At 44.5% G+C, this 288,358-nt stretch overlaps 3 protein-coding genes across 7 annotated transcripts in view; all 3 read left to right on the top strand.

Moving 5' to 3' along the window:
* The first annotated feature begins 4,324 nt into the window (after positions 1–4,324).
* LOC127571297 (SLIT-ROBO Rho GTPase-activating protein 3) lies at positions 4,325–226,222 on the top strand. Of its 3 annotated transcripts, none has more exons than XM_052017566.1 (22): positions 4,325–4,955; positions 89,986–90,181; positions 108,809–108,971; positions 138,612–138,674; positions 142,144–142,329; positions 149,848–149,976; positions 155,566–155,787; positions 161,576–161,677; positions 164,757–164,954; positions 166,520–166,604; positions 169,292–169,319; positions 173,239–173,341; positions 182,269–182,329; positions 184,240–184,317; positions 191,352–191,486; positions 196,237–196,342; positions 197,101–197,328; positions 198,206–198,285; positions 204,749–204,929; positions 208,892–209,041; positions 210,626–210,953; positions 217,356–226,222. In XM_052017566.1, the coding sequence occupies exons 1-22, from the start codon at positions 4,889–4,891 to the stop codon at positions 217,773–217,775; spliced, it is 3,309 nt and encodes a 1,102-aa protein (XP_051873526.1). In that variant the 5' UTR covers positions 4,325–4,888; the 3' UTR covers positions 217,776–226,222. The 3 variants fall into 3 exon arrangements, with proteins under 3 accessions (XP_051873526.1, XP_051873528.1, XP_051873529.1); XM_052017568.1 differs by lacking the exon at positions 173,239–173,341 and adding an exon at positions 177,973–178,003; XM_052017569.1 differs by lacking the exon at positions 210,626–210,953 and having other exon boundaries at positions 217,356–217,478.
* Positions 226,223–240,029: 13,807 nt separating this feature from the next.
* Positions 240,030–272,440, top strand: thumpd3 (THUMP domain containing 3). Of its 3 annotated transcripts, none has more exons than XM_052017866.1 (10): positions 240,030–240,143; positions 241,333–241,609; positions 243,056–243,133; positions 251,307–251,810; positions 254,381–254,511; positions 260,778–260,847; positions 265,115–265,230; positions 267,155–267,262; positions 270,133–270,256; positions 272,204–272,440. In XM_052017866.1, exons 2-10 carry the CDS (start codon positions 241,343–241,345, stop codon positions 272,384–272,386), a joined length of 1,581 nt encoding a protein of 526 aa, XP_051873826.1. In that variant the 5' UTR covers positions 240,030–240,143; positions 241,333–241,342; the 3' UTR covers positions 272,387–272,440. The 3 variants fall into 3 exon arrangements, with proteins under 3 accessions (XP_051873826.1, XP_051873825.1, XP_051873827.1); XM_052017865.1 differs by having other exon boundaries at positions 240,103–240,194; XM_052017867.1 differs by having other exon boundaries at positions 240,105–240,199.
* A 3,014-nt stretch (positions 272,441–275,454) lies between these two features.
* vhl (von Hippel-Lindau tumor suppressor) overlaps positions 275,455–288,358 on the top strand; it is a 12,984-nt gene continuing 80 nt past the window's right edge. Inside the window, exons 1-3 of the mRNA XM_052017932.1 lie at positions 275,455–275,771; positions 280,586–280,723; positions 286,239–288,358. The exon at positions 286,239–288,358 is cut by the window's right edge and continues 80 nt beyond it. Of these exons, the coding sequence (XP_051873892.1) occupies positions 275,573–275,771; positions 280,586–280,723; positions 286,239–286,423 (522 nt within the window). The 5' untranslated portion in view covers positions 275,455–275,572 and the 3' untranslated portion in view covers positions 286,424–288,358. The remainder of the gene's footprint in view (positions 275,772–280,585; positions 280,724–286,238) is intronic.

Below are 288,358 nucleotides of genomic sequence, written 5' to 3' on the forward strand. Positions count from 1 at the left end.
CCTCCTGTGCTTTGTTTCTATTACTTTCAGTGTAAAGCATAGGAATGAGTGAAAAGGTTACAGAGATGTACCAGGAATGAAAATGAAAGCATCAAGGGGATGAATATGATTGGAACAAGAGAAAAAGTGTAAAGGTCAAAAAAGATTTAATTTTAAAGTGGGTATTAATGTAAAAGAAATGTAAAAGCATTGGGGAAACTATCAAGGGAGTGAGGACAACTGTGACCAGGGAAACGAGCGTAATACTGGAAGGGGAGCAAGTGTAAGTGCAACGATAGTGCATGTGTAACTTTGACAAAAGCAGTGAGCCAAAGAATGCAATGTAAATAGGACATAGAAATAAAAGCATCAAAGCTGTTAGTATAAGAGTAATAAAGGAGTGAATGTAAAAGGCATCATATTATTGTCCCAGAGGATGGTATAAAATTAGCCACACAACAGTAATAAAAGAAGCAGTGGAATTGTCTAACCTTACTCAGAAATTTATTTTGGTGATAGTGGAACCACTATACTTGGAAAATAAATTACAGTTTGTTATGGTGTTCAACCTGTAACATTTTCATGGGACATCCCATGTCCAGATTCCAAGCTATTTGTGAAATGCAAGGTGGAATATTACATTACATGGAACATTTACACGCATGAATCACTTAATTGGTGATCTGAGTGAATTAATTTAAATACCCCGATTAACTAAATCAAAAGTAACTAACCAAATACTTAGCACAGAAATTGGTAATGTTTCTCAAGACTTCAATGAACACCCACATAAAAGGCAATTTCTGAGGTTTTTCCTGCACTGTGCATAAATCCATGCATGTTTCATGAATAGTGACCAGGATAACTGTGTTAAAATGATCAGTAAGAACCAATCAGACCAAAGGAAGGGGCTATACCCACACAGGAAAGGGAAGAGCATCAAGGAAAACTGGTAAGATGCCAAAAGATGCAGTAAACACTCTCAAGGGTAGTGGCAGGTCAACCAGCTGGGGAGCAGGGGGATAAGAAATGACAGGAGGGGAGTTAAAAGTGGCATGGTCAGTATGGTACAGGGTACGGGGAGGAAGATTGGCAGGTTCAGAGTTAGCGGTTAAGCCAAATAAGTAATAAGGCAGAGTAGTGAGAGAGAAAGTAGAGTTTATGGGCAGTGGGCCGGAAGTACAGTAGGTATGGAAGCAGGGAGTGGAGTAGTGAGAGGGGGAGACGGAGGGGGGAAGACAGAGGGGGGAGACGGGAAGGGGGAGACGGGGAGACAGGGGGGGTGGGAAACAGCAGAGGGGGGAGAGGCAGAGGGTGGGGAGAGGGGTGGGGAGGGTGGAGTGTAGGGAGGGGTGGGGGAAGGGGAGGTGGGCAAGGGGGATGGAGGAGGGGGAGCGGGGTAGGGGAGGGGGAATGAGGGGTGAGAGAGGGGAGGGGAGAGGGGTGGCAAGGAGGGGAGGAGGGTGAGGGGGGTGGGGGCAAGGAGGGCGGAGGGGAATGGCGAGGGGGGAGGGAGGCGAGAGGAGGGGAATGGGGAGGGGGAAAGCGGAAAAGGGGGATGGGGAGAGGGGAGGAGGTGGGTGGGGCAGGAGGAAGGGGTGGGGTGGGCTGGGAGGAGGGAGAGAGGAGGAATGGAGGAGGAAGGGAGGAGGAAAGGAGGAAGAAGGGAGGAGGGAAGGAGGGGGTGAGGTGGGAGGAGGAGAGAAGGAGGAGGGGAGGGGTAGGGGAGGGGTGGGGAGGGGGAGGGTTGGGGAGGGGTGAGAGCATAGAGTGGAGGGGAGGGGGAGTGGGTGGGGAGAGGGGGAGAGGCAGAGGGAGGGAGAGGGAGCGGGGAGAGGGAGAGGGGAGATAGTGAGAGGGAGAGTGGAGAGCTGAGGGGGAGAGGGGGAGGGGAGGGGGAGAGAGGAGAAGGGGAGGGAGTGAGAGGGGAGGAGGTGGGGTGAGGGGGCAAGGGGCACAGGTGGGCTGGGGAGAGGGTGGGAGTGGTGAGGGAGAGGGGGCAAGGAGTAGGGGAGGGGACAAGGTGTGGCAGAGGGAGGCGTGGCAGAGGGTAGGAGAGGGGTGGGTAGAGGGAGAGTTGTGTGTTCGGTGGGGTGGGGGGTGGGGGATGGGAGGGAGAAAGATTGCTGGGGAGGTTGAGAGGGGTGGGATGGGGGAGAAATGGGTGGAGAAGGGGACAGGGAGTGTTGGGGAAGGGGGCAGGGAAGGGTGGGGATGGAAGTGGGGGGGTCAAGGGGTGCAGAGCGGTGGGGGAGGGAGGACATGTGGAGGGTGGGCGAGGGGAGTGGTGGGGGAGAGAGGGATGGCGGAGGAGAGAGAGAGAGGGTTGTGTAGGGGTGAGAGAGGGATAGGGAGGTGGGGAGAGAGGGAGAGTGGGGAGGGAGGGGGGAGTGGGGGGGCAAGTGGGACGGGGCGAGGGATGGGGAGCGAGAGAGATTGCTGTGGAGAGGGGAGGGGCAGGGGGGAGGGGGAGAGAGGGGTAGAGAGGGACGGGGAGAGAGGAGGGAGAAGGAGAGGGGAGGGAGAGGGTGGGGGGGGTGGGGAGGCGGGGAAAGAGGGGTGGGAGGGGTGGAGACGTGGGCAGAGAGGGATGAGGCAGGGAGAGGGGTGAGGAGGAGGGGACGGGGAGAGGGTGGGTGGGGGATGGGAGGGGGTGGCAAGGGACAGGAGGGTGGGGAGGGTGAGAGTGGTGGGTGGGAGAGAGTGGTGGGGGAGAGGGGTGAGGAGGGGCAAGGAAGGGGGAGTGGGGCGAGGAGGGGGATGGGGGTTGAGGGATAGGGGAGGGCTGCGAGGGGGAGAGGCATGGGGGAGAGGCAGTCGGCAGAGAGAGGGGAGGAAGAGAGGGGAGAGGCATGGGGGAGAGAAGGGTAGGAAGGGGGAGAGGTGGGGCAGAGGGGGGCGAGGAGTGGGGGAGGGGAGGCAAGGGTTGGCGAGGAGTGGGAGAGGAAGGGGAGGGAGTGAGGGGGAGGGGCAGGAATGAGAGGGGAGGAGGGGGTCGAGGGGGGCAAGGGGGAGGAGGGCAAGAAACACAAGTGGGCTGGGGAGAAGGGTGGGAGAGGTGGGAGCGAGGGGGCAAGGGGTGACAGAGGGAGGGGTGGTGGAGGGAAGGTGGAGGAGGGTAGGAGAGGGGTGGGTAGTGGGGAGAGGTGTGTGGGGGTAGTGGGGGAGGGGGGTGAAGGATGGGACAGAGATTGATGGGGAGGGGAGAGGGTTGGGGTGGGAGAGAAAGGGGTGGGGAACATGGCAGGGAGGGGTGGGGAAGGGGGTGAGGGAGGAAGAGGAGGGGCAGGGGCAGTGGGAGGCGAGGAGGGGCAAGGGATAGGGGCAGAGCGGTGGGGAGGGGGGCGAGTGGAGGGTGGGCAAGGGGAGTGGTGGGGAGAGAGTGTGGTGAAGACGGGTGGCGGAGGGGTAGAGAGGGGTGTGTATGGGTGAGAGAGGGGTGGGGAGGTGGGGGAGAGTGGAGTGCGAGTGGGACGGGGAGAATGGTAGTGGGGAGAATGGTAGTGGGGAGAGGGGGTGGGGGATGGGGAGAAAGGGGAGAAGAGGGAGAAGGGGTGGGGGAGGGGGTGAGGGGGACGGGAGCACAGGGGGAGGAGAGAGGGGCAGAGATGGGGAGGGGAGGAAAGGGGAGGGGAGAGGAGGGGAGGGGTGGGGAGGGGAGTGGGGAGGGAAGGGGGAGGAGAGAGGGAAGGGGAGGGAAGGTGGTAGAGGGAACGGGGGAGGGGAGGGAAGTGGAGGGTTGTAGGGCGAAGTGGGAGGGGGAGAGGCGAGGGGAGGGGAGGGGAGGCGGGGAGGGGGGAGTGGGAGGAGGGGGAAGGTTAGGGGAGAAGGAGGGGAAGGGAAGGAGTCGGGGGAGTAGGTGGACAGGCTGCGGTTGAGGAATGGATCATTTCATCTTAGTTACACTAAAATAACGAGCGTTAATAGCTGTGCAATGTGACACGAACCCACATCCAGTCCCCCGACCCCGTCCTCTCCCCCACCCCCTCGGTGTGACAGAGTTCCCCACAGCCCTGCTGCGGGTACCGGACAGCCCGGAGCCGGCCACCGATACCACTGCCCCCGGGCCGTACACACTGCCTGCTCGTCCCGACTCCAGTGCGGACGCCTGACAGTGATCCAGCTCCCATCAGCGGCGGGACTGGGGTGTTTTTGGAGTCAAGGAACAAATAAAAAATGGGTGCAGCCAGTGTCGGGTTGGAGAGGAGTCACATTGTTCTGAAGGTGCGCTCCCCATGTAATTCAGAGCGTGTCCTGTAGGATACAGCTTCTCCCTTGGACCTTGATTCGGGTGGGAGGAGCGCTTGACGTTGCTCAGCCTGTGCCTGCCTGCAGTAACCAAACACTCCGGCTTCAGACATCTTTTCTCTCTCTCTCTTTCCCTTTCCCTTCACTCAAATGCAGTTCGGAGCTCTGCAACGGATTAATTTACGGTCGGGAGGTTCCGGGACCCAGGGGAGAGTGGAGCGGGATGAGAGGTTGCGGGCAAGCCGGAGGAGCCGGCCAGAAGGAAGGCAGTAAGGAGCTGCGGCGCTGAAACTGCTTCTCACCAAGAACCAGACTGGAACAGATGCGTGTATTTCTGCTAAGGTTAGGCTAGTCAGGTTTGTTTTGTGAAAAGAACCACCCCCCCACCCCCCGAGCCTGTTAATAATATGAATTCAGGGACGGAGCAGCATTGAATTGTGTGTTTGCAAATCCCTGCTCCATTTAGCCAAGGGGGTGAAGAAGGAGGTGTTTTTCTCTCAATCAATATCAAAGCGTGAAACCGACACGGAGTGTGGTTTAGAGACAGCGTCCGGATCTCTCTCTCTCTCTCTCTTTCACACACACACGGACACAACACCCTGCTTTCCCAACCTGAAACAAGCGAAAAAGAGGAGTTAGACTTGCTCACCAACTGATCAGCATGTCATCTCAAGGAAGATTCAAAAAAGACAAAGAGATTACCACAGAATACGAGACCCAAGTCAAAGGTCAGTTCTCAAGTATTCGCTATATTATTCCCGTGGAGTGGGTTTGCACGGTGTGGATTTTTATTTTAGCCCGGACATTAACCACCTGGTTAATGGGCCCATGAGTTGGGGAAATATCGCTCTGGGCTTCTTTCGTGAAGCGGGGAGGAGGGTAGTGTTTCAGAACTGCATTGCAGTATGTAGGGAGAGCTGAGGATTGCCATAAGCGATGGAAGCCTGCAGTGAACAGTGCTGTCAGACGTGTCCTGCCTATCATGTCGGGCACTTTGATCGATGCTGCCCTCCCTTCTCTGTCCCAGTCCACGACTCCTTCCCCTCTCTCTTTTAAGATCGTCTTTTTTTTATTTAACGAAAACCCTGTCTAAACAAAGCTCCTACGTTGCGAGAAATTCGCTCTTTCAATAACTTTAGAAAAAAATATTTTTAAAAAGAATTGCTCCATATTTGCACCCTTTTAAGCAGGAGCTGGGAAGAACAGTAGTTCGGCCCAGGGGTTGACCACACTCTATCAACACCTGGTATTTATAATGCTCTCCCGGTGCGGAGATCCAGCAGATTTGCAGGTCGCTGCACTAATGACATTGATCCAACTCGTGAGGCCAGTTTCACTTTTCACGGTAGAAGTCGGTGCTGTCAGGAGAGACCCCTCATTGTTCAAGGCGTCTCCCACCTTCTGCGTTAGCGAAGCGAGGGGTTGGGCTGGAGACGGTAGTCCCTGTCCCCCCTCGATAAACACCCAGCGTGGAGCTCCGTCTATCCCGGGAGAGGGAGTGTGCCCACCACTGACCCCGCACGGGAGAGGAATTGAAATAAGCCCATGGAGGTGGCCGGCTCCTCTCCCCTTTATACAGTTCGTTTCGTCAGCTTTCCTAAACAAATAGCTGGGGTTTGGACCACAGCCCCGTGAGCTATTTGGTATCAAAGTTGCTTACCTTGTTTTTTCTCTGTCAGCCCCTCACCACCTCTTTCGTCCCTCACCTCCCCCCCTCTCACCTTCACCCCACCCGCTCACCCTCACCTCCCCTGACTCTTGGCCTTGGTTTTAATCTCCTGCTTGATATTCCACGTCTGAACTAAAGTCTCCCCTTGGCCTTTTGTTTTGGAGGACGGGGAGGTTGCTCACAGAGGGCGAGTGCTCAGGGTCTGGGTAGTGTAACCCCACCTTGTTGACGGAGGAGAGTTGGTTCCTGTGGGAAGCAGGCATGTCCGTCCAATGTCGCTCTCCCTCTCTGAGTGATGATTTACACAGGGAATTAGTGCTGATGGAAGGGAGGGAATAACCTTTCTCTTTGTCACTGACAGGCCCCTGCACCTGGGGCTTTTAATATTCGAACTCTGAGGTCCCAGGACACTGCCGGTGATGGATATCAGCCAGGGAAGAGGTGCTGAGACATAACGAGAAATGCCAAGGCTCAGTGCTCAGAACAGAATGATAGATTTGTTTTGTGCATTTCAAAGGCTGGGCTTGGCTTTATAGCCTATATTCGACAATTGTGTTTTATTTGGCTGGTTCTGTTTTGCTGTGTGCAAGATAGCTGAGCTCAGTTGGTCCAGGGGAGAATTAGGATGCTACAACTGGCCCTTTTTGCTTTATAGGTGAGATAAAGGGCATTGGTAGTGAGAGGGTGGGAAGAGGGGCAAAAATTACCTCGCTGCTCCTCCCGATCACTGTGCATAGTTTCACCCCACCCACAAAGCACCAAGACCAGTTGTAGCAACCTCAATACTCCCCAGGCTCCTTCAAGCTCAACTAATTCAGAGATTCTGCTGGGAAGTTGGCAGGCACAGGGTGAGTGGTCTCCAGGGATGTTGTTTGCAATCCAGGGGTGTGTGGCCACTTGGGTGGAAGCTTTGCGGGGATCTGGTCATCATGGAACTGAATGCCATCAATGTCGGGCACAGCCAGGAGGGAAGGAGAAATAGGGAAAAGGATAAAACCAAAAAAAACTAACTGGCAGATATAACAAAGTAGAATGTCATAGAGTCAGAAAGCACGGAAGCAGCCCTTCGATCCACTGCAGTGTGCCAACCATCAAGCAGGCCCTTGATGTACCAATTTGTGCCAACCATCAAACAGGCCCTTCAACCCACCAGTCTGTGCCAACCACAACCACTCATTTGCACTACTTCTACACTAATCCCATTTTATTCTCCTCAGACTACCATTAACTTCCTCCCAGATTCTAGCCCTCACCTGCACACTAGGGGTAATATACTGCAGTCAATTAACCCACCAACCCACATGTCTTTGGGACATGGGAGGAAATTGGAGCACCCGGAAGAAATGTTGCAGGGAGAACGTGCAAACTCCACACAGACAACAGCAGAAGTCAGGATTGAACCTGGGTCACTGGAGCTGGGAGGCAGCAGCTCTACCAGCTATGCCACTAGTTCACCCAAGGTTAATATCCCTCTAACCATGTGCTGTCATGATTCAAGGTCCAATAACGCTAGTGGGGTTCAGTACCACACCAGCACTCTTGCCCTTTATGGCCAAATGTAAAGAAAATAAGACTTGCATTTATATAGTGCCAAGGTTGCCTCCCTGGTTCCAGGGTACGGGATATCACGGACCGGGTCCAGAATATTCTGAGGGGAGAGGGTGAGCAGCCAGAAGTCTTGGTACATGTAGGTACCAATGACATAGGTAGAAAAAGAGAAGAGGTCCTGAGGGAGGAATACAAGGCATTGGGGAGAAGGTTGAGCAGTAGGACCTCAAGGGTAGTAATCTCAGGATTACTACCTGTGCCACGTGTCAATGATAGGAAGAATAGAAAGCTCTGGCAGATGAATGCGTGGCTGAGTGACTGGTGCAGGGGGCAGGGCTTCAGAATTTTGGATAACTGGGACCTTTTTTGGGAGAGGCATGACCTATTCGCTAAGGATGGGTTGCACCTAAATTCCAAAGGGTCCAATATCCTGGCGGGAATGTTTAATTTAGTTGTAGGGGAGGATTTAAACTGATCTGGCAGGGGGATGGAAACCAGGATGTTAGGTTACAAGATGCTAAGGTAAGGGAGGAAGTTTATAGAAACAAGTCCAATGAGGATGGCAAGAAGGACAGGCAGGTGAGAAGTCAGGATAATTTGCTGAATAATAGAAGTACAACAAATCAGGATGTTAGGATACAGAATGTTAGGATAGGGGATGAGGTATATAGGAACATGTCTAAGATAGTATGTAGTGAAGATGGTAAGAAGGATAGACAGGTGGAAAGCCAGGATAATCTGCTGGACAATAGAAGTACAACAAAATCAATAGCAGATACTGGACTAAATGTACTATATTTAAATGCACATAGCATTAGGAATAAAGTAGATGACCTAGTGGCACAACTACAGGTTAATAAATACGACATTGTGGCAATCACCGAGTCATGGCTTTATGATGGATGTGATTGGGAACTGAATGTCCAGGGGTACACAGTGTATAGGAAGGATAGGCGGGTAGGCAGAGGGGGAGGTGTGGCCATGATGGTTAGTAGTGATATAAAATCAATAGAAAGGAAGGACATTGGGTCAGAGGAGGTGGAATCCTTATAGGTGGAGCTAAGAAATAGCAAGGGTAAAAGGACAATAGTAGCAGTTATATATAGGCCCCCTAATAGCAGTCAGGAAGTGGATGATAAGTTGCAGTTTGAGATAGAAAAAGCATGCCAGAGTGACAATGTGAAGATAAATATGGGGGATTTTAACATGAAGGTGGACTGGGAAATCCAGCAAGGCAGTATAACTCAGGAGAGTGAGTTTGTGGAATGTCTAAGGGACGTTTTTCTGGAGCAACTTGTTGAAGAGCCCACCAGGGGATCAGCTGTTTTGGATTGGGTGCTGTGTAATGAACCGGAGGTGATTAGGGAACTAAAGGTAAAGGAACCACTGGGAACCAGTGATCACAATATGATTGAGTTCAGTTTCAAGTTTGAGAAGGAGAAGCTGATAACTGGTGTATCGATATTTCAGTGGAACAAAGGAAATTACAGTGGTATGAGAGAAGAGTTGGCCCAAATTGATTGGAAGAGTAAGCTAGCTGGAGGGACGGCGGAGGAGAAATGGAAGGAATTTCTACAGGAAATAAGGAAAATGCAGGATAGATATATTCCAAGAAAAAAGGTTTTGAATGGAAAAAAGGCACAAATGTGGATAACGAGAGAGGTGAAAGCTAAAATAAAAGCAAAAGGGGCAGCATACAAAGAAGCAAAAATTAGTGGGAAAACAGAAGACTGGGAAGCTTTTAAAAACCTGCAGAGAGAAACTAAGAAGGTCATTAGGAAAGAAAAGATGAATTATGAAAGGAAGTTGGCGGATAACATTCGAAAGAATACTAAGAGTTTTTTTTAAATACATAAGGAGTGAAAGAGAGACACGGGTTGATATAGGACCAATTGATAACGGTGCAGGAGATATTATAATGGACGATAGAGAGATGGCAGATGAATTGAATGAATATTTTGCATCGGTCTTCACCGTGGAGGACATCAGCAATGTGCCAGTTAGTCAGGAGTCTCACGAAATGGAACTGAGTTCAGTTAAGATTACTAGGGAGAAGGTGCTAGGAAAACTAAATGGGCTAAAGACTGATAAGTCTCCCGGACCGGATGAGTTGCATCCCTGGGTCTGAAGGAGGTGGCTTTAGAGACAGCGGAGGCATTGGTGACAATTTTCGAGGAATCGATAGATTCCGGCATGGTTCCGGAGGACTGGAGGGTCGCAAATGTAGTTCCGTTGTATAAGAAAGGTGGGAGGCAGCATAAAGGAAATTACAGACCTATTAGTCTGACGTCAGTGGTGGGAAAATTATTGGAATCTATCCTCAAGGATGGGGTTATGGAATACCTAGAAGCGCAAGGCAAGACAGGTCCTAGCCAACATGGTTTTGTGAAGGGAAGATCCTGCCTGAGCAACCTATTGGAGTTTTTTGAAGAAATCACAGGTAGGATGGATAAGGGAGAGGCGGTAGATGTTGTGTATTTAGACTTTCAAAAGGCCTTCAATAAGGTGCCTCACAAGAGACTGATTAATAAGATGAGAGGTCATGGAATTACGGGTAGGATAACAGAATGGGTGGAGCATTGGCTGGTTGGCAGGAAGCAAAGAGTGGAAATAAAAGGATCTCGTTCTGGTTGGCTACCGGTTAGTAGTGGTGTGCTGCAGGGGTCGGTGTTGGGGCCGCTCCTTTTTACCTGGTACATTAACGATTTGGATGATGGAATAAATGGTTTCATGGCTAAGTTTGCGGATGACACCAAGATAGGGGGAGGAGTAGGGAGTATTGAGGAGATAGGAAGGTTGCAGAGAGACCTAGACAGTTTAGGAGAATGGGCAAGGAAATGGCAAATGAGATTCAATGTTGAGAAATGTGCAGTTGTACACTTTGGAAACAGAAATAAGCGGGCAGATTATTACCTAGAAGGAGAGAAAATTCAAAGTACGGAAGTACAAAGGGACTTGCGAGTACTCGTGCAGGATACCTTAAAGGTTAACCATCAGGTCGGATCGGTGGTAAAGAAAGCAAATGCTATGTTGGCATTCATTTCGAGGGGTATAGCGTATAAAAGTAAGGAAGTGTTGATGATGCTCTACGGGGCACTAGTGAGGCCTCATTTGGAATATTGTGCGCAGTTTTGGGCCCCACATCTTAGGAAGGATGTGCTGACGTTGGAGAGGGTTCAGAGGAGATTTACGAGGATGATTCCAGGAATTAAAGGGCTTACGTATGAGGAGCGTTTGTCAGCTCTTGGACTGTACTCACTGGAGTACAGAAGAATGAGAGGGGACCTCATAGCGACATTTAAAATGTTGGTAGGAAAGGACAGAGTAGATGTGGCTAGGCTGTTTCCCTTGGTGGGTGAGTCCAGGACCAGAGGGCACAATCTTAGAATTAGAGGGTACAGTTTCAAAACAGAGATGAGGAGAAATTTCTTTAGCCAGAGGGTGGTAAATTTGTGGAACTCCTTGCCCCGTACAGCAGTGGAGGCGAGATCAGTGGGGGCGTTCAAGGAGGAGATAGATAAATATCTAAATAGTCAGGGTATCAAGGGATATGGGGATAAGGCCAGAAATTGGGATTAGAATAGTTTTTTTTTGTTTCCCCCCCTCCATTCCCCATTTCTTTTTTCCCTTTTCCTTGGAGCAGACTCGATGGGCTGAATGGCCTGCTTCTGCTCCCTTCTCTTGTGAAAACATCAGTGGGTTACTTTTGAAATACAGCCGCTATTGCAATGTATGAAATGCCACATTTAATGCCAAGAATTTGAAAGGATAAGACAACTGATCCAGATGGATTCCACCCACACATTAAAAGCAATTAAAGGAGAGTTAGCAGAATACATATATAGCAGTACAGGATTGTTGTGGACATCCAATGGGATTCTTATACATAAGACAGGGAATGGAAGTCCAGGAAACTAAGACCAATTAGTTGAATAACACTGGTACATAAGATGATGGCATCTTTACTTAAAAGTGTAATGGAAAGTTATTTGGAAACCCAAAAACACAATTCCCAAAGCAGAGTTCAATTGTGATTTCAACGCTTGCCTACTCTTCATAGCCTAATGAAATTCTCTGAGAATAACAGACCAATTAACCATGACTAGTACACTTGATGTTCGTACATTATTTTGGTTTACAAAAGGCTCTGAATTGGTAATGCTGAACAGACTGGTGAGTGAGGTTAGAGCATTGGGAGCCAAGAAACTGCAGCAGAACGGCTGATTTGCCCACAGTAATGTTAATATACAGATAATCTGGAGGGTTTTTTGATGATACACTGAGCAATAAATATTGGCTAGGGCACCAGATATTCTCCTGTTCTGCTTTAAAATAAAGCTATGGGATTTGTTTTGCATCCACTAGAGAGGTCAGATAGGGTCCCAGTTTAATGTGTCTTTCTGTATACAGCCCTCAAAGTGCAGAACAAGAGTGATGCATGGAAATGTTGGCCCAAATTATGTGGTCAGTTTTCTGCAGTGGGGTTGACACATGCATCCACGTGACTGAGACCAGCGTGCTAGCCACTGAACCATGGTTCAACCCTCTAGAATGGTATGGGACAGATTTATTTAATAACTGAGACAATTACATGTAACAGCATATTGCAAAATTAATCCGTGACATCCTGTCTCAATGGTACTACTTTTATATTTGAGCCACAGAGTAGCATACAATGGCAAAGAACTGATGTTAACTAATGAATGAAGAGTTGCAATGTCTGTTGGTTTGTATGTGAAAGTATACCTCGAGGTAAGACAACAGCTGAAACCACACAGAGTCTGTGAAGAGGAACGGCAAGTTAATACTTCATGTGTAGGCTCTTTATCAGAACTGTCATAACAGCAACAACAAATTGCATTTATGTTGCAAGGAGAGTGCCAACGTACTTAAAGAGACCTGACATGAAACGTGAAGTTTTCTGTTTGTCCCTTGTAGAAAGTGAAATATTGAAATTGTTTCCAGAATAAGCATAATATCTTCATAATTTTTTTAATAAGACTTTTAACCTTCTTTTGGGGACAGTTTTGAAATGTTGGTTTTACTCTGAAAACTGAGGAGTGAAGGAAAAGATTAGAGCATAAGTACATTGCTGAGAAGCATTAGCAAGAAATGTGGCAACTCAGGGACTATTTATCCATGGATGATTGTAGAGAAAGGTTAATGCATTTATATAAGAAGAAAGGAAGAATCATGTCTATACAGAGCCTTGCACAATGTCAGGACATCACAAAGTTTTATTTCAAAAATGTACTTTATTTACAATCATATATTAGTAAATACAATTTGGTATGTGCTTCTCTATGTTCACTATACCATCAATCCATTTCTCTTACAACAATCAACACCACTCATGTTTCCTCCCAAAACAATGCACCAGTGAAATGTTTGAGAGGCTGTTACGCAAGACCCAGCCCCTCAGTGTCCAGTGGTAGCAGGACCCTACACTGTGCTCCTTCTGGATTATGATATGACGCCACAATCTTCTGAGGCAAAAGAGGTGCAGCCTAGCCAAGAGGTCACGATGTTGAGCATCAGTAAGCACTTTACCCTAACTCTGATACATGTCACACAATTTGAGTGCAACTCAAACATGATGATCGCACAAACATAAGGACATAGACAAGAGCATAAGAACTAGGAACAGGACCACCCAACCCTTTGTGCCTGCTCTGCCATTCAACAAGATCATGGTTTATCTTCTATCTCTGCACCGTTTTCCTGCACCAACCCCATATCCCCTGTTTCACTTAATGCCCAAAATTCCATTGACCTTTTTTCAGAATACGCTCCAGGATTGAGCCCCATGACCTTCTGGTTAGAGAACTGCAAATATTCCCTATCTTTTGGATACAGAGATTTGTTCTCTCTCCTGAGTGGCTGATGTTTCATTATGAAACTGTGACCCTTGGTTTTTGACTCCCCAATCAAAGACTAATAACACCCCCCCCCCCCCCCCCATCTACTATGTCAAGCCCAGCATGAATTGAAATGGTTTAATCTGCTTGTTGGTGTTGGTTGATAGCTGATGGTATTCAGAGCAATCGGAGCACCTATTGCTTTGTTTGAGTATGGTCCCATGGACAGGCAGATGGAGCCATCAGCTTAATATGCTGGCCAAACAACAGCCCTCCCCAAACCTCTCTCCCTCCATATCCCCCCAACTCCAGAGCACTGACTGGAGAATCGTCTCTTGACCCAACTGGCAAAACCCTAATCACTCCAGCTTAGCAACATTTTGACCACTTTGCACTAAGATGGACTTTATTTTGTTCTAATTGTGTTCACTTGTAAAAATTGTGTATGATTTATGTTTAATTTATGTTTTTCTTGTGAATGCTGCTTATATGATGCTATGTGCCTGTGATGCTGCTGCAAGTTTTTCATTGCACCTGTGCATACATGTACTTGTGCATATGGCAATATACTCGACTTTGACTTTGATTCACATGGACTCAAGGTCATGGAATTTCCCCAGAATTTCATCCCATAACTGTGCTCAGTGGGAGAGGGGGAACACTTGTAAGGAATTTCGGGGGGATTGGGCTGGGATAGATGGTGTATGTTCCAGGATAACATGGCCTACAGTATTATATTTGCAGAAGATCAAGGGAGATGCTGGCAATGGAATTTTGGAGGAAACAGTGCAATGAGTCTTGATTTCAACAGCCAAGTATACATAGTGGAGGGAAGTGTCAGGCTGCTGCCTGGATTGGGCAAGAGTATCCAATACACAATAGTATTAGCGCATTTTTTTTAAGCTAAGAGCCTACTGACTGAATCGCTGGTATATAAATTCTGATGGTAATGAAACTCAGATTGTTCACGGTCCAAATACTGAACTACTCGATTATTGAATTTCACTACAGATATTTAATGTAGACTCCAACCACTGCAGGAGCATCACTCCGAATCTTCCCTGTGTTAGGAATATGGAATCGTTATTGGCAGGTGCTCAGACAGACTGGGGTGAATGGTCCATTTCTCTGGCATATGATGAACTTCAATGCCACTTCAATAGCACCACAACATCCCTTCATGAGCTAAAGCTCTGAAGTTCAGAGATGCTCCTAGGCCATGTGTAGGGATCTTAATTCAGGCACTCAAGAGACAGCAGATTCTGGAATCTGGAGCAAAAAACTGTTGGAGGAACTCAGCAGGTTGAGCAGCATCTGTAGGGGCACAGAACTCCCGTCAAAGAGAGGGAGAAAACTTCTTTAGAGACTGCAGAGGAGCAGTAAAATGGAGACACAAGAGACTGCAGATTCTGAAATCTGGAGCAAAATAACTGCTGAGGAACTCAGTGGGTCGAGCAGCATCCACATCCAATTAGGACTCCGTGGTCAGCACTGGGTAAAGTCAGGAAATTCAGTTGAAGAGTGCTTTTTTTTTCAGCAATGTACAATTAGTTTTTCCCCCTTGAGCCAATCTTCAGAGCTAATGGGAAACTGTTCAACCTCTGGTGACTGCACTCCAGAACCTCAGTCGTTGAGGTTGCATTGGCCTGCACTTGGAAGCTGAGTTCTCAGTCACTGTCAACACTTTCACAGAAGCATATAAGAGAATGGGGCTTACACTCAATATCCATTAGATTAAGGTTGCCTGCTGCACCACACTGCCCTCCCACAATAAAGGGTCAAGACCCTGGAAAAACTGAACCACTTCTCATATCTTGGGAGCCTCCTCTTGGTGATGAAACTTACTGCCACCTTCATTGTGCCAGCGTAACCTTTTGGCCGCGCTTGAAGATCAAGATCTCAGATCTGACATAAAATGGGTGGTCTACTGGGCAGCACTGATCCCTGCCCTCCGGTCTGCCTCTGAGACCTCGACCACTTACAGCAGGTATCTTAAGGTACTGGAAAGCTATCATTAGTGCAATCTCCATAAAATCCTAAGTCACTGGAAAGATAAACGAACCAACACCAGTGTCCTCTCCCAGGTCCACAACACAAGGATAGAGCCCCTAAGTACACTCAGTCAGTTCCATTGAGTGGACCACTTTGTTCACACGTCAGACCCAGACTCCTGAAGCAGACATACAAACGTAAAAGGGGTAGGATATGTGGCTCTTCGAGCTGGCTCTGCCATTCATTATGATCATGGCTGATCCTGTACTTCTGTAATATTTACTGGTACAATCCTCATATTCCTTGATTCCCATAATGGCTGAGCCTCCACGATCTTCTGAGATAAAGAATTCCAAATGTTTACCACTGTTTGAATGTAGGTCCTCCTCATTGCTGTCCTAAATAGCCAACCCCTTGTTTTGAAACGGTGACACCAGTTCTAGACTGCTCAGCCCTTTAAGAATGTTGTTAATTTCAATGAAATCTCCACTTGTTCTAATGTCTAGAGAATACATTTCCAGTCTACTTAATTTCTCCTTGTATACAAACCTGTCATCCCTGGAACAAGTTGAGTGAATCCTTGCTGCAGTCCCTAAACGACAAGTACATTCTCTGATGGGTTCAGGAGACCAAAACTGTACGCTATACTCCAGGTGTGGTCTCACCATATACAATTGCAATAAGACTTCCTTACTCCTGAATTCAAATCCTCTCGTAATAAAGACTAAGATACCATTTGCCTTCCTAATCGTATGTTGGCCTTCAGTGATTGGCGTACAAGCACACCCAGGTCTCTTTGAACATCAGCACTACCCAATCCTGTTTAACGAAATACTCCCAGTTTTGGTTTTGCCCAACACAGAGAGTGACCTCACATTTCTCCACACTGATTCTCTAGAGATACCAGGCAGACATAGGAAAAGGTTCAAGGATGTGCTCGAAGCCACCTTGAAGAAATGCAACATGCCCAAAGACTCGTGGGAATCCCTGGACGTGACTGCTCAAATTGGACTGGGGACATTTGGGATAGTATTGACGACCTCGAGATTATACATCAAGAGTACACAGAGTCCCCACATAAGCAGTGGAAGGAACGAACCAGCTCCCAAATTACACCCCCCACCATCAGACATCTCATGCCCCATCTGTAGAAGAGTCTGATGCAGGGTTTCGACCTGAAACGTCAACCGTTCCTTTCCTTCCACAGATGTCACTTGAGCCACTGAGTTCTTCCAGCAGATTGTTTGTTGCATTAATTATCTCATCCCATAAAATCCGGAGTGGAAGCCAGTCATCCTTGAACCCCAGAGACTGCCTAAGAAGTCATCTATGCCACACCTGCAGAGACAAGTCTTGAACAACAGCACTAGAAGTCTGCTTCTTATTGAACCTCTCTGGCAGATAATTTTCCACCCTGGCTGCATTGTGCCACGTGAGGGAAATTGCCAGTTAATGTGAAATTAGACCCAAATTCTTGGGCACCAAGAGCTGGGCTGATATTGTCCTGACCTTGCTTCTTGAAGTATTTGGTTCATTGGCTCCTGGTGCAGAGTAGGACCTTAAAAGAGAACAAAAATAATTCTGTGCAAGTTCAGCAAAGGCTGAGTAAAGTTTTGACAATGGATTTTCAGTCCCTCTGGACTCAGGTTCTGCATGTCCAGAGAACATCTGGAAAAAGGATTTCCTGTAGTTTTTTGATGCTGGAAATGATAAAAAGGTTTGCAAGTAGTAGTGAGTTGCACAACACTTTCTAAAGGGACACAGAGAATCAGATAATTTCCTCTCCATGGCCCTCTCTGGAAACCTCCATCAAGATGCTGCTTATGCCATGAATGATTATGATGATGCTAGTGGATATGTCGTTACCCTGCATTAAAATCTGCAGCAGGGAAACAGGCCATTCAGCCCAGCAGATCAGTGCTATCTCGCACCCACTTCATCTAATTGGTAATTAGTTTCTTATTGTCACATGTATCAAGATACAGTGAAAAACTTTGTTTTGCATGCCATCCATCCAGATCATTTCAAAACATCAGTACATTGAGGTAGTACAAAAGGAAAAGCAATAACAGAATGCAGAGCATAAGCACCTGCCTCAATCACCCTCCACCATCATAGAAGTGGGAGAATGAGAAGGTGAAAGGAAGTCCTTACAGACTGTGAATGTGGTCCAACAACACAGTAGCTAAAGAATGAATCAGATGTTGGTACCAATTGCCATACAGCTTGTGACTTGAAATAACCTGTGTCTCAAGACTGTAATCATACAATATCATTTACTCTGCGTGTGCAGATTTGAAACTTTTAGTAAGATATGGTGGAAATTTTAGAGGAATTTTTGCTGTAAAACTAATGTGTGCTGTAGCTGCCTTGGACCTGTGGGACCTGTCTATTGAACCCTCAAAGCTCTGTATCTGTACTGGGAACATTTGCCATTGGGTGTCTGCAATGATAACACTCCTCACCTTGACTTGCACAAAGTTCACTTTTGTATAAAAAGACTTGCCTCAGAGTAGTGAGACACTCAGAGTGACCCTTCCCACAATTTTTTCCTAAAAATGTACTTTATTCCTAAAATGTGCAGACATACAATCAAGTTCATTCATATGCTGCCATTTACAATACAAAACAGATCCATACTTACTTCCAAGATTTACATTGTGTCAGCATGACTTCTATTGTTCTTTCTCATACATTCAACGAGTGATGTCTGCAAGGTTTCGACTTGGGTTCCAGCTCCTCAGGAGAGGCTGCACCAAGCTTCAGTGTGTCCCTCAGCATGTAGTCCTGCACCTTGGCATGCTTCAGTCTGTAACATTTGATTACAGATAGCCTTGCACAGGAAGACCTGCAAATTTTGGGCAGGCCAAAGTTCAAGTTGCTAATCCTCCAACAGCAGTCAACAGTCGTCTCAGACCGTGAACAGCCAGTGTTATACAACTGGTTGAGATGAACCTCAACAAAGACTGCTGGAGACTGTTGTAGAACAGAGAGACCGAGGAGCACAGGTAAATAGTTCTCTGAAAGTGGAGACACAGGTAGACAGGGTGGTGAAGAAGCCATTTAGCACGCTGGCCTTCATCAGTCAGGGCATTGATTACAGGAGTTGGGACATCATGTTGCACCTGTACAAGTCATTGGTGAGACCACACTTGGAGCATTGTGCGCAGTTCTGGTCGCCCAGCTGTAGGAAAGATGTCATTAAGTTGGAAAGAATACAGAAAAGATTCATGAGGATGTTACCGGGACTGGAGGGCTTAATTTGTAAAGTGTTGGAGGCTAAAGGGTGACCTTATAGAGGTTTATAAGATGACGTGGGGCATAGATATGGTAGATAGTCACAGTCATTTTCCCAGGGTAGGGGAGTCAAAAACTAGAGGACATAGATTTAAGGTGAGAGGAGAAAGATTTAAAGGGGACCTGAGGGGCAAGTTTTTCCACACAGAGGAACAAAGGACTGCAGATGCTGGAATCTAGATGAAAAACACTATGCTGCTGGAGGAACTCAGCAGGCCAGGCAGCATCCGTGGAGGAAAGCAGGCGGTCAATGTTTCGGGTCAGGACCCTTCTTCAGGACTCAAGATAGGAAAAGGGGAAGCTCAATATATAGGAGGGAAAAGGAGAGCAGTGATAGGTGGACAAAAGAGCGGAGGTGGAGTGGTGCTGAACCTCCAGCTGCAGAGGGCTATCCCTTCTCACCACCTGCCAAGCAAGGTGCTGGCAGTTTCTGTGATGTGACACATTACTATAACAACAAGTCAAACGTCAGTCCAGTTAAATCCAGCACTGGTCTAGGACCACAAAACCACCCTAATGGGAGAAAAAATCACAGGCGACATATAAACCTATTATTTGCACACATGGAAAGAATTAGTGGGATTTCTGTGAACAAGTACCTCCTTAACAAATAAAACGATCAGAGAGTTACAGAGTCACTGTTCTAAGCCTTTAAATTGGCTTAAAACCAACTGAAAATTCAGCTGCTTTGCTGGTTGATTTTATAAGTACTGAGCAGCTGCAAATTTTATTTCTAAGCCCTGCTCCCCTGTTCCCTTCCCCACTTTGCCCATTCAACCAAGTTACAATCACAAACTGGCGCAGTTTATTCGAGCATGGTTTTTAGCATGGGTTCCCTCAGCCAGCTCCAGGAAGGCTACTCTGTTTGGTGATCATGTAACACAGTCATATTATTGAATTAAACCAGCACTTTTGTTTGTTTTTCTATCTTTGAAACGCTTGGCACCCCTGAGGCCTTCCTGCTTTTTAGATATAATATGCAAAATATGTTAAGAAAGAATGCCTTCCCTCCCTGTCACCCAGCACCCACTCACTCCCCTGATCTAGATTTGCCAGCTGTCGTTGCACATATATCTGGAGGTTTTATTACTTGACCTCCTGCCTCCAAGTGTCCACCCTGACTCTCCTGCCAAAACTTTTGTTGTCCTGGCACCCTGCCTTCCCAGATCATTTGTCAAATGAACAGTCTTTTTACTGTACCATAAGATCCTTGCCTGTCAGTTAAGTTATCAAATATGAGGCACAGAACCAGGCCCTTCCGCCCACTAACTTCGTGCTGACCATCAAGCACCCATTTATTTTAATCTTACATTAATCCTATTTTATTTACCCCACATCCCCTTTGACTCACTCCAGATTCTACCATTCATCTACACATTAGGGACAATTTACAGTGGCCAACCTACCAACCTGCATACCTTTGGGATTTGGGAGGAAACTGGAGCAGCCAGGGGAAACCCACATGGTCACAAGGAGACATGCAAACTCCACACAGACAGCATCAAGGTCAGGATTGAACCTGTGTCCTCTGGAAGATGTGAGGCAGCAGGTCTAATAGTTGCACCACTATGAATCTATGACTTAAATGTTTAATTATTCTTAAATGATTTGTTTTAATATCCCTTCCTCACCCCACCCCAGGTGCTTCCAGCTGTGCTTTTGAGATTAACCTTCAATGCCTGAATACACTTTGTGAATTGGAACGGTATCCTGTTTCCAGCCTGGAACTGGTCTATTTTTATTTCAAAAATAAACTTGATTCATAATAAAAAATATGTACAAGTATAAAAGAAAAAAACCCACAGTGCATGGCTCTTTACATTTAGAATGTCTATACATTGACAGTGGTCTATTTGCCACTGTCACAGTGTAGACTGTGAGCTGCCTTATTTACAGGGATTATCCCACAGTTCAAACACAATACTGGAGGTCACTCTGTTCATTTGTCATGACAACTTGCCAGACACTCTGGAATATAATAATGGCTGCCTGAAGCTGTGTGACTTGCCTTATTGCCTGCCTGATTTCCACTTTTTGGTACTGGTATTGGTTTATTATAAGATATCTTTATTAGTCACATGTACATCGAAACAGACAGTGAAATGCATCCTTCGCGTAGAGTGTGCTGGGGGCAGCCTGCAAGTGTCACCACGCTTCCAGCACTGACATAGCATGCCCACAACTTCCTAACCCATACGTCTTTGGAATGTGGGAGGAAACCGGAGCACCCGGAAGAAACCCACGCAGTCACAGGGAGAGCATACAAACTCCTTACAGACAGCAGCTGGAATTGAACCCAGGTCACTCGTGCTATAATGGCATCTATTGTCACTTGTACCGAGGTAGAGTGAAAAACTTGTCTTGCATACCATTTGTACAGATCAATTCATTACACAGTGCATTGAGGCAGTACAGAGTACAAACAATAACAGAATACAGAGTAAAGTGTCACAGCTGCAGAGAAAATGCAGTGCAGGTAGACAATAAGGTGCGAGATCAAACAAAGTAGATTGTGAGGTCAAGAGTCCATCTCCTTGTATAAGGGAACCATTCAATAGTCTTATCACCTTGGGATAGAAGCTGTCCTTGAGTCCAGTACTTAATGCTCATTCTCATTGTCTTTGAGGTAGCGATGGTGGTGAGCTACCCAGTTAAACTGTTGCAGAATATATCTACAAGGCAATCCCACAAGGTGTTGATAAGGCATTTCAGAATTTTGACCCAGTGACAATGAAGTAGTGGTAGTAATTTTGTGAGTCAGAAGGATGTATGATTTTGGAGGATGCTGGCAGTAGGTGTCATGGTTTTCCCTTGTGCTTAATGCCTTTGCCTTCCAGATGGTAGTTATGGCAGGTCAAGGAGAAGGTATCTAAAGAGCCTTAGCAAGATACTGCAATTCATCTAGGCAGATGTTCCAGCCCTATTGTATTGGTGATGGAAGGAGTTAGTGTAGAGGCAGGGACAATAAGAGTGTTTAAAAGACATTTGGACAGGTACATGGATAAGAAAGGTTCAGAGGGATATGGGCCAAATGCAGGCAAAAGGGACTAGCTCAGGAAGGCATGGTTGGCATGGATGAGTTGGGCCGAAGGGCCTGGTTCCGTGCTCTATAATCCTATGACTCCATGTTTTAGCATATATGATGAACTGAACAAGCAGGCTGCTTTGTCCTGGGTCGCGGGGAACTTTTTGAATGTCATTGGTGCTTCACTAATTGCACTCTTGTCATGTTGCATTTATGTTTTGAAAAGGCTTTGTAGGTGTTGTGGGGTTATTGAGGGTGATGGAGGAGACAAAGGAAGCAAAAACAAAGGAGGGAGAAAGAGTTAGTTGCTAAAAGGGATTATGAAACAAAGCAAAATGAGGTAGCAATGGGACAGTTAATGAAAACAAAAGTGGGTCAAGGGAAATGTAAATGGCAATGACCGTTGACTGCATTCCTGAAAATACACAAATGGTGCTCTTCTTTACATCTCCTTCTGCCTTCCACCATCACCCTTTTGCCGCCTTACCTTTCCAATCACCTTATCATAGATTGTCCTTTTTGTTCTTCCCTCCTTTTCCCCACCCTACCCCACTCGCCATCACCCCCAACCCCCACACGGGCTTTCTGCATGGCCTCCATTCAAATCAGTTGAATTTCTCAGCTTTTTCTAGTTCATTAAGGGTCATAACCACCTGAATCCTTCATCCTTCCTGTATCTACCATAACTGCAAGGGTTCTTGTCCACTTGGACACCTTAGCTACAGAAGTTTCACATTAAGCTAAGGTTTATGAAGTTCCTCTAATGTATACAAAGAACATGGTTAACAAAGGCACTAGGTTACGAGTGATGGTTGGCATTGGTATCTGTTTCTCCAATACTTCCCTAAGATGCTATTTCAACTGTGTTTCCTTGACATAGTCTGTCTTTTCATACATGTCTCAAAATGCCCTGATTCAAATTGGTTTAAATTTCCTTCTGTTCCCAATTTGCAGTCCTTATGTGGAGTTCACATGACAACACATAATTGCTTTGTTCTGTAATCTCCAGTTTCCATTCAATTGTTTCTTCTTTTCACACCCCATTCTTCCTCAATCTTGTGAATAATTACTCCCAGCCCCTTGTTTTCACCAATTTATTGACTGTTCAGATTTGGTCTGATTTGTCTTAGTTTGCGATCTTCCCAAATGACCAACAAGCAACTGATTGCATTAACAGTTACCATACAGAAAGGTCACTCTTACAAAGAGGTATTTACACTGTCCAGTTCTGTAGTGTCCTCCTCAGGTAATTACAAAACCACAGTTAACAGCAATACCAGAACGTTTATGGTTTATATATTATGTCACACCATTCATTAATTTTTAAATTACCTAATCAAGTGTTGCACCACAATTTAACAATTTTATGAGTATTTTCAAATAAAAGATCAGGAGGAAATGAAAATATAAAAGAACTGGAGATGCTGGAAACCTGAAATAAAGGTAGAAAATGTTGGAAACACTAAACGGGTCAGGCAGCAGCTGTGGAAAGAGAAACAGTTAACATTATCGGTCAAAGAGTTATGGCAACTAAGAAACAAAGATAAGAACTTGAATTACACAATGCAGCATTTTTTTTTACAGTGGAATCCTTTATAAAAACAGGCAAACTTTCTGGCAAGTTCTATAACAATGCGTCAACAGCACACAGAAGCAGTGATCACATGCTAATGTTCTCAAAGTGGTGCCAACCAGTATTAAAGTTACAGGCTTGACAAAAGAAATCACAGACAATGGTTTCATTTCTGGTTGGTATCCAGTGACCAGAAATCCAGTGAACCAGTGGAGAGCAGAAATCATTGATGCTGAAAGCTTGCCTGAAGAAATATGACTGTCTGTAGTGGATAGAGTGAATTATATATGAGCTTTGATAGTTTGAATGGTATTGTCCTATTGCATGCTTTCTTATAGTATGCACCCCATTGTGCTACAGAAGCATAGCCCAGTGTCGTGTCTTCTCACATTCAGAGATTTCCAGGCTAACAATATGTCTGAGCACATTGACTTTCCTCTTGACTGAGCAAGTGTACGTCTGCGATAAAACCTGCGATAAAACCAGTTGGAAGCTAACATCTGTCCTTGTGGACTCCTGAATGAAGCCTGCTGTCTCTCAAACAGTGAGGCAGAGTCATAATTGCTCAGAAAATGGCAGAACAGAATGCATGTGAGTGAAAACAGTGTGATTGTGGCGGTTAATTAGTAAATTCAGTTAATGCCCCTCGACAGACGTATACAACAGGCTGCAATGTTCTGATTCAGCTGAATGTTTTATATTCAACCTCACTTCACGGATGGCCCAGCCCGATTTAAGTGGTCTTGACAAAACCACTCAATGTTCTCTGTCTACTGCAAGGAAAAGAAGCTTTTTTCTGCTTCTAATGGAAGTTCCATACTCAAAGGCCTCAATTAGCCTGCTGTTTCAATAACCACCCTAGGCAAATGTTTATTTATATATATAAAACACATACATTGACATTGAGGAGGCAGTATTATTCTGTATTCAGCTCAGTTTTATTATCCTTGTTGTATGCTTTCCTGGACAGAGCTGATCAAAGTAATAAATCTTTGCAATATTTTGATTTATTAATTTACAAAGCTAACAATTATTACGCCAAATAGGCGGGTGGCTGTTGAGAGTCAAGTGCATTCCTGTAAATCTGGGTTAAAATATAAACCAGACTGAGAAAGGACAGCACATCTCAGGATACAGGGTAGGGCATTTAGGACTGAGGAGAAATATTGAATATATGTTGCCAGTTCAGTTGTCCAGTCTCTGGATGTTATAATCCAATAACTTTAACCACTGATTCCTTCATGTAACCATTTCAAGTTCACCAGGTCAGAAATGCAAATGGGTTGGAGTATGAGAAGACTTGCTGGAATTATACACACCTTTGGAGAGAGCAGACCAATATCGTGTACGGTTTTGGTCAAAGGAATGATATACTTCTTTCAGGTGGGGTCCAGTGACAATTCACTATATTGTTTTCTGGGATGAGGGGGTTGCCTTACAAGATCTGTATTTACTGATATGAGTGATGATCTCATATAGAATTAGTTTGACAAGGTAGATGCCTGTTTAGCATGGCTGGTGAGTCCAGAATCAGGTATCCCAATACCAAGAATAGGGTCAAGGAACTCGGGCTGATAAGGAGAAATCCCAAAACAGGGTTGTGAACCTTTTGTATTCTCTCCCACAGCAGGCTTTACATATTGGTCAATGAGTATATTTAAGATTGAGATCAATAGATCCTTGGCCATTAAGGACTCAAGAGATGAGGAGATTGGGGAAATTAATAGTTCATTTACAATATTGAAATAGTCTGAAGGGACATAGAAACTACTCTTCCTTCTATTTATTATATTCAGATGACCTTGAATAAAGCATTGATTTTGTTTTTGGAATCTTTGACCACCTTAAGGCATGCCAAGTTGTCTTATAGCCAATTAAGTACAGTCAAAGCTGTAACGTTGGAACTGTGGCAATCAGGTTGAACAAGGCAAGGTCCCTGACACCAACACAAAAGCAATCAGATATTCTGTTTTAGTGTTATTGGCTGAGAGATAAGTAAGGACCAGATTGCTGAGGTGAACTTATTCTCCACACCCACAAACAGTCTTAGTTTGATAACGAGTAATCACAGCTACTTTAGTAGCCAGGACTGACGATGATTGGAAGCCACTGTTCTAGTAGTATTTCCCAACATTCTACAAGTTTTTTTTGTAATTCTCTCTCAAATTTGCCTTGACGTATTATGAGGAAGTACAAGACATCCAGCTCAACTGCTCTGCGCCATACAATTCCTCCCGCACCTCTGCACCTAACCTTATCAGATATCCTTTTATTCCCTTCTACTTTGCTTATCAAGCCATCCCTTAAATGCACCTATCAATGCTATTTGCCTCAACCTAGCATGCACCTTGCCACCACCATGGTAGTAGGTTCCCGGCTACAATCTTGCAGAATGAATTTCAATTAATTTCCTATTAGATATACATGGATACCTTTTATTTAATTAGTTTTAAGTTCATAGCAAAGAGATGTCAAAAAATCTGAATGCATACCTTTAGAAGAGAGAAATCTTTGAGGTGGTTTTGCTTGGCTTAAATCCTGTGGCCCTTAAATGGAATTCACACGACAACTCACAATTACTTTGTTCTGTAATCTGTTCATTTGTTTCTGCTTTTCCAATGCTACGTATACACTCAGTTCCTACCCCATTCTTCCTGCAGATCTCCAGTCCCGAAAACAATTACTCATATCCCCTTATATTCACCACCTGACCATACAGGTTTGGTCTAACCTGTCTGAGTTTGCAATGTTTCTAAATAACAAACAGGCAAATGATTGCATTAACGGTTACCATTGTAGAATGGTCACTTAAACAACAAGGTATTTACACTGCCTCAGTTCTGCAGCATGTCCTCAGAACACAAAAAAATAGGCGCAGGAGTTGACAACATGACATCTACCACCAGACTTAATCATATGATTAGTCTAGATGGAGAGTCTCGACCTGAAACGTTGACTGTCCATTTCCCTCTAAAGCTGCTGCCTGATCCACTGAGTTCCTCCAGCATCTTGTGTGTCACTTCAGATTCCAGTCTCTTGTGCCTCCATGTTAATCACATGACATCTACCTTCAGCCACTCTACCTTGTCAAACCACATTTTTCCCCCACCTCCAATATATCTTCAGCATTCACTTTAATTTTGGATTCCCAGCAATCTCTTTGCTCTGCGTCTCACAGTTCCAGCATTGTTTGATTCTGTTTCTTTCTTCTGCCCTCATTCTTCTCCCTCTATTGTCATTTCCTTCAGATAGGTCAGCTGTGATTAACAAGCCTTCTTCATCCTCTTCTAGATGGCACCAACAGCATTTTGTGTCATCTGGACAATTTTGATCTCCACTCTATCACACACTTTCCCTCTTTTCTCTTTGCCCCTCCTCCTCTCTGCAATTAAAATCATGTTTGTTTTCTCACATTTACAGTTCTAATAAAAGGTCATCAACCTGAAACATCAGCTCTGTTTCTCTCTCCACAGATGCTGCCTGACCTGCTGAGTATTGAAAACATTTTCTGATTTTATTTCAGAACTCTAGCATCTGCAGCTTTTTGCTTTCCAATATTTTTCTAACTGATGCATTGGATGATCTTTGAAAATTGGGGGTCGGGAGGAGGAGGTATAACATGGATTTTTAAATTACTCCCAATTGATTCATAACAGTATCAATAAGATTGAAATTAATACTAGAGCACAGTTCTAGTCAACAACAGACTAAACCTATTGGCTTTCATGTCTAGTTCTTGTTTCCAAGTGACATTTCTTGTGTTTGCCATTCTATAATTAGCCACAATGAAATATATGGATCTGGGAATGAATAATTCTTTGATTTGTTTTAACACATTTCTCATGTACTGGTGGGAGTGGTTGTCTCAAACACAAAATGAGAACAAGAACTAGACCAAGTAAACTCCAGTCACGGATGGGTCAATAAAGGATTAAACTCCCTGTGCCATTTGAGAAGCAAGATCAGAAAATATTAAAATCTTCTTCAATCTATTGATTTACAGTACAGATTTTGCTGAATTATGTGGGAAATCTATCCTTTAGTAGGCCTGCTTCAGTTTGCATGGTTGTTTTCTAATGGTTGTCAAAGCAATTTAATAACAAGTTTAAGGATGGAGTACTGAAGGGATCTAACTTTGTCAGCATTTTAAGTTGAAAGCTGTGTCTTGGTATATTGTACAGAAAAGTAGAATGGTCTGGAGTTGTCTGTTTTCCAGGACTGTTCCTAACTCTCCATAGTTTCCTCAACAATGCAGGCTATAAGTCATATAGGCATTTACAAATAATCTAAATGCAAAAAAAAACTGCAGGTGCTGGATATCTGGAATAAAAATCAGAATAGGTTAGAGATACAGCATGTCAGGCAGCATCTATGGGGAGGGAAACAGTTAACGTTTCCGGTTGCTGACCTTTCATCAGAACTGGGAAACTGAGAAAGCTAATGTGTTTTAATTTGCAGAGGGTTGAAGAGAACAATGGGAGTGTCTGTGATAGAGCGGGGAACAAGATCGTTCAGGTTATTCAAAAGATGTTGGTACTGCTTGACAGAGGGTGATGGCAAATACTAACGAGCATTCAGCACCACCCACCCAGTATAACTTGCTCTTCTCCTCTCCCCTTCCCTCCTTTTCTGTCTCACTCCCTCTTATGCTCTCTCCTCCATTTCTCTTTCTTTCTCCTATTCTCCAGTGCCCCTCCTATTTCCACCCACTCTCCATATCTCCTCCCTTTCCTCAGCTGTCTTTCTCCCCCAACTCCCCTTCTTGCCCCCCTCTTTCTGTTCCTCTCTCATTACACCCTCTCTGCCAATTCCCTTCTGCAATTCTTTCTCCCTCTTCTGCCCCCCTCTTTCTCACTTTCCCGATTCTCCTCTCTTCTCAGCCTACTCTTTCTCTTTTTGCCAGCTCTCTCTATTACCCATTCCCCCCCTTTCTCTTTCTCTCACTGCCTCCCCTCTTTCCATACCACTGCACACCGTCTCTCCCCCACCTTCCTTCATCTGAAAGAGACAGCATTTTCCTTGTGCTGTTTAATATGTTATTGCTGAATAAAGTGATTAAAGCCACAATTATGTCATGATTAATTGTGATTTCATTGATAATAATTATATTATGTCGCAATGTCATTGTTAATTAACAGAACAAACTGTGTCTTTTGCAGATTTCTGGTTGAAATTCCATATTCTTTTATGGTTTTTCATAATACATTATTATATTTCAAAATTTACTTTATAAGTCACAACTGAGCTTCTTGTGTTCCTTAAGGATGTAAAAATCCTTACATATAAGTTGAGCTCAAAAAGGTCTGCCAGGTATGTACTATCCTAAGTTGCCGTTTTTATGACTCATTAAAGTAGTTAAATAAAAACCAATGGGCTTGCAAATATTTACCCTCATCCAGCAATGCTAAACTAAAAGATCCGATTGATTAGGAGTAGACAGTGGTGCAGCTCTTGAGCTGCTGTCTCACAGCTCCAGTGACCCAGATCCAATCCTGACCTTGGGTGCTGCCTGTTTGGAATTTGCACGTTCTCCTTGTGATCCCCATGTGGGTTTCCTCCAGGTGCTTCGGTTTCCTCCCACATCCCAAAGACATGCAGGTTGATTGGCTGCTGTAAATTGCCTCAAGTGAGTGGTAAAATCTGGTGAGAGTTGATGGGAATGTGAGGAGAATAAAAAAATGGGATTAATGTAGGATTGGTGTAAATGGGTGGTTGATGGTCAGTACAAACTCCATGGACTGAAGGGCGTCTTTTTCCTCGACTCTATGAGTGATTTCATGGTTCTTTGGAGTTTGCTGTGGAGAAAGAGCTGCAGGTTTTCTTGTATATCAATGATTGTAAAAAGCTTTGGTAGGTTGAGGCCATGTCAATGTAAGCCTTTTATTGAACATAAATTCATGTAGGTTGCAAAACAGACAACCACTTGGATCCCATTGATCATATTAGACTAACATGGCCACCATTAATATCAGGAGCTGAGTAACCTTACAATGGACAACCAACTGACCAAAATCTATCCTTCCCCGGAGTCCTGTAGGGAGGTACCAAGGATCATGAGCAGAAACCCTGCCAAACCTGTCCTTCCCAACCAAGGGGACACCAGCAAAGAGCAACCACTCATCTGTGCAATGTTGACACGGTCTTTGGGAGTGGTACCAACTAATACAAAGATATCTTACTTCATTGCACCTTGCTAGGTTTTCCACACCATCCTAAGTTAATCAACATGAATAAATTACTAACTCTTCTCTTGCCTGACCTCTTTCTTCCTGGTCAGTAAGCTGGGAACTTACTGGTGGTTTGGTACCTCATTTGATTGGGCATTGGCCCACTAGGCTACCAGGATAGTTGGACTGTTTCCCTTCTCCCAGAACATGCAGCTCCTGAGCTGTTGACAACACACAGAATCATTCCGACCTAACGAATTACACTGACCTTCTGCTGTTTCTGCATCTCAGACCTTTGGCTCACAACTCCTGCGTTCAGAACTGGGTCAGCTGCCGTGTTCAATACTGAAAGTCGGGGAGAGGATTCCTGACCTACCAAATAAACAAGCACAGTATCTCCAACCACGTAAGATATTTATTTCTCCGTAGTTGTGGGATTTCTTCCATTTCCCAGCCCTTTCTAATGCTACACTTTATTTGATCAATGCAATAAAGTTGGCCTCAGCAAATCTCAGCCTCCCTTCTTCTAATGTTAACATCTGTAGAGCAGTACCAACTAATCCCAAGATGTTTCCTTCCATTTCACCTTGCCAGCTTTCCCACTTTACCTTACGTTAATGCTGCTACATCAGTGTGAATAAATTATAAGCCTTTCCCTCGCTTGAACTCTTCCTTGAGTTACTGTGATTACTTGAATTCTCTCTTGCCCTCCACTTTGTGTAAACCTGCACCCGGTTGCCTGTGTCCTAACCCAGAACAAGTCCTGTTCACCTGCTTTTGCTCCCAGTATGGTTACATTTCAGGTGAGAAATTCTCATCCTCATCAAATAATCTGGCTACAAGGAGATAAGAGAGGTGGAGAGGTTTAGAAAGAGAATTCCAGGGCTTAGGCCAAAGTGTCCAAAGGCACAGCCAGGGATGGGCTGAAGGAAGCGAGCATACACTTGAGACCTTTATTACTAGTTCTTATGCCGTTGATTTCACTGGTTGGACTGGTATTTATTGCTCATCCTTAATTACCATTGGGAACATGGCACTGAGTTATCTTCTTGAACCACAGCAGTCCATGTGCTCAATGAACTCTGACAATGCAACTGAGCAGCAAGTCCCTGGATTTTACAACTGCAGTGATATATTTCCAAGGCAATGTTGAGTGAGTTAGAGATGAACTTACATGGAGATAGGGTTCCGATGCACCTGCTGTCCTTGTCCAGTTGGGTGGCAACCGGACGAGGACAGCAGGTGAAAGTTAGAGTTGAGTTCATTGTCATCTGCACAAGTCCACGTATGCACAGGTGCAATGAAAAACGTACTTGCAGCAGCATCACCAGCACATAGCATCAGAGACACAATGCTCACAAGAAAAACACAAATTATACAAAATTATACCAGAAAGAACACAACTAGAACAAAAAAAAACAAAGTCCATTGTAGTGCAAAGTGGTCATAGTGTTGTCATACTGAGGTAGTGATTTAGAGTTGTGCAGGTTGGTTCAAGAACCGAATGGAGACTTGCTATCAAAACCTTGTAAAGTTACTGCCCTCCAGTTTGTACCCACAGTACACCAACAAGGAATATTCAAGGTTGATTACCTACTCAAATGGCTGCTTTAACAAGTCTTATTGCACGTACACTTATCACGGCAAATGAGTATTCCATCATACATTGTCTAACAACTGGTCAGTGATGGAAAGACTCTGGAGAGAGGAAGTGAAACAATGCCGAATAACTTGCTTCTATCCAGTTCCTGTAGTAACAGAATTTAAGTGTCTGGTCCAGTTACATTTCCAGACAGTGGTGATCCTGCAGGATGTTGACGTGAAAGGATTTGCCACTGGCAATCCTGTTGAGTGTCAAGGGAAGGTAGCCTGATTCCCGCTTTTTGGAGATTGTTATTGTTGGCACTTAGGCTGATATGTGGCAAGTAACATTTATATCACCAGTGTCTGAGTGTTGTCTAGGCCTTAATGTATGTGGGCACGGACTACTTCATCACCTCAGGGGTTGGCAAAAGGAATTAAACAATCTACAATTGTCAACAACCATCCCCTTTTCTGACATGATGGTGGGAAGGTCGCTGATGAAGCGATTGAAGCCTAGGACACTGGCCTGAGAACTCCTGCACTGATGTCTTGGGGCTGGGATGGTTGACCTGAAACATCCCTCCCTGTGCTTTTAGGACCTGATTCCTTTTCACCAGTTTTAAGCCTGATACCTCACTTGATCAAATCCTGCCTTGGTTTTGCAGGCAGTGATTCTCCCATTATTCTGGAACTCATTTTGTTTGTCTGTGATTGAAGCAAGGCTGTTGTACTGGAGCCCATTGTTCCAGACCAAGCCAAGGCTGAGTATCATCAAGAGCAGGTCATTTGGTGAATGAGTGCTGCATGATGGCCTATCAGTGACACCTTGCGGATAGTTAAGTCCACTGGGGTAAGACATAGTGGGATTGGTGTTAACCTGTTTTTGTGCATGGATACCCAGGTCATTTTCAGCTTGGTCAGGTAAATACCAGTGTTGTAGTTACGCAGGAGAAGCTTGGCCAGATTGCAGCCAGTTCTGGAATACAGTCTTCAGCACCACCAGTTCCATAGCCTTTTCAGAACCCAACACCTTCTTTATTGATACTGGGGGACAGGCTTGGGGGCAGGGGGGTGGTGATCAGATGAGTTGTACTGGACATATGATAATGAGGACCACAAGAGGAGGTTGCGCTTTCATAGAGCTCAGCAGCTTGTAGGGCTGGAGGGGGTTACAGAGATGGGGAGGAGTGGGGCCAGGAACAGAAGCATGAAAACAGGCAGTAATGTTTCTAATGAAGCTCCCTACTGAAATGGAGTTGTGATCTTTTCTCCCAGTGCATGACTTATTGAATATCCTTCATCAGTTAGCAAATGCCCAGCCTCAGTCCTGAGTTGGATGCTTGAAGTGTTACCTGGGAGTACAAGGAACTAACTGCCTAGCCAAATTAAGTCTGGATAGAGTAGACGTGGAGAGGATGTTTCCAACAGTAGGAGAGTCTAGGATCCAAGGGCACAGCCTCAGGGGCGTCCCTTTAAAACTGAGATGAGGAGGAATGTCCTCAGCCAGAGGGTGGTGAATCTGTGGAATTCGTTGCCACTGAGGGCTGTGGAGGCCAAGTCACTGGGTGTGTTTAAGGCAGAGATTGATAGGTTCTTGATTGGTAAGAGAGTTAAGGGTTACAGGTAGAAGGCGGGACAATGGGGTTGAAAAAATCAGCCATAATTGAATGGCGGCGCAGACTCGATGGGCCGCCTTCATGCTTTATGCTTGAGCAGATCCCTCAGTGAGAATTTCCTCCGTGAAACTGGGGATTTTTTTGGTGGAGGGGTCTTCATATCATAAATCACAGAGGAATTCTTTAATGGCCAATAAAGGCATGCTCCAGCTAAGACGGCTGTTGAAAACTATCAAATATCTTGGATACCTCTGATATTCACAAACATACCAAATATGAATGTTTAAAAAAATTATTAACTGTTAAAACCAGAAAACTTAAAACACCAGAAAACACTTGAAAATGATATATGTTTAAATTAATTTACTTGTTTTTGCTTTCATTATTTAAAGCTTGCCATACTCCCTCGCAGTTGTTCTTCATTAAAATGAACAGAGTTGCTGAACCTGTGGGTTTAACGGGCTGAGTTCCCAATATAACTGCTGAGGAACTGGGGACAGTTTGCATCCCACCTCTAGACTCCAGGTAGATTCCAATGTTGGAGCACAGCCCAATGACAGTGGCTGTCAGCAGTGAAGAAGTTTGGAACTGTTGACTTCTTTGTGGAAATTTTAGACCTGTTTTGGGTCACTACTTGAAGAATGTAGTGGTGACATACAAAAGCCAAGCTTCAGTGAAGTGTTGACCACCCAATGTACTTCCCAGGCTCACGGGAGTTACCAAAGCTACCTTACTCTTTCAGAATGGTGTGGGCAGAAGCAGCTGCTAATACACTGAAAACCTTGGGACATCCCAAACTATTTTCCAAACAAATATTGATCAGGTTATCAAAATAGTGCTTTGTGATCTTTTACATAAATAATAAAGGTAATAGAGGCTTAGTTTAATGTCTCATCTGCAATACTTTTACACTTCTGCATTAAGTGTCAATGCTTTGCTTTGAGCTATGACTCCACAACATTCTGTATATCTTACACTAATTTCATCCTTATAATGACACAATGGTAGACAATTTGGCCCATTGGATGCATGCTGGCTCCCAAGGGAGCAATCCCATGAGTCCCGTTTCCTGTCTCTTTCTTTCCTTGTACTCATGCAACGTATTCCATCTCCTTTGAACAGCCATTGAAGCTCATGCTGATTTGGCATCAACTAGACACCGTGATACCTGCTGTCAATTTGGCAAAACACTTGAAATTAATTTAGAAAAATCAATTTCATGCACATTTTGCAGAAAATTTAGAGGCAAGTTAATCCCAGACCTTTTGCAACAACAGTTAAGGTTCAGCAGCCAGTATTTTGCTTTGTGACAAGGCTTGGCAGGGTAAGAATTTAGTTCCAGGACAAAGGTACCTGCGCTGCCTCTTCCACTGAACATAGTGTCGAGAGGAGAGTGCAATAATGTCTGATAGGTGGCCATTTGGAAGCCACCATCATCTGAGGTCTACAGATAACCAATGCCTCTTAAAGTTTGGATATACTCCTCGAATTTCATCATTTATCCCTCTACCTCAAGTCAAATCCCAAAGAGATGCTGGTTGATAGTTTAATTGGCTACTGTAGTGTAAGTGGCTGGTAAAAGAATCAGGGTATTGATGGGCAAATGAGAAAGAATAGGTTACATGGAAATAAGTAGGGAAATGGGACTGAGAGCTGGCATTGAGTCAACGGGCTGAATGGCCTCCATCTGTGTCGTAAACAAATATGATGAGACATTTCTCTACCCCTACCTTAAAATTACTTCATTCCACAATGACTTTCATCCTCTGGTTTTGTTGCAGCAAATTTCAGAAAATTAATCTTCAGTTCCTGTTGGGCTGGTGACACTATGACAGGGAGGGCACACAGCACAGAGATCATCTGATGTAATTGGGGCTATTCCCTGCTTCCTCATCCCCTTCATTGAGATTAGTGGTCTTTGTTTTGTGCAGAGTTCAGTCTTTACAATTGTCTCTCCTCCAGGACCTCCCCCGTTCACTCCCGTGAAGACCCCTATGGATCTCACACAGGGCCTTGAGGGGCATGCCATTGTTCACTAGGGATCCCCAGAAGTGTGTCAGTGATTGCAGATGCATCACTATTTGCTGTGCATCCCTGTAAGAACTGTAAATATTTATAGGGCATTCCCAGGAGTGTGCCAATTATTGCAGGGGGATTCCCATGTAGTTCTGAGTCCCTTTTGACTCATACTTGCATGATTCTCACGTGACCTGCTTGCAACTCATTCAGCACTCTAATGATTTAGGATTACAGAGGTATTGAAGGAGGAAAAGTTGGGAGGACTTGACCACCCATCTCCGCTACACCGTGAAAGGAACACTTGAAATGATCATGCATGGATTGGCATCGGTCTGCTTTAGTTCTTGTCTGTGATCAAAGCACTTCACTGTGTTACTCATGTCATGTGACATGACTTAAAAATGTAAGAAGCAGGAGTGGACCACCCAACCTGTTGAGCCTCTTCTGCCATTTGTCAAGATCATGCTTCATCTTCTACCTCAGTGCCACTTTCCTGCACTATCCCCATATCTCTTGATTCCTTCAATACCCAGAGGGAATACACTGGCATTTAAGAAGTGTCTAGATGAACACTTGAAACACCAAGGCATAGAGGGCGACAGACCAAGTGCTGGGAGATGGGATTAACATGGATGGGTGCCCACTGGTTGATGTGGATGTTGTCCATGCTCTATGACTTCTTCACTCTAAATCTATCAACCTCTGTTTAGAATGAAGTTAGTAACTGTGCCCCAACAGGGTAGAGAATTCATTTAGCCTGCCCTGTCCCAGTGCAGTGTTGTATAACTGTAGTACCTGTGTCCCACCGTCTCCAAGCCCCCCACAGACCCTTCCTCCAGCAGTTCCCAAACTCGGCACAACTCCTACTGACCAGGCAGTGGCTCCTGCCGAACTCCAACCCCCAATGAGCACTGGGCTTTGTCTAGACTGATGCCTTCATTCTCATTTCTTGCCCTCTCCCCCAACTGGCTGGTACTGGGTGCCAACCAACGGCATTGTTGGCCAGTGAGCCTGACTATGATTGGCTGAGAACAAACCTGTCCTCCAGTGGCAGGGGGAAGCACAGTTAACAATGACACCAGCAAAACGGGAGATTAGAAAGCCAGGGGTAGGACAGTAAATGGAAGAGAAAAGTTTATGCTTCAAGGAATCGAGAGGACTTGCATTTGTACATCACCTTGCAAAATCATTGGACTTCCTGATTCCCTACAGTAAATGAGGTACTTTTTGTAGTCCCTGTTGTAGAGCAGGAGAACTGGCAATTAAAAGCATGGACAGGGCAATAAATGACTGGATGAACAGTGCTACCGTCAGTGGATTTTGTTCCCTTTGCTCTGTCTACACTCAGTGCTCTGCAGCTTGCTGTAAAAGGCCAGAAGGCCCTGCTACAAAGAGAAGGTTGGGCATTGGGCACCAACTCACTGAGGGTGTACCCCACAGCTGCATACGTCCAGTGCATGAGAATGTAGATGCAGAGGGAGAGTTCAAGCTGCTGGCAGCAGAGGCAGGCACCTGCAGGATATAGAAGAGGGGTGCACAATTGGTGTGTGGACAGGGAAGGGGGCTCTGAGTTCACAGGGAAAACATGCAGTACTGGGACTGAGCCTCCCTCTGCTGAGTGTAGGATGGGTGGGAGAGACGCACAGGATGGGAGCCAATCCTCTCTCTGCCCAGTGTGGGGTAGCTAGTACTAGGCTGAGCCTCTCTCTTCCAGTGCCCGTGAGCTGAATAGGAGCAGCTCGGCAGTTCAGTATCGAGGGGAGTGGCTGCTTCATTGCTTTTGACCACAGGTCCCAGATGACCTTGATATAGGCATGCCGGGGATTGTTTCGAAGCAGTAGTTTTTTTAACTCAACAGCCAGAATATTACTTTAACCATCCAATTCTGTGCGAGTGTGTAATGTATGAAAGCAGTGCCGAACCATATACTGTCCTGAGTGTTGATTGCTCACACCTCCTCCAGTCCCCTCCCCCTTCCCCCATCTCCGCCCCATCCTTGTAACCACGTGATATCAACTCTCTCTGGTCTCACTAGAAACAAAAAGTGCTTGCATTTATCTGGTGCTTCAGACAACCTGAAAGCTTCTCAGAGAAAATATCAGACAATGAAGTCCCTTTAAAGCACAGTTGTTACTGTAACATGGGGTGTGTGGCAGAGAGCTTGTGGACAAGCAGCTCCAACAATGAAATCTGTTACAGTGATGTCGCTGAAGGAGTGAGCAGTTCATAATCAGAAAGAGGCTGTAGAGATCACATTTCTTAAGAAATGGAGCCTAGCCTGGAAATTTATACAGGCTATCCCTGGGTGACAAATGCCAACTTCTGAACACCCCTATATACGAGCGAGCTCCCATAATATTATTAAATCCAAAAATCTGATGTACGTACATATGTTTGTTCCTATAAATGGCAGAACTAGTTTCCTCTCTCTCCACTTTTAATAATTGTTCTTTCTTATCAGTCTTATGTGCTTTTGATGCCATTCATAATGATACTGTGGAGGTTTGGTTACTATATTAAGTGATTTTTCTGTATTTTCCAGCTCATTGACAAAATTGACTTATGGACATCTAAAAAACAGAACCCGTTTGGTATGCAGGGACAGCCTGTATACCCTATTTTTGGTGTTCAAATATCATTACATATTTCACTGTTGGTATTTTAAAAAGATCTAAAGGGATATTTGACAGCACTATTTAAAAGGCAGTGCTGTAAGCTTCCCTTGTTTCAGAAGCAGTGGGCATGGTGGAAATCACTGCCACCACTTTGATACACCAGTGAGAGATCATTGACCAGCTTTAAAAGGCATTTGGAGAGCACCGTTTGCAGGAGGGGACACCGATGATTCCTGAGGGCAGGGAGAACACTTCAAGGTTAACTGAGAGGAACCATCTCATCACCCATTTAAAGTCTGTTTGAGGGCGTGGTCTTGGACTCTGAGCCCCTGTTTTTTGGGGGGAATTGGCAGTGGCAGTAAATGTTCCTGTCTGCCCCTGTAGATTGAGAGAGAAGTCTGGGCTTTTGAAGTAGAGAATAATGATCTCCCTAATACGGTAATGTTCAGCAAACTGGTATATATCAGCAGCTATGGGATGGAATGGTCCTGAGGCTAAGTAGTTGAGAGGGAGGGTGAGCTTGCCTTCCACTGTGAGGGTTGTAGTTGAGGTTTCATGAGGTCACAGATGTAAGTGAGGAGTACCCTGTGGGAGTGTCATCTTCATGGACATTGCTCCTCAATGTTGATAGAATTTGGAGTTTAATTGGCCACTGTAAGTTGCCCCCAATGTGTAGGTGGGTAGTGGAATCTGGGGGGAGTTGATGGGAATGTGGGGAGAATAAAAAACATGGGGTTTATGAAGTATTTGTGTAAATGGGTGGTTGATGGTCAGTGAGAACTCAGTGTGCCGAAGGGCCTGTTTCCATTTTCTCTCTCTCTCTCTCTTTCTCTCTCTCTCTCTGACTTTAACACGTCCCCTTGTGAAACCTGAGTAGATACACTTAGCAGATGGATCTGGTAAAGATACCTCAAGGCAAAATTGTTAAGTGTTTCAATGCAAGCAATTACATAAGCCATGCAGTTTTCAGAGGGATGTGTGCAGCCAGGGAAATGAGGTTGGGGAAGGCAAATGGAGCTGGCCAAACACGTACACACTGAGCACAGAGGGGTCAAAGACCTGGCACAGCCAAGGACTGGAGAAACCATGCAGGGTATCAGGAAACATACCAGTCCTGGCAGAAGGCAGAGGTGACTTGGTGTACACCACACCCCCAGACAGTAGGAGGTCATGACAGAGGAGGGCATCCCATATCAGAGAAACAAACAAAGTGCAGTCCATTGATCCAAGTATCTGGGTCTTTGTGCCAGTGTAGACCACCTAGAGCCTGCATGGTTAGTTTGGAGGTTTGCTTTTTCCATTATTAAGGGAGGGATCTAACATGAAGAGAAGATATTTAATATTCAGTGAGGAGCCCTTTGACAATTATAGCACGTGACCATTAGCTGTCTAAATGTTTCTACACAGGTTTCAGTGGAGAATTGGGCAGTACCAGTCTGCCTGTGTGGCAGTCAGCTACAGTGAGGATGCTGGTGCTCACTCCAAACACTTATTGTGGCTGATGATGAACCCCTGCTGTTAATTTGATTTGCCAAGTATTTCCTAAATATTCCTATCTTGGGGGTTGCCCACGGCCAGCATTTATTGCCTATTCCTAATTGCCCTTCGGAAGATGGCAGTGAGATTTGGACCAAGCAATGTTGCAGACCAGCCACATATTTCCAAGTCTGGGTGTTGTGTGACTTGGAAGGGAACCTGCAGCTGGTGACGTTCCCATGCACCTGAAGCCTTTATCCTTCTCAGTGATGGAGGACACTGGTTTGGGAGGTCTGCTGGACTGGTTCTGCTAGCACACACTGCAGCCATAATGCACCAGTGGTGGAAGAAAGGAATGTTTAGGATTAATGGGTGATACTCAAGTGGGGTGCGTTGTCCTGGATAGTGAGAGCTTCTTGAGTTATACTGAAGCTGCACTGACCTAGGCAAGTGAAGAGTGTTCCACCACACTCCTGACTTGTACCTTGATAGTGGAAGGACATGGAGGTGTCAGGAGGTGAGTCACTCACCACAGTATACCAGCCTCTGACTTGCTCTTGTAGACACAGTATTTATGTGGCTGGACCAGCTGAGGTTCTGGTTGATTGTGATCCTCAGGATATTGATGTTGGAGGACTCAGTAATGTTGATGAAACCGAACGTCAAGGGTAGGTGGTTAGGCCTTTTCTTGTTAGGGATGGTCATTGTCTGTCACTTTTATGGCTTAAAAGTGGCAGACAATTAAATACCAGTTCAAAATCAAGTCCCAGACCAACCGTCAGTTGTGGCAGGGCTTACATGCTACGAAACGAAGTCGGGCAGCATCGCCGACAACAACGCATCCCTTCCCAATGGCCTTAACGCATTCTATGCACGTTTTGAACAGAAATGGTTTGGAATATCACCACCCACCCTGACAGCCTCCAATATATCTGAACCCACAGTCACCATTGTGGACGTAAAATCAGTCTTCTGGAGAGTGAACCCGCAGAAAGCATCTGGCCGTGCCCTTAGATCCTGCATGGATCAGCTGGTGGGGGTATTTGCAGACATTTTTAACCTCACTCTGCTTCAATCTGAGGTTCCCACTTGCTTTAAGAAGACCCCTATCATCCTGGTAGCTAAGAAAAACAAGGTAACATGCCTTAATGATTACCACTCCATGGCTCTGACATTCACCATCATGAAGTGCTTCAAGAGGCTGGTCATGGCACGCATTAACTCCAGCCTCCCAGAAAACCTCGTCCCACTGCAATTCGCCTACTAGCGAAACAGATCCACACGGATGCCATCTCCCTGGCCCTACACTCATCTCTGGAGCATCTGGACAGTAAGGACACCTACGTTAGATTATTGTAGGTGCAATCAGTAAGGATAGGCAGCAACACCTCTGCCATGATTATTCTCAACACTGGTGCCCTACAAGGCTGCATCCTCAGCCCCCTACTCTACTCCTTTTTCCACTCATGACTGTGTGGCCAGATTCTGCTCTAATTCCATCTGTAAGTTTGCTGATGATACCACTGTAGTGGGCCGTATCTCAAATAATGATGAGTCGGAGTACAGGAAGTAAATAGAGAACCTGGTGACATGGTGTCATGACAACAACCTTTCCCTCAATGTCAACAAAACAAAAGAGCTGGTCATTGACTTCAGGAAAGGGGGTGGTGTACATGCACCTGTCTACATCAATGGTGCTGAGGTTGTGAGGGTTGACAGCTTCAAGTTCCTAGGAGTGAACATCACCGATAGCCTGTCCTGGCCCAACCACGTAGACACCACAGCCAAGAAAGCTCATTAGCACCTCTACTTCCTCAGGAGTCTGAAGAAATTTGGCATGTCCTCTTTGACCTATGTCAATTTTTATCAATGCACCACAGAAAGCATCCTATCCAGATGCATCAGAGGCAACTGTTCAGCCTATGACCACAAGAAACTGCAGAGAGATGTGGACTCAGCTCAGCTAAGCATATCACAGAAACCAGCCTCCCTGGACTCTGTCTACACTTCTCACTGCCTCAGTACAGCAGCCAACATAATGAAAGACCCCACCCACCCTGGATATTCTGTCTTCTCCCCTCTCCTATTGGGCAGAAGATACAAAAGCCTGAAAGCACGTACCACCAGGCTCAAGGATAGTTTGTATCCCACTGTTCTGAGACAATTTAATGGTTCCCTAGTACGATAAGATGGACTCAAGACCTCACAATCTACCTTGTTATGATCTTGCACCTTATTGTCTACCAGCACTGCACTTTCTCTGTAACTGTAGCACTTTATTCTGCATCCTGTTCTTGTTTTACCTTGTGCTACCTCAGTGAACTATTGTGATGAATTGATCTGTATGAATGGTATGCAAGACAAGTTTTTCACTGTACCTCGGTACATGTGACAATAATAAACAAATTTACCAATTTAAATATTACTTGCCACATATCTGCCTAAGCCTGGATGTTATCTAGGTCTTGCCGCATGCAGGCATGGGCTGCTTCATTTACTAAGGAGTTGCAAATTGAATTGAACATTGTGCGACCATCAGTGAACATCCCCACTTCTCATCTAATGATAGAAGGAAGGTTATTGACAAAGCAGCTGAAGGTGGTTGAGCCTAGGACATTGTCCTATTGTCCTGAGGAACTCCTCGTGGCTGGGATGATTGCCCTCTAACAGCTAAAACCATCTTCTTTTGCGTTAGGTATGTCTTCAGCCATACTTCAATTGTACCAGAGCTTCAGTCTATTGCTGCCTTGATAACACTTTCACCTCATCTCTGGAATTTAGCATTTTGGTCCATGTTTGGGCCAAGGCTGTGATGAGGTCTGGAGCCAATCGGTCTTAGTAAAACTAAAATTACTGAGTAGGTGCTCTGTCAATGACAGCTTCCATCATTTTGCTGATGATTGAGAGTAGGGAGTAATTAACCAGATTAGATTTGCCCTGTACAGGACATTCCTGGGTAACTTACCACATTGTTGGATGGATGCCAGTGTTGAAGTTATACTGGAACAGCTTGGCTAAAGGTACACCTCCTTCTGGAGTGCACATCTTCAATACTGCGGTTGGGATGTCATCTGGTCCCAGAACCTTTGCTACATCCAGTGCTTTCAGCCATTTCTTGCACTCATGTGGAATGAATCATAGAACACAGAGCAGTAGAGCAGAGGAACAGGTCTTTCAGCCCCCAATATCTGAGTTGAACCTGTTGCCAAATTAAACTAAATTTCTTCTTCCTGCACACGATCCATACCCCACCATTCCCTGCACATCCATGTGTCTATCTAAAAGCCTCTTAAGTGCCAATATCATAACTGCTTCTACCACTGCACCTGGCAGCCCGTACCAGGCACCTAGCGTTTCCTATTTAAAACAAAACTTGCCCTGCACATCTCCTTTAAACTTTCCACCCCTCACCTTAAATGCATGTACTCTAGTATTTGACGTTTAAATGCTGGGAAAAAGATTCTGGCTGTCTACCCTATTTGTGCCTCTCATAATTTCTATTAAATTGACTAAATATTGGCACTTGTGAAGGTGGGAATCTCAGGAGGAAGCCGAGACGGCTCATCTATTCAGCACTTCTGGCTGAACAAGGTTGCGGATCCTTCAGCCTTGTCATTAGCACTCACAAGCTGGGTGCCAGCACTGGGGTGATGTCCTTGGAGCCGCCTCCTCTCATTAGGTGTTTAATTGTCCACTGCCATTCATGACTAGATGTGGTAGGACTGAGGAGCTTTTATCTGCTCCATTGGTTGTCAGATCACATAACTCTGTCTGTAGCACACTGTTTCTGCTGTTTAGCATGTAATCTCCTGATACAGCCTCACGATGTTTGCACCTCATCATTTTTAGCTTTGCCTGCTGCCTTTCTGCTCTCCCCACTGAGTCAGTGTTGATCCATTGGCTTGATGATAATGGTAGAGTAAGAGGTATGCTGGACAGTATGATCATTTCTGCTTCCACTGATGGTCCAAGGTTCCTCATGTGCGCCCAGTTTTAAGCTGCCAGGTCTGTTCTGAATCTATCCCATTCAGCATGGCTGTAATGCCACACCACATGATGAAGGGTGCCCTCGGTGTGAGGACCTGGCTTTGTCTCCACACGGACTGTGTGATGGTTATCTCTACCCGATATAGCATGGACAGATGCATCTGCCACAGGTAGATCAGTGAGGATGGCTGAGTAGATGGCCAGTTTGATCAGCACTAGTACGTTGAAAGTCCTCACTCAGAGTACATTCTGTGCCCTTGCTTTTTCCACTGCCTCTTCCTAGTGTTATTCAACATGGAGGAGCACTGATTCATCAGCCAAGGGAGGATGGTAGGTGGTGATATGAAGGAGGTTTCCTTGCCCATGTGACCCAATGCCTTGAGACTTCATGGGGTTTGGAATCATTATGAAGACTCCCAGGGCACCCTCCCAATGGCTGTGGAACCGACGAAAAATAACGGTCTCAGGCACATCTTGGCGAGCGAGGCCCTGAGCTGTGGAAGAGAAAGAGAGAGGGCCAGAAGGTGTCGGCACATAGCAGAGAGGGTAGAGTGGAGGGCACAGAGGAAGAGCGAGGGCCAGGAGGTGTTGGCTTTCACAAAGGAATAAGATATCCCCCGAGAATGCAATGGTGGAGCCTGTAAGGTCAGATTCTGTGTGTACGACTATACCAGGCTCTTGTTTGACCAGTCTGTTGGACACCTCTCCCAATAGGGATGGCATCGGCCCAAAATTTCAACAATTCCTTGCCCCCCACAGATGCTGCTCAACCCACTGAGTTCCTCCAGCAGATTGTTTGTTGCTCCAGATTCCAGCATCTGCATCTCTTGTGTCTCCCAATATGAATGTTGTGTCTCTGATGTGATGTGCCTGTGATGTTGCTGCAAGTAAGTTTTTCATTGCACCTGTGCATACATGTACTTGTCCATATGACAATAAACTTGACTTTGACTTTGACCAGCAGGAGGACTTTGCAAGGTTGGCTTAGTTGGAAATGACTTTGCTGTGTCTGAATTTGGAGCCTTGGTCAACGCCAGACAGTCCATCCGGTTTTATTCCTTCTGTGTTTCCATCTAGCTCGTATGGAACAACAGAGTGGCCCTCTAGCCAATCACAGAGAGCATCTACATTTCATCCACATTGATGGGTCTGGAGTCACAAATAGATCAGACCATGCAAGGACAAGAGATTTACTCTCCTGAAGGACATTAATGAACCAGATGGGTTTTAGCAACAATCCGGCAGCTTCGAGGTTTCTTAGGGAGAGGTGCTGAGAAATCAGTTGTTTCAAAAAAAACCAGAAATGGGTAATAAGCAGAAGACCAGATGTGGAATGGCCCCTTAATCCACTTACAATGTCACAGAGAAAGAGGACGATGATGTCGTCTTTATGTCATTATGAGGCCCTTCCTGTTCACTGCCGCTAACTTTAATACTTTTAGAATTGCAGGAACAGCAACTAAGTCTCCACGGCAACCCAACATGGTGGCCATTAAAACATGCACAGCTTCCAGACCATTAAAGTGTGGCTGTTGCCAAGACAACATTTCCTTTAAATCAGACATGGCACAAGGTTTTTATTTGTTGTTGTCTTTAATGGTTACAGGCCAGAGTGAGAGAGTGCCTTGGTCTTAGTTAGGGGATGGTTAGTGATATCCCCAGAGGCGTGTGACTTGTGCTGGCTAGCTGCGGTGCTCTGCCCTTTATCAGAAGCATGACCAGAATCTACAGCTGTCGACAACACGACAGATAATTGCAGCTATTCCAAAAAAAAATTAACAGGAGAAGGAAACTGCAGTGTGTGGCAGTGGACATGGAACATAGAGTCACAGAGAGATACAGCACAAGAACAGGCCCTTCAGCCCACCGAATCTTTGCTGACCATCAACCATGTATTTACACTGATCTTATATTAGAATGCACAACAGTACAGCACAGGAATAGGCCCTTCGGCCCACAATGTCTGCGCCAACCATGATGCCAAATGAAATTAATCCCATCTGCTTGCACATGATTTATATCCCTCCATTCCTTGCACATTTATGGGTCTATCTAAAAGTTTCTTAAACACCACTATCATATTTGCTTTCACCACTACCCCTGGTTAAAAAAAACCGCTCTCTGTTTAAAAAAATTTGACCTGCACACCTCCTTTAAACTTTTCCCTTCTCACCTTAAAGCCATGCCCTCTAGTGTTTGATATCTTCTGCACGTTTTAAAATTCTCCCATATGCTCATAAACTCCTCCCAGATTCTACCACTCACCTTCATACTTGGGCAATTTACAGTGGCCAATCAACCTGCACGTCTTATGGATGTGGGAGGAAACTGGAGCACCCAGGGAGAGGAAACCCAGTGAGAACATGCAAACTCCACACAGACAGCACCCGAGGTTAGGATTGAACCCCCGTACCTGCCGCTGTGAGGTCGTAGCTCTACTGGGTGCACCACTGGCCCAACCTTGTGCAGCACACAAGAAGCAGGAGTTGATCATTCAGCCCCTCATACCTGCTCTACCATTCAGTAAGATGATGACTGATATTTTACCTCAGTACTATTTTTCCGCACTAACCCTTTACCCCCAGATTCCCTCAAAATATAAAAATTTATCTATCTCTGTCTTGAATATACTGAACAATTACAGTCCACTTGGTTAAAGAATTCCAAAGATCCACTGGTCTCTGAGTGAAGGAATGTTTTCTCATCCCTGTTCTGAATAGCCAACTCCTTATTTTAAGACGGTGATCTCTGGTTCTAAACAGCCCAACTAGGGGAAATGTTATCCCTGCATCCACCCTCCGAAACCCTGCAAGAATCTTGTATGTTTCAATGAAGTCACCTCATTCTTTTTAGCCCAAGGGAACACAGATCCAATCTGCTTAATCTCTTTCTTAAATGACAAAACTGTCATTCAGTGGACCAAGCACCATTAGAGAGAGAGCTGGGAGTTATTTAAGGAGAGCAACTTTGATATTTTATGATTAATTTTTAATTAACCAATTTGTAATTATGAATCCAGTAGATCTGGTGATGGAAGGGTTTGATTATGTTCTCAGATCAAAGGCTGCCACTCCAGCTGCCATACATCAGTTCTGTTTCTTCAACTGGCAATAAGACAGCACTCCCAGTGTGATCAAGCAGTGATTCAGTTTGGGACTGTAGATCATTGCTTTCCGAAAACATCTCACTTACCCACACTCCAAAGCAGCAACTGACCAGAACCGTGGGGGAACTGATGACTGACAGCATATATTTCAGACAGCTCACAGGAGGGAGCAGGCGGAAGAGGCTGAAACACAGCAAAACAAAATTAAGACTAATGACTCCTTAGCTAATCCTTAGCACAGCAAGATCCCAGACACCCTGCAGTTATGGCCCCCAAACCACAGGATGACCCAGAACCCAAATAAGAGAGACATGTTAAAATTACTGCCACATGCACCGTTGGATTTAAAAACCATCCAATCACTTGCTAGCAATTACTGCCGAAATGGCTTCCACCTCCCTTTCAGACAGTGCATTCCAACTATAACTATTCGTTGCAAAAAGAAAAATAAATTCTCCTCCGTGTTCATCTATTTCTTTAGGTAATTATCATAAATCCTGTCTCTTCTGGTTCCCACAGAGCGTGTTGTTTGCTACCTCTGCTGTGTAGCAGTATTCCTCTGTATTCTGTCCACTGTCACCTGGCAACACAGAACATAGAACGGTACAGCGCAGGAACAGGCCCTTCGGCCCACAATGTTATGCCGAACTAATTAAGCTACTGATACCTAATCCTTCTGCCTGCACATAGTCATATCCCTCCATTCTTTGCATATTCATGTGCCTACGTAAGAGCCTCTTAAACGCCTCTATCATATCTGCTTCCACTGTCACTCTTGGCAGCACATTCCAGGCACCCACCACTCTTCGCTTAGTAAACCTGCCCCACACATCTCCTTTGAATTTACCTTCTCTCACCTTAAATGCATGCCCTCTAGTATTAGACATTTCGATCCTGGGAAAAAGATACCGGCTGTCTACCCTATCTAAGCCTCTCATAATTTTATAAAGTTCTATCAGTTCCCCCATCAGCCTCCACCGCTCCAGAGAAAACAATCCAAGTTTGTCCAGCCTCTCCTTACAGCACGTGCCCTCTAATCCAGGCAGTATCCTGGTAAATCTCTTCTGCACCCTAACCATGGTACCAATCTGTGAAATTTAGATATCTTTCTCCACAACCCCTCATCATCCCCTATATGTTACTTTTATGGATATAATGCATTGTCTTTTAATGTCTGTGAGCTGTATAACTTCAGGTCATCTCAAGCACTTCCTCACCTGCCTGTTGTCACACATAAGAAATGGGAGCAGGGTAAGCCACCAGTCCAACGACCTGTCTAGCTTCGTCTTGAGCATACAATGGCTTGTCCTCCACAGCTCTCTGATGTAGAGAATTCCAAAGATTTACAAGAAAAAAAGTTCCTTATCTCCATCTAAAGTGGTCGGCCCCTTATACCCCTCCCAATCTACACTAGATGAAAGATCCTCATAGCTACCACCCTGTCAGATCCCCTGAACCTTACAGATTGGTATTGGTATTGGTTTATTATTGTCACTTGTACCGAGGTACAGTGAAAAGCTTGTCTTACAAACCGATCATACAGGTCAATTCATTACACAGAGCAGTTACATTGAGTCAGTACAGACAGCATTGACGTAGTACAGGTATAGTTAGTGACATAGAGTTTAAATTTAAAAGTGTAGAACAATTATAGTAAAGCAGTTTCAATAAGATCATCTCTCATTCTTCTAAACTCAAGAGACCTGAGCCCATTCAACTCATACAGAGACACAAGAAATTCTGCAGATGCTGGAATCTGGAACAACACTCATTCTTTCCTTGTAAGAAAATCCCTCGTCATAGTATTCAATGTAGTGAACCTTGCTTAGACTGCAATCTGGTCCCTTCGAGACCAAAACTGTGCACGGTATTCTGGCTGTGGTCTCACCTATAATGGACTCCCATATCCATATAAATGGGAGGAGAAGACACTGGTGTCTCACTGGTTATCTGGGGACAGAGCTCTTGGTTCAGGACAGTATTGGACAATCTTTGCCTTCAGACTTGTGAAGGAAAAGGTTGCACTAGGCCAAAGGCTCTGTGCCCGGGAACCAAGTGAAAAACTCCCATGGTTAAGGGGAACAGTGTGTGAAAACACATAGCTGGCAGGGAGAAAGAAGCAGCTGCTGTGCTTTCTTCCTCTGCTTTTCAAACAATAGTGTCAAGAAGTTAGAAACAGGGTTATTTCAATTGGCCTTCAGCCAGTTTCCCGGCGCATTGGAACAGGATAAAGGAATTCAACGTGGCTCAGGTCCCAGTGAGATACGCTTGCCATTGAATTTGAAACTAAAGCAACTCGGCAAACTTAACAATGTAGGAATGACACTCATGGATTCAAACTGTTTTCACCTCTACTTTAGAGTAAGTACAAACCTGATCCACTTCCACCACTTCAATCCTCCCACATACAAAACTCACAGAGAACACTCACTCCTGTTCCAGCCGTGAGCCTGGGCTCTTGATTTTTCTTCTTTTAATGTGTAGGGGACCTTGGCACATGGAGGTGGAGGGGATCCCTATCTCAGAATGTCAGATATCCAGGGATTGCTCTAGTCTTGATGGGATGGGAATGATGTGTAGCCAGTCCTCCCTGTCAGGAGTGGGGTTGCATTAATGACCTGTTCAAGCACTGAGGAAGGGAGCACAGCAGCTGCTTCCTTCTCCCCGCCAGATATTCCTTTGGCTGTGGTCCTGTTCCTTCACAAGACAGAATGCAAAGGTTCGAGCACAGATCAACACCGTCCCAGACCCAGAGTTCTGGCCTGAGACAGTGAAACTTGGAGCAGCAAACAATCTGCTGGAGGAACTCAGTGGATAGAGCTGCATCTGGGTGGGGGGGGGGTGTAGGAATTGTCGATGTAGTGGGTCAAAACCCTGCATCAGGACTGTGAGTGGTGAGGGGAGATGGTCAGTATAAAGAGGAGAGGGGGAGTGGTGAGACAGGAGCCCAAGGTGTTTGGTGGACTGAGGTAGGGTGCAGGATGGCGGGCAAGTTGTACCAGATTGCAGTATCTGCAGTCTCCATATTCCAGCAATTACAGTCTCTTGTGTTTCCGCAGAGAAACCTGAGACCAGCGAGTGTCCTCACCCCTCACTGTATGGGTGTGGGAGTCCATTGAACTGTGCTCCTATACAAGTTAAGTCACGTTGAGTTTATTGTCATGTGCACAAGTACGGTGAGGTACAGTACAACATGCTTTCAGCAGCATCACAGGCACATGTGTACAAACAACAGCACAGAATATAAATTATACAAATATACATAAAAATTATGCTACACAGTGAAATAAAGTCGTGCAAAAACAAGACCTTAGTGCAAAAAGAAGACACAATTGAAGACAAGTACATGGTAGTGCAAGAGGTGGTCCAGAGTGTTCCATTACTGAGGTAGGGTTAGGGTTGTGCAGGTCGGTTCAAGAACCTGATCGTTGTAGGAAAGTAGCTGTTCCTGAACGTGGTGGGGTGGGACTTCAGGCTTCTGCACCTCCTGCCTGACAGTAGCAATGAGAAGAGGGCATGACTTGGATGGTCGTGATCCTTGATAATAGATGCTGCCTTCTTGAGGCAGCACCTCCTGTAGGTCTTGTCAGTGGTGGGGAGGGCTATGCTAATGTTGGACGGGTCTGTATCTACTACTCTCCGCAGCTTCTTGCGTTCCTGTGCATTGGAATTGCTGTACCAGGCCATGATGCAACCAGTCAGGATACTTTAAACAGTGTATCACAGAAGTTTGTTAGAGTATACAAGGCCACCCAGTCACATTGATTGGGCTAAAGGTGGTTCCGATCAAACACTTATTTTCATGAGTGTAGTGTAGATCTCTACATAGAGTCCTGGGATGAAGGGCTTATGAGGAGAGCTGGAGACTGGAAGGGGTACAAAACTCCTGCAGCATGATTTGCTGGATGCCTTAAACGAGTGGAAGAAATGACCAGTCGTGTGCACTGTTGGTAATTATTGCCCTTTTGAAACACTGCACTGGCAGGCGTGAAGGGAAACCAGGGACTTTGAGGAAATTCCAGGCCAGACAGATTCATGTAGTAAAATCTCAGAAACTTTAGAAAGTGTGCGTTGCTTTGAGGAGTTTCTACACTACCCAGAACTTCAATGTAAGACAGATGTGTGCTGATTGGGACCATGTCTGGTGTCAGGATGTAAATCTGGTTTAAATTCAAATATGGAGTTTCCTTAGCTCTATAAAATAAATTAGTTTTCTTCACCCCCTGATTTTAATGAAGAATCCTCAGCGAAGGAGACACCAAGGGTTGCAATGCAGGTTGAAAAAAATAGGAAAAATAATTGAGGGATATATTTTTAAATAACGTTAAAATGAAACTTGGAGTTTTAAGTGTTTGTGGGATGAATGGGAGACTGAGACTTCCAGAAAGTGACTTAAGATTAATTCTGTGGGTGAAATGAGAGACGTTAGATTTATGTGCTGTGGCTCAGGACTACAGTGTGCCCCATGCACTGTGAGTAGTTTTGAAGCATCATTCCTGGTATGAAGCAGTGATGCATAGCAAGATCCCACACGGCAGGATGTGACAATGCCCAGGTCATCTGCTTTTGGTGTTTGATTGAAAGGTAAGTATTGCCACATTGAAAAGCCCCCATTCTTCCTCCAAATGTGCCGTGGAATCTTCAACATACACCTGAGAGAGCATGGGTGATCTCAGTGTAACATCTCATCCAAAAGATGGCACCTCTGCAAAATTACAGCACCCTGAGATTGAGACAGGTTATTGTGGAATGTTTTGTTTCCTGACCCCTGAGCCACGACAACAGAAACCTCCCCGTGGAACAGATGACAATGGTTCATAACAGGAACTTAATCAAATCAAAGTCCTTTGATTTTCGATTTTCACTGAAAAATGCATGACATAAACAGAAAATCACACCTCAGAAAAAAAAATCCAGAAGTGATTTAAAAAAGTGGTTTAAAAAAAAATCCAGAACTGCAAAACAGAAGTTAGTTTATTCACTTAAACACCTGTTGCAGTGTGTGCACGAGTGTGTGCACAAATACATGTGTATGTATATGTGCATATGTGTGTATATATGTACATGAAAAATATCTATGATTACATCAGGATTAACAGCAGTGTTGCGAGAACATACAAATACATCTCCTTCACAGAGGAGTCAGCTCTCTATCCTTCCAGCCCCACCTATTTTGCCGCTGCCCCTCTCTCCATGTGCTATCAATGGGTCTCGTTCCAGGTGATTTTTGCTGCTGAGTGAATATTAACAAGAGGATGTCCTTTGGTGGTTCCATAAATATTGGCCGTCCGAACTGGTTTGCCTCCATGATGTCTGATCTGTGTGCCCATGAGAGCTATTGGCCTAACTCAGTCAGCTGCCACTGATTTATGTGATTAGTGCCTGACATGTGGAGGTCAGATTTTAAAGGACGATGAAGATTACCTGGTTCCGATGGAGAACTTCATCCATGAACACTGAGTTCAGTCAAGTAAAACAGACAGTGGGAATCAAATGGGGATTGAAGTCAAATGGTACAAAGTTTAAATACAACAATATATGTGACTTTTTCCGATTTCATCCATTCAACTAATTATAGTCATTCTGCTGAAGCCATTTGATAAGGTGCTGCCTCAAAGGTATTGAGCAAAATAAATGCTGATGGTGTAGGAGTATTGGTATGGATAGAAGATCGGTTGGGTGACATGAAACAGAGAGTAGCCCATGAATGGGTCTTTTTCTGGTTGGTAAGATGTAACAACTAGTTGTGCCACAGGGATTGGGGCCATAACTTATACAGTTTATAAAACAGATGAAGGCACTAAATGTACATTGGCTAAATTTGAAGGTGACGCAAAGATAGGTATGAAAATAAAATGTGAGGAGGAAATAGGAGGCTTCAAAGGGATGTGGGTAGGTCATGTAAATGGCCAACAATCTGGCAAATGGAATATAATGTAGAAACATGTGAAATTGTCCATTTTGGAAAGAAAAATAAAACAGAAGCATATTATCCAAATTGTGAGAGATTGCAGAGTGTGAAATGCAGAGAGATCTGGGTGTCCAAGTGCAAGATTCACAAAAGGTTAGTAAGCAGGTTCAGCAAGTAATTATGAAAGCTGTTAAAATGTTATTGTTTATGACTAAGGGAATTGAATATAAAAATAGGGAAGTTATACTTCCATGTTATAGGACATTAGCGAGATCACATCTTGAATACTGTACACAGTATTGGTCTCCTTATTTAAGGACAGATGTTAATGCATTGAAAGCAATGCAAGACAAGGTTTACTAATACCTGGAACGGGCAGGTTGTCATCAGGATCAGGTTTATTATCACTGACATACATGTTGTGAAATTTGTTGTTTTGTGGCAGCAGTACAGTGCAAAGACATAAAATGACTATAAATTACAAAGTAAATAGATAGTGCAAATATAAAGGAATAATGAAGGAGCATTCATGGACCTTTGAGAAATCTGATGGCGGAGGGGAAGATCTTGGGTCTTCAGGCTCCTGCACCTCCTCCTCAATGGAAGTAACAATGAGAGAACATGTCCGGATGGTGAGGGTCCTTAGTGATGGATGCCGCCTTCTTGAGGCAGCGCCTCTTGAAGATATCCTTGATGGCGGGGAGGGTTGTGCCCGTGATGGAGCTGGCTGAGTCTACGTCCCTCTACAGCCACTTGCGATCCTGTGCATTGGAGCCTCTATACCAGGTGGTGATGCAACCAGTCAGGATGCCCTCCATCGTACATCATGAGGAAACGTCATGAGGAAAAGTTGAACAGACTAGGCTTGAATCTGTTGGGTTTAAAACAATGAGTACATAGAACACAAAACAGCACAGCACAGGAACAGGCTCTTTGGCCCACAATGTCTGCGCCAACCATGATGTCAATCTAAACTAATCCAATCTGCCTGCACAAGATCCATTTCCTTCTTTTCCTTGCCTGTTCATGTCTGTCTAAATGTTTCTTAAATGTTGCTATTGTATCTACTTCCACCACCACCCCTGGCAGCACATTCCAGACACCTACCACCCTCTGTGTAAAAAAACTTGCCTCATAAATCCCCTTTACAGTGAGAGGGGACAATTAAACTATGTAAGATCCTGAGGGGTCTTGACAAGGTGGATGTGGAGCTGATTGTAGATTCCCCCACTCAAGAAACAACGAGCGGTTACTGTTTAACAATTAGGAGCCAACCATGTAAGACTGAGGTGAGGCAATTTGTTTCACACAGAGGCTGATGAAACTTTGGATCTCCCTTCCTCAAAGGGTGATGGATGCAGAGGCAGGCAGCAAGGGGGCAATAGGTCACTGCAGATAGGTGGGAATGCAGAGGTGAGGTCACAGTCAGATTGGCCAAGAACTTACTGAATGGCAGAGTCGGGTGGGGGGTGGTCGGGTGACCTGCTCCTGCTGCCAACCACATTCGCCCGCACCACACTCTGCCTTCCCGTGACCATTGACAAACAGATTCTATGTCATCTGACAGCATCATTCTCACCTATAACCACACAGCCTCTCGCACACCTCCAATACCTAACGATTTGATAGGACAACAAGAAGGAAAATAGATTGTATTACATATCCCTGTGATTTTGTTCTGGATTCCCTGGAGATTAATGTACAACTTATAGATACCAGGGAAAATTTGGAAGATTAAGATAAGGTATCTTTGTTAGTCACATGTACATCAAAACACACAGTGAAATGCATCTTTTGCGTAGTGTTCTGAGGGCAGCCTGCAAGTGTCGCCACACTTCCGGTGACAACATAGCTTCCTAACCTGTACGCCTTTGGAAAGTGGGAGGAAACCAGAGCAACTGGAGGAAACCCATGCAGACACGGGGAGAACGTACAAACTCCTTACAGACAGTGGCCGGAATTGAACTCGGGCCACTGGTGCTGTAAAGCGTTACGCTAACTGCTACACTACCGTGCTAGCAATCCTATTGTAGTCCTGAGACAGATACAACTGTACTGCAAGTACAGTCATGAAGAAATATTACAGATATAGCTCCAGCTGAAATACTGGCAGTTTAATGAAACCACCACTCTTGACCGTAGTTGTACAGAACACTGCTTTCTCACGTGTAAGTGTCAGAATAGAAGCTGACCATTGGGGCTGGGCGTTAGGGGCTGGATGGTTCCTCTAGTTGTCTGGGGAAGGGTCTTCTCTGACTGAAGCACAACCTGTGTATTTCTCTAAGACAGATCCAGAGAGACTCCAACTCTGGGGATCACCATTGAAAACAACTTTACTCCTAACTGTACTGACACAAACCCCACAGTTAAAGATAGCTATTACTCAGTTGGTATTGTATGTGCGTGTGTGTGTGAGAAAGAGAGCGAGAGAGAGAAAAGAAATAGACCTGCAACATTGAAAATCAAAAAAGCTACAGAATGTTGAAAATCTGAAATGAAAACAGAAATGCTGGAAATACTTAGCGGGTCATCTCTACATGTGTGGGAAGAGAGACACAATTAACTTTTCAGGTCGAAGACCCTTCATCAGAACTGGGAAGGAGACAAAAGAAGCTTGTTAAATTGCAAGGAGGGTGGGGAGGAGGCTTACATCTCTGGAGGGTAAAACCAGGATGACCATGGGGATAAGCTATACACAAGGTTATTGGGTCAATGAATGAATGGGAACAGACAGGGAGAAGGAAGGTCATTGATGAAATCACTGAAGATGGTCAGGCCTAGGATACAGCCTTGAGGAGCTCCTTCAGATATGTCCAGGGGCTGGGATAATTGACTTTCAAACATCACAACATCCTTTTTTGTGAGGAAAATCAAAAAACTGCGGATGCTAGAAATGGAAAATAAAAAAAAACAGTAAATGATGGAAATACTCAGCAGGTCAGGCTTTATCTGTGGGAACAGAAACACAGCTAATTTCTCTATCTGTAATAGTTATCCATCTCTGATATTAGCTCAGCTTGTTTGTTTGAACATTGACAAAAGAATGTAGGAGTTGCAAAGTGCAGAGCAGGAGGACATGCCCAGCAGGTCAGGCTGGGCTTGTCCTCCACTCCCAGAGGAAAGAAAGGTACAAAGGGCAACAAGCTGAGCCAATCCTATCAGCCTTTTGTGAGTTGGAAAACCACTTACTTAATAATAGATTCCAGAATTTACCCCACTACTGATGTCAGGCTAACTGGTCTAATGTTCCTTGTTTTCCCTCTTCCTCCTTTCTGAAGTAATAGGGTTACATTTGCCATCTGTGGGGAAAGTTCTAGAATCTGTGGAATTTTGGAAGATGACATCCAGTGCATCCATGATCTACCTCTTCAAAACCCTGGGATGTGGGTCATCAGGTGATTTATTGCATTTCAGTCCCATTAATTTCTCCAGTACTATTTCTGTATTGATGCTAATTTCTGTGAACTCCATTGTTCTTCACTATTTCCCGGAGGTTTTCTGTATCTCTGTGAAGATAATGTTTATTTTAATTTCTCTGCCATCTCCTTATTCCCCATTTAATTTTCCCTGTCTCAGTTTGTAAGGGACCCACAGTAATTTTTTTCTAATTTTTCTTTTCTTTTTACATTGTGGCAGAAGAGCTTACAATCTGTTTTTCTTTCTCAGTAGCCTACTCTGCTAATCTACGTTCTCTTTCCTTATCAATGCCTTGCACCTCCTTTGTTGAATTCTGAAATTTTCCCAATCCTCAGGCTTTCTGCTTTTTTTTGGCAACATTATTAGCCCTTTCCTTTGACATAATACTATTTTTAACTTCTTTTGATAGCCATGGCTGGGCCACTTTTCCTGTTTCTTTTTCTGCCTTAAAGGGACATGCATTGCTTATAAACTGTGAACAAGTTCTTTAAAAGTCAACCATTGCTTGCTGACTGTCATACCCTTAAATATAGTTTCCCAATCGACCATAGCCAACTCATGTCTTTGTAGTTTGCCTTATTGAGGTTTAGTATCCTAGTTTCAGACTGAATTAAATCTCTTGGAGTTTTCGTATAAAACTTTATCATTCTGTGATCACTGTTACCTAAAGTCCTCTTAACTACCAGATCATCAATTAAGCCTTCTCATTGCACAACACCAATAGCCTATTGCCTAACTGGTTCATCAACACATTGATCTAGAAAATCACCTCTTATCAAAGTCAAAGTTGAGTTTATTGCCATATGCACTGTTATGTGTATGCGCAGGTGCAATGGAAAACTTACTTGCAGCAGGATCACAGGTACATGGCATCAGAGACACAAAATTCACAAGAAAAACATAAATTATACAAAATTATACAAGAAAGAACAAAATAGAACAAAAAATCTAAGTCCATTGTAGTGCAAAGTGGTCATAGTGTTGCGATACTGAGATAGTGATTAGGGTTGTACAGGTTGGTTCTAGAACTGAATGGTTTAAGGGAAGTAGCTGTTCTTGAACCTGGTGGTGTGGGACTTCAGGCTTCTGTACCTCCTGCCCGATGGTAGCTGTGAAAAGATGGCATGGCCCGGAAGGTGGTGATCTTTGATGATAGATGTTGCCTTCATGAGGCAGTTCCTCCTGTAGATACTACCGATGGTGGGGAGGGATGTGCCCATGATGTATTGGTCAGAGTCGACTACTCTCTGCAGCTTCTTACATTTCTGTGCATTCGAATTGCCGTACCAGACCATGATGCAACCAGTCTGTGTGTTGTGATTGCATCCATATACTCCATTCCTCCACACTATTACTGGCAGTTTGGTTTGCCCATCCTACATGAAAATTAAAGTCCTCTGTAATTATTGTATTACTCTTGCTACACACATCTAATTTCCTGATTTATACTATGCCTTGTGTGACCACTACTAAGGCCCAAGCCCAGCCCCCAGTAGGCTCACATCAAAAGCACCATGACCCAGATAGCCTTCGCCCTAAGGCCTCAAAATTCCCCAATACCCACCCCCAACGAGCAACCAATCCCCTGAGCACTGGATCTAATTCAGACAAATAGGGACAGACTGTAAGATAAATTACAGTCATCAGTCAAAGCATAACTGATTCCAGCCTCTCCAAGTTACTAAGCATGACTGCTCTTTCAACAACATCTTTTAAACAAACTAATCTTTTACCTGAACTCTCTAGCATAACCCCAGTCTGGATGCAGAAAGACAAGTGGTATTGGAATCGGGAAACGAAGACATGGGCCAAATCAAAGTGGCCATTGGCAGTGAGGCTAGCAATCTCAGTGATTGGAAAGACAAACACATGAGGAGCAATTGCCCTGCTGCCTACCATCTGAAGCCCCAATCCTACCTTGCACCTCTGCTTCTTGCTCTTTCTTAGCTCCACCCAAACTAATCCTATCACTTCTTTTCCTGAGCTAAGATCCTCCCTCTCAGCTACCTTTATTGCATTCTTTAACAGAGTGAGCCCACCTCCTTTTACGCTGTACCCACTTCCTCTGAAAGTTAAGTATCCTGGAATATTTAATACCCAAGTGCCTCTGCAAACACTTCTCTGTAATAACTATTAAATTGTACCTATTTATTTCTATTTGTGACATTTATTCACGTCCTGTTATGATAGCTGCGTGTATTCCTACGAAGAGCCTTCAGGTTTTGCCTTTTCACCAATTTTCCCTGGTTTGGTGAAACACAGTCCCTTCCTGGCACCCTCTTGCCTCATTACACGTTTTACTATCCAGCACTATCACTTTTCCTTTTCTCATTAAATTTCTAAACTTCTCCTCACCAGAGCCCTTCCCATGCTCTCTTCACACCAAACAGTTATCTAGAGCTGCACTAATCTCCTTTGCTGGTTTACCAATCTCAGACTGATTCAGGTGATTCATGGGGTCTAGGACAGGCTTGCAAATTGGATCCAAAATTGGCTTGGTGATAGGAGGCAGAGGGTAGTGGTGGAGGGATGTTTTACTGTTTGGAAGTCTGTGACCAGTGGTGTACATCAAGGATCGGTGCTGGGACCCTTGATGTTTGTGATGTATGTTAATGACTTGGATATGAATGTATGAGGTATGATAAGTAAGTTTGAAGATGAAAAATTAGTGGTGTTGTGGATAGCGAGGACGGTTGTTTAAGGCTACATCAGAATATAGATCAGATGGAAAGTGGGGCGGAGCATTGGCAAATATGAGGTGATGCATTTTTGGAAGGCAAAGAAAGGTAGGACATAGTGGTAGCTTAGTGGTTAGCGTAACATTATTACAGCGCCAGTGACCCAGGTTCAATTCCGGCCGCTGTCTGTAAGGACTTTGTATGCTCTCCCCATGTCTGCGTGGGTTTCCTCTGGGCGCTCCAGTTTCCTCCCACATTCCAAAGATGTACTGGTTAGGAAGTTGTGGGCATGTTATGTTGGCGTCGGAAGCATGACGACACTTGTGGTCTGCCCCTAGAACACTCTATGCAAAAGATGCAGTTCACTGTGTGTTTCGATGTACATGTGATTAATATCTTATCTTATTACCAAAATGGTAGGGCCCAAGGATGTGTGGATGAACAGAGGGACCTTGAGTTACAAGTCCATAGATCCTTGAAGGTGGCAGCACAGGTGGATAACATGGTGAAGAAGACACATAAGAGCTGAGATGGCATGTTACAGCTTTATAAAACATTGGCTAGGCCACAGCTGGAGTACGGCATGCAGTTCTGGTTGCCACACTATAGGAAGGATGTGATTGCACTGGAGAGAGTGCAGAGGAGATTCGTCAGGATGTTGCCTGGTTTGGAGCATTTCAGTTATAAGGAGAGACTGAATAGGTTCCAGTTATAAGGAGGCTGCAGGGTGACCTGATAGAAGTAAGGATAGTAAAAATCTTTCTGCCATGGTGGGAGTGTCTAAGACAAGAGGTCATAGGTTTAAGGTGACAGGTCTGAGGTTTAGTGAGGGGGGATTTTTTCACACAGAAGGTGGTTGAAATCTGGAACACACTGCCTAAAGATGTGGTGGAGACAAATACTCTCAAAACATTTCAGGAGCGTCTGGACAAGTACTTGAATTTGAATCATAGCAGTCTACGAACCTGCTACTGTGGGTAGATGGGATTAATTTGGACTGATACAATTGGTAGCACATGCATCATTGACTAAACCTGTAAAAAAGACGCCCACCCCCACTCCTTTTTCCAGTGAGCCACGTGTGGATGTTGTGTCGGACATGACTGAGTTTCCCACTGATACGCCCAGTCTCACGGGGCTTACCCTAAGTGTTCAACAACTTTAACCTTCAGCTAGCTCAGGACTGAAGTAAGACAGCAGTGAAAAGTTTTATTGTGTGTGTGTGTGTGTTTTTTTCACTTGTACACTCTTCTTGCTGTTCATTCTGCTCGACTGCACCTCATTGAACATGCAGTGTTCCCTGCAATGTCCCATAGCAACTGACGGAGTGTCTGCTCCAGATATGCTCAGCAGCAGGACAAAGGGAGGAAGAGTTTTGGTATGGTTTGCATGGGCAATTTGTCCTTGGTCTGTCTTGAGGGAGCAGTCTTGGCCGAGGTATAGTTCCAGGAGCGCAGGTGTCTTTGGATAACTCACTAACAGAGCTGACTCCCAGCATACCAGAGGGAACTGCCTGTCATCAAGTATTGGACAAGTCATTGAACATCCCAGATTGGTGGTCAGCAGTGGAATGTGGCCTACCTGTCACGGAAACAGTTAACGCTGGAAACAGACAGCAGGTCAACAGAATCTGTAGAGATCAAAACTTTTCAGGTCAGAGATTTATTCCTCATGGAGAGCTGAGGTGTGACTTATTCCTCACGGTGATTTGGGGTGTAAATTAATCCCCACGGTGATTTGGAGTGTGATTTATTCCTTATGGTGAGTTGGGGTGTGATTTATTCCTCGTGGTGAGTTGGGGTGTGATTTATTCCTTGTGGTGAGTTGGGGTGTGATTTATTCCCCATGGTGAGTTGGGGTGTGATTTATTCCTCGTGGTGAGTTGGGGTGTGATTTATTCCCTGTGGTGAGTTGGGGTGTGATTTTTTCCCCACAGAGTGTTGTCTTGTGAATTATTCCCTGTGTTAAGTTGGAATGAACTTATTCGCCATGGTGAGTTGGGGAGTCAATAATTCCCTCTGGAGAGTTGGGGTGTGATTTATTCCTTTTGGAGAATTGGGGTGTGTGGTTTATTCTCTTTGTAACGCTGTGGTGTGATGTATTCTTTGTTGAGGGTTGAGCTGTTGTGTATTTTCTGTGGAAATTACAAGTGTGGTCTATATTAGATTTTACTTATTTCCTATGCATTCAGAATCAGAATCAGGTTTATTATCACTGTCTTATATGATGTGAAATTTGTTGTTTTGCAGTAGCAACACATTGCAAAGACATAACATTTAAAAATAAATAAATGCAAAAAAAGGAATGAAGAGGTAGTGTTCATGGGTTCATGGACCATTCAGAAATCTGATGGTGGAGGAGAAGAAGCTGTTTCTGAATCATTGAGTGTGTGTCTTCAGGCTCCTGTACCTCCTCCCCAATGGTCGTAATGAGAAAAGGGCATGTCCTAGATGGTGAGGGTCTTTTGTGATGGATGCTGCCTTCTTGAGGCACCGCCTCTTGAAGATGTCCTCGATGGTGGAGAGGGTTGTGCCCATGATGGAGCCGGCCGAGTCTGCAACCCTCTGCAGCCTCTTGCAATCCTGTGCATTGGAGCCTCAATACCAGACAGTGATATAACCAGTCAGAATGCTCTCCACCGTATAGCTGTAGAAATTTGCAAGAGTCTTTGGTGACATGCCAAATCTCCTCAAACTCCTAACGAAACAGAGTGCTGGCGTACCTTCTTTGTGATTGCATCAACGTCTGAATGGTGGATCTGTATTTTGCTTTCCTCTTGCCTCATTCTGAGTTGGGTTTGCTGAATTAGAGGGGTTCATTCCCCAAACATCTCCTGCCTTTCCAAATCCGTGACCTCTATCTCAATAATTCATAAATAATTGGGTAAAAATGATTGATTTCTTCTGGTAGATTCGACTGGGCATACTACTTGTCCGACACTGTCGAAGCACTCCCTTTTACAACTGAAGACCTTTGTGTAAAATGCTGCAAGAAAATGAGCTGTTAGATAGTGGAAGGGAAGTCAGCCGTGGGCGATGAGCCAGTGGTGGGTGGGGTGATTGTTGAATTGTGTCAGAAGAGCAATGTTTTGAAGGTTGAAAGGAGTTTGGAGGTGCCAGGTGTTTGGGAAAACCTTAAAAGAGAAATCGGGAGCAGGAAATGGTTGCGACTAATTATCAGTCATTGGGTATGCAAAGGTCCCATGCTCATCTTGGTGCTTTTGCTATCCTATGTTTATATACAACAATTAAAGATAAACCAAGTGTACCAAATAATGTCATAACAGTATTCACAATGGGACTTCCCAATAGTTCTATTTTCATTTAACTTCCTCTGTAATTTTGCCTCTGTAATTGTGCATAATTGTAGGGCTCCTATTGAAGAAAATAAATAGATTCTGAATTCCCACCACTGGTGGGAAGATGGTGCATTTTTTAAAGGCTAATTAAACGTATTTCCATGTTTTCCCTGTTATTTTGAACTGTTGGGTTTGCAGATCCACATTGTGATAAGTACATGAGCCAGTGCATCACAGGAGTAATTAGGCAGCTAATTATTGAGATAGCTGGAAGTATTGGATTGAACCTTGTTCATAGATTCTGTCTTTACCTAATGGTCTTCTCTTCCTGAGGTGACCAGTGTCCTGTGTAGTCCAAGATCATCTAGCCAGAAGGGAAAGGACAGGTTAGACAGGCTCCCCTCTGAAAGTGAGACGCTTGTCAGGAATAGTATTTCGAAAAGGAATTGTTGCTGTGTAAACTGTAAACTGAATAAGATGATGTATTCTGCATATATGTTTTATTTTGTGTGTGTGTGTCTGTGTGGTGTGTATGTTTGATTTGCATCTGTGTGTGTGTTATATGTGATTGTATGTTTGAGCATGTGTGTGTTACATGTGATTGTATGTTGGAGCATGTGTGTCTATTTCAGTTGCATGGTATGCATCTGTGTGTGTACATGTGTGGTGTGTGTATGTTTGAGTATCTGGTGTGTATATTTGAGTTGGGTGGTGTGTGTTTGTGTGTGTGTGTCTGTGTGTGTGCAGCACACATGTGCGTTTGTGTGTGTGCGCTTGTGAGTGCACATGTGTGTGTCTGCGTTAGGGACAAGATACAACAATGTGGTCTGCATTGTGCCTGTCGTTAGGAAGCAGCAGCAGAGAAAGGTTCAGATGCACCACTGCGACAGAAATCTCAATAATTAAATCCAGTGAGACTTAGGAAGTGATCAATTTACTTCAATTTATTTTTCAAGAGTCAGAGTTACTGTTACTTATCACATAAGTTTTAACCAGGTCAGGTCTCAATTTGAGGTAGCAGAGTATGAAAAGAATTTGTTCATGTCTCCCTGAGCCACAGACAAACCTGCTTCCACTTTGGCTCAGTGGTTGGTTGGCTGCTATCAGCAGTTTCAGTGCCACACTAGATGCCTGGTATTAGGCTGGCCAGAGGTGGGGTGGTGATGGTATTCCAGACTCCTGCTGATATCTAACCATTTGAAAAGGCAAGGACTGATTTGGGATAGTCAGCATGGCTTTCTAAGTGGGAAGTCACGTCTCATAAATTTGATTGAGCTTTTTGAAGAGGTGATCAAGAGGATTGAGGAGGGCAGGTCAGTGGGCAATGTCTACATGGACTTTAGCAAAGCTTTTGACCTGGTCCCACATGGTAGGCTGGTCCAGAAGGTGAGATCAAAAGGGATCCAGGGAGAACTAGTCAATTGGATACAAAATGGGCTTGGTAGAAGAAGTCAGAGAGTGGTAGTGGAGGGTTGTTTTTCATATTGGAGGCCAGTGGTGTGCCTCAGGGAATGGTGCTGGGTACCCTGCTGTTTGTTATATATTGATGATTTGGATGAGAATGTAGACGGCATGATTAGTAAGTTTGCAGATGACAGCAAAATTAGTGGTGTTGTGGACATTGGAGGAGGTTGTCTACGGTTACAACGGGATCTAGATTAACTGAGAAAGTGGACAAATGTGAAGTGATGCATTTTGGGAAGTTAAACCAGGGCAGGACTTTCACAGTAAATGGTAGGGCCCTGGGGAGTGTTGTAGAACAGAGACCTAGGGGTACAGGTACATAGTTCTTTGAAAGTGGAGACACAGGTAGACAGGGTGATGAAGAAGGCATTTGGCATGCTGGCCTTCATCAGTCAGGGCATTAAGTACATGAGTTGGGGCATCATGTTACAGCTGTACAAGATGTTGGTGAGACCACACTTGGAGCATTGTGTGCATTTCTGGTTGTCTGGCTAGAGGAAGGATGTAGTTAAGCTGGAAAGGGTGCAGAAAAGATTCACGAGGATGTTACTGGGACTGGAAGGCTTGAATTATAAGGAGAGCCTGGATAGGCTGAGGCTATTTTCCCTGGAGTGTAGGAGGCTGAGGGGTGACCTTATAGAGGTTTATAAAATCATGTGGGTGATAAGGTCACAGTCTTTTTCCCATGGTAGGGGAGTCTGAAACTAGAAGGTATTGATTTAAGGTGAGAGGGGAAAGATTTAAAGGCAACCTGAGGGGGAAGTTTTTCACACAGGAGGTGGTGGGTATATGGAACGAGCAAGTGGCAGAGGCAGGTACAATCACAATGTTTAAAGGACATTTGTCCAAGTCCCTGGATAGGAAAGGTTTAGCGGGATAATAGGCCAAATGCAGGCAAATGGGACTAACTCAGGAAGGCAGCTTGGTTGGCATGGACGAGTTGGGCTGAAGGGCCTGTTTCTGTGCTCTATAACTCTATGACTCAAATGGTAAATATGTGCAGAAAGAACTGGGCTCAGCTCTGAGAGCTCCATGGCGAGAAACAATTACATAGCGATTGACTGTTTATCAAATACTTTTGGAGCATCTGTTCAATGTTTTGACCAGATTCCAAATGGTTGCATCCATGTTTGTGTGGTGACTCTGAGTCAGTCGGTGGTCGAGCTATTCTTTCTACAGATTCTTAATTTCAATCTGAGGACACAAGGGACTGCAGATGCAGGGATCTGGAGCAAACACAAAGCGCTGGAGGAACTCAGTGGGTCAGGCAGCATCTGTGGAGGGAAATGGACAGTCAACATTTCGGGTCAAGACCCTTCATCTGGACTGAATAAAAGTGGGGAGATAGCCCATATAAAAAGGTGAGGGGAAGGGGTGGAGCAAGAGCTGGCAGGTGATAGGTGGATCCAGGTGAGAGGGGTGATGGGCAGATAAGGAAGGGAAGAGTGGGAATAGCACCAGAAGCTGGGAGGTGATAGGTGGAGGTGGCAAATGGCTGAAGAGGACAGTGGACCATAGAATAAAGGGATGGGGTTAGGGAGGGTAACCGGTGGGAGGAGTGTGTGGGTGAGGGGCAGATGGGGAGGGTAGGGGAGGGGGAAGAGATAGGGTGATGGGGGCCAGTAGGATCAGGAGGAGAGAGAAAAAGGAGAAAAAAGGGACAGAGGGGGAGCCGTTACCAGATGTTTGAGAATTCAATGTTCATGCCGCCGGGGTGGAGACTGCCCAGGCGGAATATGAGGTGCTGTTCCTCTAATTTGCCTTTAGCCTTGACCTGGCAGCGGAGGAAGCTGTGGATAGACATGTCGGTGTGGGAGATCCCAGTTGGCATGGCGGTCAAAGCGATTCAACCTCTTTAGTTACAAGATCTGAATGGCTTCCAGACTCTGTGCCTAAGAATTCTTGGTCCCTAACCCTAGCAGGTTGTCGCCCTCCACAGTAGATTGAATTTAGGAAGTGATTTGCCAGCAGTGAGTTGGCAAAGTGTAGCATTACTGATGTAAGTGCTGTTTACCATTTAAACAGCCTGGGGCCTTACAGGCAGCATGCTTCACTGCCAGGATTCTTCCTCTACCTGAAGTAAATCCAGCTAATGAATAGCAGCATCATTTAATGCCTGCCAAAAATAAAATTTATGCACCTTCTTTAGAGTCTTGAAGCGGCTTCAAGCCAATTCCTGGATGTGACCGGGAGTCTAGCTTGACAGAAGTTTCCTAAATCATTCATGGGCATTTGGAGTGTTCAAAGACCACATGGGTGCATTTTGATTGGATAAGGGTGTACAGGATAGGGAGTTTCAGGTGCAGGCTAAAGGTTGTTGACAGCCAGCAGTTCTGTAAGGAAGTGGGACGTGTCCATCCTCTCAGTCCACTGAGTCTAGTGGCAGAGTACTGACAAGGTGCAGGGAGAAGCTGGACACATTCTGTATCGACGCTCAGCTTTACATCACGGTTGGTGGATGCACACATGCTGTGCAAACAAAATAAGTGTTTCAGTTACTTTCTCTTCTTTTAATCTCTTTAATTTCTTTTAATATTTCATGATGCTGGAAACACTCACCAAGTCAGGCAGCATCTGCAGAAGGAGAAATAGAGTTAATGGTTCAGCTCCGGAGCACTTCGTCAGAACTGGGAAAGTGAGGGTGGAGAAAAAGATAATTTTAAGTTGCAGAGAAGATGGGTGAGTGATAGGCAGAACAGAGGGAATATCTGTGATAGGGTGAGACCAAACCAAATGGGACAGTTAGAGGATGATTGTAGTATGTCTTATTAATACCAGCATTGTGGGTCATGCCTGGCAAGATAGGCTTTACTAATGGAGAGAGAAAGCTGTGCCAAAATTTTGATTTTCATTTCAAAAAAATTCTTTAATCCTATTTTATAGTTCTTGGTCTCTGCGACAATTTGCTACACTTCAAAAGCTGTCGGTGTCCCAGGGAAGGGTGTTGGTGAACCTACACATCCCCTCACTGTCCACTGCACCTCATAGGATATCTGTCAGCTGTAGGCCAGGCCAATCAGCCCTTCGTAAATGGAAAAGGGGCAAGTATTGTCAGGGAGTCAGTGCTACCAGTTGGGATGTTGGACTTCAGCCAACGAGATCCAGCACTGTCTGAGGGGACAAAAGACCTCCTCCGTTTCTGTGGGTTCGGTATGCTGGAAAACCCTGGTCCTGTTAGAGTGTGGGCACTGTCACTCAGCAATGATCAGAAGAGCTGCATATAGAGAGGATGTTTCCATTAGTAGGAGAGTCTAGGATCCAAGGGCACAGCCACAGAATAAAGGGACGTCCCTTTAAAACTGAGTTGAGGAGGAATTTCTTCAGCCAGACAGTGGTGAATCTGTGGAATTCGCTCCCACAGAGGACGGTGGAGGCCAAGTCATTGTGTGCCTTTAAGGCAGAGATTGATAGTTTCTTGATTGGTCAGGGGGTTAAGGGTTATGGGGAGAAGGCAGGAGAATGGGGTTGGGAAAAAATCAGCCATGATTGAATGGCGGAGCAGACTCGATGGGCAGAATGGCCTAATTCCTCTCCCATGTCTTATGGTCTTATAGCCTGGTCACTGACCCACAGCTGTGGCTATCCCTCATCATGTGTCCGGCTTGGGACAGCTCGAGCTCGACAGGCTCTTTCTAAATAAATGTAGTGAACACCGATTTCATGCTGAAATATTCATCTCCTGTATAAAGAAGTGGGAAGCAGACTGAAACTGAAATAACCCTCCCAGCAGCTGTCTCCTTCCCATCTCCCTCCTGATGGACTGAGGAGGAATTGTGCAGCCCAACTCAGTGTAGGCTTCTGTACCATCTTCCTCCAGCCTATTGGCTCACTGAAGCGTACGGCCTTACACTTGACCCAGCTTCGCTACCGTCCTTCCCCTGCTGCACCACACTGCCCTCTGACAGTAATGGTGCACGGTGGCACCATGGGAAATGTGGACCACTTCCTTTATCTCAGGAGCCACCTCTCAGCAAAGCCAAATATCCCTGATGAAAATCGCCAATACATCAGCATAACATTTACAACCAACACCTCCAGAACAAAACTGTGAGAGTGGCACAGTGGTGCAGCCAGTAGAGCTGTTGCCTCACAGCTCCAGCGACCCGGGTTCGATCCTGGCCTCGGGTGCTGTCTGCGTGGAGTTTACATGTTCTCCCTGTGAGCACACAGGTTTCCTCTGGACGCTCTGGTTTCCTCCCACGTCCCAAAGACGCGCTGGTCAGTAGGCTAATTGGCCGCTGTAGATTGTCACTACTGTGTAGGTAAGTGGTAGAATCTGGTGGAAGAGTTGATGGGAATGTGGGGAGAATAAAATGGGATTAGTGTAGGGTTATTGTAAATGGGTGCTTGATAGAGAATGGGCAGTGTGCTGAAGAGCCTGTTTCCATGCTGTTTGATGCTAACTCATGGTCCATTGGCCACCAGTGCAGTGCTAAACTGCCTCCTCCATTGTGAGAAAACATGAAATAAGAATGTGATACAGCTTCCTCAGGCAATAGCAACCCCAGCTATGACCTTAAGAACCTGTGGCATGAGGTTAACTTGGAGTAACAGTTACACACAGCAGCTCGCTTACACCAGCTAATAAGCCATTATACATTCACCACGATAAGGATAGCCATAACTACATCTATCAATCTTTGTCTCAAGTTACTCACGGAGAGTAACTGTTTCTGCCACATATTCAGTCACATTCCCAGTCCAGCATGTCAGTGACCGCCTTGGCTCAGTTAGCTGACTCATGCCAAATCAGGATGTTGTCCCACTTAAGTACTGGCTGGTCCTCTAGTTGCAGCTGTGGGTCTCCTGTTGTACCCTTTCAGCTTTTGACAGCGAGATTTCCATCCAGTTCCGGCTAATACTTGACCCTTAACAGTAAATGGTTTTTAAGGCGATTATATAAGTGCCAAAGTGTTAAATATTCGATTAGTTTGTTGTCATATAGACCAGGGAGCAATGAAACTCTTTGCTCATGTGAAGCTCACAGAGTAAACAGTGTACATGGTAATAATAAATACAACAATAAATACAATGATGAGCGACTAGTATAGCGTATAAAAGTAAGGAAGTGTTGATGAGGCTCTACGGGGCACTAGTGAGGCCTCATTTGGAATATTGTGCGCAGTTTTGGGCCCCACATCTTAGGATGGATGTGCTGACGTTGGAGAGGGTTCAGAGGAGATTTACGAGGATGATTCCAGGAATTAAAGGGCTTACGTATGAGGAGCGTTTGTCAGCTCTTGGACTGTACTCACTGGAGTACAGAAGATGTGGCTAGGCTGTTTCCCTTGGTGGGTGAGTCCATGACCAGAGGGCACAATCTTAGAATTAGAGGGTACAGTTTCAAAACAGAGATGAGGAGAAATTTCTTTAGCCAGAGGGTGGTGAATTTGTGGAACTCCTTGCCCCGTACAGCAGTGGAGGCGAGATCAGTGGGGGCGTTCAAGGAGGAGATAGATAAATATCTAAATAGTCAGGGTATCAAGGGATATGGGGATAAGGCCAGAAATTGGGATTAGAATAGTTTTTTTTTGTTTCCCCCCTCCATTCCCCATTTCTTTTTTCCCTTTTCCTTGGAGCAGACTCGATGGGCTGAATGGCCTGCTTCTGCTCCCTTGTCTTGTGAAAACATCTTGTGAAGACTCAGCTGTCCACTGAGCCCAGATGCTTAGATATTCCCCAGCACTGATTACTAAACCCAGCTCATGTTCCTTAGTGAGTGAACAATCCAATGTTTGGTGAATTCTGATTCACAATGATAGAAAGAGCCGAGATCAAAGGAACAAAAAGCCACTTTGCTATGAATGCTCAGCCGAAACAAGCCATCGTGTTCAGGGTATAAAAATATATATCTAAATATATTTATAAATATATATATAAAACAGCCAGCCATCTGATTTATTTTAAGCACCGTCATGGGAAATCGCAGACTGATCACCTATCAGCCTCTGTTCCACCCCCTTCCCCTCACCTGGTTCCGTCTGCCCATCATTCCCTTCTCCATCTGTTTCCACCTATCACCTACCAGCCTCTGTCTGCCTCTCTCCTTCATTCTGCTAGATTCTGGCAATCTTTTCTGTTCCCTCTCAGTCCTGATGCAGGGTCTTGAACTGAAACATCAACATACACCTTTTGCCTCCACAGATGCTGCTTGACCTGCTGAGTTCTTCCAGCGTTCTGCTTTTTGTTCCACATTCCCTCATCTGCAGTCTTTCTTGTCTTCATTAAATGCTGCGTGTGTGCGTGAGTGTACATTGAAATGTGCAGTAGTAATATGAAAGATTTATGCAAGTATACTGTAATTGTATAACTGCTTTATAACATGTATGTAAATGTGCACTTAAATGTAATTACTTCTGTCACATTTTTCTGTCACTCTTCTCGATCATCCTTAATTGTATTCATTCTATGTATTATTCCCAAATGTATATTCCCAAATTTTTCCACTTGCCTTTGATTGAAGAGTCTATTGCATGGTTGAGCCACTCCAAGAGAACGCAGAGAAATGGGTTGAAGCACACTCAGGGCAATCTAACAGCATAAAGTGAGCTGCAATTACAGGAACAATTAATCTTTCAGTTTTCAATACAGTAGATTTATCAAAAGCTTTTATATAACTGCACAGTTTAATATACATTAATCTGTCTTCCTCTACAAAACTATCTACTTCAGGTGTGAATTCATAACGTTATGATATAAAATCCTTTAAGAGAGTAGGGGGCCATTTAACTCATTATACAAAAGCCAGCTCTGAAAGATTCATAGAGTAATACCAATCTGCACCGATCATCAAACATCCATTTACACTAATCCTACAGACTAGGAGCGATTTACAGCGGCCAATTAACCTACTGATCCACACAACTTTGGGATGTTGGAGGAAACTGGAGCACCTGGGGGAAATCCACATGGTCACAGGAAGAACATGCAAACTCCACACAGACAGCACTCGAGGTCAGGATTGAACCGGGGTCTCTGGAGCTCTGAGACAATAGCTCTATCAGCTCGCCATTGTGATACCCTCAGAACTGTGAAGTCAGTTCCACTCACCTTCCCCTCCACTGATACAGTTTCTTTTCAAGTATATACCCAATCCTTTTTGAAATTTACCATGAAATCATATTCATTGCTACTTTGGTGCGCTCCCAGAGCACAGTAAAACCTTGAATTTCTAGAAAAGGCATTTCCTGGATTTTTTCCAAATATTTTGTATCTGCATATTCATCTCTTTATTTTCTAAGATCATTGTAGACTTAAATGTACATTTATGTTCATGAAGCCTGCAGTATATTTTGATTGCATGGTGTGTTCATGGGTTTCTTGTTATGGCTGGGAACAAATTCTGGCTTTTGAAGCTTGGATGGACATGGAGAGAACTGTCCAGGTATTTGTGATGGTTATTATAATACTCTATCCTTACAGGGAGAAGTATCAGCTTTCATAATATATATTATGAGGAACAGCACCCTCCTTATATTTAGTATGGGGAACAGCAATCCCTCTTGGGCTTTAAATCATGCATTTAATTGGTAAAGTGAAAGAACCTGCAGTGAGATTTAGTCCTGCAGGTGACATTGTGATGAGTGTTGTTAACACTGGAGGGGTCACACTGAAAAATGTAGTTACAGCTATATGATCCAAAGATTGCCCCAGTTCCTCTCTAGGTTACCATGAATCATTCAACAACTATCTGATCAGTTGTAACTTAGTTCTACTGTGTGATCCTTGCTGGAACCTATCAAACGTTGGGTAACGTGTCTTTAAACATGGCGCACTGTTCTCTCAGTGTCCATTTGTGTCGTCATGTTGAGATCCTATTGGACAGCAGAGTCATGTGGTACACCCCTTGTACACCATATCAGTTTCATACACAGAGTGCACCTTCAGTATGTACCAGTGCAGTATCTTGAAGACTTAATGTATAATAGTTTGCAGTGTGCTGTGTTACAAATACTCCTTTGAATATACATATATGTCTATTTAGTGTGTCTCAGTGTTTTTGTGAAAACCAGACAAGTTGGCCATGTGGATGGTAGTTTTTCTTTTGATTTGTTGAAGAAATTTGATGACTCTTGTTTCAGATTTTAGCACCAAAACTGATTGACACTAGTGATTTCCTGTGGTCACAGAGAAGCTGACTTGTCGAAGGCCTCTAGCATCTAGCAAGGCCTCTAGCTCTAGAAGGCCTCTACCCTAGCATGGCAAAGTACAGCATTGTTGATTTATCACAGGGCTATGTGTCACTGTTGAATAGGAGTGGCACAAAAGGGCTGTAGTCACTGACTATATCATATGTATGAATGAATTCAAGAACCACTCAGCTGATATATTGAATGTTCTTTAATGCAACCTATATAAAGGGAAAGCATAAAAGTTTGATATCCGTGACAGAGATGAAACAGAAGCATGTGTCACGTTGACCAATCCCATGACAGAAACTGAGCAGAAGCACGTGGCACTTCACCAATCCTGTGACGGAGACTGGGCATAAGTACATGGCACGCTGACCAATCCCATGACAGAGATTGAGCAGAAGCACATGGTATGCTGACCAATCGCGTGTCACACAAACCAAAGGATATGTTGCTTCAATCGGGAGATCTCCTGGTTGGTTTGCTCCTGGGCCTGGCCAAGATGACCATTTACAGGTTCAGGCAGTGGGCAATCGAGTATTCTGCTTGAGCCAATTGCCTGCCCCTCTTCTGTGCTTACATCCAAACCTGTGTGCCCCTGGAGAAAGAGCATGCAGTGTCTACGGGTACATTGGAGGCCTTCCAGGACTGGTGAGCGCCACAGGGGTTCAAGTGCATTTTGGATAAAGATGACTATGTTGTAATTTGAAGTTGTTGACTGTAAATTGTATGAATAGTGAAATATTGTAATAATGAGATGCTGTAATCACTGAATAAATCTTTGAAATAGGGCAATAAAAGGATACCTTGCTTAAAGATGTGCAGAGACTGAAGGATTAGTCTACCGCTGTTAGAAATACAAGAAAGTTGTAAAATAAAAACAGAAAATGCTGGAAACACTCAGCAGGTCAGGCAGCATCTGTGGGAAGAGAAACAGAGTTAACATTTCAGGTCGGAGACCCTTGGTCAGAACTCTTTGACCTGAAACAAGGTCTCACTAAATCACTGCAATGACAAGCAACACACCACTTTTTAGAACATGTCCATGGGCTTAGCAGAGTCAAACTATTCACAAAATTGGACCTCTCCCGTGCTTGCACACCACTGGATATCAACGAAGATAGTCAGTAGTACCTGACGTTCAACATGCACCAAGAGGCCTAGTCAGCCCATGGGGTCAAGTCTTCACTGTGGTGCTAGACTTGAAAGGAGTGGATCATTTCCTGTGTGATTGGTGTTAGAACAGTGATTGCCACAAGGACAGAGGGAAAAAACATTCCATTTTGGAGCATGTGTTCAGGAGGTAAAATGCATAATATGAAGTGAAGTAAGTGCATGTGGAGACACAAGAGACTGCAGATGCTGGAATCTGGAGCACACACAAAGGCGCTGGAGGAACTCAGCGGGTCAGGCAGCATCTATGGAGGGAAATGGACAGTCGACATTTCGGGTCGAGGCCCTTCGTCTGGACTCGAAGGAAACAGGGGCGATACCCAGCATAAAAAAGGTGGAGGGAAGGGGTGGAGCAAGAGCTGGCAGGTGATAGGTGGATCCAGGTGAGGGGGGCTAAATGCACGTTAGTGCAGCAAGAAGTGGAACTCAGTCTAAAGGTCGACACCTGTGACCAACGACCAGGGAAGAGACAGTAGTGACCATTGTCACTGCGGCAAAAGCTGACAATATGGAACAACTAAGGTTGCATGAAAATACTCATATTACCCGATTTATGAGCCGTTCCCCATTTTCCCTTATCTCACCACTTGACTATATTCCGCTGCTCACTCCTCCATCAGCACTGATCATGAGACTCTCACACCCAGCACTCAGCTCCTGGACCACCTTCCAAAAAGGGAGGCAAGCAAAGTTCTCTCTCCGATGATACTTACTACAACTGCAGCCATCCTGATTCTTTCCCATATTACAGTTGGAACGGTTCCTAGGTATTTCAAACTAATCCTCCTCTCTGAGGAAGTAAAAGATTGGGCGGGGGGGGGGGGGGGGGGCTAGAAATTGTCAGCTGTCACATGATGTTTCTGTGAGCTACCGACTGAAACTTTACCTGTTGAATCCATGTGCTGATGCAGAGGAGGCTGCGTGCACACAGCGACATCAAATGGTGCGCAGCAGAGCTCCAGGTGCTATGCTGCAGAATTGAGACCCATAGACAACACAGGCCACTCACTCCAATATTGGCTAGAGCTAGAGAGTGGGTCCATGAAAGGACGATGAATATTATTATCGGGTCATGGAGCCCAACTTCTGGCAGGTCCTCCTGTACATCTCTCGGTGCACCACTCCCTCCCCTCCCCACTGCCCACCTCCACTCCTGGTGTCCATGGACCCCTGCACAAGTTAATTCTAGACATTCCCTTTCTTCCATCTAATGCCCTCCCCCTCCTTCTCTAGACTCACTTGTTTCCCTCTTTCTCAGTTCTGATTAAGGGTCTCAGACCTGAAACGTTAACTGCTTCAAATCAAGTCAAATTTATTGTCATGTGCTTAAGTACTATGAGGTACAGGCACAATGAAAAACCTGCTTGCAGCAGCATCCCAGGCACGCAGATTCAGACAACACACAGAACATAGATAATACAAGACAGTGAAGAAAAAGACTGCAAAACAAGACATGTGGGGAAAAGAAACACAATCAGAGACAAGTCCATGGCAGTGAAAGAGGTACTCCATAGTGTTCTGTTGCTGAGATGAGATTAGGGTTGTGCAGGTTGGTTCAAGAACCTGATGGTTTTAGTAGTGTAGATGTTCTGAACCTGGTGGTGTTGGACCTCAGGCTTTTGTACCTCCTGCCCAATGGTAGCCATGAGAAGAGGGCATGACCTGGATAGTGGGGATCCTTGATGATAGATGCCACCTTCTTGAAGCAGCACCTCGTGTAGATGCTATCAGTGGTTGGAGGGCTGTGTCCGTGATGGACCAGGCTGTGTCCACTACCCTCTGCAGCCTCTTGCATGCCTGTGCATTGGAATTGCTGTACCAGGCCATCATGCAACCAGTCAGGATACTTTGTGAGAAATTTGTGAGAGTATTTGGTGACATGACAAATCTCCTTAATCTTCTAAGAAAGTGGAGGTGCTGGTGTGCCTTCTTCATGATTGCATCTATATGCTGGGCCCAGGACAGGTCGTCGGAGATGTTAACGCCCAGGAATTTGACGTTCCTTTGAACTGCTTCTCTTTCCACAGATGCTACTCGACCTGCTGAGTGTTCCCAGCATTTTCTGTTTTTATTTCAGATTTGCGCCATCTGCATTTAATTGTTGATCTTTGTTAATCCAGATGTTCTTGCCCCAACACCCATCAGCCGACTGTGTGGCCTGGTCTCCCTCTATTCTCCACTTTCCTCCAATGTTCCCAACCATCCCCTGACTCCTGGTCTGCTCCTGTCCACCATTCCTCCTTCCCTCTCTGGCTTCCCTGTTACGAACTCCACTTGCCAGAACTTTCACACATTTGGTTTTCTAGAGAGTTGGAAATTGATTCCTGGAGTATGTTTGCTGTATTGGAGAGGCATCTGTGATAGATTACAATGACAGCTCTGGAAGGAAGCCACATTTGTCAAGGCAGGATGTGCTCAATCAAGTTCAGCACCCTGACCATCAGTTCAATCATCTGGCACCTTCATCTGAGCAAGCAATGATACAGCTGGCAGGCTGACACTGCTGGAGCCCAGCATGTAGAGAAAGAAATTGTATTTTCATGGCACTGTTCACAAGCTCAAATCCAATGAAGAGAAGCTGGACACTTTGGATCTGTATTCCTTGAACTTGAATAAGTTCACCTGTCACCTGAATGACAGGTGAACTTATTCAAACAAATACGATCCTAAGGGGACTTGACAGGGTAGATAATGAGATGTTCCACTAGTGAGAGGGTCTCAAACAAGGGGACATAGTTACGGAATAAGGGGCTGGTCATTTAAAACTTAAGTGTATAGAAATTTCTTCTCTCAGAGGGTGCTGAATCTCTGGAATTCTGCCCCCCCAGGTGATGGAGATCAGATCAATAGATATACTTAAGGTGGAGATTGATAAATATTTGAAAGATCAAGGAATTGAGGGTTATGGGGAACTGACACAGAAGTTAAGGCTGATATAGATCAGCTGTGGTCATATTGAATGGTGGGACAAGCTTGAGGGGCCGAGTGGCCTACTCTTGCTCCTATTTTCTTGTGTTCTGTTTTTTAAATTCACTTTAGGGATCTGGGCATTGCTGGCAAGGCCAGCTTTTATTGTTCATCCCTAATTGCCCCTGCTGAGCAGCCTTCCTGAACCCCTGCAGTCCTTCACCAGATTCAGACCCAGCAACAGTGAAGGACTGGCGATATATCTCCCCGTCAGGAAGGCATGTGGCATGGAGGGGGTTGTTGCAGGTGGTGTTTCCATGTGCTTGCTGCCTTCTTGGGGTGGGTGAGAGGGGTTCTGCTCAGTGGTGGGGATGTGGTGGACAATGGTTGGGTGGAGGGCAATGGTGGGGGAGGACATGCTGTGGGGAAACAGCCCCTACTTACCCATCTGAAGGAGCTTCCCCTTGCCTTCTGGTTACATTTTAGCCTCACCCTCATAATATTTGTTAACCCAGTGCAGAGAGGGCAGGTCAGGAGGACGATGTCCTGGTTGCCTTGCTCCTGGGCCTGGCCAAACTGGTCATTCGTGGGTCATGGAGGCAGGCAGCCGAGGGCTCCACCCAAGCTGACTGCCTGGCAATCTTCCAGGGGTATGCTCGTGCCCAGATATCCCTCGGAAAAGAACATGCGATGTCCATGGAGGTGTTCTGGGACCATTTGGGCACCGCAGGGAATAAATTGCATCCTGGATCAGGATGGAAATATTTTAATTTAGCTGCTGTTTAGTTATTGTTGTAGTATGTATAATAAACATTTTTGTAAAAATATGGAAGGGACAGCAAGGGTTAGATACAGAGTAGACTCCCTCTACACCATTCCGTAAAACAGTCCCAGGGAAGGAACAGCATGGGTTATATGCAGAGTTAGATCCCTCTACACTACCCCATCAATCTGTTTCAGCCCTGACCTCCCAGAAGAAAAAATGATCTTTTTTTTATTTCCCCTCTTTCGATACTTTGAGTGAAGTTGCTAGTTGTTGGAGGAGGCGACGTGGAGGTTTTCTTTTGCTGCTTCTTACTTAAAAGGAGCTATGTTGGGGCTCGTGAGAGATGAGAGAGGAACTTCATTCCAATGGGGCAGATCTGAAGTCTTTGCCCAACCATTACTCTATACAATCCCCAAATTCTTGATTTGTCGAAGCATAATGTTTTGGTTAGCCTACTAAATTAGAAAATAAGAAAATAGGAGCAGGAGTAAGTCACTTGGCTCCTCGAGTCTGCCTGCTGGCATGTACATGGTCGAGTAGTGGCTAGCGTAATGCTATTACAGCGCCAGAGACCCAGGTTCAATTCCGGCCTCTGTCCGTGAGGAGTTTGTACGTTCTCCCCATGTCTGCGTGGGTTTCCTCCGGGTGCTCCGGCTTCCTCCCACATTCCAAAAAAAAGCATACTGGTTAGGAAGTTGTGGGCATACTCTGTTGGCACCGGAAGCGTGGCAACACTTGCGGGCTGCCCCCAGAACACTCTACGCAAAAGATGCGTTTCACTGTGTGTTTTGATCATATGATATCTCATCTCATATGATATTGGCTGATCTGCCCCCGACCTGAGCTCCTCTTCTGTGCCAGTTCCCCACAATCCTCAATTCCCTGATCTTTCATTTATCTGCCTCTCATTGAATATCACCAGTGACCCAGTTTCCACAACCCTCTGGGGTTGAGAATTCCAGAGATACACCACCCTGTGTGAGAAATTCCTCAGCACCTCAGTTTAAATGACTGCAGCCTAATCTTGTAACGACATCCCCTCATTCAAGGCTCTTCCATTAGTGGGAACATCTCAACATCCACCCTGTCAGGTCCCTTAAGGATCTAATATGTTTCAATAACATCACCCCTCATGCTTCTAAACACCAAAGACTATAGATTAGTCTGTGTTTTGGTGCAGCAGAGTGTCCTGGATTGATTTTGAAGGGCATCCAAGCCTCTCCCGTGCTGAGTTAATAAGGCAATGACTGTAAGCTCCTGATGTACAGCTGGAAATTAAAGAAAAGCCAGAGACCCTTGGGAAGACGTGCGTGTGTGTGTGTGTGTGTGTGTGTGTGTGTGTGTGTGTGTGTGTGTGTGTGTGTGTGTGTGTGTGAGTAGTGCAGACCTGAACAGCAGCATTAAATCAGACCAGAAACAATCCAAATTCCAGATGCCTGGAGTATTACAAGGCTAGGGTATAAACTGCGGTAATTTATAACTTTACAGCTGCGTGGAGTGCCCAGTGGTAGAGAAAGCTCCAAGGTTCTGTCTGCAGAACTATCACAAAGAGTCATATAGCAGAGAAAAAGGCCTTTCCGCCCATCAAGTCCGCACTGTCCATAAAGACTCACTTACATTAATCCCTTTATATCCTCCTCACATGCCCATCAACTCCCCCCAGGTTCTACCACTCACCTACACACTAGGGGCAACCTACAGTGGAGCAATTAACCCATCAACTCGCACGTCTTTGAGATGTGGGAGGAAACCAAAACACCCGGGAGAAACCCATGCGGTCACAGAGAAAACGTGCAAACTCCACAGAGGTCAGGGTCGAAGCTGGGTTGCTGGATCTGTGAGACTGCAGCTCTACCAGCTGCACCACTGTGCTGTCCTCATCTTACGCCAAGTTGACCTTTACTCAGCAATTCTGGGGGCCCGTCAGCATGTCGGAATTTAATTTAAACAGTGCAAAACATGGCCCTCTGTCTCTTTTGTACTTGTAACTAGGGACCCTAGCCCACACCAGGTTTCTTTCCTCCATCTCATTCTTACCCACAACCATGTGCCAAATGCTCTTCCGTTCCTCTGTTTCTTCACTCATACCTATAAGCAGTCACCATAAGACTTAGGAGCAGAATTAGGCCATTCAGCCCAATGAGTCTGCTCCTGCATTCAATCATGGCTGATATTTGTTTCAACCCCATTCTCCCACCTTCTCCCCTTATCAATCAATCTCTGCCTTAATTGCACCCAGTGACTTGGCCTCCACTGCCCTCTGTGGCAATGAATTCAACAGATCCACCACCCTCTGGCTGAAGAAATTCCTCCCCATCTCAGTTATAAAGGAACGTCCCTTTATTCTGAGGCTGTGCCCTCAGATCCTACACTCTCCTACTAATGGAAACATCCTCTCCACTTCTACTCTATCCAAGCCTTTCAGCACCATGGAACAGTCTAGGACCCTTTCCTTTCCTATGTAGGGAGAATAAAATGGGATTGGTGTAGGATTAGTGTAAATGGGTACTTTATGGACAGTGTGGACTCAATGGGCAGAAGGGCCTGTTTCCGTGCTGTATGACTCTATGAAATTTTTTTTTGTCTTTTCTGCAGGCAGAACCTTGGAGTTTTGTCTACCACTGTTCATTGCACCCGTGTGTAAAATTAGAAATTACTTCAGTTTATATCCTAGCCTTGTGAAACACTAGATGCATGGAATTTGCATTGATTTCTGGCCTGATTTAATAGCACCAAGGGACCTGGCCAGGCTTATTTACCCTCAGTCCTTTCTTTGTGTATCCAGATACCAATGGGCCAGAATAACCCACCTCGCTCAATAATACTTTGGCCCATAACCAGTCTTCAAGTCTAGGTCTGACCCCTCTATCTTCAGCCTCTTGTTCAGCTAGATACCATGGAGTAGACTATGCCCCACAATCCAATCCTGTTCCTACCCACAACCAGGTGGGATGGACCAACCCCTCTCCCTTTGCTCCCATTCCTGACCGGAATATGGCCCCAGTGGTGATGAGGGTGAGCGAGTCCCTGAGGGAACAGAACTGTGGGAGCTGGTATTGGTGAGCAGGTGTGATGGGGAGTGGGACTTTGGAAGGGTTGTTGAGCAGAACTTGGTACATTCTCAGTGGGAAGAGTGTAGTGTGGCAACACATTTACACTACTACACACCAAACCTTCAAGGTGGGTGGGATTCCACTGGGACTGCAGTGGCTGGGATCGATGAATTGAACCTTCCAGTGCGGGGAATGAAGGCAGGTGCTTGCAATCTGCGGGACATTTCCTGATCAGATAGGGAGGAGGGAAAGGGAGAAAGCCTTAGATCAAAGATCTGCCATTGACTGACAGGTGTGTGCAGTCATGGAGGCTCCTGTACTGACCCTTTTTCCCCTACAGAACCATATTCCAGAGCATATTGTCTGAATGAACAGACAGAATGAAATTAAAACTAGGAAGCAGGGTTTGGGATTGAAGAAAACAGCTGGCCCTTTAATTGCCCAAGTTCTCTCCACTTGCCCACGGCCCTTCTCCAACACTTTTGATTGGCCTTTTCCAGCGAACATCTGGTTTGAATTTGTGTTCACCACAGCGATAGGAGGGAGGGGTGGGGGAAATGTTCAGCTTCCGTGAACAACGTTTTTTGCCGACTTAATTGCGATGGTGCAGTGGCTGGGAAGTCTGCATCTCACGCGCATTGAATCACACACAGGCGTCTGTTTAGCAGCTGCTGCACAGCTCCCCAGGGTCAGAGGTCAGGATGTGACAGAGGCTATGGCTTCTGTTTGGGGCCTCGTGTTATTGTGACTGTGGCGGTCTGGAAGAAAGCTTTCATCCAAGCAGATAATTAAGGCGATGTGCATTGAAGGTGAATGGGAGAAAGGATGCTGGGGACTGGCCTCTACAACACTTTTGTGTTAAGCCCAGCAACGTTGGGCTCCAAGGGACAGGCCGATCACTGCATGGGACATTCAGAGAAACCAACGCCAATGTATTGCATCTGTCGCCCATACATCTTGAGCCACCGTGGCTCTCCTGTAGCTCTGTGTGTCGTGCTCCTGCTTCCCAGTTAGACAAAGGTGGGGTTGGGCCTCACTCAAGGGCCTTGAGTCTGTGATCCAGGCTTTCACATCACACAGTGCAAAGCGTTTTGGAGGTGCTGTCTCTCAAAAGTGACATTAAACCAAAACCCACCCACTCTCAAGTCAAGTTTATTGTCATATGCACAAGTACGGTGAGGTACAGGTACAATGAAAAACTTGCTTGCAGCAGCATCACAGTCATATTGGTACAAACACACAGAATATATTATAAATAAATTATACAAGAAAAAAAGACAAAAAGACTGTCCAAAAACAAGACCCTTGCACTTAAATCAGACACAATCAGAGACAAGTCCATGGCAGTGCAAGAGGTGGTCCGTAGTGTTCCGTTGCTGAGGTAGGGTTAGGGTTGTGCAGGTTGGTTCAAGAACCTGATGGGGCCAGCTACGAGGAAAGCAGCTGTTCCTGAACCCGGTGGTGTGGGACTTCAGGATTCTGTACCTCCTGCCTGACGATGGCAGTGAGAAGTGGGCATGACCCAGATGGTGTGGATCCTTGATGACAGATGCCGCCTTCTTCAGGCAGGGCCTACTGTAGATGCTGTCAATGGTGGGGAGGGCTGTGCCCGTGACGGACTGGGCTGTGTTCACTACTCTCTGCAGCCTCTTGCATTTCTGTGCATTGGAATTGCCGTACCAGACCATGATGCAACCAGTCAGGATACTTCCAACAGTGTATCTGTCTCAAACAGTAGTAAAAGTGCTCAAGGGACCAAGCTGAGTTGTACCCCTTATCACTCATCCAACCACAATAGGGTTATTCTGCTTATTATCATGTTTTTCTTTAAACCTTTGGTAGTGAAATGTGATCATGGCTGGCAAAAGGCCAGCATTTACTGCCCATTCCCACTTGACTTTGAACTGAGTGGTTTGTTTGGCCATTGTAGAGTCAACCACATTACCGTAGTCTAGAGTCACAGCTAGGGCAAAGGTGCCGGATTTCCTTCCCCTGAGGGAATCAGTGAACCCGGTGGGTTTTCAGAATCAGAATCAGCTTTATGATCACTGACATAAAAATTGCTGTAAGTTACCAATAAATAAAATAGTGCAAAAGAGGAGTAACAAGGTAGAGACAATACTGTGGTGTTATGGCCATTAGTACACATATTTTAAATTCATACAGTGAGATTTGAACTTGGGGCTCCAAGATGCTAATCAAGGCCTTTGGGGTGCTGGCCAGGTATTTTAACCACTGCACCACCACTGCACCCCTTGGTTTTCATGCGTGCCACTCCAGAAACATTTATAACATGGTGCGTGCTGTAAATGGGACTGGCTTAGATGGGCATCTTGGTCGGCATGGATGAGTTGGGCTGAAGGTCCTGTTTCCATGCTGTAAGACTACCCCCTTCCCACTGCCACCCAGTTGCATGTTCTACACAGGCTGAGGAATGGTTAGAGGGAACATGTAGCTGGAATCACAGCATAAACTCCATCCTGGAAGAATTCCTTTAATGGAGAAGGAGGACGTTTGAAAACTTGCGTCAAAAATTAAGAATTGGGCGAGAATGAGCACTCCTTTGTCACCCTGCAGTCTGTTTCCATGCTGTCCCACACTGGTTTGTTTCGCCTCAGCAGGGGGATAAAAAGGGAGCTGGCGCCTTACACACAATGCATTTCCTGGACGAATTGATATACGTTGGCCGTATTTTTCACCTAGTGGCTGCCTGCACTTCCAGTTCAATGGAGGTATGTGAAGTATTTGAGACAGCTCTCTGATCTGTGGTGTACAACATCCCCTCCACCTCCCGGGGGCCCTTCTTTTGCCCACCCCCAGACATCCCGCTGTGACTGCAAGCACTGGGTAGACAGGACGCCATACGGGTCAGTTCAGTTTCCTTCCATCTGGAGGGCAAACTGTTAATGCTGCCTCCTAACTCCCTAACTCACAGTTGTTTTATGAAGTTTGACAACCCTCTAGACCAGAAACGCACTGCACATCTTGTAATTAGCTAAACCTGCCAACAGCCAGTTTGTAAACACTGCATCATTAGTGCAGTGTGTAAGCACTATGGCTGTTCTGCCCCATCCAGCTTTATATCATTTAACAATCCAGCAATCGCAGGATGTCCATTGCCTGCTCTGCACTTCCAAATCATCGGCTGCAATTAGCAGCAATAGACTTTTGGCATTAAACTCCATTTTCTCTCGAGTAGAGGTCCTGCATGTTGTCCAAGCAAAAAACGGGTTAGTGAGCTTACATCTTCTCAGAACTACTTCCAGCATGGCAGAGGTGAAGGGTAAAAGATTTCTAGCCTATTTGGCAAGACTTAGATTAGGTTACTTTATGACTAGTGCTTTTTTCAATTCCAGATGATTAACTGAATTTGAATTCCACAACTGCCGTGATGGGATTTGAAGTCAGGTCTCTGGATTATGAGCTAGTTTGCTTAGTTAACCACTGCACCACCACCACACATCCTGTGACCCAAACCCCGTGCAACAAAGGCCACCTTCCTAATGACTTGCTGTTCAGGCATGTTAACTTTGTGTTTCACGTTAGATTCAGATTCAGATGAGTTTACTGTCATATACACCATGGTGCAATAAAATTCCTTGTTTGTGTGAAGCTCACCAAGTAAACAGAATATACGGTAATGATAAATACAGTGATGAGTGCCAAACAGCAGATTGGTGCAAAGATTGTAGTGCAATCTGAAGTACTGCTAAAAGAAATACTGTGACACTTTACTCTGTACTGTTATTGTTTTTACCTGTACTACATCAATGCACTCTGTACTAACTCAATGTAACTGCACTGTGTAATGAATTGACCTGTACGATCGGTTTGTAAGACAAGCTTTTCACTGTACCTCAGTACAAGTGACAATAATAAACCAATACCAATGCTAATGTGACAATAACGGATTCACCGAGAGTTAAGAGTTCAAGGATGTGGTAGCACCACTGGGAAGGAGGTGTGAAGGAAGTTACTGGTTCAGGAGTGTGATAGCAGTGGGGAAAAAGTTGCTCTTAAGTCTGGATGCCCAAGCTCTCAAGCTCCTGTAGCTTCTCCCAGAAGGTAGAAGAGAGAAAAGGGAATGGCCAGGGTGGTGGTCAACCTTGATGATAACTACGAGCCTTCCTGAGCAATCCACCTTGGATGGAAGGAAGTGACAAGCCTGTGATGGACTGGGCTACATTTACCGCTCTCTGCAGGTTTCAGAAAATTAAAACACTGCAGATGCTGAAAATCTGAAATAAAAATAGGGAATGCTGGAAATGCTCAGAAAGCCAGGCAGCATCTGCGGAAAGAGAAGTGGTTAATGTTTTAGGTCCCGCTGCTGTTCATGGACAGTGTCATTGGTTGGAGCTTCAGGAAATAGGCAGGCCATTTTAAAATTGTAAGTGTGAGCCAAATTGGAGAAAGAAAAATAAGCATTGGCAAAATAATCCCTTTAACCTCTCTTCCCATATTCCTGAACAGAAGATGCGTTTTGCCTGTGGGTGATGCTGATATGGCCTCTGGAGCGTGGTGCTGGTACTGTTGTTGGGAAGTTGCATTGGACATCTCTTGCACAAGTACTGTTTATGCAAAGTCTCCATAGAGGAATCAGGCAAATTCTGAGTCCTCGTTTATGAGAAGAAGTTCCCTCTGTTTCCGAAGTAAATGCCACAACCAGCCAATCAGAACTTGAAGTTTATGAGTGCGCTGCTGGGGTTGTATGTCTAATTTTAGTTAATGACTTCAGTGGTTACCCAGTTAGCAGGTCTCTACCTGTTCACTCAATGCATTTGTGAGCTGACTGGCATAGAACATAATCTGGGTGGGGGCAGGAGGTGGAATTATGTTCAAGTTCTAGTTCAAGTTTATTGCCACGAGCATACATACCCAGGGTATAAACGTCATGAAAGTTAGCTTCTTGCAGCAACAGTACAGTACATTACAAACATGACGAATGTAGATCAACATAAACTTAAATTAACATAAATTATACATAACTTAGATGACAAAATAAACAAAAGCAAACATAATGACATTGGTGCAAGTTGAGAGAAATATATTCTGAGGTAATGTTAGGGTTTTTCAGATTAGTTCAAGAACCTGGTAGCAGTGGGGAAGAAGCTGTTGTTGAACCTTGAAGTGTGGGTCTTCAGGCTCCTGTACCTCCTGCCTGATGGCAGCATTGAGAAGAGGGCATGGCCCAGATGGTGGGGGTCCCTGACAATACATGTCACATTCCTGAGACATTGCCTCCTGTAGATGTCCTCAGTTGTGGAGAGAGCTGTACCCATGATGCGACTGTCTGAGTCCACCGCTCTCTGAAGCCTCTTGCGTTCCTGTGCATTGGATTTCCATACCAGGTTGTGATGAAACCAATCAGAATGCGTTCCACTGTACATCTGTAGAAGTTTGTTAGAGTCTTCGATGACATGCCACATCTCCTGAGACTTCTAAGAAAGCAAAGTAGCAGGGAGGCAGCAATTTTGACTCATCACTGGTTTGACTTGGAAACAATTAAAAATAATGGTGTTTTTTATAATTAGAAATTTGAGTGGGTATAACCAAAATAAACTAACTGGGTACAGTGTTGGGTGGAAAGGGACGCAAACTTTTACTGTTTTGCTGATTAAGGTTTGTTTTAATATGTAAAGCAGTGAATATTATCAAACCTATGATGAGCTGTTGTTTGGATATAGGCCCATGTTGATTTTGAGTCTCCAGCACTAATAAAAGCTAAGGATGATTTCAAGCAAATTAAGCTGTCAGAAGCAAAACCACAAATCTCAATTCTCTGCCTTTTAATAAGGAAACCATTATCAATCTGTTGTTATTTGGTAGTGAATCAAGCAGAAATGAGGTTGTAAAATAAGTTCACATTTGTGTCCTTGTTTATGACATAGCTGCTGTAAACGTTTGACACTGAGTGTTGCCAGTCTTGTGTTCATCACCACCCTGATCCCCACACTACCAGGAAGGTTGTCAGCCACTGCTGGGTATTGGCTGCATTTGTTGCTGCGGTCCTGCAGTTCCTAGGTGTCGAGCTTCTGTTAGTGGAGAACTCTGAAAGTATCGGGTCGCAGTGGCTAAGCTGCAATCTGTAGTCTTGCATGATAGCTTTTAGCAGCTGTTGTGTGGATCTATAACCAATGCTGATCGTACTCACAGCCTTTGTTGCACCTAAGTTTGTGCTTAATCATTGATGTGCATTACTGTTGGTGCAGAGCTCTGGATACCTGTAACCAATGGTATTTTGCATGCAGGAAAAGAATCCAGCAATGCAGGTGGACTTCCACGTGGAGCAGTGGAGGATGATTGCAGGTTGCAAGAGTGCAGGTTGGGCCTTGGTATGCAGCAGGAGAGACACAGCAGTGTCTTGGGCTTCCACGCAGCAGTGCGAGGTCAGCCCACATTTCCAGCAGCAGACTATGAGCCAAAGCATGCAGCGATGCAGATGGACCCCCACACACTACCAGTGTAAGACAAGCTCACCACTCCTCTTCCTGGCAGGGCCTGCAGATACTTAGAAGGGACAAAATGGAAAATGTCTTGTACAATTTTTGTATAATTTATGTTTTTCTTCTGAATGTTGTGCCTCTAATGCTATGTGCCTGTGATGCTGCTGCAAGTAAGTTTTTCATTGCACCTGTGTATACGTGTACTCGTGCAGAAGACAATACACTCAACTTGACCTGACTTGACTCACAAGTTGCCCCAAGTCCCTCTCTAAAAAAACACCTCATTTAACATGTGTTCCTCTATGGTCAGTGTTGGCTGGCTTTTCAAGCACTGGAATGTGTGTAATCAGTACCATTGCTACTAATAGTATCCTCCTGTGTTCTGGGCCATCACACCAGTTGGCTGGTGTTACACTTTGATGGATTCAATGGATAGCTCTCGGCCTGAAAAGTGAATACCATATGTGTGCTGACGAACTATATTTTTGAGTCTTTTCTGGCTCTGCCATTGCTGCCCAGCCTTGTTAATGGCTGATGTGAAACACACTAAGTAAAGTCATTGCTCTACCCATACACGAGAGACCCCCTTTGAGATACTTGCAACTTCTTCAGGCAAGCAATTAACCTTGTTAAACCATTAATTACTTTGGAATGGTTCAGCTTGAGGTCCACTCTATGTTGGTCATCAGGACAGGCTGGGCAGGAGGTGCCAATGGTCTCTGGCACTGCAGAGTTTAGATAAGATATTGGTATTGGTTTATTATTGTCACTTGTACAGAGGTACGGTGAAAAACTTGTCTTGCATACTGTTCATACAGATCAATTCATTACAACAAAGCATTGAGGTAGTACAGGGTAAAAACAGTAACAGAATACAGAGTAAAGTGTCACAGCTACAGAGGAAGTGCAGTGCAGGTAGACAATAGTATTAGTCACATGTACATCAAAACACATAGTGAAATGCGTCTTTTTGCGTCACTGAGAATGTGCTGGGGGCAGCCCGCAAGTGTCGCCACTCTTCCGGCACCAACATAGCATGGCCATAACTCCTAACCTGTACGTCTTTGGAATGTGGGGAGAAACCGGAGCACCCAGAGGAAACCCACGCAGACATGGGGGGAACATATAAGCTCCTTACAGGCAGCAGCAGAATTGAACCCGGGTCGCTGGCGCCATAATAGCATTACGCTAACCGCTACACTACCATGCAAAAGGTCAATCATTTGACTCACACAGTGCTCACAGCACAAAAGGAAGCCCTTCAGGTCATCCAGTCCATACCAGCTCCTTGTAAGAGCAATCTGGCTAGTCCCACTTTTCCACCCCATAGCCCTCAAACTCCTTTCCTTCAATATTTGTCAGCTCTTTTTGGAACGCTCAATTGAATCTGCCTCCACAACTGTCCTTCGCGATGCATTCCAGACCTGAGCTCGCAGATTCTTGACTCCTGCGCCAATAGGAACAGTTTCTCTCTATTTACTTGGGCTAAACTCTTCATCATTCTAAATACCTCCAGCAAATCTCCTCACAACTTCCTCTGTTCCAACCTTTCCACATAACAAAAGCCCCTCGCCCCTACAATCATTTTGGTAAATCTCTTCTGCACCCTACCCAGAGCCTCTAACCCTTTCTCAACCAATCACCCCCAGAATACAGAATACTCCAGTTGTGGCCAAGCCAGTGTTTTAAGAAGGTTCAACATGACTCCCTACTCTTCTCCTCTGGTTACAAAGATGGAGATCGAGTATGCCTTTTTACCACTTTGTCACCCTGCAACCTTTAATGAATGATGTACATATACCCCAGATTTCTCTCATCCTCTTTAGAATTGTGCCCTTTAGTTTACATCAATCACATTCTTCCTACCAAAGTGCGACACTTAATGGTCACCACATTACATTTCATCTGCCACCCACCTGCCCTTTTCTCCAGCCTGTTTACATCTCCTTGGTATCTTATCCCCCTCATAGCTCACTATGCCTCCAAGTTAGATGTCATCTGCAGATTTGGAAATTGGTCCTTGTGCACCCAAGTCATTAAGATGCAAGTTGTACAAGATGTTGGTGAGGCCACATTTGGAATATTGTGTTCAGTTTTGGTCACCCTGTTATAGGAAAGATACCATTAAGCTGGAAAGAGTGCAGGGGAGTTTTATGAGGATATTGCCGGGACTCAAGGTGTTGAGTTATGGAGTAAGGTTGAGCAGGTTGCAACTCTACTGATTGGAACGTAGAAGAATGAGGGGTGATCTTGTGGAGGTGTATAAAATCATGAGGGGCATAGTTAGGGTCATTGCGCACAGCCTTTTTCCCAGGGTTGGGGAATCAAGAACTAGAGGGCATAGGTTTAAGGTGAAAGATTTAGTAGGAACCTGAGGGACAACTTTTTCCACCCAGAGGGTGGTCAGTGTATGGAATAAGCTGCCAGAGGAAGTGGTTGAGGCAGGTACATTAACAACATTTAAAGTGTACTTGGACAAGTACATGGATAGGAAAGGTTTAGAGGGATATGGGCCAAACATCTGCAAATGGAACTAGCTTAGATGGGTGTCTTGGTTGGCATGAATCAGATGGGCCAAAGGGCCTGTTTCCATGCTGTATGGCTCTATGACTCTATGCATTAACAAGCAGTGATCGTAATACCAGCCCTAGGATCTCTACTGTACACTTCCCTACAGTCCAAACAACATTCTTTCACCACTTCTCTCACTTTCCTGTTACTTAATCAATTTTCTTTCCCTGTTGCTTTTAATTCAAGACCTTCAACTTGATGACAGGCCAATTATGTGACCCTTTTTTCAACACCATATATATTAGATCAACTACACTTCCCTCATCAACCCTCTCTTTTACTTTATCAAAAAAAACTCTCCGGTTTTCCTTTAACAAATCCAATTTGCTTTCTCTAGTCGATTCACACTTGTCCAAGCGAGTTCTAATTCTGTACCTGATTATTGTTTCCAGAATTTTCCTGTCACCGAGGTTAAACCAACTGGTCTGCACACATTCAGTTAGATGTTTTTCAACAAATATCCCTTGTTAGAGCAGCATCCAGTACTTCTTAAAGTCTGCATGCAGATTCCAGGCTGGCTAAGTTAAGGGCTGCACAAATTTGGTTTGAATTGAGACCCCTTATTCCTATACAAATATGGCCTTTACACCTCATTTTCTGAATTTTCCAATGTGAAGGACTTCCGGTGTGGAAACTGTCCACACTGGTCAACGTGCTGCCTGTTTTAAGTGTGGAAGAATGTGTGCACCATTAACCAGTTTTGTAGGCCTTTGTGTTTGTAACAACTTGGGTTGAGGAGTTGAATCAGTTACAATGTTCCCTTCCTCTGAGATTGGTGGGAGTTACTTTGCCTCCAATATGGCGTCCGTAACAGAGGTTGCGAACACCATTCTGAGACCACTGGTTGTCCACGTCTTTGCCAAACACTTCTGATCACGCAGCAACAGTTCCAACCCCTGCAACGGCTGCTCGCTCTCCCCAGCCCTCGCTTTCCTGCTTATTGAATGCTGGTTTCCATTCCCACCTCCGGAATACCGCCTACTAATGTGGCAAAGCAATGTGAGAAGGGGGCGGCGTTGCCATGGTAACAGGCCTTGTACTGCAGCATGTCAAGGGGAAGACCATAATGCATCGGGCCATTTACTCTGAAAATTTATTCTTCTTCATCCTTGATTGTGGTTGCACAGAGCAGGTTCGGTTGGTAACAACAGCGAGTCACACCGGCCAGGAACACCTGAGTGGATCCATCCAAGCGAGGCAGGACAACACCAGGATCATTACAGCTTGGGCTTTGTACCCTGGGGTCGGGGAAGTGAAAGTCAGCCAGGACTGAGGATCCAATCCCTGCTCAGTGACTTTCCTACTAACACAATATATCAAGTGGAAACAGGAGAGGGCTCAGCTGCGCTCTGGACTTGTTCAAAATCCTGCTGCATCACATCATTGGATAACCTGCTACCTCTCATCGCTGAAAGCCTGCTACCTCACACTGTTGAATAGCCTGCTACCTCTCGTTGTTGAATAACCTGCTGCCTCGTCATTGAAAAGCCTGCTGTCTCTCTTTGTTAAAGAGTCTCCTGACTCTCATCATTGACTATCCTGCTACCTCTCGTTGTTGAATAGACTGCTGCCTCTCTTCATTAACTAGCTTCCTACCTCAATCATTAACTGGCCTGCTGCCTCTTGTCATTGCCTAGCTTGCTAGCTCACTTCGTTGACTAGCCTGCTGCCTGTATTTGTTGACTAACCTGTTGCCTTCATTAACTAGCTTGCTGCCTCTCATTGTTGAATAGCCCACTGTCCCTCATCATGAAGGACAGGCATTTGTCTGAGGTCCCAGTGGGCTGCTGGCAGTTGTGGAAGCGGAACTTGGGAAAACTTGACAGGTTCAAGATCAGAAAGGAGAACAAGGGTAAATTTATATTGGCTGTAGTAGCTGGCAATGGATGGGAGCAGGAAGTATGGGGAAAACAGGACTGAAGCTTTTCTACTCAGTTGAATTACCTCCTGCATAAGGTGTCAGCCACACATAAAGGGTGGAACTCTTGCCTCTGTCAGAAATTTGTAAATTCAGGTCCCACTTGAGAGACTTGATTTATAATGCTGGCTGACACACTGCAGTACCAAGGGAGTGATATATACTTTCGGGGTGCCATCTTTTGGAACGAGAAGTTAACTGAAGCTGCCTGGGTAGCCAGGTGGATATAGATTTTACTGCACTATTTGGAAGAAACATCAGGACACTCCTTTAGTGTTCTGTTTAATGTTCATCTCCTCAACATGCACTTCAATAAGATTACCAGGCCATTTATCACATTACTACTTGTGGGATGTTGCTGTGCATAAATAAGCTGCTGTTGCTGCAAAAAATGACCAAACCATTTTGGAGAATCCCAAGGTGGTGTTGACTATTACTGTTCCATTTCTTTCTCCCCCTCCAGCTTTAATTGATAGCTTTTCATCTCTGTCGTAGAAATCCGAGCACAGTTGACAGAGCAGCTGAAATGCCTGGAGCAACAATCGGAATCCCGTCTCCAGCTCCTGCAGGATTTACAGGAGTTCTTCCGGAGGAAGGCGGAGATCGAGGTGGAGTACTCGCGGAGCCTGGACAAGCTGGCAGAGAGGTTTGCAGCGAAGATCCGCAGCTCCAAGGAACATCAACAGTTCAGGTAAGGCTGCCTGTGAAACCTGGCCTTTGGATAAGCCACCTTTATAGCTTCGTACAACTTCACTTCTTCCGTATTTCTGCAAGCCTTGGTGACGATGTGAGGTCGATAGTTTTTGGATGGTACCAATGCTGGAACACAAGGTGAAGATGGCAAGGTAAGGCAGTGAGCTCAGCACCTAACTGAGGCTTTTAGGGAGATTTAAGGATGCAGATACCAGAAAAAATAAGAGATGGTCCAATTCTTCTCATGGAAGAGACCAGATCAAACAGGGATTAGTTAATAAGCTTCCATATTTCACATTTAGTGCAGTAGGTTTCTATGTGTCCTTATGACATAGAAAGAGGTAATTTGGCCCATTGCATCTATGCCAGTTCACAGAAGAATCCCATTCTCCCATTAATTTTCCCTGTAACCTAAAAATTTGGTTTAAAGAAAACATTCATAGCTCGCTCATAAGCACCCATTGTCCACCACATAAGCTGTTTGAATAGAGTCATAGAGGAATACGGCACAGAAACAGGCCTTTTGGCCCAATTGGTCCATGTTGACCAAGATGCCTGTCTCACCTAGTCCATTTGCTTGTGTTTGGCCCACATCCCCCTAAACCTTTCCTATGTACCTGTCCAAATGTCTTTTAAATATTGTTATTGTACCTGCCTCAAATACTTCCTCTGGCAGCTCATTCCATATACACCCCACCATCTGCGTGAAGAAGTTGCCCCTCAGGTCCCATTTAAATCTTTCCCCTTAAGTCAGTGATAATAAATCTGATTCCAATTCTATGCCCTCTAGTTTTTGATTCCCTTTCCCTGGGAAAAATATTGTGTGCATTCACTCTATCTATACCCCTCATGATTTTATACACCTCTATAAAGTTATCCCTACGCTCCATTGAATAAAGTCCTTGCCTGCCCAACCTCTCCCGATAACTCAAGCCCTGGAGTCCTGGCAACATTCTCGTAAATCTTCTTTGCACTCCTTCCAGTGTAATGACGTCTGTCTTATAACAGGGTAACTAACACTGTACACAATACTCCAGGAGTGGCTTTAGCAACATCTTGTACAATTGCACCATAACGTCCCATCTCCTGTACTCAGTGCCCTGACTGATGAAGGCCAGTGTGCCAAATGCCTCTTTCACCATCCTGCCTACCTGTGGTGCTATTTTCTGGAAATTTCAATCAACATCAATTCCCACTCTTCATAGAATCTATTAGACAAGCATGCACTAATTGTAAAAACAATTACCGAAAGGTAACAGGAGGTTTGGGTGAGAATGGAGAATATCGAAAGAGGTGCTTATTGACATGTATATCTTGATGTGGGGCAGACTGACACTTCAGTACACAGGGAGCGATGCTGTCTTGGGGGTTCCTAAGATGAATGTGTTAAATGGAAACTTTATTTCCCCACCCTACACTGTATGTAAACGTGATCTGTTTGACTTGAAGTGAGGTGGGACAAAAGGGAATTGGCCCATTGCCAGAACAGACGCTGCTGAAATCTTGCATGAAATTATACCCACATCTGATGCTGAGTGAAATGGATCGCTCTCAAATATCACTGCAGTAAAAAGCAAGGCAGAAGCCTTTCCAGCAATCACTTTCTGTAGCTAATGATTAAGTAATGTTTAGTGTAGAAGGTTTGGCAGCACTGTGAAGAGCTCTTGCAGTTGGACTTGGATTACAGAAAAGCACATTTTGTGCTTCCCCACTGCTCCCTACAGAATCATTACTGCAGTGATAGAAACATAGAAAAACTACAGCACAATTCAGGCCCTTCAGCCCACAAAGCTGTGCCAAACATGTCCCTACCCTAGAAATTACTAGGCTTACCCAGAGCCCTCTATTTTTCTCAGCTCCATGTACCTATCCAACAGTCTCTTAAAAGACCCTATCGTATCCGCCTCCACCACTGTTGCCAGCAGCCTATTCCGCGCACTCACCACTCTGAGTAAAAAACTTACCCCTGACATCTCCTGTATATCTACTCCCCAGCACCTTAAACCTATGTCCTCTTGTGGCCACCATTTCAGCCCTGGGGAAAAACCTCTGACTATCCACTCAATCAATACCTCTCATCATCTTATACACCTCTATCAGGTCCCCCCTCATCCTTCGTTGCTCCAAGGAGAAAAGGCCGAGTTCCCTCAACCTGCTTTCATAAGGCATGCTCTGCATTCCAGGCAGCATCCTTGTAAATCTCCTCTGCACCCTTTCTATGGCTTCCACATCCTTCCTGTAGTGAGGTGACCAGAACTGAGCACAATACTCCAAGTGGGGTCTGACCAGGATCCTATATAGCTGCAACAATACCTCTCGGCTCATAAATTCAATTCCACGATTGATGAAGGACAATACACCATAACCACAGAGTCAACCTGTGCAGCTGCTTTGAGCGTCCTATGGACTCAGACCCCAAGATCCCTCTGATCCTCCACACTGCCAAGAGTCCTACCATTAATACATACTCTGCCATCATATTTGACCTACCAAAATGAACCACTTCACACTTATCTGGATTGAACTTCATCTGCCACTTCTCAGCCCAACTTTGCATCCTACCTATGTCCCGCTGTAACCTCTGACAGCCCTCTATACTATCCACTACACATCCAACCTTTGTGTCATCCGCAAACTTACTAACCCATCCCTCCACTTCCTCATCCAGGTTGTTTATAAAAATCACAAAGAGCAAGGGTCCCAGGACAGATCCCTGAGGTACACCACTGGTCACCGACCTCCATGCAGAATACGACCCTTCAACATCCACTCTTTGCCTTCTGTGGGCCAGCCAGTTCTGGATCCACATTGCAATGTCCCCTTGGATCCCATGCCTCCTTACTTTCTCAATAAGCCTTGCACGGGGTACCTTATCAACTGCCTTGCTGAAATCCATATACACTACATCTACTGCTCTCTATTCATCGATGTGTTTAGTCACATCCTCAAAAAATTCAATCAGGCTCATGAGGCAGGACCTGCCCTTGACAAAGCCATGCTGACTATTCCTAATCATATTATACCTCTCCAAATGTTCATAAATCCTGCCTCTCAGGATCTTCTCCATTAGCTTACCAACCACTGAGGTGAGACTCACTGGTCTATAATTCCCTGGGTTATCCCTACTCCCTTTCTTGAATAAGGGAACAACTTCCGCAACCCTCCAATCTTCCAGAACCTCTCCTGTCTCCATCAACGATGCAAAGATCATCGTCAGAGGCTCCGCAATCTCTTCCCTCGCCTCCCACAGCAGCCTGGGGTACATCTCATCTGGTCCCGGAGACTTATCCAACTTGATGCTTTCCAAAAGTTTCAGCACCTCCTCTTTCCTAATATCTACATGCTCAAGCTTTTCAGCCCGCTGCAATTCCCCACTACAATCCCCCAGATCTTTTTCCGTAATGAATACTTTACATCAGTATTCACCAAGTACCTCTGCCATTTCTTCCGGATCCATATACACTTTCTCACTGCTGCATTTGATAGGCCCTATTCTTTCACATCTTATCCTCTTGCTCTTCACATACTTGTAGAATGCCTTGGGGTTTTCCTTAAACCTGCCCACCATGGCCTTCTCAGGCCCCCTCCTGGCTCTCCTAATCTCCTTAAGCTCCTTCCTATTAGCCTTATACTCTTCCAGATCTGTAACATTACCTAGCTCTCTGTACCTTTTGTAAGCTTTTCTTTTCCTTTTGACTAGATTTATTATAGCCTTTGTACACCACGGTTCCTGTATCCTCTCGTGACTCCCCTGTCTCATTGGAACATGGCTATGTAGAACTCCACACAAATATCCCCTGAATATTTGTCACATTTCTTCTGTACTTTTCCCTGAGAACATCTGTTCCCAATTTAATCTTCCAATTTCCTGCCTGAGAGCCTCATAATTCCCTTTACTCCAAGTAAACGCCTTTCTAGTCTGTCTGTTCGTATCTCTCTCCAGTGCTAACGTAAAAGAGGTAGAATTATGATCACTATCACCAAAATGTTCACCCACAGAGATCTGACACCTGACCAGGTTCATTTCCCAATATCAAATCAAGCACAGCCTCTCCTCTTGTAGGCCTACCTACATATTGTGTCAAGAATCCTTCCTGAACACACTTAAACTCCTCCCCATCTAAACCCCCCACTGTCTGGAGATGCCAATCGATGTTTGGGAATTAAAATCCCCCATCACAACAATTCTGTTATCCTCACACCTTTCTAGGATCTGCTTCCCTATCTGCTCCTCAATATCCCTGTTACTATTGGGCGGCCTATAAAAAAAACACCCAGTATTGACCCCTTCCTGTTCCTAACTTCCACCCACAGAGACTCCGTAGATAGTCCCTCCACAATGTCCACCTTTTCCGCAGCCGTGACATTATCTCTGATCAACAGTGCCACTCCCCCACCTCTTTTGCCTCCCTCCCTGTCCTTTCTGAAACATCTAAAACCTGGCACTTGAAGCAACCATTCCAGTCCCTGAGCCATCCAAGTCTCCGTAATGGCCACCACATCATAGCTCCAAGTATTGATCCAAGCTCTAAGCTCATCCACCTTGTTCACAATACTCCTTGCGTTAAAATAGACACATCTCAAACCTGTCCGAGCACGTCCCTTCTCTATCACCTGCCTATTGTACCTACTACTAGCTTTCTCTATTTGAGAGCCAAACACCTCTTCCCCAGTCTCTCCAGTTCGGATCCCACCCAACAATTCTAGTTTAAACCCTCCCCAGTAGCCTTAGCAAACCTCTCCGCCAGGATATTAGTCCCCCTGGGATTCAAGTGCAACCTGTCCTCTTTGACCAGGTCATACCTGCCCTAAAAGAGGCCCCAATGATCCAGAAATCTGTATCCCTGCTCCTTACTCCAATCCCTCAGCCACGCATTTAACCTCCTCCTCATTCTGTTCCTATACCCACTGTCACTTAGCACAGGCAGTAATCCAGAAATTACTACCTTTGAGGTCTTGCTTCTCAACTTCCTTTCTAATTCTCTATAGTCTTTTTTCAGGACCTCATTCCTTTCCCTACCTATGTTGTTGGTACCAATATGCCTGTTTTCCCTCCCCCTTCTGGATATCTTGAACACAATCTGAAATATCTCAGACCCTGGCACCTCGGAGGCAAACTACCTTCCGAGTTTCTTTCCTGCATCCAGGATCTGATCCTGTCAAATTCAGCTTTGTAAATCTGGGAAGCACAAACACTGTTTTCAGTTATTATATTATTTCTGTAGTGCAGAAACAAGACTCTGGGTGCGACAGCACCATGTTATTGGGAATTAGTAGCTCATGACGTGGAACATGCTTCCTGTCATCTGACCAAAGCACCAAGGCTAAACGCTCTCCAGACGTCCAAAAGAAGTGCAGTTGGTAAGTTAAATGGATACCACAAACTTCCCCTAGTGTGTAAGTGTTTGGTAGAACCTTGGGGGAGTTAGTTGGGAATGTAGAGAGAACAAAATGGGATTAGTGTAGGATTAGTGCAAATAGGTGCTTGATAGACAGCACAGACTCAGTGGGCTGGAGGGCCTGTTTCCATGCTGTATGTCTGAGTCTTTGACTGCAAACTGAATTCCCAACCAACTCACCCCTTTCCTCTCTGTTGCATTAAACACTCATCCCTCTTAAGACCTGAACTACATCAAGAAGCCGTATTTACTGTCGTGGCTTTGAGAACAGTGCAGGAAGTGTAACCACAGAGGAATAAGTGCACACGTTGCAACCAGGTTCACTGCCAACCGTCACTCTCATTGGTGGACCCCACATTCTTACGATCTTGTAACTGCCCAATATTCAGCCATGCTTATCATGACCTGGCATTTATAATATTGAAACCCCTCCTGTGACAGTATGGGACCGTGCTAATTGCCCAGTGTACAATCCTCCCATCTTGGAATGTTTATTGCACTGCAGAGAACCAAAGCCCATACTTCATTCCCATTGAACAAAGAGTTCGGCTCCTGCCTCATTCGTATGTGAGAAAGATCTTTAATACCAGATATTTCAACCAGTCTTGGCTGCAGGTTTGAATAATGTTCCATTGTCCATGTGTGGAATGGAGTCTCTTCCTGCCAAATTTAATTACAAATATATATATTAGTCCAAGATCCCCCTCATCTAACTGGCATGGAAAAGGGCAGTCCTATAACTGACTTAAAGACTCAGCTGAATTTTGACTGTGATGATTGGCAGTGACATTATGTAGCATTGTAATGCTCCCAAAGATCTCAGCAATATTATTCAATGTTGACCCAGGGGTTTATAGATTCACTGGTACTGAGACTGTTGCATGACTTGGCTACAATCCTACCCGTGTGGAGGTTTGACAGAGTTTCAGCAGGCTACAAGCATGCAAGATTGAACAGAAGGTGCCCACCAGTTTGTGCAGCCAGTCCTCTACTGTTGTAGTGTTCTGAGCATCAGTGCATAAGCATCCACTCTCCCATTAGAAGTTGTGTGCCTTTAAATGAAGGGCAGGAGAGAGAAGCGAAGGGATCAGATCTCACCCGGGGCTGGAGGGGAGATGGAAAGAATCAAGGCATCCCTAGTGTGGGGAGTGGCAGGGAATGACTACAGGGCAGGAGATTGGTTGGGAGGGGATTGCGGAGTCAGGAGAGAGGAGATCAGGGTTTGGAAGCATCCTGGAAATTAGGGAACATTAGAGGGGTACATTGGAGCATTGTGTCCCTACTCAAACAAGGATGTACGCTGCAGAGGGCATGCAGAGAAGAGACACTGCACTGGTTCCAGGGATGGCAGCTTTACTGTATAAGGAGATATTGTATGGAGTCCTAGAGTTCAACAGCACAGAAACAGGCCCTTTGGCCCATCACATCAATGCCAACCTTCTTGCCCATCCACACTAATCCCATTTGCCCGCATTAGGTCTGTATCCTTATATACCTTGCCTATTTAGTTGTCTGTCTATATGACTCTTAAACACAGTGATTGTAGCTGATTCCACCAGCTCCTCTGGCAGCATGTTCCAGATATCAACCACTGTAAAAAAAACTTTCCCCTCAAATCCCCTTTAAAACTTCCTCTCGCATTCAACCTATGCCCTCTTGTTTTTGATACCCCTACCATGGGGAAGAGATTTTAACTATCTTCCCTATCTATGCCTCTCAATCTCATATGCTTCTATAAACTAGGCCTGTGTTCCCTAGAGTTTGGAAGAATGAAAGGAAATCATTGAAATTGAATCTTAAAATTATTTCTTGGGAAGGTGGATGCAGGGAGGATGTTCCCATGATTGTACAGTCAAGGACTAGGGAGGTCACAGTTTCAAAGTAAGAAGTAAGCCATTTAGGATTGAGATAAGGTGAAATTCCTCAGTCAGAGGGTGTGATTCTTTGGAATTCTCAATGTCAGTGGGCTGTGGAGGGTTAGTCGCTCATTCAAAAGAGAGGTGGATAGATTTCTAGGTGTTAAAGGAATTAAGGGATGTGGATGTAGTACAGGAACATGGCACTGAGACAGAAGGTCAGCCATGGTCTTGATGATTGACAGAACAGGCATGAAGGACCAAATGGCCTACTCCCATTTCTTAAATTTAGAGTGAAAATCATTTATTTTGCCAGAGTGAAACATGTTGACAACATATCACCACAGGAAATGGCCAGGGCACTTCTGTGCCTGAGTCTTCTTAGTGACTTTTGCACAGGGTTGTGTCACCCTTCACGTGACCCCTCTCTGCAAGGGGAACCTACACCTTGTTAACCTGGCAATGTTTATTGCCAGGAATTTGAAGGACAACTTTGTCATCCCAGCACAGTACCAGGCGGGGTAAGGGAAAAAGCAAAGCATTTGTTAGATACCAGGAGCTCAACAACATAAAAAGCCTGGAGGTATAAAAGTTTGAGAGTGAAAGTTTAAAAAAAGGAGAGGCCAAGAGAGGATGAAAAGCCAAAACTGTTTCATAAGCTACATAAAGGGTAAGAGTTATTCAGGAGTATATCATGCTCAACAAGTAACCGGTGGTGTGTGTAGTCTTGAAAATGGGGGGGGGGAGGAAATGAATGCTGTTTATACAAGAGGGGATGATGCAGACATTTTAGTGAAGGAGTAGTGTGAAAGGTTGAATGGAATAAAGGCACCCTGACAGAAAATATTATGTGCTTAATAGCAGATAAGTCATTGGGTGCAGGTATCTCAGCCTGTTAAGAGAAGCAAGGGAGGAAATAACAGAGGTTCTGAGGACCATTTTGAATCCTCTCTAACTACCAGCAACATGCCAGAGAACTAGGAGATTGCTAACATAGTGCCAGTGTTTTAAAGAGGGAGAAAGAGCGAAACTGGGTAACTTCAGGCCAGTGACTTATCTTCATCATGAATTTTTGGATTTTGAGAGACAGCATCAATCACGTTAAAGGGATGGATCTGTTAAGGAAAGGTCAGATATGACTCTCAGTAAAATCTCTTGCGATGACAACAAGGCAGGTTGCTGAGGGTAACACATTTTAATATTTATATTAATTTTAGTGAGTGTTGTAAGACAAGTTCGTAAGGTCTTAAAGGGCAAGGACTCTGGACACAGTCTTTGGAGTTGAAATGATTTATTCGCAAAGACAAATGCGGGACAGGATGAACGGGAAGGAACCCACACTCACACACGGGTGATCACGAATGTGGGGGGACCGGCAACATGGGTGAGATGTACATATACACACACAACAAACTGTGTACAAACAAATCAAGGAAAGAACAATACAGTGCCCACCACCCCTTAACTCAGTGCAAGCATTGGCTCTACGCTCCCAGGAATCTACTTAGGATGCTCCTAACCCTTATGGAAGTGCACACTCTTACCAATGATCTCTTCAGCATTGTGTCATGATTCCTGGAGCAATCAAAAGAGAGCAAACCATGCACATGTGACATTCTTTATAGTGCTGGAGGGCTGGGTGGTCCAGCCCAGGTAATTCAAACAATCTAATGGTTCAAGGCCAGGTACAAAGGTGTGTGCAGGGACCAATGGTCAAGGGTGTACACCAATGGGTGGGTGGAGCCAGACCTTGATTGACAGTGATGTGGCTTTCAACTCAGGTGATCAATGGTGTCATGTGACAGCCATGACCCTTCACAATACAGTGAGGCCTTTGAAAAGATCCTAATGGTGGGCAGTTCAGTGAAGTAAAATTTCATGAGATCCAAGAGAAAGTTGTATCCAAAATTGTCTCAGTGGCAGGGTAATGTTGACAGGTCTATTTTGTGTTTGGAAGACTTTTCCAGCAGGATTCCTTGAGGGTTTATTACAAGTCCTCTGCTTTTAACAATGTCTTTGACATAAATAGGAGAAATATGACTTAGGAGTGTGCTGATGATGCAGTAGTTGGGCAGCTGGTTGATAGTAAGGAAGACACAAAACAGATGAGTGACATACAAAATATGCTGGAGGAACTCAGCAGATTAGGCAGCATCTATGAAGGGAAATGAACAGTCGATGTTTTGGGCCGAGACCCTTCATCGGGACTGGAAAAAGAAGAGGGCAGAAGCCAGAATAAAGGGGTGGGGAAGGGGGAAGAGCACAAGCTAGCAGGTGATAGTTGAATCCAGGTGAGGGGGGAAGACAGGTAGATGGGGGGAGTTGGAATGATGTGAGAAGCTGGGAGGTGATTGGTGGAAGAGGCAAAGGGCTGAAGAAAGTGGAATCTGATACAAGAGAATGGTGGTCTGTGGAATAATGGGGTGGGGGATCAGAGGGAAGATGGTGTGGGTAAGGAAGACAGCTGGAGAATGGGCTGGTGCCAGAATGGTTGCAATCTGGAGAAGTGTGGGGATTGTATTCAGGGACGTGTCCAAGGTAAGGGAATGCACAGAAAAGGGTGCTGAGAAGGGTTAAGGAACAATGAAGTGGACCCTTGGAGTGCATATATACATATGCAGGTACCAGGACAAGTTGGTATGATGATTAGGGAATATCAGATGCTCTTTGTTATTAGCTGAGGCATGGAATATAAGAATAGCGAGGTTGCATTAGAACTATATAAAAATTACTTAGGTCACATTGAGAATGCAGATGCGATTCCGATCGCCATGTTACAGGAAGGAGGTGATCATTCTAAAGGATACTAGTGATACTATGAGTGTGGATAACTTCAGCTCTGTTAAAGGATTGGTTAGGCTGGGGTTGTATTCTTTAGCACAGGGGAGGCGAACGGGAGACTATATAGAGTAGATTGGATAGACTGATTTCTCTCAGTAGAGGGCAATAATTAGGGGCCTTAAACGAAATAAAAACAGGAAAATCATGGAAACACTCAACAGACCAGGCAGCAGCTGTGGAGAGAGAAGCGATAACATTTCAGGGCTGAGATCTCTCATCAGAATTGACTGGAGATGGTGACTCTGTTTCTCTCTCCAGAGATGCTGCCCGACCTGCTGAGTTTTTCAGCATTTCTGATTTCATTTCAGATTTCCAGCATCTGCAGTTTTTTGTTCCCATTTGCTGGCCATGGGTGTAAGGTCATTTGTGGAAAGAACAGATGGGTGTTGAGAATCCTTTCTCCCAGGTGGTAATGGGGTCTGGAATTCACTACATAAACAGCAGAAAAGGTGGAATCCTTCGTCAGATTAAAAAGCGTTCGGGTGCTCACTGCTTTTGTAGTTGAAATGCTGAAACCTATTAAAACTGGAATTAGACTGGATGTTGTGTTTCTGCCATCACAGACATAACGGGCTGAATGACCTATTTTTGTTATGTAAATTTTAGTGATAATTTTCTGTGACATCAAGAGATATCTTTATTAGTCACATGTACATCGAAACACACAGTGAAATGCATCTTTTGTGTAGAGTGTTCTGGGGGCAGCCTACAAGTGTCGCCACGCTTCTGGTGCCAGCATAGCATGCCCACAACTTCCTAACCCGTACGTCTTTAGAATGTGGGAGGAAACCGGAGCACCCAGAGGAAACCCACGCAGACACGGGGAGAATGTACAAACTGCTTACAGACAGCAGCTGGAATTGAACCCGGGTCGCTGGCGCTGTAAAGCGTTACGCTAACCACTACACTACCGTGCATCAAGCCTGCTGTTTGAGCCTGAGGCCGAGATTCCCATTCTGGACCCCATTGGAAGGGCAAAATTTGGATAAATTAAGAAGCCTGTTGAATAGTTTTCCGTAGCTTGGGATGGGTATCATTATTCCCAGGACAGCAGGAGAGAAGATCAGATTGAAAGCAATTCCTGCAGGTCAAAGCAAGCCAAGTTTGTATTTATTCATTCCATCACAACCTCTGCAGTGTAATCACTGTTGCGACAGGAAATACTACAGCCAATCTGCATGCAAGAAGATTCCATAGAACCATAGAACAACACAGCACAATACAGGCCCTTCAGCCCATCACATTGTGCCGACCTTTAAACCACGCCTAAGACTATCTAACCCCTTCCTCCCACAAATCCATCTATTTTAAATTCCTCCATATGCCTATCTGACAATCTCTTGAACTTGACCAACGTATCAGCCTCCACCATCACCCCAGGCAGCGCATTCCATGCACCAACAACTCTCTGGGTGAAAAAACTCCCTCTGACATCTCCCTTGAACTTCCCACTCATTACCTTAAAGCCAAGCCCTTTTGTATTGAGCATTGGTGCCCTGGGAAAGAGGCACTGGCTGTCCACTCTATCTATTCCTCTTAATATTTTGTATACCTCTATCATGTCTCCCCTCATCCTCCTTCTCTCCAATGAGTAAAGCCCTAGCTCCTTTAGTCTCTCCTCATAATCCATACTCTCTAATCCAGGCAGCATCCTGGTTAATCTCCTCTGCACCCTTTCCAACACTTCCACATCCTTCCTATAATGAGGCAAACTGAACTGGACACAGTACTCTAAGTGTGGTCTAACGAGAGTTTTGTAGAGCTGCATCATTACCTCGTGGCTCTTAAACTCGATCCCACGATTTATGAAAGCTAACATCCCATAAGCTTTAACTACCCTATCCACCTGTGAGGCAACTTTCAGTGATCTGTGGATATGAACCTGCAGATTCCTCTGGTCCTCCACACTCCCCAGAATCCTGCCATTAACCTTGTACTCCACCTTGGAGTTAGTCTTTCCAAAGTGTACCACCTCACACTTCTCCGGATTGAACTCCATCTGACACTTCTCAGCCCAGCTCTGCATCTTATCAATATCCCTCTGCAAGCTTCGACAGCCCTCCACACTACCCACAACGCCACTGATCTTTGTGTCATCTGCAAACTTGCTAACCCACCCTTCCACCCCCTCATCCAACTCATTAATAAATATCACGAAAAGTAGAGGTCCCAGAACTGATCCCTGTGGGACACCACTAGTCACAGCCCTCCAATCTGAATGCACTCCCTCCACCACAACCCTCTGCTTTCTATAAGCAAGTCAATTCTGAATCCACACAGCCAAGCCTCCCTGGATCCCTTGCCCTCTGCCCTTCTGAAGAAGTCTACCACGTGGAAACTTGTCAAACGCCTTACTAAAATCCATGTAGACCACATCTACTGCACTACCCTCATCAATCTTCTGCTCCAAAATAGTGCCATGAGAATCCGTTCTTATATTCATCTTATAATGACACAAAGGAGGCCATTTGGCCCATCAGATCCATGCAGGCTCTGGAGGGATTTATCCCATCAGTCCCATTCCCCTTCTTGTTTGCCTGTACCCTGCAGCTCACATATGCCTATCAATTCCCTGTTGACTTTTTTTTGCCATTAACCCACACCCCAGGTAATTTACAGCAGCTAATTAACTTACCAGCATGTCCAGAGCACCAGTAAAACTCAATCATGAAGAAAATGTGGAATCTCCGTACAGACAGCACCCAAGGTCAGAATCAAACTGGGTCTCTGGGGCAACAATGCTAACTACTGCACCATCACAACACCCTAGGTTACATGCACTGGAGAGAGTAAAACCAGCCTCAGCTGGCACCTGTGGCACTGCAGCACTTCCTTAGCGTATCGGTCTGGATTATGCCTTAGAGTGGAACATAAGCCGCAACCTTCTGACTCGAGGCGCGAGTGTTAACCACTCAGCCACAATTGACACCTGGAGACCTTCAGAACATTGCAGAAGCAACACTAATAAAATGATGAATAAGCACACACATTGCACAGAAGGCAGAAAACAAGCAGCACCACATCTGGTGCCGCCTCTCTTTAGCTTCTGTGGCATGCAGCTCAGAGACAATCGCAGTGATTGGCTATTGCCTCCCACCTCTGAAAATCAGCAGCCTCTGCACAAAGCCCTTCTGTCAGGGGGGGATGCAAGAACATAGGAAAGAGAAAATAATGAGCAGGAATGATCTTGGTTGCTGCTTTCCAATGATAGCTGAAACACCAGCACTCTGTAATTCTGCTAAGTATTCATTTTGGAAGTTTGCTCCTTCCCAGTGCAATTGGAACCCCAGTTCCTGGAACACATTAGCTGTCTGCAACTCAGCTTCCATCTTCATGTGGTCTACGTGTGGCTGGGCAGTAAGCCGGGCTGCGGCAGCCAATGGGAGCCCAGGGGAAGCCTAATTGGATGCAGCTGTGCGGGTTAGGGGTCAGCTCACGGCGCAACACGTCGCTCAGTGAGCAGGAAGTGGCTCCCTCCAGCGCGTCTGCGAGCATGTGAGTGTGCCGTGAGTGTGTGATCGTGCAATGGGTCCCTGGAGATCAGGGGGGAGGGGAAAAGAGTTCAAGCTGCCTTTGCTTGACCTGTTTCCGATTGCAGATAGACTCAAAAAGCCCCTTGTATTCTCTTTCGATGGAAGCCTTTGTTTGTTTGGCTTGTTTCCGGTGCAGAAGAGACGATGGCCAAGCAACATTGAAGCATATGTTTTAAGGGTTGTCAGGCTGTTCCAACACTGGCTGCACACCCGGCACTCTCCATCAAACTAAATCCCTAACCAGAGCGTTTAAACCAACAGAGTAACAGTACCAAGCATAGATATGTTCCCAGAGCTGGTTACTTCTTTAACTCAACCAGGAAGGAAACATTAATTGGGCAACATTTCTAACCAACATATCAGAGGCATAGAGTTGTACAGTAGAGAAACAGGCCCTTCGGCCCACCATGTCCATGCTGACCATTAAATACCCATCTATACTAATTCTAGTTATTAGCACTAGGTCCGTAGCCATATGTTCCTTGGAGATTCAAGTGATTGTCCACATCCTTCATAAATGTTGTGACAGTCTCTGCCTCCACCACCTGGCAGTGCATTCCAGATACAAACACCCTCTGGGTGGATTTATTTTTCCCTCATATTTCTTCTGACTCTCTCACTCCACACCTTAAGCCTATGCCCTCTGGTCTTAAGCATCTCTGTTATGGAGAAAAGATTCCCACTATCCACTATATCTATGCGGCTCATAAATTTATTTACCTCTATCAGATCACCCCTCAGCCTACCCTGCTCGAAGGAAAACAAACCCAGCCTCTCCATTACATGACACTGTCTCTTTAAGTCTCATGGAATCAAAAACGGATGTTTCTCTATGCATGAAGCTCAGTAAAAACTATTCCCAGTTTGTTTTGGACTGGCCACTTACTGTGCACTATGGCACCCAGATGTGGTTTCTGCACTAGATGTGCATGGCATGACATCATTCTTGTGCCATGCTCCTTTTGGAGTTCAACTGGGAAACTTAAACCAATTTATCCTGACAACTTGGACATTCCTGGGACAAGATGATTCTTAGGAGGAGAGGCACTCCTTCCAGGTGTGCTAATATTTGGAGGGAGTAACCTCATTGGTCTGGATTTTGCATTGATGTCAGCAGTTCTGCATTCAACCAAAAAGGAGGCTGGGAGAAGATCAGTAAAATCAAATGATTGCTGGAAATCTGAAATAAAAACAGAAAACATTTAAGAAGCATTTAGATGAGCACTTGAAACACCAAGGCTGAGAGGATTATGGGTTGTGTGCCCGGAAAAAGGATTAGTGTAGCTAAGTACGATGAATGGCACAGGTACATTGGGCTGAAGAACCTGCTTCAATGCAGTTTTGCTGTATGAGCAGCAGAATTAACATCTCAGGTCAATGACCCTTCATCAGAACCTGAGAAGATCAGTACATTTTCTGATAATCCATCATAGAATAGCTATTGCAATGGCAACACAAGAATACCTCCTCGAACTTTGGAGACACAAGAGACTGCAGATGCTGAAATCTGGAGCAACACACAAAATGCTGGAGGAACGAGTGTTTGGCCTGTCAAAGGATATTGACTCTGGCAAGACAGTTCATGAGGAGGTGGATGGAATTGGGTTCAGGAATCAAACCACATTTTCTTCCATTTTACTTGAGGCACGGACGTTTGTGAGAAATTTCTGAGTTCTCTCATCAGCTGGGAATAGATTTATGGCTGGATGAAAATCACTGAAGGGAAAATCAAATTAGTTTGCAGAAGAAACTTTCAGGGTGTTGGCGCTGACTGAATGGAAATCAGAAGGTTCAGAACCTAAGCTCCTGATTTGGAGATCCAGTCTAGACTACAAGGAAATTTTAAAAAAAACAGCAGATGCTAAAAATCGAAAACAAAGATGTAAAATATAGGAGACATTCAGCAGGTCAGGCAACTTTTGTGGAAAGAGAAGCAGAGCTGAAGGTCTTCAATTGATATGTTAACTGTTTCTCCCTCCACAGATGTTGTCTGACCTGTTGAGTGTTTCCAGCAGTTTCTCTTTGTATTTGATATATTTTCAAAACAAAGCGTTAAACAAAGACCCACATGGATTATTTTACAAGTCCTATGGAACTATTTTGCACGGTAATCCTGGCCAAATGTTATCAGTGAGCAAACGTTACTGAATTAAGGTATCTGCTCCTTAACACATTGTTTGTAGGAGGCTGCTGTGTTCAAATTACCATAGTCAAGCATCTCATAGGAATATATAATTGGACAAAATTTAATTCCAGGACACTTAATGAGATACTCGAGCAAGTGACCAAAAGCTTAGTCAGAGGGATAGGTTTTAAGAGGTGCCTTAGAGGTGTGGAATGAGATAGATGGGGTTTAAAGAGGAAATTCCAGAGTTCATGGTGAAGGACATGAGGGTCAAGGAAATCGGAGAGGTGCAAGACATCAGAATTGGATTATCACAGAATTAATGCAGGTATTAAGAAGGTTATTGAGATAGGGAGGTGTGAGGTGTCTGACTTAAACGTAGATGAGAATTTTAATTGATATTTAACTGTGAGTCAGTGCAAGTCAGTAAGATCAAGGGCACTGAGTGAATGAGACCTTGTGTGAGTTGGGAGATGGGAGCCAGGACTGTGGACAAAGCAATGAACAATTGAATCTATTGACCATATTTTGGTAAACAGGCTGAGGCAGGAATGGTAAAGGGTGATGTTACAGAGGAGTCAGTGGGCAGGGAGGGTGGCAGAGGATATGAGCTCAGCTTTGAGTCAAATAGGATGCCAAGGTTATCCTCATTATGGACAGGAAGGGGATGGAGGAGAAGTGTTATCGCCTAACAAAATGCATGTCCAATAATTCAATAGCTGTTCAATCATAGTTGTAAAACTATCAAGAAACAAAAGAAAGTTATTTAGTCCATGGGTCCTTGAACAGCAAATCTCTCAATCCCATCCCCCCACATTTTACCCATGGCCCTGCACGTTATACTCTCTCAAGTATCTAGCCAATTCCCCTTTTGAATCCCTTATTCTATTGCTACCATTCTTTTGTTACTTTTTATCACAGTAGATTCTAATTGATCAAATCACGTGAGTGTAATCATAAGTTCTGTTCCATACACCGTGAAAGAAAACTATTTTATCAATTCAAGTCAATTAAGCTTCCTAGATCTGAAAAGATAGGTTTGGAAGTACACGTTCAACAGACACGGCTGTCCTGTTTGGGTCACAGGTTGAGTCTGGTTGATGCATGCCTAGCTTACATAATCATTTCAGTAGCCATAAGCTAACTCCTGTAAAAGAAATTGCTTGACTATTTAAGGAAACAACTGGCATTAATAAGCTACGAAGGTCACCTGTGGCAGACCTGAGTTTATAACAGTCTACAAGTGCCCCTTCATTTGTTTTCTTGTTCATACATATCACAAGATACACCATGGGCAATGGGGAAATTTCCTCGTGGCTCAGGAAGGTGAGCTGTTCTCAGACAGGAGCAGAGATTCCTGAACCTCTGCATCTGGTTTACATTTTATCAGGGCCTGGAGTAACTGCTGGGAGAATGTAAAAGGAGCTTTCCTTTCTATCTAACCTAGAATGGTAAAATGTGTTTAACCTATCTGCACAACCCTAATCCTACCCCAGCAATGGAACACTACAGACCACCTCTTGCACTACCAAGGACTTGTCTTCGATTGTGCTTTTTTTTCGCACTAAAGTCTTGCTTTTGCAGAGCTTTTGTCCTTACTGTATGGTATAATTTTATGTATAATATATATTCTGTGTGTTGTCTGTACCTACATGCCTGTGAATGCTGCTGCAAGCAAGCTTTTCATTGTATTTCACCGTACTTGTGCACATGACAATAAACTCGACTTGACTTGCAAAGGGAGCTTTAATCTCACGAGTGTTTGACCTGGCCTTGGAGTGACTAACACAGGGGCCTGTGATTCTGACCACTGACATGCTGCACAGTATCTTACAGCCTTCCAGTGTCTTGCACTGTCTATGCATCCAGGCAGTTTTCTCTACTGTATTGAAACCTGCAGCTGGTAATTGATGAACTAAGACAAAGTTGCAATCTGTTGAGAATGAATGACCAAATATACAGTAGAATGAGCAGGTATTCCACAGAATGATAAAAGAAGTGTAAGTAACACTGAGATCGCTTGTCAGGCTAGAAATCATGATTGCAATCAGACTTTGACAGGTTCTATGAAGTTTATACTTCCTGATACTGGTTAACTTGTCTTTCCAAGCCATCCTGCTTTAAACTCAAAGGTATAACACATCATCTTTCAAACACACAGGAATTAATGTGAGTGCTGAAGGGGAGCAGGCAAAGTTAAATCGCCTGTATTGTTCACAAAGAGTACATCTGCTTCTTATGGCATCGTAGGCAGCGATGTTTAACAATGAGCTTCGACTTCAAAACCTGCAAGCCCTGTTTGATGTTTGTCTATGTGAAATGTGAACTGTATCTATCCCTGACGAAGTCATACAGATAAAGTTAATGGGGATAATTCACTCCCACATCCATATTTATTAACACCATTTTCAGCCCTGTGTTTGGCTGTGAATCTGTATAAGTAAATTATTATCTACCTTTACCTGCTTTGCATAGATATGAAAGAAAATAGGTATTTTAAAAATTAAATACGTATGTTGATAAGAAAATGGGTACGTAAATAAAGACTTAATATAGCACCAGTGTAGCAAAAAATGGTATACTTATTAATTACATTATATTCATTTTTTAAATCCAATCTGTCAGGAAAGGGGCTTTTTAAATATGTTTTTAATTTAGACCCTGTGTCATTATAATCCAGTTGCATAAACCTGAGGAAATTTTGAATTGTTGTGTGTGGGGATTGGTATGCTGTCTCCTGGAGGTGCCCTGACAGTGCAGCTGACAATAGTTTAATGCAGAAAGGAAGAGTCTGTGGGGCTTGCTTGAACTCCAAAGCAGAGTGATGAGTGAAATGAGCATTGACAAAGACTGTGCCTCTTTAACTCTCAGGAAAGACCAACATCTACTGTCGCCTGTGAACTGCTGGTACCTGGTCCTCAATCAGACACGACGAGAGAGCAAGGATCATGCCACCCTCAACGACATCTACACCAACAACATCATCGTCCGCCTAACGCAGATCAGTGAGGATGTAATTCGGCTCTTTAAAAAGGTCAGTTTACTCATTTGAAAAGCAAAACAAAACCTGCAGATGCTGGAAATCTGAGGTAAAAAAACAGAAAATGCTGGAAGCGCTCAGCAAGTCAGGCAGCGTCTGTGAAGAGAGAAACAGAGTTGACGTTTCAGGTCAATGAGCTTCCACCAGTATCCCCAGTGGTTTCTGTTTTCACTGCATTTCAAGCAGGTAGTGGATGAAGGTACAATATAGTAATATTTATGATAATTTGGCTTATTAACTTTTACAAAAGTTCCTAGAAAGAGAAATCAGACCACCCCGAAACTCAGAAGGCCTAAGTTTCTTCCCCCAGATGGCACAACTGCATGCAGTTATAGATTGCCCCACGGTCAATGGTGGTGACACCTAGAGGCTAAAATATAGAACAACTGGACCCGTCTGAGTTATACTGGCTACTGAGGGATGAGACTCTGGAAATTCAATGACATAATATTGCTTCTTTCAGCATCATGCAAGTGTAAGTCATGTTTTTCTCAGAACATGGAGATGCAGCTTAATCACATGAGACTGGTGGCTGAGCTATCGGGAGCCATGATCTGCATAACAATAGATTGACTCCACAGGCCTACCTCTGTGAGCTTCAACAATGTCAGGCATAACACCAACGAAAATAAGTCACTGTCGGAGATAATGGGGGAAGCTTATTCAAGCCTTTCTCAAGTTTTGATAGGTTGGGAGTTAGCATGTACCCCTTCAAGGCTTTGGATAGGCTTGGTCCAGTGCAATCAACAACACCATGGGCTGTGTAAGGGATTGAGTTTTAGATTTCATTTGAAGTGGAAGTGTAGCTGGCCAGCTCGCCCTGTAGGTTGGATTGGTGGTGGTGGGGGGTGTGGTACTGGGGGAAATGGCACCCTCTGTTGTAGGAGGTCTTGGGGGATTCCACTACTACTGTATTCAGGTGATAAGCCCTCAGACTCATACCATGGAACATAATATTCCAAATCCCATGGATTGCACAAGCCCAAGGATTAAGAAGAAAAACTGAGGTTGCATCATTTTAATATCTGGGTGTCCTCAGATATGTCCCCTTCATTACATATGCAAGGATACCTATCTTGTCCTGACCTTACATTATGTTGCAGTTGTACAAGACATTGGTGAGGCTCCATTTAGAATATTGTGTTCCGTTTTGTTCACCCTGCTGAAGAAAAGATGACATTAAGATGCAGAAAAGATTTACAAAGATGTTGCCGGGACTCGAGGGATTGAGTTATAGAGAGGGGTTGGGCAGGTTAGGACTTTATTCATTGGAGTGTAGGAAAATGAGGGGTGATCTTATGGAGATGTATAAAAATCATGAGGGGCATAGATAAGGTGAATACACAGTCTTTTTCCAAGGGATGGGGAATCTAGAACTAGAGGCATAGGTTTAAGATGAGAGGGGAATAGGAACCTGAGGGGCAACTTCTTCACAGAGAGGGTGGTGTGTATATGGAACGAGCTGCCAGAGGAAATGGTTGAGGCAGGTACAATAACAACATTTAAAAGACACTTGGACAGGTACATGGATAGGAAAGTTTTAGAGGAACATGGGCCAAATGTGGGTAAATGGGACTAGCTTAGATGGGCAGCTTGGTCGGCATGGACATGTTGGGCTGAAGGGCCTCTATGACTACTGTTGCCACTGAGCTTTGTGGATATCAACTGTTGTGGAGTTACTTGCCTGTGCTCATTTGTGTCCATCTCTCGAAGCATCTCTGTTGCATGAGCCAACTCCAACTGCATGGTTAGAGCTATTTATAGAAAGATATTTGCAATGACCAAAGCTCTCTACAACTAATTATACTCTTGAAATGTCGACTCTATTGTAACTTGAAATGTGGGATCTTGCTTCAAAATAATGTCACAGGTTCTTTTGCAAGGTCAGTGGTGGGTTTGCTTTAATGCCTCATCCAGAATCGAGCACCTTCTTATAACTCTCTTTCAGTCCTAAACTGCAGTGTCATCTGATCAACTCTCAGGAGTGGAGCGTGAAGCTTGATCACTTTGCACTGAAATGGACTTTGTTTTTTTTGTTCTAATTGTGTTCTTTCGTGAAAGATATCTGTATAATTTATGTTTATGTTTTTCTTGTGAATGCTGCTTATATGTTATGTGCCTGTGATGCTGCTGCAAGTAAGTTTTTCATTGCACCTGTGCATACATGTACTTGTGCATATGATAATAAACTCGACTTTGACTTTTTTTTGACTTTGAGCTACAACTTTCTGAGTTAGTAGCTGGGAAATCTCCCATATTAACTCAGTAGCTCCATTGTTCACTTGTAATGGTACGATTAATGAGCAAAAATATGTATAAGGTACCTTAGTGATATGCTGACAGGTTCTAGGATCAAGCACTGCCTGATATCAGTGCAGTGTTTCATCTCCTTCACTGTCTCAGTGCTGTTGGAGATATTCCTGGGAGTTAGCCCCCCCACTGGTCACAGCTCATTAATTGGATAAAGTGGTACAGTCGATAGGCACCTGTGCTTTGAACCTGTGTTTTGGCTGTCACAGTTAAAGAGGAAGGGAGGCATAGAAGAGGAGGTGGGGGGTAGCGTGCAGTGGGAATTCAAACAGGCCATGGATCCCAGGTGCAAGTAAAGAGCCGATCAACAAGATGACAGGGTGAGTGAGCGATCACTTCTCACTGCAGATTGGGAGCTTCACCCACCAACATTTCAATAAATGTTCCACCTCTGATGCTCGCATAATTGTCCGGCAATGTTACACGTTGCTGATATTTAATAAATTAACAGATGCATCACATTTAGAGAAACTCACAATAAGAAGGAGTACATATTCCCTGAAAGTGGCATCACAGGTGGACAGGGTGTGAAGAAGGTTTCTGACATGCTGGCCTTCATAAGTCAGGGCATTGAGTATAGAAGTTGGAGGTTATATTGCAGTTGTACTAGATGTTGGTGAGCAGCACCTGGGGTATTGTGTACAAGTTTGGTCAGCCTGCAATAAGAAAGATGCCATTAAGCAGGAAAGAGTGCGGAAAAGATAAGGATGTTGCCAGTACTCAAGGGACTTGGGTATAGGGGGAGGTTGGGCAGGCTAGGACTTTATTCCTTGGAGTGTAGGAGACTGAGTGTTGTTCTTATAGAAGTGTATAAACTCAGGGCTGTAGCAGTTAGCGTAATGCTTTACAGCGCTAGCAACCCAGGTTCAAATCCGGCCGCTGTCTGTAAGGAGTTTGTACGTTCTCCTCGTGTCTGCGTGGGTTTCCTCCGGGTGCTCCGGTTTCCTCCCACATTCCAAAGACGTACGGGTTAGGAAGCTGTGGACATGCTACGTTGGCGCCGGAAGCGTAGCGTCACTTGTGGGCTGCCTCCAGAACACTATGCAAAAAGATGTAGTTCACTGTGTGCTTCGATGTAAATCTGACGAATAAAGAAATCTTATCTGATAGGGAGAATGCACTTAGTCTTTTACCTAGAGTTGTGGAATCAAGAACTAGAGGTTTAAGGAGTGAGGGAAAAGATTTAATAGGAACCTGAGGGGCAACTTTTTCACCCAGAGGGTGGTCAGTATATGGAACAAGTTGCCAGAGGAAGTGATTGAGGCAGATACAATAACAACACTTAAAATACATTTGGACAGGCACATGGATAGGAAAGGTTTAGAGGGATGTTAGCTAAACCCCATGCAATAAGGCCACCACACACTTTGCCTTCTTAGTGACTTGCTGTCCACACGTTAACTTTGTGTTTCACATCAGATTTGGACCAGATTAATTTATTATCATATACACCGGGATGCAATGAAATTCCTCGCTCACATGAAGCTCACAGAGTAAACAATATACATGATAATAATAAATACAATGGCAAGTGCAAAACAGCAGAATGGTGCAAAGATAGTAGTGCAAACTGAGAGAGTGCAAAATGAAATGCTGAAGTGACAATAACGGAAGAGGTAGAGTTAAAGGTTCAAGGACGTGGCAGTACCACCGGGAAGGGAATGTGAAAGAGGTGATTGGTTCAGAACTAGGTGCAACATCAAAACTCTTTCTACGCCAACATTTGCTAGTTTCGGCGACTTAGAAAATATTCTGCTTCATAGATGTTGGCCAGACCAGCTATTAGGGAGGGGAACTGGTGCCTTTTACAAGGAGTTGCACTTTTAAGAGAGGTGAGGAGATGGATTGGTTTAGATTGGCAACTCTCGTAGGGGTCCTGAAAAGATTATTATTGGGCATGGTCTTCTGTCGATCAAGTGACCATTCTTCACGTGCAATGCAGTTGAGCTCAAAGCCGCAAATAGTCCAGCATCCTTCCCTGCTAGGTTGTCTCAACAGAACCTCATCAATTTTTCTCCTCAATTGTCTACACACCATCCCCAGCACTGTTTGTATTGCAGTGTCATCCTCCTCGATTATGCAGTGTATCTGTCCCTGATATGTGTGTAGAATATTCTCATTCTTCAAAATATTCCCAAGCTTCACTGTCACCAGGATGAGGAGCACATTTCTGGGGAATTCAGAGCCCCACTGAACATTTACTTAATTGGCAGTTACATCCATTTACAGCAAGGTTTGTCACATGGTTGTAGGTGGGAGGGTGGGTCAGCTTTCATCTCAGCCAGTGCTCGGATGAGCCCAGCGCTCGCCTCCTTCTAATCATCTTACACACTGTCATTAGGTTTATTGTACACTGGAAGTAGACTACACCATGCTGGGAATTGGTGCACCTTATCTTATCCAGTTACAGCAGAGTATCAAGTTAAACTTTCCCAGAACATGCAGAAAGTGGATTGGATGCAGAGCGAGCCTCCTTCCCTACAGACCCATTGAACACTCCTGGCAGGAAAATGGGGACAGCAGGAGAGTGGGAGAAAGATAAAGAGGGAAAGATAATGAGGAACTATTCCTCGCAGTGATCTCAGTTTAGACCCTGGCAGATCCAACAATAATATCCGTAGCCCTGAGCACTAAATCAGCCTAAGGCCATCCGCAACTCTTCCACATCTGTGACACGGCATCTGAGGCTGCTTCCCCTCAACTGCTACACTCTTTGTTCATGATTTTCTGCTTATTATTTTTTACACAGATGACAAAACACCATCAGGGTCCTCATTAATATATTACTTTGCTCCTTGAATAATGGGCTATGTTAAATATTTCAAATTAGTTCCTTAAAGCTGTATCAACTCTAGAATTCTTTTCAGGCCAGCTTTGATGCAGCAGTTGGAGTTGATTGGTGTGACTGACCCAAGTGTCATTGTATGAGTGAAGCCCTGTGGCATGAATTTCAACACAGAGAAATAAGGAGGCATCACAATTGGTATGAAAAACAGAACACAAGGATACAGGAGGAAGAGTAGGCCACTCGGTCCCTCAAGCCTGCCCCACCATTCAACACGATCATGGCTGATCTTCCCCTGGCCTCACCTTGTCTTCTGTACCAGTTCCCTATAGCCCTCAGTTCCCTGATCTTTTAAAAATTTCTCTACCTCCTCTTTAAATACCTCCAGTGATCTAACCTCCACATGCTCTGGGATAGAGAATTCCAGAGATTCTCTAGAATAAGGATTTACAAAATGTTGGGAATAGCATCCTAAATGCAGAGGAAGAATAAAGGCATCTGGGAATACTGATGTAACTAGTGACACTGACTAACAATGCCAAATACTTCTCAGACAAAAAGCAAGCCAACCACTAGGGCTGAAAAGTAGAAGAGTTATGTTAAACTTATATCTAAGTTGGTTAGATGGAGGTGTGCGCAGAATTGCTACTTGGTTTATTATTGTTACATGTATGGAGAGACATGCCATCAATACAGATCATTACACAACATAAGTACATCAAGGTAGTACAAGGGAAAAGCATAGTAACAGGGCACAGAATATAGTGTTAAAATTACAGATACAGAGAAAGTGCAGTGCAGGCAGACAATAAAGTGCAAGGGCCATGACAAAGTAGATTGTGAGGTCAAGAGTTCATCTTTATTGTACAAGAGGTCTGTTCAGTAGTCATATAACAGTGGGATAGAAGCTGTTCTTGAGTCTAGTGGTGCGTGTTTTCAAGCTTTTTTATCTTCTGCCTGATGAAAGGAGGGAGAAGAGAGAATGTTCGGGGTGGGAGGGGTCTTTGACGATGTTGGCAGCTTCTCCCAAGCAGCGAGAATTGTAGACAGAGTCCATGGAGGGGAGGCTGGTTTTCATGATGGATTGGAGTGTGTTTACAACTGTCTGCAATTTCTTGCAGTGTTGGGCAAAGCAGTTGCCATACCAAGTCGTGATACATTGGGTGAAAGTTCACCCTCCCTCCTCCCGCCTACAAACAGGTGTCAAAACTGGTCATAAATGGATGTAACTGCTGATTGCCAGGAGCAAAATACTATAGAGTGAGGATCTGAGTTTGCCCCATTCCCTGGAAATGTGCTCCTCATCCCGGTTGCCTGCTCCTCATAGCCTACAATTCACCCATATTTCAAAAACATATCTACCTCCTGTTTAAATATCCCTGATGATCTGGCTGGGATAGAGAACTCCAGAGATTCTCTAGAAGACAACTAATTGGAACTAATGACCAAAATGCAGAGGAAGAGTAAAGAGATCTGGTAGTACTTATATATGATGTAGTTCTGATTAAACATACCAACTTCCTCCTAAAACCAAAGCAAGCCAAGCACTAGGGTTGAAAAGTTATGTTAAACTTCTTTCTAAGTTGGTTAGATCATGTTTGGAAAACTACATACAGTTTTGGTCATCATATTATAAAGAGGATTGAGAACACAAGAAAGTTACTTAGGAATAATCCTGAACTTCTGGTATGATCGACTGACACAGGATGAGCAGATTGGATGTCTGCTTCTTGAAGAGAGAAGGTTGAAAGAATGACCTAACCGAAATGTTTCAAGTTATGACAGGATAGACAGAATGTAAGGTCATCATCAATAAATCAAGTTGGGAGTCCAGAAGAAACATCATTATAGAGTGCTGAAAGTGTGACGCTCTCTACCACAGGAAGTAGTTGAAGCAAACAGTGCACAGGCATTTCAAGTTCAAGTTTATTGCTGTCATAGGCACACATACGCAGAGTATAAATGCCATGAGAATTAACTTTTTGCAGCAGCAGCACAGTACATTACAAGGACAAACATAAGTTAATGTAAACTTAAATTAACTTAAATGTGCTTAACTTACACATGTGCAAAATAAACAATACTAGTGCAAGATTGACAGAATTTAAAATAAAATCAGTGAACAAATGAGAGAGTGGGGATTCAGCAGCCATACTGGTAGTTAGATGGGGAAGGGCGAGTGGAGGTTCAAACAGAGAATAAACTCTTACATAAACTGATGGCCATTCCCTCTCCTTTACCAAGAATGCCCTCCACCATCTCCACAGCATTCCCTGTCTCGACTCTGTTGCCCAACTCACACTGAGACCAATTCCTACATGTCCCATCGCTCTCAAACCTCCAGCATCCCCCAGTCTGACAGTAGCTTAGTTTTAAAGTTCGCTTTTTTGTTTTCAAATCTCCTACAGTCTCATTTCCTCACCCCAACCTCCTCTAGCTCCAGGAGTGAAGGAGGTTGAGGAAGGACTGAGGTATGGGTAGAGTAGACGGTGAGAAACTTTTCCCCTTTGCAGAAGTGTCTCTAAACAGAGGGCATAGTTTTAAAGTGAGGGTAGGAAGTTTAGAGGGGATCTGAGGAAGAACTTTTTCACCCTGTGATTGGAATCTGGAACACACTGCCTGAGGGGGTGGTAGAGGCAGAGACTCTCACAACATTTCAAAAGTATCTAGACGAGGACTTGAATTGGCAAGGTATAGAACACTACGGACCAGATGCTGGCAAATGGGGTTAGTGTAGATGGGTATGATGGTCAGCATGGACTCGGTGGACCGAAGGGCCTGTTTCCCTGCTGCGTGACTCTGCACTCTTCCAGTTCTGGACTCCTGCACCTCCCTGATTACACCTCTCAACGGCAGCCATATCTACATTCTCCTTGATCCTACGCCCTGGAATCCTCTCCTTTAACCTCTCTCTCTTGGCCTTGCTCCCTCTCTCTTTAATGCATGTGTTGGTGTCTATTTGGCCACCTTTTGATCTTCTTCCTGGCTGTGCTCGATCCTTCTCCTCTGAGATTCCCTGCCATTATTTATGAAATCACTTTATAAATATAAGGCTTTGTCTCGCTGACGAAGACCAGGTGGGATTGTGATGTTGTGAGTTGGGCCCTTCTCTACCACTGGTGCACTATACCTGTGGCCTCACCAAACAAAGTATTTTTAGTTCCTTGTCCTTACTTCATGTGGACCTGATAATCTGGCCTATGAACCAAAGAAAGCAAAGACTGCCTATTGATCCTACTTCATGTTTTAAAGTATAAAATTCAGTATGAGAATCGATTTGTACTTCAGACTGTAACGGCAACCTCCCAGGTTGCAAATTCTATCCCTCCCTTGAGCCAACTTGCATTGAAAGTCCTTTGGCCACTGAGGTGCTGCAAGATTCTATTTTTACATTAGTTTCCTTTACAAACTATCAGGTAGAAAAGACAGTGACAAACTGAGCAGCACAGACCTGCAGATCTCTAGTCCCATCCCAGCCTGGTCTGTACTGAGCTCAGGTCACCGTTACTGCCTATCTTGGTCTTGAAGATGCAGATCCTTGCTCTGTGCTGAGTTTTGATCTGACTGAGTGTATGTGTGGCTATTACAGACCCAGTGGCAACACACAAAGTGCTGGAGGAACTCAGCAGGTCAGGCAGCATCTAGGGAGAGAAATGGACAGTCAATGTTTTGGTTTGAGACCCTTCAACTGGACTGGAAGAAAGAGGGGAGGTAGCCAGTGTAAAAGGGTGGTGGGACGGGATGGAGCAAGTGCTGGCAAGCAATAGGAAGATCCAGGTGAGGAGGGTGATAGACAGATGGAGGAGGGGAGGGGTGATAGAGTGGAAATGGCGTCAGAATCTGGGAGGTGATAGGTGGAAGTGACAAAAGGCTGCAGACAATGAATCTGATAGGAGAGAGAGCATGAAATAAAGGGAGGGAGGTGGGGAAGAGAACCGGTGGGAGGAGTGTGTGGGTGATGGGCAGATGGACAGATCCTGTATTCCCAGGTTCGATTCCTGGTCAGTACTGAGCTCTGATTCCAATAGAGTCATGGAGTCATAGAGTCTTACAGCATGGAAACAGACGCTTTGGCCCAACTTGTCCATGCTGACTGTGTTGCCCAGTGAGTTAGCCCCACCTTTGGCCCATAGCCCTCTGAACCTTTCCTATTCATGTAGGTGTATGTAAGGGCCAGGCAAACCCAGAGACCCCAGATTTGATTCCCAGTTTGTGCTGAGCTTTAATCAACGTGTATCTGGGCTTTGTAGACCCAGTGGTCCCGGGGTCGTTTCCTAATCTGTACTGATCCCACCAGGTTTGTGTCTGGGTTGTATGACACGAAGGCCCCAGGCTCGATCCCTGGTCTGGCCTTCACCAGCTGGTCATTGCTCTGTGCACTCTTCCTGCACACAACTGGCTCTCTGACACCTCCTCTGGACCATGACCCCACCAATGAACATGAAACTACTGTATCCCAGACCGTCAATGACCTCAGTTCCCCAGGAGATCTTCTCTCCCATAGCACCCACCCTCACAGTCCCCTCAGCCACTCAGAGGCAGTTTGGAAGTGGATGGTGTTAGAGCTCCTTGTTGTTACCTGATGTCTCCTGAAGCAGTTTAAAGAGTTTGGCAGCTGGTGAGAAGTGTCACCTTGGTGCCTTTTGTAGATGAATAGCCTCGACACTCAGCTCAGTAATAAATATCGGTCTTCTGGTAGTAGAATGCACTTGACACTTGCTGATCAGTGGTCCATGTTGTGCATTCATGTTTGCACATTGATCCCCCTTCAGATACACCCAGACCCAGTCTCGCACACTGCTTCTAGACTCATTCATTGTACTTGTTCCACGTTCTGTCTTGAAATTTCAACAGGAGAATTGCATCCTGTCAAATACTACTTTATTATTTTGAGTCAGAAAGTGATGCAACATAGAAACAGGCCCTTTGGCCCATCAAGTCTGTGCAACTATCAACCACTCATTTACACAAATCCTACACTAATCTCACATTTCCATCAATTCCCTCCACCTGCACACCAGGGGCAAATTACAGTGGCCAGTTAATCGACTGACCTGCAAGTCTTTGGGATGTGGAAGGAAACTGAAATTCCCAAAGAAAATCCATGCAGTCACAGGGAGAACATGCAAACTCCAGACAGCACCCAAAGTCAGGATTGAACCCGGGTCACCAGAGCTGTGAGGCAGTGGCTCTAGTATGGGAGAGTTACATCTTGTAATGCAAGGTGTGGTTATTCAGATGGGAGTGTTGTAGCCTGTAAAGCAGCTCCTCCATTTGAGTCCCTCCTTAAATTCCAGATATTTCACCAGACATTTAGGCAATGCTCACAATGTCACCTGCATCTTGGTTTGAGTAATCTTTTAGATTTTGCTTCCATGGAATGCGCTGGGGACCTCTCTCTCCTTTAGAGGTGCTGTACCAGCATTTTCTGGGTGGCACAGCAGACAGAGCCGCTGCTTCACAGCTCTAGTGACCCAGGTTCAATCCTGACATCGGGTGCTGTCTGTGTGGAGTTTGCATGTTCCCCCTGTGACCACGCAAGTTTCCTCTGGGTGCTCTGGTTTCCTCCTACATCCCAAAGACATACTGGTAAGCTAAATGGCCACTGTAAGTTATAAAATCATAGAGTCATACAGCACAGAAACAGACCCTTCAGCCCAACTCATCCATGCCAACTGAGTTGCCCAGCTGAGCTAATGCTATTTGCCTGCATTTGGCTCATATCCCTCTAAACCTTTCCTATCCATGTGTGTGTCCAAATGTCCTTTTAATGTTGTAATTGTACCCACCTCTACCACTTCTTTTGGCAACTCATTCCAGTTGCACATCACCCTCTGTGTGAAAAACTTGCCCCTCAGGTCCCATTTAAATCTTTTCTCTCTCACCTCAAATATATACCCTCTAGTTTTAGGCTCCCCTCACCTGGAGAAAAGACTGTGACCATCCACCTCATCTGTGCCCCTCATGATTTTATAAACCTCTTTAAGGTCACCCTTTAGCCTTCTTCGCTTCAGAGATAAAAGCCCCACCCTATCCAGACTCTCCTTATAACTCAAGCCCTCCAGTCCTGGTAACATCCTTGTAAATCTTTTCTGCACTGTTTCCAGCTTAATGACATCCTTCCTCTCGCCAAGCAACCAAAACTGCATACAATACTCCAAGTGCAGTCTCACCAACATGATGTCCCAAGTCTTGTACTCAATGCCCCGACTGATGAAGGACACTGTGCCAAACCCCTTCTTCACCACCCTATCTACCTGTGTCTCCACTTACAGAGAACTATGTACCTGTACCCCTAGGTCTCTCTATTCTACAACAGTCAAATTGTGTCCCTTGTGTTGGTGGTATTAGGAGAGGCTGAGGGGTGGCTCTAATAGAAATATACAAGATTATGAGAGGCATAGATAAGGTGAAGAGTCAAATTTCCCATGGTAGGGGTATCAAAAACAAGAGGGCATTGGTTTGTGAGAGGAAGGAATTTTAAAGGGGACTTGAGGGATAAGTTTTTTACACAGAGAGTGGTTGATACCTGGAACATGCTGCCAGAGGAGCTGTTGGAATCATACAATTTCTGCACTTCAGAGGCATTTAGACAGACACTTAAATAGGTCAGGCATAGAGGATATAGTCCTAATGCGGGCAAATGGGATAAGTGTAGATGGGCAAAAAGGTCGGCATGGACATGGTGGGCTGAAGGGCCTATTTCTGTGCTGTACGATGATGAGAACTGAGGGAAGTTGATGGGCAGGTGAGAGGGAATAGATTACAGGGAAGGAGATTGGACTGATAGCCAATAAAGATTCAATGGGCCAATTGGCCTCATATGTTGTAAGCAAATGTGAGAAATGCAGCAGGTATGGTGGAAGAAGGGAGATGTAATGACTAGTGAATGCTCTTGAGCTTTCCTTGAATACTTTTGACTGGAGTGGAATCCATGTTAGGGTAGAGCGTACACAGTCTGTGGAAAGTGGGTCTGAATGGAACTTCACCCAACACCTCCTTTCCTGTGTTCTTCCTCACACACCATCCTCAAGGAAATGGACAATTAGAACTTTCAGGACTGAGGCTGATCGATGTTAGTTAGATATACCTGTCGTAACAAATTGAGCAAAAGCAGATAAATAGTTGAATGGCAAAGCAGGCCAGCGTGTCTGAATAGACTACTCTTGTTGCTGAGGCTCTTTGGATGTTGCTAGGCAATATTGCCACAGGTGCTTTCTGTCTTAAAAGTTTAATTGTTGGGGAATAAAGTGCCATTTCCTGGAAATTTTAAGTGGTAGGTCACATTCTGGAACCTGTTTAGGAGGGTTGGTGGATTTGCTAATGGAAATAATTTTAGCTGAGTACTGAATTATCCCAGACAGCTAACATTCCTGTGTGTTCCATGGGTTCATTTTCTCTATGTCCATTTCCTGTTCTGTTTTATTTTGGTTCTTAAGCATAGCTGTTCCTCAGGTTTGTTCCTTTCAGTCTCCACAATCACCTCAGCACTGCACCCCAACCCCACTCCCCCAATCTCTCCAATTCCCTAACACCACACTGCAGGACACCAATGCCCCAACCCCTGCATTCATAGAATCATATAATAGTACAGCACAGAAGCAGGCCCCTTGGTCCAACTCGTCCATTCTGTCTAAGTTGCCCATCTAAGCTAGTCCCATTTGCTCACATTTGGCCCATATCCCTCTGAACCTTTCCTATCCATATACCTGTTCAAGTGTCTTTTAAATATTATTGTACCTGCCTCAACCACTTCCACTGGCAGGTCATTCCAAACACTCATCACCCTCTGTGTGAAAGAGTTGCCCCTCAGATCCCTTTTAAATCTTTCCCCTGTCACCTTAAACCTATACCCTTTAGTTTTTGATTCCCTTTCCCTGGGAAAAAGACTGTGTGCATTCACCCTATCTTTACCCCTCATGCTTTTATACACCTCTATAAGGTCACCCCTCTGTCTCCTACACTCCAGTGAGTAAAGTCCTAGAATGTCCAACCTCTCCCAATAACTCAGGCCTTTAAATCCTGGCAATATTCTCGTAAATCTTCTCTGCACTCTTCATTCATTTCATTCTTGGCAAATGTGTTTCAGCTGCCTGGGCTCCATGTTTTGGATTTCTCTTCATAAGAACATGCTTCAAACTCACCTCCATGAGATTATTAGACCTAATATTTGGCTTGGCATTCACTTCTTCCTTGTGTGAGATGCTCTGCAGCAATTTCCCACCTTAAGCATGCTGTTGGTAATGGACTCTCAATGTACAGGCAGATTTGTTCCACTGCCTGTTGTATTGGAATTGGTTTATTATTTATTATTGTCACATGTACTGAGATACAGTGAAAAGCTTTTGTTTGTGTGCCATCCAGACAGATCATGCCATATGTAAGTACAGTGAGGTAGTAAAAAGGAAAACAGAACGCAGAATATAGTGTTAGTTACAGAGAAAGTGGAGTGCAAGTAGACAAATAAAGTGCAAGGGCCACGACGAGGTAAATTGTGATCAAGAGTTCACCTTTTAGCATATGAGAGGTCCATTTAAGAGTCTGATAACAGTGGGATAGAAGCTGTCCTTGAGTCTGGTGGTATGTGCTCTCAAGCTTTTCTATTTTCTGCCCAATGGGAGGGGGAGAAGAGGGAAATGGCTGGGGTGGGTCAGTTGGTCATTGCTAACTGTAAGCACGCTCATGGGGACCATTTAAGTTCAAGAAATGGTGTAAAAGAACAATATAGAATTGGCTGGCTATTTCTCATATTTTCTTTGCATAGAAGGGCATTTGGCCCAATGCACCTGTACTAGCTCTCAAAGCACTCCCCCATTGATTTCCCTGCAACCTATTCTCTCTCACATTTCCATCAGCTCCCCAGCTACTCTCCTCCCACCCATCTCCATGAGAAGTCATTTACAGTGGCCAGTTAACCTCTCAATTAACTCCCAGTATGTCTATAGGGTGTGGGAGAAAACTGGAGCACTTGTAGGAAACCCAGGCAGTCACAGGGAGAACGTGCAAAATTCACACAGACAGCACCCGAGGCTAGGATTGAATTAGTGTCTGGAGCTGTGAAGCGGCAGCACTAGCTGCTGTGATCCTGTTCCACACCGCCCCCCCCCCCCCTCAAAAAATCTTGTTTGCCCTTCCGTGGCTTTCAAATACAAGGAAAATTGGATGTTTTTATAAAACATGCAGTCAATTTGATATCATCCATTTTCTCAAAGTTGAAATTAGCCCCCGTACACTGACTGGAAGGTAATCCCTCTGGACCAATACCTGGACTTAAAAATTGGTTTGAGAGTCTTGTTGAGTGGTAAACTTTGAAACTTCCAAGTGGCACTGGAGGAGATACGACTTAGTGTCCTCTTCTTGCTTGGGAGTTATTGGGAGTGGCAACAGTGCTGTGTTTAAACAGGATTCGCTGATGCCAATTCTTGTAGCTAATATGGTACATCAAGGATTTGTCTTTTGGCCAAAGGGTCCTCCTTTGTGGAAATCCACAAGGGTTGAGGGGACAGGAAGTGGGCAACATCACATGTGGTCACTAGCTTGTCCTCATTTGTCATCCAAGTACACATGTTGTCCAGCAGGATTATGAGATGATAGTGAGCAGCCATGGCCTGTCACTGTCTTCTCTGTCCTGCAGTGATTAAACCAATGCCACCATCTCAGCCGTATGCAGATGAGTTAACATGGTACAGACCAGAAATGGGACCAAGCTATTTTTGGTCTATATGGTTCGATGTCACTGTGGGGCCGTTTACTGAAGGAACCATCATTTGATTAATGGATTCAGTAATCAACTTCAGTAAATTAGTTTTGCAACTGCATTAGGAGGTACTCCAGTTTCCATTCCTGGTGCATTAGATTGAATGAAGAGCAGTGTGTTGTATTGTGTGAGCAACAGACCCAGGTCCCATGTTGGCTATTAAAATATTTCCCACTCCATGCCTGTGTGCATGCAAGTGTGTGTACGATGCAGATGTACCATAATCTAACTGCATGGCAATAGGCTTGGAGATGGGTGGGCTATGTCTGTTCCTGTGTACATTGACTGCCTTCTTTTGTGTGGCTACGGCCAACAAAGGCTTAAAAAACCATGTTCAAGTTTTATGTGGTGGTCTGATAGACAGTTGATGACATCCAGGGAAGTTATGTGTAGACACATTCATCCCTCTGAGTTCTGGTATTGACTGCACTTCATTCCAGGCCCACTCAATAATAGGACCAGTGAATATTGGATTGTGGTAAAAACACACAGGGTTTACTGATGTCCTACATGGAAGGAAATCCACTATCCTCACCCAACCAGGTGACGACAGACCTACCAATCTTGACTGCCTCCTTAATTCGGGGTCAATTAGGAATGGACAATAAATGACAGCAATGGCAGAGACATCCACATCCTGTGAGTGGATAAAAATGTATACACATTTCAGTAAGCTCTACTTGTTCCATGTAAGTAAACCTTCCTCACCACTATTAATACAGTTCAATCCAGACCAAAACTTACACTCTAGGAGGATACCCAGAAGTTCGATGGTCTGAATTTCAACCATATTTCTCTGTTTTCATGCCTCAACATCTCAGCAAAGAGGCCCCTCAACTAAGGTTGAAGCCTGTGTGACCAGGAGGGTTTCCTTGACTTAAGTCTACTTGCTGATTGGTAAAGCAACTGCTCTGCCCGAGACTGCATGAAACTGCAGAGAATTGTGGACACAGCTCAGCACATCACAGAAAATATTCTCCCTTCCATGGACTCTGTCTACACTTCTTGCTGCCTTGGTAAAGCAGCCAGCATAATCAAAGACCCCACCCACCCTGGACATTCGCACTTCTCCCCCCTCCCATCTGACAAAAGATACAAAAGCCTGAAAGCACGTACCATCAGGCTCAAGGACAGTTTCTATCCTGCTGTTATAAGTCTATTGAAGAGACCTCTTGTACGATAAGATGGACCCTTAACCTCACAATCTACCTCATCATGGCCCTTGCACTTTGTTGTCTGCCTGCACTGCACTTTCTCTGTAGCTGTAACACTTTATTCTGCATTCTGTTATCGCTTTTCCCTTGTACTACCTTGATGCACTGATGTGATGAAATGATCTGTATGGATGGCAAGCAAAACAAAGTTTTTCACTGTAACTCGGTACATGTGGCAATAATAAACCAAATTACCAATACGATCTTTGTGTAGTACAGCAGAATTCCTTCCCACCATCCAAGGAGGGGTATTCAATAACATTGACAACCATAGAAGCAACATACATTTTAGAACACCATTTACTGCTCGCATGGAGGCATTTACCATTGGGTGTGAGGACTTTGGCACCAGATAGGAGCACAGGAATACCAGGGCTTGGGTGATCAATGGGGAATATTAGCATCAACTCCCTGGATGCTACAGACAGCTTTTCTGTATTTCTACACTCATGTCTTCATGACTGTAGTTCTGAGGTTTTGGCAATCTACTGTGACTCCTAGGTATCACGATTGTCTTAATGCACAATTTTTGTTCCACGAAACCGCACATTTAGCCGTACATCCTTCCTGAACTGAAGACAGTAGTCCTGCTGGGATTAACCCAGGAGTTGTGAGTGGGTGTGTTCTAGGTTGGTTCTTTTTTTTTAATCAAAATAAACTTATTCATAATAAAAGACAAACTATATACAATTATAAAACAGTGCAAGCCTTTACATTCTTGTACAGATCATTCATTAGTGTTACCTTTTTACATAAAAAACAGCACTGATGCCACACGTGTGGCTCCCTGGGGGCTACACAGTCCCGTATTTACAATATTTAGGGGCTTTCTCGCCTGACCCTGCCCCTCCCTCTCCTGTCGCAGAAGAACCCTAAACTGTAGTCCTTCCCCACCAAGCCTTTGCGTTGGCTGTACCCAGCTTCAGTGCGTCCCTCAGCACGTACTCCTGCAGCCTGGAATGTGCCAGTCGGGAGCATTCCCCTACGGACATCTCACAGTGCTGGAAGACCAACAAGTTTCGCGCCAACCAAAGGGCATCTTTCACCAAGTTGATGACCTTCCAGCAGCAGTTGATGTCCGTCTCTGTTGGTTCTGGTGCAGCATGCTTCATGCTCATATAGATTGGGAACACTCTTTCTGTGGACTCACACAAATGAGAATGTAGCAGAGCCCATGTTAAAGTATAAAAGAGAGAGGGTGAGGACATTAGCAGAGGAATTAAGGAGAGGCATCTGTAAGAAGAAAATTGAATAGAAGGAAATGGCTCAGCCTGTGATTCACATTCATGGCTCATTGCCGTGAAATTCAGAGAGTGCCATTTATTCATTCAATACGCCCTCACCCCAGCCAATCACAGCTCTCGAAAACCCATCCGATAGGCACGTTTGAATTTTGCTGTCTGAAGATGAACCCGCAGAGAACTTTAAAAGCGCTCGGCGGAGAGGAGGCCATTTCAACATCATCAGACAGCTTGCTTACAAACATTGCTTCAGGCCACTGATAGTGATGAAGCTTATTCTATCAAGATATTATGGTAATTCCTGTCCCTGAGGGGGTCTCATTACCATGCCTTGCTCGACTTGGGTTGGTAATGTACACCTCAGGGTCACTAATGAACCTGTTGACTGATTCAAATGATCTTGCTGTTGTAATGTAGTCTGTGTTTCAAGGGCTGTATATCACAAATAGCTCAGTTTGGAATTTACAGGAATAACTATGTTGCAAAAGGGAGATAGTGGCATGTGTCTGCTAGGTGTTGTTGGTGAGTGGACTGGGGGAGGGAGCTTTGTAGGTGTACATCAGATGGAAGAGTGTTTTGGGGACCATTACCACCATCATCTGAGCTCTGGGCTTTACTGTAGCGAAAGAAAGCTCGCAGTCTTCAGTAAACATCATGGACCCCAAACACTGCTTCAACTTGTACATTGGAGAGGCCATGGGATTATGTGGGCAGAGAAAGAACAAGTGTGCTAGTGAAGAAACAACAGCAAAAATATCCCAGAGTAGGAATGTATCAGTCAAAACTTGACAATGGGATGCTGAGGATGAGTTCATGGTGTGTATAAGAGATGGTTTTCCAAATCAATATGTCAGGGAGAAGGCTACTTTAGATCTGGTACTGTGCAATGAAAATCATCAGGCAGGAGGTACAGAAGCCTGAAGTCCAACACCAACAGGTTCAGGAACAGCTACTTTCCTACAACCATCAGGTTCTTGAACTGACCTGCATAGCCCTAACCCGACCTCAGCAATGGAACACTACAGACCACCTCTTGCACTACTATGGACTTGCTTCTGATTGTGCATTTTTTTTTGTTGCACTAAGGTCTTTTTTTGGACAATCTTATTTTATCTCTCTCTTCACTGTCTTGTATAATTTATGTGTAATTTATGGTATGCTGTCTGTGCCTGTGATGCTGCTGCAAACAAGTTTTTCACTGTACCTGTACCTCACCGTACTTGTGCACATGACAATAAACTTGACGAAATAATCTGGTAGTTAAGGGGCCTAGTGGAATAGTGATCATTGTATGATAGAATTTATATGAAGACTGAAACTGATTTAGTTCAATCTGAAATCAGAGTCTTAACTCTGAACAAAAGCCATGAAAATATGAGATATGATTTGGCTATGGTACAGTGGAAAACTACAACACAGAATATGACAATTGGCAAGCATTGGCCAATATTTAAATAATAGTTTTCAAGGAATATATATCTATTTAAGGCACAAACCTGCAACCAGAAAGGTTAAAGATAGTACCAGATCAAAGGAAAAGGCTTGTTAGAGTCATAGAGAGAAACAGCGCAGAAACAGGTTCTTCAGCCCACCAAGTTCATGCCAACCGTCAAGCACCCATTTACACTAATCCTGAACTAACCCATTTTATTCTGCCCACTTTCCCATCAGCTCCTTCCCAAGTTCTATCTTTCACCTACGCACTAGGGGCTATTCACAGTGGTCAGGTTTACCTACCAACCTGCACATCTTTGGGCAGTGGGAGGAAACCGGAGCACCTGGGGGAAACCCATATGGTCACAGGAAGAATGTGCAAACTCCACAAAGATGGGACAGGAGATCAGGATTGAACCTGTTCTCTGGAGCTGTGAGGCAGTGGCTTGACAGTGTCAATTTTGGTGGCGGCATACCTTTATCCAAAAAAGCAGTGGACTTGAGGATTGGGAACATTTCAGAATTCAGTAAAGGAGGAGCAAACAATTGATAAGGGCAGCAAGAGCAGAAGGTAAGAGGAGGTTAGGAAGAAACATGGAAATAGACTGTAAAAGCTTCTGTAGATATATAACAAAGAAAATATTAATTAAGGTTAATGTGGGTCCCTGAAAGAAGAGAAATTATACTGGGGAACAGCAAATGGCAAAGAAATTAAACAAATATTTTGTATTTTCACAAATGGAGATATCAAAACCTCCCAGTGAATGACAACAGATCTATATGGAATGCAGAACTGAAAGAAATTAGAATTATTAAAAAAAAATCACAAGATCACAAGACAAGGGAGCAGAAGCAGGCCATTCGGCCCATCGAGTCTGCTCCAAGGAAAAGGGAAAAAGAAATGGGGTGGGAAAAAAAACTATTCTAATCCCATTTTCCAGCCTTATCCCCATATCCCTTGATACCCTGACTATTTAGATATCTGTCTATCTCCTCCTTGAACACCCCCACTGATCTGGCCTCCACTGCTGTGCGTGGCAAGGAGTTCCACAATTTCACCACCCTCTGGGTAAAGAAATTTCTCCTCATCTCTGTCTTGAAACTGTACCCTCTAATTCTAAGATTGTGCCCTCTGGTCCTGGACTCGCCCACCAAGGGAAACAGCCTAGCCACATCTACTCTATCCTTTCCTGTCAACATTTTAAATGTCGCTACGAGGTCTCTTTTGGTCCCATTAATTTTGAGGAAATTAATGGGACCAAAAGGCAATAAATCTTCAGGATCTGGTGAGCTGCATCCTAGGGTTTTGAAAGCAGTGACTATGGGGATGCACTGATTGTCCAAGGATTCTACAGATTGGAAGATAAATTGGTGAATTAGTTTACTATTGTCACATGTACAGAGTTACAGTGAAAAACTTTGTTTTAGCATGCCATTCATACAGATCATTTCATCACATCAGTACATCGAGGTAGTACAAGGGAAAAGCAATAACAGAATGCAAAATAAAGTGTTACAGTTACAGAGAAAGTGTAGTATATGTAGACATGAAGGTGCAAGACCATGAATGAGGTAAACTGTGAGGTCAAGAGTCCATCTTATCGTACAAGAGGTCTGTTCAATAGTCTTATAACAGTAGGATCAAAGCTGTCCTTGAGGTCTGATGGTATGTGCTTTCAGGCTTTTGTATCTTCTGCCCGATGGGAGGGGGGGAGAATGTCCAGGATGGGAGGGGTCTTTGATTATGTTGGCTGCATTACCGAGGCAATGAGAAGTGTCGACAGAGATAATAAATGTAACCCCACTTCCTAAGAAGGGAGCAGACTCGAAGGGCCGAATGGCCTACTTCTGCTCCTTTGTCTTGTGATGTTGTGTAACTCGACATACATCAGTCATTGGAAAACTATTAGCATTATGGTAATAGGGCACTTAGACTGGGCAGAGTTAGTATTGACCTAAGAAAGTGGAACCATGTTTGACAAATCTGTTGGGGTTTTTTGAATTTATAACTAGCAGAATGAAAAAAGCGGGAATCAGTGAATGTGGTGTATTTGGACTTCCAGAAGGCATTTGACAAGGTGCCACAAAAGTGGTTATTAAGCAAAAGTAGAGCATGAGATTGGGGATTACAGGCTGTCCCAGGTTACGAACACCCTACTTTTGGACACCCCTACCTACAAGCGAGCTCCTGTAATATCATTATATTCAAAACTCCAATGTACGAATATATGTTCATTCCTGTGAACAGCAGAACTAGTTTCCTCTCTCTCTCCACTTCTAGCAATTGTTCTTTTTTCTCAGTCTGATGTGCTTTTGATGCCATTCATTATAATACTGTGGAGGTGTGGTTACCATTTCAAGTGATTTTTATGTATTTTTCGACTTACAGACAAAATCGACAAAGGTGTCTGTAAAAGCGGAACCCATTTGTAACCCAGAGACAGCCTGTATACTGGCATGGACTGAGGATTGGTTAATGGATAGGAAGCAGAGAGTTGGGAGGCTGTGACCAGTGGGCAATGAGGAGATTGGTACTGGAGCCTCAGCTGTTCACAACCGTTATCAATGATTTGGATGAAGGGACTGATGATACAACACTGGAGTCAATGTGGGATGTAAAGAGCATGCAGTGGGGCTTCAGGGGATTAGAGATTGGTTAAGTGAATGCACAAGGTTATGGAAGAAGGAATATAGTGCAGGAATATTTGAGGTCATCCATCTTGTAAAAACAGAGCATTTTCTAAATTTTGAGAGGTTGAAAATTGGAGTTCAGAGGGACATGAGTGTCCTTGCAAAGTCAAAGTCAAGTTTATTGTCGTATGCACATGTATGCACAGGTGCATTGAAAAACTTGCAGCAGCATCACAGGCACACAGCATCATATAAGCAGCATTCACAAGAAAAACATGAACATAAATTATACACAATTTTTACATGAGAAAAACACAAATAGACCAAAAGAAATTTTACTGGAAGTTACCATGCAGGTACAGCAAGAATTTAGGAGGGCAAAGAGTGATTGGCCTTTATCGCAAGACGGACAAGAGTGAAGAATTATTGAGGTCCTTGGTGAGGCCACATCTGGGTTTTTGTGTACAGGGCTGGTCTCCCTACCTAGGAAGGATTTATTGCAATGGAGTGCAGTGAATATTCCCCAGACTGATTCTTGGGATGGCAGGTTTGTCTGGTGTGGAGAGATTAATCAGACTGTAGAAGGAGAGGTGATCTCATTGAAATGTACAACATTTTTACAGGCTTGACAGGGTAGATGTGAAGTTTACATTTCCCCTGGCTGGGGTGTCCAGGACAATGTTGACAATGCTTTGCTCAGCATTTAATCCATGCTGAGTGTATTTGATGGGACGATGTAGAGGGGAGATGTTTTTCTGTATCTAGTCTGTGCTGGAACTGACCTTAAGTCTAAACTGATCACCAACACCACGTGCCTGAATTAGCTGTCACTTGCAAGGCTTATCTTGCTAGGAAGCAGAAACTTAATGACAGAAAGAGCTGTCAAAGTATATTTTACCTCTCTATATGGATAATATTCCATCTTAATATTATGGGATATTAGAGCAGCAGGCATTTGTCCAGGAGGTCCTTCTTCTGCAACTGCACTGTTTGTGATTGAGAGTCTGATTTGGACCATAATCAGTTTGTGTAGTTATCAGCCTGAATCGGCGCCTCCAAGATTCAATTTGCTTGCAAGATAATCCACTGGAATTTAATTATACCATGTTGAGCATGGTTGAGGCAAGGGATAATCAAATAACTCCTGGAAATAAACTGCTTTATAGATCTAACACCCTTCCACTCAAACACACGCACCCTCACCATTGCATTTTACTTCGTGACAAATTAGAAGGAAAATGTTGGGATGAATTGATGAGGAATGCAATGGAGAGCTTGCTGGAGCACACTCAGTTTGTCAGCACTCAGTGTCCTGGTGCACTGAAAGTGAGAAACTAGGACCAAACAGAGGAAGTGCATGCCCAGAATGGGTCAAGAATGGAACTTCTTGGCTGAGGACTTTTTAACCAAAGTGTTGGGGGGTGGGGGCAGTAATGTCTAGGAGACTTCAAGGAGGCAGGGTTTCCTAATGAAGGGTGAGGAATGGAACAGTCATTATCTGTCAACCTTCTTGGGTTAGGGCTTTTTATTGAGACGAGCGGGCAGTAAAATCTGAGAAAGGCAGGACTTTCGACTGGAAGGCAGAGTATGGGGAACAGCCAGTCCCCTGTGGAACCTCGAGAGTGAGGGCTTTCCATGTGAGCGTGGAAAATATAACTTTTATTTCTTTGAAACAGTTGCTCCGTAACATATCAAATTACGTTAGAGATTAAAGCTGGTGGAAGCAACCTAGCATCTGAAGTCAAGTCAAGTTTATTGTCATATGCACAAGTACATGTATGCACAGGTGCAATGAAAAACTTACTTGCAGCAGCATCACAGGCACATACAGTAGCTTTGGAGACACATAATTCACAAGAAAAACATAAACATAAATTATATAAAATTATTTAGCTAGGGAAGCTAAATGGACTAAAAACAGATAAGTCTCCTGGACCGGATAAGGTGCATCCCCGGGTTCTGAAGGAGGTGGCTTTAGAGATTGCAGAGGCATTGATGATAATTTTCCAGGAATCAATAGACTCCAGCATGGTTCCGGAGGACTGGAGGGTCGCAAATGTAGTTCTGCTGTATAAGAAAGGTGGGAAGCAGCATAAAGGAAATTACAGATCTATTAGTCTGACATTGTTGGTGGGAAAGTTATTGGAATTGATCCTCAAGGATGAGGTTATGGAATACCTAGAGGTGCAAGGCAAGATAGGTCCAAGCCAGCATGGTTTCGTGAAGGGAAGATCCTATTTGACCAACCTATTGGAGTTTTTTGAGGAAATCTCAGGTAGGGTGGATAAGGGAGAGGCTGTGGATGCTGTGTATTTAGACTTTGGAAAGGCCTTCGACAAGGTCCTGCACAAGAGGCTGATTAATAAGATGAGAGCTCATGGAATTACAGATAGGATAGTAGAATGTGTGGAGCATTGGCTGGTTGGTAGAAAGCAAAGGGTGGGAATAAAGGGATCCTGTTCTGGTTGGCTACCGGTTACTAGTGGTGTTCCGCAGGGGTCGGTGTTGGGGCCGCATCTTTTGGAGAGGATTCAGAAGAGATTTACGAGGATGATTCCTGGAATGAAAGGGCTTACTTATGATGAGCGTTTGTTGGCTCTTGGACTGTACTCACTGGAGTACAGAAGAATGAGAAGGGACCTCATAGAAACATTTAGAATGTTGAAAGGACTGGACAGAGTAGATGTGGTTAAGCTGTTTCCCTTGGTGCGTGAGTCCAGGACTAGAGGGCACAATCCTAGAATTAGAGGGTACCGGTTTAAAATAGAAATGAGAAGAAATTTCTTCAGCCAGAGGGTAGTGAAATTATGGAATTCTTTGCCACGTACAGCTGTGGAGGCCCAATCATTGGGGGCGTTTAAGGAGGAGATAGATAGGGATCTAATTAGTCTTGGTATCAAGGAATATGGGGATAAGGCCGGAAATTGGGGCTGGATAGGAATATTTTTAGTTTAGCTCATGGAGCAGACTCGATGGGCTGAATGGCATACTTCTGCTCCTTTGTCTTGTGATCTTGTGATCTATACAAGAAAGAACACAATTAGAACAAGAAAACAAAGTCCATTGTGGTGCAAAGTGCTCATGGTGTTGCTGTACTGAGGTAGTGATTAGCACTGTGCAGGTTGGTTCAGGAACAGAATGGTTGAAGGGAAGTGGCTGTTCTTGAACCTGGTGGTGTGGGACTTCAGGCTTCTACACCTCCTGCCCAACGGTAGCTGCGAGAAGGTGGTATGACCCAGATGATGGGGACCTTTGATGATGGATGTTGCCTTCTTGAGGCAACGCCTCATGTAGATACTACCAATGGTGGGGAGGGATGTACCCGTGATGTATTGGGCTGAGTCCGCTAATCTCTGCAGTTTCTTACGTTCCTGTGCATTCGAATTGCTGTACCAGACGATGATACAACCAGTCAGTATACTTTCAACACTACAACTGTAGAAGTTTGTTAGAGTCTACCGAGAAGGTTCCAGTCTCTGAGCCCCCTTAGTGCAAAATGAACTGGAATTATCAGTGAGAACTTGAGTTTGTCAATGCGTGCGTGTGTGTGTGTGTGTGTGTGTGTGTGTGTGTGTGTGTGTGTGAGACAGAGAGAGAGAGAATGCATGCTCATACGGGAGAATGAGGAGGTGATAGATAAAAGCTACAGAGAGGCAGCCACACTGAAGTTGCAGGAGGCAGGTAGCTGGGTGACTGTCAGGAGAAGGAAGGAAAATAGACAGATGGTGCAGAGTACCCCTGTGGCAGTTCCCGTCAATAACAGGTATACCGCTTTGGATACTGTTGGGGGTGGGGGGGCGCTAGCAGGGTAAAGCCACAGCGGTCAGGTCACTGACAGTCTGGCTCTGTGGCTCAGAAGGGAGGGGGGAGAAGAGGACAGTGGAAGTGATAGGTTAGTTAGGGGAGCAGGTAGGAGATTCTGTGGACGTGAAAGAGACTCCAGGATGGTATGTTGCCGCCAGGTGCCAGGGTCAGGGACGTCTTAGATTGGGTTCACAGCATTCTAAAGGGGGAGGGTGAGCGGCCAGAAGTTGTGATACACATTGGTACCAACAACGTAGGTAGGAAAAAGAATGAGGTCCTGAAAAGTGAATATGGGGAGTTAGGTAGGAAGCTGAAAAGTAGGACCTCAAGGGTAGCAACCTCTGGATTGCTGTCTGTACCACGTGCCAGTGAGGGTAGAATAGGTTGATTTAGCAGATGAATGCGTGGCTGAGAAATTGGTGTTTCAGATTTGTGGATCATTGGGATCTCTTCTGAGGAAGGTACGACCTGTACAAAAGGGACGGGTTAACACCTGAACTAGAGGGGGACCAATATCCTTGTGGGCAGGTTTGCTAGAACTGTTGCAGAGGGTTCAAACTAGTTTGGCGGGGGATGGGAACCCGAGCGATATGTCAGAGGATGAGCAGTTGGGTGTACAGGTTGATGCAGTGTGTAGAGAGACTGTGAGGAAGGATAGGCAGTTGGTAGGGCAAAATTGCAGCCAGTTGGATGGGTTGAAATGTGTCTATTTTAATGCAAGAAATATCAGGAACAAGGGTGATGAACTTAGAGCATGGGTAAATACATGGAACTACAATGGTGTGACCATTACAGAGGCTTGGCTGTCACAAGGGCAGGAATGGCTACTGGATGTTCCAGGGTTTAGATGTTTCAAAAGGGACAGGGAGAGAGGTAAAAGAGGTGGGGGAGTGGCATTGCTAATCAGGGATAGTATCACAGATGCAGAAAGGGAAGATGTCCTGGAGGAGGGATCGTCTACTGAGTCAGTTTGGGTGGAGGTCAGAAACAGGAAGGGAGCAATCATTCTATTGGGAGTATTCTATAGACACCCCAATAGTAACAGTGACACTGAGGAACAGAACGGGAGGCAGATTTTGGAAAGGTGCAAAAATAACAGGGTTGTTGTCATGGGTGATTTCAACTTCCCTAATATTGATTGGCACCTCCTTAGTGCAAAAGGTTTGGATGGGGTGGTATTTGTTAGGTGTGTCCAGGAAGGATTCCTGACACAATGTGTAGACAGGCCGACTAGAGGAGAGACCATTCTGGATCTGGTACTCGGCAATAAACCTGGTCAGGTGTCAGATCTCTCAGTGGGTGAGCATTTCAGAGACAGTGACCACAACTTCCTGACCTTTACTCTTGCCTTGGAGAGGGATAGGAGCAGACGGTTGGGAAAGTATTTAACTGGGGGAGGGGGAATTATGATGCTATTAGGCAGGAACTTGGAGTGTAAATTAGGAGCAGATGTACTCAGGGAAATGCACAATGGAAATGTGGAGGTTGTTTAGAAATCACTTGCATGGGGTTCTGGATAGGTTTGTCCCATTGGGACAGGAAAAGGATGGTCAGGTGAAAGAACCATGGTTGACAAGAGATGTGGAATATCTAGTGAAGAGGAAGAAAGAGGCTTATTTAAGGTTTAGGATCAGACAGGGCTCTAGAGAGTTACAAGGTAGCCAGGAAGGAGCTTAAGAGTGGACTTAGGAGATCTAGAAGGGGGCATGAGAAGGCCTTGGCGAGTAGGATTAAGGAAAATCCCAAGGTGTTCTACACATATGTGAAGAACAGGAGGATGACTAGAGTGAAGGTAGGACTGATTAGGGATAGAGGAGGAAACATGTGCCTGGAGTCAGAGGAGGTAAGGGAAGTCCTTACTGAATACTTTGCTTCAGTATTCACCTGTGAGAGACACCTTAACGTTTGTGAGGACAGCATAAGGCAAGCTGATAAACTAGAACATGTCAATGTTAAGCAGGAGGATGTGCTGGAACTTTTGAAAAACATTGGGATAGATAAGTTCCTGGGGCTGGATGGGATATATCCCAGGATATTACGGGAAGTGAGCGAAGAGATTTCTAAGCCCTTGGCGATGATTTTTGCATCCTCACTGGCCACAGGAGTAGTACCAGATGATTGGAGGGTGGCAAATGTTATTCCTTTGTTCAAGAAAGGGAGTAGGGATAACCCTGGGAATTATAGACCAGTGAGTCTTACTTCAGTGGTGGGCAAACTATTGGAAAAGATTCTTAGGAACAGGATTTGAGCATTTGGAGAAGCATAGTCTGATTAGGGATAGTCATCGTGGCTTTGTGAGGGGCAGGTTGTGCCTCACGAGGCTGATTGAATTCTTTGAGGATGAAACAAAACACATTGATGAGGGTAGAGCAGTGGATATGGTGTATATGGACTTTAGTAAGATGTTTTATAAAGTTCCCCATGATAGGGTCATTCAGTGGGTCGGGAGAGATGGGATCCAGGGAAACTTGGCACATGGCGTGTTGGCCTTCATTAGTTGGGGTACTGAGTTCAAGAGCCGCGAGGTAATGTTGCAGCTCTATAAAACCCCGGTTAGACCACACTTAGAATATTGTGTTCAGTTCTGGTCGCCTCACTATAGGAAGGATGTGGAAGCTTTAGAAAGGTTGCAGAGGAGACTTACCAGGATACTATCTGGATTGGAGAGCATGTCTTAAGAGAATAGGTTGAGTGAGCTAGGCCTTTTCTTTTTGGTGTGAAGGCGGGTGAGAGGTGACCTGATACAGGTGTACAAGATGATAAGAGGCATAGATCGAGTGGACAGCCAGAGACTTTTTCCCAGGGCGGAAATGGCTAACCTGAGGGGGCATAATTTTAAGGAGATTTTAGGAAAGTACAGGGGGGGATATCAGAGGTAAGTTTTTTACAGAGAGAGTGGTGGGTGCGTGGAACATGCTGCCAAGGCTGCTGGTGGAGGCAGATACATTAGGGACATTTAAGAGATTCTTAGATAGGCACATGGATGATAGAAAACTGGAGGGGTATGTGGGAGGGAATGGTTAGATTGATCTTAGGGTTGGTTAAAAGGTCGGTACAACATTGTGGGCTGAAGGGCCTGTGCTGTGCTGTAATGTTCTATGTTTTATGTGTACTTCCTGCAGGACAGAAGTGTCCGCTAGTGCTTACATATATATGGGGGTTTTGTGAGGGAGATTGTATTTATGACATTACCCAGATTCTGTAGCCTCTGGATGTTTTTAAGCAATTTAGTCAACAAAAAACGCTGGGAATTCTGGGCAGGTGTGGCAGTATCGGTGGAGAAAGAAAGAGTTACAATTTCAGGTCAAAGGAATTTCATTAACTCTGATGAAAAGGCATGGTCCTGAAACATTCACTGTTTCTCTCTCTGCAGAAGCAGCCTGACCTGCTGAGTGTTCCCATTTTGCCTGTTTTGTTTTAGATTTGCAGCATCTGTGGTATTTTTGTGTTGTTGGCAATGTACCTTTGAGGGGTATAGTTTGCTGCAGTGTAGAATCATCAAAGCAAGGATCACCCTGGTTCACCATTAGAGAAGGTCTCTTGATTACAGAATGAGAGTGTTATGTATAATTATTAAGAGCAAGCTCAGGTGAGCATCATTTTAATCTGGGAACCTTCTTCAAAGAGCTGACAAGCCTACACTGCAGCAAGTACGCATCAACAATAATGCTACCGAGGCATTTCTTAAGCTACTAACTGCAGTGCTGAGTTTGACCCTGCCAATATTGGCAAGAATGCAGCATGCTTAAGTTCTGTTTGCTTCAGATAAAAGTGTGGGAACCCTGATACACACTGAAGCCTTTATAGTCAGAAACCCTGCTACATACAGAAATCCTGATACACACAGAAACTCTGATACACATGGAAGTCCCAATACACACCGAAATTCTGATACACACGGAGACCCCGATATGCACAGAAAAAGGTGCTTCAGCTGCCTAGTTTGTTTTACTGGAACACCATGAAGGAAGGTATAGGAGCAATGATTTGTGTGAGCATTCCTTCGCATTCGTATACCTGACCCCAGGTTATGACCAGGACGTTGCAGCAAACAGCAATGCCTGGAAATGTGTGTTGGTTGTAACGGCTTCATACAGCACCAGTCGGGTGTTGGGGCTTCACACAGCACCAGTTAAGGGCACCATAAATGGTATGATCCAATTTTTAGGGGGAAATGGCTAAAGGCTTTTAGGGTTTATGGAAAGAATGCCCCAGTGGGGAATCCCAAGCAGAGGTGCCTGATCCTTGAATTATTGCCGGATGAACTACAAATCTTCAGGAGAAAGGAAATCTGGAATATTGCTCCCAAACCCTTCCACAGGAATGAATCTCAGAGGAAGGGTGCCGTCTGCTGACTCTACTAATATCTGCAGATAACGTCCTTGCCCATCATGTCCAGGCTGCAGTGTCACATAGAGGGCTGTGTGGACTTAACTTTCTGTTTCTCATTGTTCGCAGAGCAAGGAGATTGGTCAACAAATGCATGAGGAGCTGCTGAAGGTCACCAACGAGCTGTACACTGTGAGTATGGGCGGATAGTGTTACGAGCTCCAAGCACGTCTATGGTGCTCATTGATCTGGTGTTAGTCTCCCATGTTAGCTGTTTCCTCGTTAGCTTCTGATGAATCTTTTGCACTTGTCAAGGCACCATTGCCAGGTCAGCTGCACTGTTAAGTATGGAGGTCTCCACACTGGCCCATTCTTCTCCTTTATTCACATCCAGCAGCCTCTTCTCGCATCCACCATCACAAGAACACAAGAAAATATGAGCAGGAGTAGGCCACTCAGCACCTCAAGCCTGCCCCACCATTCAGTATGATCATGGCTGATCTGTACTGGCCTCAACTCCTCTTCTGTGCTACTTCCTCAAAGCCCTCAATCCCCTGAACCTTCCAAAATTTACCCACCTCCACCTTAAATACTTTTAATGATCCAGCTTCCATATCCTCTGGGATAGAGAATTCCAGCGATTCACTCTTGGAAACATCTCAACATCTACCCTGTCCATGAGATCATAAGATATAGGAGCAGAATTAGGCCATTCAGCCCATCGAGTCTGCTCTGCCATTCAATCAAGGCTGATTTATTTTTTCAACCCCATTCTCCAGTCTTCTGCCCATAATCTTTAACTCCCTTACCAATCAAGAACCTATCAATCTCTGTCTTAAATACACCCAGTGACTTGACCTCCACAGCCCTCCGTGGCAATGCATTCCACAGATTCACCACCTTCTGGCTGAAGAAGTTTCTCCTCATCTCAGTTCTGAGGCTGTGCCCTCGGATCCTAGATACTCCTACTAACGGAAATATCCTCTCCATGGCTACTCTATCCAAGCCTTTCAATATCCGGGAGGTTTCAATGACAACACCCCTCATTCCTATGAACTCCAGATAACACAGATCCCACCTATTTAGCCTCTTTTGACAGGACAATCTCTCATCTCAGGAATTAGTCTCTTTTGGACTGCCTCTAATATCTTTTCTTAGGTAAGGGCACCATGTGTGGCCTCACCAACATCCTGTACAATTGCAACCAATACCCTGTACAAATGTTTTCCTCAATCTTCTCCTAATATTCCCATTGGAACTACTGAACATGGCATGTTGTGCTGGCAGTGGCCTGGCCTTGCACCCCTTATCATCAGCTCTGTGAAAATAATACGTAAGGAATTTTGGACCTTTCAATCCAGGCAGAGTTTCCTCTCCCCAAAGATCAGGCCTGACCTTTTCAGCTATGGTTTCTCTCCTGTAAATGAGAGATGCACGCTATACCCTTAATGACACCTCAGTGAGCATTAACACCAGGCACAGGAGTTTAATGTTAATTTAACACATGTAGCCTTGAAGGTGATTGGCAATGTATTGAACTGTAATGAAACTGTTATCTCGATAGATTGAGGGAGCAGTGCCAGGGTTGGATGGTAATTTCAGTCCAGGGTCAATTGAAAGGAATATCCTGAAATAAAATTCTTCTGGGCAACAAATTTGTCACCAAATCATCTCAAATAGAAATGATATCCCAGAGTTTCAGATAGAATATTAATCTGATTGATTGACCCAGTCCATCTCTGTTGAGAATGGTGATTCAAAGAAAGGAAAACTATGTGTAAAAATGCCTGCATGGTGCTCTACTACTGGGGTGGAAAATTAGAGAAACAAAGGACTGCAGATGCTGGAAGCTAGATGAAAAATCAAGACAGGACTGGACTGAAGACAGAAAGAGGGGAAGCCCAATATATAGTGGGGAAAACAGAGCAGTGAGAGGTGGACAAAAGAGGGGAGGTGGGGTGGGCACAAGGTTAGGGTCCTGACCCGAAATGTTGACCATTTGTTTTTCTCCACGGATGCTGCCCGGCCTGCTGAGTTCCTCTAGCATCTCATTGTTTTTTCATGGGGTGGAAACTTAGTTGATTATCAATAGGGTTATACAGCATGGACACAGGCCCTTTGGCCCAACTCTTCCATGCCAACCAAGGTGCCTTCCTGAGCTAGTCCCATTTGCCTACATTTGGCCCATATCCCTCTAAACCTGTCCTATCCATGTACCTGTCCAAATGACTTTTAAGCATTGTAATTGGACCCACCTCTATCACTTCCTCTGGCAGCTCATTCCATGTACTCACCACTCTCTGTGTGAAAAACCTGCCCCTCAGGTCCCCTTTAAATCTTTCCCCTCTTAGCTTAAATCTATGCCCTCTAGTTTTAGACTCGCTTACCGTGGGAAAAAGACTGTAGCCATTCACCTTATCTATGCTGCTCATAATTTTATAAACCTCTATAAGGTCACCCCTCAGTCTCCTACACTCCAGAGAAAAAAGCCCCAGCCTATTCAGTATCTCCTTATAACTCAAGCCTTAAAGTCCCAGTGACATCCTCTGATACATTCCCCATTTCCTTCGTTGAGCTGTTGTGGTTGTACCAAAAGCTGCCTACACCATAATCTCTGGGGTTCCCTCTCTAAACTTTGCTACTTTGCTCTCCACCTTCAAAGATGGGGTACAGTGGTGGTCCAGTGGTGAGGTTCTTAGACTAGTAATCTCGAGATTCAAATCTGTGCATTTAATAATATAATTACAAAATCACACAGCTAGTCTTGGCACTGATTGCCATGAATCCATTGGAAATCTCCATCCTTATTTGCTCTGTTCTATACGTGGCCACAGACATTGCAGTGTGGTTGCCTCTGAAGTGGTATAGCAAGCCACTGAGCTAAGGGGCAATTAGGGATGGGCGATAAATGCTGGTGTTTCCAGTGACATTTAGATCCTGAAAAATGAATGAATAATACAAAAGAGTCAAGGAGAGACCCAGCATGGAAGTACACCTTTCATCCCCCCAAATCCGTGCCAACTATCAACCATCCATTTACACCAATCCTGTTCTCTCTACATTCAAGTTTATTGTCGTGTGCACAAATATGCATGTAGGTTCAGACAATGCACAGAACATAAATTATACATAAAGGCAGTGAACAAAAAAGGTGTGTAAAACAAGGAGTTAGTGGAAAAACAAAACACAATCAGAGTTAAGTCCATGGTAGTGCAAGAAGTGGTCTGTAGTGTTCTGTTGCTGAGGTAGGGTTAGGGTTGTACAACTCCCCCAGATTTTACTACTCACCTACACACTAGGAGCAAGTTACAGCAGCCAATTTTAACCTACCAGCCTGCACGTGTTTGGGATGTGGGAAGAAACCAGAGCACCCAGAGAGAACCCATGTAGTCACAGGTAGCACGTGCAGACTCCACACAGACAGCAAAGGGTCGCTGGTGCTGTGAGACAGCGGCACCATTGGCTCACCCTGTGCCACCCAAAGGAGCACAAGGCCATTCATTCTAATGTCTCCTTCTGTCAGTCAGTGTCAGTAACTTGGTAAGAAATCACTCCTGCAAGTTCTCTTGAGGTGGTGATAATGGTAGAGGCACTGGTTAATTATAGGTTGGCTGGTTGTGGATGGGGGCGGTGCCATTAAACTGTCCTCTCCCTCTATCAGGTGATGAAAACCTACCACATGTACCACGCAGAGAGCATCAGTGCGGAGAGCAAGTTGAAGGAGGCCGAGAAGCAGGAGGAGAAGCAGTTCAGCAAATCAGGAGACATCAGCGTGAACCTCCTGCGGCACGAGGACAGGCCGCAGCGACGCAGTTCTGTGCGGAAGATAGAAAAGATGAAGGAGAAGGTAAGGCAGGAGCAGCAGCTGCTGCCTGCGCTCAGACCATTTGGGCTGCAAGGGTGGAAATGACCCACCATGTCACCTTCCCCATTCAGAATCCGTGGGTCAAGTGACGTGCAGAGGCTGCACTGGATGGCACCGACTTACGGGGAAGTGAGTGGTCCCCAGTTTGAGTCTGCAGTGGCAGGTGGTCTTTGAAGGAAACAATGCATCAGTTACCAATAAACAGCAGAGCAATGGCTGACTGTTTATTTCCATAATTGGGGAGAATCAGTTACAGGGAACATTAATGGGGGAATGGGATTGCTCTGTGAGCTGGCATAGACTCAATGGGCTGAATGCCCTCCTTTCCTAAGAAAATTGGAAATATGATATATTATATGAAATAAATAACATGAATTTACTAATTTATAAATGGAATGGTTTTAATGATAAATATTGTATGAAATGTAATATTTATTGCCCATCCCTAAATGCCCTCGAGAATCAGTGAGCTACCTTTTTGAACTGCTGCAGTCCTTCTGGAGAAGGTGCTCCCTCTGTACTCTAATGGAGGGACTTCCAGGATTCGGACCCTTGACGAAAAAGGAACAGTGATTGATTTCCAAGTCAGGGTGGTGTGCAGCTTGGAGGGGAACCTTCAGGTGGTGATGTTTCCATGCCCTTGTCATTCTTGATGTAGGGGTCATGAATGTACTTTGTAGGCAGTACACATATTAGCTACTGTGCACCAGTCATGGGGGGAATGAATGTTTAGGCTGGTGGATGGGGTACCAATTTGTGGACTGCTTTGTCCTGGATGATGTGAAGCTTCTTGAAAGCTAATGGAGCTGTAGTCACCCTGGCAAGTGCAGAGCGTTACATCACACTCCTGACTTGTGACCTGTAGGGATTAAAAGCTTTGAGGTATCAGGAGGTGAGTCACGCACCACAGGATACCCACTCTGACCTGCTCTTGTAGCCATGATGTTTATGTGGCTGGTCGAGTTGAGGTTCTGGTGGTCTGGTCAGTGGTGACCCCAGGGAGTTGATGGTGAGGACTAAGTGATGGGAGTACCATTGAATGTCAAGGGTAGTGATTAGATTATCTATTATTGGAGATGGTCATTGCCTGGACTTCTGTGATGCACATGTTACTTACCATTTATCAGCCCATGCCTGAATGTTGTATAGGGTCTTGCTGCATGCAGGTGTGGGCTGCTTCATTTGCTGAGGATATGCTAATAGAACTGAACGCTGTGCAATCATCAATGAACATCCCCACTTCTGGCCTTATGGTGGATCAGTTAATTGGCTCTTGATGGTCCTGATTAAGGGAGGGGGAATATTGGACAGGACCTCTGGAAGTACCTTCTTTTTTAAATGGGCGACTGCTTGCTCGCTGTCTTATCTGAGCAGGCAAACTGGATAACTCCTGAAAAGTGCAACAATATCTCAGTGCACCCACTGGAGTGCTGGCTTGTATCGTAGCAAGTCCCCAGTTGGTCCTTGAACCCATGACTACCAAAAGAGGAGGAACATATCAAGGAATGGGTAACCGGGGTGAGGATGCTGCAATGATTATCAAAGGTTTCTGTGTTGTTTTGGGTTCCATTTCTTGCTGTATGGCAGTTTAAGTGCATGGGTTTCTATGGAAACGGGCGTGCTCTGTTCGCAATAGTGTGCCAGTTGGGAGTGTTAGATGATCAAGCACAACTCTGTCCCTGAGTCACGACCAAGGCTGATTTACAATCTCAGTGATGAATGAAGCCTTGGGGGGTGGGGTGGTGGTGGAGCTGGAATGTGCAGTCACCTAATACCTTGCTTTTTCAGTCAGAAACCTGGGTTCAAACTGTGCTAAGACTGATGATTCCTCTATCTGCTATGTGTTTGGGATCACCTCAACTCAGTTGTCAGGTCATCCAAATACAAGGAAGAGCAAATATTTGTCAGGCTCTCAGAACTGGTGTGGGAATTGGCAAGAGCTCATGGCAATAGTGGATGTTATTGTAAATGTACAATTAAGATCCCTGCATCTGCCCCACAGTTCTGATGAAATGAGAAACGTTTCCTTAAAGCAGTATGATCTAATATCTTAGCAACTAGTTATGTGTACTAATTGAAGACTCAACCAACTGCATTTGTGATTAATAAATAAAAATCAGGTAATCTCTATAATCATTTATCAGTGTGATCCCAACTTAAGAAGACAAGCAAATAGGAGCAGGAGTAGGCCACTCGGCCCCTCAAGCCTGCCCTGCCATTCAATACAATCGTTGTTGATCTATTCCAGGCCTCATATCCTCTTCTGTGCCAGTTCCCCATAGCCCTCAATTCCTCTGACCTTTTAAAAATGTATCTAGTCTCCTCTTTAAATACCCCCCATGATCAAGCCAAACATGCACATTTGCTGTGTTTACATGTGAATGTAACCACTTTTGTGAGGTAAAATTGTAAGGCGAAAAACAGAGGGTATTTTGTTCATAATGATCACTAAATTTAGATCATAAACTAAATATACATGTGTGAAGTACCTGAATAAATGGGATTATTTTGAGTGAGGATATATTGAGTTCACATTTTTATTTGAGGTCAGAAGAGATGTTAGGAGAGCGAACTGGCTGATCCATTATTGCCCCATTCATACCGACAACTAAACATAAGAACAAGAGGGCAGCACCTCTAAGTCGAGCCACTGCCTCACCGCACCAGAGAAAGACCAGGGTTCAATCCCAACCTCGGATGCTGTCTGTGTGGACTTTGCATGTTCTTCCTGTGACCCAGTGGGTTTACTCTGGTTTCCTCCCACATCCCAGAGATGAGCGGGTTGGTGGGTTAATTGGCTGCTGTAAATTGCCCCTAGAGTGCAGCAGAATGGTAAAATCTGGAGGGAGTTGATGGGAACATGGGGAAAATAAAAAATGGGGTTAATTTAGTATTAGTATAAAATGGGGGGTTGATAGCATGGACTTGGTGTGCTGTATTAGCCATGCTCCACCTGAATGACTGCACCAGCTTAAGGCTCTACAGAATCCAGTCCTGTATTTTTTGGGAAAGATAGAGGAAGATTTTACGTTTAATTTTATTCTGCACCTATATGATTTCTAGCGGTACATTCTCACAAATACCGTGTTGTATTATTGACTTCTTTCATGCTCTGCCCGACATGTTAGATTTTAATTGAATCAAATTTCTCCATGTAAAAATGTCAAAATCTTTCTGAATCTAAATTAAGGAGTTCCATTGGCTGTCCATGAACCCATGAACACTAACTCGTTATTCCTTTTTTTTGCACTATTTATTTTGTGATTTATAGTAATTTTATGTCTTTGTACTGTACTGCTGCCGCAAACAACAAATTTCACAACATATGTTGAGATAATAAACCTGATTCTAATTCTGATACTGTTATTCTGTTGCATTCTCAAAGCCAAGAAGATTTATCAATCATGATGTTCTGCTAAATCCCTGCAGGTTGCTTTTTATGCAATTATTGCTCTGCACAAACTCCCTGGTTTACACCCTTAGAACAGATTTGAAAATGTCACTAGATATTCATGTTAAGCTAAGCAGCCAAGAGCTAGCTTATCTGATTTATCCATTTTTCTAATCAAACATTTATGTTCATTACCTAAATTCGATCACCACAGTCGGTTTTGACCAGCAATTTCCTGAAGTCTCCTCATAAAACTAAATTATATCCCATCGAACCCACACCCATCAAGATGCGAGTTGAGATTTGCTCAAATTGATTAGCAGGAGGACTTCTATTTGAACTGAAGTCCTGATAATGCTTACCAACTGAATCACCCACTCTTTCACCTTTGTATTTTTAAAAAAATAGGACATACCAATGACATGAAGCATAATCAAACAACTGCTAATTATTTTCCTGCAACAACAAGAGCCAGATGAATGTACTCAGCTTTATGCAGGATCCAAGCATGCGTCTCGTTGACCCTGAGTAGCCTTAGCTATATACTATAGTAGATAACTCTAACAGCTTAACTCCAACTGCAGTCTATACAAATGAAGACACAAGAGACTGCAGATGGTAAATAATTGGTAACTTAAATAAATTGGGTTTATTATTGTCACATGTACCGAGGTACAGTGAAAAACTTTGTTTTGGATGTCATCCATACAGATCATTTTATTAAATCAGTGCATTGAGGCAGTACAAGGGAAAGCAATAACAGAATGCAGAGTGATGTGTTGCAGTCAGAGAAATTAAAGTGCAAGGCCATAACAGGGTAGATTGTGAGGTTTAAGAGTCCACCTTATCATACTAGGGGACTGCTCAATAATCTCATAGCAGGATAGAAGCTGTCCTTGAGCCTGGTGGTATGTCCTTTCAGGTTTCCGATGGGACGGGGTAGAAGAGAGAATGTCCAGGGTGGGTGGGGTCTTTGATTAAGTTGGCTGCTTTACCGAGGCAGTGAGAAGTGTGGACAGAGTTCATGGAGGGGAGGCTGGTTTCCATGATGTGCTGGAATCTGGTGCAGCCAACAAACTGCTGGAAGAACTCAGTGAGTTGAGCAGCATCTGTAGGGGAAAAGGAATTGTCGATGCTTCCGGTCGTAAACCTGCCTGACCTGCTGAGTTCCTCCAGCAGTTTGTTTGTTGTAGCCTATACAATATCACTTTATGCAGAACATCTTCCAAGAAAGGAAAGTTGTGTCGGCCAAAGTGGATTGGGCCAACACCTCCTAAACTAAAGCAAGAAAGTGAGGTGATGGTGGGAAGTGGGCGGGGGAATCTCTGTTTGGAATTTGTCACTGGGCTAATAATCTTACATTCCTACAGTAGTCTCAAAATGCCTATCATACAAAGAATACTCCAAGTATGATGACTTATTTTATGTAAATTCAGTGGCTCTTTTGGGCACAATACTCCATTTTAGGCAGGCAATTATTTTGTTGTTGAAGAAGAATTGCTAGGCAGGACGGCAAGAAACCTTTGTGCTCACTTCTGACCTCTGCTTTGTAATGTTCCACCTGAACCCTGGACAGACGTGATCCAGACTTACAGTCTAATTGGCAGACAGCACTTCTGACAGTGTAGCCCTTCTTCAGAACTGTATTGGAGGTGGCAACTGAACTCAAAGCCCAACAGAAAAGACATGAAGTCCTTTCGCTCGTTGGGCATCACAGGACATCTACAGTTAAGAGCTAAAGAAACTGCATCCATAAACTATGATTTTCCTGATTAGATAGTGGTGCAAGAGCTTGTATTTCACTGTAAGGGCAAGTGTTGTTGTCTACAGAATAACATAGACAGTATGTATACAGAGTGAGGACAGTACAGCATAGACACAAAGGGAAGCCCCCTCTGCGTAGTCCCATCAAACTCATTCAGCCAGGTTGTACTGACTATTGCCAGCAATTCTGACAGAAGTAAATCCCAGATTTCCACACATGCTGTGAACAATGGAAGTCCAGGATTAATGAGTCTATGGGCTCTTCAGTGTTTGCTGCTGACTAAGGCAAATAACACAAGTAGGACTGCCAACAACATATCCTTATTTAATGGCAGTGTCTGGTACAATGATGTATCAACAGTTGTGTGCATCATACACTCTGTTCTTAAAGGAACACTTGAACTTGATTCCACAAATAAAATTACACAATCAGATGGTTGATTTTTATGAACTTAACAATGAACTAATTATTTACAGAGATAAATACATATACACAGTTACAACTTAACCAATTATAAATTCACTTTGTCTCTTAGGACGTCAGTCCAGGAGTTTCTTAGGGCAATGACCTTGGCCCCTAGGTTCCTCGTCACAACCACCTTCAGCCACTTCCTCAGCGATTTTTTGCTCCATCATAAATAGGATTGTTTGCTGATTGCACAGTGTTCAATTCCATTTGTACTTCCTCAGATAATGAAGCAGCCCATGCCTGCATGCAGCAAGACAAGGGCAACATACAGGCATGGGCTGAGAGGTGGCATGTAATATTCATGCCACACAAGTGCCAGGGACCAGCTGTCTCCAACAAAATCCTGACCACCTTCCTTAAACATTCAAAGGCATCAACATCCTGAGGGTCAGCACTGACCAGACATGCCATAGAGTACTGTGGCTGCAAAAGCAGGTGAGAGAGTGGGTATCCTGGCAACAGACTCACCTCTCAGTGCCCCACAACCTCTCTACTAACTCCAAGCGATGGCAGAGCATGATGGGACATTCTCCACTTGCCTGCTTGAGTGCAAATCCAAAAAGATCCAAGGAGGTCAATGAACCTGCCACAAAGCAGCCCACTTGATTGGGACCCCATATCCCATCTCTATCATTGGTGCCCCATGGCTGCAGTGGGTGTACCGTTTACAAAATGCATTGTTGCTAGGAAAGGGCAGCAGTGCATCGATACACCACCACCTGCACATTACCCGCTAAGTCAAATGCGTCACTGGATCTAAATGCTGAAACTCCCTCTCAACAGCATGAGGAATACCCTCACCAGAAGTATCCCAGCAGTCCAAGAAGGCAGTTCACCATCTGTCTCAAGGGTAATTAGGGATGGAGTGATAACTTCTGGTCATTCCAGTGATGACCACATCCTCAAAACAAAAGTTGCAAGAGCTGGCTCTTCAAAGTAAAGCTCCCTCTATTCTGCTACTCTGGGATGTCTCAATGACACCCCAACAAATATGTTCCACACCAGCATCATATCTTCCCAACTGGTTTCCCAAACCGGTTATCCTTTTGATGCTTCCTTTGCATTTTTCCACTTACATCTCCCCCACCTCCCTTTATTAAATCCCATCACCTGGAGAAAGACCCACAACCACAAAGGATGATATCAAACCCAGTTCACCACTCAGTTCAAAGGATGCTTTCTTTGTTTTCATCAGTGATCCAATTAACAGGAAAGGGTATGGTCTGCTAACGCTCTATACGCTGAGAGTTGGGAAAATGGGAGTCCCCTGGAATTCTACATGATAGAAATGAATAGGAAAAGATTTGGACAACTGGAGTTCTATGTCACAGAAGTGAGTAGGGAGAACTATGGTCAGTTAGAATTTTATGTAATGGGAGTGAATGGAAAAGCTTGGGTCCACTGGAATTTTCTACAAAAAGACATAAAATTCATTCGCATTATATAGAATGTGGAGACAAGGGACATAGAAAATAAGTGTAGGAGAAGGCCCTTCAGCCCTTTGAGGCTGCTCTGCCATTCAATATATTGTACATGGCTGTTCATCCAAATGCAGTTCTCCTATTATATTGATTCCAAAAGACCAGACCCCATTTACAGCTTTGGGAATGAATGGGAAGAGGTTTGGTCCATCAAGGTTGTATATATGGGTGTGAATTCCATATAAATGAAGTAAATGTGAAGAGCTTTGGTTACTGCAACATCATATGAAAGTGATAAATAGTAAGAGGTTTGAAATTCGATATAATCGGAGTGAATTTTATACAATGGATGTGATAATGCAACGAGGGTAAACATCATCTTGAAGTGAGTACATATCTATCAGTCATGTCTGAATATGTGGAATTCAGTAAATACCTTTGTATTTTTTTCCCAGCGTCAAGCCAAGTATTCCGAAAACAAGCTGAAGTGCACTAAAGCAAGGAACGACTACCTGCTTAACCTTGCGGCAACAAACGCTGCGGTGGCCAAGTACTACATCCACGATGTCTCCGACCTGATTGACGTTAGTATTCATCGCTTCTCTGGTGAATTTTGCGCTTGTTAAGATGAGCCACCTAGCGTTGGCACAAAATCCTTCCAATTCTGATTCACATCTTGTGGAATGTCCCAACCCCATAAATGGGTGGGGTGGAATGGGTGGGATGGAGAGGGATGGGTGGAACGTAGAATGTACAGTACAGCACAGGAACAGGCCCTTCAGCCCACCATGTCTGTGTTGATGATGATGCCAGTTTAAACTAATCCCATCTGTCTGCATGTGATCCATATCCCTCCATTCCCTTCCTGTTCATGTGTCTGACTAAATGCCTCTTAAACATCACTATCGTATCTGCTTCCACTACCTCACTTGGCAGCATGTTCCAAGCACCTACCATTCTCTGTGTAAAAATTTTGCCTCGCAAATCTCTTTTAAACTTTCCCTCTCACCTTAAAGCTATAGCCTCCAGTATTTGACATTTCCACTTTGGGAATCCTATCCATGCCACTCGTAATTTTATATACTCCTATCAGGTCTCCCCTCGGCCTCCAACATGAAAGGGATAATTAATGGCCCTGGAGGTAAGGTTGGGTAGCTCCAGAAGCAGTGGAAATCTTGGCTGAGCAGTTTTGGCAAGGCTGCGAGTGATGACACTCTCACCTCTTGAGTCAGCATTTTACACTGTTGTCTGAAATTACCCCTTCTACTTTTAAACCCAAGAGCATTCCAGTCCAATCCCTGTCAGAGATTGTTGAACTGATGACTCGGTATGGTGAGACAAGAACTCAGAGCCACTGGGTGGCTGATAACCTAACTGCAGCTGCAGCCACTTTATTTCATATAGCCAGTTGGGATAGCAAAAGGCTCTGAGCCAGACAGCCTGAACTGTAGCAGGCATCTTCTGGCATGACCAGGAGCAGAGAGAAGCCAGCCCTTTCCCTCTGGTGAAGTACAAGTTGCTTTGGGGGGAAGATGTTCCTCTGGAACAGGATGTGAGGATGGGGCCGTTGTTATCCTGTATACTGTGGCAATGACACATAACTAATTGGTAATTGGTTCATTATTGTCACATGTACCCAGATACTGTGAAAAACTTTGTTCTGCATGCCATCCATGCGGATCATTCCAAACAGAAGTACACTGAGGTAGCACAAGGGGAAAAACAGTAACAGAATGCAGAATACAGTGTTAGTTACAGAGAAAGTGCAGTGCAGTTAGAAGGTAGACAAATAAGGTGCAAGGGCAATGACAAGGTAGATTGAGAGATCATGTCCACCTTTATTATACAAGAGGTCTGTTCAAGAGTCTTGTACTACATCAATGCACTCTGTACTGACTCAATGTAACTGCACTGTGTAATGAATTGACCTGTATGATTGGTTTGTAAGACAATCTTTTCACTGTACCTCGGTACAAATGACAATAATAAACCAATACCAATACCATCTGTGGGATAGAAGCTGTCCTTGAGCCTGGTGGTGCGTGTTTTCAAACTTCTGTATTTTCTGCCTGAAGGAAGGGGGAAGAAGAGAGAATGACTGGGGTGGGAAGGGCCTTTGATTATGCCGGCTGCTTTCCCGAGCCAGCGGGAAGTGTAGATGGAGTCAACGGGAGGGAAGCTGGTTTGCGTGATGGACTGGGCCGTGTCCACAACTCTCTGCAATTTCTTGTGGTCTTGGGTAGAACAGTTGCCACACCAAGCTGTGATGCATCCAGGTAGGATGCTTTCTCTGGTGTCTCTATAAAAATTGGTGAAAGATCAACACAGACATGTCGAATTTCCTTAGTCTTCTGAGGAAGTACAGTAACTCTGAAATTACTTAAGCTGTGACAGCAGCCCTCAAAATCATTTAGGTATACTCAAGTGCAGATAAGACCAGCCAGTGAGATCAGATCACACACATCCTCTTCCTTTAATTTACAGTTGATCTAGTCTCACTGAAGGCACACTGCTGTGTGCTAGACTGTACAAAATTACTGTTGCACCCTTCACAACTGGCCAAAGGATTGATGTTTGAGCAGAAGTCAGTGGGGCTCGTAGTTGGCTGGGTTACTGGTCCTGGTCATTGTATGGAGTTGGATTTGGTTCAAGAGCTCCTCATTGCACTGGGCGGAATTTAAGGCTTTGTCCTCTCTCAGTTTCTCACTGGCAGGCCTGTGGCTGCCTGTTCTCCACAGTCTCTGCCCTCCTCACAATGATCTGCATGAGTTCACTTGCTTGTTGGTTCTGGTGACTGAAAGCCCCAGATGGTTGTCTCCTCTTTGTCCTCTGTGAGTTATATTCTCCCCCCACTGCTCCCCCACTCCATCCCCCCCCCAATGTTCTCAGAAGCACAAGCATTGTACGACCTATTCTGCCAGACATCACTGTTGAATACACGAATATATTCAGCAAAGAGGAATGCACACACCTATGTTAGCAGCTGTTACCATGGTAACAAGGCTTTCTATATAAAGCATTACATAATGAATGACGGGTTATTTGGAGTTAAACTCTGCTGAATGAGTGTGTGGTTGCGGAGTGAAATCAGAAGGCAAAGCAAGGGGGGTGGGGAGAGGTTTCTGCTTCAATGCTTCTCCTCCTGCTTCTCCTTCCCCCCCCCCCCCACCACCCCATCAAACACGTGCTTATTCAAACCAAGAATTTTACTAAAAAAGGCGATTCGCCCTTTGTGTCTCTATTCCCCTCAGTAATCTATTTTATTCATGATCACTGCCTTCCTTGAGAGAAGCAGGGTTAATTTACACCTCACTGGCTTGGGCTGCATAGTACAGATGGGTTGCGAATGTAAATCAAATCCTTTTGAGAATTCTGTGACCTTTTTAAAATTATGTTTTGTTTAAATAGTTGGAAAATTGATTTACAAACCCAGAAAATTTGTTTGTTCCCCCATTGCTCCTCAGACCTGCTTCCTGTGCATGTGAAACAGGAATCCAATGATAGAGTCCCAGAAAAAAATGGAATTAAGTGACTCATTCATTAGTTTGGAAAAATTCAGGCAAAATTTGCTGCAAGTGAATTGTGCCCTGACTACAATGGCTTTCCACATACCTGAGCAAACTTGTCATCTGCAATCATTTTCATTGTCCACATGCACAGATTTAAAAATGCAGCTGGGTTCTCAAGTAGCTGTTCAGAAAGTAGGTCACCCTTGCTGGGTGAAGAGAGAAAGCTTTGCATCCATCACATCTCGTGGTAACAAAAGTATCGGAGAGCTCTAAGATGTTGTTCATCACAATTGTAGAAAAGCCATCCTGGGTCCCGCCTTGGTCAACTCCACACATCTGGCAAGAGTTTTCACTGACTCTTAAGTTGTAAATTGCTTTATTATTGCCACATGTACCGAGGTACAGTGAAAAACTCCTGGATAAAAATAATGCTCCTTTAATGTCGACAGAGTTTCACCAAGGAACTTGAAACATCAAAGGTGGTTATGGCTTAGGGTGATTGTGTAAAGTGGGTGATATTGGATCTGCTGATATTATTATCCAATTCTTACAAATTAGGGAGAGGTGGGCAGCAGAGTGGTGCAGCTGGTAGAGCTGTTGTCTCACAGCTTCAGTGACCCGGGTTCAATCCTGGCCTCCGGTACTGTCTGCGTGGAGTTTGCTCGTTCTCCATGACTGCCGGTAGCTCCGGTTTCCTCCCACATGCTGGTCGGTAGGTTAATTGGCTGCTGTAAAGTACCCCTCGTGTAGGAGAGGGGGTAATGAGCATGTGAGAGAGAATAGGTTACAAGTGGGGGAATGGGATTGACTCAATGGATCAAGTCGTGAGACTGCAGCAATGTAGCTGATACTCAACCAACACCCATTTAACATCTTTCCTAATTTCTCAGTTCCACTGAAGTCATCAGGAGAGTGGTACAACAGGAAGGTGATTCAACATCAAGCAAATTATGAGCTACTTATATGCCTTTGCCAACAGTTATTGGGTGTGGGAGCTTCAAAGGACAGTCTTGTGCTGTAGTTCAGTGCATGACCTATGAGATAATTGGCTATTCTCCCAATTTATGTCATCCTTCCTCTTGGTAGTTTTCTTTTTCTAAGAGTTCCTTTAGTTTGAGATTAACACCAATCCAAGTTTCAAACTCAAACTCCAAAGAGGTCTTTCTGGATTCACAGATTGGCCAGGTGAAGTCTTTATTCCTTGTAATATAGAAGAATGAGGGGCAACCTTATAGAAGTGTTTAAAATTATGAGAGGCTTAGGTAAGGTGGATGGTAAGAGTCTTTTCCCCAGAGTAGGGAGTCAAAAACTAGGGGGCATAGGATTAGGGTGAGAGGGGACCTCAGGGGAAACTTTTTCATGCAGAGGGTGGTGAGTATATGGAACGAGCTGCCAGAGGAAGTGGTTGAGGCAGGTACAATTCTATCATTTAAGAAGCACTTGGATAGGTATATGAAGGAATGGGGCTTAGAGGGATATGGGCCGAACGCAAGAAATTGGAACTGACTGGGTGGGCCCTGTGGTCAGCATGGACCAGTTGGGCCGAAGGGCCTATATACATGCTGAGTTGCTCTATGACCTGAGCTTGGTCTGGTGTGGCTTTAGATGTAACCACCTTTTGAAAAGTAGCTGTACAGGGGTGCAGATAACCAGTGCAGTTGCCAACCATTGACCACATGCCACCTTGACTTTAAAATGGAACTAACAATAAACTTCGTTGAAATCGATTTCTTTTTTTGGGTAAGTCATGGGTTCAAGTCCAAGCAGGAATTATATGTATCCCAGGTTGACTCTTTGGTGTAACAAACAATCTGCTGGAGCAACTCAGTGGGTCGAGCAGCATCTGTTGGGGGGGGGGGGATTGTCGACGTTTTGGGTCAAAACCCTGCATCGGGACTAAGAACAGAGAGATGAGATGGCCAGTATAAGGAGGGGAGGGGAAGGGGAGGGAAGACAGGAGTCTGAGGCGATTGGTGGACTGAGGAGGGGTATAAGATGACAGGCAAGTTGTGGCAGGTGGGGGAGGTGACCAGGGGGATGGAGTTGGGAGACGGTGGCAAGTGAGTGATAGATGGAGAGAAAAAGTGAGAGGCAGATGGAACAAGGTGGGGGGAGGGGAGTGTTAAGGTTGGAGACAGCTGCTAGAGGGAGATAAGCAGGAACACAAAGGGCTACCGCTGCTGGACTCTTATAAGGAGGTGATAGTAGGAACCACTGGGGGAAGAGGTGAGATGGAACCAGAAGCAGATGAGGGAGGGAGTGGGGGGATATGTATGTGAACTGTGTGTGTAGTGGGTGGATGGAACCAGGAGGGGGACGAAGATGGGGGGGCTGGGGGAGTTGAGGGAAAGGGGACAAAAATGGGAGGATTGGAGAAGGAGAGAGAGGGGGATAAAGGGGGTGGGGTGGAAAATGACTAGTGTGGTACCGAGGGAGTGCTGTACAGTTGGAGGTTGAGAATAAGCATTAAATTGTGGCGTTGTGGATGTATAAGATCCCATTATGCTACTGTGAAGAATGAGAGATTTCTGCTGGTGTCTTGTGTTTCATTCTATTACCCAGTGACCTGAATCCTTCTACTTTTACTCACCCAGATGTTCCATAGCTGACTGATGTGAATGGCAAATCCTCCTTTATCCTCTCTCCTCTCTGCTTTCTTCCCAGTGCTCTGATTTGGGATTCCATGCCAGTCTAGCACGCACCTTCAGGACTTTCCTCTCAGCAGAATATAACCTGGAGACATCTCGGCACGAAGGGCTGGATATCATCGAGAATGCTGTGGACAACCTGGACGCTCGGAGTGACAAGCACAAGGTCATGGACATGTACAACCAGATCTTCTGCCCACCAACCAAGTTTGAATTCCAGCCACATATGGGAGATGAGGTATGATGCTGTTGATCAGGTCTGGGTGGCTCAAGGGGGATCGATACAGGGGAAAGATTTAAAGGGGACATAAGTGGAAAGTTTTTCACACAGAGGGTGATGGGTATGTGGAACAGGTTGCCAGAGGAAGTGGTAGAGGCAGGTAGAGAGGCTGGATAAACTTGAGTTGTTTTCTCTGGAGCAACAGAGGTTTAGAGGAGACCTGATAGAAGTTTATAAGATTATGAGGGGCATTTAGACTGCCAGTATCTTTTTCCCATGGTCGAAATGTCTAATACTCGAGGGCATGCATTTAAGGTGAGAGGGGAAAGTTCAAAGGAGATGTGTGGGGCAGATTTTTTTACACACAGAGTGGTGGGTACTTGGAATGCACTGCTAGGGGTGGTAGTGGAGGCAGGTACAATAGAGGCATGTAAGAGGCTCTTAGATACGCACATAAATATGCAGGGAATGGAGGGATATGGATCATGTGCAGGTAGGAGGGATTAGCTGTCATTAGCTTAATTAGTTCAGCACAACATTGTGAGTCAAAGGGCCTGTTCTTGTGCTGTACTGTTCTATGTTATAATTAAAACATTTAAAAGACAGGTACACGGGATAGGTAAGGTTTAGAGAGATATGAGCCATATGCAGGCAAATGGGACTAGCTCAGGTAGGCACCTTGGATGAGTTGGGCCGAAGGACCCGAAGGTTGTTTAACTCCACAACATAGAGGAGGTGTAACATTCTTTAGATTGTACTCTCCTATTTATTCCTTTTCTTTGTCTTTAGTTGGTGCTGTGACTGAAAGGGTGAGAATGGAACCCACTGGAGGAAGCAGAGGTGTATGTGATGATACTGCTCACTGGGCAACCCTCTCTCTCGGTCCTCCTTTCTTGACCTTGAGAAGATACCTCACTCTGTAACATCTCTTGAGTACAAGACCCTTCTAGTAGACTGACCTGAATTACCTCGTGCCTGGTGTTCTAAACCAAGGCTGGCAACCAGCTGGTGTGTCCATTGTTTTCAGTCCATACCCGTTAAGATGGTGGGCCCTCCAGGATTGACCTATAAGTTCCTCATACTAAAGGTCAAATCCCTGGGCATTCAACCTGAGAATAAAATCAAAATTGTGTGCATTCTTTAAATTCCATTCATTGCTTTTGTTTGGGTTTTTTAATATATTGAAGAAGAGTGAAATAGTTTTCTTGACTGACTTCAAACACTGTTGGAATAACAGTGACCCCCTTCTGATCAATACAATAGGTCATAGAATCGTACAGCACAGAAACAGGCCCTTCAGCCCATCACGTCCTTGCCAACTTTTTTGCCCTTCCACCCTCATCTCAGTTGCCCATGCTAGATCCTTCTACACCTTGCCTATCTAAGCGCCTGTCTAAATGTTACTTAAACATAGAGATTGTATCTGATTCCACCACCTCCCTTGGCAGCACGTTCCAGATATCAACCACTCTCTGTGCAATAAACTTTCCCTTCAAATCCCCTTTAAAACTCCTTCCTCTTGCCTCAAGCCTGTGCCCTCTTGTTTTGATATTAGAAGATGGACCAATAGCAGCTTTTGAGGCTGAGATCGAGAGATTTCCATTAGGGAGAAGGTAATAAGGAAGCAGCTATGGAAAAAGAAACTGTTAACATCTCAGGTCTGATGAAGTGTCCTGGACCTGAATACGTCTCTCTCTCCACAGATGCTGCCTGACCTGCTGAGTGTTTCCAGCATTTTCTGTTTTTATTTCAGATTTTCAGCATCTGAAGATTTTGATTTCCAAGTATATTAAGGGATATGAAGCAGAGCAACAGATGGAGTTGAGGCAAAGCTCAACCACAGTCCAATAATGGTGGAACACTGTTGAGGAGGAGAGAGTGGTGCAGGAATCCCCCACTGCCGTTCCTACAAATGGTTTCACCGAGAAATCAGTTGTACTTGAGTGCTATTTTACTCAGGCAGGACTTTTATTACATAAACTGACTGCAGCTCAGCTGTAGAACTGTGCTTCACCATAAGGTCACGCTTTACTGCAGGGAAGGCTCAACTTGCCCTTAACTCTCACCATACCAAATGAGAATTTATTCAGACCAGGTGTAGACAGTGACATAGAGATGGGACCTGGCCAATCAGTCCATATGACACCCCTATGGGTCTACAGCTTCAGTACTTTTAAATCTGAGTCTTGTGTCAGAAATTCACATGTCATGAATATGGCCACATGACTGCATCATGGAATCCAACTAGGAAACACTAATTTATAAAGCCACCGTCACTGGCAAACTGGAAGTGTAAGGAGATGTCCAGGAAAAGGATGAGAATGGTAAAATTAAAAGCAACAAAGAAAATTGTTATTAAATAGCTTTTGTTTAAAATGGTTGTGTTTAGCTGGTGTTTTATTGTGTCTGTGGAGTCTTGCTGCCACACTTGCCTGAGTATTTGAAGGTGATCCACTGCCACTGAGGTTTCAGAGAGCTGTTGCAGGTGCTACACAAATCCAAGGCTTCCCTTCTGCAAGGGAACTGAGAAAATCACAGCCGTGAAATAATTCATCCTGCAATTTGCCACTTCCTGTAATCTTTCTGCAGGATTGATTTGTCCAACAGCTGCACATGGTTTGTTTACGCAGTTCTAGATAATTATCATTATATTTGACCCTTGTTGCAACATCATTATTTGCAACTTCCCATTTTATTAGGTATAGTGTAATTGGCTCCATATTTTCAAATCAATGCATCAACACATAGAGCAACACACAAAACACTGGAGGAACTCAGCGTGTCAGGTAGCATCCATGGCGGGAAATAGACAATCAACTTTTTGAAACACTGACTGTCCGTCCAAATGAAGGGTCTCGGCCCGAAATGTCAACTGTCCATTTCCCTCCACAGATGCTGCCTGACCCGCTGAGTTCCTCCAGTGTCTTGTGTGTTGCTCCAGATTCCAGCATCTGCAGTCTCTCTTGTGTCTCCATCAACGGAGGGAGCTCAAACACTTCGTTTCATTGGACATAGATGAAAATCTACCCTATGTTCTATGCATCTTGGCTCACTAGCCCTCGCCCACCTTCCACCTTCCATCTGGCCCTCTATTCCACCTTGCTCCTACCAAATCACTGACCCACTCCCTTTACCTCTGGCTCTCAATTCACTCACCCCTTCCCCTCACTCTTCCACATGCCATAAAGCGTCATGGCCCAGCCTCAACGCTGTCACTGTTTACCCACCCCCCCCAAACAAGGAAGATAATCTGCAGAGAGACACAAGAGACTGCAGATGCTGGAATCTGGAGCAACAAACAATCTGCCGCAGGAACTCAGTGGGTTGAGCAGTATCTGTGGGAGGAAAGAAATTGTCGATGTTTCAGGTCGAGACCCTGCATCAAGATAACATGCAGTTGAAAAATAAGTGGAAAGCTAAATGACTGCACAGGAAGTGATCAATGATCAGGATCGCAGGCCACATATGGATGCTCGATACTTTCTGACAGTGACAAAGGGTGAACAAGCTTCGATGGGATGCAGTTGTTCATGCACGGCCTAGGAGGAGTTTGCGAGTGTCATCACTCAATCTGGCATCGTCTGACATCCAGGAGAGATCTCTGGATAATCAGGAGCTGAAGCTCGGTCTCCCCCCTCCCTTCTTATACTCCAGGGATGAGGCACTGAGGTAGTTATCACAGCTGCTTCCTGGCTTAATGGTCCATCAAAGCCCAGTGACCAAACCAGGGGTGACCTGGCACCAAGCATTCGGAATTACCTCATCTTTTAGGGTTCAGTATTAGAAGCATTTTTTTTCCGCTGCGCTCAGTAGGTAGTTCTCTCGCCTCTTAAATCAGAAGACTGTGGGTTCAAGTTCCACCAAGACTTGGGTACAGTGGTCTGGGCTGACACCTTACTGAGTGTTGGACACTGTTGGGTTTTCCTCTTTCCAATCATGCCATAGTTCCTTAGTTGATATCGAAGATCCCAAGACGATGGTTTTGAAGAACATGGAGTCATCCCCAGTATTGTGGTCAATTTTAATGCCTCAGTCAACACCTGAGTCATCATCCCTGGCATGAACAAATTAAAGCCATGTTTCCTGCAACATTTTCTGCACGTCTGTGTTCCTTTGGCTATCAAGTGTTTAGAAACATCCTTAAGTTATGAAGAGCTCTGTATAAAATCTGCATAAATGCATAGTGTTGTTGAAAATGCATTTTGAATTTCAAAATAAATTTCCAAGTGTAGACCCTTCATCAGACCCTCCCACTGTAACTCTCAGATCCTGTGTCTGTAATTAGTACCAGACAGATTGTTAAAGCATTCTCAGCTGGAGTAACTCATGCGTGATGAAAGCAGGAAGGAGGCACAGATGCTGGCATGTTTTATGTGCTTAATGTGCTTTGATTATTAATATTAAATATTTATAGACTGATTTTCTCACACCTGTATTTGAATGAACAGCAGACTCCTGGCAAATTGTTCACAGTCACATCTCCTCAGCCCGTAAGAACTCCCCACTTTGTAAATGGTGGTCTGGATCAGTGGCGACACACCCCCTCTTCTCAGCAGTTGCCCCCATCCAGGACTTGCACAGCATTCAAGGAAGGGGTGCATTCATATACACTTTGCTCAGCCTCAGTGCTTTACTTATGTTTGAGTTGTACCCATGGTTGTGCTGTAGGACATTTAGCAACCAACAAGTGCACAGCAAGATCCCACAAACAGCAGTGATATACTGCCCAAAGAATCTGTTAGCTGGTATTGGTCTTGGTCTATTATTGTCACATATACTGAGATGCAGTGAAAAGCTTTCTGCTTGCATCCCATCCAGACAGATCATGCCATACATAAGTACATTGAGATAGTAAACAGAAAGAGAGAATGCAGAATATAGTGTTGTAGCCACAGAGAAAGTGCAGTGCAGGTATACAAAGAAAGTGCAAGGGCCATGACGAGGTGGTTTGGTAGTAAAGTACTGATTCCTCAGGCATTCTCTGTGAAATGATTTATCCTCCCCTGGCTATTCCTGTGAACTATTTGTGTGGATTTGAAACAATGGCTCTTGAAGTTTTGATCAAATATCTTGCTGGACATTTATTGGCTTCCACACACTCTTTACAAAGGGCAGTTGCTTAATCAAAATGTTTGAGGCTAGCCCCAGCAATTACATTCCATAATTGTTTGACATTCTAGCCGGCCATTGCTTACAGCTGTTGTCATATTACTCTGGGACTGTAATACAGCTGAGTTATGGCATGTTATTCCACACCAGTTGAACGTTTGGAACTCTCATTCACCATCTAAGCTTTATCATTTCCTGTGGACCATTTAATTAATCCCTTCCATTTGATACCAGAGGTGTTCACACAATACTTCGTTCCTTATGACATAGATGGAGGATATTTGGCCTGTGTGCCAGATCACAGAGTGGTCCTATTCCCCACTAACTTTCCCTATAATGTATTCTCTTCATATTTCCATCAATTCTACCACCTGCCTACTCAAAATTTACAATATAGCTTCGTAATTTACAGCAGCCAATTAACCTGCCAACCCACATGAATTTGGGATGTGGGAGGAAATTGGAGCACCCCAAGGAAATCCATGCAAGGAGAACGTGCAAACTCCACACAGACAGCAGCTGAGGTCAGGATCGAACCTGGGTTGTTGGCGCTGTGAGGCAGCGGCTCTGCTAGCTGTGCCACTGTTCCGCCCCACTCTGCTCCCTTTACAGCAGCACTGATATCAGGTAATAAAATGGATGACAGGGATCCTGTGCTAAACCATGACTGACCCTCAGCCTTGCCTCTCTGTTTCAGGTGTGTCAGGTGAGTGCTCAGCAGCCAGTTCAGACAGAGCTTCTCATGAGGTATCACCAGCTGCAGTCCCGTCTGGCCACACTGAAGATTGAGAACGAAGAGGTGAGTCAGCAGCTACAATATGGAAAAATAGGGGAGGGGGAGACGAAGCCTTAGTTTTGAGTGAGAGGAGGGGGATGTGGGTGGGGGAGCATCGATTGGGTTAGAAGGATTGGCACAGAAAGTAAGGAAGTTCACAACAAGAGCTTTCCTTCATCCAACAGCTACAGCAGGTTACATGTTCATTACCCCACTGCTGCTTGTGGGAGCTTAACTCTAATTGTCTGCCACCTTCCCTGCATTGTACTCATGACTGGAACCATCATGATGAACCAGATGAATTAGATGGATCTATTCTTGGTCAGCCTGATGGTGTCCATAGATGCTGTAATACAGCACAGAAACAGGACCTTGGCCCAACTTGCCATGCTGATCTAGATGCCCACCTAAGCTCGTTCCATTTGCCCGTGTTTGGCCCATATCGCTCTAAACCCTTCCTATTCATGTACCTGTCCAACTGGCTTTTAAATGTTGTTATTGTACCTGCCTCAACCACTTCCTCTGACAGCTCATTCCATATACGCACCACCCTCTGTTGAAGAAGTTGCCCCTCATGTCCCTTTAAATCTTTCCCCTCTCACCTTAAACCTATGCCCTCGAGTTTTTGATTTGCTTTCCCTGCATTCACCCTATATATGCCCATCATGACTCCCCTCAGTCTCCAATACTCCAATGAACAAAGTCCTAGCCTGTCCAACCTCTCCCTTTAACTCAGTCCCTCGAGTCCTGGCAACATCCTTGTGCATGGGACACCACCCGGTGCAACTTGGCCCAAGGATTACCCAGCATGCCCTGCTCTGCCTGTCTGGCCAATCGAAGCAGCTATGCTCACGGACCTCACGGGGAAGGGGAGGCGGATGGTACAAGAGTCCCTAGGCACCTGCAGAAACACTGAGTCATACAGCAGAGAAACAGGCCCTTCAGCCCAACTGGTCCATGCCGACTAAGATGCCCATCCAAGCTGGTCCCATTTGCCAGCATTTGGACCATATCCTTCTAAACTCTTCCTGCCCACGTTACTGTCCAAGTGTCTTTTAAATGCTGTTATTGTACCTGCCTCAATCACTTCCTCTGGCAGCTCATTTCACATACATACCACCCTTTGTGTAAAGAAGTTGCCCCTCGAGTTCGTATTAAATCATTCACCTTGCCCTCTAATTCTTGATTCCCCAACCCTGGGAAAAGACTGTGTCCACTCACCCTATGCATGGCCCTCATGATTTTATACAGCTCTATAAGATCACTCCTCAGTCTCCTATGCTCCAAAGAATAAAGTTCCAGCCTTAACGAGCTCTTAGTTAGGCACAGAGAATGGAGAGATAGGGATCATGTGTAAATAGAAGGGATTAGGCGTCATTAGCTTAATTACAACACAACATTGTGGGCTGAAGGGCCTGTTCCTGTGCTGTACTGTTCTATGTTCTATTGATGTATCTGTCCATGACATTCTTGGGGTAGAAGTGACCACTGCACAGTACTTGTGGAGTCTTCACACTGAGTAGACCCTCCATTGTGTTGTGGGGATTTCCAATCGTGCTAAATGCAACAGTTCTGGTAGCTCACACTGCAGCGTCATCAGACACTGTGGACCATCAGCAGAAATATACACGAGCACAATGTGAAACATCATAGTAAGGTGTATCCCTCACTCTCAATGAGGAGTGCAGAAGGGTATGTCAGGAGCATTACTCAGATACCATAAAATGATGAGGTGCCAGCCTAGTGAAGACGAAGCACAGAACTACTAACACTACCTTGGACTATATTTCTTTTTTCTCTCAACTTGCACGGATGTTGTTATGTCAAAGTCGGGTTTATTGTCATATGCACAAGTATATGTATGCACAGGTGCAATGAAAAACTTACTTGCAGCAGCATCACAGGTAGCATCAGATACACAACATTCACAAGAAAAACATAAATTATACAAAAATCATACTAGAAAGATCACAACTAGAACAAAAAATGACAAAGTCCATTGTAGTACAAAATGGTCACAGTGTTCCTATACTGAGGTAGGCATTAGGGTTGTGCAGGTTGGTTCAAGAGCTGCATAGTTGAAGGGAAGTAACTGTTGTTGAACCTGGTGGTGTGGGACTTCAGGCTTCTGCACCTCCTGCCTGATGGCAGCCGTGAGAAGATGCGATGGCTGGGATGGTGGCAATCTTTAATGATAGATGTTATTGTGTCGTTTATGTTAGGTATAATGTATGTTAACTTAAGTCGACGTCAACTTATGTTTGTCCTCATCTTGTAATGTACTGTGCTGCTGCTACTGCAAAAAGCTAACTTTCATGGCATTTATACCCTGTGTATGTATGCCAATAAACTTGAACTTGAGTTAAACCGTAACTACAGTATGCAATAGAGAGTCTAACCACCTAGCCTTGACATTCAATGGCTTTACCATCATCCACACCCTGGAGGCCACCATTGATCAGAAATTCAGCTAGATCAGCCACATAAATTCTGTGGTTACAAGAGCAGGTTAGAGACTGGGTGACATTTGAAGAATGTCAACTCCCAATACCCCAAGACCTTTCCACCATCGAGAAGGTATAAGTCAGGAGTGCAATGAAATATTCTCCAATTGCCTGAATGAGTGCAGCTGCAACACTCTAGAAGCACAGCACCATCCAGGACAAAATTGCACTGAAACATTCATTCCCTCATTTTGAACCATCTTGTAGATAGGACGTAGAAGAGTACAGCACGGAACAGGCCCTTCAGCCTACGATATAGTGCCAAACCAATTAAACTAGTAATTAAATGCCTAACTAAACTAATTGTTTCTACCTACATAATGTCCATATCCCTCCATTCTCTGCACATTTATGTGCCTGTCTGAGAGCCTCTTAAACACCTCTATCATATCTGCCTCTACCACCACCTCTGGCAGCACATTTCCAGGCACCCACCATCCCTGTGTAAAAAAAACTTGCCCCTCACATCTCCTTTGAACTTACCCCCTTACCCCAGTGCTGCACACAGTGGTTGCAGTGTGCACCATCTACAAAAATGCACTGCAGTTACTCACCTAGGCTACCACACGTTGCTCATCCTCTTATACTTTTGCCTCCAGGTCAGGAAGACACTGGACGCCACCATGCAGACACTGCAGGACATGCTAACTGTGGAGGACTTTGATGTGTCCGACGCATTCCACCACAGCCGATCCACAGAGTCGGTCAAATCCGTTGCCTCCGAGACTTACATGAACAAACTCAACATCGCAAAGCGGAGGGCTAATCAACAGGAGACCGAGATTTTCTACTTCACAGTAAGCCCTCTTTTGGAGACAGGTTAAAAGAAAGTACCTGTTCACTAGAGTCACAAGAGACCGTAGATGCTGGAATATAGAGCAACACAAAAGATGCTGGAGGAACTCAGCGGGTCAGGCAGCATCTGTGGAGGGAAATGAACAGTCAATGTTTCGGGTTGAGACCCTTCATCTGGACTGAAAGAGAGAGGAGAGAGAGCCAGTATAAAGAGGTGGGGGGAAGGTGTTGTGCAAGAGCTGGTGGGTGATGGGTGGATCCAGGCAGATGAGGGAGGGGGGAAAGTGGGAATGACGTCAGAAGCTGAAAGGTGATAGGTAGAAGTGACAAAGGACTGAAGATGATGTAATCTGATAGGAGAGGAAGGTGGAGCATGGAATAAAGGTGGGGAGAGGAATTGGTGGGAAGAGTGTGTGGGAAGTGGACAGATGGAGAGGGTGGGGGAGTGGGGAAAACATAGGGTGACGGTTGCTGGTGGATCCCGAGGGGAGAGAAGGGAAAAAGAGACGGGGGGGGGGGGGGGATCAGTTACCAGAAGTTTGAGGATTCAATGCCCAGGCGGAATATGAGGTGCTGTTCCTCTAATTTGCATTTAGCCTTGACCTGGCAGTGAAGGAAGCTGTGGACAGACATGTCGGTGTGGAAATGGGAAATAGCTGGCAACTGGGAGATCCCAGGTGGCACAGCGGACAGAACAGAGGTGCTCGGTGAAGCGGTCACCCACTCTGCTTCTGGTCTTCCTGATGTAGAGGAGGCTGCAACGGAAGCACCAGATGCAATAAGTAACCTGTTCATTGGCTTCTGAGAGTTAGAATGTCTCCTACAACATGTCCACAGCTGGTTTATGACACATGTAGTGCCAGCTATGGCATAGTAAGTAGCACCTTCACCCCGTGTCAGTAAATTGTTGGCTCAACAAATGCAGTGTGGTTGTTGTTGGTTCCAACCTGGACTTTCCCTTTAATTTCCAATCCTTCCCAGAAATCACAGTTGTTTTTATTCAGTAATGAAATTGCTGGGATAATGCTAAGACCAGTATATTAAACACACTGCACAGTGTTGAGAGCAACAGGTCCATGCTGAACAAAGTCTCCCACCCCATCTGAATATTGGGCTCCAGAACAAGGTGGATGGGTGGGGGGTGAAATTGCCAGACCAGCTTGTCTCTTGCTGCTTGACATGAGATTTCTTTGTTAGTCACCTGTACATCAAAACACACAGTGAGATGCATCTTCGCGTGGAATATTCTGGGGGCAGCCCGCAAGTGTCGCCACTCTTCTGGCGCCAACGTAGCATGCCCACAACTTCCTAGCCTGTATGTCTTTGGAATATGGGAGGAAACCGGAGCACCCAGAGGAAACCCACAGAGTCACGGGGAGAACTTACAAACTCCTTACAGACAGCGGCCGGAAGTGAACCCGGGTCGCTGATGCTCTAATAGTGTTATGCTAACTGGTACACTACTACACTACCGTGCCTGCATTGTAGTATGCCTGGATGTTGATGTGATTCTGTAATAAAATCTTGTAACGTAAAGTGCTAACAGAAACCCTTGTTTCTCTTTCAGAAGTTCAAGGAGTACTTGAATGGGAGCAACTTGATCACAAAGCTTCAGGCCAAGCACGATCTCCTGAAGCAAACTCTGGGGGAAGGTCAGTCAAGGTCAAGTTGTCCTCTTTCAAGAGCAGTGTTAGGTGGCTCAGGGTGGGATCTGCAAATTTGCTATGAGTGGAGACACTGTGATAGTAAAGCAGTGTCTTTCACCGGTTTTTCTTACAGCTACTTTCCCAACCCGTGTCTGGGTTCGGGCCACCATCACAGACACCCAAGGACCAATGGTTCTGGTTGGCCGTTTTCTTCCTCCTGCTCTCCACACAGAATAAAGGATAGTCAGCTTCCCTGTGGAACTCCATTCACAGAAATATGAGGAGGAGAGGAAATAGGAAAACTTCAAAGTTTTAGCTTGCATTATCTCAGAGCCTAGTAATAGAAGCCCAGAACTTCAGGAATTGGTAGTCTGTCCGGGTCAACAAGTGTGAAGAGGCGGGGGTCTTATTATAATGAAGACCACTACAGTTAGGTTTGGTTTGCCTTTGCTGTCAATTTTGGCTCAGTGGTAATCCTCTTGCTTCTGTATTGGAAAGTTGGGAGTATAGTCACAGAGCTACATAGAAGAGTCGTAGAGCTACATAGCATGGAAATAGGCCTTTAGGCCTACTAAGTTCATACGAACATCAAGTACCCACTTACACAAGCAAAAAACAAAATGCTAGACGAATTGATCAGGTTCAGGCAATATCTGTGGAGGGAAATGGACAGTCTACGTTTCGGGTCGAGACCCTTCATCTGGACAGAACAGAAACAGAATTCCCTTGATAGATATCTTTATTAGTCACATGTACATTGAAACACAGTGAAATGTGTCTTTTTGCGTTACTGAGAATGTGCTGGAGGCAGCCCGCAAGTGTCGCCACGCTTCCGGCGCCAACATAGCATGCCCACAACTTCCTAATCTGTACATCTTTGGAATGTGGGAGGAAACTGGAGCACTTGGAGGAAACCCATGCAGACATGGGGAGAACGTACAAACTCCTTGCAGACAGCAGCCGGAATTGAACCAGGGTCGCTGGCACTGTAAAGCGTTATGCTAACCGTTACACTACCGTGCCTGCCTTGGTCCTTATCTTTCACTTTACCAGCCTATGCATCCAGCATATCATTTTTTTAATAGTCTCCGCCACATCTGTTCTTGAGATGAGGCCTTCCACTCCAGGATATCCGAGATGTCCTCCTTTTTCAGAAAACAGGGCTTCCTCCGGAGCCCTTACCTGTATATCCTCTATTTCCCACACTTCTGCTCTTACCCCGCCTCCACCCAGACAGAATAGGGATGGATTTCCCTTGGTTCTTACCTTTCCCTTATCAGTCTATGCATCCAGAACATCATTTTTTATATACATTTTCTCACCCATTTACACCGCTTCAGAAACTTCAGCCCACAGTGTGACTTATTGTATCTTATGATTCTCATTGAAGATGAGCAAGGCTTTCTCCTGATGTCCTACCAATGTTTTGCCAAAGATAACAGAACCCACACTCAGATGTAAACTATTAGTTGAGAAACACATTGGAATGCCCTCAAAGTTGTCATCAAAGGTGCAATATTATGTGTAAAATTCACCTTTGGATGTTGACGGCAATCAGATGTGTGTTCAGCACCACTTGGATGTCCTCTGTCTATTGGGATTCACTGAGCCATTTAATATCAGCGATGAATTGCTCTCCACTCAGCTGGTGGGAAAGTGAAAGTGTCAGAGCACAGACCTGAAGCAACACTCAGCAAACTTACATGAACTTAGATTTGGAATTGGTCACATGTACCGAGATTCAATGAAAAGCTTTTATCTGCATACCATCCAGACAGATTATGCCACACATAAGAACATTGACGTAGTAAAAAGAGAAACAGAATGCATGATAAAGTGTTACACTTACAGAGAAAGTGCAGTGCAGGTAGACATATAAAGTGCGAGGGCTATGACGAGGTAGATTGGGATATCATGAGTTCATCTTTAACGTATGAGAGGTCCATTCAAGAGTCTGATAACAGTGAGATAGAAGCTGTCCTTGAGTTTGGTGGTATGTACTTTCAAGCTTTTGTATCTTCGGCCTGATGGGAAAGGAGAGAAGAACGAATGTCCAAGGTGGGAGGGGTCCTTGATTACATTGGCTGCTTTCCCGAGGCAGCAGGAAGTGTAGACCAAAATAATGGATGGGAGACTGGTTTGTGTGATGTACTGGGCTGCGTTCACAACTCTTTGCAATTTCTTGCAGTCTTGGGCAGAGCAGTTGCCATACAAAGCTCTGATGCATCTGGAAAGGGTTTGTTCTATGGTGCATCTGTAAAAATTGGTGATGGTCAATGGGGACATGCCTTTTTCTTAGCTTTCTGACGAAGTAATTGCATGTTATTAGTTTGTGGATGGTGTGGAGTGAATTGCTGTCCCTTTGTGGGGATGTTTGAAGGAACAATGTACAGGGAACTTTGTAGGATTAATTTCGGGTTGCCTCAGCACAGCCCCAATATGCTAAAGTATCTCAAGGTTTTATTAGTGTGGTAAACTTCTACTCGAGCACCGGTTTTGGAAACAAAACTCAGGTAAGTTGTTTCACAGGTGATTGAACTGGATTTGTGAATTTATCACCAAATTACCTGCCATATTACTTGAAATTACCTGAATTTTATCAATATGGTTCTGTGTAGAATGATTCTTGAAGTGTTGGATTAATAAACATTGATAATTTTGTGCTGAACTGTGATGTCTATTTACCCCTCCAGGTGAGAAGGCCGAATGTGGTACTTCAAGGTAGGACGCCAACATTCTTTAACCTTAATCAGTGAAGATCTATTAGAGGTTCATGCAAGTCAACCAGTGAAGGGTGGAGCTCTTCTCCATGAGGTTTTGGCTCCTTCGGTTTTCATGGGCTGACTGACTGTTCCAGTGTTAAGATATCAGGAAGTCTCCACAGATGCTATCAGTAGTTCATTGTCCATTGTCAAGGAGAGGTTGTGACATGAAGTAATATGGAGGGACCCACTTACCATCTCCCCTCTGCCCTGTCAAAGGACCAGGCCAAACATGGGTCAGGAGTGGAGGCTGGGACTGAAGCAGGGATCCTGTGGATGGTAGTCCATTCACCCAATGTTGCAGCTTTAGCCTGGACTGTTGGCAGTGACTAACATGCGCCAGTCTTGAGTTGTTCATTACCCTTTAAACCTTTGCAGAATTCAAATCATACCTTACCCAAAGGAAAATAACATAAATTTTATGAATCAAACTAAAAGCACCGAAACCAGTCTGCAGTGTTTAAATCCACATTTATTTCAGTGACATATACTGTATGTTAGTGTCTGCTGTTCTGTTTAATACCACTGACCTTTGTAGTGTTTTCCTTATTCTGTAAATACTAAACATTTTATTCTTAATTTAAATATATAATCTATAGGGTTGCTAGAAGGAGCAATTGATCTTTACTGGCAGGAATTACATTGCTGTGCAGTCAGGATAGGAGACTCGGGGCTTTTCACTCACTGGGCTGATATATTGGGAAGACCTCCCTTGCTTTACTTTAGCCCCATGTCCTCCTTGGTAAAACACTGACTAGAGTTAGTTCTCAGCATTCTTCTATCCATTCATTGACTCAGCTGCCATAATCAGACTGTGGGGTGATTTGTCGGGGTTCCAGTGCCAGCTCTCGCTCTGGGTGCTGTTAACCTCACCCTTCCTCTGCATCCTGCCCAGTTTTACATTGGTCTTCAATCCCATTAATCTGGCTCCATCACAACTTGCTCCCACTCTGCTGGTCTCGATGTGTGTAATAGTTGAGTGGCCTGTTAGCTTTGTTTTGACTGTACATCCAACAGTGACTTGGCTCCCATCTCCCCTCCCACCCCTGCCATTAAAGATAAGACCAACTCCCCTTTGGGGAAAAAATGAAACATTAAATCTGTCACTTATTCAATGACATTTTCTGTAGGAGTGCTGATAATAGATTAATAACCCTTCTCTATCACACCACCCCTTACATTGCACCCACCCCTTCCTTCTCTTATTGAACTATTTCCCTACCTCTGACATCCACTCTTCACTGACAAACCTACAGGCTGCTGAACCTTGAAGTCCAGATGAAGGGTCTCGACCCATAATGTTGACTGTCCATTTCCCTCCACAGATGCTACCTGACCCGTTTGAGTTCTTCCAGCTTTTTGTGTGTTCCTCCAGATTCCAGCATCTGCAGTCTCTTGTGTCTCCAGTCTTATAGGCTTGTTTGAAGAAGGTCGTCACAGCCTAGTGATCATTACCAAGAAATGACAATGAAGAAGGAAAACAGATGGCCACTCCACTATCTACCACAGCCCAAGCAATTTACCACTCCCTTCCCAACCCCGCAATGAGCCCAGCAGCAGCTTTCCAGTAACCACAGCTACCCAAAGATCCATCCCCTATAACTCCCTATATCTTCATAAACAGAGGCCTTCATCTCCACATAACATAAGCATCTGCTATGTCTTTACTCAAAGCTTTCTTCGGACCCGCCCTATTCTGTTAACCCAACTGCTCCTCACCACCAATTATAAATCCCCTCCCATTAATGTCTCCACCCAAGATTGCCCACGAACTCTGTAAAACAAAGCCATCAGATCTCTTTATACTAGGTTTGTCTCTTAACCTTATGACCCATAGCTGTTTCATCATTGAGGGGACAGTTTACTAAAATACATCGTAAACATAGAAGCCCCTATAAACAAGTCCTCACACTGGTATTTCAGCAATGATGGGTAATTAGTAAACTGTATGTGCTAATTTATTGGGCTGCAGATTTAGAGAGTGGAAGGGAGATCCATATCATTCCTCCCTGTTCAGAGATAGGCCAGTGTTATTGAGTCCAAACCCAACAGAAGCAGGCATTTGAAGAGTTACTGAGTGCATGTAAATAGGATACTGACTGGCTGGCACTTCTGGTAGTCAGGTCCCTGTACTGCAATGCTTCGAGTGTTGCCAAATGATCGGTATGCGGAGCTGGTGGAATCAATTGGGGAATGCAGTGGATGTGGATCGTTGAGGTGATTGGCGGGCTTGGATCCAAAACAGATCAACCCCCCTTTTGCATTCAGCTATAGCATGAAGAACACACTAGGTTCTGTGCTGAGCCTGACCATCTGGGTCACGGGGAATCATAGTGCTACAAGCAGCCACACAGCATTTGGACTTGTGCATCAGACCACCATGTGATCACCGGCCCCTCTGCAAAGTGTGGTGGTATTTTTATTACTTCATTCATTCATTCATGGAATGTGGACATTTTTGGCAAGGCCAGCATTCTTTGCCCATCCCAAGTTTCTCCTGAGTTAAGTGGCTTACTGGGTCATTTCAGTGGGCACTTAAGTAAACCACATTAGCAGGACTGGAGTCACACAATGGTTAGAATTCCTTCTCTGAAAATATGTTTCAGAAATCAGAGAGTTACATGGCCACCATTATGGATACTGGCCCTTCACAATGTGTTAGTTATTTGAATCTAAATTGTCCATTTGTCTTTTTTTGTATTGGTTTATTATTGGCACATGTACTGAGTTACAGTGAAAAGCCTTTGTTTTACATGCCATCCAGACAGATCATGCCATACATAATTACAATGAGGTAATAAAAAGAAAACAGAATGCAGAACATAATGTTACAGTTACAGAGAAAGTGCAGTGCAGGTAGACAAATAAAGAGCAAGGTCCATGACAAGGTAGATTGGGAGATCAAGAATTCATCTTTTGTGTATGAAAGGTCCATTCAAGAGTGTGATAACAGTGGGATAGAAACTGTCCTTGAGTCTGGTGGTTCATGCTCGCAGGCTTTTATATTGTTCTGCCTGACGGAAGAGGGGAGAAGAGAGAATGACTGGGTTGGGAGGGGCCTTTGTTTATGTTGACTGCTTTCCCGAGGCAGCGGGAAGCGTGGACAGAGTCGGCAGAGGGAAGGCTGGTTTGTGTGATGGACTGGGTTGTGGAACTCTTGCTTTGATACAAATCAACAGTCCAGGCCCCTGACCACTATACAGCCACACCAATTGGCAGGTATAGTGGCACAGCTGGTATAGCCACTGCTTCACAGCTCCAGAGACCCAGGTGCAATCCTGACCTCGGATGATGTGTGTGTGGAGTTTGCATGTTCTCCCTGTGATCACGTGGGTTTCCCCCGGGTGCTCTGGTTTCCTCCCACATCCCAAAGACATGCAGGTTGGTGGGTTATTGTAAATGACCCCCAGTGTAGATGAGTGTTAGAATCTGGGGGGTATTGATAGGCAAGTATGTGAGAGAGAAGAGGTTACAGGGGAATTAGTGGGGGATTGAGACTGATGAGAATGCTCTGAGAACTGGCATAGAGGTGATGGGCCAAATAGCCTCCTTCTATGTCATGATGAAAATATATGAGTTGGCTTGGCTCTAATGCTCCCCATAGTCGAATACCTGCTGCTACTCGCTAACTAAACTCACAGCTGATGAAAGACCGCATAAATGGGCTTCCAGAGGTGCTTAGTGCTTATGGCATCAGAGACAGAGCAGGAGTTAGCATCTTAGGACAGGGGAAGCAAATTACATGCTGCAGCTCTTGTTATATAATGAGCAAAGTGTTGGGGAATGACTGCTAACGAACATTGCAATGGATGATTAACTGTTGCTCAGATCCAACTTCTTGTTTTCTCTGTGTGTTGATTTTGTTCCATTTCTCTCAGGCCCCCATCGCTTCCCCCTAAGCCACAGAAAATGAGGAAGCCTAGGCCTCGCTCACAGTATAATCATAAATTGTTTAATGGCGATATGGAGACGTTCATACAGGTACTTGGTGGCAGGCGCTGGGAGACTGCAAATGCTGAATGGAATGGTGGCTTTCTGTGTCTCTTCAAACCCTTGCTGGTTCTGTCTCACCCAGGGCTGCAGTGCACCTCCTGTGCTCTTGGTAGCCTCGCTGTCTAATCGGGCCTTGTATCGGGTAGTCACTGGGGGGTTAATTTCATGTCCTGGCTGGGAAAATCCTTCAAAGTCCTTTGGTAAATTCCTGGAACTTCTTAGATACATGTAAAAACCACTGGAAACACCTAGCAGGTCAGACAGCATCTGTAAAGGAGGAACAGAAGTAACATTTCAGGTCTGGAACGAAGGGTGTTTGACCTGAAACATCAACTCTGTTTCTCTCCACAGATGCTGCTTGACCTGCCCAGTGTTTCCTAATTTTATTTCAGATTTCCAGCATCTGCAGTATTTTTTTTATTTCCATTTCCTGGAGCTTCCTAACTAATACCACATCACACTGAGGTTGCAGGGGCTGAAGAAGTACAGCCCACCTCCACTTTCTCCAAGGAATTTAAGGATGAGTAATAAATGCTGGTTTTGCCAACCATGCCAACATCCCATTTATGGTAGAAAGGACATTCACCCATCTACTGTATCATGGTCCAGTCAAAGCCTGAATAGAAGCTGGTGTGAGGGAAGGATGGTGCAGTTTTGTGGTTCAATTCTCATCCCATCAATTCCCAATGTCCAAGAGGCCAAACAGGAGGCATCAGATACAGGTGGCTGGAACCACTTCTGCCGGCAGTAGTGACCCTAGCGCTGAGCCTCTATTGGCCTTCCCTGAAAGGTCATGAAGGTCAGGCTGGTAGACCCAAGACGAGGCCTCTCAACTATGGGAGACAAACCTAAGCCAGACCCCACTCCTTCCTCCCCTCCCAACAGAAGATGAATCAACATTCTGTGGAATATTATTGATAGTAATATATTTTGATGTACAGAGGGATCTTGGAGTCCAGGTTCATAGCTCCCCAAAAGTGGTCAATCAAGTAGATAGGGTGGTAAAGAAGGTGTATGGCATGCTTGCCCTCATGGGTCGGGGCCATGAGTACCAGATAAGGAAGTCACATTGCAGCTATATAAAACTTTCGTCAGGCCGCACTAGGAGTATTGTGTGCAATTCTGATTGCCACATTACAGGACGGATGTGGAGGCTTTTGGAAAAGATGCTGAAGATGTTTACCAGGATGCTCTTTAGTCTAACGGGTATGAGCAAAAAGGAGAGGTTGGACAAACTTGGATTGTTTTATCTGGAATCTCAGAGGCTGAGGACAAACCTGATAGAACTTTATAAAATTGTGAGAGGCAATGATAGGGTAGACAGTCAGAATCTTTTTCCCAGGGTAGAAATGTCAAGTACTAAAGGACATGCATTTAGGTGAGAAGATTAAAGTTGAAAGAAGTTTTTTTAGACAGAGAGTGGGAGGTACCTGGAATGGACTATCAGGGGTAGTGGTGGAAGTGGTGTTTAAAGGGTTTTCAGATAGACACATGAATATGTAGGAAATGGAGAGATACAGACCATATGCAGGCAGAAAAGATTTCGTTTAATTTGGTATTGAATTCGGCGCAAACACTGTGGGCTGGAAGGCCTGTTCCTATGCTGTACTGTTTGATGTTCTACTTTAAATAAATAATTTGTGTCTGCTTTCCCAGGACAGGCATTTCCTGATTTCTAAGGCTCATTACTGGGCATGTAGTTTCAGTATAATGTTGAGCCACCCAGACTGGGGGTCTCACCTTCAATCCCCACCTTGTTCTGTGCTGTAGCTGGCCTCACGGAGAGGTAAAGACCTACCAGTGTGTCTGTGCCTCATTGGTGTCCACTGCAGAGACCCCTCCCATTTATTCCCTATTAGGTTCGTGCAGAGGAACAGATGCTTTGGGCAAGGCCCTGGTGAGGTTAGACTGCAGAGAACTCAACACCTGAAAGCATGCTTTTATTTGACTGACTGAACTGTATTTTTTGATGAGGGTAGTGCATTTGATGCTGGATTTAAGCAACACATTGAAAGGAGTGGCAAATTGGTCAGGAAAGTATAACCCATACAAACTAGGTGGAAATCATAGTGGTTGCTGGGAGTTTTAGCAACTGGAGGGCTGGCTGTAATGGGGTTCTGTAGATCTCAGTACTGCCCCCACCTTAGTGCCTTGGTCTTAAATGTTGGAGCCATAATTAAGAAGTTTGCCAATGATACCAAAATAGGCAGAGTAGTTAGCAGTCAAGAGCAGTCAAGGGTCCCTAGGCTGCAGGGAGATATCCATGGAGTGGTCAGTGGGCACGAAAGTGGGAGGTAGAATCCATCTGGAGAAGTGTGAGGGGTAATAGATTCATGGAGTGCAAATGATGCACAATGTGTAGTAGATACCAAGAAGCAAGTACATAATTCCCTGAAAGTGGCGTCACAGGTAGACAGGGTGGTGAAGAAGGCATTTGGCACGCTGGCCTTCATCAGTCAGGGCACTGAGTACTGGAATTGGGAAGTCATGTTGTAGTGGTACAAGATGTTAGTGAGGCTACACCTGGAGTACTGCGTGCAAGTTTGGTTACCCTGTTATAGGAAATACATCATTAAATTGGAAAAAAAATGCACAGAAGATTTACAAGAATGTTGCCAGGACTCGAGGGCCTGAGTTATAGGGAGTGGTTGGGCAGGCTAGGACTTTAATCATTGGAGCATAGGAGACAGAGGGGTGACCTTACAGAGGTGTATAAGATCATGAGGGGCATAGACAGGGTCTTTTTCCCGGGGAAAGGGAATCAAAAACTAAAGGGCGTAGGTTTAAGGTGAGAGGGGAAAGACTTAAAAGGGACCTGAGGGGCAACTTCTTCACACAGAGGGTGGTACGTATATGAAACAAGCTGCCGGAGCGTGGTTGAGGCAGGTACAATAACAACATTTATAAGACATTTGGACAGGTACATGGATAGGAAAGATAGAGAGATATGGGCCAAATGCAGGCAAATGGGACGAGCTCAGATGGGTACCTTGGTCAGCATGGACGTGTTGGGCTGAAGGGCCTACTGCTGTGCTGTATGACTCTATGACAGGGGGATCTTGGAGTGCATGTCCGCAAATCCCTGAAGGTGGACTGGTAGAGGAGAGGCTTCTGAGCTATCAGCTGAGTCACAGAACAGAAAAGGATGGAGGACATTGCTAGAAGTGTATAAAGCATTAGTCAGGCCACTGTGTACCATTCTGATCACTGCACTGACAGAGTACTGAAGATATTTACAAGGATGTTGCCAACATTGGAGAATTATAGTCGTGAGGATAGACTGGCTGGGGTGGGGTTAGATCCTTTGGAGCAAAGAAGATGAGCAAAATTATGAGGCTGAGGTGAGACAAACAAGAAGGACCAATTTTCCTTTGAAGAGAGCCCGATAACTAGATTTGAATCAATTGCGGAGTATTAGCAAGAAGTTACCCAAAGCAGCAAGAATCAGGAGCGCTGCCTGAATGGGTGATGAAAGCAGAAGCACTCATCACATTGAGGAGATATCTGGATGAGTACCAGAAGAGCTGTAATCACCAGGGCCAGAGACCAAGAGTGAGACCTAAATCCCATGTTTGCTCCAATACAGGGAGCAGTGAGGTCACGTTAACTCTGTTTAAAGCATTTAAGAAGTTAGTTTTCAGAAATTTAAACTTGTATGAGGAGAGCAGGAAAGCTAGGGGATTTTGCTTTGTAAACTCAACCAGACTGGACATAATTTTCACAAGGCAACACCACAGGAACCAGGTAGGATTCCTCTTCATTATCGATCCATCTCTAATTATGCTCCCTTCCCTCTCAAAGGCATTGAACTCAGAAGCTTGATACTTTGCCTCTTGGACCCGATCTCTCTCAATGCTGCCATCACCCTTTTCTTTGCTTCCCTACACTGTAACAATTTATATTTCCAGCCTCTCCCTCTCTGCTGTGCAGAAGGTAGCTTTCTTGCCATCACAATCCTGTTCCTTTTGAATCTGTTCTTGAGACATGTTGACCTGATTTACTGCCTGTCCCCAGCTGACAACGGAATTTCCCTCTTGGCCCATTTGTTCAGAATCCAGCATCTCACCAGGGGCACCATTTGTGGCGTGGAGTTGGATTACTGAGCTGGCATGGTTGAGTCAGGAGTTGTGAGTCACTCTCTCCCATCTCCAACCTTTTTAGACCTACCCAGTTAGGATCAACTAATCTAACACAGTCCTGAAACAAAACCGGCCTGCTAATTTTGCTTTACTCAATAGCTAATAAAGCATCATTCATATCTATATTCAACCTTGAGATGTGGACAAGATGGTATTCACTGCTCTCTTTGGCATTTGGATGACTTTGCAAGGTCCTTTCAGCTGATGTTATTGTGGGGCTGAAGTCATGTATAGGTCGGACAGGTTAACATGTTTCCTTCAATAAAGGGCAATTAGTTAGATCTTAACGACAACACTACTGTTTTCAAGAACCAACAATATAGTGCCAGGAACACTGGAGGTGCCTACAGCCCCAGATCCAATAAGCTGCCACTGCATTCCAGCTTCTCCAACCTGTCCTGAGGCCTCTGTGGGATCGTGAGAGACTTACTTTTATTCTTTGCTTCATCTATGTTTTTTCTCTTGCTTTGCTGCTAACAGAGGAAGAAGGAATGCCCGAACGAGGATTCAGGTATACACGGGGAGATAGTTTCTGAGACAAGGGAGCTGGCTGCGGTGGGAAGGGGTGGTTGTGGGGGGAGAGGGGTGTCCCCACAGGACTCACGTCATGCTTATCAGGACTGGATACCATGGTGCTGTTATAACCCTCTGATGATTGGTGAGGTATGGACAGAACTAGCTTTTCAGACAAGGGAGATGTTTGTAGCGTTACTCCACATTGCGGAAGCCTCTTCATCGGGAGCGAAGATTGCCCTGGGGAGCCAATGTGGCAAGCAACTAAGGGTGAAAGGAAACTGGGGCACCAAAATAAAATGGTGCTTTTTCTCCAGTCGATTTAAACATTGGTTTGTTGGTTGTAAAAATGTTGAAAATGGGAGAAGTGGGGAGGCTGTATCGTGGGCAGCTGAGGAAGGGCTGAGATGAGGAGAGGAATTCTTTTTCAAGGGAAGTCGTGAATCTCACTAACCACACCACAAGCTCTGCTCTGTGCTGGCACGTCACGCCAGCTTGATGTTGTAGCTGCAACCATTAGTGTTGGGCTTCAGTAAGCACAGTTCGGCAACATCAGCGGATCTTCTAATGTAATGTCCTCACATTGCGGTTAGTGCAACACAAAATGGATCCTCCGAAATTTACACTTTAAAAGACTTGATTTTACAAGAACCTTTTGCTTCTGTTTTTATCCAAGCGAATAAAACTCACATCGTAGAAATGGTATGTTGTTGTTTGCAAAGAGTGTACCAAAGGCACATGGGCTTCCCTCCACTTGGGAAGCAACACACCCATTCCCAATACAAATCCAGTCCCTCTGGTGCCATGACTGAGGGTGTGGTGTAGGATGGTACTTTCTACCTGCACTCCCTGTCACCAGGCTCCCAGCACGATCACCACTACTGCAGGAGCTGAGGCCACAAGGGGCAGTTAGAGAACTTCTACCACAAAATATAATTACAGACCAACTCCTCTCCCCCCACAACAGGTGTTGCACCCATTCACCTCCCCCACAACATGTGCTGCACCGACTTCCCTCCCTTGCTCCCTAGTTATGCATAGCAAGATCTCACCAACAACTATGGGATAGTGACCAGATTGGTTGGGAGATAAATGTTGGGAGAAAAAAGCACTGGAGCTTTTTTCCTCTGCCAAGGAAGTGCAGGGGGGGGCATTGGTAATTGTCATGGCTTTGCTGTGACCTTTGATCTTCTCCCTTTAGAGTTGGTGAGTAGTATAGGGATGAGAGTGTAAAGGTGCAATATTTATGGAATTAGAACAATATAGGGGAGGCCATTTGGTCTTCTGAGATTGTACTAGCATTTTGTGGAGTAAGGCCCATCCTTTGTTCTCTCCCCATAGCCAAATAGAACTTGGATACTTCAATATCCATAGTCATCCCTTTACATTAATCCAACTCTTTCACTGTCCCTGCAGCAACCTTTGTCTTCACAAAGTTTATTCTTTAAACAGCCCAGGCCTAGTTAGTCATAACATTTCCTCACTGGCTCAGCTAGAATATCATGGGTTCAAACCCCAATTCAGGGGTTCATGCCTCAGTCTGACCTGTTGCAATCTGATGAGAATTTAAACTAAATCCCACTGTATTATTTAAAAAAGCACACAGGACTACTTCCGAATGTCTTGGCCTCTGCTGAAAACACCAATAGATAATTTGGTCAGTTTATCACGTGAGTTGTTTGGGGGATTTTGCTGTTACCTTCCTGAATTTACTAAAAATATTTTTACAATAAACAAATGCAAGGCTGCTAACCACAACAGGTCTGGATCAGACCTGGGGCCTCCTAATTCCATAGCGTAACAGGGGAAAATTCATCCACTGAACAAAGGGTTCTCAAATTAATTCTTGGGATGTGGGTGTTCCAGCAAGACCAGCATTTATTGCTCATCTGTTGTTGCCCTGTGTGGCAGTTTGGTACAACAAGGTGCCTTGTTAAGCTGCTTAAGTGGACTGCTAAGTCAACCATTTGTGTGTTGGCCAGTTTGGGTAAGTACTGGGCATTAATAAACCAAATGGTGAATGGCTTTTGTATTGTAACCCTGGCCCTCCTGCCCCCTCCCTTTCACTCAGAAGGGTGTCAACAAATCGTGGAGTTCCAGGCAAGGTAATCGCTCCCTTCCCCCCTCTCTATTCCCAGTTAGATCTACTCCCGCATTGGAGGCTGGGAATCAAATTCTGCCCTGGCTAATTCAGCGACCATAGCAATCAGGAAGGATAGAGGGCTGTGTATCCAGGAATAAATAATCTCAGTATATCCGAGCTATATGTATTTAAAAAGGGTATGCTAGACCATCAGTAGGAAGATGAGGGGAGGAGACAGTCATGTCTGCATCTTACAATGCGAAGACAGTTGAACAGGAGCAAGAGCCTGGCCTGTTCTAAACTGCAGGCAATATCGCTGTTACCAATGGCAACAGACTGCAGAAATAAATGCGACCTGGGACATATGAAGGGTGACAAGGACTGGGCAGTAGGCGGCAGTACCAGACACAGAGTCCATTGGCTGTATCTACAGGAATCCTATTATCTTCTATCCCCTTCAGCAACTGCCCCACCACACAACACATAGCGCACAGACAGAACTCATTAACATCCTGCTGCACCATAGAAATACACACAACGTTGAAATGTATTTAATTAAACTGATTCATCTCATTCCTGGTCTTGCTGTGATATCTCCCTTGCTGAAATGTCCAGGGGCTAATTAACATTAATTTGAACTTGCTTTGCATATCCTCCCAATTAGTGTGCTTATTGTGAAAAGGGATCCAAAGCCATTTTATTGATTTAATCTAAACAGAACTTTTTCCAAACAAACAAAATTTCTTAATTTCTATGTCAGACATTTAGCCAATATTGCAGTGAGATTGCGTGGGGACACAGCCCTCCAGCTCCTAGTTCATTCTCATCTGCATGAACAGTATGCTTATACACATGCATACAGGCACACACCCACATATGCAGATGTTCTCATACATACAAGCACATATACATGCACACACACACACACACACAAACAGAGCTACACAGAGATGCACACAGTGGCAAACACACATATGCAGACACACTCAAACTTGCAGACATGGACATACACTCACAGACGTGCACAGAAACACGTGCTCAGACATGTACACCTATAGAATTACACATGCTTAGATACAGATGTACACACCTGTACATACATACACAGATGCCCACACAGACACACTCTCTCTGTCTTTCTCTGACACATACATGCACACATGCTCTTGGCAGACAGTAGTTTGAATGGTCCCCTTCTGTGCTGTATGGTTCTCAGTTTCCTGATCAGCTGTAGATTCTTCACCCACTCACCTCAATATCCCTCTTAAGTTCGATCACTTCTTTGCAAAGAAAGAATTGGCGGTGTTTCATAACGATAGCACCTTACTGATGTGTATATTCTTTCCTTGTACAAAAACAATAACTGCAAGTTACTTCATGATTTGGAAACTCTTCAGTTAGAGGATGCGAAGTGCCCGTTAATAAATGACTGTGCCTTTTATTCCTCCTGAGAAATTTTACAACACAGAAACTGTCCATTCAGCTGAACAGTCCTGTGTGGGTGCTCATGCTGCATGTCAATCCATGGCCATGCCATTTCCTCTCTCCCTGCTACTGTATCCTTCTACTCCTTTCTCTTTCTAGCTTCACAAATCAGCTAGGATGGGCATAGTGGGTTAAGAGATGTCCTTCCATTACCAGCATCCTTGTTCAAACCCAAGCATGACTGTTGCTTTGAGCTTCTCCGAGTCTGAGGCACTTTGAGTGTGGGTGGACTGACAGTCTGCGGTCCCCTGTTGGTATACAGCTCCCAATGGGAAGTCACACTCCGCAAATGTCAGGAATGAATGAAAAGGACAGCACATTCCTAAGGTAGAGTTGGGGCAAATTATAAGATAAGATATTAGACCTGATGAGAGACACAACAGCATGTTTATAGCCCCGGTTATACCAATGCTGGAGGTGTTTGATGAGACAATCTGGAGGGCTCTGTGTTGGAGAATGGAACACTCTTGCTAGGATCAAACAGTTCTGAACAAATGATAATACTTTGTGTGACTGCAGCTCTTGGATCAACCTTGCTGACAGTGATTGGCCAGAGAGGTCCACATAATGAGTTCACCAGAGAGGCCCTGCGCTCCCCTGCTCTCTGCTGTGTCTTCAGCTTCTGTCGTCTCTGACTGTCTGGGGTCTTGCTGCAAGTTCTCCCATTTCCTGACAATCTCCCTCTTGTTTTTAAGGATTCCGGACAACCCATCCCGCTTGTGGTGGAGAGCTGTATTCGATTCATCAACCTTTATGGTAATTTATTCATAATTTAAGACTTGTCTGCTGTTGACATGATCATAATTGGCTAAGGCTCAAGCACTAATCCCCACATTCCAGGCCATGCCATCTTCTCACAGCTACCATCAGTTAAGAGGTACAGAAGCCTGAAGTCCCACACCACCGGGTTCAAGAACAGCTACTTCCCTTCAACCACTCGGTTCTTGAACCAACCTGCAGAACTCTAATCACTACCTCAGTAGAGCAACACTATGACCATTTTGCACTACAATGGACTTTGTTTTTCTTTGGTTCTAATTGTGTTCTTTCTTGTAAAAATTGTGCATAATTTATGTTTTTCTTGTGAATGTTGTGTATCTGATGCTATGTGCCTGTGATGCTGCTGCAAGTAAGTTTTTCACTGCACCTGTGCATACATGTACTTGTGCATATGACAACAAACTCTACTCTGACTTTGAAGGGACGTCATATATTTTCCAATCCTGAAAATGGCCCCATTTATTGCTGCTCTCTGCTTTCTTAATTGTCTTAATCCTCAGAACGTGCCAATATATTACACCAATCCCATGTGTCCTAAACCCCTGTAGAAGTTTATCAAATGCCCACTGAAAGTCTAAATTTAGTCCATTCATTTACTCTTCCTTACCTATTCTATGAATTAAGCTTGGAACAATTGTATTAGATTCGGTAAACAACATCTTTCTTTCATAAAACTATGGCTATTTAAATTTTCCAGTGCACAGTCACCACATCCCCAGTCATAGATCCTTGTACAAGCGACCCCCACATTACTGGGGGATTGTGATCGTGGTAAACCATTGATGTTGTGATTTTCTGTAACGTCAAGCTGCCTCATCTGTGCATGTGTCAAGAAACACGATTTGAAAAAGAAATGAATATTGTGCTGATTTATTTATTTTTCCTTCACAAATTCCATGGGAGCGAATTTTATTTTGTATCTCAAATTTTTGGGTAGTGGTTTATGAATTCTGCAATGACAGATTTCCATAACCTGAACAGCAGTATCGCAGGGCTCACCTGTACTGATGTCAAGCTAACTGGCCTACAGTCCCTTCCCCATTACCTTCAACTCCAAGGTTATGTCTGTTAGTTTCCAATCCGTGGGAAACATTCTAGAATTTAGAAAAATTTAGGAAAATCAGAACATCCACTTCTTTTATAACTTTATGCCATTGTCTTATCAGGTCCTGGGGGTTTGTAATCTTTTTGTACCAATTAATTTCTACTAATATTAATTAATTTAAACTTCACACCCTCATTAGATCCCCACAATTTCCAACATGTTCTTTGCATTTTTTACATGATGCAAAATGGGAGTGTTTAGGAAAGGCGGATGTGGGTCCCTCAGATATGGGGACAGGTGAAGTTATAATGGGGAATAAATACATGGCAGTTGTTAAATAAATATTTTATATTTGTATTTTATTTGGCAGCACCTGAGGATTGGGTTCAATCCTCGGGTGCTATCTGCGTGTGAGTTTGAACCTTCTCCCTGTGACCACATGGGTTTCCCCCAGCTTCTTTGGTTTCTAAAAGATGTGTGGGTTGGTAGGTTAATTGGCCATGGTAAATTATGCAGATGGCTGGTAGAAGAGATGGAAATGTGGGGGAGTAGACTACAGGGAAAATTAGTGGGGGGTGGAATTGTGTTGAGAGTCGGCATAGACTTGATGGGCCAAACGGCCTCCTATATCATAAGGAAATAGAGATGTAAGAAATATAGATAGGTGGCATGGTGATTCTTCTCTGGTTACCAAGATGTTGGAGTTACTACAAAAAGATCCTACATCATCCATAAAAGTGTTCCTGTACATGCTTGATGAAATATGCCCCACCGGGTTAATAGCAGCAGCTTGTCATGTCTCTTTTGAATTTCAGGGTTAAAATGTCTGTTCTGTTTTCAGGTTTACAACAACAGGGCATTTTCCGAGTTCCCGGCTCTCAGAGTGAAGTCAATGACATCAAGAATGCTTTTGAGAGAGGTTAGTTTCAGACTGTTAAAGCATTCTGAACAGCTCATTATACCATTGGTTCTAAAATGTGACATTCAAGTAAATATGCAGAGAGAATGTGTTTTTGCTTCTGACATTTATTTGGTCACTTTGAAGTCTTAGAGTTATAGAGCACAGAAACGAGCCCTTTGGCCCAACATGTCAATGCCGATCTAGATGCCTGTCTAAGCTGTTCCCACTTGCCCCTGTTTGACCCGTATCCCTCTAAACTGTTCCCATCCATGTACCTCTCCAATTGTCTTTTAAATGTCATTATTGTATCTGCCTCAACCAGTTCTTCTGGCAGCTCAATCCACGTACATACCACCCTTTGTGTAAAGAAGTCACTCCTCAAGTTCCTATTAAATAAACCTATGCCCTCTAGTTTTTGATTCCCCTTCCATGGGAAAAAAACTGCGCATTCACCCTATCTATGCCCCTCCTGATTTTATGCTCCTTTGTAAGGTCACCCCTCAGTCTCCTACTTTCAATGAATAAAGTCTTAGCCTACCCAGCCTCTCCCTATTACTCAGGCCCTTGAGTCATGGCAATACTCTCTCACAACAGTACTTGTATTTCAGAGTGACTCTGGCCCTCAAATCAATTTGAGCCTCGGACTGATGCGTTGGCTGAGAGTTATAGTGGGAGAAATTGAATCACACTGCGAAATGTTGCTGGGATCACAATCCTCAAAGTCGAAGCAAGAAATTTGAAATAAGATCAGAGAATACTGGAGATACTCAGCAGGTTAGGCAACATCCATGGAGAAGTAGTTAATATCAGAAGTTAGTAAACTTTGACCTGATGGAGGATACACACTAAATCCATACTCCAATAGTGGATTTGAGTCCAACACCACTGCTTCTACCTTAGATTATGTCCACAGTTATTCCCCTAGTTGTGGGAACTTGCTGGAGCTAAGGCAGAGGAAGAGAGGAGCCGAATGTTAAACCCACCTCTGGAGGCCTTAAGTGCACTAGGTAGAGAGAAGAGACGCCTGCACCCACAGGGCCTAGGGAATTCTCTTGGACAATAGTCAGATAGCAGAGGACTGAGTTCACAGAGGTGTTCAACTCAGGAATGGGAGCTCCAGGTGTGGACACAGTGCCGCAAGGAGTCTGATGACCTTAGGTGTGTGGTCAAGGTGAAGCTGCTTTGTGGAGTCTTGTGGCAGCACAGGAACTCCATAAGGATGAGAGCTCCAGGAACTTGTGCCGGCAGCAATGGGAGAACAGAGATTTATCATGGAGTCAGGATGATGGTGATCCACCTCGGTGGTTGGGCTGGCTGGTTTGACGGGTGCTCTCAGGACCCTTGACACTTTGCTCAGGGAGCAGACTGAAGGTCGGCTTCTGAGATGATGGGGAAATGCAGGCAGGAGCCGAGATGGATCATTCATTTGGCAGAAGATAGATGCAAATGTTCCAACCTCGTCTTTAGCTTCAACGTGTTGAACCCTGCCGTCACTGAGAAACGTTCTTGGAGCCTCCTCCTCCTATAGCTTGTTAACCATCTCTGCCAACTAGATGTGGCAGGACAGCAGAGCTTTGATCTGGTCCATTGATTGTGGGATCACTTTGCAGTGTCTATTGCGTATATAGAACATGGAACAGTGCAGCACAGGAACAGGCCCTTTGGCCCACAATATCGTGCTGAACTAATTCAACTTTTAATTAAATGCGTCATTAAACTAATTGCTTCTACCTACACAATATCCATATCCCTCCATTCTCTGCACATTCATGCGCCTATCTAAGAGCATCTTAAACACCTCGAATCGTATCTGCTTCCACTACCTCACCTGACAGCGCATTCCAGGCATCCACCACTCTTTGTGTAAAAAACTTGACCCGCACATCTCCTTTGAACTTACCGCCTTTCACCTTAAATGCATGCCCTCTAGTATCAGACACATGGAAAAAAGATACCAGCTGTCTACTTATGCCTCTCATAATCTTATAAACTCCCCTTAGCCTCTGGTGCTCCAGAGAAAACAACTTAAGTTTATCCAACCACTCCCTATAGCACATGCCCTCTAATCCAGGCAGCATCGTGGTAAACCTCTTCTGCACCCTCTCCAGTTAGTGGGGCAACCAAAATGGGCATACTGCATTTGAAGTTTACACACATGTAGTCCAGTGTTGCAGCTTTAGAAGGTTGGCAGCTCATTTTTAGGAATGTCTGATGACACCCATGGAATGCCCTACATCATTCCTCATTGAGAACTCCCCCTCCCTCCAGACCGAGGGATATACCAGGCCATGATGAGACCAATTCAACTACTGCTACTGGCATCAGACATGCCCACTTTAGAGTTACTAGAGCCTCTCCCAGTTAGTTCCATGGTAGTGCCACACAATATCAGTGAGGGTGTCCTCAGTGTGAAGGCATCACAAGGGACGGTACAGTGGTCAGGCCATAGCCAGGTAGATCTGCAACAGGTAGTTTGGTGATGACAAGGTCAAATAGATTTATCCCTTGCATCAGTTCACTCTCCACCTACCACAGACATAGTCTGGGAGCCTGGAGTGAGACAGACAGATTCTTAGTCCTTGATCAGTCAAAGGTTATGAGGAGCAGGCAGACAAGTGCATCTGAGGCTAAGATCCAAACAGCTCTGATCTTATTGAATGACTGAGCAGGTTTGAGGAGGTGTATAGTCTGTGTGTCCTACTTCCTAAGATTTTATTCTTGAGATGTGTTATCTTCCTGCTTGTAAGAATCACCATTACAATGGTATCATTGTTAGGTTTCGGTATAAATGATCAGATGGTCCTACATTTGGTGTTCTACCTAGAAGTACCAAAGATGAAACAATATAGCCAGTTGATTCTGTTCATACAAAAACCATGTTGGGGCACAGAACTGCATTTAGGTCCTGTTTTCCCCCTTCTTGAGGGGAACATTTGCTTGGTCTGCGGGTACGAAGGCAGAGGACTCAACTTTTACTAAATGATCATGTGACCACAGTTGTGGCATCAATTACATAATCAGTTGTAACCTGAGCAACTTGTGGCCTGATCAAACCACTAGGAATGAGAGTTAGCAAAGTTATCTGAGGCAGTATTGCGTTGAGCTACGTAATGGCTTAAGTATGCCTTCAAGACAATCACAATTGGGCTCAGTAACAACTCAAGTGTGGTCTGTGTTAGTGTGGCCCAGGCTCAATTATAGCTTCAGATTACCAAAGCCACATAATGGTTCAACTAGAGCTTTGGCTTATTGTGGGTGTAGAGACATCACAAATCTGGTGTCAGCTTGCCTTGGGCCTGTTACAATTCCACTGGGGCTCAGCTTTACCCTGGCTGGTTTCCAGTTACAGCTGATCTGTGGGTGTCAGGATTACAGAGAGACCAGAAACATCTCCTGGAGATTTGGGATCGCCCAGTGCTCATGGCCATCAGTTGACCTGGTGACACCTGCAGGGTTACCAGGCCTTTGTCCCTCAGTTTTTCTATTACCCTCTTTATCCAGACTTTTGTCTCCTTTTATTTCTAAACTTTCACGTCTATTTTTGTGCATTCTTTGTGCCAGTCTTTTGCACTGTCTTTCACATTGTCACAACAGATAGAGCTGCTGCCTCACAGCTCCAGAGACCCAGGTTCAATCCTGACCACATGTGCTGCCTGTGTGGACTTTGCACATTCTTCCTGTGACCGAATGGGTTTCCTCCAGGTGCTCCAATTTCCTCCCACCTCCCAATCACATGCAGGTTAGTAGGTTAATTGGCTGCTGTAAATTGCCCCTAATGTGTAATTGAGTGGTAGAATCTAGAGGGGGTTGATGGGAATGTGGGGAGAATAGGTTACAGAGAACTAGAGAAGCAAATGACTGCAGATGCTGGAATATCTAGATGAAAAACTCTATGGTGCTGGAGGAACTAAGCAGGCCAGGCAGCATCTGAGATGTCCAACTTCTTTACTAAGCGTGGCTCCCCCCCTACTGTGGTCGAGAGAGCTCGCACCCACATCTCTGCCATTTGCCGCACCTCTACTCTCACCCCCACCCCTCCCAGACCCAACAGGGATACGGTCCCCCCTTGTCCTCACATTTCATCCCACCAGCCTATGTATCCAATATATCATTCTTCGCCACTTCTGCCATCTCCAACGGGACCCCACCACCACGCATATCTTCCCCTCCCCACCGCTTTCTGCCTTTCACAGGGACCGCTCTCTCCGTGAGTCTCTTGTTCACTCCTGCCTCCCCACCCATCCTGCTCCCACCCCAGGGACTTTCCACTGCCCCCACCATGGGTGCAACACCTGCCCCTACATCACCTCCATCCAGGGACCCAAACAGTCCTTTCAGGTGAGACAGAGATTTACCTGCACCTCCCTTAATGTCAACTGCATTCGGTGCTCCAAGTGTGGCCTCCTCTACATTGGTGAGACCAAATGCAGACTAGGTGACCATTTCACAGAACACCTGCGCTTCATCCGTAACCACAATCTGCATCTCCTCATTGCCAGTCACTTCAACTCCCCCTCCTTTCCACTTCATCACAGATATGTCAGTCCTCGGCCTCCTTCACTGCCAGGAGAAGTCCAAGTGCAAACTGGAGGAACAGCACCTCATTTACTGTCTTGGAACCTTGCAGCCCAATGGCATGAACATTGAATTCTCCCACCTTAGGTAATCCCCACAACCCCACTTCACACTCCCCCCTCCCCCAACCATGCCTCTTCTTTTCTTCCCTTTCCTAGTCTCTCTCTCTTTTCTCTACCCTTTTTCCCTCCTTACCTTTGACCCATCCTCTGGTGGATCTGCTCTCCCCTCCTCCCCCGCATATGCCTATCACTATCTCTTACCTGCATCTACCTATCACCACCTTGTACCCACCCTGCCTCCCCTCTTTTGTCCACCTATCACTGCTCTGCTTTCTCCTCCTATATATTGGGCTTCTCCTTTTCCTATCTTCAGTCCTGAAGAAGGGTCCTGACCCAAAACATTGACCGCCTGCTTTTCTCCACAGATGCTGCCTGGCCTGCTGAGTCCCTTCAGCATCATCATGTTTTTCAATCAGGTTACAGGGAAAGTTAGTGGGGAATGGGATTGCTCTATCAGCTGGTATAGACTCAATGGGCCAAAATGGCCTGATTCTGTGTCAAAAGGAAATATTGATCCAAGATACAATTCTAATCAAGTAGTTCAGGGGTAAGGTGAGACCCTCGATTTACTTCCAGCTCACTTTGACACACCACACATTTGTGGATTTCCCTGTTAGGCTAAAATCAGTGTTTATTTCATTGTCTATGCCTCTATCACTTTGATTCTAATCTGTGTACCAAATCATAATCAAGATAGAGGTGGGAAGTGTATCAGGGACCTTGGTGGTGTGTTGATTGTATGTGGATAGCTTCTGTTTCCTTGACACCAACAGTTTTGCAAGTAAAACTTCATATATGGCTTATTATCCGACATTGAGAGAGATCACACGTCTTAATCAGGAGTTCTAATGCGTGTTTGGTTTTTGTTGGTAAATTAGTTTTAGACAAATTGTTCAATTACTCACTCACCTAGAATAAACCCCTGGAGAGATTGAATGAGAAGTGAAATTAGAAATTGTCCCATTGTGATCTCCTGTATCAACCCATAAGTACTCAGAAGGTCCATGGTGCCCCTCTCTCCAGGCTGGGATCACTAGTTTAGAGTCATAGTCATAGAGAGATAATTAGTAATTGGTTTATTATTGTCACATGTATTGAGATGTAGTGAAAAACTTTGATCGTTTCACTGCATCAGTACATTGACACAGTACAAGAGAAAAGCAGTAACAGAATGCAGAGAGTTACAGAGAAAGTGCAGTGCAGGCAGACGAGAAAGTGCAAGGCCATGACGAGGTAGATTGTGAGATCAAGAGTCCATCTTATCGTACAAGAGCTCTGTTCAATAGTTTTATAACAGTGGGATAGAAGCTGTCCTTGAGCCTGGTGGTACGTGCTTTCAGCCTTTTGTATCTTCTGCCCGATGGGAGGGGGGAGAAGAGAGAATGTCTGGGGTGAGAGGGGTCATTGATTATGTTGGCTGCTTTTCCAAGGCAGCAAGAAGTGTAGACAGAGTGTATGCTGGAGGAACTTAGCGGGTCAAGCAGCGTATGTGGGGGGAAAGGAACTGTCAATGTTTTGGGTTGACACCCAGACTAAGAGTGGAGATGGCCAGTATAAAAAGCGGAAGGGGAGTGGTTAGAAAGGAGTCCAAGGTGATTGGTGGATTGAGGAGGGGTCTAAATTTATGGGCAGGTTGCGCCAGGTAGGGGAGGAGAATGAGGGTGGAATTGAGAGACAGTGGCAGGTGAATGATAGATGGAGGCAGACAGAGAGAGAGGGAAAAAAATTGAGAGACAGATGGAGTGAGATGGGAAGAGGGGAGAGTGAAGGTTGGAGACAGCTGCTGGAGGGAGATAAGCAGGAACACAAAGGGCTACCGGTGCTGGACTCTGATTAAGTAAAGGAGGTGAGAATGGAAACCATTGAGGGAGAGGTGAATGGCAGATGGAACCGGAACCAGATGAGGGTGTGGGTGAGGGGGGAGGAACAGTGGGTGAACTGTATATGTAGTGGTGGATATAACCAGGAGGGGGATGGGGATGGAGATGGGGAGGCTGGAGAGTGGGGAGGTCTGAGGGAAAGTTCCTCCAGCAGGTTGTCTGTGCTCCAGATTCCAGCATCTCAGACTTTTGTGTATCGACTATTCAACATCATCGGTTTGTGACCATGGCTGCTTATTATCCCGGGCCCTCTTCTGTAACACATCCTGACTACGCCCTGCAGAAATGGGGAGCACCAAGGATTAGCCCTCCTCTGCCAGGTCAAAAGCCACAGGCCGAAGAGACAGGCCACAGGCCCAGGAGGGAAGGACAGTGGGTCTGTGTTGCTGGGTTAGTTCAGGTTAGCAGACACGTGAACTTTCTTGCAGCTTTCTGGGACAGTTCTCGTGTATCTATGTTACAAGAGCCAGTGAATTACAGCCCTCATTGCGCTCCTGAACTTTTCCACTTACAAAGCCTTTCCATTTCAAACCAGGAGAGGACCCTCTTGTCGACAATCACAACGAACATGATATCAACTCGGTAGCTGGTGTACTGAAGCTGTACTTCCGAGGCCTGGAAAATCCACTCTTCCCCAAGGAGAGATTCCTGGATTTGATTTGCTCCATCAGTAAGTACCGGCCATTGTTTTCATTCACACTTTGCTTTCACTGATCATGGCTAATGTTTCAGGGTTTCAGCAAACTGAAGGGGTTCTCTTATGCTTAAGTGTGCATCTGGCAGGCAAAGCCGCAAGAACACAATAGGAGCAGGAGTAGGACATATGGCCCCTCAAGCCTGTACGAACAGTCAATATGATCATGGCTGATCTAAATTGGCCTCAACTTAACACATTACCTTTTACTCTATTTTTTTCTCTCTCAATCTTGCACTAGTGTCGTTATATTTATTTTGTTGTTATTTTGCACACGTTAGTAATGTATAATTTATGTTAATTTAAGTTCATGTTAACTTATGATTGTCCTTGTCTTGTATTGTGCTGTTGCTGCAAAAAGCTACTTTTCACAGCATTTATACGTTGTGTATGTATGCCTATGACAACAATAAACTTGAACTGCCCTTCAGTGCCAGTTCCCCACAAGCCTCAGTTCCTCGACCTTTCAAATATTTATATCTCTACCTTAAATATATTTAATGATCCAGCCTCCACCACCCCCGGGGGCAGAGAATTCTAGAGATTCACCAGCTGCTGACAGAAGAAATTTCTACACAACTCCGTTTTAAATGATCAACTCCGTATCTTGTAACTATGTCCCCTTGTTTGTGACTCTCCCACGTGAAAACATCTCAACATCTACCCTGTCGAGTCCTCTTAGGATCTTATATGTTTGAATAAGGTCGCCCCTCATTCTTCTAAACCCCAAGGAATACTGAAGTAAAGCTTTTAGAGCCAGCTGATGGGAGGGAAGTTGGTCCTAATGTTGGCTGTAGCTCATCTTTGACAGTGCCCAGTAATGTCTCTTTCACATCCAGTGAAGCATTACAGGCAAGGTGTGTGTGCAATATCTGTCTCCCCTCTCTGCCCACATACCCTGGGACCTTGCCAACATTGGTAATCAGTTTATTATTGTCATATGTGAGGGCACATACCACCAGGCTCAAGGACAGCTTCTATCCCACTGCTATAAGACTATTGAATGGGTCCCTTATACAATGAGATGGACTCTTGACCTCACAATCTACCTTGTTATGACCCTGCACCTTAGTGTCTACCTGCACTGCACTTTCTCTGTAGCTGTGACACTTTACTCTGTATTATGTTATTGTTTTTACCCTGTACTACCTCAATGCACAGTGTAATGAATTGATCTGTACGAACAGTATGCAAGACAAGTTTTTCACTGTACCTCGGTGCAAATGACAATAATAAACCAATACCAATGTACCAAGATACAGTGAAAAGCTTTTGTTTGCATGCCATCCAGACAGATCGTTCAACATATCACACCGAGGTACTACAAAAGAAAAATAACAGAATGCAGAATATAGTGTTACAGTTAGAGGAAGTGCAGTGCAGGTAGACAAATAAAGTACATGGACCAAGACAAGGTAGACTGAGAGATCAAAACTTCATCTTTAGTGTATAAGAGGTCCGTTCAAGAATTTTATAACAGTGGGTCAGGTTAGATCTTTGGTTTACACATTGCCTGGTTTGACACTTCACTGTCTTCAGTAGATTTTCTTGAGAGACTAAAATCAGGCCTTCTGTTTTTGAGTTGTCTCTCTCACGTTGATTCCAAGCAGGGAACCAAATCATTAATGATGTCGAGGTGGGTCATGTAGCAGGGAACCAGGTGTTAATGTATGTGGAGAGCTTTCTATATAGCTCATTAACTGAGGGAGAGCGCACCTCATCCTTAGTCCCCAGTGAAGCCTCTTCCACATCCAAGTTCTGAGTGCAAAACCATGGGCAGGTTTGTCTTGTGTCCCCTCCCTGACCACGTACCCTGGGACATTGCCAACACCATTATAACCAGGTGGGTCTATTCATTAACAACAGGCTGTAGGAAGTGCCTGGTAAAAATCCAATCAGAATCATTCTCCAAATCTATTCCATATTCACCAATAGCCTGTCCTACTCCGACCACATAGATGCCATGGCCAAGAAAGCACACCAGCACCTCTACTTCCAGGAAGCTAAAGAAATTTGGCATGTCCCCTTTGACCCTCACCAATTTTTATCGATGCACCATAGAAAGCACCCTATCCGGATGCATCACAACTTGGTATGGCAACTGCTCTGCCCAAGACCACAATAAACTGCGGAGAGTTGTGGACACAGCTCAGCACATCACCGAAACCAGCCTCCCCTCCATGGACTCTGTCTACACTTCTTGCTGCCTCGGTAAAACAGCTAACATAATCAAAGATCCCACCCACCCTGGACACTCTCTCTTCTCCCCCCTCCAATTGGGCAGAAGATACAAAAGCCTGAAAACACGTACCTCCAGGCTCAAGGACAGCTTCTATCCCACTGTTATACGACTACTGAGTGATCCCCTAGTACAATGAGGTTGGCTCTTGATCTCACAATCTATATGGAACATAGCAGAGAGTTTAGACGGAGCGGAAATCACAGTCTACCTTGCTATGGCCTTGCATTTTATTGCTTACCCACACTGCACTTTTTCTGTAACTGTAACACTTTATTCTGCATTCTATTATTGTTTTCCCTTGTATTATCTCGAAGTACTGATGTGATGAAATGATTTGTATGGATGGCATGCAATACAAAGTTTTTCACTGGACCTTGGTACATGTGACAATAATAAATCAATTTCCATTCACCTCTCCATTGTATTCCAAGGACCCTTGTAGTTCTGCAGTCTGTACAATGCTGTCTGTGCCTAATTACCACCCTTCCCTCTTCCCTCTCAGTGTCTCATTCGCTAACTCTGCCTCCTCCACAGGGGGAGAGGGGCAGCTGCCATCTCAGGAATCGGCCCTTGCCTAAATCCTGAGGGAGGATAACACTCATCACTGCACAAAGTGGAACATTGAGTGTTGTAAAATAATTAAAGAGGGTGGTGAAATTTGAAGGCTAAGAAGAACGCTGTTAGGGATTATTCTGGAGTTATGAAATTATTGGATAGCAGATATTAATTAAAATGAGAATCAGTCTTCAGGAAATAAACCCTGTTCACAATTTAACTTCAACTGATACTTAAAGGCTATTGAAACAAACCATTGGGTGTGGGACATTCTAACTCTGTCCAATTTAAACTACAAAGGAGAAGACAATAGATGAATGTTCATATTAATTGGTGCTCATTGAATACTTTAGTATGCGATCAGGGAAAGAATTAAATGACCATCTCTTATTGTTAAGGATATTTCCCTGCCACTTAATGCACAGTTCAGGACATGTCTGTTTTGTCACTTAATATTACGGCTAGTTGTATATTCATGGAGCCATCCCTCAGCACTGTAACAAAAGGGGTATATTTTGGGTGTCTGGAGTTTGTGCACAGAAGCTTTCAGAACAGACACCAGTATTGAATATTCAAATAGGTTCTGCTAGTTAGGATGTGCTACCATTGTAAGTATGTAATTCTGCAAATTTACCTGACTATATTCCAAACGTTAAAGTTAAGTAGGTGAATATAGAAACTGTAGTTAATTGTTTATCTTTGTGTTTAAACGGTATAAAACATTGTGTCAGGAGAGTGAGGTTCTCTTAGACTCTCTCTCCAGAAGATCTGCTGTGAATAAAGACTTCTATATCTCCCAGTTACAGCTTCAGTGTGGCCCAGTTTAGTCAGTCACAACAAACCTGACGAGAGCTGGGCTTCAGAGAATGGGGAGGTCGTCAAGCAGATGGGAGGTTGGGCAATCAGTATGCAGAGGACATGCGTGTCCTCCAGTTTTAAGCTTGTGAGCTTTGTTCTGATTGTCCGAGCATAGCCCAGGCACAATCAGGCTATTGTGTGTTTTGAGGAGCAGACTTTGAACAGATTGCAGAGTTGTCGGACAGCTTGTGTCTGCTCAAGGCACAGCCTCTCATCTGAAGACAGAGTTAAACGAAATGTTACCTAGCACAAAGAGGCCATTTGCTGGTCTAGAGCGGTGCTTGTGCTCCACAGGGATCTCCATTTCATCCGTCTACACATCTGCCTTTTCTTTTATTCCCCCTTGAGTGTGTATTGATTCCCCATAAATATGCACTGCTGTCATAGAGTCCTAGAGTCATACAGCACAGAAACAGGCCCTTCGGCCCACCACGTACATGCTGGCCTTTTCTCCCCATCCCATTTGCCCACATTAGATCTACATCCTTTATGCCTCACCTTTTTAAGTGTCTGTCTAAATGTCTCTTAAATGGAGTGATTGTATCTGACTCCACCACCTCCTCCAGCAGCGAGATCCAGATATCAGCCAGTCTCTTAGTAAAAATAAATGATTAGGGGAGAGGTGAATGACAGATGAACCAGATAGGGGAGGGGTGGGGGCATCCTGTGGGTGAACTGTGTTTGGCGGGTGTATGGAACCAGGAAGGGGAGGATTGGAGGAGGATCGGAAGGTGGGGGGAGGGTGGGAACACCAGAGGGGAGGGTTACCTAAAATTGGGAAGAATCAATGTTCATGTCATTGGGCTGTAGATTGTGTAGATAACCAGGTGAATTATGAGATGTTGTCCCTCTAGTTTGTGTAAGAGGTTTGTACCTCTACATTTGTTCACCCTGATGACTAAAACAGAAATGATAATCATTTAACAGCATGGACTTTAATCTACTACCATGTCAGGAACGGCCCCTGCAGGGCAAAGCAATGGGAATGTGTGCACAGACTCCCTCTGCCATTGGGAGTGAGGAGTGGAAGAGAGAAGGACCTCAGCTTTTCCCCTCTTCTTCATCCCACAGAGATCGACAGTGTTGTGGAGAGGATCCACCACATCCAGCAGATCATCGTGACGCTCTCACGGACGGTCATCATCGTGATGAGATACCTCTTTGCCTTCCTCAACCAGTGAGTGCCTTCCCAATGTTTCCCACCTTCCGTCTCACACTACTTGACTTCTATGGACTTTGATCATTGCTCACAATTTTTTTTCATTCCCTTTGTCCCTCCACCACCACTGTTTCTTTTCTCACCCCCCCACCCCCGGGGCACAGTGGTGCAGCAGGTAGAGCCACTGCCTCACAGCACCAAAGACCCGGGTTCAATCCTGACCTCGGGTGCTGTCTGTGTGGATTTTTCATGCGCGGGTTTCCCTCGGGTGCTCTGGTTTCCTCCCACATCCTAAAGACGTGCGGGGTTGGTGCGTTAAATGCTCCTAATGTGTGGGTGAGTGTTAGAAGGTGGGCGGAGTTGATGGGAGTGTGGGGAGAATAAAATGGGATTGGTGTAAATGGGGTGAAGGGCCTGTTTCTGCGCTGTGTGAAGTACGGACATCTGACAACACCACTGTGCCAGCTGCGCCCCATCTTCAGGCATCCACCTCTCCTACAAGTGTGGGTAGGCTGTTCAACTCGTGGGTACTTGAGGGCTGAGCCCAGCCCTGTGACCTTGCCCAGTCCACTGCACACACCATGAAAGGGCACCAAAGTACGATCAGTGGCAGGACCTCATATTGACTGAATTTCCCCAGTTCCAAGTGTGGGGGGAGCATAGTGATGATGTTTAGCACGGGACAGGCAGCTTCTGCAGGTGCTTGGAAGCTTGATATGCACTGGGGGAGGCAGTACTGCTGTTGGGCGATGGTGACGTGGGTCTTTGTTTTGTAGTCTCTCCCAGTATAGTGATGAAAACATGATGGACCCCTACAACCTGGCCATCTGCTTCGGCCCAACCTTGATGCCTATCCCTGATGGACAGGACCCTGTTTCCTGCCAGGCCCACGTCAACGAGGTGATCAAAAGCATCATCGTGAACCACGAGGGCATCTTCCCCAGCCACAAGGAGCTGGACGGGCCGATGTACGAGAAGTGCATGACTGGAGGCGAGGAATACTGGTAGGGAATGGCTGCCATCGACCGCACTCAGCCACAGCTAGGAGACTGGGCCTGTGACCATCACCCTTGTCTCCCACCATCCCACCTTCCCTTCATTGCACCGATGTTAATCTGCAGAGAAAACACTGAGGGTCCCAACCTGATCCTCACCTCTTGTCACTGGCTGGTTTGGTCAAGTGGACTTGAATCCAAACTAAACACAGAAAGTGTTGGGAACACTCAGCAGGTCAGGCAGCAGCTGTGGAGAGAGAAACTGAGTTAAAGTTTCAGGTCAATGACCTTTCATCAGAACTGCTGTGTGTCTCCCAACACTTTCCGTTTTTATTTCAGATTTCCAGCTTTCCGATTACTGTTATGTCCCCGGCCTCAGACAGACGGGGCAATTAGACCCTTAGGCCTGTGGATCAGTGTTGTGTTGCATGTAGGCCACAGAGCAGCTGGGACATCCTGCACTGTGGACAGCCTGAGGGATCAGCTGTTCTCCTCCGGTGTTGAGTCCCCATTCTCCCCATGAGGGAAGCGCTGCGTGAGAAAGTTGAAAGCTGGAGCTCAGGGAGAGGGGAATTGGAGGCACAAACTCCATGCGATGGGGCAGAAGTCAGGACGGAGCCATCCTCATACACATCTCCCAGCCCAGGCTCTTGGCCTTTGATCCATCACCGACGTTCTCCCCAGACTCATGGGAAAGTGAGCTGACTCAAACAGTCTTCATTAACCCTGCCTCCCTCTGATGTCATCGCCTCCCTTCTCCTGACATGGTTTCCTGGAACAGCAGCGCCCCTGGTTGCAGACTCGTGAAGCAGGTTGTCCCTGGTCTTCAGTAAGCTCCAGGTGGGTGCAGTTGGAGCCCGACTAACAGCCTCTTCCTCTGTTGCAGTGACAGCCCCCACAGTGAGCCGGGGGCCATAGACGAGGTGGACCACGACAATGGAACTGAGCCCCACACCAGTGATGACGGTACGTCAGGTACCACTGCTCTGTTAACGGGGGGTCATTGCTGCAGATGCTAGGAGTGGGGGCAGCTGCACACACCCTCCCCAGAGTCATCTCTGGAGGGGCACACAACAGAGTCCAAAAGGGCTGGAGCAGCAGCCTGGCCACTGGCACAAAAATCTCCAGTGTCCATCCCAAAATGTCCCATGGGATTCATGTGGACACCTCAGCTGGGTGAGAGGTGGTGTTACAGCCACTGGGTTGTTCAAATGTTACAATCTCAATGCTCCCTCAAACTGTGGTGCACAAGCCAGTGCTACACACCGTCCCACACGCCCCTCCCAGCGCTGCACACCGTCCCACACGCCCCTCCCACTGCAACACACCATCCCAACCCCCCTCCCAGTGATACTGTCCCACAACACCCCCAGTGTTACACACCATCCAACACACACCCCGTGACACCATCCCACACACCGATCCAGTGACACTGTCCCCCTCCACTGTGTTACACACTACCCCACACACCCCAGTGACACTGTCCCAAACATCCCCCCAGTGTTACACATTATCCCACAGACTCCTCTGAGGACTGAGGATAAGTTGTTGGGTGGTGAGAGGTGGTGAGATGGTGTGAGGATTGGTGAGCAGTGTCGGGTGATGTGACGGAGAGGTGATGTAGGTCGGGTTGTAGATGAACCTCCCTCGCTTCCCTCCTCTCTGGAATCACAGATGCTGTGCCAGTAGGAGTAATGTGGCTTGTGTTGGAGTCTTCAAATCCCCGGTGCTACTTGAAGAAGGACCCAACATCCTGGCCGACTGTCATCACTTGTGACATGGGCACAAAACCAGAGTACACACAGTGTGAATGCTGCATTGTCAGAGGCACCATTCCTTGTATCTGTTAAGCTGAGGCCCCATCTGATCTCTCAGGTGGTCGTAAATGATCCCTGGGGCTATGTCACTGAAGAGTGCTGACCATCTCTCCGGTGTTCTGCCCAATATTTATCCCTCCATCAACATCACTGAAACAGGGTATTTGGTCATCATCAGAATGCTGTGTGGAACCCTGTGGACTCAGTGTTGGCCACTGTGTTCACTACATAACAGCCCTGGCTACCAGAGAGAACCTCTGTATCTGCAAAAGACTCTGGGACTGGCCAATTTTGTTGAAACATAGCAGAGGTCTCCAAAACTAGAGGGCACGTGGTTAGGGTAAGGGGTAGGAGGTTTAGAGGGAACCTGAGGAAGAACATTTTCACGCAAAGGGTGGTTGGAATCTGGACCGCACTGCCTGAGAGGGTGATGGAGGCAGAGACTCTTGCAACCAGTTAAGAAATAGTTAGACAAGCACTTGAATTGCCAAGGCATGCGAGGATACAGACCAAGTGCTGATAAATGAGATTACTACAGTTGATGGTAAGTATGGAGACAGTGGGCCGAAGGGCCTGTTTCTGTGCTGCGTGACTCAATCTCCACAAGCTGTCCTTTCTCTCGGGGCGCTGGTGTGTGCCTCCCTCTAGTGAACACGCCAACACACTGCACCCTTCAGCACTCCTAGTGTGCGAGTCCGCAGCTGTGAAGCGAGAGGAACAATTAGTGGTTCAGATTGCTGACCTCACATCAGAGCTAATGAAGGGGGAAGCTGAAACATTATTTCTGTTCTTCACCTGGGAAAGTGGACGTGCTCAATGCTTCCAGCATTTCCAGCTGTGGTTTTCTATCCCAGCATCTGCAATGTGATGCCTCTGGGTTATCTGCATGTGATTCAGGGAACATTCTCCCCTTTGTTCCTAAAAGAATTCTCAAGCACAAATTTATTATGAAGCTAATTCATACCTTGTGTACTTAGTTTATTAAGCCCTTGCACTTATTGACCTTTTTAAAAGTACAATGTTATTTAAAGCATCCCTCAATTATTTTTTTATTAACCTAGTCACAGAGTCTTAGGGCATGGAAACAGGCCCTTCGGCCCAACTTGTCCATGCCGACTATGTTGCCCACCAAGGTAGTCCTATTTGCCTGCCTCTGGCCATAGCCCTCTAAGTCTTTTTTATCCATCTACTTATCTAGACGGCTTTTAAATGTTGCTAATGCACCCGCCTCAACCACTATTACTGGCAGCTCATTTCATATACGCACAATGCTTTGCATGAAGTTGCTGCCCCTGACATCCCTCTTAAATCTCTTGCCCCTGATCTTAAACCTAGGCCCTCTTGTTTTTAGCACTTCCTCCCTGGGAAAAAGACTATGTGCTTTCACCCTGTCTGTGCCCTTCATGATGTTATACACCTCTATCAGGTCACTTCTCAATCTGTTATGTTCCAGGGAAGAAAGTTTTAGTGTACGCAATTTCTCCTTGCAATTCAGGCCCCCAGAATTCCAGGCAACATCCTGGTAATTTTTTTCTGCAGTCTTTCTAGTTTAATAACATCTTTCCTATAACAGTGACCAAAACTGTACACTGTACTTCAAGTGTGGCCTCACCAATGTCTTATGTAACTGCAAATTAACTTCCCAACTCCTATACTCATTGCCCTGGCTGAAGAAGGCCAGGGTGCCAAGCACCTTCTTCACCACTCTATCTACATGAAATGCCGCTTTCAGTGCACTAGGAGTGCACTTACACTCCTAGGTCCCTCCGTTCCATAACACTACCCAGGGCCCCACCATTCACTGTATGTCCTACACTGGTTTGGTCTCCCAAAATGCAATTTCTCACACTTATCTGGATTGAAAGCCATTTGCCAATCCTCAGCCCCCATACCCAGTTGATCAAGATCCCCCTGTATTTTTTCATAACCTCCTACACTGTCTACAAAACCACATATTTTAGTATCATCCACAAACTTACTAACCATGCCTTGTACATTCACATCCAGATCATTCATATAAATTACAAACAACAAAGGTCCCAGCACTGACGCCTGTGGCACACTGCTAGACACAGGCCTCCAGTCTGAGAATCAACCCTTGACCATCACCCTCTGCTTTCTACCACTGAGACAATTATGAACCCAATCTGCTATCTCCTCCTGCATCCCATGCAATTTAACCTTCCAGACTAGCCTACCTTGAGGGACCTTGTCAAAGGCCTTGCTAAAGTCCACATAGACAACATCCACTACCGTACCATCATCTACCCTCTTGGTTAACTCCTCAAAGAACTCCAAGAGATTTGTCAGACACAACTTCCCACGCACAAAGCCGTGCTGACTGTCCTGAATCAGACCCTGTCTCTCCAAATGTTGGTAGGTCCTGTCCCTCAGAATCCCCTCCAGCAATTTACCCACCACCAATGTCAGACTCAGTGGCCTGTAGTTTCCGGCTTGTTTTTGCTACCCTTTTTAAACAATGGTACCACATTAGCCACTCTCCAGTCCTCTGGAACCTAACCTGTGGCCAGAGATGAAGCAAAAATCTCTGCAAGAGCCTCTGCAATTTCTTCTCCAGCTTCTCACAAGGTCTGACAATGCACCAGGTCAGGCCCTGAGGATTTATCTAGCGTAATGCACTTTAAGGCCTCCGATACCTCCTCCCTGCTAATTCGCAAGTAGTCCAAGACAACACCACTCATTTCCCCTATTTCCTTAACTTCCATCATTTTCTCCACAATAAACACTAAAAAGAAATATTCATTAAAAACCTCTCCCATTTCCTTTGGTCCCACACACAGATGGCCATGCTGATCTTTAATTCTTTTCCTAGCCACCCTTTTACTCTTAGTATACCCATAGAATATCTCGGGATTTTGCTTCACCTTGCCTGCCAGATCCTTCTCATATCCTTTTTTCACCCTCCAAACTTGCCTCTTACACTTGCCTCTTAGTCATCAAGAGATTCGCTAGTTCCCATTTGCTTTTGCGCAGTGTATTCCTCCCTCTTTTCCTTAACCAGAGCCTCAACGTCTCTGATCAATCAGGGTTCCCAAAACCTGCCAGCCTTGCCCTTCACCCTAACAGGAACATGCAGGCCCTGAACTCGTGACACTACACTTTTAAAAGCCTCCCACTTGGCAGACACTCCTTTCCCTACAAACAATCTTGCCCAGTCAACCACTGCAAAATCCCGCCTAATGGCTCAAAAATTTGGTCTGCCCCAGTTCAGGAACTTAACCTGTGAACCAGTCACGTCCTTCTCCATAACTATTTTAAAACTAATAGAATTATGGTCCCCGGACCCAAAGTGTTCGCTGACAGACACTTCTGCCAGTTGCCCTACCTCATTCCCCAAGAGCAGGTCCAGAGTTGCACCCTCTCTAGTAGGTCCCTCCATATGTTGATCAAAGAAGCTTTCTTGGGTGCATTCTACAAATTCCACTCCATTCAAGTCTTTTACAATATGATTGGCCCAGTCAATATTAGGGAAGTAAAAATCTCCCACTAATACTACCCTATTATGTTTACAACTTCCTGCAATCTCTCTACATATCTGCTCCTCCAATTCCCGCTGACTATTGGAGGGCCTATAATACAATCCCATCAGAGTGACCATACCCTTCTTGTTTCTAAGTTCTATCCATGTGGCCTCACTGGATGATCCCCCAAGAATATCCTCTCGAAGGACCATTGTTATGTCCTCTTTCATTAAGAAGGTAACCCCCCCCTCCTCTCTTACCTGCACCTCTGTGACATCTGTATCATGGAACATTGAGCTGCCAGTCCTTCCCTTCCCTCAACCTTTGACCTCTTCCCCTCTCTGAATCACTCTGTGCTGCAGTAGGTGTTCTTCAAGAGGATTCAGGAATGGATAACTGCATCAGGAATTTCCCTGCTGATCCTTGCTCACACTATTGCGTCTCCAGACCCATCTAGCCCAATCCCAGGTCAGATCTTCTGGTTGTTTTCTCTGGAGCCACGGAGGCTGACGGGAGACCTGATAGAAGTTTATAAGATTATGAGAGGCATAGATAGGGTGGACAGCTGGGTTCTTTTTCCCAGGGTTGAAATGTCTAATACTCGAGGGCATGCATTTAAGGTGAGGGGGACATTTCAAAGATGTGTGGAAGAGGTTTTTTTCACACAGAGTGCTGGGTGCCTGGAATACGCTGCCAGGGGTGGTGGTGGAGGCAGATACAATAGAGGCATTTAAAAAGCTCTTGGATAGGCACATAAATATGCAGAGACTGGAAGGATATGGTTCATGTGCAGCCAGAGGCATTAGGTGTCATTAGTCTAATTAGTTCGGGACAACATAGTGGGATGAAGGTCCTGTTCTTGTGCTGTACTGTTCTATGTTGTATGTAAGTTGAACCTGAGCCCGTCCGAGTCTCTGCTACCTGTGTCCAACTGGCACCAGTCTGGTCCCATCACCCAGTGCTCACTGACTCACGTTGGCTCCCAGTCCATTGACAGCCTGAATATAAAATCACCATAATCAGCTCCCCCAAACCCACCCCCAATTCTATAACCCCTAAAAGCCCCAGCTCATTCACACCTCGAGACCAACTCCAGTTTTAATCGGTCCTCCATCCTCAACTGTGCATTCAGCTGCCTCAGTGCTAAATCCCGGAATTTCTCCCCGCTAAACCCTTCGGCCTCTTTATCTCTCCCTCATCCTTTAATACACCCACACAACATCTCTTCTGTCCTAACCTGTCTTTTCATGGTTCAGCTAAACATTTTTTTTATATAGAGTCAGACATCATGGAAAAAGGCCCTTCGGCCCACTCGTCTGTGCTGACTATCAACCACCCTTCTACACATCCTATTTTAATCTCCCCACACTCCCATCAACTTCATTCTATCATTCACCTACACACCAGGGACAATTTACAGTGGCCAATTAACCCAATAACCTGCACAACTTGGGATGTGGGGTGAAACTGGTCCTCACCAAGAGGAAACCCACGTGGTCACAGGGGGAATGTGCAAACTCCACACAGCACCTGAAGTTAGGATCGAACCTGGATCTTTGGCGCTGTGAGGTAGTGGCTCTACCAGCTGTGCCACTGTGCCGCCGAATACAAACTACTTATTTAACAACTGCTATCTATCTACTAGCTGCATCACTCTGCTATCCCGATCTTGTAATGACCCTGTGACATGATCCGGGATGTTAAGCGTGCTCCAGCCCACACCCAAATTCCGCCACTATCCCCCATCCAGAAAGGGGATGCTCTATTTCTCCAAGCATGCCCCGAAGGTCCTGCTTGTCGTGCTTGTAAAGCAGCCCAAGAGTGACTACAGTGGGATAACAAATTTAAAGTGACTGGCAAAAGAGTGGTGGAGATGAATGAGAGTTTTCAGGGTTGTGGAGATGCTGCGAGGGGAGTGGGACTAGTTGTGTGGTTCTTTGTCCCTGGTGAATGACCTCATCCTGTGCTCTACCTTTCCATTGATCTAAATGCAGTTCCCACCCTCTAGTCCCCCATAACGACCTCCTTCCTGAAGTTGTTTTTCACAGAATACAGCCTCCTAGAGAACAGAAGACTGACACTGTCTGTCTGTAGCGGTGATGATCACTAACTTGCTGTATCCCTCTGCAGAGATCGAGCAGATCGAAGCCATCGCCAAGTTTGACTACGTTGGCAGGTCGCCACGGGAGCTGTCATTCAAGAAGGGAGCCTCCCTGCTGCTGTACCACAGAGCCTCAGAGGACTGGTGGGAGGGACGGCACAACGGGCTGGATGGCCTGATCCCACATCAGTACATCGTGGTGCAGGACATGTGAGTGTCTATCCCCAGGGAGGAGTGGGTTCATAGAGTAATAGAGTCATACAACATGGAAACAGGCCCTTCAGCCCAACTCGTCCATGCCAACTGTGTTACCCAGTGAGCTAGTCCCATTGCCTGCATTTGGCCCACAGCCCTCTGAACCTCTCCTATCTATGTACTTACCTAGATGGCATTTAAATGTTGCTAATGTGCCCGCCTCAACCACGACTTCTGGCAGCTCATTCCAAATGCACCACCCTTTGCATGAAGAAGCAGCCCCTGATGTCCCTTTTAAATTTCTCGCCTCTGATCTAAACCTATGCTCTCTTGTTTTTAGCAACCCCTCCCTGGGAAAAAGACTGTGTGCTTTCACCCTGTCTATGCCCCTCATGATCTTATATACCTCTGTCAGGTTACTCCTCAATCTCCTATGTTTCAGGGAATAAAGTCCTAGTCTACGCAACCTCTCCTTGTAACACAGGCCGCAAGTTCAGGTAACATCCTGTTAAATCTTTTCTGCACTCTTTCTAGTTTAATAACATCTTTTATAAGAGGGTGACCAAATCTGTACACAGTACTCCAAGTGCAGTCTCACCAATGTCTTATATAACTGCAACATAACTTCCCAACTCCTGTACTCTGTGCCCTGACTGATGAAGGCCAGTGTGCTGAATGCCTTCTTCACCACACTATCTACCTGTGATGCCACTTTCAGCGAACTACGCATTTGCACTCCTAGGCCTCCATCACACCACAGCAAACCAAACAGAAGGACCTTGCTCTTAAAAGAACTGCACCCAGAATTTCACCAAGTGCAATATGAATTCAGCTCCTTCATAAATACTTTTCAGCCATTGTTCAACTGATAATATTCCCTCAGGGGAATTTCCCAGTCCTTGGGGCTGGAGGACAATCTGCAGGAAAACAGGAGTAGGCCACTTGGCCATTCAGGCTTGCCCTACCATTCAATACAATCATCTGCCCCAGGCCTTACTGCTGTGCCAGTTGCCCACAGCCCTCAATTCCCCCATCTGTCAAATAGTTATCAACCTCCCTTTAACTATCTCCAATGATGCAGCTTCCAGGGTAGAGAATTCCAGAGATCCACCACCCTCTGGAAGAAGTTGTTCTTCGGCACCTGTTTTAAATGACCACCTCTAATCTTGCAACTATGCCCCCTCGTTTGATATTCTCCCACTAGTGGGAACATCTCAGCACCCCTTCAAGATCTTATTTCTTCCAATACGATTGCCTCTCATTATTCTAAACTAGAAAGATCACAGGTCTCTGCTCATTGTAAACCTAGAGAATGGATGGTCAATAGAAACCCTGAAAAAATTCTTTGCCAATCCTTCTACCCCAGGAGCTTGGGTTAGATCCAGTCTTGACTGCTGGGTTGATGGTCACCATATGCCGGCTGTAAAGTTCCTTGGTTGACCAAGCTTGTCTAATCTTAATTTGCTCTCAATTTTCTCTTGCTCCATAAAACAAAGCTGCCATAATGCAGCACATTTGATCAAAGGGGCAGTCTTGCACGGGGACTGTAGGGCAACTGATGTGCAAGCCATTGCAATGGGATAGTCAGCTTAGGCTGGGCCCTCTACTGAGGTAGAATAGTCAGAGCTTTGCTTTGTAGTCAGTCCACATTGTACCTTCCCTGGGTAGGGATGAACCATGATGCATGGTCAATAATACAGCAACAGATTGTTTGACAGAACTTGTCCATGCTGCTCAAATCTCCCCTCGCCCATTTCATCCCACCTGCCAACCATTTCAACCATCCCTCCTCCCCACCACAATGGCAAGTGTGGTGTTCACCCCAGTTCTCCCTCATAGTGGGAGAGAGAGATACAGCTAGGAAACAGGCCCTACGGTCCCCTGAGTCCATGCTGAACATATGCCACTCAACCACCAATTTACATTAATTCTACCTTAATCCTGTTTTATGCTCCCAAAAATCCCATCATGTGGATGTGCGAGGAAACAGAAGAATCTGGAACACCTGGAGGATATTCACACAGTCACAGGGAAAATGTGCACACTCCACACAGGCAGCACCCGAGGTCAGAATTGAACCCGGGTGCTTGATTGTGGGCCAAAGATCCCATTTCCATATTGCATCTTTATATAACATATACAGTTTGGTCAGAGCTCCCCAACAACCGTCAAATCAAAGATCTACACAAGTTTAGCTTCTCTGCTCTTCAGATCTGTGTGTTCAGAAGGGAATAGCAGAACTGAATGAACTCTTTTTACATCCTTATTAACCAGAATATCTAAAGCCCTGTTTCTTTGCTTCTGTACCCTATTATAAAGCCAGGATATGACTTCCTTGATCTTCCTAGTAAAATGTCTCACCTCACAGTTAATCTATACAGTAATTCACTTCGAGAGCGAGCATTACTCTTAATCTAACCCTTTTGCTGCTACCCTGGAAGTATTTATTCGTACAGTGTAGAAAGTTTTACTCTGAATCTAATCCATGTTGTACCCAGCCAGGCCATGCTATCTTCTTGCAGCTACCATCGAGTCCCACACCACTGGGTTTAAGAACAGCTACTTCTCTTCACCCATTCAGTTCTTAAACCAACCTGCACAACCTTAATCACTACCTCAGTATAACAACACTATGAACACTTTGCAGGACAATGGTCTTTGTTGTTTTTTGTTCCAACTGGGTTCTTTCTTGAAAAATTTGTATATAATTTACATTTAATGAATATTGTGTCTCTGATGCTATGTGCCTGTGATGCTGCTGCAAGTAAGTTTTTCATTGCACCTGTGCATACATGTACTTGTGCATATGACAATAAACCCGACTTTGACTTTGATGCTGACACTACCAGACTGGTAGTGAAAATGCATGGTCCCATTACCCAAATGAAGAAGGGGCCTCCCCATTCCATTGGAAAGCCACTGCTTTATTCCTTTATCCCTCACGCTGTTGTCAGGGTGTACCCTTACACTGTGCCCACAAGTGGCTCTTCATCATCCAAACCCAGTACTGCTAGCTGGGTAAATCAAAGTGATGCCAGCTCTGTGAATCTTCACATGGAGGATGGTTGCTTTTGCTTTAATTAATCAGTGTTAATAAAAGCAAATGGAGGATGGGAATTCTTGTCTAGAGAGAATTAAAGAGCCAGGTTCAAGCTGAGGAGAACTTTGGTTAGACCTGCCATACAGTCTGGTGGGAGAAGGGAGCATAAAGTTGATCAACTGAAAAAGAGGGTGACTGTTGGTCAACATCGATAAGAAGATGTGCAACAGTGGTCTCTGACTCCTCGGCATGAGGTGTGGATTCACATCAACTGGTATGATGTGTTGTGGTGTGCAGACTGTGGCAGCTGATCCAGAGTTGCACATGACCCAGTTAACAATCTGATCCCCTGAGCCCAGCTGTGAATGGTCTCCATTTCTCATGTTTTGGAGAGCCAAGAGTTTAATGATTAGTGAACTCCTGCAAGCTCAAAATGCATCCAAATGCCAAAGGAGCTGGCCTCCATCTCCCTGTGGTCTCCCCTGTGCTGAGTTTCTCTTTGATTAACCTTGCATAAGGTCAGTCCAGAATCCCCGATCAAGTAGAGTGTGCCTGTTGCTTCTAGCACTGGGAACATTGTGACATCAGGTCAACATTTTCTGATTGGGCTCCTGCTCCTGAGGAAGGGGAACAAACACCCAGGCTGGCTCTCCAGCACAGCGCTGAGGGAGGGCTGCACTGTCAGTGGTCCTTCAGTGGGGGGTGGGGGGGTGGAATACATCCCAATGCCTTCTCCATGGCAGTATTTTGAAGAGAAACTGGACATTTACCCTTTCCCCAGCAGATGATCTGGTAATCTATAACCTAGTGAATAAATAAGCTGTCATGTTTCCCAGATTATAACACTTCAAAGCTTCTTCATCGAGGTTATGAAAGACGCTTTATAAATGTGAGGGGGTTAACTGGAGGAATACTGATCTCTGTCTGCCTTCCTCAGGGATGACGCCTTCTCGGACAGCCTGAGCCAGAAAGCAGACAGCGAGGCCAGCAGTGGCCCACTCCTAGATGACAAGGCCTCCTCGAAGAATGACCTTCAGTCCCCATCAGACAACTTGCCAGAGTTTTCCTTCGGAGGTATCCTGGGCAGGTACTTACACCCTTTCATAGGACATGGTCACCAGGACGTCCCTTCAGTTGTGGGCTCTCAGAGGGCCATTGTGGCCTGAATCACAGAAAGAGTGTAGAACAAAGGGAAAAATCCATGGCTCGTGACCCCAACTGCTAATGATTAGGCCCCACTGAGTAAGTGTCACATTAAGAGTCAAATATACTGAGGTCCCTTCTTTAGTAAAGGCAATAATACTGCCACTGCAATTCACCCCTATTCAACAGCGTTGAGTACTGATGAGATCGGGGTCATCCGCAATGCCACGCAAAGTTAAATATTCAGTCATCACTGTATGCAATGAAAGGCCATTGATTGAAACACTGTCTGGAATAGTGGAAGAGATTGATTTAAGGAGTCATCTGGATCAAATAACTGACCACAGTTGTACTGCCCAGGTCTATGGGTGCGTCAGGTATATGGGAGAGATCGGGACAGTCTCTCACACTGCCCATCATCCCAGGGACCAGAGTAAGTTTAGTACTAGCAATAGCTGTGCCAGGCAATCTCTTACCTCAGTCAGAAAGTGAGAGGGTCACTCCTCATTTGAGAGACTTCAGCACCAACCAGCACTGCTGGAAGGGAGCACTGCCTTCCAGCTGAGACATTAAGCCAAGACTTGCTTGCCCTCTCAGATTATTGCAAAGGCAGCACAGCGACACAGCAAGGAGTGCTGCTGCCTCACAGCTGCAGTGACCCAAGTTCGATCCGGACCTTGGGTGCTGCCTGTGTGGAGTTTGCACTTTCTCCCTGTGACCGTGTGAGTTTCCTCTGAGTGCTCTGGTTTCTTCCCACATCTCAAAGACATGAAAGTTAGTAGGTTAAGTGCTGCTGTATATTGGCCCTAGTGTATAGGTGAGCGGTAGAATCTGGGGGGAGTTGATGGGAATGTCAGGAGAATAAAATGGGATTAGTGTGAGATTGGTGTAAATGTCTGCTTGATGGTTGGCATGGACTTGATGGGCTGAAGGGCCTGTTTCTGTGCTGTATGACTAAAACATGCATATCCATACTTCCCTATGATGTAGGAGGTCTTCGGCCCAATGAATCCATGCTAGCTCACAGAACAATCCCATTCCTCCACTAATTTTCCCTGTAACCTATTCTCCCCACATTCCCATCAACTCCCCTCAGATTCCATCACTCACCTATACACTAGAGGCAATTTACAGCGGCCAATTAACCCACTGACCCCACATGTATTTGGAACGTGGGAGGAAACCGGAGCACCTGGAGGAAACCCACACGGTCACAGGGAGAACATGCAAACTCTACACAGACAGCACCCAAGGCCAGGACTGAACCCGGGTCACTGGAGCTGTGAGGCAGCGGCTCTACCAGCTGTGCCACTTGTACCATTTTGAAGGAGAGAATGAAATTCCTTCAAGGGCCTGACCAATCATTCAACCGACATCGCTGAACCACCTGATATCACAGCGGTTGTGCCTCAACTTGGTGGCTGTCTTGCTTCCATTTCAATGATGACCACACTTCGAACGTCCACTATTGTCCGTGACCTCTGAGTCGATGCCCCGAATGATACCAGTGCCGACGTTTCCATTTTAGGGTGCGGTTAAGGTCGGACGGAGCCGCAATCCAGCGGCGTCGGAGTGGAGGGGATGCCCACAGCCCAGTCAGGGGCTCCGGACCAGCCATCGACACCCCCCCGCGGGCAGCAGCCTGTCCCAGCAGCCCCCACAAAATCACTGTCAACCGGGGCCGGATGGAGAGCCCAGAGAAGCGGCGGCTGGCCACCTTTGGCAGCGCCGGAAGCATCAATTATCCTGATCGGAAGAACCTAGCGGACGGGCATCCCATGCGGCAGACGTCAGTCTCCACCCGCCACAGCAGCCTCGGCGATCACAAGGCGTTGGAGGCGGAGGCACTGGCGGAGGTAATGAAATCTGCGGTGGCAAATGAGCGAGGTGTTCCAGGGAAACAGCGGGGCCAGCTCCTGCTTCAGGGCTCCTCTGTGAAGGGAGCTGGGGCAACGCCACTCAAAGGTGTCTCCCACCTGAGTTAGCAGTCTCCCTCCGAGTCCACAGATGGTGGGTGTGAGAAGTGGGAAGTCTCAAACTGAGCTTCGCAATGGAGTTGGATCTGTGTAGAGAGGTTTATGTGTACCTAACTGTGGGGTACAATGTGCAGAGGGAGCTTTACATCTGCCCCAAGTGGTCCCTGCCCCAGCAGTGTTACAGGGTGCAGTGTAGAGAACATAGAACAGTATAGCACAGGAAAGGGCCCTTCAGTCCCTGATGTTGTGCTGAACTAATGAAGCTACTGAGACTTAATCCCGTCTGCCTGCATGTGGTCCATATCCCTCCATTCTCTGCATATTCATGTGCCTATCTAAAAGCCTCTTAAACACCATCATCGCCTCTGCCTCCACCACCACCCCTGGCAGCACAATCCTGGAACCTACCACTCCCCTGTGTAAAAAAAACTTGCCCTGCACACCTCCCTTTGAACTTTTCCCCTCTCACCTTAAATGCATGCCCTCTAGTATTAGACATTTTGACTCTGGGAAAAAGATATTGGTTTCCTACTCTATGTCTCTCATAATTTTATAAACTTCTATCAGGTCTCCCCTGAGCCTGTGTCACTCCAGAGAAAACAACCCAAGTTTGTCCAACCACTCCTTATAGCACTTGCCCTCTAATCCGGGCAGCATCCTGGTAATCCTCTTCTGCACCCTCTCCAAAGCCTCCACATCCTTCCTATAATGGAACAACCAGAATTGAATGCATTAACTCCAGATGCGGCTGAACAAAGTTTTATAAAGCTGCAACATAACTTCTTGACTCTTGAACTCAGTGCCTCAACTCATAAAGGCAAGCATGCCATATACCTTCTTTGCCACCTTATTAACCTGTGCAGCCCCTTTCAGGGAGCTATGGACTTGGACCTCAAGACCCCTCTGTACATCAATGCAGTGAAGGGTCCTGCCTGCCATGGACTGTATACTTTCCTTTTACATTTGATCTCCCAAAGCGCAAGACCTCATACTTGCCTGGATTAAACTCCATCTGCCATTTCTCCACCCATATCTGCAACTTATCTATATCCTGCTGTATCCTTTGGCAGCCACCTACACTATCCACAATGCCACCAATCTTTGTGTCATCAGCAAACTTACTGACCCACCCAGCTTCATTTTCATCCAACTCATCTATATATCACAAGTAGCAGAGGTCCCAGTATGGATCCCTGTGGAACACCACTAGTCATGGACCTCCAGCCATGATAAGACCCATCAATCACTGCCTTCTGTCTTCCATGGGCCAGCCAATTCTGAATCCAAACAGCCAAGTCACTGTGTATCCCATGCATCTTAATCTTCTGAATGAGCTTACCATGAGGGACCTTGTCGAATGCCTTACTAAAATCCATGTAGACAACATCCACAGCTCTACTCTCATCGATCACCTTTGTCACCCCCTTGAAAATCCCTCCTAGAGGGACATTTATTCTGTAAACAAAAGAGACTGCAGATGCTGGAATCTGGAGCAACAAATGATCTGCTGGAGGAACTCAACGGGTCGAGTAGCATCTGTGTGGGGGAAAGGAATTGTCGACGTTTTGGGTTGAAACCCTGCATCAGGACTGAGAGTGGAGAGGGGAGATGGCCAGTAAACGAGGAGAGGGGAGTGGTGAGACAGGAGCCCCTGATGATTGGTGGACTGAGGAGGGGTGAAAGATGACAGGCAGGTAGTACCTGGTAGGGGAGGGGAGAGGTGGAGGAGTTGGGAGACAGTGGCAGGTGAATGATAGATGGAGGCAAGAGAAAAAATGAGAGGCAGTTGGAGCGAGGTAGGGAGGGGAATGTGAAAGTTGGAGACAGCTGTTAGAGGGAACACCAGTGCTGGAGATTTATTCTGTGTCTGCCCCGGAAGTCTTTCAGGGTGTAGTGTGGAGTGAGATTTATTGTGTACCTGTCCCAAGCTGTCTCTGCCCTGGATGTATTTGATGGGACTGCGCAGAGGGAGCTTTATCTGTATCCAGCCTATGTTATCCCAGCCCTGGTACAGCCTAATGGGATGATGTAGAGGGAGCTTTATTCCATATCTAACCTGGGTGTGTTTGGTGGGACAGTGCAGAGGGAGTTTTACTCATTCTCTGATCTATGCTATACCCACCCTGAAAATACATGGTGGGATAGTGTGGAGGGAGTGTACTCTTGTATCCAGATTGTGTTGTCCTTGCCCTGGGAGTGTTTGATAGGATAGTGTAGGGGAAATCTTACTCTGCACCTAACCCCTATTTTCCCCAGTCTGGGAGTGTTTTACAGGGCAGTGTAGAGGGGATTTTGTTCTTTATCTGACCCGTGGTGACACTGCTCTGGGAGTTTATGGTCACATCAGGTCTTAACCGCTGAAAGCACTGGATAGCTGGCTAACCTGGATTAAGGGTGTTGAAAATTGTGTTCTGTCTCCTACTGAAGTTTGGTCGGTAAGTTTCACAGTACAACACAACCCCATGTCACTATATAACAATAGGGACAGAAACTCCACCCAGCTTTCCCAGGGCTGCCGATTATGGCGCCCATACAGCTGACTTGATTGGCTTGCAAGAGTGATGCAAACAGATTTCTGTGACCAAAAGAGTTCTATGATACACCAAGTGCTGTAATGACACTGCTGACCATTGGGGGCACTGCATAGTGCCTTAGAAAAGCCTTAAATGCTCAATATTATTATTACAGACTCTCCTGACTGAAAAAAAGGATAAGAACAAACAATGATTTGAATGAAATTCAATGCTTAAGCCAGCAATGAGAATTTGATGAGGCAACTGATGACATTAATGATCAGCTCCACAAATATTCTTTCACTCAATCTGTATCAGATTTCACTAAGTCTGTCAGAGAAAGACACGTTTTGAGGTTGTTATACATTTTTAATCAACTGACGATGTGCATTACAAGGATTGCAAAGATATGCCAGGCATACATTGGAACCAGAAAAGCCACGTAACTGGTCAAGTGCAGACCTGTGCAGCGATATAATGCATCCTGGCATGACGTCACTGGATCTGGGTTCCCCACCACTGACGCAGGTTCAGCAGAAGCAGCACGCATTGCCCTGGTCTCACGTGCATCGAATCAGATCCAACAATTCAAGTCAAGTTTATTGTCACGTGCATAAGTACAGTGAAGTACAGCACAATGAAAAACTTGCTTGCAGCAGCATCACAGGCATGCAGGTTCAATGCTAAACATAAAATATACAAGACATTGAGGAAAAAAAAGAGACAAGTCCATGGTAGTGCAAGAGGTGGTCCACAGTGTTCTGTTGCTGAGGTAGGATTCGGGTTGTGCAGGTCGGTTCAAGAACCTAATGGTTGTAGGAAAGTAGCTGTTCCTGAACCTGGTGGTGTGGGACTTCAGGCTTCTGTACCTCCTGCCTGACGGTAGCAGTGGGAAGATGGCATGACCTGGATGGTGGGGATCCTTGATGATAGATGCCACCTTCTTGGGGCAGCACCTCCTTAGATGATGTCAATGGTGGGGAGGGCTATGCCCGTGGACTGGGCTGTGTCCACTACTCTCTGCAGCCTCTTGCGTTCCTGTGCATTGGAATTTCCGTACTAGGCCATGATGCAACCAGGCAGGATACTTTCAACAGTACATCCGTAGAAGTTTGTTAGAGTATTTGGTGACATGCCAAATCTCCTTAAGTTGGTTGAAGGAAAAGCAATACACACAGAGGCAGCTCCAGTGAAAAACAACCCAAAAACAGCACACACTGAAACAGACCTGCACCAAACCAAACCAATGCCAGTGGAACCAGATGGAATGCATTGAGCAAGAGCCAGAACATGGCAGATTGAGATACCACAAACAATCAACCCCAGTACACAAGTGAACCCACACACACTAGAACCACTTTATCAAGCCTTATTGAACAAACTCCAGTACACTAAGTCCTCATTATCTGCTGATTTACTACCTGTTGATCCACATCCTCGTGAGGTTGGCTGTTTATTGCTGAGAGTTGGTAAATGCAGTGGGTTCTTCCAGGGTCCTCTCCTGTGGTGTCTGGTGCATCCTGAATGCTGTTAAATATCAATAGCCTGTGTGTGGCCAGAGCTAGGGTCCGGAGTGCAGACTGCACATCCAGCCAGTAAGTTTCATCCAGCTGAAACTTACATACAATTTCCTCTAATCATAGCAAGATTGACCACTGTATCTCAGTGCAACCTTAGTGTTATCGCCAGCAGCTTTAGTAATATCTGTGCTCTTTTGTTATTCTTGGAAATTCCATACCCCTATCCCTCATTAATAACCAGGCCTTAGTGTACACCTTCCCAACCTTGCCTTCCAGAGCAGCCCATCAAATGCTGTTGGCTGGTCCATCGCACCTCCAGTCTGTGCCAAGACACTACAAGAGCTATCTGAACAGAAGAATAACAGCACAAGAAAGAAAATCTTAAACAAATTGGTTCCTCTGCCACTGCAAGTCAACTGGGAACAACCATGATATGATGCTGGTTCCACTAGAGGGACACATGAGGTGTGGGAGTAATAGTGCTCAGTACCACCACCTTGTCCAGCAGATACTGAACCAGCAGGCAGGTACCACAGGAAACCTGGTATTCTGGAGTTGCCAGTCTGGTTGAACATGACCAAGGACGTTCCATCCAATGACCCTGCTACCCCCCTGCACACCCCCCATCCCCTCCAAGTAGTAACCAGGAGATGAATCTTTTATTCTTTTATCCCTGGAGATTCCAAGACGATCCTTGAGGATTGTCAGCCCTAAGTGAAGTCCAACACTAACACTCCCTGGGAGCCTACCTGTCACACCACATTCCCTCATCCTCTCTATTCTGTACTGGATGAATATAATTATCTGAGAAACCTGTAATCTAAAATAGTTGTAGTAACATTTATTTTGGAGAAAAAAGATGGGATATTTTTAAACTATGGGAAGGATGTGATTAAGCCAGGGTGCAGAAAATATTCTCAAGGATGTTACCTGGACTGGAAGCCTTGAGTTAAAAGGAGAGACTAGATAGGCTGGGACTGTTTTCCCTGGAGTGAAGGAGGCTGAGTGGTGACCTTATAGAAGTTTATAAATCATGAGCAGCATAGGTAGGGTAGATAACCATACTTTTTCCCAGGGTAGGTAAGTTTAAACACACAAAATGCCGGAAGAACACAATGGGTCAGGCAGCTTCTACAGAGGGAAATGGACAGTTGGTGTTTTGGGTCGAGACCCTTCATCTGGGAGTCTAAAACTAGAGGGCATAGGTTTAAAGTGAGAGGGGAGCAATTTAAAGGGGACCTGACAGGCAAGTTTTTCCACAAAGAGGATCAAATCAAGTCTTCATTGAGTTTATTGTCATTTACACAAGTACATGTATGTACAGGTGCAATGAAAAACTTACTTGCAGCAGCATCACAGACACTTAACATCATATAAGCAGCATTCACAAGAAAAACATAAACTGAACATAAATTATACACCATTTTTACAAGAAAGAAAACAATTAGAATAAAAAAAAGTCCACTTTAGTGCATAGTGATCACGGTGTTTCTAAACTGTAGTGATTAGGGTTATGCCGGGTAGTTCAACAACTGAATGGTTGAAGGGAAGTAGCTGTTCTTGAACCTGGTGGTGTGGGACTTCAGGATGGTGGGTATATGGAAAGAGCTGCCAGAAGAAGTTTGAGGTGGGTACATTAATAATATTTAAAAGACACTTGGACAGGTACATGGATAGGAAAGGTTTCGAGGGATATGGGCCAAACACAGGCAAATGAGATTACCTTAGATGGGCATCTTGCACGAGTTGGGCTGAAGGGCCCCTTTCCATGCTGTATAACTCTATGAATCTAAACTTAGGCAACACACAAGATGCTGGAGGAACTCAGCGTGTCATGCAGCATCTATGGAGGGGAATGGACAGTCGATGTTTTGGATCGAGACCCTTCACCTGGACTCTATTGTACCTGCCTCGACCACTTCCTCTGGCAGCTCGTTCCACATACCCACCACCCTCTGTGTGAAAAACTTGCCCGTCAGGTCCCCTTTACATTTTTCTCCTCTCACATTAAACCTATGCCCCCTAATTCTAGACTCCCAGGTGAAGGGTCTCAACCTGAAACATCAATGGTCCCTTCCCCCCACAGATGCTGCCTGACCTGCTGAGTTCCTCCAGCACTTTGTGTGATGCTCCAGATTGCAGCATCTGCAGTCTCTCTCGTGTCTCCAATCTAAACTTGAGGTTCTGCCCCGCACACGGGGGCATTGTTTCGATTCCGCTGAATAATTTTGAGTTTTCTCTCTGGCCAGGACATAGAGAAGACCATGAGCACGGCCCTGAACGAGCTGCGCGAGCTGGAGAGGCAGAACACAGCCAAGCAGGCGCCCGATGTGGTGTTGGACACACTGGAGCAGATGAAGAACCCACCGAGTGGTGCAGTGAACTCCGAGCCGGCCAGCCCACTGCACACCATCGTCATCCGTGACCCGGACGCTGCCATGCGCCGCAGCTCCAGCTCTTCGAGCGAGATGATGACCACCTTCAAGCCAGCTTTGTCGGCCCGCCTGGCTGGCTCTCAGCTCCGGCCTCCTCCTATGAGACCCGTGCGGCCTGTGGTCCAGCACCGCTCCAGCAGCAGTGGCAGCAGCTCGGGAGTGGGGAGTCCGGCGGTGACTCCCACCGAGAAAGTCTTCCCCAACAGTGGGGGCGACAAGTCCGGCACCATGTGACCCAACCGGCCTCGGGAGCGTGGGTCTCATTCCCAGTCTGAAGCACCACCTGAACAGGGGAAGGAAGCCTTCTGGGATCAGGCTTCTGTTCCAATCCTTTTGATTAATGAGACTGAGGTAAACATGTAGTCAGTGCTGTTTCCCTGGTGAAACGGGTTTGCCCAGAGCAGGAGATTAGTGCCGGCAAATCTACCTGCATATGCACATCCGCAAAACAGACTCCACTTCAGGGTCACCTGGGATAAACGGCCCTTATTCTGCACATCCTGAGCAGGCTCAGGAGAGCTGCTAATCCAAGCAATACAAGGAGAAGCAGGGACCGCATTCTGTGGGAGTGAAGGAGGAAACGACAGGGGGGGGGGGGTGCAAAGGAGGAGAAACATGGCACGCTTCATCTCAGCATCTCGTCCATCAGGGACTGACTGAGAACCTCTGAGAGTTCCTTCCTTTGGTACCAACTGGAACATCTCCCTCCTCCTCCTTCCAATATTTGTGGTTAAGCCAACTCCTCTGGTGCCCAGTTTCAATGCTGTAAATAGATGAAGAGGGCAAGATCTTCGCTCCTCCTGCTTGTACCAAGCAAGTGGAGGAGGGGGGATGGGAGGGGAGGGAATGAAGTATAAATATTGTAGCACAGTATTACCAGTTAATTAATTAACTAATTAATATTGCAGTTGTACCTAATGCAGCATAACGTAACAATAATATGGAAGTTAGGCAGAGTGTGTGTTTAAAACATGTAGATTAACTTATCCTAATTTTTGTGAAGCATTTAATCTATGTAGTACTCCTTTTGTAAGAAAACGTTTTCGATGTACATAGTGTCACAGAAACAGGCAAAGGGACTGTGTGATATTTAATGTGATATTTCATCATCTCCTTTGACAACTGGACATGGTCATTAAGGTTCCTTTAGTTTACACTAGGGTGTGTGTGGGGAGAGGGGAGGTCGGTGGTGTTTTCCGAGGGTCGATGGTTGCTGCATGGTTAACACCAGTCATTATAGATGTCAGACCTAGAAACAACTCCCGAAAGCTGAACAATTCTGAGGATGTTCATTGTATCCGAATGCCTCTTCAGTTGTTGAAGACAGCATTACAAACTATGTAACTGGGAGCACATTGAGGTTATATGCTTTGGCATGGTGGGTGGTCTTTGCATGGCATCGGATTATTACCTTTGTATAAGAGGGGAGCCCCTCAGTTCTGTGCAGCTAGATTCAGGGTGGGGCTATCTGCCACGAATACGGCTGAGGTACTCTCTTGCCCTGTCCTCTCTCCAAGGCATCGACTCTTGCTGGGAACCGACAGGCAGCCCTCTTCAACTCTCATCCTTCACACTTGAGCCTTGACAGAAAGTCACTGGTGCCAGGTTGTGCACCCACTGAGGGAGCAGTGGGGTTGGGGATATCTACTAGGATAATGATCACCCCTACCCCACCTCCGCTATGTTATTCTGTCAATCCAGGGACACTGATGGTAAGTGGGCTGGCAACCGCTGAGCTCTGGTAACTCAGCATAGGGCAGGGGGTGAATCAGACCCATGGGGTTTAGTGTGTCCTTGACAATGCGTTGACACTGCTGCCAAACCCTAGTTGAGAAAATTCATCTAGAGACCAACAAGCCATCCTAGAGTCATAGAGTTATACAGCCAATAGAAATAGGCCATTCAGCCCAAGTCATCCATGCTGACCAAGGTGCCTACCTAAGCTAGTCCCACTTGTCTACATTTGGCCCATATCCCTCTAAACCTTTCCTATCCATGCAAAGGTCTAAATGTCCTTTAACGGTTGTAATTGTACCCAGCTCTACCACTTCCTCTGGCAGCTCATTCCATATACCCACCACCCTCTGTGTGAAAAACTTGCCCCTTAGGTCCCCTTTAAATATTTCCCCTCTCACCTTAAACCTATGCTCTTCAGTTTTAGACTCCCCTACCCTGGGACAAAGACTGTGACCATCCACCTTATCTATGCCCCTCATTGATTTTATAAACCTCTGTAACATCACCCCGCAACCTCCTACACTCCAGGGAAAACAACCCCAGCCTATCCAGTCTCTCCCTATAACTCAAGCCCTCCAATCCCGACAACATCCTTGTGAATCTTTTCTGCACCCTTTCTAGCTTAATGACAATCTTTCTATAGCTGGGTGACCAGAACTGCACATAATACTCCAAGGGTGGTACAGTTGTAACATGACATCCCAACTCTTGTACTCAGTGCCCTGACTAACGAAGGCAAACATGCCAAAAGCCTTCTTCATCACCCTGTCTACCTGTGTTCTGTCAAGATAGCCCAAATGGTATGAGTGGCCAGGGCTGTGATCTTATAACAACTCATCTCTCTCAGCTTGTTTATCGTTGTTTGCAAACCAAATGTGAGAAATCTCTACCACCCCAACCCTCGCCCAACACCACCGCCATTAACTTTGGTGGAGTAACTGGGGCTACCTCTCAGGTCACAGTGGGAGAAGCCTCAAAGGCCATTCCTGGTGACGGTCAGCTCCGTCCATGGTTAGTAACGTCAGCAGCCACCCGAGGCAGTGGAAGTGTTACTGACACATCACCATCACTGCATGCCCACTGAGCTCGAGACACCCACAATGCCAGGCAGTTCCATCCCTTTCCTGCCCCCCACCCACTGCCTAACCCACACATGCACCCTACTTGTTGCCTCCGAGGAATCATAGCTTGGAGTTTGCTGATGCTTACAGGCTTCCTTTGCTAATGTCACTATACAGCCTGTACATCAACAACTTACATTCTTATAGTGTCATATAGCACGGAAACAGGCCCTTCAGCCCACCAAGCCTGTGCCAATCATCAAGCACCCATTTAAGCTAAACTACACTAATTCCATTTTATTCTCATTTTCCCATCAACTGTCCCACCCCCAGATTCTATCACTCACCTACACACTAGGATCAATTTACAACAGCCAACTCACATGCCTTTGGGATGTGGGAGGAAACCCAAGCCCATGGAGAACATGTACACTCCAAAATCTGTGAGGCAGAGGCTCTACTGGCTGCGCCACTGTGCGCTGTGTATAGCGTATATATAGTTGTGCCACTATGCTGTGTGTGTAGTTAAACACTCTGACAGTTATCAGGTGAAGTATGACATTGTGAGCCATGCAGGAATATGGTAAAGATTGGTTTTAATCCACCTTGTTTTGTCACTGAAGGAGTTAAATTTTAAGAAGCAATCTTAAAGGAGCAGAAAGTAGTAGGGCAGGCAAGAGAAAATATTGCTTAAACCAGAAATGCATGCTGTTCCCATTCCTCAGGACTATCTTTAACCCTGCGGGTTATAAGGGAGGTTAAAGGGACATGCTGCCCATTGGGTTGCCAACGCTGGCTGCAGACATTTCTGGGGGTTTGACAACTCTACCTTACAGCTGTGGAAGAATGTTCTTTTCAATGTCCCTGGGTTTGGTGACAGCAGGATCTTACAGATCAATCCTCAATAGATAAGACCATAAGATATAGGAGCTGAATTAGGCCATTCGGCCCATTGAGTTTGCTCTGCCATTCAATCATGGCTGATTTTTATTAACCTCCATTCTCCCGCCTTCTCACCGTAACACTTAACCCTCCTTACCAATCAAGAACCTATCGATCTCTGCCTTAAATACACCCAATGACTTGGCCTCCACAGCCTTTGTGGCAACGAATTCCACAGTCTCCACCCTCTGGCTGACGAATTTCCTCCTCATCTCAGTTTTAAAGGGATGCCATTTATCCTGAGGTTTTGCCCTCAGATCCTAGATTCTCCCACTAATGGAAACTCCTCTCCACATCCACTCTGTCAAGGCCTTTCAGTATTTGGTAGGTTTCAATGAGATTTCCAGCCCCCCCCCCCCCCCCCCAATCAAATACAGGCCCAGAGACATCAAATGCTCCTCATAGATTAAGCCTTTCATTCCTGGGATCATCATTGTGAACCTCCTCCTCTTGTGACACTCCAGGACCATTTTATAATGAGAATATTGGCATGCTATTTTTCCATAAATCAATTACCAGTGGCCTTGCTCGTCTGTGCAAGGTTGAATCCAGGCCTGGCTCTGTAGGGTTACAGGCCCGACCCAGCCTTGCATCCAGCAGGTTTTACTGGCCTGGGAAAGCAGGGAGCAGGCCAGACCCAACACCTGGAGGGTTAACTGGCCAGGTACAAGGTGGTAAGGGGCAGCCTAGGCTCTAGCCATCAAACAGTAGGGTTGCAGGCTTGATACAGGATAGGCTGCCTTCTGCTACGACTATCCATGAGAATGTAAGGGTTGTCCATGTGTGAGATACTGATGTTTCCTCAGGGCTGAGAGCACTGTATTTTGGCAGTAGGAAGGATTAAGCAAAATCAAACCTGTCTGGAGCGGTGCTCTACAAATAACTGCATTCCTAGGGATACAAGAGACTGCAGATGCAGGGATCAGGAGCCACAATCAATCTGCTAGAGGAACTGCTGATTTCCTGCTGCAGCTTGTTTCTTGCATCCTAGAGAGCCTGATGGTTAGAAGGAGTATGAGTTTGTGTGTCCACAAGTGTGTGCACTGGGTGTGTACATGTGGAAGTGTGAGTGTGTGTCTGGTGTTTGGTAATTGGTTTATTATTGTCACATGTACTGAGATACAGAAGAGTTTTTATTTGCATGTCACCCAGACAGATTATTCCACACATAAGTACATCAAGGTAGTACAAAAGGAAAAAATAGAATGCAGAATATAGGGTTACAGAAAAAGTGCAGTGCAGGCAGACAACTAAAGTTTGAGAATGTATTTGGGAGTGTGTCTGCATGTATATGTGAGAGAGAGAGAGTGCGTGTTTGCTTAAATCAGTATGTGAGTGTATGCGTGAAGGTAAGAGACACTGCTTCATTGTGAAGATGCTCTGAGGACAGGGTTGGAGATCCACCATATGTCCTTGTGGCATGAGCCCCACACTGGATCTGTGTTCCACCTGCATGTATTGATACAGTTGGCTTAGAAAAGTGGCAATGTTTTCAATTCCCAATCCAGTTCATAAGCACAAAATTCACATCAGGTACTTTAAATTATTCAATTGGGTAACTTGATCCAATTGCAACATGAGAATCCTCCAGGTGCTAGGAATCTGAAACAGGAAGAAAATCAGGCAAAGCTTGGCAGGTTCAGCAGCATCTGTGAAGAGAGAGAGAGAGTGAGTTAGTGTTTCAGACTGAAGACCTGTCCTCAGGGCTGGAGATGGTGAATACAAGCAGCCTTTCAGCAAGTGCAGAGCTGGGGAAAGTACACTGGAGGGGATGTGGTAGGGGAGCACAAACAGAAGAGATGCTTGCCTATAATGGTCTTTAAAACAGAAAGCAGCCTCCTTGTGAAGGAAACCCCTCCTGTCACTGACACATTCGCTGCAAGTGATGATGCTCCATTACTGCTTGGGACTTGTCAATGAATTTGAAATGTAAAAACATACACTGAAAAGTCCATTTCAAGCACAGTACTCAAATAAATCACCAGACCACGCAGACTATGCCTAAGGGTTATGGTCTGGTGTGCTTTGGAACAGACCGCTGTTGGTTTAGTTCTTTTTCTTCTCAGTTTCCTTACCTATGTGTTGTTTCCCACTGGGATGTGGTCTCCAACTGGAAGAGGACTTCCATGAGCGGTACAGTGCAGGAGGACCTGCCTGGACTGTGGAAGGTAAAGGCCTCAGAATGGGTCTTGAGCCAGCAACCTTCCAATTCAGAGGTGACTGCACTCTCAGCTGGGACCCAGTTGGCGTCACTACCAGATTCTGTCTCCGGATTTGGGGAGACAAGTAATAGAAGGGCACAGGTTTAACATAAAAATTGCCAAAGGGGAAGGTAAGGGTAAAACTGTTTCATTTAAATATAGTGTGGGAATCCAGTGTGGGACAGGGCAGTGGATGCAGTGACAGATGGGGCTGAAGGGCCTTCTTCCAACGCCGGCACAGGCACAAGGAACTCTCCTGTGTTGGAGACATGGAGTCAAGGAGTCACCATGCAGTGAATTCCAGATTCCAAACACCCTCTGGGTGAAACAATTCTTCATCAGATCCCCTCTAAACCTCCTGACTCTTTACCCTAAAACTATACCCTCTAGTTTTTGATGAATTTTTTATGGGGAAAAATTTCCTATCTACCCTGTTATACCCCTCATAATTTTGTACATCTCTATCAAGTTCCCTTCAGCCTCCTCTGCTCCAAGGAAAACAAACCCATCCTATCCAGTGTCCCTTTATAAGTGAAACGTTCCATCCCAGGCAACATACTGGTAAATCTCCCCTCTCCAGTACAATCACATCCTTAGTTTTAGTATTTTTTGAGAATGCTGGGAGATTCAGATAGTATTAAACTGCTCTCTGAAGGTTAAGCCTATTAGATACAAAACTCATCAGATTTATTTTCCATATCAGTAGTAGGGAAATTTTAAAGAGAATGCACTGTGAATGAAGATTAGAGAAACAAATTAGTCTGGACAAAGAGAGAAGAAAGTTAATAGGAGAGATCCCACGAAGAATCAAATTAATTATGGACAAGATCAGTCCAAGGACTCACTTTAAAATTGGGATCATTAATTTACATTCGAAAAGTGTAAATTTTAAAATAAATACTGGAATGTATTTGTTTATTGAGAGTTGATAACATGTTGGCACTATTGTCCAGGTGTGTTCATTCCAAAGAAAGTATTGGGCAGCTGCTTAATACAGCTTCAAAGCTGCAGGATAGTTCAGTTGGAGGGAGGAAAGAGGAGAGATGAGGGTCAATGGAAGAGTGGGCACCAGAGGGATGGGACTCAGGAGAGGGGTGGGAAGTTAGCAGGGTGGGACTGATCAAAGCATAGGGAACCAGGGAGGTGGGATCAGTGGAAGAGTGACAAACTGGAGGGATAATCCTCTTTAGAAGAGTGATAAGAGCTTCAGTGGAGGGAAGATCCTCAAGTAGAGGGAAGAATATGTAACAGGAGGGATGGACCATAGTTGAATGGGGAAGGGGAGAGACTGGCCACACTGGGGGTGAGAATTAAAGATGGTGGGCCTCAAAGAGCTGAATACACTCTTCATTCTTTACTTTATGTTCTCATGATAAGCCTAGGACCCTGCAACCATCTCTTGGTTTCCAGTTACTTGCAAAAGAAGATCAATTGTGGTCAGTATCTGGATGTGTTCTGCTCTGAGTGGACACTGTTGTTCCACATAGTTCATTACTTTTGCAAACCGAGGAACCTGCTTTCATCTAATTAAACAACTACAGGAGATGTGGCTCTATGGACATAAAGTGGCTGACTCGTGTATGTTTTTAATTCATTCTCTGGGGGAGACAGATGTCCCTGGCATGGCCTTAGCTGCCTGAGATGGTGGTGATGGGACAGCAGTTGGTATTGGTTTATTACTGTCACATGTACTGAGATACAATGAAAAGTTTTTGTTTCCGTGCCATCCAGACAGATCATGCCATACATAATTACTTTGAGGTAGTGAAAAAAAACAGTGCAGAATATAGTGCTGCAGTTACAGAGAGAGTGCAGTGCAGGTAGACAAATAAAGTGCAAGGGCCACAACGAGGTATTAAGAGTTCATCTTTAACATATGAGAGGTCCATTCAAGAGTCTGATAACAGTGGGATAGAAGCAGTCTTAGAGCCTGGTGGTCCTTGAGGCAGTTAAGTTGTTGGACTGGTGTCATGTAAGACAAGAGGGATAAGAACATACCGTTTCCCTATTAATGATTTGGGATTTTTTCAGCAATTTATAGTCACTTTAATGGAAACAGATTTAAAAAGACATTAATCCAATCATATAAACTATCATGATGGGATTATCAACTGAAGTTCAATTGGATCATTATCCCAGACTGCTTAGCTTATCGCGTAGTAACATAACCACAACATTACCATATTCCTGCTCTGCTCTAACCTCATGTCTGAAATGGACAAAGGCAATGATAGGGAGTGGGAACAAGCAAAGGATCATATTCAACAAACCATGCGTTCCTTCTCTCAGGGCAGCTGCCTTTGAGCTCTTCTTGCCTGTTATGGTCTGGTACAACATCTTCAAATCAGTCAAAGACATGCTGGAAATTCTGTCATACAACTGTTTTTTCAAATTGAGATGAAATAGAATTAGCCTAGTCCACTCACCAAGATTTTGCACTTAGTAGCTAAATAGTTTGATGTTTAATTACAATGGAAATGTCTAATTTGTTATCGGAAACAGAAAATAATATAGTAACTTCATGGAGTAACTTTCCTCTCGTATATGGAGGTTAACAGTAATCTCACTCCCTGTGTTTAATTAAACTCCTTTGGTTTCTAATTATTTTTTTAAAGTATCCTTTGGAAGTATGACATTTTATTTTGGTACTGTGAATGGATGTTCACTTTTTTCCCCATAATGTTTGTTCATATTATGTGCTATACATATATATGTATATATATATAAAAAAGAAGTCTTGTTGTCAATCTTGTTCTGTATTGTGTGAAACAGACATGCTCACTCGTTTCTCTCTGCTCCTACCTCTTTCCCAAGTTGACAGTGCTCATTGACAGCCTTGACCTCTGACATGTCCAAAGTCAACGGGGAATGTGAGGTGATTTCTATTCCTTTCCCACATTGCTCCAGCACATGGAGAGCAGGTTCCCTCATTCTATATGTTGACTTGAAGCTGCCTTTGGCATTTTACTGGCCAGCACATCTCTTGGGCATTCCAAGCTACCACACCATCAGAACAAGGAGCTTTGTAGCTTCAAAATGAGAGGATCAGAATATCCTAGGAGAGGCTGTGGGAGAAGCAACAAACGCAATTCTCCTTCAGCCACCTCCGCAAAAATGTTTCAGTCCTTAATAACCTCATTCCTCCTTATGCCAGTGTTCTTCTCCTGTCCTCCCAAACTCTCACCCCTTTCCCAGTCCTTTTCTCCAAAAGTCTTTCCCTAGTCATTGAAGATACGCTCCTCAAGAGTCAACCAATACATCGGGAAATGGTCTCCATTTACAGAGCCTTCTTCAGCAAATTCATTTCCACTCTGGATTCCTTTTTCAACCTTTCCCTGCCAAAGCAGCATACCTAAGGAATCTGCAACTGCACTGGTTTGCACGAAGGACTGAGCTATATTCACAACTCTCTGCAATATCTTATGCAGAGCAGTTGCTATACCAAGTTGTGATGCATCCAGAAGGGAATGCTTTCTATGATGCAACCCTTGCACTCAACACCTTTGTAATTTCCTTCTGGCCCTTCCAAATATCTCTTTCCAAGGCGTTGGGGTTCAGAAGGACCAGCAGGTGTTGGACTGCCTCCCATCATTTTCAGTAGACTTTGGTCTCCAGATGAAAGTGTATATTCATGGGGAGGCCAAAACCAACATTCCTGTGATTGGAATCTGGGGTACTGGGGTTGGAGTGTGGATGGGTGCGGAGGATGCTACACATTACATGCCCAATCCAGGAGTGCTTGAAGTTACCCTTGTGAAGGAAAACTGTTCCAATCTTCCAGCGAACCGACCATTGTGTAATAGGTCTCATGTTCTCCTGAGCGTTGTGGCCTGTGTTGCTGCACTGTCTTGCATCTCCATCTATTCCCCCATTCACATTCATAAATTAACACCTCAAAAGCATGCAAAATGTACACACTAGCTTTGTTTTTGGTTTTATGTTAATGCATGGAGCACAAATCAGATAGGACATTGAGGACAACAGATGGAGTCTCAGTATCATCTCCTGCTGGGAGCTCGCCTGAAGAACAGATTAAATTGATGGCACATGTTTGTTGCAGTTCTGCCCTCTACCATGACTTGATCTCCTGATTTGAGATAATTGTCACAAAGTGCAACAGGAGGGAGATGAGATTTTTTTTAATACAGTGAGCTATGACCTGGAACAGGTGTTGCAATCCGATTCAGTGGTAACTAACAAATGCAAATCAGATATGTACTTGAAAAGGAGAAACTGGAATTTTGGATGGGAATTAGGATTGCTTTTACAAAGAACCAACACTGCCACAATGGATGAAACATCCTCTATCTGTGCAGTGTGATTCTTCAACCTCAGATATACTGTTATGTTGCTCATGTAATCATAATGATAATAAATGCAGTCTGTGCATTTACCAATGGTATTGTTTAAACAAAGCTGGAAAATGACACCTCTTCCTAAACAGACTGGATTTCTACATCTCTCATTTAAGTACCATTGCTGCCTCTCCACCTTCATATGTGTATTGCTTCTTTACAAAACCTACTGAACAGGACGCAACAAGGCCTACATCAACCATGATCATAATAGAATCACAGAACTGTACAGCACAGAAAAGGTCTCTTTACAGCCCACCTCTTCCATGCCAACCTTGACGCCTCTCTATGTCAATCCCACTTGGCTGCATTAGGCCCATATCTCTCCATTCCTTTCCTATCTAAGTACCTGTCTAAATGCCTTTTAATGTACAATTTCAAGTTTTGGAGGTCAAAGGATAGGGGGTGGTCAGAAGAAGAATATCAATTATATTAGGGTTGAAATGTCTAATACTAGAAAGCATGCATTTACAGTGAGGGGGGTAAATTCAAAGGAGGTGTGCGGGGCAAGTGTTTTACACAGAGTGGTGGATGTCTGCAATATGCTGCCGGGGCGGTAGTCGAGGCAAATATGATAGATACATTTAAGAGGCTCTTATATTGGCACATGGATGTGCAGAGAACGGAGGGATATAGACATTGTGTAGGCAGAAAGGATTAGTTATATGTTTAATTACTAGTTTAATTAGTTCAGCACAACATAGTGGGCCGGAGGGCCTGTTCCTGTGCTGTACTGTTCTATGTTCTATGATATAAAGTGATCTGGCAGAAGAATGTCCTACACCTCTCTCATTATTCAGTTTCTTGAGTGCTGGCTCTGTGAAGGGCAGGGATGAACATCCAGATGAAACTAGGCTGGAGTTAGCAAGCCTCACCAAGGTGTGCCTCTCAGGTGTAGTACAAGAAGCAAGCAACCACACACAATGGATTTCTCATGTTCCTTTCAACCCTACTGCACTGAATTGGCTCAGTCAGGAACTCCAGTGATTTCCCCATCAGGGGAGGGCTACATTTCCTCCTCCAACTAGACAGGAAAATCCCCCTGCCTCCCCACTTCATTACCAGCAGGAAGCTCATTCTACTACCAGGAAAACTGAAGCAAAACAAAATCTATCGTTCCAATGAAAAATATTATTTATCACATTTTACAAAGTGTCCCTGCCTGCATCCTAACACCCATTTCCTGCCAGGCCACTACCCACTGCATCACTAACCTACTTTAAGCTCAAAGTACGATGACTTAAAGAGGAGTAAATGTCAATTGCTTCCCTATATCTTTTTGGTTTTTAGGGGACACCCAATGTTGAATTTGGTATCCTAAATGTGCCCACCTCCACAGCCCAGCATTAGTGCACAGTTTGTAATCTGATACTTTAGAACAGTGGTTTTCAAACTATTTTTTAACTACTTTTTTCAGGCGACTCACTGTATCTGCATAGTTCCTCACCCCCCCCCCCCCCCCCCCCCACACACACACACACACGCACGACTCATTATTTCGGTTCTCCTGTCTGTGCATCAGTAAAGGTGAGGAGATGGTGACCCATCTTTTAACATCCCATGACTCATCTAAAGGTCTGGCTCCCACTTTGAAAACTACTTTAGCAGATACCCAGATGAACTCCCGCAAGACCAGCAATATAAGATGGGAAGGTGGCAAGAAGATAAAGATCTAGGATAATGTAGTTTGTGTATAAAGCATAAAAGGAATGTGTTTTCAGGGTTTAGTCTTGTGTTCTCCCTCGGAAATGATTGAACATTATATAAGGTTAGTGATGCAGCCTTGCTTCATTGGGTGGCACACTTGCCTCACACTCGAAGGCTGAATTTGAATCTCACTGCAGGAGTCCGAACAGGAATACAAGCAAACAGGGCAAGGAGGAGGCCAGTCGGTCCCTCGAGCCTGCCCCGCCATTCAATATGATCATGGCTGATCTGCCCAGGCCTCACCTCCATTTCCCCATAGCCCTCAATTCCCTGATCTTTTAAAAATATATCTACCTCCTCTTTAAATACCTCCAGTGACATAGCCTCCACAAACCTCTGGGGTAGAACAATCCAAAGATTAACCATGGTCTGTGAGAAGAAATGTCTATGCACCTCACTTTTAAATTACTGCCCCCTTATCTTGTAACTATGTCCCCTCATTCAAGACTGTCCCACTAGTGGAAACATCTCAACAACTACCCTGTCATGCCCCCTTAGGATGTTATATGTTTCAATAATATCAGTCTTCATCCTTCTAAACTCCAAAGAATATAAATCCACGTTCTTTAGCCGATTCTGATGGGACAATCTCCCATCTCAGGAATTAGCCTAGTGAATCTCTTTTGGACTGCTTCCAATGCCAATAAATCCTTCCTTCAATAAGGTGACCAAAATTCTGCCTAGTACAGCAGTCTTGACCTCACCAACGTTCTGTACAATTGTAATAATACTTCCCTATTTACTTCCACTCCTCACTCTCTTGCAATCAGGCTGATGTGCCATTTGCCTTCCTAACTACTATCCCTCTGTGCTTCACTCATTTGCAATCTGTCTCCACTTAGATAATAATCTGCCCTTTGATTCCTTTTACCGAAGTGCATGATCTTGCACTTTCCCACATTAAACTCCATTTGCCAAGTTTTCATCCATCTATCTATATCCTGTTGCAGAGTCCAAATACATTCATTTCAGGTTGCCCTCTCACCTATTTTCATGTCATCAGCAAACTTGGATACCTTACAGTCTTTCCCCTCCTCCATGTCATTAATATAAATCCCAAACTGATCCTTGGGCACTCCACTAGTTACATCCTTCCAACATGAAAAAGACCCATTTATTCAAATGTTCCAGTACAACACTTTCACACACATCTTCCAGAAAAGTTATCAAGTCAAGTCCAGTTTATTGTCATGTACACAAGTATGGTGAGGTACAGTGTAATGAAAAACTTGCTTGTAGCAGAATCACAGTCACGTGGGTACAGGCAACACACAGAATAGAAATTCTATACCTCGACATGGATGGGAAGGTTAGTAAGTTTGTAGACGATACAGAGATTGGTGGTGTAGTGGATAGTGTAGAAGATTGTCAAACGATACAGAGGGATATAGATCAGTTGCAGATGTGGGCAGAGAAATGGCAGATGGAGTGTAATCTGGCCAAATGTGAGGTGTTGCGTTTTGGGAGATCAAATGTAAAGGGACAGCACACAGTTAATGGCAGGATCCTTAACTGTGTTGATATACAGAGGGATTTTGAGGTCCAAGTCCATAGATCCATGAAAATGGCTGCACAGTTTGATAGGGTGGTAAAGAAGGCATATGACATGCTTGCCTTTATTAGTTGTGGCACTAAATTCAAGAGTCAGGAAGTTAACTTGCAGCTTTGTAAAACTCTGGTTAGGCCACATCTGGAGTATTACATACAATTATGGTTGCCCCATTGTAGGAAGGATGTGGAGGCTTTGGAGAGGGTGCAAAAGAGGTTTAGAAGGATGCTACCTGGATTAGAGGGCATGTACTATGAGGAAAGGTTGGCAAACTTGGGTTGTTTTTCTCTGGAGCAGCGGAGGCTGAGGGGAGACCTGATAGAAATTTATAAGATTATGATGGGCATAGATTGAGTAGACAGCCAGTATCTTTTTCCCAGGGTCGTATTGTCTAACATTAGAGGGCATACATTTAAGGTGAGAGGGGGTAAGTTTAAAGGAGAAGTGCGAGTAAGTTTTTTTACACAGAGAGTGGTAGGTGCCTGGAATGCGCTGCCTGGGGTGGTAGTGGAGGCAAATATGATAGAGGTGTTTAAGAGGCTCTTAAAGAGGCACATGAATATGCAGAGAATGGAGGGATATGGACAATGTGTAGGCAGAAAGGACTAGTTTAGTTAGGTGTTAATTACTAGTTTAATTAGTTCAGCACAACTTCGTGGGCTGATGGGCCTGTTCCTGTGCTGTACTCTTCTATGTTCTATGCTTTATGTAACATCTTCCCTGTCAATGTCCCCTTAGGATCTTACTTATTTCAGTAAGATCACTCCTCATCCTCCTAAACTCGAAATAATATAGATCTAATTTCTTTAGCTATGTCTTGGTCAATTCTTATTCCTCAACCAAACCACCATAAATATCACCAGCACTGTAGCCCTGCCACTGAGATAGCTTGCATTATAACTCAATTGGAAAATAGGATTGGTACAGCCAAGACTTTAAAATACCTGTAAAAAAAATTCTTACCGATTTTCAAAAATTTAAATCAAGTGACCCAAAGCATAAAGAATTCTTGTGTTTATGTTGCTTTGATTACTTCCTGAAGTGCTTTTGCAGTTGCTCTGGAGAAAAGATGGTGCCTCAAGAAGGTGGCATCCATCATTAAGGACCCTCACCACCCAGGACATGCCCTCTTCACGTTACTACCATCAGGGAGAAGGTACAGGAGCATGAAGACCAACACTCAAAGTTTCAGGAACAGCTTCTTCCCCTCCGCCATCAGATTTCTGAACAGTCCATGAACACTACCTCGTTATTCCTCTATCGCTTTATTTATTTATTTTTGTAACTTATGGTAATTTTATGTCTTTATGTCTTGCACTGTACTGCTGCCACAAATCAACAGATTTCATGACATACGTAAGTGATAATAAACCTGATTCTGAAGACTTTCTGGATCAGCCACGTCCACAAACATTAATGATCAACAATACTTACAAATTAACATCTATTGTTACCACACAATAGTCTGTGCCCTGAGGAATAGCTCGGCTGCCATCTCTCCCACCCACACACTTCCATTTTTGGAATATTGTTGGCACACTGCAGAAAACAGAAAATGTTGAAGCCTAAGGCATTGATGCCTCATTTGGCCAAACAGTCCAGCACAAGATCTGTATTATTCAAAGTAGTGGCTGCAAATGTCTGTGTATTAATTGGATAACTTGAAAGCTGCATGCTCTCTATAGCTCTTTTCTCATCAAGCTATTGGAGCCAATTTTTGTCTTGGTCTTTGACGGGGATGGGGGGGGGGGTGCACTGTGGTGCAACTAGTGGAGCTGCTGCCTCAGAGCTCCAGCGACCTAGTTTCTATCCTGACCTCTGGTGTTGTCTGTGTGGAGTTTGCACATTCTCCCTGTGACTGCGTGGATTTCCTCTAGGTTCCTCCCACATCCTAAAGATGTGCAGGTTGGTAGGTAATTGGTCATTACTAATTGTGCCTAGTGTGTAGGAGAGTGGTAGAATCTGGGGCAGGAGCAAATTGGAATGTGGGGAGAATAAATTAGGATTAGTGTCCGACTAGACGTATCTTGATGTTCAGCACAGAATTAGTGGGCCAAAGAGCTTGTTTCCAGCTGTATGAATCTACCACTTTGGCGCCCTGCAGGAGACGTTGAAGCCACTTGTTCCAATCATTCACAAGGGTTTCCCACTGATCATTCCCACCCCATTTGGCATCACGCGCTGTGCCTGCACATTTAAAGTGAAGCTTGGACATCCTGTTGTTCTTCTTCCCTCTGATCGTTCCCTTATGTCAAGTCTTTGGTGGGCAATCACCTTCGAATCTGTGACAATCAAAAAAATCTCCAGATTTTGAACGTCTAAAAAATACCTGTCTGACAAAGGTACAGATGCTGGAAATCTACAATAAGAACTGTTCTGATGAAGGGTCTTCGACCTGAAATGTTAACTCTGTTTCTCTTCTCACAGATGTGGGCTGACCTGCTGAGTATTTCCAGATTTTCAGTTTTTATTTTCGATTTACAACATCTGCAGTTTTTTTTGATGTTCACTTATGTGTAGAATTCATTACCGCTTCTCTTCCAGGAATGCCAACTCTGAAGAAGTTCTACTCTGCTCTCCGATGGGATTTCCCTCTGTCTCTCTTGCCTCAATGGTGTTTCTTTCTTTATCTTTGATAAGGTGTTGACCAAAACCCACTTCCACAGACACATCAGTGTTGGTTTATTATTGTTACATGTACCAAGATACAATGAAAAACATAGTTTTGCAAGCCATCCATACAGATCATTTCATATCATAAATACTTTGAGGTTGTACAAGGGAAAAGCAATAACAGAATGCAGAATATAGTGCTACAGTTGCAGTTACAGGGAAAGTGCAGTGCAGGTAGACAGTAAGGTGCAAGGGCCACTACAAGGTAGATTGTGAAGATGAGTTCATCTATAATGTACAAGACGTCCATTCAAGAGTCTTATAACTGTGAGATAAAAGCTGCTCTTGAGCCTGATGGTGTGTGCTTTCAAGCTTTTATATCTTCTGCTCGATGGAAGTGGTGGTGGGGGAGAGAGAACATCCAGGGTGGGAGGGGTTTTTGATATGCTGGCTGCTTTTCCAAAGTGTAGACAGAGTCCATGGAGGAGAGGCTGGTTTTCATGATAGACTGAGCTGTGTCTACAACTCTCTACAATTTCTTGCGGTCCTGGGCAGAGCAGTTGCCATACCAAGCTGTGATGCATCCAGATAGGATGTTTTCTATGGCACATCTGTAAAAATTGGTGAGGGTCAGTGGGGACATGCTGAATTTCCTTAGCCTTCTGAAGAAGTAGAGGCGCTGGTGTGCTTTCTTGGTTGTGGTTTCCATGTGGTTTTACCTTTTCTTAGCAAAGATCTTCTAAACTGCTTCAATACCTACCCATCTCAGTCATCTCTGTTTCAGTATGGTTGTTATGCTTGGTAAATTTGCCCTTTGAACTGTGAATCCTGCCATTTGATGCTGAGCATCTGGTGTAAGCAGTGCAGGTAGAAATTATTTACCCTTTCCTTTCAGTGTACATAAGGTGTCCACATTGTCCCATGACGCAGAAGAGTGCTAGATATACCAGCTTTGTACACTAACATGCTTGGTGTTGACAGTGAACTTGAAGTTGTTCTATGATGTCAAGTTTATTGGCTAATGCACAAGTACTGTGAGGTACAGGTACAATGAGAAACTTGCTCGCAGCAGCATCACAAGCACGTAGACTCAGATAACACAGAAAATAAATTATACGTTAATCAAGACAATGAAAAAAATCTGTGCAAAACACAACATTAGTGCAAAAAGAAACATGTCCATGGTAATGCAAGAGGTGTTTCGTAATGTTCCATTGCTGAGGTAGGGTTAGGGTTGTGCAGGTTGGTTCAAGAATCTGATGGTTGTACGGAAGAAGCTGTTCCTGAACCTGGTGGTGTGTGACTTCAGGATTCTGTACCTCCCGCCCAATGGCAGCAGGGAGAAGAGGGCATAGCCCAGATGGTGGAGATTCTTGATGATAAGTGCCGCCTTCTTGAGACAGCACTCCTGTAGATGCTGAAGATGGTAGTGGCTGTTCAGACGAAAATGCTGAGTTCTTCACCTTGTGACAGATTGGTGGTTACTGTGGAACCAAGGTTGCTTAACTTTGTACTACTTGACTGGTTTCTCTGAAAGATTATTGTGTTTTTCTCAGTTCTTCTGAACTGTGCATTTAAATGCATACAGGGTGGAGTGGTAGTTTGTCAAATATTCAATGGGGAGTTCTAAATGGAACAGTAAGTGAATCTTGCGGAATTTACTGTCCTAATGCAGCTGTTTGCTTTATTCTGATGGTGAAAGCAAATCTCTGCCAAAGCTGATCCATAATTTCTTATAGTGGACTGTAAGGACAGAATCATAAACATCTTTCTGAGTTCAGTTTGCTTGGTGACAGGTTAAGGAGATCCCCATCTGTCATGGATCCACACAACTTTCTGTGTCTGTTAAGGCAGAGGTCAGGAGAACCTCTTTGGGACTAGCAGGGTGGCACCATGGTTGGCATGGACCCATTAGGCCTAAGGGCCTGTATCCATGCTGTATTGCTCTATGACTAGTATAAAGAATAGATCCATGAAACTGATCAGTGGCCTCCATGTTGGTGTAGAAAGAGCACAGGATTGGTGGACACCCTACATTTTCTGGGATAGCAAGTAAGCTAGCTGACGGAGTTCACTTCACACATAGCAAGGTCTTAAAAGCAGCAGTAACACCTCCATAACATTGTCCAACCCCACCACCGTGGTTCATCCATGCTTTTCTTGCCTCCAGCCTTGAAATGCATTCCTGGTTCTGCTCACTGCAAGCTTCCAGTCAAAACTCTGCTGGCGAAGCCTCAACTCATAAGCAATGTGGTGAAAAGCTAGATTTTAGCCACAAGCACGCCACTGGCTCCAGGTTAAGGAATGACCTGATTTTAAAATTCTCACGTTTTCAAGTCCTGGCATAATCATAGCCCTCACAATATCTCCAATCTCTTCCAGCCCTATAACTCTCCGAGGTATCCTCAAATACTAGAATCAGAGTCACGGCTGAATTTCGCCACCCCTTCTTCTGCTACCATGCCTGAATGTCTGAAGTCCCTTCCCTAAATCTCTCCCCCCTCTCTCCATCTCCACCACCCTTAAAACCCACCTCTCTGACCAAGGTTTGTTTACTTCCTTTAATACTGGTATTGGTATTGGTTTATTATTGTCACTTGTACCGAGGTACAGTGAAAAACTTGTCTTGCATACCAATCGTACAGGTCAATTCATTATACAGTGCAGTTACATTAAGGAAGTACAGAGTGCATTAAGGTAGTACAGGTAAAAACAGTAACAGTATAGTGTCACAGCTACAGAGGAAGTGCAGTGCAGGTAGACAATAAGGTGCAAGGTCATAACAAGGTAGATCGTGAGGTCAAGAGTCCATCTCATCGTATAAGGGAACCGTTTGATAGTCTTATCACAGTGGGGTAGAAGCTGTCCTTGAGCCTAGTGGTATGTGCCCTCAGGCTCCTGTATCTTCTGCCTGATAGGAGAGAAGAGAGAATGACCCAGGTGGGTGGGGTCTTTGACTATGCTGGCTGCTTCACCAAGGTAGTGAGAGGTAAAATATCTCCTTATACTACTTGCTATCAGTTTTCTAATGCAATTTGGTTTGATTAAAGTTGTGAGTAATGTTTTTGCTCTGTTATAGGTGCAATATAAAAGGAAAATGTTGTGGTTGATATTGCAATAAATAACCAAACTATCTATTTTAGTAATATTGGTAAAAAGATGAAGATTAGCCAGGACACTGGGAAAATCCGCAACTCTTTAAAATGAACCATTGAATCTTTCACATCCAACTAGGTGGGCCTCGGTTTAATATCTCATGTGAAAGACAGTTTAGCATGCCGTCAGTGGATGAGGGTACTCAGTATAGATTGAGTCTCAGCCTGCTGGCTCAGAAGCAAGAGTGCCACCACTTAGCAGCAGGTCAATTCATGCAAGAGCCCGCAAGCGATGTCACAGCAGGTGATTCAACCCTTTCAAAACACATGAGCTCTAAGACAAAGCTATGGGCTCCCGAAGGGCCATTCCTCTGCAGAGTCCCTGAATAGTTATTGTAAGCTCACTGCAAGTCTGGCTCTCATTGTGTGTGTGAATTATTCCCACTGCCATGTGTGTGCTTAACATTAAAGGCTCCCTCTTATATAATCTCACTGCACTTTCTGTTCAACTTGAAGTATATATTTTGTATAATAAAGCATGTGTAAATTAATGAAAGCATTATAAAACTCCATGGCGGGCATGTGAAACTATCCTTCCTGATTGGATGGTCCATAAGAACTGAGCTCCCAGGACAGATCTCAGTGTTACCAGGGCTTGTGTAAGGCAATCCCTAGTGATGTTTAATGTGATCTCTTTATTCTCTGTATTGTCTTATGATGTCAGTGATAATAGAGCACATGATTGGATCCCCTGTGATCATTTGCACAAATCGGCTAAAATCAAATAAAATGGTTTATCTTTCTTCTGGATCAGCTGCTTGATGTGATCTATTATTGCTTTAATCTGAGAATTCTATTCAGTCTCTGGCCAGTCTGAGATACATTTGGTCCAGATGCCTGAGGTAGGGGAAGAGTAATCAGCCAGAGTATCTCTGACTGTAGACCAGCCAGTGACGCCAGCTGGGAAGCAATGGTATCACTGAGTTTATCCTGAGGCCCAACCTGGTGGAAGATGTTGGCAGTCCTGCCTCTTGAGGTTAACACAGCAAGAATGGTGCTTGGCGGGGGGCGGGGGGGGGGGGGTGGGGGGAATAGGAAAAGGAGCCTGTGCCAGGCAACATGAACTGTACCAAACCCCAGACTGATTGGAGAAGGGGAGAAAATTGGAACCACTTGTATGCAGAGACTGGGGCTCATAAAACATGCCTGATCTGATATATAGGGTTGCTGGCTCTGAGAGGAAGAGATCCCTGCCCAGACAGATGGATGCAAGGCTTTTAGTACATTTTAAGGGACATGGAGTTCTCAACCCCAGACTGAAAGACATAGGGCTCAGCCCGTGTGTCTGCATGGGTTTCCTCCGGGTGCTCTGGTTTCTTTTTTTTTAAATTTTATTTACAGCGTGGTAACAGGCGCTTCCGGCCCAACAAGTCCGCGCTGCCCATTTTAAACCCAAATTAACCTACCCGTACGTCTTTGTAATGTGGGAGGAAACTAGAGCACCCGGAGGAAACCCATGCAGACACAGGAGAACGTACAAATTCCTTACAGACAGCGATGGGAATTGAACCCCGATCGCTGGCGCTGTAATAGCGTCGCACTAACCACTACGCTACCACATTCCAAAGACGTACGGGTTAGGAACTTGTGGGCATGCTATGTTGGCGCCGGAAGCGTAGCGACACTTGCGGGCTGCCCCAGAACACTCTACACAAAAAACGATGTGTTTCACTGTGTATTTTGATGTACATGTGACTAATAAAGATATCTTATCTTAACTGAGGGACACGGAGATCTCACCCATTCAGCAGGATAGGGTACTTTTGCCCATTCTGAGGGGAGCAGGGTCCTCAGCTCAGACTGAAGGAACATAGAAGTAATATCCCAGATAGAAGAACACTGGGTGTTTGGCTCAGAATGAAGGACACAAGTGGAATGGCCCAGACTGAGAGAAACAGGGCTCTTGGCCCAGACTTTGGTACAGAAGGATTGTTATCTAGACTGAGGGATAAATGAATATTGGAAAGAACTTTGGATATCGGGAATTGAGTCACACCTTTCAGGATACCCAGGCTCTCACCTGCTCTTGTAACCACAGTACTTATGTTCCTTACTGGTCAGTGCCGACCTCCAGGACATCGATGGTGAGGGACACAGTGAAGGTAATGCCATCAAATGTCGGGGGTGGGGATGACTAGATTCTCTTATTAGAGACAATCATTGCCTGGCACTTTTGTGGCACAAATGCTCTCAGCCCACGCCTGAATGTGTCTTGGTCTTACTGCATGCAGGCATGGGCTTCTTCATTTGCCGAGGTTGCAGCTGTAATTGACCATTGTGCAATCTTCAGCAAGCATCCCACTTCTGACCTTATCATGGAAGTAAGGTCATTGATGAAGTAGCTGAAGATGTTTTGGTCTAAAACACTGCACTGAAGAACTCCTGTAGTGATATCCTGGGGAAGGGATGATTGACAATCATAACAATCTTTCTTTGTACAAGTATAATGCCAATCATTGGAATGTTTTCCTCTTGATACCCCCTGACTTCACTTGTACCAGTGTTCCTTGATGCCACACTTGGTCAAATTCTGCCTTGATGTCACTCTCAGTTCACCTCTGGAATTCAGCTCACTAGTCCACATTTGGACTAAGGTTATGATGCGGTCCAGAGTTGATCGGTTCTGCTGAAACCCACACTACAGTCCACACGTTGTCTGGTCCTAGAGTATTTGCTGTTTCCAGTGCTGTTAGTCAATCTTTGACATCAGGTGGAGTGAATCAAATTGGCTGGAGACTGGATTCTGAGACTCATGAGGAAGTGGATATGGATCAGCCTCTTGGCATTTCTAGCTGAAGATGGCTGTGAACGCTTCAGCCTTGTCTTCAGCACTCATGCAGGGCCCACCATCATTGAGAATGGTGATGTTCTTGGAGACTCGTCCTCCCATTTCATTGTCCCCCACCATTCATAACTAAATGCACAGCTTACGTCCAATACAATGGTTGTCTAGTTATATTTATTGCATGTTTTTTCTTCTTTAGCATGCACGCAAAGGGGAAGTGTAGAGGGGTACTGTCCTCCTCCTTCTCCCACCACACACACACACACAGGGGAAAGATCCATCTCTTTCTATCTCCCCCTCCCTCCCACCCAACCCCCTGACGTACACGGGAAGGCACCCCTCTCCCCCCCGTAAAGGTCCATCCTCCTCTCCCCTTCGTACTCGTCCCCACCCGGCAATGCGACTGCGCATGCGTGCATCCCTGCTGTGGATTTCCGGTGACGAGCAGGCGGAGAAGCAGGCGCCGGAAGTGCAGGGGAACCTAGCAACCGGAGCGGGTGAGGGCAGCGGACCGATTCCCGGGGGTCGCTGTCCGACGGGGGTTCAGGGTAAGGTGTGGCCTCAGTCACTGAGAGTGGGTGATGTAGGGTCAGGTATGACCTCAGTTATTGGGAAGGTTAGGGTTAAGGTTGAGATCTGACCCCGGTCACCGGGAGGTGTGGCGTCAGGGGTCGGTGTGACCAGTCCCGGGGAGGGATGTTGTCTGCTGTGATGTGACCTCGGTCACTGAGAGGGCGGACGTACAGTAGGGGCGTGATCTCAGGTACAGGGCGGGAGATATTCATTGGTTCAGGTGTGACCCATCACCTGCAGAAGTACACAGGATCGTATGTCCGCTCGGACACTGGGTGGTCAGCATGCAGTCAGGGCGGTGTCTCGTCACTGGCAGCAGGATCTAGGTTCAGCTGCAGCAATAGGACATATGCAACCTGGGGCACTGGCATCAGCTGATTTCCTGATCCTGTTCTTGGGAAGGGCTGATCTCAGTCATTCGCAGAGAGCTGCATTCTGCCTGACTGACATTACTAGAAGAGACTATACAGTCAAAAATGTTTTCCCTGTTTGAAATGGAAATGTTTTTAAATTTTTCTTTATTCTGTTGAGTCAAAACTAATTTAGTAATCTTGACAAAAAGCAACAGGACACAAAGTGCACCATCTGGGAGGGAAGTAAAAGGATCACCAGGTGTTAATGAAAGAAAGTTGTGGAATGGTGTGAAAATCCTTCAACTAAGTGCCATTTTCTAGCTGAGAATCACTTGAATAGAGTTGGTCTGATTCTTGGTGAGTGCGCTTTTGGAGAACAACACATTTCTGAGTACTCTCACAGTTGGTATTCAACACTAATCTAGAGATTTAAGCATGTAATCCAGGCTGGCAGACCAGTGCTCTACTGCAGGGGTGCTGCAATGCGTGAGGTGATGTCTTTTGGTGAAGACATTGACCTTTTGCTATTTGAGGTTTGCAAAAGATCCATGGCATGCTTTTGAAGGGCCTGTTTACCTCTTGATCAGCACCCCAGAAAAAAAAACTCGCCATTCATCTCATTGTTGTTTTTGGATTCTGCTGGGTGAAAATTGGCTGCCCTCTTTCCAACATTAGCACAGGGGTTAAGCTTCAATTTTCTTTGCTTTAGGATATCTGGAGTTGAAAACTGCTCTACAAATGCTTATCTTCTTTCTTTAAGTATTAAAGCAATGTCTGAAGTCAAAGGAGATGCTGATGGACCAAATGCAGCAGCAACTGTGTCCGAAGTGGAGGGAGGGCCTTGTGGAAATAAAGATGTGCCAATTAAGCAGAATGGGTGCTTGCTGGGGCCTTATGTCACAATTGGAGCAACTGTTCCTACTGGCTTTGAGAAAACTGCTGCTGATGAAGTCCAAGAGAAAATTGGATCTGAGTCCAGAATTAGCAAGGATCGAGGAAGAATCTATTTTGAGGTTTCCACGGATAATCTTTTTCAGGTTGGTTTTATTGTTTTGTAGCTATTCCATACATTTAAAATTATTGACAGCTGGGAACCAGATTCTTTGTGAGTCCTAATCCAGAAGATTGGAGGACAATTAGACTATTCATAACCAGAGCTCTGCTAGTTCAACATGGATTGGTACTCACATTGCAGCATTACTTTTCTGCGTTAGTTGGCCATGGCTTAGTTGATAATACTCTAATGTCTCTGTGACAGTTTTGTAGGTTTGAAGCCGTTCTAAAAAATTGAGAATATAATCTTTTTTGATTAGGAAATGCAGAGCAAGTTCTCACATATTGCAATGTGATTATGACCAGATAATCTGTTGAATGAGTGCTAAGTATTAATCGAAGCACTGGGAATAATTCATATAAGATAGCTATAAGGGAGTTTATACATTCACCTGAAAGAGCAGATGGGGCTTTGGTTAAATGTTTTGTTCAAAAACACCATCTCCAACTCTGCAGCACCCCTTCACTGCTTCACTCAAGTGTTAGGCTCCACTTCAGGAACAATAGTTCAATATTTGCAACTGATACCTCAGTGCAGTGCTTGTGAAGTGCCACACTGTCAGAGGGACTGTTTTTGGGTGAGATTTTAAACTAGATCCCAGTCTGCTTTCACTGATGAATGCAAACAATACCATGACAATATTTTAAAGAAAAGTAGGGGGATTATCCCTGGTGTCCAGGCTAATATTTAACCCTGTTGAATAACATAAGAAACAGGAGCAGGAGGAGGTTATTTGACCCTTTGACCCTACTCTGCTGTTTATCAAGATCTTGGCTGATTTTCCATCTCCACCTCAATTTCAGTCTGAAATGCCCACCTTTTATTTGTGGCAGTCTGCTGCAATTTCTACATTAATGTAATGAATACAATTACAAAAGTACTTGAAAAATAATTTTAAAAATCAATAAAATAAAGTTGCAGGTGCTGCAAATCTGAAACAAAAATAGGAAACACTGGAAATATCAGCAGGTCAGGCAGCATCTGTGGAAGGGAAAATAGAGTTAATGTTTCGGTGAAGGCTCATAATTGGCTATAAAGTGCGTTGGGGTGTCTTGAAAGGAATGAAAATGATGCTATATTAAATACAAATTTCTCTTTTGTCATTTGAGAGCAAGGACTTTTGTCCGGTCACCTGACAAATCAACCTCTTGTTGTATTTCACTGCATGCATATTGCATGTCAAGTTTCCAATATTGGAATAATGATTGCTCCTTAACCAATTTTTGAAATGTTATGATGGTTATCATATGTGGAAAGCATTGTCTGAATACAGTTTAATTTATCCATGGCACATTCTGGGCAGTGTGTACCAAATAAACCATCAGGGAAAGCAATCACGTTATTTTCACATTTGATAACTTTATACTTTCAACCACTAATTTATGTAAATTTAAGATTTTATTTAAATATACTGTTCTTTCTCTTTCAGGTTCATCTTTTGAGGTCTGTTGATAACTTATTTGTTGTTGTGCAGGAGTTTCCTCATTACCAGTTTAACAAATCCAAGGTAAGTACCTACCAATGTAGTAAACAGTCTGTAGCATAAAAAAAGATATATGAACAGAAATAGGCCTTCGAGCCTGGAAGGTCACAGCCAGTGTGTCTATTATCTCTGTAGCCACCTCTCTCACAGTTGCTCAGCTAGTAGAGCTGCTGCATCATAGTTCCAGCAACCAGGGTTCAACGTCAAAGTCAAATTTATTATCATATGCACAAGTACATGTATGCACAGGTGCAATGAAAAACTTACTTGCAGCAGCATCAGAGGCACGCAGCATCAGAGGCACACAGCATCAGATATACAACATTCACAAAAAAAACATAAATTAACAACAAATTATACAAAATTATACAAGAAGGAACACAATTAGAACAAAAAAAAGTCCATTGCAGTGCAAAGTGGTCATTGTGTTGTATCCTGAGGTAGTGATTAGGGTTGTGCAGGTTGGTTCAAGAACTGAATGGTTGAAGGCAAGTCTCCCTTGAACCTGGTGGTGTGGGACTTCAAGCTTCTGTACTGCCTGCCTGATGGTAGCTGCAAGAAGATGGCATGGCCCAAGATGGTGGGGATCTTTGATGATAGATGTTGCCTTCTTGAGACATCGCCTCATGTAGATACTACCAATGGTGAAGAGGGATGTGCCAGGTATGTATTGGACTGAGTCCACTACTGTGAATTTACTGAGTTTGATCCTGACTTCTGTGTGCAGTTCGCACATTCTCCCCGTGACTGCATGAGTTTCCTCAGGGTGCTCTGGTACTCTCCCACATCCCCAAGACATGCGGGTTGGTAGGTTAATAGGCTACTGTAACCTGTCTCGAATGTGTAGGTAAATGGTAGAGTCTGGAGGGAGTTGATGGGCATGTGGGGAGAATAAAATAAGGTTAGCATAGGATTAGCGTAAATGTGTGTTTGATGACTCAGAGTTGGTGGGTCCTGGGACCTGTTTCTGTGCTCTATCACTCTATGAGAAATTAGGGTGCATGCATCAATACCAGAGATTTCAGTTCTTAGCTCTTAGTTTGCTTCATATATTTTGCCAATATTAATTGTTTTAACAATTGGCTTGGAGGGACTTGGAGTGAAAGCGGGAGAGTTTAAGAAGTAAGCTAATTGTTAGTTAATAGTTAGTAAATTGGCTAATTAGCTAATTAACTGCAACTAATAAAAAGAAGGTAGGGTCGTGGAGCGGCCATTTTGGAGCAGCCATTGAGAGAGTGTGAGAGTGGGGAGCTGAGGCTTTGGTTTGTGAGGCTTCGGCCAAGAGGAGCTAGGCAGAGGAAGGAAACAGGTAAGGTCTGGTAAGTTCATTTTTAACTTTACTATTTAGAATGAGTGTAGTTGGGATGTCAGGGCAGTGGCATACTCCTCCTACAGGATGTGGGAGATCAGGGAGACTGGCTGTGTCCCTGAAGACTACACCTTCAGGAAGTGCCCCCAAGTACAGCTCCTGTCTGACCGCATCAAGGAACTGGAGCTGAAGTTGGACATACTTTGGATCGTCAGAGATGCTGAGAGCATCATAGACAGGAGTTTTAGTGAGGTGGTCATACCTAAGTTGCAGGCTGCAGATAATTGGGTGAAGACCAGGAGATGTAAGAGGAAAAGACAGTGCAGGGTCCCCCGTGGTCATTCCCCTCAGCAACAGCTATTACCCTTTGGCTACTGCTGGGGGGGCTGGGGGCGGAGGGGAGTACTTTCTAGGCACAGCAGCAAGAGCAAGGTCAGTGGCTGGTTGAGGTCAGCAGATAAGGGAAAAGTCAGGCAGGGTGCTAGGAGACCATAGTTAAGGGCACAGACAGGAGATTCTGTGGCCACAGAAGAGATGCCAGGATGGTGTGTTGCCTCCTGCCTTTCAGGGTCAGGGACATCTTGGAGTGGCTGCAGAATATTCTCAAGGGGGAGGGTGAGCAGCCAGAGGTCGTGGTGCATGTTGGTATCAACGACAGAGGTAGAACAAGGGATGAGGTCCTGCGCAGTGAATATAGGGAGTTAGGAGAGAACCTAAAAAGCAGGACTCAAGGGTAGTAATCTCTGGATTACTGCCAGTGCCACATGCTGGTGAGGGTGGAAGTAGAAAGATAACTTCGATGAATGTTTGTCTGAGGAGCTGGTGCGGGGGGAGGGATTCAGGTTTTTTGGAACATTGGGATCTCTTCTGGGGTAGGGGTGACCTGTACAAGAGGGATGGGTTGCACCTGGACTGGAGGGGGACCAATATGTTGGCTGGGAGATTTGCTAGCGCTACTTGGGAGGGTTTAAACTTGAGTGGTGGGGGGGGGGGGGGGCACGGTGGGTGGGACCCTGAGCAGTCGAGTAGCTGATGAGAAATCGGGGGATAATATGGTTTGCCAATGAGAGCAAATTTAGTCGCCAGGGTAGACAGGAGCACACTAAAGGGAGAAGAAAGACCATTGGTTTAAACTGTGTTTATTTCAGTGTAAGAGGCTTAACAGGTAAGGTGGATGAACTCAGGGAATGGATTGGATTGGGAGTCTGGGATATTATAGCCATAACAGAAACATGGCTGAGGCAAGCGCAGGACTGGCAGCTCAATGTTCCAGGATACAGATGCTACAGGCGTGACAGAGGTGAAGGTAAGAGAGGAGGGGAAGTTACTTTCTTCGTGAAAGAGGACAAAGCAATGGTCCTTAAAGAGAATATTGTTGGGGGATCATCCAGTGAGGCCATGTGGGTAGAATTTAGAAACAAGAAGGGGAAGGTCAATCTGATGAGATTGTATTATGGGCCCCCCAATAGTCAGCGGGAATTGGAGGAGTAAAAATGTAGCAAGATCGCAGATAGTTGTAAACAGGATGGTATTAGTGGGAGAATTTAACTTCCTTAATATTGACTGGGCCAAGAGTGCAAAAGGCTTAGGCAGAGTGGCATTTGTGAAATGTCCAAGACAGCTTCCTTGAGCTGCTACCCTTTTGGTTACCTCTAGTAGGTCCCTCTGTAGGGACCTACTAGAGAGGATGCAACACTGGATCTTCTCCTAGGGAATGAGGGAGGGCAAGTGGTGGAAATGGCGGTCAGTGAGCACTTTGGGTCCAGTGACCATAACTCTACTAGTTTTAAAATAGTTATGGAGAAGGATACGACCGGTTCACAGGTTAGGGTTGTGAACTGGGGCAGAGCAAATTTTGAAGCCATTAGGCAGGATTTCGCAGAGGTTGATTGGGTGAGCTGTTAGCAGGGAAAGGAACGTCAGCCAAGTGGGAGGCTTTTAAAAGTGTGATGTCAAAGGTTTAGGGCCTACATGTTCCTGATAGGGTGAAGGGTAAGGCTGGCAGGTTTCGGAAGTCTTGGTTGACAAGAGACATTGAGACTCTGGTTAAGAAATAGAGGGAGGCATACACTGTGCATGAACAATTGGGAACTATTGAACCTCTTGATGACTATAAGAAGTGTTGGAGTGCACTTAAGAGGGATGTTAGGAGGGCAAAAAGAGGATATGAGAAGGATCTGGAAGGCAAGGCGAGGCAAAATCTTTACAAGTATATTAAAAGTAAAAAGGTGGCTGGGGGGAGAATATGTCCCCTTAAAGACCAGCGTGGCCGTCTGTGTGTGGAACCAAAGGAAATGGGAGAGATTTTAATTAATTTTTCCCTTCAGTTTTTACTGTGGAGAAAACTATGGAAGGTAAGAAAATGAGGGTAATGAGTGATGATGTCTTTGACCACATACAGATTAGCAGGGAGGAAGGATTGCACTTTAAGGCCTCCATTAAGGTGGATAATCCCCACGGCCTGACCTGGTGCATTGTCAGACCTTGTGGAAAGCTAGAGAAGAAATTGCGGAGGCCCTTGCATCTCTGGTCATAGGTTAGGTTCTGGAGGACTGGAGAGTGGCTAATGTGGTACCACTGTTTAAAAAAGGTAGCAAAAACAAGCCAGGAAACTACAGGCTGGTGAGTCTGACATTGGTGGTGGGTAAATTGCTAGAGGGGATTCTGAGGGACAGGATCTACCAACATTTAAAGAGACGGTCTGATTCGGGATAGTCAGCACGGCTTTGTGCATCGAAAGTTCTGTCTGACAAATCTCTTGGGTTCTTTGAGGAGGTAACCAAAAGGGTAGATGAGGGTAGGGTAGTGGATGTTATCTATATGGACTTTAGCAAGGCCTTTGACAAGGACCCTCATGGCAGGCTAGTCTGGAAGGTTAGATCCAATGGCATCCAGGGGGAGATAGCTGATTGGATTCATAATTGGCTCAGTTGTAGGAAGCAGAGGGTGATCGCTGAGGGTTGTTTCTCGGACTGGAGGCCTGTGTCTACTGGTGTGCCACAGGGGTCAGTGCTGGGACCCTTGCTGTTTGTAATTTATATAAACTTTGGATGTGAATGTACAAGGCATAGTTAGGAAGTTTACGGATGATAGTAAAATGAGTGGTGTTGTAGACAGTGTCGAAGGTTATGAAAAATTACAGGGATATCTTGGTCAGTTAGCAAAGTGGGCTGAGGATTGGCAAATGGATTGATTACTTCTCGGTGGCTCTGATATCCATCATCATGAAGTGCTTCGAGAGGATGGTCATGGTACGCATTAACTCCAGCATTCCAGAAAACCTCGACCGACTGCAATTTGCCTACCACCGAAACAGGTCTATGGTGGATGCCATCTCCCTGGCCCTACACTCATCTCTGGTGCATCTGGACAATAAAGACAACTACGATAGACTATTGTTTATTGACTACAGTTCCACCTTCAGTATTATACTTCCAAGCAAACTCATCACCAAACTCTGCAACCTGGGACTCAACACCTTCCTTTGCAACTGGATCCTTAACTTCCTGACCAACAGGCCGCAATTAGTAAGAATAGGCAGCAACACCTCCAGCATGGTTATTCTCAACATTGGTGCCCCAGAAGGCTGCATCCTTAGCCCCTTACTCTACTCCCTGTACACTCATGACTGTGTGGCCAGATTCTGCTCTAACTCCATCTACAAGTTTGCAGATGATACCACTGTTATGGGCCAGATCTCAAATAATGGTGAGTCAGAATGCAGGAAAAAGAAAGAGAGCTTAATGACATGGTGTCACGACAACAACCTTTCCCTCAATGTCAGCAAAGCAAAAGAGCTGGTCATTGACTTCAGGAAGGGGGGTGGTGCACATGCTCCTGTCTACATCAACGGTGCTAAAGTCAAGAGGGTTGAGAGCTTAAAGTTCCTAGGAGTGAACATAACCAATAGCCTGTCCTGGTACAAACACGTAGACGCCACAGCCAAGAAAACTCACCAGTGCCTCTACTTCCTTAGGAGGCTAAAGAAATTTGGCATCTCGCCTTTGACACTAACCAACTTTTATCGATACACCAAAGAAAGCATCCTATCTGGACACATCACGACTTTGTATGGCAACTGCTCTGCCCATGACTACAAGAAACTGCATAGAGTTGTGGACACAACTGAGCACATCATGGAAAACAGCCTCCCCTCCATGGACTCTGTCTATACTTCACACTACCTCAGTAAAGCAACCACCATAATCAAAGACCCCACTCACTCTGGACATTCTCTCTTCACCCCACTCCCATCGGGCAGAAGATGCAAAAGCCTGAAAGTACGTACCACCAGGCTCAAGGACAGCTTTTTTCCTGCTGTTATAAGACTGTTGAACAGTTCCCTAGTACGATAAAATGGACTCTTGACCTCACAATCTGCTTTGTTATGACCTTGCACCTTATTGTCTATCTGCACTGCACTTTCTCTGTAGCTGTGACACTTTACTCTGCATTCTGTATTGTTTTACCTTGTACTACCTCAATGCACTGTGCAATGAATTGATCTGTATGAACAATATGCAAGACAAGTTTTTCACTGTACCTTGGTACAAGTGACAATAATAAACCAATACCAAAATGGCTTTCAATCCAGATAAATGTGAGGTATTGCATTTTGGACGATCAAACCAGGGTAGGACTTGTACAGTGAATGGTAGGGCCCTGGGGAGTGTTATGGAACAGAGGGACCTAGGAGTGCAAGTGCATAGTTCACTTAAAGCAGCATTTCGGGTAGATAGGGTGGTGAAGAAGGCGTTTGGCATACTGGTCTTCATCAGTCAGGGCACTGAGTTTTGGAGTTGGGAAGTTATGTTGCAGTTATATAAGATGTTGGTGAGGCCTCACTTGGAATATTGCATACAGTTTTGGCAACCCATTATAGGAAAGATGTTATTAAACTACAAAGAGTACAGAAAAGATTTACCAGGATGTTGCCTGGACTTAGGGGCCTGAGTTGCGAGAGGTTGTGTAGACTAGGACTTTATTCCCTGGAACGTAGGAGATTGAGGGGTGACCTGAAGGAGGTGTATAACATCATGAGGGGTATAGACAGGGTGGAAGCTTCTGTCACATTATGACTACTCCTTCTTGAGGATAATTTACTATTGAGATTATGAATTAATCTCGTTACACAACCCATTTCTCTGATGATGTCTGTCCACATTATAGTGTTTCTAAAAAAAAATGTCCTAAATGCATTAAATGAACCTGTCCATGATCTTTGCTGATTTGACTTTCCTAGACTATGTGAAGGTTAGAGTCCCCTAAGATTCTTGAAGCGCCTTTGTTAAAAGTCCATTCCTTCTAGATTGATTCTCTGCCAAACTGTGTAACCACTAGTAGAAGGCCAATTGACCACCAATGTTATTTGTTTTTATTTCTTATTTGTATGCATACTGACTTCACTTTCTAATCTGTTGAGCCAACATTCGTGGCCTAATATCATCCTCAATTATCAGAGCTCCCCATCTTCTTCTGCCATTCTTTCCAAAGTGTCATGTACCATAGTCCCAATCTGGTCATTTTTCACTCGTGTCTCTGTAATGGCTATCGTTCAAATCTATTTATCTCTACTCTGACCAAGTTTTTGGTCAACTGCCCTAATATCTCTTTTTATGGGTCAGTGTAAAATTTTGTTTGATACTGTTGCTGTGATGAGGGAGCAGAGATTTTATTAAAGGCTACATTATACAAGTTATTACTGTTGTCATTGTTGGATACCTACAATTTAAGATTTAAAGTCCATGTAACTCTCTGTTTAGATAGAATTTAAAATTTGAGACAAGCACCTTTCTTTTGAGTCTGTTATGCTACTTCTGCAGGTTTTCTGGGATAGCCTGTATCCTTTCTTACCTTTGCCACTGGTGTCCTCTCCTGAAGGTTCTGACTCAAGTTGGCACATTATGTTGATCTCAATACCTTACCCTAGCACTTACTTGTTATGTATGGACTAGGGGAGAGCACTGAAGCATTTTCAGCCTTGTTCTTCAACAGTCTCTAGCAGGAGCTCGACTCTCACTTAAACCCAGCTACTAAAGGCAATTGTTATGGCCAACTTCTGCTCTGGCTGGCTTAACGTAGAATGGGGAGTCAAATCTGACACTTCGTGTGCAGAAAGTTAAAAGGGAAAAAAGACTTGGGAACAAAGGAAGGAAAGTAGGAACAAGAGTAGGTGTTAATTCCCTGAGCCTGTTGTGTCATTCACTAACATTGTAGTTGACCCATATCAACTGTGTACCTGCCTTGGTTGCATTACCCTTTTCAACAAAAACATTTCAATCTTGATGTTGAAATTTTCAGTTGACCGAGCATTAACAGATATTTTGTAGAGGGACTTCCCAATTCCCACTGTGTGTAAAGAAGGGGTTTCTGCCTTTACATTAAATGACTTTGCTGTAATTTTGAAGAATATGTAATGCTTGAGGTAAGTGCTTTGAGTAGACTATAATATCCCAGATTCAGAGAGTGGTAACATAATCTCCAACCTTTTTTATTCTGACCTGAGAAAAGCCAATATTGCATTAGTTTGCTCTATATGGCACATTCCAAAGCACCACTTAGTTTGTTCAGTACCCAGAAATGCTGTCACTGTTGTAGGAAATATGATAGTTGATTAGAGGACAATAATTCCCTCATACAACAGATGAAAAAAAAACTATTTAATTGATGATGATTGAATAAGTGCTGGTTACAACACTGAAGAATAGGGAAGTCCTCTCCATCGAAATAGTACCCCTTGGTTCCTTTACATCCATTTGATAAGGCAGATGGTGCTTTGGTTTAATATCTCTTTGAAAGATGCCACCTCTAACAATGCAGCACATCCTCAGTATCACGCCAGAAGTATCACTTCATTTTTGTGCTCAAGTTTCCTTGTTTCTTTAACAGGAAAGTATACTGGAAGACTTCAGGCAGTTGGCTGGCCAACTTCCCTGGGCAAATCCCCTTGAAGTATGGGAACTGAACAACAGTCTCAAGAAGAGGAAGTTCCAGCGCAGGAAAGCCAATCAAGAAATTAGCCCAGCTTCAGGAACACCACATGAGATTGACAAAAATAGTGTACCCATGACCTGTGCCCATTTAGCTTCTGGAGATCAGCTGCACAATGGAACAGTGTTGTGTGTCTCTGAATCTGGGCCAAGTGGCGATCAACTCTTCGAAATCAAGGAGTCCACCAATGATGTGGTCACTAATCAGGTTTCACTTGAGGGACATCTGAGTGACAGAAATGAAAATGAAGAGAAGGGCTGCAAACTACTTAAATTTCGAGTTACCTGCAATAGAGCTGGGGAGAAACATACCTTTACTTCAATGGAGGCAGCTAGAGAGTTTGGAGGCGCTGTACAGGATCTGTTCAAGTGGAAGGCAGATATGACCAAATTTGATATAGAGGTACTCAAATTACTGCCCCCTCCTCACCCTTCTACCCTTTTACTTCTTTGCCCTTTTGAAGCTGTCAACTGCTATGAATAGCCTTCCATCATTGTGCACAAATAGCCAATCGCCATTCTTCACATTCATACACTACTGATGAGGATCGGTAGGCTTCCCAATCATGGACAATCTTACAGCCAGTCCTAACCCTTGACTCCTGCACACGTATAAAATGCTACTCCCAACTACCACTGTTACACACTGCTATTTCTAATTCTGATGCAGGGTCTTCAACCTGAAATATTAACTCTTTTTCCCTCCACAGATGCTGCCTGACCTGCTGAGTCTTCCTAGCATTTTCTGTTTTTATTTCAGATTTTCAAATATCATTAGTAGGTCATCCCTACCACAGAAGAATTTTCAGTTCTGAGTTTTTTTTTATGTTTTTCCCTTTTACTTTCATCATCTTCAACCTGAGGGAGTAATTAAAAATAAAAGTCGTATTTTATTTCAGATTATTAAAATGGAGCAATACAGTTAAAGAAGCTGCTTAACTGTTATTTTTGAAAGCAATGAGGCGACTGAAGTATCTTTTGTGATGTAGGCTTGCACATTATGCAGACGGATCTACACTAAGGTGGTCAGATATTTGGCATGTAGTGGTTTTGTATTGGTAAGAGAGAATGAATACTCTCAGAAGCACAGCAGGCTTTTCTTTCTTTTTCAATCTTTTTATTAGTTTTCAAATTAATACAGATTAATATATAACATCAATATTTGTACATGTAATACAAAGAGATCAGGAGAATAATCATGGCATAGATAATCATAAAGAACAATAAAATGAATATAATATAAAAGAAAGGAAAGAAAAAGATCTATTATGTATATTAAAAAAAAGAAAAAAAAATCCCCAAATCAATAAAAAAAATTATAGACAATATATCAAACCAAACTAGACAGAAAAATTTCAAAAAAAACAAAAAAAAAAAGACTGGACTAAAATTTCTCAATAGAAACAGAGCAATATTATGTTGTCAACTCCGTTCCTCTAAATTGAAAAGTTATTGAAAGGAGATCTATATCATGTGAAAATATTGAATAAATGGACTCTAAATATCGTCAAATTTAAGCGAAGGATCAACAGTACCACTCCTAATTTTTTCCAAGTTTAAACATGATATAGTTTGAGAGAACCATTGAAAAGTAGTCGGGGGTATTGGATCCTTCCATTTAAGCAAAATGGATCGTTTGGCCATTAATGTGACAAAGGCAATCATACGGTAAGCGGAAGCAGATAAATGGCCAGACTCTAGGTAATCCAAAAATTGCAGTGATAGGGTGAGGTTGTAAATCAATATTCAATACAGTTGAGATAAAGTTAAAAATGTCTTTCCAATATTTTTCCAAAAGAGGACAGGACCAAAACATATGTGTCAAAGAAGCCACATTCGATTTACATCTGTTACATATAGGATTTATATGATGATGAAAACGAGCTAGCTTATCTTTTGACATATGGGTCCTGTGAACTACCTTAAACTGTATCAAAGAGTGTCTGGCACACATTGAAGATGTATTAACTAAATAAAGAAGTTTCTTCCATGTCTCTGTAGGTAAAGATGTCTGGAGTTCACTTTCCCATTCATTCTTAATTTTGTCCAGTGATTCTGGACGTATTTTCATAATTAAATCGTAGACTATTGCTATCAAGCCCTTCTGATAAGGATTAAGACCTAAAATTTTTTCCGTAATTTCAGTTCTGTAAGGTGTCGGAAAAGAGGGTATAGTAGCTTTTAAAAAATTTATAATTTGCAAATATCGAAAAAAGTGTGATCTAGACAAATTGTATTTGTTAGACAGTTGTTCAAAAGATGAAAAACAGTTACCAATGAATAAATCATGAAAACATACTATTCCCTTCCTTTTCCATATAGAAAAAGCTAAGTCAACTCTGGATGGTTGAAAGAAAAAAATTAGATTGAATGGGACTTGACAAGTTAAATTTATTCAATCCAAATAATTTACGAAATTGAAACCATATTCATATTGTATGTTTAACATAGCAGGCTAAAGGGTGAATATTGAAATAGACAATTAAGACCATTGCACTTTAGTACTATTAAGTGATATAGTCATGGCTTCGATAATGAATAGGGAGCATTGTGAATTTGTTGAAGGAATGAATGACCTAATTGCCTTCTCTCATTTCATATTGTGAATATCTTAAAATGTATGTTCATTACAATCCAGTTCTAAGTATCAGTGTAATTGAAAAACTGTACCTTATCACATAGCACTAAATTATTGCCTAATGTTGATCTAAGTCTGTCTACAGATGATGTGTTAAATTTTGTATTTTGTGCAATGTACTGAAGTGCTGTGGGCAGATGGCACACAGGGAGGATGTCTCTCAGTACAGCAGGTAGTCATTGATTTTGATGGTATCGTTTACTTTGCTGGAAAGTATCCATGGTAATGCTGAGAAGTATTTTGTTACCTGTGGGAAGAAAATGACACTATTGCAATCCCATCATTAATCATCTTGTTCTTGTCTCCCTCAATGCATTCACACATTTTAATTGCAGATCCTACTCAATATTCATGATACTGAAGTAGTGATTGGTATAGCTCTTACAGAGGAAAGTCTGCACAGGCGAAACATAGTGCACTTTGGGCCTACAACTCTTCGATCTACTTTGGCCTATGGGATGTTAAGGTATGACTTATTTTATTTGCTTGGTTCATCCATGTATCTGGAGATCTTAATTTGAGAAACGTTGGATAGAGATCACAAGAAAACAGGAGCAAGAGTAGGTCACCAGGGCCATCATGCCTGCCCTGCCATTCAATGGATAATGGTTGATCTGCCCCAGGCCTCATCTCCTCCTCTGTGCCAGATCCCCATAACTTTCAATTCCCAAATCTTCCAAGAATACATCTACCTCCAGTTTAAGTACTTCTAATAAGCTAGCCTCCAGAAACCTGTGGCAGAGAATTGCAGAGACTCACCACCCTCTGCAAGAAGAAATTTCTACTTACCTTAGTTTTAAGTGACTGGCCCCTTAGAGCTATGTCCCCTCATTTAAGACTCTCCCACTAGTGAAAACATCTCAACATCTGCTCTGTCATGCCTCCTTGGAACCTCTTATGTTTCAACAAGATCACTCCTGTTCTTCTAAACTACAAGAATTTAGATTTCAACCTGTTTAGCCTCTCATGATATGATAATCCTCTCATCCCAGGAATTAGCCTAGTCTTTGGACTGCCTCCAATGCCACGATATTCTTCCTTAAATAAGGAGACCAAAACTGTGCACAGACTCCAGGTGCGGTCTTAGTGACACCCTGTACAATTGTAACAAAACTTCCCAAATTCTAAACATCAACCCCTTTGCAATAAAGGCCAATATGCCATTTACCTTCTTAACCACTCGCTGCGCCTGTGCACTAACTTCTTGTGGTTCATGCACAAAAACACTTTCATTTGCAGTCCCTTTCCTTTTAGATAATAGTCTACCTTTTGATTTCTCTTGCTGAAGTGCATGACCTCACATTTTCCCAGATTAAACTCCATTTACCACATTCTTGTCCACTCAATCTATCTATATCCCACTGCAGAGTCACAATATCATCATCACAACTTACTTTTCTACCTTTTGTTGTCACTGGCAACCTTATTTACTTGACACTCTACCCCTCCTCTGGGTCATTAAGATAAGATACCTTTATTAGTCACATGTACATCGAAACACACAGTGAAATACATAATAAATAAACAGTAAATAATTCAAGGGCAAGAACTAGTCCCTGGGGTACTACAGTGGTTGCATCTTTCCAACCTGCAAAGGACCCATTTATTCCAACCCTCTGCCTCCCAATAAAGACCTGAGATATAGCTTCCCTTTATGGCCCAGTTGACAGTGAGCAGCTGATCTGTATAGACAAGAAATTTTTAGGATTACTCCCTGACCTCTGCTTGGTTTGCTGATTTCATCCATGGTGATCAAGAGCTCTTACCAGGATTCCTGATCTTATTTCTTGCCTGTAAACGACAACCCCACCCCACTTCTTTGAAACAGTATGCCTGTCGCAAATAAAGAGGAGCCAGTAGATATATTAAGATTACAGAAAGTATTTAAGATGCCATGTCAAAGGATATTACAGAAAATAGAAGCTTATGGTGTGGATGGAAGATTGGTTGACTAACAGGAAACAGAGTAGGCATAAATGGCTCTTTTCTGATTGGTAAGATGTAACAAGTGGTGTGCCACAGGGGTCAGTGCTGGGTCTTGACTTCGTACGACCTGCATAAGTTACTTGGATGAAGGCACTGAAGGTACAGTGGCTAAATTTACAGATGGCACAAAGATAGGTAGGAAAGTAACTTATGAAGGGAACATAAGGAGACTACAAAGAAATACAGGTAGGTTAAGTGAGTGGGCAAAGATCTGGAAAATGGAATATAATATAGGAAAATGTGAAATTGCCCATTTTGTCAGGAAACAAAAAAAAGCATATAATCTAAATAGAGTACAGAGCTCTGAGATGCAGAGAAATCTGGTTGTACCAGTGTATGATTCTCAAAAGGCTGGTGTGCAGATACTGCAAGTGATTAGGAATACTAACAGAAAGTTATTGTTCTGTGCTGGGGAATCCGTTTTATCGGGCCATTGGTGAGACCACATCTGGAATATTATTTACTGGTCTGGTCTCTCTATCTAAGAAAGAACATACTTGCAATTGAGGGAGTGCAGCAAAAATTCACCAGATTGATTTCTTGGATGGCGGGTGGGTCATATGAGGAGAGATTATCAGACTGGGCCTGTAATCTCTCAAATTAAGAAGGAGAGGTGATCTCATTGACACATACAAAATTCTTCCTGGCTTGACAAGAGTAATGTGAAATTTGCATTTTCTCCTGATTGTGGTGAGTAGAACCATAAGACCATAAACATAAGAGACAGGAGCAGAATTAGGCCATTCAGCCCATCGAGTCTGCTCTGCCATTCAATCATGGCTGTTTTTTTAATCCCATTCTCCTGCCTTCTCCCTGTAACACTTAACTACCTTACGAATCAAGAACATATCAATCTTTGCCTTAAATACACCCAATGACTTAGCCTCCACAGCCCTCTGTGGCAACGAATTTGGCAGATTCACCACCCTCTGGCTGAAGAAATTCCTCTTCGTCTCTGTTCTAAAGGGACATCCTTTTATTCTGAAGCTGTGCCCTCGGATCCTAGACGCTCCTACTAATGGAAACGTTATCTCCACATCCACTCTATCCAGGCCTTTCAGTATCAATGAGATCTCCCCTCATCCTTCTGAACTTCATCAAGTACAGGCCCAGAGACATCAAATACTCCTCATATGTTAAGCCTTTCATTCCTGGGATTATTCTCGTGGACCTCCTCCAGGGCCAGCACATCCTTCCTTAGATATGGTGCCCAAAATTGCTCTCAGCAGTACATCCTTGCTTTTACATTCTAGTCCTCTCAAAATCAATGCTAACATTGCATTTGCCTTCTTTACTACTGACTCAACCTGCAAGTTAACCTCGAGGGAATCCTGAACTAGGACTCCCAAGTCCCTTTGCACCTTTGATTTCTGAATTTTCTCCGCATTTAGAAAATAGTCTACAGCTTTATTCTTTCCACCAAAGTGCATAATCCTACACTTCCCTATGGTGTATTCTATCTACCACCTCTTTGCCCACTCTCAAGTTCTTCTGCAGACCCTGCCTCTGTAACACTACCTGTTCCTCCTCCTATCTTGGTACTGTCTGCAAACTTGGCCACAATGCTGTCAGTTCCTTCATCAAGATCATTAATTTATAAAGTGAAAAGTTGCAGTCCCAACGCTGACCCCTGCGGAACTCCACTAGTTACCAGCAGCCATCTTGAAAAGAATGGAGGTCACAGTTGCAAAATAAGGGGGTTCAGCAATTCACTACAGATATGAGAAGAAATTTCTTTACCTAGAGGAATATTGTATCAGAGAATGCTATGGAGGCTCAGTCATGAGTATATTCAGGATAGAAATCAATTGATTTTTTTTGACATGAAAGGAATCAAAAGGTAATGGGGTCATTGCCAGAAAGTGGTATTGAAGTAAAAGATTAGCCAGGATGTAGTTGAATGGCAAAGCAGGCACAAGGGGTCAGGTGGCCAACTCCTAAAGCTTATGCTCTCCCAAAGCATCATGGCATGTGGATATTCTGTGAGGGACAAGGTTATGATGCCCTCTCTGGCTAGAGTAATGTAAGAATAACCAAGAAAGTTGGATGATGCCACATTGTAGGCAGAAATGGATTTAGATTTCTCATTATTCTTCATATTTTCTAGTGTAATGCCCGAAGTAGCATTCTTCCTGGTTTGCCCTGGAAGAGACATTTCCTTTATATCATAAAACTTTTATAAAGAAAACTTGAAGTTAAATTGCCGAATTCCGTTTAAAAGCCTGTAGATGTTGTCAGTAGATTGCTTGAATATTAATGAGCTCCTCTGAGAGGAACTGAGATCATTGTTGACACTTCACCTTGACAAAGCTATTCAGTGAGAAGCCATTTCACACATTCCATTGCACCCTATAGTTAGAATGGTTTTCATTCAAAAAGCTTTGAAAGCTTCTGTTGCCATGAACTCCTGCAGCTGAGAAAGTCAGTTTAATGTAATTTGGAAAGTTAAGCACAGACAAATCTCGTTCTCCAGTCAATGAGGAAAGCTACGGGATGCCAGTCTGAGATAGGAAAACGCGCAGTCCATATGAGGAAAATAAATAATGAGAGTTAGGGCTAGACTGCAAGCTTGTGAATTCAGCCCTTATCAGTAACAGGAATACATATTTTGTGTTGACAGCAGATGAGGGGAAGAATTTCAGAAGTGTATATCAGAGAATTTTATTTAACTTTTGTCTGCCTCCAACAAGGAAGAACACTTTGCTGGATCTAGTCCAAGAAATGAAGTGGGTCATGTAGAGAATGTCACAATTTTAGGAATAGTCATCATAGTATCGGTTCAGATTAGATACAGAGATGAACAAAGATGGATAACCTAGAATAAAAATAGTTAATGTTAGGAGGGTTAATTTCAGGGAATTGAGGAATCTAGCTTGGACAAACTAGTCAAGAATTGGCAAGTGTTTATATAATGCAGCAGTGGGCTCCTCTAAGAAATGAGTTGGGTGTAATCTCGTTTTACTTTTGCAAAGAGAAAGATTTCCCTGGATAATGGCGTCAGAAAGCAGAAAAAAAATGTGATAGCTGTCAGTTGGATAATATTAGAGAATAGAGAGAACTGAGGATATTTCTGCCTTAATCTTTGTATAGGAGAGGTTAATGAAGGATATGGGATCTGGCTATAAAACTAGATATATAGAATACAAAAGCTACAAAGTTGTGTCAAACCAAATAAATACTGGCTTGTCATCAGATGGAGCAGTGTATCCAATTCTGGGTACTATACCTTAGAAAGGACTTGAATGCTTTGGAGAGGATGCTGAAGAGATTTCTAGAATATTTCCAGGGATAAGGGGTTACAATTATGTTGATAACCAATGGAAGATGAGGTTCTGCATAAAGCAGAAAAGAGTAAGACATCTTAAAGACACTGGTGTAGAAAGACTTGACATCAGAACGGATGGAATGGTGACGAAGAGACTGGGAGAATGGAATGCTTACAGAAAGTAGTGTGGGAGGAAGTGTAATTGAGATAACTGTGGGTGTGGGTTTATAATGGTGGCTGACCTGTCCCGAGTTGGAGATAGAGATAAAGGGGAAGAGTCAGAGGCGATACAAGAGACTGCAGGTGCTGGAACCTGAAGCAACAAGCAATCTGCTAGAGGAACTCTGGGTCGAGCAGCATCTTTGGGTTGAAACTCTGCATTGGTCGACAGTTTCTTTCCTCCCACAGATGCTGCTTGACCTGCTGAGTTCCTCCAGCAGATTGTTTGTTGCGAGGGAAGAGTAATATGGACCAGATGAAAATGAAAACAGGGTGGAAGAAGGTGGCAAAGGTCACTAAATTGTCAAGTTCTGTACAAGTGCAGGAAGCAGCACCACTGTAGCTATTTATGTAACAGAAAAAGAGCTAAGGCAAGGGGCACTTAGTGGTACTGTTGATCTGTCGCTTAAATTTGAAGACATTTGGAGTCCATTTATTCAATACTTTCATATGATATAGATCCCTTTTCAATAACTTTAGAGGAACGGAGTTGACGACATAATATTGCTCTGTTTCTATTGGGAAATTTCAGTCCAGTTTTTTTTTGTCTTTTTTTTTGAAATTTTCTTTTTAGTTTAGTTTGACTATTCACAATTTTCTATTGATTTGGGGATTTTTTTACTTTTCTTTTATATACACAATAAATCTTTTTCTTTCTTTTATATTATATTCATCTACTAAGAGATCGTGAGATCTAAGGATTTTTTAAATATTTTATTCTTTATGATTATCTATGCCATGATTGTTCTCTTGATCTCTTTGTTTTACATGTACAATCATTGATGTTATATGTATTAATTTGGAAACTAATAAAAAGATTGAAAAAGAAAAGAAAGGGGATGAATAGGACTGAAATGTGGATCCAATAAAGAGATGGACATTGCTTGGGCTCATGCAGTTTCCCATAGCTGCACTTTTGACTTGGAGAAAGTGAATGGAGTTGAATGTCATGGAGTCCCATGGCAAACCGTCTTATGCTAAATAAGCCTTTATGTAAGGGAAATGACACTTACACCTTTCCTTCTGCTCTTGGTGACCACTTACAACTGATTTCTCCAATGAAGAAAAAATGGTGTTCCCCGTTTGCAGTATTCAAACCCAATTTAAAAGTATCTGTCCATCTCATCACTGTACTAGCTGCTTGACTCCTATGTTAATGAGATTGCAGATCTGGTCTACTACAAAGCTTCAAGCAAGTGTAAATATGACTGACTTTCTTGTCTTCATGACTGCTAATTTGTCTTAAATATTTTGCCTTGCAGGCTTTGTAGTCCTCAATTAACTGATATCATCGTTGATCCAATGTGTGGAACAGGAGCAATACCAATCGAGGTAAAGTCACTGAGGAGAATGAGTCAGGTTCAGAGAGATGTAACTGCATTGATCCACTTGTTGCAACTTCTGCCTGGGATCTTACACACACAATTTCCAGTTTACCTTGGATCATGTTTCGACCCCATGCTCCTTGTATTTTAGAGTTGATTTTTATCTAGTGCTTATATAATTTTATACATCTGTCTGCTTAATGTTTTCTTTGTCTCTATCCTCTACTTTTTCTATGTTTCTTTCTCACTCTTTCCACATCACTATTTCTCTCTTCCTCCTAGCACCATACTTTCCCTCTCCCCACACTTCTTACACTCCACCTCCCACTCCAATATAGTTCTCCCTCTCCTGCTTTTCTTCCTTTCACATTTTGCTTTTCCTCTCAATTTTTACTTTATGCAAACTACATACAGTGGCATGCAAAAGTTTGGACACCTCTGGTCAAACTTTCTGTTACTGTGAATAGCTAAGCGAGTAGAAGATGACCTGATTTCCAAAAGGCATAAAGTTAAAGATGACACATTTCTTTAATATTTTCAGCAAGATTACTATTTTATTTCCATCTTTTACAGTTTCAAAATAACAAAAAAGGAAAAGGGCCCGAAGCAAAAGTTTGGGCACCCTGCATGATCAGTATTTAGTAACGCCCACTTTGGCAAGTATCACAGCTTGTAAATGCTTTCTGCAGCCAGCCAAGAGTCTTTCAATTCTTGTTTGGGGGATTTTCATCCATTCTTCCTTGCAAAAGGTTTCTAGTTCTGTGAGGTTCTTGGGCTGTCTTGAATGCACTGCTCTTTTGAGGTCTATCCACAGATTTTTGATGATATTTAGTTCGGGGGACTGTGAGGGCCATGGCAAAACCTTCAGCTTGTGCCCCTTGAGGTAGTCCATTGTGGATTTTGAGGTGTGTTTAGGATCGTTATCCTGTTGTAGAAGTCATCCTCTTTTCATCTTCAGCTTTTTTTTTACAGATGGTGTGATGTTTGCTTCCAGAATTTGTTGGTATTTAATTGAATTAATTCTTCCCCCTACCAGTGAAATGTTCCCCGTGCCACTGGCTGCAACACAAGCCCAAAGCATGATCGATCTACCCCAGTGCTTAACAGTCGGAGAAGTGTTTTTTTCATGAAATTCCGCACCCTTTTTTCTCCAAACTTTTCTGTGTCCTCACCACAAAATTCAGCGTCAGATGTTTGCAAAGGAACATCTAAACAAGCCTGATGCATTTTGGAAACAAGTCCTGTGGACTGATGAAGTTAAAATAGAACTTTTTGGCTGCAATGAGCAAAGGTATGTTTGGAGAAAAAAGGGTGCAGAATTTCATGAAAAAGAACACCTCTCCAACTGTTAAGCACGGGGGTGGATCGATCATGCTTTGGCCTTGTGTTGCAGCCAGTGGCACAGAGAACATTTCGCTGGTAGACGGAAGAATGAATTCAATTAAATACCAGCAAATTCTGGAAGCAAACATCACACCATCTGTAAAAAAGCTGAAGATGAAAAGAGGATGGCTTCTTCAACATGATAACGATCCTAAACACACCTCAAAATCCACAATGGACTACCTCAAGAGGCACAAGCTGAAGGTTTTGCCATGGCCCTCACAGTCCCCGACCTGAACATCATCGAAAATCTGTGGATAGACCTCAAAAGAGCAGTGCATGCAAGACGGCCCACAAATCTCACAGAACTAGAAGCCTTTTGCAAGGAAGAATGGGCGAAAATCCCCCAAACAAGAATTGAAAGACTCTTAGCTGGCTGCAGAAAGTGCTTACAAGCTGTGATACTTGCCAAAGTGGGTGTTACTAAATACTGATCATGCAGGGTGCCCAAACTTTTGCTTTGGGCCCTTTTCCTTTTTTGTTATTTTGAAACTGTAAAAGATGAAAATAAAAAAGTAATCGCTTAAAATATTAAAGAAATGTGCCATCTTTAACTTTATGCCTTTTGGAAATCAGGTCATCTTTTACTCGCTTAGCTATTCACAGTAACAGAAATTTTGACCGGGGTGCCCAAACTTTTGCATGCCACTGTACCTCTTCACACCAAAGTCAGTCCACAAAGAATTTGGGTACGAAAGCTGCATATCGGAGGGAGTGAGCATTAGCACAACATGCACCCTTCATTGTCTATTGTGTAGTACCTAGAAATGAATATGATAAGCTAGTTGTATTGGGCTCATTCTGCAAGTGGAGCTATGAGAACATCCAGTAGCATCTAATGTACAATAGGCAGACATCCCATGCATTGTATCTCCTGCACTGGTTCAATTGTAATCTGAGTTGTGCACAGTGAGACTCCTGTATTATTTGTCACTGTGTATCTTTGTCATTTGCAACCCATCTTCACAGGCCTCACATTCCATCCATGTCAAACACATGCTGCACTGAGGTTAAAATGCAGAACAAAAAGTGGCTAAGTTCCATCCATGATCTGAGCTAAGTTAATTTTGCATAGGATGATGGTAGGTAAATTGACCTTGCAACAAGGAGAGGATAGATGAGCCAAGATTCTCACCTGACTAGTATTGACATTTGACGTGTGTGTGTGTGTGTGTGTAGGAAGGAGGAACAGGTGACTTTGGACCTATGGTTCCAAAGCTGTAACACTAGAATTTTCTCATTTCATGTCTGCTTTACTGTAGCCTAACTAATAGAGATTGGATACAAAGGTAGAGCAACAATCTTGGTTAAATGTTAAATGTGAATTAGTTTCAACTGCTTTCATTAATAATTCTGTTTTACTGAAGATGGGATAACGTCCACAGTCAATTTTCTTACCTATGCGCACTATTGCAGAATCTGTCAGGGGAATTGCCACTTTGTTGAGGTATTGGAGGTATGCACCTTAGATCCACGACCCAATGAGAGTTACCACCTTCACTGGGTGGAGGTGGAGTAGGAATATAATGACACAGAATCTATTCCCTTGTGGTAGATTCTTGGCTGATCCTGCTGATGTTCATATTTGGACAGACTTTCAGTTGCCCTGAGATTGCTGGTTGCTTGCCACCCTGTTTTCTCCTGCATGGAGTACAACATTGGGTTGTCTTAGCACATGCAGTAGGCTGCACCAGCCGAATGGCTGTAATCCCCAGGTTCACTGGCTATCAAAGCTGTTGTACTTATTGGTTGTTTGGGAATGTCTTTTGGCAGGATTCAAAATCACTTGAACCCTGCCAAAAAGTCTTGTTCAAAATACTGCTAATATAGAACATAGAACAGTACAGCACAATACAGGCCCTTCGGCCCACCATGTTGTGCTGACCTTTAAACCTCGCCTAAGACTGTCTAACCCCTTCCTCCCACATATCCCTCTATTTTAAATTCCTCCATATGCTTACCTGGTAATCTCTTGAATTTGACCAGTGTACCTGTCTCCACCACCACCCCAGGCAGCACATTCCATGCCCCAACCACTCTCTAGGTTAAACTACCATCCTCTGATATCTCCCTTGAACTTCTCACCCACTACTTTAAAGCTATGCCCTCTTGTATTGAGCATTGGTGCAAGTTAAAGACTAAAAACCATGCACATGTGCACACATGCAGAAATATTTAAACCAACTTAATTAAATAAAAGCTCCATTTAACTTTCTCTCATTTATTGGTATGGGACTGCTTTCCTTGAGCCAGTATTAACATTGTACAGGTTCAATAGGGAAGACTTTGGAAGTTTGGGCTGCAGCATTGGACATCATGAAGAGCCCACGGGTGCAACACGTGGGCAGTCGAGCTGAAGATACCACTGCCAGTTTAGACTCACAGTGAAATGCTAGTCTACCGTTAGTGCTGATGTTAGATTTTGTCCCATTTATGTTTCCTTTTTATTAGCTTGAAGAATTGCAAGCAATAAATTGAAACCAGTTTCAGGAGTGTTAAAACATGAGATTGCAGTTCTGGTTGGGCATGGTTCTCCATATGATGGGACATCACTGTCTCACACACAGGACACTCAACGTTTTACTATTCGCCACTTTTCACATAGTTGTATGTGTGTGTAGAGTAGGAAATATCAGAAGTCTGTTAAATATTTAAAGCTTGTGGTTTAAAATTGTCACAAATTATAGAGTTATTTTGAAAGGGAGGTTGGGTATAGTCTTGGCACTCTTAACTTCAGTAAAGTTTATGCAAGCTAAAGAGAGATGTTTGCCTGCAGTCAGCAAGTTGACCATAATGATTTCTTGTAGGGTATAAAAAAATACTTTGAACATAAGGTATTCTGGGCTGTGCCTTTCGTTGTGGACCCCTATCTCATTTAAATACTCTTCTAGGGAGCTTTGGAATTTACACAGTCTTACTTTCTTGGTGGAGACAACAATGTACTGGCAGTGAACAGATCCATTAATAATATCAACTCCTTGCAGAAGAAGAGACTTGATAAAGGAAGGTAAGAATTCATTCTGCTGTCCAGTGGTCACTGAGTTCTAGTTTTCCAAGAGGGTGTGAGATGTCACTATAAATGTACAGTCAGGGCAATGATTCCATTTTCAAACATTGTGGAATTGAGCTTTTTCAACTGTATTTTTTTCAGTAAGCCTTTTTCAAGGAGAGAGGGGTAAGAACTCACCTGAGATTACAGACCATTGACCCTGTTACAAAACTGCATATCATGTTTAGCAAAGGTTAGTGTTGAGTTCAAATGCATGTATGGCCAAGTGTTATGAGACAAGTTCGAGGTCTCGAAAGTAATGGACTCTGAACACAGTCTGGCAAGGAATGATTTTATTTACAAAGACAAATGTGGAAAAAGGTAATGAGGGCAACACACACCAGCGATAGCATCTGTGGGGAAAATCGCAACAGGGGTAAAATACACACACACACACACACACACACACACACACACACACACACACACACACACACACACACACACACAAATGAACTGGGTACAAACAATCAAGGAAAAGCACTACGCTACCCACCACCCCTTGACTCAGTGCAGGCACGGCTCCACGTCCCCGGGAATACTAACTTAAGATGCTTCTAAACATGTCGAGGTGTATAGCTTACCGGTGGTCTCTCCAGCAGTGTTGCATGATTCCTCCAGGGCAACAAAGAGACAGAACCAACACATGGAGCACTCTTTATAGTGCTGGAGGGCTGGGGATGGCCCAGCCCAGGTAGTTTGAACAGGCCAATGACCCGGGCCCAGGTACAAGGGTGTTTACTGAATCCAGTCATCAGATGTGCCCTGATGAGTGGGGGTGGAGCCAGGTCTTGATTGACTGTGGTGTGGCTTTCGACCAGGTGCCAGGCCGTGCTGTCACGTGACAGCTCGGCCCTCCACAATACACCAAGTAACCTGTCAACTGTACATGGAGTTCCCTTGGTGGTGCACAAAGAATTGTACACACCAAGTATCTTCAGAAGTACCCAGCCTTGGGTCCATTTGCAATTGGAAAATCAGAAGATTCCTAGAAAGTTAAGAACTATCAAATCTAAAATGTAATGAACTGTTGTTATTTTTATTGCAAAAATCCCTGTTATCAAAACCTACCCTATGGTACATGCTCAAGGTTAGATTTATCTAAAGTGTGAAAGAATTGGCTGGAGAGGGCTTGCTTGTTTAATGCGGAGAGTGTAGTAGTGATGGCCAAGTGTTTTGACATTGTTGAGTCTTGGCTTTTAATTCCAGGTATAAAAGTTGACCCTTGCCTCTGTGGGGGTTTAGTGGTAAGACTAATGGATAACTGACCCAAGAAGACTAGAGGTCTGCTTGGGTATAAAATTAAGAGGTGACCAAACCAAACCTGAATAGTTGTTTTGCTTTCCATTCTCAACCCATTGTGTAACTGTAACAATCTCAAACATGCTATTGATCTGTTTAAAGGTAAAACACCCAATACTGATCATGGACCAAGGACACATCAGTAATATCAAGCAAATCCTTCCCTGCTGGGCCAGGGCAGCAGATTACAGCTTGATGCAGTGTTTTATCAGAATGTGCATCCAAATGACACAAATAACTGGTTCCTTGATCTCTATCAGGATGGTAGCCAGGACAGTCCACTGTGCCTTATCACTTGGAGGTTAGAAGAGGAAAATCAATCAGGCTTTCCAATCCTAATGCCTGTTCAATAGCCCCATTGCATGGATAACCTGCCAATATTCACTGACTGGCTCACATTTGAGAAATGGATAGGGTACTGCTGAGCACCTGGCCCTTGTGGAAGTATAACTCAAAATGGGTAGCATGTTCAGGGAAGGAATAGGGGGGTGAGGTGTAAGAAAAGCAAGCTTGGGAAGGCTAATAAGGCCTCTTTTAGTTCTTTTTTTTTTACTGAATTTAGCTTTGTTGTGTATTGCAGAACTAACTGTGGCTTGCCTTTGGATGTTGTACAGTGGGATATCTGTAACCTGCCACTCAAGACCAGTTCTGTGGATATAATTATATCAGATATGCCTTTTGGAAAGAGGTAAGACCCTGCACTCTGAACTGTAGAATTCTTGTCTGCGAGAAACTTAACAACTTATCGTTCACCTCTTTTTTTCTTCTGAGACCTTGTGTGCAGAAATGGTTTTCCTATTTGCTTACTTAATAATATCATTGCAGTTCATAATAACTCATTGAGGGATGTGATAAGATGGTATACACTTGGGTTATCCTACACTGGCTTTCTGTGTATTCCTCCCCCACTGGTGGGTGGTTGTTTCTTCCTGAAACTTTAACATCTATCTATCTTCAAAAATATTCCTTCTTTTGATTGAATTTTTAGAGTACTTCTCTAAATTCTGATTCTAAACTTGTGAAGCATATTGCACCTTCAGTGTATTAGAACTGCTGTGTAAAATAATTGAGATAAAGAGAATATGGCACCTTTCATAACCCGAGGACATCCCAAAGCACTTTAAAGCCAATTACATAATTTGAAGTTCAGCCACTATTGGAATCTACATTTTATAATGGCCAGATAATCTACCTTTTAATGGTGTTGGTACAGGGATAAGTATTCACCAGGACTTTGGGAAATTCTTTGAAATATCCTTGCATGGTCTTTGACTTTATTCTGAGAGGGCATATGGGGTCTCAGCTAAACGTCTCTTCTAAATATTGGCACCACAATAGTCCAGTCCTCCCAGAGTATTTCATTGGAATGTCATCTTGTGTCTGTGGCCTGGGAATTAAAATCACAGCCTTTTGAGTTGATTGAGCTGATGCATGAATGTTGATATGTTGAGTTTACTTTTCACTCATTTCCATGTTTGCCTCCAATTTATTTTCTTACTGTATTAGTGAGTAATATTCAGAATTTGTGCATACATTTGAATTGGAGGTCCCTTCCACTTTACCACTTTAAAATATTATGGTTGTCTTATTTTAGTTTATTTGCTTTACAGCAGAGCTCAGTTTTATTATTTACAGGATGTTGTTTTTGCTGACAAGGTCCACATTTATCCCAAATAGCCCTTGGGAGGTGGTGTGATTGCCTTTTTGAAACGCTGTGGTGCTTGAAGTGAAGGTACTTCCGTATTGCTGTTGGGTAGGAAATATCAGCCTTTAGAACCAGTAATAGTGAAGAATTAGCTGTATACTGTATTTCCAGATCAGGTTAGTACATGATGTAGAAGTGAATTTGCAGCTGGTGATGTTCCCTTGTCCCTGCCACTGATGCTCTTCTGGGTGGTGGAGGTTCTGAATTTGGAAATGCTGTGAACAAAGCTTTGTTATGTTGCTGCAATGTATTTTGCAGATGGCGTACGTTGCAAAATGTTCAGTATGGAAGGTGGGATGCCAGACAAGTGGATTATTGAACCTATTGGAGTTGCACTCGTCTGGGCAAGTTGTGAATATTCTGCCACATTCCTGATTGGTGCATTGTAGGTTGAAAAGATTTGAGTAATCAGGAGATAAATTGCTTGTTGCAAAACACAGCCTCTGACCTGCTCTTGTGACCACAAGACTTGAATACAGTATTAGTTCTTGTATTTCAAATGCAGTATAACTGGCAGATCTGAGTATGGTATTCTGTGAGGGCTGACCAGTGACTTTGAGCCTAGACCGTGTATCTAGATTTGCACTCCAATTGCCTGGTAGCAGCCCAAGTGGTCAACAGTGTATTAGCTCAAAAGTAAAATTGGATTCAAATGTTGGTTTAATTCATTTCTTGGCCAACTTGTGAATCTTCTATCCAATTTCAGGAAAACTCCAGGCTTTATGGTTTTCATTTTCTATGCTCCTGGACCATAACAATGAAATAAGTGTCAGAAATGAAATCAATGCAAACCAGAATTTGAAGATTCCATAGTGTTATAATACAGGTTGAAACTCTCTGGTTGGCACTCTGTGGTCTGGGTGGTCCTGCATGATTTGAATCTGGCACTGTTAATTTGCAGAACAACCACCAGGGTGGCTGCATTAGCAGTCTGTATTAGCTAAATTTGAGATAAAGAATAAAAATTTACTCTTACGGAATTTGTGTGAAAATAAATAAACACAGAATGTATACAGCCTACGAGTTTACCAAGGACAGGATCTCAGTTTGCTGGTTTACAGCAGGAGGCCATTTAAGGGGTTTGTTTTGGAAACCGACAAGGCAATCTCTTCTATTTATCCTTGTAGCTGCCTGGAGAAGGAACAGCTGCAGTTCATATTATGTAGGTGCTCCTTACAAGCATTGCGTTTTCTGGTTTCTTACCAGTGTGTCCTCTAGTCCCTACTGGATTTATAATAGAAAAGGGACCTTCCAATAAAGAAGCAGTACTGGAAGTTGGATTTGATTGCTGTCTGACATTTGGAGAGGACCTCCTTAATGTAACAACAAAGTAACATCCACCTGCTGCTGGTACTGTCTTGGCTGAACAGGCTTTGGTATCTGAGTGGTTATTCTGGGACTGGACAATGATTCACATGCACATCCTAAACATTTTGCCCCATTTCTATTGACTGTATTCATTCATGGTTAGTGTTGCTTCATTTTGCTCAGTGACCTCTACCCGATCTGGTTAGTAGAAAGTAGAAGACTGTGTAACCAATGGGTCAGCTGGATACAGCCAGAAATAGGTTTGGTTCTGTTCTGAATTTAACACATCAGCTGGTATGATAAGCCATGGTTTAGGGAAAGGAAAAGTAACTTGGGTTTCCATGCCCAGATTACCATCTACGGACCACAGCTGGAAAATATGCATGTGGAGATTGATTGAGAACTTGATTGGTCTTGACTCTGATATTGCCAATGTTCAAACACAATGCCAATGTTGGGCCCATGTGTGAAAAATGGCCAGCATGGTGAAATACCGAATAAACATATCCTAAGTATTTTCTGAAGTTTGTGTTTAATGACACTAGGATAGGTTCAAAGAGGAAAAACTGGGACCTGTATCCAGCCTGTCTGAAGGAAATGGGGCGAGTGTGCAGACCTGAGACTGGGAGAGCTGCTCTCCTAACACAAGACAAGAAATGCTTTGTGAAGGTAAGAAGCTGCCTCTATTACTGAGGTTGTCCTGTCAATTGGGACATAGAGCTTCCTGTGTTGCGTATTTCACATATAAAATTTGGGGGTAGCTGATGAGATTGAGATTTTATATAGAACAACTACAGTTCATTATAGTGATGTCCTGGCATCCATATGAAAATTCATTAATATAATCCAGACCTTAGATTGGAATTCCTGGGATCTCTTCAAATGAGGTTGCCAATGATTGAGTTACGAGTTTGCTGGATATTGCACTGAACCACTGACCCATCAGGGTAGCAATTCACAAAGAACCTTTGCAGTCAAGGTTTGAAATCAGCTTAAACATTTGCCTGACTCCTTTAGGAGACTTAGTTACAGTGCTAATCCAATCCTGGCTTCCCTGCCCTCATCCAGGCTTGTGACACTTGGGAATGGATCCTGGCAAATGTGTCTCAAGATGTCATCCTAAACCATGGTACTTTTTCTACACAGTTGATCCCCTTCTCCATGTCTCTTGATTGGACCCTGTCCCACAGTGGTATCTTCCAGCGTACTGACTATGTGGAACTTATTTTAGTAACAAACTTAACATATTTTGCTGCCATGGGCGCTGCCTCTTGCTTTAGATCTGAAATGGTGGACACGGTTTAGAGGGTGTGGACCTGTTGTGTTGCCCTTGTGGTGTCTTTCTGCCTGTTCCTTCCAGTGGTGATTATTGCCATGACAATATTTTGATGCAGAATTAAATCAGGGTGCCATGTAATTGTAGAGATTACTAAATGCAACATCTATAATGCAAACAAGTACACATTCATTTATAGCTGAGGCAGTGATAAAGTGTCTTCGAATTCTTTTGATCACTATATCGACACCAGCTACATACAAATATAGAGTTTCGCTTGGGTATAATTACCTTGCCACAGCCAGCAAACTAGATTCACATACATTGGCACTTCATTTAGTGCCTAGGATGGAATCAATGCTAAAAGGGGTTATTGTTGCTTTATACATATTGATAAGCATCACTAACAGTGCTGCTGTAGTAGGAATCTGATTCAAATCCAGCAATGAATTACCCATGGCTCCGTGTGGAGAGGTCCTGTGAGGACTGGTGTTGGGCCAGGGTGAACAGTGCAGCCGCTCATTGCTGAGATGTGGGGCTCAGGACTGCAACCCTGGCCGGCACGGTGAGTGTGGGTCATTCCTGAGGACTGGCAGCACCTGCTCCACCTGTTGACAGACTTTCTGGCACCTATGGTCTTTCTCATCGCCTCCTGCTGGAGGTGATGGAACCTGCTATCTCCCCATGTTCAGCTGCACTAAGGCCGGCTTGTTACCCTAGAGAAATCTCTGGACTGGGACTGGCCAAATATAGAGAGGGGGAAACAGCAGCTTCCGTCACATCTTACAGGAGGTGATGAGAGAGACCGTAGGACCCAGGGGTCTGTCAACACATGGGACAAGGTGCTGCCGGTCCCCAAGAATGGCCAGGCCCACTCACTGTGCCGGCCAGGGTGCAGTCCTGAGCACTGAATCTCAGCACTGAGTGGCTGCACCTCTCACCCCAGTTTGCCCAACTTAGACAGCTTCCTCACATTGAGCCGTAAGTGATTCATTGCTGTGAGGGCACTTGAGGAGGGCAGGGGTTCCCAGCAGTCTGAGATGTATCTTTTTTAAAGTACAGGAGGCTGGGTACCTTCGAGTGCTCAAACTGGAGCACTATAATGAATCAGCGGATGGTGCTAAGCTGCCTGGCCAAGATCTCAAAGGGTGATTGGTGTTTGTGAAAACGCCAGTATGAATGAGCAGCACATTATGCTGAGCTAAGATGGAAATTGTTCTGGTATTGAGCAATTTTTCTGTACATATGATCAGTTGTAATCCCAGAATGTGTGTCACAGGATCAAACATCTTCCTACAACTCCAGAAATTAAAACTGATATTCATTTTCTTTTACTGCAGGCCATGTCAAGAATGGGTTACCTCTGGAGGAAGTCTCATACTGTCTGGGTGAATGTTGGTGGGCTGCATGCTGCTGTCTACCTGTTGAAACGCACCAGTCTTTCCTTTAATGAGTTATTTAAGACACCTCAAGAATCTGATTGCAATAAGGATATTCCATGTAAAACAGGGGCAGTAGAATAAGAGGAGAAGGAAATGTACAGTCCCAGGGAATAAACATGAGCCTTGTTGGTAAGATAGGTGGGTTTACTCCTTGTACAAAATTATAACAAAACATTTCATCCAACAGAACTTAATGGGGAAGAAGTTTGTGCTCTCTTTCATCAGTTGATCTTAGTACCATTTTCAGACTCCACACAGCACCACCTTGACTCCTTGAAGCAGAGTGGTGGTGAATGTTACAAGGCACCAAGACATCAAAGGAGGTTGAGACAGCAGTTTGAACAGATGGAAACCTTTGTAACGTTGTATATAACCCCTCCACCCCCATCCTCCCCCTTGCATTTTCAGTTACGTCCATGCCCTGGAACAAATACAATATTGATGTGATCAGTACTTTCCATAGTAAATTGCTAGTTTTAGATTAATATACAGGACTGGGAAAAAATGGGGCACACATATTGGGCAAAGTTTTTCTTTCAACTGAGCCAGATGCCAACAGACCATAGACATTCTGAACTAAAGTTTAAGAATAACTGCTTCTGGTTGTGTTTAACATAATGGAATTCTTGTTTTTGTGGTAAGTTAACAGCCAGTATTAAACATGCTATTAAAATATCACCCCCCCCCCCCCAAAAGTTTAATGTGGAAGATCATTAGTTAATTTTCTCTCCCCCCAAAAAATGTTTATTCTTCCTCTTTTGCTAAACATTTATTTAATCTCTCTCTGACTTTGTTGAATATTCACCAAGATTTCTTTTAACCCATACCTGCCATCCTTTTTAAATATTTGCCTGCTATAACTCTGTTAATAGAGGCATCACCTAGTACATTAATGGAACTTAGAAGTCAGTAGATGTTCTAATTCTGTGCTAAGAGTGCTTTTACAGTAGTTCACCTCAATGCTTCTGGATTAGGTGGAGATGAAGAATTGAGTCAGGTTTTCCACTCATCACCATCCAGCAGTCCTGGTTGGAAAGAGCAGATGGAGGAATGTTGGCTGATATTTACCCAGCCTGCTGTCCCTGCCTGCTAGGTTTGCATGTGTAGGGAGATACTGGAAGCAGCTGGTAGACTGGCCACTTTTTATCCAGTCCCCATGGAGATTAAAATACAGCATTTAATCTAATCTAACCCCAAGTGCTTAATATTGAAAGAACTGGAGAGAGATGGTGGAGAAACTTGCAGATAGTCCTTGTTGCTTCGTTCAGATTCTAATACTTGCACTTGATTCCTTATTGCATTGATATACTGAGTGCTTCAGATAACTGACTTATCTGTGGTGCAGTGACCACAAATGGAGGCTCATCTTCAATTGGAGGCTTCCACTGCATTCCATAGTGTATTGTAAGACAGCACACTCTGAATGCAGGATACCTTGACTAGAGTTTGAAAATTGAATATTATCCTAACAATGATTTAATTGTCTTTTCTCAACTGCAACAGAGCTAAAGCATATTGAAATGTCAACCAGTGAGAATTTGCACTGTTTTGATCTGCTGAGACTGATTGATTGAGATATGTGAGCAAAACTTACTTGAATGTTATTTACATTTTAGAATAAAAGTTTGAGTATGATTTCAATATGTTTTTGTTTATCTAGCAGTACTAGCCCTGACTATAACCCTTAGTTGGACTTCAGCATCCACATAACTCAAGAAGATAAATTAGAAAAGGAGACTGTATTGAAATGTAGGCTGATAAGTACTGGGAGATGCACATGAAATGGAAGATGAGTGGGATTCAAGTTTGATATTTTGAACACAATAAGTACAGCCAGTAGGATGCCAGTGGAATTTTCCTACTCTGCAAATACCTGGTTCCCTTAGTTAATGTCTCTAGTTGACAGCTCTGTCCATTTGCACAAATGTGGCCTCCTCTCTGTGTCAGCCAGTAAACACCACCCATCTTGCAAAGGTGCCTGTAAATCAGGTTATGGGTTTAAGTCCCGTGCTCTTGAAATCACCTGGTTCTGTTTCCTGTGCTCCCTTGCAACTTACTGGTACCTTGTTTCAATGCTCTCTTGAAACTTACTGGGTTTACAGGAAAATGTATTATTCTCCTATATAACATCAAAAAAATGAATTAAAAGTTGGAGTATTGAATAACATCCAATAGTCTGGAAAATCTGCTGGTTTGGCACCACTAAAGTCCTGCGCATGCTAGATTAACTGTACTGTGAGTGAATTGGTTGGAATTGGTTTATTATTTTTGTCACTTGTACTGAAGTATAGTGAAAAACTTGTATTGCATACCATTCATACAGATCAATTCATTACATAGTGTATTGAGGTAGTACAAGGTAATACAGAATGCAGAGTAAAGTGTCACAGCTACAGAGAAAGACTTCCTTCACCCTTGGTGATAGAGTGGTCTTGGAAAGAGCTGGTCTACTGTGTCAGCTATCTTCAACATTGACTGGTTGACTAAATGAGCCATTACAAAAAAAATGAAATTTTTAGAAAATGGAGATGCTGGAAACCTGAAATAAAAACAGAAATTGCTGTAAGCTCTCATAGAGTCATAGAATAATACAGCCCAGAAACAGGCCCTTCAGCCTAACATGTCCATCCCAACCAAGATGCCGATCTAAGCTTGTTCCTTTTGCCTGCGTTTGGCCCATATCCCTCTCAACCTTTCCTCTGTAACTTTTCTGTCTCTGGTTTGGTCTGCGACCCTTCATCAGAACTGAGAAGTCAGAATTTCTGACGAAGGGTTGCAGACCCAAAACTTTGACAAAACTTCTCCTTCCACAGATGCTGCTTGACCTGTTGAGTGTTTCCAGCATTTTCTGTCTTTGACACGTTACAAATCTCTTTGATCAGCTGGCGGTCGCCCAAATCCTCAGCCCCACAGAGCCCATAACAGATCCCAGGAACCTCTGCCCCACAAGACTACCGGACACAGAACCCTCTCTGAGTCTGTTCCAGTAATGCGATCTCCCTGGCAATTTTCCTGAGCCAGCCAGCCGGGACTGTCAATCAACGGGGTACCGGTTCGCCTGTCGATCCTGTGATTGACGTGCGGGCTGGCCAATCACGATTTCGAAACCACGCAATGAAAAATAAACAAGTATCCGCCAATCATAGTTCGCGCACCGATTGACAGTGCAGTCAGCCAATCAGTACGTTGGTAGGCGGGTTGGGGGGGTGGGTGTAGCTTTCAGTGACGTAGGCACCAGGCTTGAGGCCCGCTGTTGTGCTGCAAGCGATGCCGGAGATCGGGAACCCCGATGGAGGAGCTGGTGTGGGCCGACTCCGCTCCCACCACAGCCGGCAGAACTCCTTCGTCACCTTCTGTAACTGCACAGGTCGCAGCGTCCGGCCAGTCTGGATCAACTACCACGGGCAACCCGAGACCTACGCCGAGATGGCAGCGCAGAGCGGCCGCAAGATGAATACCTTCACAGGTAAGCGGCCCACCCCGGGCCATGGGCGTCCTAGCGCCAGCTCCTGTGCTGGGATGGGAACTGGGTTAGGGATTTGGGCTTGGATATTGGGGGTGGGTCTGGGGTCAACGGGTGGGTCCGGGGTGGATCTGGGATCCAGGGTCAACGGGCGGGTACGGGGTGGGTTTGGGGTGCATCAGCAGTCATGTGGATCGGGGGGGGGGGGTTCACAGGTGGGTTTAGGGTGGTGGGTCTGGAGGTGGGTTGGGTGGTAAGGGAGGCTTTATGGTCAGAGACAAGGGGCAGTATTGTGGGATCAGAGGTGGTTTGGGGTAGGGAGTCTAGAATTGGATTTGAGCATTTGGAACACATCTTGGTGTGGGTTTTGGGAATATTGAAATGGGTTTTGTATTGGGAATCTAAGGGTGGTTGGGATTGGAAGGCAAAGTTTTGGGGACTGGTGGGTTTGGGCTCAGGGTCTAGAGGAAGGTTTGAGCTTGGCATCTGCAGCTGGGTTTGAGGTTATGGAGATCCAGCATCTGTGGTACAGTAATTTGCTTTGGGATTATTGCTTAATTCGTTGTTGCTTCCAAGAATGTCCACCTTGAAAATGATTTTCTCCTCCTGGATTTTTGAGTGACACTTTCACCTTGTTCACAGATGTTCCATTTGTTCTTAAATAAAAACAGAAAATGCTGGAAACACTCAACAGGTCATGCAGAATCTGCAGAAAGAGAAACAGAGAATGCTTCAGGTCTATGAGCCTTCATCAAAACTGGGACTGGGAGAAAACGAGTTAGATTCAGTAGCAGAGAAGGTGAGATGGATGAGTAGAACAAAAGGAATATCTCTGATAAGTTGAGACCAAATGGGTTCACATGACATTTAGAAGTAGATTGTCCACCCTTGCCTATGTTTAATGTTGCTAATTGCAAGGCTGTAGGACAAACCCAACAGGCTATGCCGTACAAGTAGAGAGAGAGAAAAACTGAGCCAAAAATCAGATGCATGACTGGCAGAAATGGCCTGTTCTTGATACAGACAGAAAGAGTGTATAGTGTGGCGTGTTGGTAGGTTTGATGGAAATTTCAGGATTGGTTCTTAGTGAGCCAAGTACTGCAAGTTCGAAAGATAGAGTGGAAAAAGATCAAAGGCCAGTTCTCGTACAAACAGAAAATGAGTTACCTGAAGTAGATGAATTGATGTTGAGTCCTGCAGGCTGCAGTGTGTCCAGACAAAGAATGGGATGTTATTTCTCAAGCTTGCATCACACCTTGTTAAAACAGTGTAGAAGGCCACAGATAATTAGGTCAGATTTGGATAGAAAATTAAAGTGACAGGCAGCTCATGGTCACCCCTGTGGACTGAGCACAGGTGTTCAACAAAGTAGTCATAATTACTGTTTGGTTTCTCCAACATAGAGGATGCTACATTCTGAGCACTGAAAGCAGTGCACAAGATTGGAGAAAGTGCAAGTGAATCACGGCTTCACCTGAAAAGTCCTTGGGTGAAGGGAAAGGAAGAGGTTAAAGGATGGGTGTTGCATTACAAGTGGTTGTTGGCGATGGAAACACGGACTGGGAAGTTGCAAGGGGCTCCTTTAAACTCTACTCTCTCTACGTGTCTGACCTGCTGAACATTGCCATCCTTTCTTTTCTGCTTTATTTCAGATTTTTGGCATCTGCTGTATTTAACTTTTAGCTTTGTTAACAGTTTGGTTGTTGGACACTTCGGGGCTTGGGAGGTGTGTAGAGATTGGTTTGGGGTTGGGAATATTTGAATCATTTGAAAGGTGACCCTGAATTGACTATCATGTTTGAGAGTACAGTCAGGTAGAATTTGGTTAAGTGGATGAAAGAGGCACTGCTGTTTGCTTTTTGTGCTAGCTAGTAGTTTGTTTTTTGTAAGCATTTATAGAAGAAGCAAGAAATACCTGCCAGAGATATTAGAAAATCAGGGGTCGAACAAGAACGAAGAAGTGAAGGAAACTAGAGAAGTTGGAGAGCTTTGAAAGCTGGTAACTCCCAAAGACCTTATGATCAAAACCCTAGAGTTTTAAAGGATGTGGTTTTAGAGATAGTGGGTACTCTAGTTATCATCTTCCAAATTTCCATCAATTCTGATTTATTCCTGTGGATTGAAAGGGAGCAATGTGACCCACTATTTAAGAGAGGGAAGAGAGAAAACAGAATTACCAACCTGTTAGCCTTGCATGAGTAGTAGGGAATTTATAATGAAGGAGGTAATAATAGTACTTTGAAAGGAAGATAAGATTGAGCAAAATCAGCATGGATTTATGAAAGGAAAATCATGTTTTCCTAATCTGCACAAGCTCTGATGTAAGGGAGAATCAGTGGATATTAATGTATCTGGATTTTCAGAAAGCTTTCTAAAAGTCCACGTAGAGGAGGTTGGCCAATAAGTTTAGAGCACATGGGACGGGGGCAATATATTGACATGGATTGAGAACTGGTTATGACAGAAAGCAAAATCTGAGAATAAGTAGATTCTACTTGGGTTGGTAGGCTGTGACAAGGTGGGATTCAGTGAGGACAAGTACTGGAGCCCTAGCACTTCACATCCAGATCAACAAGTTAGCTACTGGGACCAAATGTCATTTTTCTAAGTTTGCTAATGATACTAAACTAGGCAGGACTGTGAGTAGGGAGGAGTATATTAAGAAAATTTAAGGGGATACAGACAAGTTGAGTGAGTAGGCAAGAACATGGCAGATGGAAAATAATGTGGAAAATGTGACGTTAACCACATCTGTGAAAATAACAGAAGAGCAGAGTAAATTTTGAAATGGTGAGAGAGAGGGTAGAGTAGATGTTCAAAGAGATCAAAGTGTGCTGGTACACAAGTCAATGTAGAGGTGCAAGAAGCCATTTGGAAGGCAAATGGTATATTGACCTTTAATGCAAGTGGATTTGAATGCAGAAGTAAGGAAGTCTTGCTGCAGTTTCTTAGGGCCTTGATGAAACTGCACCTGGAGTATCGTGCACGGTTTTGGCCTCCTTACCTAGGAAAGGATGCACATCATAGAGGAGTGTAGTGAGGATTCACTGGACTGGTTCCAAAGATGGTGGGTTTACCTAGCTGAGCAAACTAAACCTGTATTCTAGAAGAATAAGAAATGGTTAACAGGTAATGGAGGTCAAATGGCTAGAATTAGCACACGAAAAGAATTAAGAGCAGAATGCAGAATGGAGTTGAGTCATCTTTGAAAGGATCGATGTATTTAGGTTGGGTTAAGCAGACTAGCACATCCCAGAAATGCACTACCTATCAGGATATTATTTGAAACAATTTGTCCTAGATTTTTAGGTATTGAACAGTATGGAATTAATGCAGGAAACTGTTGCTGGGGAAAAAGATCAGTTATGATCCTACTGAATGGCAGAGCAAGCGCTAATGGCAAAATGGCATCTTCTGCTTCTGACTTGTAGATGGTGGAAAGGCTTTGGAGTGTCAGGAGGTGAATCACTTCCTCAGTGCACACAGCTGCTCCTGTAGATACACTTTATGCACATGGTCCTGTTGATATTTTGTTCAGTGGTAACTCCCAGGATGTCGATGGTAGGGGCTTCATGAGGGTGATGTCACTGAATATCAAGATTTGGCAAATATTACTAGCCATATTTAATTAATAGCCTGCCGTATCTCAAACAGCGATGAGTCGGAGTACAGGAAGGAGATAGAGGGCTTAGTGGAATGGTGTCATGACAACAACCTTTCCCTCAATGTCAACAAAACAAAAGAGCTGGTCATTGACTTCAGGAAAGGGGGCGGTGTACGTGCACCTGTCTACATCAACGGTCGAGAGGGTTGAGAGCTTCAATTTCCTTGGAGTGAACATCACCAACAGCCTGTCCTGGTCAAATCACGTAGATGCCATGGCCAAGAAAGCTCACCAGCACCTCCACTTCCTCAGGAGGCTAAAGAAATTTGGTTTGTCCCCTTTGACTCTCATCAACTTTTATCGATGCACCACAGAAAGCATCCTATCTGGATGCATCAAGGCTTGGTACAACAACTGCTCTGCCCAGGAACGCAAGAGACTGCAGAGTTGTGGACACAGCCCAGCGCATCACAGACACCGGCCTCCCCTCCTTGGACTCTGTCTTTACCTCTCGCTGTCTTGGTGAAGCAGACAGCATAATCGAAGACCCCACCCACCCGGGTCATTCTCTCTTCTCTCCTCTTCCATCAGGTAGAAGATACAAGAGCCTGAGGGCATGTACCACCAGACTTAAGGACAGCTTCTACCCCACTGTGATAAAACCATTGAACAGTTCCCTTATACGATGAGATGGACTATGACCTCACGATCTACCTTGTGACCTTGCACCTTATTGCACTGCACTTTCTCTGTAGCTGTGACACTTTACTCTGTACTGTTATTGTTTTTACCTGTACTACATCAATGGACTTTGTACTAACCCAATGTAACTGCACTGTGTAATGAATGACCTGTACCATCGGTATGCAAGACAAGTTTTTCACTGTACGTCAGTACAAGTGACAATAATAAACCAATACCAATTTATCTCATAACAATCATAAAATTACAGAGTCATTATAGTGTTTGAAAAGGAGAAATGTAAATTAGTCAATGAGATTATAGATTTAGGGAGGGCTGACTTCTACACAATGAAATAAAGACCATCTACGGCAAAATCAGCATAATGGTAACTGTAAAATGACAAGCTCTTTAAAATAATTTAATGAAACAAGCCAGACTTGGGTTGTTGTGTTATTTAGATCAGTTTGGGGAGGAGGTGACTGCTTCCTCCCTTTTGGAAAGAACTAACCTTCCCAGTTTTCTTCCTCAGGTCACCCCTGGATGTTCCGCGATGCAATCTCTGACGACAGACTTCTTGTCAATGGCCATGATGTCTTTGTCTCCCCCCCAGGCCAGGTGAATGAGATTGGGCAGCCTCGATACATCATAGTTAAGATCACCATACCAGGTAATCAGCTGCAATAAGCCTTAATGATTCTTGATCCTAATTGGAGTCACAGAGTCATCCGCCACAGAAGCAGGTCCTTTGGCCCACCATGTCAGTACCAACATCAAATAGTGATCCCACTTACCAGCACTTGGTCCGTAGCCTTCCATGCCTTGGTGATTCAAGTGGTGATCTAGATGCTTCTTAAATGTGAGAGTCTCTGCCCCCACCACCCACTCAAGCAGCGCGTTCCAGATTGCAATCACCCTCTGGATCAAAAAATTCTTCCTCTGCTGTAAACCACTTACTCCTGACCTTTAAACCTATGCCCTATAGGCTTAGACACCTCTGCTATGGGGCAACCTCTCATATTTTTATACATCTATATCAGATCACCCCTCACCCTCCTCTGCCCTAAGGGAAAGGGATCCAGCCTATCCAGTCTCTGAAACCTTCCATCCCAGGAACCATCCTGATGAATCTCCTCTGCACCCTTTCTAATGCAATCAGATCCTTTAATGAGAACTGCACACAGTACTCCAGCTGTGACATAACTGATGTTTTATGAAGTTGTGCAAAGACCTCCTTGCTCTTACACTCTAGGCTCTGTCAAATGAAAATAAGTTTCCCATATGCCATCTTCACCACCCCATCTCCCTGCACTGCCACCTACAGGGATCTTTGGATTTGTACCCAAGTTCCCTTTGTTTCACAATACTTCCTCGGGCCCTACCATTCATGGTATACTGTATGTCCTTCCCTTGTTAGAACCTGCCAAAATACATCATCTCACACTTAGGATTAAATTGCGTCTGACATCATCCTGCCCAAATTACAATACCATTCTGTAGCTCAAGACTACCCTCCTCATTATCAACAACACCACCAATTAACTGCAAGCTTACCATAACTTATAAATAACTTACAAAACAAACTGCAAGGGTCCCAGTACCAATCCCTGTGGTACACTGCTGGTCACTAGCTTTCAATCACAACAGCCACGCACCATCATCACCCTTTGTCTCCTGTTACAAGCCAATTTTGAATCCAGTTTGCCATCTTGCATCGGATCTTATGTGCTTTAACCTTTTGGATCAGCCTTCCATGTGGTATCTTATCAAAGGGCTTGCTGAAGTCCATGTAAACTACATTAACTGCACTGCCTTTATCAGTATGTTTAGTTTCCTTTACAAAATAAAACTCAATTAAATTAGTCAGTTAGGATCTCCCACCACAAATCCATGCTGACTAATCCTGATCAGTCCTTACCTTTCCAAGTGTAGATTAATCCTGTCCTTAAGGATTTTTTCCAATAATTTCCTTTTCACTGATGTTAGACTCACAGGCCAGTGTTACCAGACTTATCCCTGCTGCCCTCCTTAAATAAAGACGCCACATTTGGTCTCCTCCAGTCTTCTGGTACCTCTCTTTTAGTCAGCAAAAATTTAAATTTCTGTCAGGGCCCCAGCAATTTCCTTCCTTGCCTCCCATTCCAGCCCAGGACCCATCTCGTGTCCTGGCGATTTGTTCACCTTTATATCCACTACAACATTTAATACTTAGTTTATAATCGTAACGTAGTTTAGAATTTCATCATCCCAATGGAAATCTCCAACTACAATGTCTGTCACCTTGGAAAATACAAATGTCAAATACTAGAAGATGTGCATTTAAGATGGGGGGGGGGGGAGTTAAAAGGGGATGTGCAGGGTAAGTTTTTTTACACAGGGAGTGGTAGGTGCCTGGAATGGACTGCCAGGGGAGGTAGTAGAAGCAGATAAGACAGTGCCGATTAAGAGGTGGTTAAGCACATGAATATGCAGAGAATGGAAGGATATGGATCATGCACAGGCAGAAGAGAATTTGTTTAATTCGCCATTGTGTTCAGTGCAGACATTGTGGGCCGAAGGCCCTATTCCTGTGTTGCACTCTTCTATATTCTATGAAAATTATTCATTGACAATCTCACCCATGTCTTCTGGTTCTATGTAGATTGCCCCTTTGGTCATTCAATTTGCCTGGTTACTTCTGCTCTTAATATAAAATACTTTGGGATTTTGTTTAATCTTATCTGCCATTGATATTTAGTGCTCTGTCAATGTTTTTTAAGCACCCACCTACAGTCTCTATACTGCCGAAGGGCCTCCCCTGTTTTAAGTACTTTATACCTACCATGGATTTGCATTTTTTACTTTACCCCTTGACGTTGAGGGTTCTTTGCACTTGCTGTGCTTGCCCTTCATCCTTGGTTCCATAACTAACCAAGATATGATCACTGTCTTCATAGTACTTGCCCACTGACACCTCATCCACTTGCTGAGCTTTATTCCCAAGGTCTTGCCAGGGGTCTTGCCCAGCCCCCTCCCTGGTAGGACTATCTACGTACTGGCACAAAAAGCTCTCCGGATGCATTTTAAAAGTTCTACCCGTCTGATCCCTTTACATTAAGGTCATTCATGATAATATTGGGGAAGTTGCATTTCCTACTGCCACAGCCCTGTTTCTCTTGCAACAAACAATCCGCTGGAGGTACTGAACGGGTCGAGCAGTGTCTGTGGGAAGAAAGGAATTGTCAACATTTCAACTTGAAACATCGACAATTCCTTTCCCCTCACAGATGCTGCTCGGCCCGCTGAGTTCCTCCAATATTGTTTGTTGCTCCAGATTCCAGCATCTGCAGTCGCTTGTGTCCCTATTTTTCTTGCACCTCTCTGTGATTGACCTACATACCTGCTGACTGTTGGGCAGCCTGTAGTATAACCCCAGCAAAGTAATCGCCTTTTCTTTATTTCTAACCTCTACCCAAATGGCATCATCTGAAGAGCCTTCGAATACAACATCCTTCATTACTGCAGCGATTGTCTCCTTGATCAATAATACCGTGCTTCCTTCTTTTTTACATCCCTCCCTATCGCACCTGAAACTTCCACAACCTGGGATGCTAAGTTGCCAGTCCTGCCCTCCTTTTCAATCATGTCTCAATGATTGCGACAATGTCATATTCCCACATACTAATCAATGCTCTAAGTTCATCTGCCTTACCAGTCGGACTCCTTGCATTAACATAGATGCAATTTAGCCTTCCTAATCCTCCCACATGCCTTATCATGCCCGTTTCTGCTCTGCCCTCTGGACTGACCTAGATTCTCTTTTCTATAATTGACTAAACCTCACCCCCAATTCTACATCTATTTTGTGCCCAGCCCCTTGCCAAATTAGTTTAAAACCTCCCCAACAGCACAAGTAAATCTCCCAGCAATGATACTAGAATAGTTTTAGTTCAGGTGCATCCCATCCTGCTTGTACAGAGCCCACCCTACCTCAGAAACATTCCCAATGATCCAAAAATCTAAAACCCTCCTTGCACCATCCCCCTAGCCTCTCATTCATCTGCCCTATCCTCCTATTCCTATACTCGGGAGTGAGTGGCACCAGAAGAAAACCAGAGGTTACAACCTTAGAGGTCCTACTCTTTAATCTGCTACCAAACTCTCCAAGTTCACATTACAAGACCTTGTCCTTTTCTCTACCCATACCTTTAGTACCGAGGTAAACCATGACCTGTGGCTGCTTACCTTTCCCCTTCAGATGTCCTGCTGCTGCTCCAAGATATCCCTAACCCTAGCGCCAGAGAGGCAACATACCATTCGAAAGTCTTGTTTATGTCTAAAGAAATGTCTGTCTGCTCCCCTTACAGTCCAGTCTCCCATCACTATAGTGCTCCTAGTCTTTGTCCTTCCCTGCCGTGCAGCAGAGACAACCTTGATGTGACAAACTTGGCTGTTGCTACTTTCCAGAGAGGCTATTCCCACCCTGCCACGAAAGTGTCTAACATAATATATTTGATTGAGAGGGGGATGGCCTGCACAACCTACTTATGCCTTGTATTCTTCCTGGAAAAACCCACTGTTTTTCTGCCTGTGCAGCCATTGTTTGCAGTGTGACCAGCTCGCTAAACGTGTTATCCACAATGTTTTCAGCATGGCAGATGCTCCATAGCAAGCCCATCTGCAGCCCCTGCTGTGGAATGCAGCTTGTCAGGAGCTGCAGCCGGACCCACTTCCTGCACACTTGGTCACCAGGGACACCGGAAGTCTCCCCAGTTTCCCACATATCAAAGGGAACGTTACATGGGTCAGAGTGTCCCTACCATACTCCTGGACTTGGCAGTTAAGTTTACCCCCTGCCTCCTTTAATTTAGCTGGTGGGGGTGGGGAGGGGTCTGAAGGCAGAAGTGGCTGCTGTAAACACCATGTTCCATTCTTGTAACTTTCTGATTAGTTTGGGATCTTGAACAAGGCTTCAGTGCACTGGTTAAGGAAGGGAAATGTGCTTCCATTCATTAGCTGGGTGAGGACATCACTGGGTTTGGCTGTGCAATTCCTCGCCATCAGATCATCCCTCTCCTTCCTTCTCTGTACAAGACCCATCACACAGGCTCACACGTTGAGAGTGCCTGTCTTGGACAGAGCACAGGGTTATTTGTTAATTGAACAGTCTCCCAGTGAATGGGCGAGTGCCTGCTTCCTGCTACTTCAGCTCTGTATTCTTTAGAGGGAAGAAGCTGCTTCATATTCTGAGGCTTTTGATTATTTGTAATTAAAAGTTGGAAGAAGTACCTTGTATCTTGAATGACTCTTCCCTGCTTGGGTGACTGATTTAAGCTGATACAGCAGCTGGTGAAACAATGTCATGGAAAAATCTCAGCAGTTCAGGCTGTGCAGAGAGAAAACTGTTTGGACCAAAAGCCATTCATCAGAATTGGCACAGTAATGCCCATATCCAGTAAAATGAAACCTTCCGGTGGAAAAAAAACAAGCTGCTGGAGGAACTCAGCAGGTCAGGCAGCATCTGTGAAGGGAAATGTACAGTCGACGTTTTGGGGTCAAGACCCTACATCTGAATGAAAGAGTAGTGATCTGCACTGACAAAGGGTCTTGACCTGAAATGTGAACTGTCTGTTTCTCTCCAGATGCTCCTTGACCTGCTGAGTTCCTCCAGCAGTTTGTTTTTTGCTCCAGATTCCAGCCTCTGCAGTCTCTGTTTTAATTAAACCTTCCCAATGTGTATTGTCATTACGGCAAGCCCTCGGTAACGGCAAAACGTTTAATTGGTCCGGTGACTGTGATATGATCACTTCCAAGTTGAGCAGTTATCAGTTTAAGCCCCATTCCAGGGCGTAAATGTTACAACACCATTAGTCTGAAGAAGGAGTTTCGCCATGTTGTCCTGAACAATATTGATCCTTCAACAGAGACCAAAACAGATGATCTGCTCCTTATCACATTAATGCTTGTGGGAGCTTGCTGTGTGCAAATTAGCTGCCATATTTCTCACAATGCAACCACAATACAGGTAACCTCTTCTGCCATGTTGTACTGTTAACTGAAAAGGCCTACAATATAATGAGGGTTTGTCTGGTTTGATAAGAATTGTGATTTTAAACTTTACAGTTTTTTTAAAAATAAAAATTGTCACTGAGGAAATGGGAGTTATGTTGTGTGAAAGCTCAGGTGGTGTATTCCCTTTCCTTCAGTTTACACACTAAAGGAGAGGTGTCTGCAAGTGGTGCGCAGCCTCGTGAAGCGGGAGGATTACAGAAATCTGGAGATTGTCAGATCACTCTGCGACGAACTGGAGGATCATCCCCAGGTCCTGAAAGATCTTCAACGACTTCAGCAGCTGGCTGAACAGGAAGAAAAGAGCCAGAACTTAGAGTGACGTCATTCCTTTCTTCCCCCACCCCCTCTCACCTAGATCAACACTGGTATATTTTACATAGGCAACCTATGAACTGTGATCTACCGGGGTGAATAGAACGAACGTCATCACTCAATTTAAATACGCCCTAAGAACAGTGACTCTCTAATGTGACTATGACACAAAGCTGTTGTCAAGATTCCAACTGATCAATTAATTATTTAATTGTTGGCATTTTTGTATTTTCCTCCTTTATCTTCCTATTTCTTGGACCAAATGTTTTTTTTTACATTGCTGGTGTGGAAATCCTCTTGTATCTTTCAGTGAATACAGTGCTTAGTGAATTACTGGACTGCCATGGGCCTGTCACTATCAGGCAGCAGTAGAAGTAAGTAGATTTGGCCAGGAAGTTGGGGTAGCTCAGGTCTCTCGCATGGGTGTCTGAGAAGCGAGTTTGCAGTTTATTCTACAAGAGGGTAGAACTGGCTGGGATCGAGAGAAAACACAGTGCTAAGTGTGTGATACAAAAAATGGTTAGTGTGTGAAACTGCTGCCAAGTGCAGCACTGAAGGAGCAAAATGTGGATGTAACAAAGAGGAAACTGGGTGACACATGAGGAATGGAAGAATAAAATTTGCTGATGGAGCTGGATATAATGGGCAGGGGAAGACTCACCCAGAGTATAAACAGCAGCATGGAGTATTTGGGGAGAATGCCCTGACTTTGTGTAGTTGTTGAAGGTGGCATAAGCATGAGTTTACTTGAGAAGCCAGCTAAGATCCACAAAATTGTATGGCTCCTCACTGGGGAAAGGCTTTCTTGTTTAAACCTTAAATTAAAATTTCAGGATATTTGTATGTGAGCTTGTGGTTGTTTCATGTACTGAGCTCCCCATTTGTATGTGTTTGTGCCTCAACTAGCCCATGTTGCCAGTTTATTCTGCATTGTAACCTCTGAAGTTCATTATTTGCTGCTGAGCTTGTGTTTATGGTCCCCGGTTCTGGTCTTCTCTTTTGTCATAACCCTGAAGACTACTGTTTGGTCACCTTAGACTTCAATGTTTCCTAGTAGATATAATTTCTGTGTTTCACTATCATCCCGGTAGATTTTCTTTTCACCATCTGGTCACTTCATATAATTTTGCTAGATGAAGCAGATCTGTACCTGGTGCTGCTGGTACTCTAACCTCGGTGCTGTAAACGTTGAACAGAACCTTCATGTCTTTCAATTCTGTCCCCCTCCAGAAATTCCCCTAGGAATTCTCACTTTATTTTTGGCTGCTTCCCTATGTTACTACATTTTATAGTGATGGTATGGCTGTTCCCAGTCCTCTCCCAATCCCTCGATTTTCCTATGCTATTTAGAAACTTACTTTCCAATGCATAAACAGCCTCATTCTTCCTTGTCCAAATGTGTCACCTCACAGTTCTCCATGTTAAAGTTCATTTGTCAATTCCTGCTCCACTCTACAAGTTTGTCTTCCTTTATTTTATCTCTAGACCTTCTCCATTACTGCCAATGTTTTAATGTGTCTGGAAATATTGAAACTGCTTTTGGTACTGGTCTAAATCCTTTGTGTAAATACTAAACAGTGGAAGTTCCAGCATTGGTTTGAGAGGAAGACTGCTCTCACCTCTCACCTCTTGTCTTGTTAGGGCTTGGGGATTTTTGCTCTCCATCCCACAACACCAGTCATTCCCTTGACCCAACAGCAATTCTGTGTGACAACGTTTCATGTCCAAGACCAGACCTGTGTCTGCAAGACATTCAGCTATGCAAGGCATGATTGATGCTGAGCTTGTGAAGTTCTAGTGGTAACACCCTAACAAGACCATGACCTGAGCTCAGCTACTGAGTCAGACTAAAGTGGATCTACAGAATTCATCGTACAAAGGTTGATGTAAATTTCAGGCATCCTTTTATTGCAAACATTACTTGCTTTTTAGTCACTGCACC

This window comes from Pristis pectinata, chromosome 6, assembly GCF_009764475.1.
Source record: "Pristis pectinata isolate sPriPec2 chromosome 6, sPriPec2.1.pri, whole genome shotgun sequence".
Classification (NCBI taxonomy): Eukaryota; Metazoa; Chordata; class Chondrichthyes; order Rhinopristiformes; family Pristidae; genus Pristis; species Pristis pectinata.

Bases quoted from the DNA above. Each gene is read 5' to 3' on its own strand.
- LOC127571297 (XM_052017566.1), top strand. From the start codon at position 4,889: ATGTCATCTCAAGGAAGATTCAAAAAAGACAAAGAGATTACCACAGAA. The intron at 149,977-155,565 runs GTTAGTATTCAT...CTTTCTTCCCAG, and splicing joins ATGTCTCCGACCTGATTGAC to TGCTCTGATTTGGGATTCCA. The intron at 166,605-169,291 runs GTCAGTCAAGGT...TTACCCCTCCAG, and splicing joins GAAGCAAACTCTGGGGGAAG to GTGAGAAGGCCGAATGTGGT.
- thumpd3 (XM_052017866.1), top strand. From the start codon at position 241,343: ATGTCTGAAGTCAAAGGAGATGCTGATGGACCAAATGCAGCAGCAACT. The intron at 241,610-243,055 runs GTTGGTTTTATT...TTTCTCTTTCAG, and splicing joins CCACGGATAATCTTTTTCAG to GTTCATCTTTTGAGGTCTGT. The intron at 243,134-251,306 runs GTAAGTACCTAC...TTTCTTTAACAG, and splicing joins ACCAGTTTAACAAATCCAAG to GAAAGTATACTGGAAGACTT.